Genomic DNA, 275,197 nt, shown 5'->3' on the forward strand with positions numbered 1-275,197 from the left:
TATTCCAGAAGCAGATTTGACAGAAGATCAAGCATTGTTTTCCCAGGACAGTTTCTCAGCATTTTAATGTTAGCACTTTGCAGCAGCAATACTGTAATAGCAGGCATAAAAGTAAGTACAACTGTAAGTGGTGTAGTTCTGAGCAATATAAATTAATCCAAATTGTTAATCAAACATACACAACTATGTGAAGTAATAAAGAAAAAAATACCAATTTTCTTTATGGAAAGTACTTTGCATGGTTAAACTTTTGACATTTAAAAAACTGCCTGGCTATTGTGTGGAATTCAGTAATGATTGTATTTTGGATGACGGGTGGATAGAAAAAAATTCACCAACACACAGATTGACAGTAGACTTTTATTAACATATCTTACAATGTCGATTACTGTATCCCTAGTTTTGTAGTCCTCTGATGCATTTTAAAGATGGACTTAGATTCTACAGTAATGTACTGTACTTAAATGATCATTCATACAGGATATCACACCAGAACATTTGAGTAATACACACACGCCACTCTAGTTTGGACCTGTTATTTTTCAAGGTTAGCTTAATAAAGTAGGATAAAAAAAAGTAATGGGGGAAATCAAAATTCTTGTTTAGCAGCATGCAAGGATATTCAAGTACAATTTTCAACAAAGTAATTTTTTTGTGTTTTTAAATTGACTGGTGACTAATTCACCAGTACTAAAATAAACACTATGAAATACCCAAATGTTAAAGTTAAGGCTAATAGCTTTACTTCACATCCATATGCACAACCAGAGAACGTTCCATTTCAAATAGAACACAGTAATCAAATTCTGGATACGTTATCTCTTGTAAATATAACATTGGAGCTTCAAACTACAGATTACTCAAGTTCATTAGCCCTGTAATAATGTTATGCTGGAGATGTAAAGAATCTTTTTGTTCTTCAACCACACTTACAAAATGGCCTGATATTCATAATGAGCAATGCAAAAATATTACAGGCAGAACTTATGATACAGTATCAAAAAAGTAATATTTTGGAAAAGACATAACTGCTTAGTTGGTGAAAGAGTAATTCTAATCTTACAGGAAGTACTGTAATACTTTTGAAATATATATATATATTTATATGTCTGTATAAAAAACAGCATCCATTATTGTGGGGGTTTTTGAATTGCAGGTATCCAGAAAAACTTATTGTATTTACTCACTTTTCCTTCTGTCCATTCTCTTTGATTGCTATACAGTCATTTTACTTCCCCTATATACTTTTCACTAGATAATGACTTCCACTGGGGAACTGTTTTCAGTGTATATGTGGTTTTATCATAAGGTGTTTTTATTTTACACATATAAATTTTATTTTACACACAAGCTATGAAAGTCAAAACTACCAAAAGTGCTAGGTAGTACTGAAATAGCCGATGTATGTCCAACACCTGTGAAAACATCAGTGGCGATATATTACAAACCATTATTTTAGCTGTGATCTTTCCTGCCTACTTACACAGCGTGGGGTTTAGCCCATTCATGCCTGTTCCCATGATATTTATTTATTTTTTTTAGACCTCTAAACATGAACTAGTTTGGCATTCTTGCAGTGACGCTGCACATGCATTGGGTGTTCACATAGACTACCTCTCATTTGGTGTTTTTTTTTGTTTTTGTTTTTGTTTCTTTTTGTCCTTTGTTTGTTTGTTTCCTTTTTTAGGAAACCAAGCAGAAAGAACAGTGATTACTCTGAACAAATACAGTATGGAAGAACCTCCTGAAGTGGCAGGAAAGATACAAAATTATGTTTGATTTGTAGAATAGCCTGCACATTTCCAAACCAATCATTCTGAAACATGTATCTAGTTTGTAGTAGGCAGGCTTGTGGTTATTACACTTATAACTGGGATCTCCATGTTGGGTGCCATACAAATTCTCTATATACAGCAATTTCTGTATGTGTTATCACTAACAGTTTATTCAATTAATACAGAAAAAAATCTCATCTCTGGAAGAGAAAACAGAATGTGTGTTCTGGATTACATTAAGAACAATAAGCTACCTAATTTACAGCTATTTCATGTATTTTATGGAGGAAAAGAAATCTATGAAATTCCTGAGAAAGCATAAGTTTTCAGTAATGCCTGAAATATTTCGATAGACCTCTTGTGGTAAGTGAAATATTTTTTAAAATTCAACTTTCAGACCAATTGTTATCATGCAGTCTCACAATCATTTTACAATTCATGTCTAATTACAAATGCATATTAAGCAAAAACCTCAAACCAACACAAGAAAGGCAAAGAAAATTTATCCAACATATTTAGTAGATGTAGTACACATATACAGTTTCAGCAAAAATTGCTAAAAACTCAACTCCACGCAGAGAAAAATTAAAACTTGACAGGTAGCACTGGAGCCTTTAAACAACTGTAAGTAAAACTTGTGCTTCTTAACAATATTGGACTTAATAAAAAAAACACAAAAGAAAAATGGACTACTGAGTGCAATCATTGCTCACACCATTTTGAGGATTTAATTTCAAATTGTATCATTATTTAATAGCAACAGCAGCATATTATGCAAGAATTTCACATGTTGACCAAGTTCCATTTCCCTTTTATGCCCATACCCCACTCCACCCCAAGCCAAAGAGCTGAACTCCCATTCATTTAAAGCTATTGTCAGTCGAGATGCATTCATTCATGGTAACAGCGATACAGTGTGAAGATGATGATTTACAAGCCATTATAATGTGGCCCCCATCTTTTATTGATATGATCAAAAGTATGAGACACCCATTGTTGTTCAAGCACTTTGTATCTTTCCTTGCATATGTAGAGAGGTTTACCACGCCTGTTAAAAAAACAGTAACAATGGTTAATACATCAAATAAATGGAAAAGTTTCATTATTAATATAAATAACGTGGGATGTTTGTATATATATTTTTCCCCAGTGGAAGCACACATTTTTATTGGTGAAGGGGCTGTTGGTTTCGTTTTTAGTAAAATAGCTGCTGGTACTTTCCCTTCTCCCTCTTGGATAGCAGAATTCAGAGAACAATTCTTGTTCTTTCAGGTATGTATAGCTTTCCTACATTGGAAACCAACTGCTTTGTTTGATTGAAGGCCAAACAACAATTTTCATATTTGGGAGAGATGTGTTTCCTGCTGGAACATTTAGAATTGAATCCTTCTGCTGGGTGGGCGCTTGATGCATGTAATTCTGTTCACGAGTACATGTTCACGATTACACAATTACTCTGTTCATTATTACACGATTTGGGCCTCCAAAACTAAGATCAGTCTAACTTGTGGAAAATGGGAGTTTTTCCCTCAAGGAAAGTAGGTATTTTTAATCTGTTACTGCAGATATTGCATTATATAAAGTTGATAATACACAGAACAGCAACAATAAAACACTTGTAATTAAAATATTACCTAAGATCTCTGTCTTCCTCACCATGTGCATCTAGATAAACAGAACCCCAAAGGCAGAAACGATGACCTCGTATGATGATGATTACAGATGCATTAATCAAAAGAAATATTCCTGTCCCAGCTCCACAGTTTTGAGAATGCTGTAATATTATGGATGTAGAAAAGGAAGAGTACAAAGATTCAGTTAGTGACTGTCAGTTTTATAACAAAAAGATTTTCCAAATAGTAACTAGTTTTCCTTGAAATAAACTAACACACGTTATTTACTAAGGAACAGCCTGACAAAGTATAGCCTGCCCCCAAATTCTCCAAGCAAACTAGAAGTCCGTGTCTTGTGCTGCCATTACAACTTCAACGTAGAGCTTAGGGATATGGTTTAGAGGGGACTGTTAGTGTTAGGTCAGAGGTTGGACTCAATGATCTTGAGGTCTCTTCCAACCTAGAAATTCTGTGATTCTGTGTGATATAAAAATGGTTGTCTGATTTAAAAATTGGAAGATGCTCTTTATCCTATTAAGAGTTACCTAAGAAAAATGAGAAAAAAATATTCTCAACAGTGTTGTATTTGTTGTACAGCATGAGCAAGTATTTTGCACAGATGACAAGAATAAGTATTCAGAAAAAAAAATTCCCATTTCGTCTTTTACAATGGTGTCTGCAGATGAATTTGCTTTCTCTATCTACACTCACAGATCTAGTCTACAGCTCTACAAAACTAATAATTAATTTTTAAAATTCATTCCTGCTTGCTTCAATGTCATTCACTACTAGTTAATACAGATTGTGGCATTTACAATCAATTTGTTTTGTCAATAAAAATCTGTTTTTCATATAGTATTATGACGATTGGAGGCTGTAATCCCACTGACTAAAATCTTACATAATTATTTAAATATATCTTTAATTATTTTTCTTTATACCTTTGTTTGCATGAAGCCAAAACCTTAACTGTTACTTACGTTTACACTTTAAATTTTGCTCACCTCTCATTCTTCCACTATAATAGCAGTAGAAAAAAGAAAAAGGTGAGCGCAAGGAATTTTGGAAAAGTCCAAGATCCGTATGGAACTTCTTTGGGTTTGATTTTATGTCCCATTTGTAAATAGCTCCCCAAGAAATTCCCCTCAGTTTTGTGAAGCCCATGTAGTTCCAGTCTTCTAATAACTATTCTATGATGGGAAGCAGAACAGCTCTCAAAGCAAACCTTAATCATGGACAGGAAAGTGATACTAGATGCTGTCCAACTCAGGTTCCTAAAGGAACTTAAATATAAGCTGACTAGAAAAATTTGCTGCTTCAGCAAAGGCTTGAAGTTGAAGGCCTTAAAATGATGCTTGTTTAGCTATAGTCTGCAGATCACTAGGAGACAGTCAGGTACCAGAAAACGTTCCATGAAAGAAAAAATACAAACATACATTGATATTCTTATGTACACAGAAATCAAGGCAACAAAACAGAGGAAAACTAAAATGATACATAAGCATTCTGGATGCAGACAAATTTCAATAGGTTGTGAATGAAAACCATGTGTCAACATTGCCCACAGTGGCTTTCTAAGAGTTTTTCAAAGAGGCGAATAGGGCTTGGGGTTTAAAAAGGTTAATAAAGTTGCTCTTCAGAATCCAGTCTAGGTCCATCTTACCAGAAATGAGCAATCAACATTATACAAACATGTTTTTATAAGAAAAACATCCAGACTAAGTGATGGAGTTAAAAATCATCTATCAGTGTAAGAACCTATTACAGAACTGGAATTCTTTCTCTTACCAGTACACATTCACAGTAACTCTGTTGTTTGCAGCATAGTCCTTTCAAGCATACAAAAGTACCACAAACTAGACAAACAGCAGGATCTTTAGGAACCTTGGTACAAACAGTACAAGTCTTTCTGTGATAATACTGAAAAATGGTATTATAATTCTCAGGCAACTGAAGGAGGCGTGGCAAGTCCCACTTAGGCTCCTGGATAAGCAAAGCCTAGAAGGAAGATAAGAACAATCTGTGAGTTCTACACATTAATTTATTTAGAACTAAGAAAAGAATACCAAAGAAAGGAAGCATGCCATTTAAAATTCTCTCAATTCTTCTCTGTTTGAGAAATTCAGAAGTGTCTTAACAACCGTAGACTACTCTTGGTGAACACCCTCCTTGAGGTCACTTTTCTAACAGTTAAAAAAGGAGAGCTAACCTTTTCCCATGTATGTTTTCTAAACATGACACTTTAAGTGAAAAAAAACCTTCATAACTAAAGCAAAGAGGATTAAGATTGGCCTATGGGGAAGACTGCAGGTCACTATCTGCATCAAAAATTTATCTCAGAAACTTCACTGCCAAACCCTGGCAATGATTATGAAAGCTGTCTCCTAGATAAAATTTAGACAAATTCTTCCTTCCTTTGTTTTGGAGTTAGGCTATGCAACTGGTACTTGAAGGCATGTGCCTGATTTTCAAAACTGCAGTGCATTTTGAGGTCATTAAGAACTGATCAGCACTCCAAACTTTTTGGAAAACCAGGCGTTAGGTAAATACTGGTTTCAGGCCTAACTGTTCTCTTCTGCTCTTGAAAATGCTGTCCAATTTATTTATCTATTTTAAAGACACTTCTGTGTTTTGCTTCAACCTACTTTATCTTACTGGCTTTATAATTGATGGGCATAAGGGTCAGATGGGATCTTTCTTCACAAGAATAGCACCTGTCCCTTTTCAATCATGAAAAGAACAGTTTCACTGCAATTTCTCTCAAACGCCTATCAATTGGCAGCAACTGTATTTCGAGGTTAATCTTAGTATTCAAATATTCATTTGCAACACCATAATTTTCACCTGTGAAATATTACGAGACAGACACACTCTGCAGAGCCAGGAAAGCATCTGGCCTGCTCTTTAACACCATTAACTTAGGAGAGGTGGACTTAAAATGTTGACATGCATCTTCTTTTTATGTCCATATCCACTAACATTTCTGATTACAATTCCTCTCTCATTTACGAGTCAGCTTCTGAGATCCTTATCCAAAAGGAAAAGACATACGCAGTGAAACAAGCAATAAATAACCGTTCCTACATTAGCACTGTTTTGAAAGTAATTTTGCTACATACCTTTACTTGATCTGGATGTCTGTCTGCAAATGAAGCCAACTCTGAGCACCACTGTGATATCATGTCAAATGCTGGCACTGGCCAATTGAGACAAGAGGCACTGGTGAATTGATCAGATGACTGAAAAGATGGTAATAGACCTAGGCAGCTTGCAAGAACTGTGAATTCTTCATCTTCCTTTTGATACAAAACCAGAAGTTTTAAATTAATACCTATGCTTTGAATTTCTGTAGTTTATTAAACTACATGTAGTTCACATAAAAAATGCGTCTATTCCAATAACAACAGTAAAGGTATTAGCATCATTGTGTTAGAACATCTTCATACACACAGAAAAGAGTCCATGTCTTCAAATTACCTCAAATTGGGTTCTCAAAATACAACTGGTCAGAAAATAAAAACAAACAACCATCACACAATAAAGTCCAAAATGGCTCCTATCAGTTTCAGGTATTCAGGTATGAGAATTGTGACGCAAGGAAGTAGGGAAGTTGATCTGCAGCAAACTCTATTTGAATCAGCTTAAAATGTATGGAGCTTAAACATAATCGTATGCTGATGCAAAGTCTCTAAGAATAACGTCCCAAATATTAACAGACATTAAGCAACTCAGGACTGAAGTCCAGTCTGTGTGGAAATTATGTGATCTCTGCAAATGCAGCACAAGCTTTAAAACTATGTTGGTATTTCATAAACAGGTAAGTATGACCTAATAAAATAAATACAAATATATATATATATATATAAATACACATTGTTTTTCAGGGAAATTGACCTAAAAAAAAAAAAAAAAAAAAAGATGCTGCACTGATGCAGAAGAATGCTAGAAAATATGATTTAAAAAGAAAAACACTCAGGAGAGAAAATATATGCCATGGGAAAAAGAAGAAGAAAAAAAAAGGCAACCTTTGAAGGTTTTGTTTGTTTTCAAAATTTCTAGCTTTTAAATGTGAGTGTGCACCTTCCAGTCTGTACCTGGCAGCTAGGTAAATCCCCTCCAAAAAGATGGTGTTGAAGAAGGCTGGTGATCCTGAGGAAAGGTAGACAGAACTGTTGCAGATAGCACTCTACAGAATCAGGATTTACCTAGAGGGGAGGAAAGCAATTACTATATTCTGACCCGGATAAGTTGTCTCCTATGAAAGAAACTCCAGTATTAACCTGTATTTATACTCCAGTTTTAACTGGACACCTTAAACAGAGTGCATCAAACAAACGTAAGTTCCAAAGGCTGATTCTTTCACTAATAATCTGAAAAAAAATGTTTCTCTGCACACCCACCTCAATTCCCCCTCCCCCCCCAATATTTTTTCTACTTAAATGTTCGGTTTTTGAAGTTTCTGAAAGGCATTTTGTACACATGATTAGAAAACACAATTGTAAGAAATATTTGTCGATAACTTTCTCAGCATTGTCCCTGTATGGTATTACTAGAAGAAAGATTTGCACAAGCAAACTGTCCCAAGGGGATGTGCTTTGATCCAGAAAATAAGAGTCGTACTGCAATCTTTAGCAAGATCAGAGAAAACTCATTATAATAACTAGGCTGAAAGAATTAAATGGGAGATGGAAAGGGGGATACACTGTATACATTTCCAAGAGGTTTGCCAATACCACTGTTAATTCTTCAGTCTCTCCTTCTTCGAATATCTTCCCCTTAGACAGCTCACTAACCACATGACCCAGCAATACTTCCCAAGATTTTTCTCCACCGGATGTATTCTGAAAATAAGGAGAAAAAAATACACAAGTCACAAAAAGGAGAAAATTTTCTGCAGAGCAATGAAGTACGTTTCCTTTTAATCAGCTCATGAATTTTGACTTAAAGATGCATGTTTAAAATAAATTGAAAATCTAATTCTACACAAGGGGAACACGTTTAGTTCATACAATGAAATGTGAATTGCTACTTAAAGTACTTACGTCATAAACTGAATTATATGAAAACACTCTACTGTGCATTTCCCATTTTTAGGTGTGAGTATAGAAAATGTTTAAGGTTAAGAAAAATTGCTTTATGGACACTGTTTTGACAGATTTTGAATAAAATAAATTTTAAGAAAAAAATATTATTTTCTAAAATGCACCAACCAGAATGAGTTACAAAACACTTGCCATCTATTGTAAATTGAAATGAGTCTATGAGAAAATGGAACACTGTTTGGAATGAACTGTATCGAGTAGAGATGGGAAAAATTATTTAGTGGAAAGACTAGCCACTTGGCTTCGTGCAACACCATTCAAAGGCAACAATTATAGAAAGCCATCAGAAACAGAAAGAAGAGAAATAATTATGGGAATACTGCTAAGTCATACATGATTGTTTCCAGGGAAAACACGATTGGATATGTATTTTGAGCCGTGTTGGTTGCTTGATCACTTGGCAGCAACACAAAGGCAAGACTTCAGCTCAAGTTTGATGTCTAGAACACCAAACAAAGATTCACTTGGCATTATCCAAAAAATAAAAAAATTAAGTCACACATGATCTGTGTAGTCATCCTAGGATCCAAATGTCAGTATTATCAGCATGTAAAAAAAAAGACAGCCTGAACCATATATTTAAAACCATTAGGTCCTCAAGAAACTTTGAAGAACAGAGTTGGATTTCTAAACTAAAACTGACTTCCCTTGTCACAAGCAAAGCAAAAGAGTTCACTTGAGGACTATGGCTAAGCTCACGCTGCTTCTAGGCACTAGCAAGAAAGTGGAGGCTGAAAGAAGAGATGGGCTGCAGAACTGTTGGGAGAGAGAAAGTGGGACCTATGTGATTACACCACTGACCAGCCCTCTGTGCACAAAGATCTCTTGAACACACGGGGTCCAGGCAGCATTATGCTGGATAAGGAGGAGGGAGAGAAACTGGAAACAAATCTGAGGAAGGACAAGCTCAAAGTGTCTGCAAAGCTGCAAGACACTTGAAATGGAAGCCAAGAAAAAAAGAGTAGGTGTCCCTGAAGGGTTGAGAATAATGTAGAGATCAACTTAAACACATACAGCCAAGCTGCTATCAGAACTTCGACCTCTGTACACAGATGATCTACACAAGACAGACAAGAGGAAAGAGGAGGATGTTTCCAAGGGAGAGAGAGATGTTCTCATTACAGTGCATGTGTGGCACGGAGCACTGTCCTTATTTACCTCCTCTTTGCTCTCCCACTTGGAAAACTGTCAGCTTCCAATGGGCTTCTCACAGGAGAAGAGTCAAAATTCTCAAACTGATAAAGTTCAGGTTGGATGAACTATACTAGATAACAGCATCCATTAACCGTAACATACTGTTTAAAAGACTACCATTTTCCACTCAGCCTTAATATCCAAAGACAAGTATGCTAGTGGAAGTTCTACTAAAATGCTGTCTTTAATACCAAAACAAACAGCTACTTCAAAAATCCATTATCTGAGACATTATCATTATTTGTAAGCCTAAAGCACAAATACCCTTTGTGTTCTGCAAATGCCTTTATGCTTCTATAAGAAAACAACTTAGTACTATTAGGTAGCAAGCCTACCTACCACATGCCTTAAGTCTACTTTCACACAATAAAATCTCACTGTAGACAGCAAATTAAGCATTTTAAGTGCATGTTCAGATAAATCCCAACTTCTGCTACTAACAAAAATGCAGTCCATGGGCTATGAAAAAAATATAAACTGGTAACATTTTAATATATTCTTATGCCTTCTACCAAGAATTTAAAAATGCAAAATCTATCATTTGGGAGTCATTGAAGTAAAAAGAAAAATGCAACCTTCCCCCCTCCCCAGCCCCAGAAGACCCAGTAATAAAAGCTCACCAGCAACATTAGCAATGTTTTCAAGCAGGTGTTCTTGAAATTCTAATGTGACACGGTATTGAAGGAAGGGGGTGAAGTGAGAGCTAACAAAATGCAGTATTGCATTTGTGATCTCAAATGCTTATTGCAAGTCTGGAAAAAAGTTCTGCATAGCAGCAGTTTGGTCAGCAGATAATTTGTACTTAGTACCTTGGGGGTAGTGACATACCAGTACACCAAAGAGGACTTAAATGTGAAAAGCAGGTTGTGTTTCTCAGTGTGTCTTCTGTTTTACAGCCAACATAATCTAAGACCCAACTGTTGTATAAAGGGATATTCCTGCTCCCATATCCTCTCCTGGCCCCAATGCTTCCATCCTTTCTCCTGGTCTGCACTGGCACTCTTCTCACCCTCTGGAGAATCAATCCATGGAGCAGAAAACTGAAGTAAATGACAACACCAGTGCATGAAGAAGTGGGGGATGCATAGGATGGCTAAGGTGAACCGTATGTTTTGGTAGCAACTGGCATTCAATCAGCTCAACTTCACTATACTTGCAAATGCCATCAAAAGGCAAGGACATGATAGGGAAATATTTACCTGTCTGGTTTAGAAATTTCCTGAATTCCTCTCTGCCTCTTCCTCATAAGAGCACTCTAGACTGCAAATTCAGAAAAATGTGCATGGCTAGCCATGAATAGCATGAATAAACAGGAAAAAGACTGAGTATTTTTCCAGTGGCAAACTTACTTGCCTACATGTTCTGTAAAGGAATGCATTAAATCAATACATTGAAGCATAGTAAGGCTTCAATTTTACTGGAAAGAATACTACCTTTACTGCATGCCACTGTAATGAACTCGAGTGATACTGCATAGATACATTCTCGTATCTGAAATTTAGTTCTGGAACTAGAAACTTTTCCTAAAACTTGCAAAGCCTGCAAAAATAGCACATGCAGAAACAAAATACTGGATTTCTGTGAAGGAGAAGCAAATTATTATATGCAGATTAGATATAAGTAGAGACAGCTGTTACACTTCTACCAGAAATAGATAAGGAAAAGTTCATAACTGTTTTAATAACTTAACCAACCTTTTTGAGAGCTCCTGACTCTTTCCATGCCATTCTATCTTCAGCACTACATTTAACAGAAAGTGCTGCCAAGGCTTGAGTATACAATAAAGTGAAAAGCACCTTTATAATGCAGGTGAAGTGTTCTGTAAAACAAAGGAAATAATTTGTAAACATTTCTATTTTTAGCAAATGTATTTATTACAGCCTTTAGCTAAAGAAGTGATGCTTCTCAAATGAAAAGCAAAAACAACATGAAAAGCATAAAAGCACACAAAACAAGATAACTATATTTGCTGGCTTTCAAAAATTACTTGGCAGCCTTAGTGAACTGCACGAGTAAAGGACAAGTCATTTTCCACTGCTCCATATGTTCATCTTAATCCTGATCAGCAGTAATCCTTCCTAGGGACTTGGTGATATTACAGAATTCTGTTTTGTCCAAATGTTGCATCACGGTAAGCTACTGATTACTGATAGCTGCAACTAATTGGGTCCTGTAAATGTAAGCAAGCATCTTCCTGTACCTGTTGGTTATGATTAAATCATCTTACATTCATGCAAATACTGGAAAAGTTAAGTTCCCAAAGAAATGCAAGAAGGACATTTAACACACTTCATTTTCTCTCTCTCCATTTCCCAATATGGATCCAGGTATATAAGACGTGCTGCAAATCACCCTTTAATGAGTAGCTATTTACCAAAGTTCATGTGAATACAGAACTAGAACAAAAGATAAACTGTCATTTTAGAACTTGCTTTCTTTTAAGAAATCTTTGTTTACACTTTTTCATAGCATTTCAATGGCTTATCTCCTACATACAGGCTGCAGAAGAAAGGCTTTGAAATCTTTTCTGGGAAGCTAGTGTAGTCAATATAAGACTTCCTAAAATTGGGACAGGAAAAAAGGTAAATGTGATCATTCTCTGAAATCAAGATATGGTAACCATCCTTTTCTCTCCTTTTACTCCAGGCTGTACTTCCCATCTCAAATAATCTGATTTCTTAAAAATCTAGGCAGATCAAAGATGTTTCTATCATTACTTACACCATTCCTTAAGCATAACAGTAATATATTATCTAAAACAATGTGTACAAAAATGAGGGTTTTTAAGTCTACTCAGGCTTTGAAGTTAAGCAAAATAATTTTATTTACAGAAACACCTCACAAAAATTGGGTTAAACTAATTTTTCTCCCCAAAGGATTTAAACAAGCTTCGTACATGAAAATGAAAAGGCGGTAAGGGAGATGAATTGCCTTGTTTCTCTATTCTTATATCTAACATCAAAACACACTACTGAGTTCTAAAATGAATACAAAGTCTGAATATATAATGAAGTCTGTGAACTAACAATTGTTTATTTAACAAATGCTTACAAATTAATGCAGATGTGAATACTTTTTAATGTCACCAAGTATATACAATAAGCACAATTTAAGCATGTAAAAGAGTATTTGTAACTATGTAATGAAAATTACTTTTTTGTATTATCTTCCTACAGAGCTTACGTTAAACATGACACTGAACACTGCTATATTTCACCGAACCTATTCTACAGTAAGTAGCATTATAATTGGTTTTCCTCTCCCCATTACCCCAGAAGGAGAATCCACCAGATCTGAATAGCTCTTTAGGCCATACATTTTTTATTCTGCTGAGACCTCTGCTTTCTTAAAAATCTTTCTTATGTAGAAATCCTGAATATATGATGTATTATTTTTACACCTAAAGCAGCAAAACTAGACCACTGGTCAACATTCACTGATCTGCCACAATCCATTTCATCCTCTAGATCTGTTCTGCTGAGGTTGTTATACAGTGCTCACATGGGGTTTCTTAGCATACTACAACTATTTCACTTTTTAAAAATCTGATTTCTGTTAAATAGGATTTTTCTTTATCCCTATCCCCACTTAAAATCTCTAACGAATTTAATAATTAGATATAATGTTTTTGTATACTACAGATTTAAAAATAAATTGATGTTCTTGTATTTACTATCATGATTCTTAAGTGATTATGAATTAGTTTTTGGAGAATACAGAATTGGACAAAAATACAATCTCATATATAATAAGGGAAGTGGTCTGGACTACTCCTCCTATGAGGTCCTGACTTCTGTACAAACAAGTTTAATCCTGCGTTTTTAGGAAAATATCAGAGGAGCAGCTCAGAAGCAGTATGCTGTGTAATGAGAGCCCAGGCTTTGAAAACAAGTATTCTACAGCCAAAAACATCTCACGGGAGGGGCACTAATACCACAAGCTGTAGTACCAATTGTCATTTAACTATTATGTTATCTCATTTGTAAAATGCAAGATATTTGACATCTGTAGGTATCCATAATCTTAGAGCCGTTATGTGCTCACCTACCACAAAGAGCTGTTTCTTTGCAAAGAGCTATTTTACTTGCCTTTCTGTGGAGCATGCTGGGGCTGCTCAGTGTTTTCCCATGGCCCCCTGGTGGAGCCTGTGTGCTTTTGTTAAGTCTTTTCCCTTTAATAACCCTAAGGATTACTAGTATATTTGTATGTTGTGAAGCTTTTGGTCCTTTCTGTTGCAACTGATACACTGTGCAATATTCTGCACTAAAATACAGTTAGGACTTGCATGTTTGTACACAAAGACTAATGTGATATTATTCTGACAGTCTAGAAGTTTTATTACTGGGGTTAGCTCACTATAATCAAGACAGTTTAGTGCAGAATTTTTGTATTTATTTTTATACAGTATCGAGAAATGGTTTTATGTTTCTATTTTTTAAGCTTTTTAAACAAAACTTTTTGGACCCAAATTAATTCACAGCACTCCATCCCATTATGTACATTAAACAACTCCCCTTTAAATATAAAGCTTATACAAGAAACACTTCTAGAAGCCTAACACTAGCTTTAGTGCAAGAAGTATGCAGATGAATGCATTTATTAGTGTCTATATGCATCTGTCATTTAACTGTGATTGCAAATTAGATGGTGCATGTTGTCAGGCAATGACTACAGAAAGAATCCACAAAGCAAATCAAATACAAAATGAAGGACCTTTTTTAGTGAACTCAAAAGGGCATCTTCATATGAATAGCCCTTGAAAATATTCTTCATCTGAAACTTGAACAGGCATTTGAAAAAATAACTTCAGAACAAAGGGAAACAGCACTGAACTTCAGATAATTCATGAAAGGTATAGTGAAAGTCCCAGTATACAGATAAATATTTCAGCTTCCACACTGAAATTGGATACTACTCAAGTTGATTACATTCATTTTATATTTAGTCAAGATCCTTACCCAATCATTAAAGAAAAGTGTTAGTGTTCACCCCAGTGCTGCTTGCTCTATTTCCACTGCATGACATTGAAACTTTCTAGAAAAAAAAAATGTGTCAAAGCATCCAGGTCAGACTCTGGCATTCAGGCCTTATTAGAGTCAGGTACAAAAAAACAAAGGGACTGAACTTAGCTATTACATGCCAAGGAAGGAAATCTTTTCTACATAACGTATTAATTAGCTGGGCTAAACTCTCAAAGAACAGCTTTTGAGTTTATCACTCCCAAATCATGGATCTCTTAACAGCAGCACTGCAGCACATGCTAGAGCACTGCCAGGCTGCATAACAGGGCTCCAGCAAGCACCCATGCTGCTGTGTGATGCTCCTCACACATGGCACCAAGCACAGTGCCAGGCCACTGATGGCCAGATGACCACTGATTCTGTTGCACCTACTTGCCCCATGCTCACCCAGATCCAGTTTTTAAAAATACAGTGGTGTTTCAAAGCAAAGCAGAAATTGAAGCCACATGAAGCTATGAGCACTAATCTGCCCACAGGGGTCTCAAGTCAGGTACAATTAATGGTGACTATGAAGAATGTCCATTTTGAATTAAGTGACTTGTTCAACATATAGAAATAGTGTTGCAGAAAGGGCATAGATTTCAGTTTACAAGGACATAAATTTGTTGTTTTTTTTTAAACTTCCAAGCCACTGTCTCCATTCTGTATTAGCTTTCTTCATACAGAATATAATTTCCTACTTCTGTAAGAAAGGAGCTAGAGATCTTACAAACAAATTCTTCATTTTCTATCATTCACTGTTGATGAGTCCTAATTCACAACACCGTGAACTGCCCATCTTATGTACTACAACTGCCACAGAACTGAACCAGAAACACCTATGTGGATCATTATTTAGTCTTGTACAAATTTCAAAATGCAGAGCATGTGAAGCCTATAAAAGCTACACCTACGTTCTACTGTCAAAATCTGAAAAAAAATTACTAACTGTTTTAGTATCTTAAACACAGTGGTCATTTTGCTGATTACACATGAGGTACACTATCTTCTTCTTTCCGTTCTTTAAAAGATCCGATAAATGCTTGTAAATTCTCTGACCTCCACCACAAAGTTTCTCCTGTAAAAAAAATGATTTAGTTTATAGTGTTCTTTCTTTGTGATGAATTCAGATCAATTTTCTTCTCTGAATGAAGAGGCTGAACAGTAATGGCATTTTTATCGCTTTAATCAATGTCAGATTGAAAAAGATACCAACACCCATTCACAAGTTAATAGGGTAGTTAACACAATTCCTCATGTTGTATCTAAAGGGCAAAAGATGAAGTTTGGGTCCTTCCTTACAGAACACTCGTTTGTTTATTTCCGTTTTAAAAACAGTATAAACAAAAAGGATTTTGAGTATGACTAGAAAGATGATTTCTAAACTAAAACTTTAGTTTTAGTTTCCTGTAAGGATGCAAATATGGTTTCTCTGAACACAGCAACAAACCTAATAAACGATACTACAAAACCTGTAGCATTAGAAAATAGTATCGATGCTGAAAGGAAGGAAATTTTTCATTGAGTCTAAACCTACAGAATCACCATTACTGGGAGGTTCTGCACCATACTGCAACACCATCTCTTCTGCACTGTATTTAAGTCTATTGTTATTGGAAATCATCTATCAGGGCACACAAGCATCAACCCTGTCTGAACACTGGTGTCAGCCAAGTCCACAGGTTCTGCGCCTTGCAATCACTCCAAAACAGCAAAAAACATTCAGGAAGCAGCAGGGTCAAATGTACATGTTTTTTTTTCCACCCCTGTCACTGGCCTGCCACATGACCCTGCACAAGACGTTTTTACCTTTTCATGCATCAGCTCTCTACTAAGAATTAATGATATTGACATTCAACTCTGTGACCTATGCACCCATTACAAAAGTTCTGAACAAATATGTTATTACCTGTTTTTCTGAACTACATTCTACACCTCAGGACAGAGCATTATGAAAGACTTTCTCTTCCTTCTGCCTAACTGTTTTGATGAAACCAAAATTAGAAAGATAAATGGCAATTTATTTCCAATTTAATGCTTTGTAGATTTGGAGTGGTTACATTCATCTTCTTCCTGCCACTTGCCTTTTTCCTTTCAAATGCAACTCATACTAAAGCCAAGAGCACAATCAAAATGTGCTACTGATGTGTGGTATTTTATGGAATTCTCCACAGGATGCCTTACTATTATTAACTGAATGCTGTCTTTCCTACGATAAACATAACCTTCATAGATGTTATTCTCCAATGCTTGAATATAAACTACCAAAAGACTTATTTGTACTTTGACTTCACCTCTATCTCCTTATTTTTCAGAAGTTAGTCTCATTATACTTTAATTTTTTGCTCTTGTTCTTCTGAATACAAGTTAAATTTATTTTAAAATTGTGGTTAAAGAAAAGTATGTTTTGGACAGTATGCTTCCTATTCCCTTTTTTATTTTTTAACTTCTAGTATTTTCATACTTTAATTACTGATGGGACATATTTAATCCATAAATATGTACACTGAATCAAAAGAACCACAACCCACGATGTCAACAGACACACACAGTGCTTGAGCTGAACATTCAATAGTAAGGACTGAACACCTCTTCAGTGGAAGCAAATTTTTTGTTACACTTAGTAAATTAGGCGTACACATCAAAAACAGAACAGTCCCCATATTTACCTACTCAGAAATTAACAAAATCCATTAGGTATCAAAACTGTGAAACAGACCCCTAAGCAGATGTTCATTGTCAGTGAAGTAGTAAAATGCTTGTTTGTTCTCTTTTTAAAATAAAGGTAAAGCTATAGATAATCAGAGCTCAGAGGGGCTGAACTACCATCTTCTGGACCGTACTTAGGACTAGTAAACTGTCCTACTAGTTTCAGTTAATCCTTTATTACAGAAAAATGAATTTACATTTTAAAAAATTTGGGTTTAGCTATAAAATTATGGTTCTTAAATTAATATTTATGCCAAATTTTTCTATATGCCATCTCTATTGTAGTTGCTGCATTACAGCACTTACCATCTTCATATGTGACCTCCTATTATACACAACTGCTATAATTTAAACTCTGAAAGTCAAACTAAATTACAAGCTTTCACCCTTAGGCAATCGGTTCAACTCCAAATACTGAAACACCCCTTTAGGAAAAGTGATGAAGGTCAAACAAAGGACACTTCTTCAGCAAAACAACTTAAATAGTTTTTGCTCAGTTCTTGTATCTTTACTGAATAAGCTGACTGATAAGGTGAGAAGACAGGGAACACAGATAAGCCTGTTGAACAACAACCAAAATTTCTGTTCAATGTCACCTTCCGTAGATAAGGCAGAAACATTATTTTAGACTACACAGTAGACAAGCTATGATTTATCATCCTGGAAATCATCAGGAACGTACCCTCATATAAATAAACATTTGAATATACATATTTTTGTAACATACCTTTGTGCAATGGTTGAGGCATGGTTAAAATCTGGATGAGCAAAAGGGATGAGACATCTCTGTAAAGTACGGGAACTTCTGGCAGCTCTTCACTTATCAACCTGGAAGGAAAACCCAAAGAAGATTACTTAATATTACAATATAATTCTTCATGTTTTATTACACGTTAAATGTTAAATAGCATTACATTTGTAATCGAGCTTATAGAAGCCAAACACCTGTCAAATCACTAATTGATCTTAATCTTAAAACCATTTAATGTTACTAATGGATTGTAAGAACTCGTAACAAAGTTACCATTTGGGTACCTAATTCTTGTTAAAGCATTCCAAAACTGTCAAAAACTGCCTGAACTAATTATTTGTATATACAGACTCAATCGACATCCAGTATTTTGCTTTAAAAACTTTAGTTCTAAACTAACAAAATATAATGCATAGCAACACAGTAATTTAATTATTGTTTTTTTGTTGTTGTTTTGTTGGTTGGTTGTTGTTTTTTTTCAAACTGTGGTATTTCACAAATATTTTGTAACAACAACTAATCCTCAAACTGCATTAACTGCGGGACTGTTCCTACTGGTAAACAGTGAGACCTTAGAAAAGGTATTGCTTTCCCTCATGTAAGGAAATGAACATTCAAGCAGCCATCACAGGTGGGATTATCCAATTTTACAAACTTCATTAAGAACCCCACAGAGTTATAAGGATAGCAAATAAGCACATAAAGAGACGCTGCAAACTTTCAAACTATTCAGATTCATTCGATGTCATAAAATCACTTTATGGCCACAGTCATAAAAGCAGAGTATGTTTGTAGATAGGAGGTAGTGTCTTTCTAGTTGGTGTAACAATGTCGCAGGTTAAATAGCCAAGTCAAAAATGCAATATATATCTTCCATTAGCACCTTTCCTCTCTGCAACACTCACAGAAGAAAGTGCTGTTTGGATTCTTACACATGTGCCAAATAGTTTTGGTGCCAAATAGTCTGGTGCTAGCTGGCTGGCTGTTAAATGTCAGTGAAATAAATGAGTAGATGTTTGAACATAAAAATGTTTTTTTCAAAGTGATACAGGCATTGAAGTTGCTAATCTCACCAAGTTTCTCTAATTTTGCTTTTAACTATAGCTAGTTTTATTTTATGATCTATGGCATTGATTTTTAAACTAACCATCACTACATAAACATGGGCAATTTCTTATATTATCTCCAAACTTTGATTTTTAATTTATATATGAATTACTGGGAAAAATTAACTTTGAATAAGGTTAAGACAAAAATGTAGATATTAAATCCTGATCACATTTACCTACAGGCATATCAATATCAATATTATTTAACTGTCATGTAACAATTAGGTCAAATAGCAGTTCTGTCAAAATTAGGAAAGATTCTTCTATATACAGAATACTGTGATTGACTAGCAACATTAAAAATAAATGAACTCATTTTCACATGCAGGAACAACTGAATAATTTGTCTAATTTATTCATTTCATACAAATTGGAGAAGTAAAGCCACATTAAATGTCAAGGTTTTAGATAAGCTGCTTCAGTATACTTCAAGCAGTGCAGCTTATTAAGCACTTAAAAACTGCTCTGTCAGTTGCTAAAAGCCTAAGCAACTTTTTCGTTATGACACTGAAACTGAATTTGTAAAACCTGTTTGGAGTATGGAAATTAACCATCCTGTTATAATCCCCAATCCATATGGGAAAGCTTGATAAATATGACTTTACAAAAAAATTCTGCCACAGAAGCAGCAAGTAAAATTGAAGCAAGTTAAATTTCATATGGGACTGAAGTAATATAAAGTAAATCAATTGTATTGTAGTTGTCATCTGTATCCATTAAAAAAAAAAAAAAAAAAAAAAAAAGGTGGGGAACTGAATGGCACAATGAAATACAAACATGCCAAAATAAAGATGCATTGCTTTATTTTCTCTGTGGAACTGACCTCTCCTCTAGTCCCACATAATTGGGCTGCACCTCTTTCTGTGCCAATATCAAAGCTGCCTAACAGCTGAGAGCATAGCAACCCTGCCTCTATATTCAGCATCCTCTTCCCTGATAGAGGTTATATGGGAGTCACTTCTTTGGGAATGGATACACAGAATACAAAATTCTGTTCTACTTGGAAACAAGCAGCATCTTTGTCTACTTATATCCTCCTCCTTCCCCCCTTCTCTCAACCAGATAAACTTAAAATTTTTGTTAGACGCTAACTCCAGCTGATATTTATTGAATTTCTAACTTTACCAAGTGGAAGCTTTCAACTTCAGGCTTCTTAGGACTGTCAGAAACAGAAAACCTGTGACACGGGGATAAGGATACAACTAAACAAAGGCTTATTCAATGAGGACAAATTTATATTCTCTTTAGTATTTGCAGGGTGAGAAATATTGCCTGCAAATTTCAACCCACAGAAAGGTCAGAGGAATACACAGTTACTGATGTTAATAATTAGAAAGTAGAACTCCATTATTTGTTCTGGCTACACTCTAGGATATAATCACATTTCATATTTGTTCTTGTGTCAGAGCAGATTTTGCAGCAGGTCAGTTTTTCTTGTTACACAACACGGGATTTCACTGACAGTACTAGCATTAGGCATTTCCCATTCTCCCTTTCACCACTGTGCCCCCAGCACTCCTCTGTCACCCATTCCCAGCATATTAAAAATAACCTTTCTAAAAATGGATTAATTCATTTACTTTGTACATGATGCAGCCTGCTCAAGTTACATCAGCACAGCTGAAGGTAGTGTATTACAGTATAGGGGAAGGAATAAACAGCTAAAAGCAATTACTCTTGAAGCTGGCATTACTGTCAAAACTGACATAACATGCCCTGAGACACTGATGTTTTGGGTACTGAATAGATCATGCCAGTCTGTTGCAGGGTCACAAGCAATGTGTGTATATGCCATCTCTAGCACAAACCTTACCTAAACCCCATTGTCCCACCAGCCTACCCTCTGACTATCTTCAGAAAAACAGTTTTATTTTTCCCATTTCACAACAGTTTTTGTGATAGTTTGTGATAGCAATGTGACTTTCCTGAGGTTCCCCCCCACACACACAGTTGCTCAATCCCATCCCATCTCTGTGCTGCAGTTCATTGCCTCGGTACACCACTACAAGCAATCACTGAAGCGATCTAGCTTAGAACAAAACAACAACAAAACACTTCAGTAAAAATAACCTAGAATAATTCAGTGTTTCAAGTCATCATGCGGTTCCCACCCGCTTCCCAACAGCTTCTACTGCAAAGACCCTTAATGCTTTACTGAATCATTTTTTTTGCTAACATACATTGTTTGTCAACCCAGGAATCAAATCATAGAGATGGAAATGAAAAAAAGCATAACCTTTCATTTCATGTTTACCATACCTGAAATTTAGGCTATTTGGATTAGTCCATTAAATTCACATCTGGGTCTAGTAATTATTGCCTCCAGCTTCTCCTTCTCTGTCCCCTGCCAGAAGCTATTATTCCACACTTACACCACAATAATTGTTTATTCGATCACCGCTGAAACCAGATATGTCTGTAATACAACAATTTGCTGAAGCACAGCGAGATCAAGAATATATTACACTGGACTGAATGAACCACAAATGTGTGAAACATCCAACAAGCACCTTCTCAAGAGTTTCACAGTTCCTCAGATTTAGGTTTCACTTTTTTTTTTTTCCTTTTCTTCCTTCAAACAACAATATTTAAGCTTTTTTTCATATAGTACCTTCTTGTCCAGAAATGTCCTAATCTCTACTTTACCTTGGTGTTAGTGCACGAGCTCCCTCCTTCCTATCTTTCTTCTCAGCTGCCATTTTCAACTACAGAGTCATCAAAGTAGGGTTGTGAATGACGACACTTTGGGAGGTACAGCACAGCAATTCTGTGTGTCTTTACAAATTACTTTGATCAGTTCTCCCAGACACATGAAATCTAAGGCATACATATATGAATAATGATACCTGGGTTGTAGAAAACCAAGCTAAAAATGTGAGCTCTATATCTGGGTAGGTTTGTAAACATTTATGTATTTAAAATAAAGTAACTAAAATTAAATAAGGGTAAAAATATAATGTAAGAGCACTATTATTCCACAGATTTTTTTTTATTATTATTTTGAAAGTTATCTTCCTAAATAAATAAGGATGGAACTAACGTCTTTGCAAAATTACTTTCAACTGAGATTAATTTTAAGTGAAAATTAGAGAAAAACATTGCATATTAGAAGGTTCTTTTATTATTAAAAAAAGTTGAAAATCTTGGTTGATGCATAAGCTGCTCCTTTATAATATAGGGTTTTATGTGAGGTGAGTAAATTAATGAGTTTGGTTTAAATTTATGTTGCTTCTGTGACTTTCCTGACATATCGTTTGGAATCAATGGCAATAATATAGTCAGATCATAAAAATCTTTTCCTCTCATTGAGATTTTTTCTACAGGTCTATACTTAGTTTTATGTACTGGTCAGGCTGAGGATTTATATTACTTGGTTAGCCTCAAAATGGCACAGTGCTGTCCATATTTTAAATCTCCAGTGGTACTTTTTTTTCCACCACCCTCTATCTTCTTCAGTGTACAGCAGTGTATCACTTTCTACTTGCTCCATATACTCTTTCCTGTATCTGGAAAAAATACACTATTCTGAATCTCTCAAAAGACTCTGTGACACTAAGAAGAGTGTGATTAGATCATTCACGCCAAACGTATGAATGCCATCTTCAAGTGCAACCACTGCTTCAAAATTCTACAATATAATTGCAGATATCCATCTTATGCTTTAATCTATATATTGAAAACATGTTTCCAATTACACATGAATATCCCTCCTCAGCAAGCATTCTGGGGCCTGCATACTAAGGAAGGTAAAACATTTCAGGAGGTGAACAGCAAAATTCCAGTTTGATTGCATCCGTATATCTGAACAGTAACTATTTCATGGCAAAACAGATGATCTCCCAGCTATAGCTTCCTAAACCATTTAAGACTTGATAGTGCCAAACCATCATCTACAAGTCTATCAAGACATCTTCTGAAAAAACAGCACAGAAAACAAGTGAATTACTCAAATGCATTTCCAACATGCAACACCTCTATTTATCATGCCATTATTTTCTATGGTACCAATCACTTCTAAGTGATTCAAAACACAGACTACTCTAAATTCAGCTTGCAACAATCTAACCTTCATAAAACAATGTGTGAATTCCATCAAGTCTCTGTTAGTGAAGAAAGTTGCTGTGTTTTGGAAGATGTGCAGCCCCTCTGTTAATAGCTGCTTTCAAAGCCAGCAAGCTCCTCAAATACCAACATGAGAAGTGCACAGATCAGTCCCACAACCAACAACTTATCAATATGATTCTTAGTCATAACTCAATCAACCATACTCCAAATTTATTAACCATTGCTCAGTCTAGGTCAGGGCAGACCAGAACCACATCAAAAACTTGCAAAGAGGCTTGAATGCATGCTGAATAAAGTAGGTTTTCCAGTTACAAAATTCTTAATGTTTTGTCAAGAGATTATAGATTTAATCTGTTAACCTAATCTAATTACTGCAACAATCTAACACTGATAGCAAAACAAAAGCTGGGGTCCAGGAAGACAAACAGTAAAGTCTCAAACTAAAAGAAAACACAAACATTTTGATATTTTTTTCCTAAATTGCAGATTAGGATTGCAGCATCACTATTTTAGATTAATTTTTGAAATCTCACAGTGCTTATGAAACACAATGACAAATACGTAACTGGACAGAAACTAAAAATACATTCCTTTCAATTTTATTTCAAAACACAAAACGAAGACCTTAGCTCTGAAGAAGTTGCTCAATGTGCCAGAAGGAAAAGTAAAATAAAATAAAAATACACATTGGCACTGTTTTCCTCTTCTGATGTTAACTACCTGCTAAAGCAGGAGTTCTAAAAATATTAATCTGGTTTTAGGCAAGAAAAATAGTAGTAATACATGACTTTTCTGCTCCCTGTCAAGGTAGAATCCGATAAGTGAAGAGTTTTAAGTCGAGTATGGAGACAAGTTCTTGTATAACACAAATACCTAACTCCATGTATTATACTGTTAATCCTTGTACAGCCGTGTATGCAAGGTTAATGTTAAAAAAGCAGACTCAGGTAAATAACTTGTTTAAAACAAGAAGTGTGATGAAACTCTTAGCTTGGACTTGAATTACTTCTCATAAGTATTCAAGCCTACTGATGTTATTTCTGTAACAGCTTTAAGAATTGACTCTTGATTTAAATTTTGCCTAGCATCCATACAAATTATTGCAACAATCTACTTACCCAATACCATGAAATTGGCACATGCCTAAGCTTCGGAGTGGTATATTTAAGCTTTAACTCCAAACTGCAGTGTGACCAATTTCAGGTAAAAGAAAATTTAAGATTTTTACAAATACATATACACAATTTTTAGATGCTAAGTTTATAAGCATACCTCACAAATTATTGAATTTAAGACAGAACACTACTCAAAATCTCTCTGTAAGGATGTTTTGTTAACAAGGTAAACCTGTTATTTGGTAACTTAAAATACTTGCTCTGGATTTTTGTCCTGCATTGGCTGGGTTAGTTTCCTCCAGGGATTGTATGCAGAGTCAATACTGTAGAGGCGCATGTGCATGGCCAACACATGGAAGAGCTGATCTGAAAATTAGAAAAGAAATTGCTGATTATTATATACAATATATAAAGTATTTTACATTAAGCTGCCAGCGTTTATGTTTTAAAAGGAGCCTGATATATTTCTAACACAAAGCTTTTATTCCTTACTCATATAGAATTTCTGCCTTCAGTATACCTGAAATTAACCTAAGGTTTCTGAAAGTGCTGCCCTGTAGCAGGAACGCTCCAGCCCTTCATTCTTAAAAGGTTTTATGTCTTCATTAGGTTGTTTTGTAGATAACTTTCAGAAGAGAAACAAGCAGATCTTCTGACCACACCATAACAACGCTTAAGCAGTAGTGGTCTTCATAATGGCAGAGATTTGTCTATACAACTTCCAGACAAAGTTTGCTGTTAATAATCAAAACATCTGTACAATGACTGAAAAAATATTGGTAAAACATTTCTAGACCCTTTTGAACGAAAAAAGCTTAGTTTATAATTCATACACATTATTGCAGTAACACATCGTCCATTATTTCCTATATTAAAATGCACAGCTTTCATTTCTCTATGAAGAGAAAGTGAAAATGAAAATTCTCATTTCTCCTGCGATCAACACAAGTACAGATAAGATCCAATCCTTTCTCCCTTAAACAAGCCAAGATGCAGGCACAATCTACGTAGACAGCATTTTCAGAGAGGTATGCACAATAAGAATGTCAGACATCAATTCTTTGTTTTTCTGTGTTTATTATACAGTTAAAGTCTGGGCAAAATAAATCTTTAGATTTATATTGAAGTCATATTTCAAGATATTATTTCCCATAGCTTTGCTCTTTTATTTTATTTTATTTTTTTAAACTCGTATCACAGTATGTCTTGCTTTTTGCTTCACCTGTTCACTTTTCTGGGAGACTGCTTTCTTTTCCCCCTCCTCCCCTTTTATGTTAACTTCTTTCCTTAATATCTTGCTTCCTGCCCCCCCCTTTTCCCTTTCTTTCTTTAAGACTCTTATTCTTTCAATTGATCCCTTCACCTCCTACTCTTAATCTCTCTCCCATCTCTACAACCCACTTGCTCAACCTACGCATTCACTCACAGGTCCTCTCTTTTAAGTAGAAATAGCAGCTATTAATTTATTTTCCATAAATAGACAATTACTCAGAAGTACGCAGTGGCCAAAAAAGTCGCATGATGAAGTCAGCTGACTATCAGAGCCTGAGGGCTGTAATTAGCTCCTGGGGTTTGTATAATAATTGGAGATGTAGATGGCACTGGAATTGATTGCTGTCACCTGCTTTCTGAATAAAAACAGTCAATGAGGACAAAATAAGTCATCTTTTCTCCTGGCAAGAGATTCTAGCAAAACACTGCTTTGCTGACAAACTTCAAAAGCCTGAAAATATACCAATGTTTCATAAAACCATACTGCTTCATTTATTTTTGTTTAGAATGAGAGCCATGCAAGCATCCACTCCTTCCCTCTTGCCTCTCCGCTACTAAATAGAATGTCAGCTGAACTGCTCCTAGCTTCAAACAGAAATAGGCAACTATGCAAAAAAAAAAAAAGCTTCACATAATTAATTAACCCTCTGTTCTTTTGATAGCTATTTTCCTGAGACTTTATTAATATAAAATGAAGAAGGCAAGTATCAAATCCTAGCACTAGAGAATCTATTTATAATCTCCAAGTATGCAACATTTGTGGAGTCAAAACACATTCTAACATAACTGAACCTGAACAGAAGAATTCAGGTTAGCAGTCTAGTAAAATGGTATTTTTGTGGGTGATGAAGGCAGCTGTCACTGTTTTACAAGACATATATAGAACATAAATGTAAAGCTAGATAGTATGTAGTAAATTATGTTGACCTTTTTCAAAATATATTTTATGTCTTGACTTATAAATATTAAGATATTCTCTAAGTCAATGTAGCACAGCCATGCTTGTTTCTAAACCCTGGGTAACAAAGGAATAACATTGCCCCCTAATGGGAACACCACAACAAAAGTCACATGATGGTGTCGCTTTCAGAGATAGTAAAAGTAAGTTCTGATTTGTCTGTTCTCAGAAAAAAAGACTATCGAAGCAAGACTAAATATTGTCAGAAACAGGTCTATTTCTTCACAAACAATTTTCTATTTTACATTACAGTAATGGCACAAGGACATGTCCAGTGAGAATACACAGAGAATTTATAGTGTGTGTTAAGTTCATGCTAGTTTACTTCCATGATAAGTACTTAAATGCATTTTGTCACAAACATCTTCCTTTCTTTTAAACTGAGATGTAAACTCCACAGCTGTACCACAAATTTACTGCTACTATGGAGTTTTTGAGGAAAGTAAAGAAAATCACTGGAGCACTGAGAATTTAGAACTGGCAACTTTATGCACAAAGTGCTTGGGTTTTTTACTTCTAGCATTCTTATGATTGTGAGACTGGCAGAAATCTGCCATGGGGCAAATAAACAGCAGAGGTTCTCTGCCTGTGTATTCACGTGAAGACATCATTCCAAAATGGAAGCAAAATAATAGAGCATCCTCTCTTTTGGGGTTATGCTATTTAAAAGGTTTAAAATACACTTTATTTCTTTCCTTTTTTAAGCAAATTAAAGCAAAATATTAACATGGCAATGGCCCCCACACAACAACCCTGCCCAGTCTTCTGAAGACCAAGAAGAAAGGCCATAACCCCCTCGGCGTCCCTAACTCCTCCACGTTCACAGCATCTTCACGTCAAGGACCTTCTTAAGTGGGAAAGACAGGAACAGCCTCAGTCTTCACAAGAATACTCTTATCAAATTTTGGTAAAAGATGATTAATTTTAAAAAGCACTGCAGCATCCAAATTACAGATTGGTAGTTACAAAAACACAGCAAAATGAGAGTTACAGATTTATTCGCAGAAGATCGTGAGAAGCTAATAGCAAAAATAATTTTATTATAATCCATCTCTTCTAATACTTGCATGGTATTTGAGACAAGCTATATAAATGACCTGGATTATTACTGGCTTTCAAACATGTTCATGTGACTCAAATATTACCTACATTGAAGCAGCAGTCTCCATTCTCCTAACTTACTTAGATGGTCCTTGTTTTCACACAATACTTGCCAAGCTTCAGTAAAATGCTTAATAGAATCATAGAGATTAGCATTTAGACAGTAGCTTTAGCTTTGATTTATATTAGCCTTTCTTAATTCCTTTTCTATAAATAGAAAAATAAATCTGTTGTTCCATACACTTCTGCTCGTGGTACATTTTTTTTCAGCTCTTCCTATACCAACTCCACTTCCCAGCTATCACTGTTGAGAGGAGCAAAGAACTATATCAGAACGAGTACTTTAAAAAGTGTCTTACGCTTTGAGCTGCTCTGTCTTTGCATTGGGATTAAAGCTATTAGAGGAAACATTCTACTGCTTCCACTCTCATAAGAAATCCAAAGTTGGTTGGTATTTTGTCTACATAACCCCACTGCCTGCACTAGCACCTGTAGTTGCATTGTTCAGTATTTTCAGTATTAAGGCACATTGATTTTACAGATGTTAACAAAGCTCTTAAAAACCTTCTGCTATCCTTGGGTGAATAATGCAGGAGTCTATAAAGAGAAGGTGATTTCACAGCTCTTTTCGTGTCAATCCTGCACAGCACAAAAGAAAACTAAACTCTGAGAGATGACCGGATACGGATTTGATAACTGAATGAGAGCATTTATAAAAATGCTGTGCTGAACTGACAAAATGAGTAATTCAGGAAGTTATATGCAGCTGTAAGTTTTGGTCTCACTAGTAATATCTTGGTATTGTCTTTGCCAAAGTGATCTCAAATTTCTACATGTTTCTTGCTGCCTTCTTTTTCCTTTTTTTTTTTTTTTTTTTTTTAAACTGTCTCTTGACCGTTAAGTCAAATCCCAAATTAGTGAGATTTAAGTCACAGGATTGGTACCTGTTACTAATGCCACTTCTACAATGTACAACAGTGTGCTGCAATAATTATGACAAAGAACAAAGAAAAATAAGGAATTGACTGGCTTGATTTTGCTTGCAAAAGTTTAGATGACGTTTATTCTCCAGTCTCATGTTTTAGAAGGATGTAATAACATACTGATGTCATGAAAATCTCCACTTTCCTACTTTGATCCAATCTTTTCTAATTCTAGAAATTAGTATTCATATTTAGAATGTCATAGGATTACAAAGCAGTAAGTCAGCAGTTAATCACAAGTGGAATGCAAAACATCCTTGTCTCAACTGCTGTGTGAAGATCTTACCAGACTCTTTCAAGACCTCATGCTCTTCTTCACCCATAAGCCTGCTGTATCTATCCAGAAGTGTAGATTACAACAAAAAACACTTGACAGAAGCAGATGGGAATTGATTTTTAATAAGGAAACTGAAAATTTTTTCCTCCTTAAAGAGCTTTTACATAGTTTACTTATCAACAGCAGTTGCAAAGACTTGCTGACAGCATCTTCCTATTCATCACTGACCCAGGAGATTGAAATCAGTAAAGAAAAAGAAATGTGAAAGTCAGGAAAAGCCTATTAATGCATGTGAATAGTCTGTACAAATATCTGATGTCTTAATTGCTGATGAAACAACTATTTTCTACATTAAACTTGCCAGTGTATGAAATAAACTTCAGCAATGGATTATTTTTTCCTCTACGAATGGTATCTATTTTTACCTCTCATACCATGTATGATGACATACATACCATGTATGATGACATACCAAACTTTTTAGGAATAGTTGGGATCATCTGTTCATGAGAAAAACTGCTTTTTCAAAGTTAGCACAAATGGATGCCACTGAAGATCAGCAAATTGTCAGCTCCTAACTTAAAAGCAAATGAATAAACAAAAATCCTCACAGAGAAATAAACTACCACCACCAACAAACACCCACAGAAATAACACCCACAGAAATGCACTATACCAAGAGAAAAAGCATTCCTGAAAACTAATTTTATTCTTTTTTCTTTCAGCGGCCGCACAGATCTAGGTAGGAATCTTTGTAATCACATCCACGTTAGCGGATTACAGGAAGGAGATTGTTGCACTCAGCAATTCATAAAAGCATCTGGTTTTTCCTCCTTCAGGAATGAGCCATATGTGTGTGCTGGCCATACTGTAATGTCTGCCTCTGTTTCAACAACCAAGGTGGCTGAAAAACTTGATACCAAGGGAGCAGATATGTACAAAAAAAAAAAAAAAAAACACACGCAAAAAAAAAAAAAAAAAAAAAAAAAACCACAGCACGAAGAGCTTAGGAAATGCTTCAAGCCAAGAAAATGTTCTGTGCTCACAAAAACAGAGTGATGATTAAACTGGTACTAACATCATCTAGACAGACTACAACACTAAACCATCTACAAATGCAAAATACAAGCTTAAAATGAACAGAAGAAGGAAAAGAAAAATCAGTGGAACAATATGGCTTCTCAATGGTTAGAACCACCACTGAAGGTATGACAGTGCTGGACACTAGGCCGGGTTACATGAGTCTCAAATACTTTATAATGTCCACTTGTAAACAAATATCTTTTCCAGTTAATGCACTTGATACACAGACTCTGCTAGCTATAGTGAGTGTGAAGATAAGGTGCTCCACACAGGGAAGCTGGAGCGAGAGGACATGGTGATGGGGTATTTAATCCTTCCTGAAGGAGAAACAAACCAACTATCCTCATGACAAAGAGAAAAAAAAAAACAGATTAAAAAAAAAAAAAAAAAAAGCATCCACAAAAAGAGAACTAGAAGTTAAAAGAACTAGATTATAAATTCATTATAGAATTTATATAATCATTATGGACAACCTTTAAATACCATGGAACTGTTCACTCACTATTGCAAGGTTACTAGAGCAATCACAATGAAAAATATTTACATACAAATTAAACAGAAACAGGCATAAATGGTAAGTACCAATTGTTCAGCCGTAATATTGCGTTTTGAAGCTGCTCTATAGATACAGAGTAACAAAAACAGAAAACAAATCATCATATCTTAAACTTTTTAAAACAAAGAGGTAAGACCTGAACAATTATTCCATATTTTATAAATATATAAATAAGACTGCCTTTATGGTTGCATACTGTGTAGTGCACACACACACACACCCCTTTAAACCTTAAAATGGCAATTTTACAGCCAAATTTTCTTCAGCATTCCTGTCACACAGACTCTATCACTGACACTAACAGCTACATTAATCATTCTTAATTTTACTTCCCAAGAGCAGCTGCCCTCATGGTTCAATTTACTAAAACAGCTCTTGACCTATTTGTTCCCACTGCCTTCGCTGACGCTTGCCACTGTAACAGCTCACCTGGGACAACATACTCTGTTTTCTACTATATCTGATCACTGAACTTCACAGTTCTTACAAGACTAATACAGTGCAGTGTGCTTAATCACAAGACATGTCATTATCTCATAAGAAAAACAAAAATGGGTTATATTTGGGGTTACTTTTGCTATATGTGAAATGAGTTATGTTTACAAATAAAAACAAAAGCCATGTCAATGCATACAAATGAGACTAAGAAAACAGTACACACCTTGAGAGAGGGTGTGAAATTTTTAAACCATTCCTTCCTCACTGCACAAGGCGAAGAAGTTGAAGTTACAGTTTAAGTGAAAAGTTAAAATATTACATTTTAAGTGAAAACTAGAAAAAACAGCAATATCGATTGGAAAAAAAAATGACTATGGAAAGAGAGTAAAATATATTATACAATCCATCTGTCTCAAGAACTTTTTTTTTTTTCTTATAAATGCAAATAAATTAAAGAGGCAATGAAGGAAAATCATAATTATGTAACAGCCTTATTGAAATAAACCCTGCTCTATATCTGGAAAAGTAATTCTCCTGCCATTAGTCATATTTGGATTACTGTCCAAAACTAAATTACTAGCACTAAATGGAAACACAGTACAGCTCTGTTCCAGGACCCCATTACCTCACATTAAAAATGAGCCCATTTTATTGGGAGATAAAATACGACTAGCTTGCTACATAACAATTAAAAAAAATACTAACACAGTACATAAACAGCATGTGAACACTTGAACAATGAATAGATGATATTTATGTCTCCACATTGTTTAAAACAATGTCACATTCATTTACATAGTGTCTTTCACCCGGACACTTCAAAGGCTGCCTTCAGTTTTCCTGAGTGTAAGACAGATAAGAACACCAACAGATCTGATTTAGATCTAAATATGAAAATATATCACTCTATTAACAAGTGTGCAAAAATCAAGTGCCTTATTTTTAAATGCTGTCCCTACCTCTTCATCAGAGGATATGCACTAGAACTCTTTAAATAATGTACCCTTTAAATAATGTAACTGATAGATGAAAAAGCACTATTCCCATGAATAGCACAATCAGCAAACAGAAGTACACAATAATTTAAGAAAGGAAGAAAAAATATTATAGTAAACAAAACAGAAAGTGTAAGTAGAAACGATCAAGGAATGTTATCACATTTAAAAAAAGATTATTCAAGTTGTATGAAATGATTCAAATACTTGAATCAGATCACGGGGAAAAAAAAAGTTCTTCTGTCTGTGTACAAATTCTGAAGATGAGGATTTAAAACTAATTCTTCTTTCCTTTGTTACTTCACTCTTTACATTGGCAACTAATGGTGTTATAAAAATGGCATTGCTGGTATCAAAAGATTCCTTGCATTATCACAACCACTGGTATTAAAAACCAGCTTAAGAAATTTAAAATAAGCTAGCAGGTAACTGTGATTTTGATCAAGCCCTTTTGGTTTGCAGAAGTAAGAGGTATACTATATAAAATTTCCACACATTCTTCCCTATATCACTGAAGATGTAAGTATTTCATAAATATTTTAAATTTTGTGACAATACCAAACCAATAGTTTATACAACTTTAAGTAAAGCTTCATTAAGAAGACTATTTCCATATTTTTCAAATGTGAGGAACACCTATCTTTTACTGGAACAAACGAAACTTGTAGAAAGTGATTTATTCTGATAAACAGACACGGTGGTTTATTTCCAAAGATACATACAGAGTCATTGGCAAAATGGTAGAAGTGCTGGAAATTAAGTAAGTATGATACATGAATTTAAACAGGACTTAAGTTTTCTTATCTTGTCAAAGTTACAATCCACCATAATGCAATTCTCCAGTGAAGATATATTCTCTATGTATCATTTCCAATTTGGTAATTCTCAAAAAAAAAAGAGTTTCTCTAATGATAAGTCCTACATGCATCTCAAGACTTGAGGGATATATATCAAGAATCTTGACTTATCTTTTCACTGGCTATCAGCTAAAGGTATGGTTCTTTCTAAATCAGATCTTAAGTATTTCAGAGTCCTACTTTATGCAATATGATGTTGAAGGGATGGTGTGGTGAGTATAAGGATTAAATAATGTTTTACACACAAAAAAATACAGCCAGCTATCGTGCCCTCGGCTTGGTGGAATTTATTTATTAAACTTCGTGGTATTTCCTTTGTTGGTGTCAATTGTTATAGTTCAAATTAGAAACAATGGAGCTACAGAGAAACGCTGAGGAAACTGACTAGCTCTCTGGTGGTTCAACATTCTCTGCCAAGTCATGTTCTTCCAACAATGATGACATTAGTTGGTGATTTCAGGGAAAACAAAAACAAACAAAACAAACAGCCACAAAAATAAACCCATTATTTTATCCTATCTATTTATGTATATATTAAGCTTTTAAATAGGCACATGCAACAAATTTCGTACTGGTATGGCACCAAACATTTCAGTGTTTTAAGCTGTAAGGAATATATTTTATTCCACTTCTATCATTAACAAAAAATTACACGGAGAAACTGTAAACTCCTGTCTTTGAAATACTAGAAGACAGAAGTATGACCTTAGAGGTTACAAACACAGTTCTAAACTTCAAAATATCAAGACATACAGAACTTGCATGGCTACTAAAATCTGGTATGGCTATGTGAAAACAGGGGTATACTGTCATGTTCGATACCATTCTGTTTTTTCACTTCAAATTGGAAAGCCTTTAAAATATTTCAAGCTGACTTCTCTGCCCTAAACTGTTCATCATAGTCTTTCAAATAAAATGCCTGTGAAATAGGTAATGCATGCAGTAAGTGGCTGAAATTCAGAAAGAAAATGTCCACCTTAATTGTAAGCATACAACTCAAAGTAAATCGTATTGCAAGTAGAAATTATTAGTACAGCCATGATTTTGTTATATGCTTCGAATTTGCAACAATGATCTAGGAATGCATTAAACACATGAGTTATTCAGGTAATTTACTTGTCTGGGAGAGGGTGTGTAACAATGGTGGAAGGGACACAATGCGCAGTAGGATTTATAACAATTTTTCAGAAATCAATCACAGCACTTGAATGAAATACAATGAACTTACCTTTCCTGGCAGTAACAGAAGGCTCTTACCATAGAACAGACATGGGCAACATAGCACGTGATGGGATTATTCCATGGCTCATCATCTCAAATGATGAGAAAAGCATTGTCCATGGATAATGTAGAAAAAAGGCAAAGATGGGCCCAAGTTTTCTGACATTTTTAGCACTGAATCTACTACTGCTGCAGCAGCATAAGCTCAATTCAAACAAGCGTTATTAGTAGTAGTATCCTGGCAGGCTTTCCAAATTTTCTTGACAAAAGAAAGTGTCCATTTCTAACAATCTACATCGCAGTAAAAGATTTTATGTTAAGAAAAAAAAGCACATCTGTCAACTATAAATACTTTATTTGACATGTATTCAATCTTTAAGAACAATGAGGATTTGAGTTTCTACCAAAACAAGTCTGAATTTTGCAGTTAAAGAGCTAAGAAAATTAGAGATAGTGGACATGAGTTGGTCCCACACTTACAAATCTGCTGCTACTGTGAGCTACAAGAGTACTCAGAGAAACAGAATTCCTTTACTATTAATAGCAACAGCCAAGGTGAACAAAGCCTTTCTGTATGTCCACAAATTCCATTTTACCCTTACAATTCTTAATAGATGTACTCACAAAAAGATGCAAGTATTGAAAACATTACATGGACACTACGACAATTGCTTTCTAAATATATTATACTCACAATATATGCATTGCTCTAATGAATAACTAATGGAAATCAGACTTCAGATTTCTCAAATTGTAACAAAAAACAAGATCCATTATAGCAGAGCAGAAGAAAGGTTCTTAAAAGAAAAAATGATGTTTAGAAAATGTTAAAAATAGATATCTTTATTCAGTCTGTTAATACTTTATATCGTACTACATAAAATAAAACTTACTTAAACATGATCTTTTTCCAGCTGTGCTTGCACCTCCTGAACATAAGTTGCCTCCTCGATGGACGAGCTCAAGTTCCAAGTTTGTTCTGCATGAAAAACATGATGGTTTTGAATGGAAAAGCATTGTTCAAGCTTCTGCAGACATGACATTCACCATAAACTCCCAGTGTACACTAAATGAAAGAAAGCTGTAAACTAATCTTTAGCGTTAGGTACTGCCAAAATATGACCAAGGACAAAGCAAACATTTCCAAGATACTAACACATGTGATTTAAAAGTGTTTGATTAGTAAGTACTATATTAAGAGAGCGACTACAGTTGTGACTGAAGAATAAATAAAGGTTAATTCAGCAGCATTTTTCTGTATGCACACAACTCCTTGATAATAAGGGAATTTATGTGCAAATCTAAGACGACAATGTACAGCTTGGCTAAATTTCAATCAATCAGATAAGTCTAAAATGAGTTCTCTTCAATGGCAGTGCTTTTGTTTTCTTTAAACAAATAGATAGTACAATGGATATGCCATCAAGTAATTAAGTATGAAACTAGTTTGTTATAATGGAAGCAATGACCTTTATTGATAAGTTAGTCAAGAAAAGCCTGAGAGGTTAATTCTGAATGAAACACTAGTATTCAGTGCAGCTCATGAAACAAGAGTTGTGTCACTAAATCTCTACACACCACACAGATGATTGCCTTCTTAGTGTTATTGTAATCTGATACTTAGGTGCCAATTGCTTAGGCCATATTCGATAGTTTTGTTTGATTTTGGAATTGGATGTTGCAGTACTGTGTTATCTTTTACCCCCAAGACCTGGAGCAAACAACTTACTTTATGCTCTCTGAGAGGCTGTTTTAACAAATCAACATACATTCCTTTAATTAAAATAAAGGAATAATTGTATTATTCTGAAACATCATTTTGTTAGTTTAATATAAACTGCAAAGCTCAGTCCAAACATACTTAGTCCTTCAACTAAAATCATACAAATTTAATATAACATGACTGAATACATATTGAAATCTATTCTAGAGTTTTATGCATTTAACATATTTCAGTAATTTATGTAAGTAAGAAGAAACTACAGTATGACTATTTTATTCAAAATAGAATATTTCTTTAAAATTTCAGCTCCATCAGTTTGAAAGAATAATGTTTTTGATGTGCATTGTTTGTCAAGATACTTTCATATGCTTCTAAAATAGTAACATTTCAGAATATTACTGTCCTTAAGTTTTCAGCTTATACCACCCATTTCTGAAGGAATGCTTTAATCGTCTCTGCTCAAAAAAAAAGCAATTTAACATTGATAATGTGCCTGCTCAGAGCTCCATCTGGTTGCTGCTGATAAGGGCATCTGTGTGACAGGGGAATTTTCCACTCTTCAGGCGATTTGCAGTGCTCACTGAACTTCTAAAAATCTACCAGCAAAGAAGCAGGGATAGGGATTTCATATTAGTGGACAAAATAGCAACTGTAGATCAGCATGCGCTAGTTCATCATGGGAATATAAATGAAACCAGTATATTTTATTTCTACAGACCTTCTGATAACTACTTTGGAGAACAAAATTAATGGCAGCCTCCTATTAAAGCCAAGAGAATTAAGACATTCAGGTAGTGCTTCTGATTTAAATCTAAGAGCAATTCTAGATCCAGAATGTTCAATTTCCCTTTTACCAAGACATATGCACAATTTTACAAAACAAAAGTCAGGATCCTGAAAAAAGAAAAACAAAACTCTTCTTGATGCACTGTAGTTAATGTATAGAGAAAGATTTCTAGAAACATTCTCTCTCAAATAGTATACTAATTCTCCCTTTCCCACACTTCTTCATTGCCCCAAGCTTCTCAAAGTCAGCAGCTTATTAGTTCAGCTTTTTTGAAAAGCTAAATATTATCTTTTTCCTTTAAGACAGCTCCTTTGAAACACACCTAAGCCTTGGTGGAATAGCACACAGAAGGGAAAGTATCGTCTGTGACACTGGAACGCTTGTCCTTATAAAGTTGTTCCACACCAGGTATAGCTCTAATTGTTTTTCAGAAGGACTTGCATTTCTCCTCCCTATTCAAGTTCCCTTCTGCTTTGGGATCTGATAAAAACCCTTGAGTTCCGCCTACCCTCTGCTGAAGGAAAGCAGAGCTCTCACTGTCTGTTCTCTCAATGGAGAAAAACTCGGGGCATCTGATAGCAAAGTACACTTGCAGAGACCACTCTGTGTTCCACTGTTCTATCTCAGCTCCCTCAACATGAAGAAAAGAGATGGAGAAAGGAAATCTATATAAGTGACTTTTTCCGTTATCTCAAAACCTTTGTGCCATTCATTGGAGCAACGAATTTTGTAGAACACTGGCTTTATCTTCTACACCCACAGAAAAAAAATGAGAAGATGGATTTTGTTCAGTTGTACTGAATCCTGATTAAAAACTGCTGGACCTCATGCCTTTTTGTGGGCTTTCATGAGCATACCAGGGTGCATGGATACTGCCAGTTCCTTAGAACTCTTACCAGGACAGAGTATGAGAAGGTAAAAAAGCAAAGCCATCTGCAGAAGGAGAATGTATTTGGACAGACCTCCTCATTCTGACAGGACAGAAGAATCATGTTAAACACTACCATCTTATTCACTTCACCTGACAAAGACAACTTATATGTGAAAAAACACGTATTGAGACAGACTGGAGGAAAAAGAACACATGGTTCTTTTATCAGTTTATACAGAGCTGACTCCAAAAAACAAAGACATAGATTACACAGCCAACAAAACAAGAGATATATTGCTATGCAATACAGAAACATCCTCCAAGCTACCACAAATGACAGTCAAAGTTATGAATTACTAAGAAACTATTAGAATTAAAGCAAGGCACAGAAGATTTGTGAATGACACTATACTAATACCAAAAATGTCAGCAAAGACAAGGAAGGATATGTAGGAGAATGGTAGCAAGACCTTTAACAAGGTCTGATGCTAGGGAAAGGAGCAGGTAGCTAAGGAGCTGCTGCTCCAGCTGTGCACGCAGATCAGAATGCCAAAACACTGAATGCCTCTTTTGCTATGAAAGCAGACAGAGGCTAGCTCTCCCACTAACTAGTGGAGAAGTCCCTTGTAATTTCTTTCCTCTGTTACCAAGGACATCCGTCCAGGGTAGCAAAACCGAAGAAAGGGCAGCAAGGTCCTGTTTTCCTGAAGCAGAAAGGATAAGCAGCTGCAACTGCCTCCATCTTGTTTAACCAGTAGCACACCCAGTTCAACGAGCAGAAATCTACTTCAAAGCTGGACTCTGAAATAGCATCTTTGGGAAGACTGCACAAGATGCCAGCTTCTGATTGAAAATGGAACACAATTTATAATATAAAAAGATATACAGTGTTTTAAATTAATTCACTTGCAAATACATGGAGGTCAATAAAAATATCATTAGATTACATTCAAATGCTTATTTAAGCATGCACTGCTGACTTTGACCACTACCAATGCCATATTAAATACCAGGAAAAAATTGATTAACAGCTGCAGATGGTCTGACCAAAGACAATGGAATGTTTCAGAATACATGAAATTACAAGCACTCAAAGGTGAATTGATTGGTAAGGAACACCAAAATACTATCACCTCAAAAAGAACTATGGATGGAAATAAGGAAGAAAGACTGAATAACAGGAAGAGTTTCAAGAAATTAAGTTAATTCACTCTGTGATTTGAAAGTACCATTGTGGATAGTCCATTGTTTGGATACTTAAACTTAAATGAAACAAACAAAAATTATACAAAGAAAATTACTATTTTTTTTTTAACCAGCTCACTTAAATTTATTTCCATTACATGCAAACTGTAAGGTTTTATTGACGTGTCTTCAGAGGTTTTAAAAAAAAATCAATTTCTTTAGTTCTTATGTAACCATCAAGTACTTGAAGTCTGCAAATTGGTATTGCAGAATTAAAAGACAAGAGAAGTTAACCATTTTGTAGAGGACTTGCCAGGCATACTCATAAGTGATCTTATGAGTTACAGTAACAGTATGGAAGGGTGCATCCAACACCTGAAATCCTTCATACAAGGATAAATGGTAAACAGCTGACAGTAGTCTGATCTAACAATATTTCACATTGAGTACAGGAAACATCTTAATCCTTGTGGCAAATGATAAATTGACCCCAGCACCACAAGAAGCAATGAAATGCCGTTCTGGTTTAATGTGTTTTTAACTCTTGGAAGAAAAACAAAATATCTTGGGTCTATGATGTTCATACAAAAATCATAAAATAGATCTATATTTAAAATAGGCTTAGTTGACATATGTATCATTACACTCAAGAAACAGAATTTTTATACCTTAAATGGCTTGTAAAGTTACTGTTGCAAGTGATCATAGTTTTATACAAGAAATTTTGAGTCCTTTGTATTTTATGAAGAATAGTAATTGTATTGACCAAGTACCGAATTGCCCTAAATCTCAACATTATTTGCTCTTGTATACAATATATCACTGAAATAAATACAGAATTATCTTCTCTCTTGCTATGTATATAATTCAATTGCTCTTCTTAATCAAGGTTCTGTTAAGATACTCTTACAGAATACAGATAAAGGTTCTGCTAACGGAATGATACAATAATCTAAATTGGAAGGGAACTCTGGAGATCATATGGTCCAACCTTCTGTCAAAAGCTGAGCCTCAGATTTGATTATCCAAAGCCCTGCCGAGCCTAGGCTTGAACATTTCCACCACTTACATAGTAAAGACACTCAGCAGAGTTTATGGAAAAACCGTAAAAAATGTTACTGGACTATATCACTTCCATGCTTGTACTTTCTCTGCAGTCACCACCTTCCCTGCAGAGCTTACTTATTAAGGGTTTCAAAAATTAGTTGCTTAATGAGTATTTCAGCATCTTCTTACGGGAAAACCTCGTATGATAGTATATTATAGTAAATCCAAACCGTTTTATGTTTCAGAGCATCTTAAAATTAATGCTACAGAGACAGAAGGAGGGACTATTTTCTTTTCTTGGCTATGCTTCCTCTGACACTGACAGCAATCATCTGGAATCACATATCACAGAAAAAATACTAGTACTTTTAACAATTCAAAAAAAAAGTTAAATGAAAAGAGATCCCCAGCTGCTGATACAGGAAAGACTCCTTCCATGACCCCCAATTAAGTAAGCAAAACTAACATATAATGGAGAGATTAAAAACACTCTGTGGTTTTAAAAAATAACAATATAGAAATAAACTAATTCTGCTACATAATGGCAGAAAAGATTTAACGGTTTGGGAAAGGAAGGTAGAAAATAAATTCAACATAAAATTTTGATATATGGAAAGCAAAACACAGGATAAAGAATAGAACTAGATAAGCAGCACACAAGATGTTCTCCAGGTTTTGCTCCACTGCTGCATAAACTAAAAATGAACTGAGAGGCACGTCATTCCATCTTACATATGCCTGCATATAAAAATCAGAAAATACAACCTTGATATACTAAGTGCTCAGAAAGCACTTTTTAGAGAGGATGTGACACAATTTTAATTAAAAATATTTAAAAAGGAAAACTTATGTGGTAATACCATTAGTGAAAACCAAAATCATACAATATAAGAAAAATTCTCACCTGGCTACCGAATACATAAACAGAAAATCATTGTCAGGTGATCCAGGACTCTTGCTGTAATCTGTGTACTTCTTCTGTGTGGTACTTTTTATATCTTTCATTACGGATTCCATTTCTTTACTGAGATTGGTTTCAGACTATGAACAAAGACAAAAGATTGCTTAATTCTATGTGAAGAAATGTAGTAGCTGATCACAAAGTGTGCTGCTTCCATATTTATAAAAACAGATTTGCAATTATGAAAAATATGCATTAAATGTTAATATTCTGTCTCACAGAATGTTTTGTTATTCTGATTTGTTCAAAATAGTGCAAGCAGTGAGATTCTTGAACTTGCATTATTTTAGAATGTATCTGCATCGCACAAGTACATGAAAATAACATCGCTATCAAGACAGAAAGGCTAACAATATTAACGAAGTTAATTCCATGACTCAGAAAGACCTTACAAAACTTTGCAATACGGGAGCATCCACTACGCTGCATGCCAAGTACAACAAACAATCCATATCCAAGTGTTCCTAATAAATATTCTTTAAATAGCTTCCAGTTAGAAGGATATTGGTGTTTTCACATTGTGAAGAAATGATACATGAATTTAATATTACATGACTCAATTCTATGTAAATTACTATGGAAAGAAGTGAAAATGTACTCCAAAAAATTGTATGAATCACAATTTTTCATAGCTTTTTTATGGCTTATCTTTAACAGGCACTCCAATAAAAGCTGTAAACATTTAAAAATATTTTGATTAAACAATGAAATGTTATCTTCCTTATCAAAAGGAAATGAAGTTTCCCATGCTGTCGAGTTTCTAAGAGGTCACAAATGCAACATAATGTAAAAACTGAAAGGTAGAGGCAAATTAACAAGGATCTTTCTGCCTTACACTGATGCTTACTGGGAAAGTTCCCAGCTGTTCTTGAAGATCTTCCACCTCCTGTACAAGATCTTGCATACTCTTGTTACTATGACTTTGCCAAAGGCTTCTTTCCATGTTGTTTCCAGGATAACAAGGAAGAACACTGTTAGCAAATTGCCTACAGAGGGGACAGGTAAATTCTCCTTTGTCGACTGAAAAACCCTGGAGGACCTGGTCATTCTAGAAGAAAACAAAGAAAATGTAGCTGAAATTTGCCAAAGGTTAGACTTCGGTGTTTTGGTTTTTGGTGTATTGATTTCTAAACTAAAAAGTCTAAAACTAAAAACTGTAAAGAAAAAATAGTTCTCACTCATGTTAGTAGCTAGAGCTTTTTCACTACAGACTATTACAACCCTCAAATTCAACTACTCAAAATTTCTAATTTTAAGTACTCTTCATGCTCTACAATATCACCATAGCAAACTACAAAACACTTCAGTGTGGTATTATGAACATTTCACATGTGCTGTCTTTATCAATTCCCATTGTTTGAGATTCCCCTACTAGCAACTTCTCATTTGTCAAAAGGTAGTTTTATTTTCAGTCATTAAAAATACTCAACAATACTTCTCAAAAGTACAGGCCAAGAAACTTAATCGAGTAGCCACTGGAGGGCAGCATGACAAAAAAACAAAAAAAAAAACAAAACAAAACAAAAAAAACTTATTACTTCTTCTTTATCACAAAGGATCTGAAAATGGACATGGAAGTATCTGTTTGGGAAGTGGGGCCACCTTCAGAGTACTCCTGTTACTGGCAAATGACCTTGTTTCAGTGTTGTGAATAGCCCCAAGAGTCCTGATAAAGTTATACATACTCTTCTGGATGTTGATCTCTGATTGTGCTACATAAAAATAAGTGTTTAAATAAAAATCAATGTTTAATCCAGATGAACACAAGTCTGTATAAATTATTTTGGTACTAGGAATGATAGAGATTGTCAAAATTATTGTACACTAATAAATAATTTTAAAAAATTATTATAATCTAGAAATCTTTAAGAATAGAATGAGACAGAATAATAATTTATTTGCTGTTTAAGTGAGAAGCCAACAGGAAAGGGAATTCAGTATCTATATGAAGCAAAATGTTGTTTTTCTAGCATTCTGTAAAGTGAGTTTCTACAGTGAAAGCCTAGATTTTACTTAGTTATTTTGATGACATAATGAACCCCGAAGGTATCTTCACATTTAAACAGAAAAAGAACAATTCATAATTGAATCCAATAAAGGTGGCCCAACTTCCAGTTCCTCAAAGGGAAAGTTTCGTAGTGTGAATAATGCTAATACTACAACTACAGAATATTGTTCATAATTTTTCTCAGAAAAGAAACAAAGTTATTAAAAAATAAAACTGAAGTATTACCACATGAATTAAAGTTCAGTGAGAAAGTAATTTCATATCAAACAAAAAGTTATCATTTAGTGTAAAGACTAAATGCTACAGAAAATAACAATCACTTAAGCTCATTACTTCCTACCACTGCTGAGCTTATGATAACATTCTACAGTGTCACTGAGAAGATCCATAATGGGGCTGCAAAAAGAGGTTGGGGAGGTGTAGGAGGCCAGCAGCATCAATGTATAGACAAATCAGTTTTCTCAGACCATGCAAAAACATGAATGTCTGTTCCAGTCAATAACTTCTGAGGTTTAACTAAAACTATTTTAAAACAATATACATGGAAGTAATAATAATATCAAATTATGATATATCAATAGTATCAAATTATAGTATTTTCTAAGGAGAAGAAAAAAAGGGTGAGGGGAATGCAAAAAGCATAATTCACAGGAGTGAAGCCATTTCAATTCATTTATTTAAACTGTTTGTATATAAGTAATATATCTTACCTAACTGGAAATAAAAACCTAACTTTCCTAATATGAAAACTCATGTTTGAAATTAACCAAATTTATGCTTGTAAAATACATTCCTCAGTAACTTCTAACGCAAATTAAATATCAAAATAGGAATCTATGAAATAGGAAAAAAAAAAAAAAAGTAAGAAATTCATTACCTGACTATGTATGACAGGGGAAAAAAATGATTTTTATTTTTTTCCCCTGATATATCAGAATAAATGAAAATGAAACATTTCTGCTGATAATGTCACAGTGCAGTAAGATCTAATATCTACATTTCAGAAACATCATAAAAATATCTTATTCACTGATGCAAAACTTAAGTATCCAATCTTTCTTTCCCCAAAGATTTACAGTGTAAATCTTTGGATTTACACTGTTCAATTCCCTGAATTGAACAGTGTAAATCCAATGGATTCTATTGAGAGCAGTTACAATCCAAGTAAAATGATGATCTTAGTTTTACTTACCCGTAAAGATTCCATGTAAGATTTATGACAATCTATGTGCAAAGTGTGACCACAGGTTTGTACATAAACACCTCCTTCCCAGCCTATTGACACTGCTTGAAGGCAGGAACTCTAAAAAACAATCAAAAATCCAGAACAAGTAAGAAAAACAAAGATATAAATATATATATATAAGGGTTAGGTTACAAGGTATTTACCAAAACTCATTTTAAGATTAGAAAAATTGTTGTTATTTGCATTCTATCTAAAAGACATATATTATGGAAATAATTTATCCAGATGAAAAATGATCTATTTAAGTGATTATTCCTTCAGAGGGGAAAAATATTACCTAACTGGCAGGAAATGTCATATTTCAGTTAAGAACATGCAAAAGTAACTGTTATGGAAAAAAATTGGCCTGGTTTGTCCAGACTGTATATAGCACATTACTTTTTGATATTCCACACACACACACACGATCAAGAAATAACAATTAACTCCTTCTGTTTCCAACTTAAAATTTTCACTTCTGAGTGATATTATTCTCATGCCTCCTGAAATCTGTTGTTAGAGGAAGGACACAGTAGATAAACAAAAGAACTTATGGCTTAGCTCAGCTGAACAAGCCACTCAAGACATGAACAGATGTTTCCATTTTTATGCCAAAAGAAATTTAAGGATTAGCTTCTTTCAAGCAGAGATTATTATTTTTTTTTAGCACAGTATTGACCTGGAAACTTGAAATCAGAAATAGCTAATTCAACTAATGGTTGAATCAGAACTGGAAGTCTTAAAAGCAGGATGCTTTTTCATTGCATTCTAGTATATTTTAGACTAGTCTGTTGGTAGTGTTACCATATAGAAATGGAAAAAATACACTTCAGTTGAGATCAGGCTTTTGAGTTCACAGTTTACTTGGAATGTCTTCCATTTACAGGATGCAAATGTGAAAATAAAGCTACAGTATTACGTCAGTACTTTTAATCTATTCAGTAGCAAGTAACGTGCATTAACAATGGGGAACAATAAACAAACATGGGTATACGTTACCAACACACAAACTTGACACTTTCTCAGCATGAGAAACTGAGATATTATACAAATACCCCACAAATAAAGTATGCTACTTTATTTTTAGGCAAATATCCATATTAAAAAAGAAAATCCTAGGTTAACTGAGGACAGCTTCATAGAAACAGTGTCTAATGTCATCAATGCCAAAAAGAAAAACTTGGCAAGTTTCAACTATCTGTGGATCACAGACTGAGAAAGCTAGCAATCATATCCGACTAAAATTTTTTTTCCCTTCTCCTCTTTAAAGCCAATATGTAAGCTTCTAAATGCTGGTTATTTGGTTAAATCTGCCTAAGAGCTAGTATTTCACCTGAGACTAATCTATAGACACGAATCTAGGGTCATGGGACACATTTCCTCCTCCCCCAGAATAATTTCTGGGAAGAGATTTGTATCATCTTACACAACTGTTTTATATCGTAGCAGGGAAAATATCAGACAGCATTTCCATAAGGGTCTAACAGTGAGTGAGTCCTGTTAAGCAAGAAGAATTGGCTCTCAAAATTAAATATGAAAAGCTGTAATGTATTGCTTTTAGTTATATGAAGCAACACAAAACTCTGCTTGGAACAGCTAACAGAACTGCAAAACAGACAATAATGTATCAGTGGAAGTAAATGTGAACTTCAGTCATTTTGTACAGAGTTCAGGATATAGCAGAAAAGGATGAAGTCTTCTGCTGGCCCCTCATTCCCATCCATTCATCTTCACTTTCTCTGTGGTTGTTCAGAAAACAATTACAGGTCAAAACTACTCTTTCTACTTCCTCTCTGCCACTGAAATACTTTTAACCAAGAGTAATTCTTGGTCACTCGTAGTGAGCAGTTCTTGGTAAGACTGGGTCCACAGAATGGCTACAAGAAAGCTGGTGTTTTGAAAGTAATACTGAAGACAGCAAAAGCACATCTCAATTGTGTGGTCATGCTGATTTGTGAAATACCAGCTTTTAGACAAGATCTGCATAGATATTTAACAAATATACATTCTGTAGATATACTATTTGCCTGTGCTAAAAATGTAACCAGGGGAAAGCTAGACACTATTTAAAAATAAGGACCCTATCAAATGTAAACACTTCGTAACTACTGCAATACAATGAATTGCTGCTAAAAGTAGAAATGAAACTAGGAGGAAGACTCTTACTTTGTCATTTCCTTTACCTTTTCACACACCTCACTTCATAAATGGTAGTACGGTTCAAGTGAAATACTTACATCTTTAAAGTATCGCTGTAAAGTTGTAAGCCTCACATCATGCAGTGCTGCACAGGTATCCTTGGAGTATATCTGCTCCTCCTCAGTAGTTGGCAGTTTCTTTGGCTCAGTGCTATTGCGGCATTGTCCCAACACTGTATACAGAAAAGAAGCAAGAAAGAAAAACAATATGCTGAAGAGTTAAGAAAACGAGCAGCAAATTCTGGTTTGTAACTACAATATGTTGTGTTGATATTAAACAGTAAAAAAATTACTAAAGAAACTAAATTCTGAAAAGAGTGTTTTTGTACTGGAATTGTATACACACAGCCATTTTATTTTCTCTTTTATTTTTTTTTCTAATGTCCATTTTCCTTCAAGTCTGCATGTGTGCTACTTTTACAAAATAAACTGCAATAGCGGGGAATTAAACCGTTCACTCTTCTCCCAAACATTTAAAATTTCCCAGTATCCTTAGATCTACAGATAGCCTCAGAGCAGACCATCCATACATTGAAAGAGGCCTTCCATTCTCTTTCCATGCTCCATGAAACTCAACAATATTTATGCATGCATAATGAAAGCTGTAGAAACACTGCTTATCTAACAAGTCACATTCATACCTGAAGATGCTTGTAATAGTACAACTAGCCCTGTAGGTCTGTCTTCTGTAGAAGGACCACTTTGCCCACAAATTACACAATCATATATTGCCTCAGAAACATGCTGTTCCGATGTAGCTATCTCCATGGCAATATCAGCATCTGGCGATTCTAAAAAAGGGTAAGAAAAACAGCATTATACAAAGGGCAAGAAATTCAGTCTCACTGATGTACTGAAGAACACGTCAAAATCATTTCTCTATAGTTAATCTAAAACCAAAAAATTGAAGGTTACTTGAAACTAACCTTGCTGCCTCAAGAAAGACATCTATACAAGGAAGTACATGTTTTCCCATGTTCAAAACTATTTCTGGTGGAATTAAATGTTTAGTTTGTGTTCTGTAGTAAACTTCATCTTTTTAAAACATGAGTGAAGATAAGAAGTAACTTCTATTTCATTAGATACTATACTGAAAACTCAGAATATGTAGGGATGAAGGGTAATGAATATGAATCTCTACTAAAACCAGATGCTGATAACCAATATTTTCCTTCTAATTATTGCCTGAGTAAGTCTGAAGAAATAGAAAATTATTTTAAAGATGATGAGACAAGATTAATGAATTAAGCAGTAGTATCAACCCTAACATGCAGATCTGGTCATCAGGTCTAACTGCCAAATTGGGAGTATGTCAAGTGAGCTCCTTTTAGACAAACCACCTTAAAGACTGAGATGCCTTCAGGCTATACCCTGTAAGCTGTATAAGAATCAACAGTACATGTTTCAACATTTATGTTAACCTGGAAGTACCTGTTTTAATATATGTATTTTATATATATAAACTTGACACTTTTCCACCTTGGTTCTTCTATATCACACATATAGCCTTCCACAGAGGTAAAAAAAAAAAAATACTACTAGTAATCTGTCTTATCAACCAGCATGCTGTATGTAAGCAGTCATTTTGTAACATAAATGTACTTTAAGGAAACATACAATTTATTTTTTTTTTTTACATGAAACTTGGACAGTCTTTAAATATTTGGGGTGTATTAACAAAGCAACCTTCTGCTATTCTATATAAAATGTAGTGTGTAATTTAAGATTAACTATGAAAAAGTAGTATCTGAGATCTGTTTTTCCAGTCATCCACATTATTATTTCCTAGGTACACAGACAGAAGTGCTAAAAGCTAAACATCAAAGTGCTGAAACAATTACAACTAATGCAACTTTGTTCACATGACAAGTAGCAGTAGTATTTTTGGAGGCAGGGTGAGGGGAGGATGTTAATCAAAAGATAACGTATTTGAAGTTATTTCTTCATCTGGTTCAATATCACAGAATGGCTGAGGTTGGCAGGAACCTCTAGAGATCACCTAGTCCAACTACCCCACTCAAAACAGGATCAGCTACAGCAGATTTTACAGGGCTGTTACGTTACAATCAATGCTAAGTGAAGCTAGATTTTATCTGAAGTTAAAATGAAAATTCTTTACTAACAGTTTTCACACACTACTGATTTCTTAAGCTAAATTCAAGAGAAATTTCATGCACAGAAAAGTACAGCATATAGAATCATTTCTGCAGTCTGTGCAGGAATAGACTGTGCCAAAATCCACTTGAGATGCTCTCTGCTGAAAAAAAAAATAAATAAATCTAGAAATAAAGCTAAGAACTCTTTTTTGTTTTGGAAGAACCACAAGACTACGTGATCCTCTCCTAAGTGCTCAGGAACACATACGCTCAAACTCCTGCTCTAGAATATAAGGGTACTTTACTTCTGTTCTTTCCTAGAAGATGAGTTATCAAAAGAAGAACACCACCTCCTGACCTTCAGATATGCCCTTTATCTCCTTAAGTAGGCCAAGGTGCTGGATAAAGAACCCAAAAACCTGAAGCGTATCAAGAGTCCTCATGCAGAAATGCTTTTAGGAATGCTCTTTTCCATAAACCCACAGCAAGCTTAGAAAAGCCTGCTGCTATGAGGAGAGACGAGCTGGATTCAAGGCAGCGTCATTCTTTGCTATGAAAGAATCCATGCAATGTTCTCACTCACAAGGCAGAACCAAAATTACGCTGTTTTAGTCAGTATTGATTTCTCAGTCTGTTATTGAGGGTCATATGAAAATGAACTATGATCTTCCTTGACTTACAGCTGTTAATACTGCACACATCTATCACCATCTAGTGGCAGTCAGATGAACAATGAACATAAAAAGCAAAATGCATCAACTGCAAGCATTTTTTTATTGCACAAGTCCAAGCAAGCAGAAAACCTAGCGGCAATTGTTTACTTCCTCCTGTTACATTAAAGCTGTTTTTCATATTTAACATCACCTCATAATTGTGTAATGCATATTACTGTACATATGATGTACATATACCTGTACATCAGAAACACATGACACGACCACAGAGCTCCTGTCTTTATAGTTTTCTAAAATTATGTCAGTGAAACAAAATATGCAATCATTCACTATTTTTAGTAAGCATAGGAAGAGAATAGAGTGCGGCAATCTCATTTTGAACAATTCAGCAGAAGTCCTTAGTATCAGCTAACATTCTACTGATAAAGTATCATTCATTCATCATGAATTCCATATTCTAAATCTAAGCAAAGAAGGATCTTAGTATTTAAAAGGTACTTTCAATCAATTTAGAAGTATATAGATCAGACACACTATTTCCAATGTGCAGACAAATCAAAAACAAGCTAATTTCAGAATTCAATGAACAAATAGATACTAGATGTAGATACAGCTACATCTAGTGCTAGGTGACTTTAGGGAACAATAAAATTTCATAGGAGCTAGATTTCTAGCACCAAGGAGGACTTCCTAATAAATGATTTCCTCCAGAGATGGAAAAAAAAATGTCAACCTACACAAAATGCATGAGTAAGAGAAATAAGAAAGGAGTTAAAACCTCCAAGAAATTATGGACTAAAAAGAAGAAAAAAAAAAAAGTTCTTTTTGAGTGGACTACTACAAACCATGATTACTGGCTTAAACTAGTTTTTAGCTTCCTTCTGACAGCATAACTCCTGAGGTGAAAATAGATCAGTGGCAGTGTGTGTGTGGGGGGTGGAAATGAAGAAAACTCCACATGGAGTGATCTTCCCAATCTTGCCATTCTAGTCCTGCTCATCTTGCCTTCCAAAGTTTTGTCTCCGTGGAGCTCCTGTGGAAGCAGCAGACCCTGGCTCACTAGCTACAAGACCTACCTCTACATGCCAACAATAAGAAGGCTAAGAAGGTATTTCAATGAAAATAGCCACTTGTGTTACATCCTAGAACATTGCATTATTGAGAACAAAAGGAATCCTCTGTCAGCTGTTTTTAAATGATACAGGTTATGGGGACATATTAACCTTCAACTTTTCAAGCACGTTTTGCAGGAGTCTGCAGTTCTCTTCTGCAAAAACACTGTTGTCACACAAAACAAGGTATCTCAACATGTCTCTGGAGATTCAGAAAGTAGGTACTGGCAACAGAAGCAAGGAGGACCGATGTGCTTCTAGCTGCTAGGCCAAAGCCTGGCTTTACCTGCCTGCCAGCAGTCATATAAGACAGCAACTGTATTTTATGTTAATCGCTCTTTGGGAAACAACCAAAGATGCTCACAGTTTTAAATCTTTGGGGGCATTGGAGTTTACCTAATTGGTTTCACCCAGACTTACCCTAATGACATCAATGCCTCTGAACGAGTGACTTGGAAACACACAATAACAACATGGCATACTGGTATCAGTTCACCAAGTTTATTTTCTGAGGTTTGTCTGCTGTCAGAGCAAACCCCACAGCCTTAAGCATGTTCTGGAAGTTTTCTTTGCCCCTGGGAATTCACTCAGAAATCTGGATAAATATGAACCTCATTAAGAACAACAAAGTCCAAATCACTACAGGATGAAAATATTTAAACTGAGACAGAAATCTAGAGTAGTGCCAAACACTTTACTGGGTTTTAAAACCCATGGGTTTTAAAAGAAGTTTATTATTTAGTTCTTGGCTTAGATTTGTACTAATAGGAGCAAAAGACCCCAATTTACAAAATCCCAGCATTTGCCACCTCCTATCTAATATGGATCAGTCTGCTAAAATCTCCATTACATGATGTATTGCTGCCTTTTTTTTTCTTTTCTTTTCTATTTTGTACTCTCCCTAGTTTAAGGCTATGATTCACTCCCCTTCTTTCCCCTACTCAGCAAAACCTCAAAACACAAAGGGCTATGTAAAGGTGTCTAAACATGATAAATATAGCTTACAACCTCCGACTGTAGTCAATGTACTTCCTGCTGTACACGTTGTGTTTCAGAGTGGCCCTCTAGCATCAAAGCAACCATTAGTATGCTAATAGCCTCTGTCCTGACCCAGCATATATATTCTCAGGAGATCAGTACTTAATTTATTTTTCTATCTGGGTTCAGAAGATTGAGAGTTAGGAAATGTATGTCACCTTGCATTAGAACTGTTCACTCTCTTTTAAAAACTAGCTAAGGAGCATTTGCCTGAAGGACAAATGCTGTCCTGCTGCAACTGTGATAGGAAAGAAACAAAAAGATGGTACTGCGTGTTCATCAAAAGGCGTGCCCCAAAAAAGTAATCACATCGGGCACTTCAGATACAGCAAAAACTATAAACAGAAATCAAAATATTTTAGTATTTATAATACACAAATTAACCAATTTACTTTTTTTTTTTTCATTAACTTATGTTTGATTGAACAGCTTTGTAGCTTGCCTGGAACGAATCAAAATATTTCATGTTTATAAAACTTAGATACACATCATTACAAATATCACTGCAATTTGTTACAGGCCACCATTAACTTGAAGCAGAGGGATTTATTTTTGTTCTGCACAAGTTCAGCCTGAAAGGCGGCAACGTTTCCAAAATGTCTTGCATGACGTTCCACATTATGATAGACAAACAATAGCTTCACACTGAGATAAACACTCAAAACAAAAACGTAGAAGCAGGTACACTAGGAGGCTACAAGGCCTATGGAGTTGTCTCTGTGTGACTACTTAACACCATTTTCACTCACTAGCCATTCTCGAGTATTTCAAGAGCTCTATCTACTGTTCTTAGTATGATGTTACTTGGTTTGTTTTTCTACTTCATACATTTGTCCTGCAAACAGCTAGAGACAGAATAGTGGATTCTGTTCCATTCCAATTGATTGACACAACTATTTTTAATTTTCACTTAATTACATCCAGCAAAGCAGTTGTCACAGAACATACATAGAAGATAACAGGGAGCAAAAAATGGACAGTCTATGCAGTCAGGAGGAAGCTATTATGAAATTTTTCAAAGTGCTATCTCTAGAAACCAGTTAAATGTGTTCTCATGTTTTCCCAATAGAACATGTCCATATTACAGAGGAGGAAAGCTGAGGAAAAAAGAAAGCATTCCTGCTTTTTCATATCTTTCAAAAGTGTTAGTTTTCAATTAATTAATCCACACAAAAGTATTTTTCACTCCTCAGTTAAACACAAGTAAGCTAATCAAGATTCATATTTTTCTGTATAGAAACCTGTAAAGAACATATTCTCAGGAAAAACAACTGATTCTGCTATATAGCCTGTAAATTACCCAGACTTCAGTATCACCACTCAGAGCAACTAAGATCATCTGAAAATTATGCTTGCCTCAATTCTGTACATTAACTAAAAACGCAAAACCTTTGCCATATTAAAATTTGACACTCTGTGGTGAAATCTTAAATGCAATGTTGAAGAGAGACTAACTTTGGAAAGTTTTAAATTAAAAAGTAAATACTTAAAAACACAACACAAAATGTAATCACAACATCTACTGTGTAATAAGAAAATAATTTTATTTCCTTCAGATAATGTGCTGTTCTTAAGTACTTTCAAGACCATTTAGCTCCTTCCTTAGCAATTACATGTTCAGTATTATCTGCTCTAGAAAACATGACTAAGCTGCATAATTCTTTAGTTCAGCGGTAGAGTGCGTGTGTCTTTTTGTTTGTTTTTAACTGTGAGTAAAACCAGCAATACTGGCATGAAAAAAATTTACAGTAACCAGCAACACAAAAACTTACCAACATCCATGGCAGTTTCCATGAAGCTTTTCTGCCTTGAAGCAAATTCAGCCAACAATTTCTGTTGCCTTTCTCTGGCCTTCTGTCGCCTGAAAAAAAAAAAAAAAAAAAAAAAAAGGACAGTGGAAGGATGTGGAAAAATAAGGTGGGGGGAAGTGTAAAATGGAAGAAAATAATTTATACCATCAGGTTGATTACACTTACCACATTAAACAATCTCATTCAAAAATTCTAGTTTTCTCTAAATAAGGGATTCATTTTCGAGAATAAAAAAAAAAAAAATCTATTATCCTAAAAGTAGACTTAAAGAAATAAAAGCAAACCAGCAAAAGGTCTGAAGTCCGGAAGGAAATAATAAAATCCTGTCCTAAAATACCTCCAAAGGATCCTTAACAGATTAAGGCTTGGTATCATTAAAAACAAACCAAAACACCAGCACCACCTAGGACCTTATTCTTGAAAGTTACCTTTCTGCTACACAAAGGAAGAATAACAGAATGAAATGCCAAGTGTTGCACAAAAACAAGTACTCACAAACAAATTAACCAACTTCTACAAGTAGATAATAATAATAAAGCCTACCTCACTCACTCTTGATATCAAGCCTAATGCCAAGGGAAACAATGGAGTTTGAAATGAAATGAAATTATGAGTAACTTCTTGTTCAGCTAAGGCTCCTCATACTGGCGTCCTCCCCCCGACTTCCACCCAAGACACTGCCAACCAGCAGTTTTTATACCTTGACTTAAGTTTGAGATAGCCTCCACTTTGAAAGCCCTTATCTTTCTGGAGCCAAGCTGACTTCACTGATATTTTCCTCATTGTTTAACACAGCTCTAGATTTACAAATGGAAGGCATTAGTTAAGACGCATTCTCATCTGTCCTTAAACTGTATTAGTGACCAAGGCTATATGACCAGCTATTCTGTAATTCCCTTATTGCTCCAAACAATAACTACAGAACAGCACATCTTTTGTTAGTTCAGTAAAAACAGCGAGTTATTTATCAGACACTACTTAAGTGTGCCCGCTATTTTTCATCGCACTGCCATCTGAAAAATTACCCTTCTCCACAATGGTACAACTCACCATATATTCACTCTAAAGCCAATATCACAAAGATCTTGATCCAAACCTGCAAAGGGATGTCCAGCTCCCAGTTCTATCTCCACTGAATCTGTATGGTACCATATAAGTTTTTACTTGTACTATTTGTACTATTCCTTTGCAGTGTTACAAATTAACAATACATAGTAATATCTCATCATTTTTCCCCCTTCCGTTTGTTTTTCCTGAGTAGGGCATGGCTTTTAATACTTGCTGTCTCAGATAAGAAGACCATTAAACTAATTTCTGTTCTCTTCTTGTTTTCATTCATCTTCATATCCTAAACCAATCCTTCAAGGTTTTACTTAGGTATCCTATTATTTTTATAGCAACATTTCACCTTGTTTTTAAAATCCCCTGCAGGATGTACCATTTACATCCTACATAATCTCTGCATAATCTCTTTATTCCTGTGCTCATCAGTGTCTGGTTTTGATATATTTTTACACGTGTCACTATCTACCCATTACAGTATGCATATTTACCCAAGTTGCCTCTTCCTAAAGTACCAGTTGACAAGAGGTTACAGATAGAGGAAATGGGAAAATTCAAGTGGGGAAAAAAGAAAAAAAAAAATCAAACTCGCACTACAGCTGCTCACCACATGGAGCTCGTGGAAACCTACATGTCCCATGGATGGGGACTTCACAGAGGGAAGCTCTATCAGAGCTACAAATCCTATTCATCAGCATTAATAACATTTTTTTTTCCTCCTAGTTAGAGATAACTAGAGTTACTGACAAGGAATTCAAGAACAATCACTTGGCATCTTCTTTAGTCCCTGGTACTGCCTAATTACCACTGTCCTGGCACAGAAACAGACTTGCACATGCTCAAAGCAGCTAACGTAATGCAACTTGTTACCCTGAAGTGCCCTGTTTATACGTCAAAGCTTTGAACTTGTTTTCCTAAAGGCACCTTAAAAATCTGAGTACCTCTGTCCCTTTATCTGTCACATTTTACTGCCACCATTTCTCAAAATAACTTCTATTTACAACAAACTTAAGATTCATTATTTCTGAGGATCATATCAGGGCATTTATTAAACCTGTTTTTATTTATTTCTCCCTGGGAATTTCTCAATATATGTCTCAGCTGAAAGCAGAGTGACTGTAAATAAAGGCCTTTAATAAGAAGACATAAACAAACTCTGACAGATTCAGAACAGCTCTGTAATTTTCCATGGTGGCCCATGGGGATATGACACTGCAATTGAAAAATACTGCAGGCAGCTCAGGCTCTCTTCTAGTTCTGTATTTTGGTTTCTATAGTGACAACCCCTTGCCTGAGTGATGCCAAATTTGTCATTATATGTCAAAGTAACCAAAAAGGGTGATCACTGAATGGTCAGTCTGCTTGATCTTCATTAATACAAAACTGGACTTGGAAAAAGGAAAAAAAAAATTGAAAATTACAGCCTGACTATAATAAGCAATGAGATTATATATGATGTTATTATATGTATCATTATGTTACATAAGCAATGAGATTAGTCACTTCAGTTATCACATTGTCCATTAATAAATTCCACAGGTCCCCAGCTCTTTCATGGTTTTGAGGGGAGGAAAATAGTCACTCAGACACAAAGAACTGGCAACATTCATTAGCCCTAGAATTTAACTTAAAATATAAATGCACACAATAGTTAGTTTCAAATATCACATCTTTTCTAGAGGGAAAGAAATAACCTTAGCCTTTTCTATATGGAAAGTTACGTGATTAATTGATTCCTATGCTTCTCCTGTACATAAATCTAGCACTACTGAGCACCAGATCAATCAATAGATGCAGAACATCTATTGTTCTTCTAACACCCCGTTATTTTCTTATTAACGTTACCTTTCTTCTTTATCCAAAGTTTTCTTCTCTGCAGAACTAATCTTTTTTGGTGGTACAGGAGGTGTCACCTTTCTGCAAATCTCTTCAATTATACGTTTATTCAGTCTGCTCTGTACAGCAGCTTTCAATAAAATTCTTTCTACTGCTGTCATTCCATCACCATGAGAGTATCTTGGAATTTCTGGGTGGATTAAAACATCCACATCATCCAACCACGGAGGATAGTAAGAGTTCTGTTTTCCTGAGAGTTTGTGATGCAACTTAATCAGCAAGGACAGTATACTTTCTTTGACTTCCAGAATGGCTGTGGTTAGCTGTGGAGTTGCACCAGGTGCTGACCATTTCATTGATGCTTTTGGCCGAACCACTTGATTTGCCTCACTGGTGTTCCGATTGATGATTTCTTGAAATTTTTTTCTACGTTCTGCAACCAAACTGAACACTTGAGCTGTCCCTGAATTCTTGGAAAAAAAATATAAATTTTAACTTTCAAAATACAATTACAAACAACGTACATTTATAAAACTATAGAAAATATTTAAAATTAGGAGAAAATGTATGAAACATTTTAAGGTTTTCTCTCTTCCAGAGAATATTGAAATTTTGTGTATCAGAATATTAACCCCATGTCATACTTTTATACAAATCTGAAATATGCAGCTACATAAAAAGACAAAGACAAAAAAATTGTCTGTAACAAAACAACAACTGGCTTTACTCTTGTTAAACTTAAATTCTGTTCCCCAAGGAGTAGTTTCTTACTAAAATTATAGATATGCCTAAAAGAGTATCCTTAAGCCATTTCTTTAGCATAATTCTACTGAGCACTGCTGCACAACATAACACAATCTCACACAGATGAACCCTGCACATCCCCAGGAGCACTGTCCACCTTATGTGAACTTATTAAGTGAGACCCAGAAACCTCACACACCCACATCTGCAAGCAGAGCTTGCTATCCAACACCCATGAGAACAGTTACACTAATGGCAGAGCCCATTCAGATGTTTCTGTTCTATGCTACCCTTGTTTGCATTCCCAAATTAAGGAAACATTGAAGCGACTCACATATACTGAAGTCATAGCGGAGATGTTTCCTGAGTATTTTGAACATAAGATTCAAAACTTGTTAACATCTTACCCACTTCTCAGAAGCGTGGGCAACCAAAAGATGCCAAATGCTTCAAAGATCCAGTATAAAGATGGGATTCTGAACTTCACCTAACCTACCTTGTTTGTTTTCATCTACTGCTTCTAACATACCTACTTCAAGTTTTAAAGTATTTTTCCTAATATTAACATGCAAAAGGAGTATCTAATGCATTTCACTACAACACCTTTCTTTACCTCCAGCGTACAATAATCAGAAGTGCTGTATACAAAAGCAGCCTTTACAGAGAGATTATATTACCTACTGGCTACAAACCTTTTGGTTTTGCCAAAAAAAAAAATGTATTTTTTATTGCCATTATTCATTTCAAATGCACTTGCAATGAAAAGTTAAACTAACCAAGATTTGAGTAAGCTAGAACTACTTTATATTATTAAATGTTAGTGATAACTTGACAAGACAAAATGAGGCCTAAACAAAAAGCTCAAGCAGTAAGCTAACAATGACATATTGTATTTGATAGAAAGTTTTAATTTGAAAATACGTATTAAAAATGTAAGGACAATATGTACTAAAAATGTAAGGACTTCTTTTTCCTTAGAAGTTTATTACCTAAGGTTAAAATCAAAAAATATGAAAAAAGCATGAATCCTTTCAATATAAATTAAAAGGAATTCAAGAAAATTAGAAGATTTCACTGAACATAAAGGTTAGAACAATTAAAGCCATGTTGCTAGTAAATTGCTTAGGAGAACAAACTGCACACAGATCTACCTCTCTCTGAAGGCTCTTCCGCCTTGAACACTGGTAGATTGAGGACAAAAAAAATCATTAAATATATCATTTGGAAGGAGATACGTGAAACATTTTCTATTTCTGCTATCAGTATACTTAGAAAAGATTACTGAAAAAAAAATAGTATTCTAAGAAATTTATAAAAAGAAATACAGCCTACACCCCCCACCCTCCAAAAGAAACAAAAACAGGCAATAGGAAAGAGACCAGTGTTTTTATATACTTACTTGTGATGAAGCTAAACCATCTGAACTGGTACTTGCAGGTGGTTCTTTCTTCACTTCTGGAGCAGTTTCTGGTACTCTTACACGGACATAATTAATGAAGTGACGCATGTTAGAAACCAAGTTACTACCTGGAAACCAACTGTCATGGCAACGTTCTTGTCCACCTGCAGATTCCTTAAAAAATAATAAAAAAGTGTACATTCTCTTATGTGTCACAATAATTTATGTAGCTTTTATAATGGTACTGCAGAAACCATAACCTCTTCATGAGATGTGAATAGTGCGTACCTCACTGAAGCCCATCTAGCTTTTAATTATAATAACTGATACCTACCCTGAGGACTACAGCTCTGATAAATATATATATATATATATATATAGTATGTTATCAACACTATGAAACAAAAACAAAATAAACTACATGGGGTAATACAAAGCTGCATAATCTAAGATTAATACAAACTATACACAAGTCAAGCCCAAAAAAAACAGCAGATCCTTAGTCATATTAGAAAAATATCACTGATCAAAGTGCCCAGTGATAATGGTTTCATCTGAAAATCTAGAAATTGAACCGAGTTTTAGATTCAATTCCTTTTTTTTTTTTTTTTTCTTCCAATCAATTTCAAGTACTGATTTACAGAATAGTAAGGATGCAATTAATCTGTGTTGCCAGGTTATCGGTACAGAAACCATTTCAACACAAGACAAGATACTAAATTCCTCTTCATATGAGTATACAGTTTTTTAATATTTATTGCTTAGCTGATTCCTGCTTTAAAAAATGTTTTATTCTAAAGCACATGGTAAAATTAGTAAACATCTTTTTGTTGGTGTTGTTAAATATTGATTCATTAGACAAAACTTTCTCCCCCCCCTCAGAAAGCCTTCTTACCTCTTCCTCTGATTCTTGCTCTGGAGAATTTTCCAACCCCAGCTCAATCAAATACAAAACCATGCAGAGGACATGTTCTGACAAATTCTGATGATCCATTAATATCTAGGCAGAAAAATAGACATCATAAAAGGTTTTATGTTTGATATTCCCACAATTATGAGAAAAAAAAATTTCTGCTTTTTTCTCTCTATTATGAGAAAAAAGCAGAAATTTCTAAAAGCATGACAAACATCTATAACCTAAATTGGGAGGTAAAGCAAGAAAACAAAATTCTCATATGAATAAACTCAAAGCACTTCCTACCAATTTACTTTGCATGACCTTCCAGGTTACCCACACCAAGAAAGGTACGAGGCCTTGAGCTATATACACAACTATTTCTTTATTTATCTGTCTTTCGATACATAATTTTATTTCACGCGCTTTTGAGAGTTGTGAGACACAAGCATCAATTAAAAAGAAAAGACTAGGCAGACAAAACAACATTAATACACTATATGAACTTTAACCACCTCAGTCATTTTAATGTTGTTTTGTGTTTTTTTTTTTTTTTTTTTTTTTAAGCTCAATTAGCAAGAGGAAGAACAACTCTAATTGAAAGTATTTCCTCCTAAGAACAAAAAATAAAAATTATATAAATTTGAACCTGACTGTTCCAAAGAAAATCTATAAAAATATGATTCTAAGCACTCCTGCTCTAGGAAGTAGAAGTAAAATATTAGACTTAATGAGAATTACAACCATACCTTGTAAAGAAGTGTGAAAAGCACGATGTGCAAGGTTTTACAGTGTAAAAGCTTTATGAGACCTTTGTAACTTGGATGTAGTGGCGTCCTCTTCTTGTAAGGAGGCCATGGGTTGCCAGGAAATTTACCACTTTGCTTTAAACTGTTGAAACACAATGTACTTATGTTAGATGTTGCAATAATGTGGACAACTGTCACTGTTACAGGCCCATGCAGAGCTCTTTGTTCAGACCAACTTTAGAACTGACAACCATTTCTCAGCCATTTAATTTCTCTACACAACATTCCAAAAAATTGAAGTACACACAGAATCCAGTCCTACTTTTCTGTGGATTACCACTGCTTGAAATGACATTTATAAAGCTATATACATTGTTTACTACTGCTATGAATTTAAGAACTCCATTTTCATTCTAAGAGGCACATAGAAGAGCAAGAAAACTTCTCACATTACTAAAATCCATGTGTTAGTCAGACATCAAACATAGAAAATTCTATCCTGCAGTACTGGGTTACAGGCAACAGCAGGAAATGCTAGACATTCTAACTTCATAGATATAACAGTATTGGTAGAGCCAAATATACCTAAGTAAGTGTTAAATTCAATGTGGAGTCACATTTCTAATACTGAGCTGGAATCCAGTGCGCTACACAATGCAGATACTTAACATCACTAGCTGTCTCAAAATCACTTACAGTGTATGTTTACAGTGAGTTTTGACTTAATACAATAAGCACAAGGGCAGAGAACAAATACAGTGAAATTTTCCTAAGAATTTTTTGAACCTGATTTTTATTTCCCAAGTTATGAAATAAAAGAGAACCAGATTAAATTAGTTGAAATCCCGATCTGTAAGGGTAAGAAGTTGTACTGAATAGAATATAAGGGACAGAAAAAGGACCAAATCTTGTTGCATCTTAGAACTTAAGAGTGCCCGTGAGTGTTTAAATCAGAGCTCATTTAATTATCCCATGGTTTCTGTCATACGTGAACATACAGAAATAAATGCATCATCTTCAACATAATTTCAACACACCCGTTACAGAAGCACAGAACGGTTATGGGCAGAAGGAATCTCTGAATGTTATCCAGTCCTGCCCCCCACTCAGGCAGGGACATCTTGAGGAGCCCAAGGACGTGTCCAAGCAGCTTCTAGAGATTTCCAAGGAAGCAGACTCCCTAGCCTCCCTGAGCAGCCTTTCCCAAAGTTCTGACACATGTACAACAAAGGAGTGCCTTCTGATGTTTAGATGGAACCTCTTGTGCTCCAGGTTGTCTACATGGGCTGTCTATACACTTACAAGCTATTTACTCAAGGACAAACATGGGGCCTGAAAACATTGATAACATCATTAATATTCCCAGGCAGCAAAAAAACAAAGATAAACAAAAAAAAAATTTGCAATAAATGACATGACATTACATTTCTAAAACTGATCCAACTTACAAGGCTGTGTATCTGTCCATTGCAGACTGTACATCTCTACGGTAAACTGTTCGGAGTATTACCATTACAGGGTCAAATTCCTTATCCCAGACTTCAGCTGTTGTTTAAAATAAGTCACATGTTAAAATTCTCTTTATAGACACTACAACTTATTCCAGAGTTCCTTCTTAATTATGTAATAGAAAAATACATAATTAAAGCTAATCAGTTTTTCAGCATAGTACATATTCTTTTGAATTCTTACTAACAATATTTAGTACTTTCTAGATTAATGATTACTACTACTTATGAACTAATACTACTTATCTAGACATCATGCTTTCACCATCAAAAATATTTTTCCCAGTTCCAAGCCAGAAAATTAACCATTAAGGCAATAGATCTTTTCTATTAAGCAACTTTACTTTACTGTCTTCTAGTTCTGTTTTCTGTTAGATAGCACTTTACTATGTGGGGGGCAGAGGAGAAAGAATCATACATTCCTGATTAGAAGACAACTGAAACACACACACAGAGGATTTTATTATATATATATTTTTTTTTAATTCAAATTAATTTGAGGTATATTTAAGCACTCAATTCTAAGTAAATGAAAGCAGCCCCAAAACACATTTCTCTGTACTTTTCTCTATGCATCTTGCTTCACTCCTTTTAATTTCAAAGGATATCTAACAAAACATTGTAATTATTTTTCAGTTGGAACTTGATAAGCTCATGCACACTCAAAAATAGGAAATAAAGACTGCAGAGCAGATAGCAGGTAAGTAATAATTAACTATTAGGGGGAGCCAAATGACTGTACCTTAACATAATCTTTCGTTCATTCTTGACAACAGCCAAGTTTCTTCTCAAAAAACGTGTGATCAATCATTTACAAACCTGTTTTTGTTTTTTTAACTAGCGTACAAGCATTATTTTAGCATTTAAATCTTTCTTATTCACATTTTCTTTTGTAGCTTTAAATAAATATGCTGAGTAGCTTCTCAGAGCAATCAAAAATACAGAAGTCTGAGCAGAGTGTTAGTAAAAACATTCTGTTTAAATGCTACTTCTTATGGACTTGTAAATGGAAAGAAAAAGTTTCCAACCTAGAAGCAAATTAAGATGTCCCACTCTACAAACCATTTTGAAGCGGTTAGCTCCTGTGACACAGCAATATGAATTCAAGATTCAACTCAAGAAGGAAAACAAGGGATAACAGAAATTTAGCTCCAACAGCAGGCCTAACACAATGTAAACATTTACAACATTCTTCCAAGTTTTCACAGGCAAAAGAGAAAACTGCCTATAAACTAAACGGCTTCAAATTGTCAGGCCCAACACTGCCAGTTCTCAAGTCATCCCGTAGGGAGGAAGGAGTTAATTCATCTTCAGCTATGCTATGAACTGAAGCACAACCAGAGCACATGGAGCATTTCAGATTCCTAGGAGGCTTATCTGCTCAGTGACAGGAAATGGAACACTGAGTTCTTAGATTCTTCCTCTCCTTTGATATATCAACACTGTTGAATCCTATTTAGATGGAAAGCAGGTCAGGGAAAAAGCTTGTCATTTTTGTACTGCATGCACTGCAGAATTATAGAACAATATTCTGTACCTTGTCTAGCTTGAACTTTGTTCTAGACCCTCACTATCGACTGTGAAAAATGTTACATACTGGGATATTTAAACAAAATAATTATGTGTCATGATATTTTTAATTCTAAAAATGTGAGCAAGTTCAAAAGGAAAGCCTTTGCCACTGACACCCTGCTAGTGTAACTAGTTATAACTAAAAAAAAAAAAAAAAAAAGACACATTCAGTAATCACATTAATTATTAAGTATATAAGATCAGTGAAATACAAACAACATGATCCTTCAGTTCTTCACTTTTCCCATGCCTTCTAAGGACACCTGGTTAATACTAGAAGCTCACTTTTACTCTACAAAGTGTAGAACTAAAAGCCATTAAGAAGCTTTAGCAATGCTCTTAAATACAATAAACAACGTAATATAAGTATTATATTAACATATAATATGTAATTATATAATATATAACTGTATAATTATAATATTATAATATATAAATATAATAACAATGGAGAGGTCAGCTTTGTTGTTGTTTTGGGGTTTTAATTTTTGTTTGTTTGAAACAGAAACAAAACAAACTCTGCTTAAGCTTCTTACTAATGAGTATATTATAAGAGCACACTGATTACCATACCTTTTGGTGTGTACATTCCTTGCTGCATGGAACCTCCTGGTTCAAAAACAGGAGCTTTAAAATCAGCAACTGCTGACAAGACTGATTCAAAGCTTAAGCTTCCTGGAATAATTCCACTTTTAGGATTGGGGTTTTCTGGAATGTAATGCTTGTGTTAAGGAAAGCAAATGTTACACTTAATTACAGTACACAGCATTTTACTTCATAGACATTTTCACTAATTTCAGAGGCCACACTTGGGCAGTTCTCTGTGTTTACCACAAGAGGTCTGTATGCTCCAGATACTATGGTTACCAGAGTGAACCAATTTTGTCTACAACACAGTGTGTTGTTTTTTTTTTTTTTAAACCAAGCCAGTTGCTACACGCTAACTCAAAAGGTAAGTATTAAGTGAGAACTCAAAACTACAAACCCCCTATGTATATAAACAAGTTTTTGTGCTTCCCACCATTTATGGACACTTATGCTCTCTTAATACCAAGACTACTTTGCATTTACAGCTAGGTGCAGAACAAGCAAGTAAACAGTTTGGTATCCACACACGCCATGCAATTCTCCATCTGCGACTGGCTACTTCTCATTTTTGGTAGTAATACTTAATCAGCCTTCTGACAATACCATAAATCACAAGCAGCAATTGCAAATAAGTGAACTTCTGCTTAGTGATAAGTGACTGCTCATACAACAGGTTTACTTATTTTACATACTTTGGTGAATCTCTTAGGAAAAATAATCAAGAATGGGAAAATGCAGTATTGGGAACATCACAGAAGACATAATGAAAATAATTTAAATGGAAACTGTTTTTGAAAATATAATAAACAAAGATAAAATTGCATATGATATATCCTGAGTTGCTAGGACCTTATTGTAATAATTCAGAATCCATATTCTGTATTTCTAACTCTCAGACTCCTCCTTTCCTACCTTTATAATACCTAGTATTTTTGCCTAATGCCCACCACTGGATTGCAAGCCGCTGGGCAATCGCTGCTAAGTATTTAATTTGCCTATGCAGCTTAGTACATTTACAGCAGTAAAACCTGTCTATTTGTACGGAACTGTTCTGGGATGTGAACCATTATTACTGTGCAGAAAGATCTAGAGTTTGTTCTTGTTCAGGCCAGACACTTTCCCCCAAAACAGATACATTTCACTTTAATTTCAAAGCAGCATTTTGATATAAAAAGCAATAGCTAATATAAGTGGCTTCTTTTTATAATGGGATATCAATAACAATAATTAAAGGTTAAAAACAGATAAACGTGACACTTGGTTACACTTTCTACAATGTTATTGGAAAACAGACTTTTTGCTTTTCACCTGACTTTTGTAGTGTTAAAACAACAACAACAATAATAAAAATACCAGTTCAATATTTTATATCAAAAACTATTTAAAACTATTACAAAGTCTTGCATATTCTGTACAAAAGACCAAAGCTGGAACAAACGCTTTTGCTGACAATACTTATATGCAAACACATCTTTACAAAACTTGTTATAATTACATAAGCTAAAAACATGATGTTGAAGCTCCCAAATCCCACTACTCTCCAGTACTTGTCTTCTTTCACCTGTATTAGTTAATATATTCCAAGGATATGAGATCCAATAATGAACTGTGCGTCCTGTCATTCATACAGAGTTGAGCTACCATCTCTGCTCTGAGGATCTCATCATCTGTCATTCCTAGAATAAAGTAAAAAAAAAAAAAAAAAAAAAAAAAAAAAAAAAAAAAAAAAGACATTAAAACACCATGACTTAAAAACACACAATCAGTAAGCATTTATCATCAATACAAGTTACAGTTGATACAAACATTAAGTATTAATATAGTGCTATAAAAATACGGCAAAAAATGGGAAGGGGCTGCACACAGGGAGCTGTGCTCAAAGGTTGTGAAAGGGACACAACCTCAAACAGAAGAAAGAAGTACAAACTGAAACTGCTTGTCATTCTGAAAAAAATAACAATTTTTTTTGCAATCACAACAAAATCACTTAATTTCATTAAAGCCATTTTTCTCCTTCTCCACATATTCTGTCCATTTCTAATTCATAAGGGATTAAAACTCAGTAACTGGTGAGAATGAAACTGTGTATTGAACACTCTTCAGTAATATTTGGCTAATCAGCTTTATTGTAGCAACTAAAGGTTGGGAGACTTGAAAACGCACAGCCACATTATTTACATAGAAGTATCCCTACAGCAGTGGTTCTTACCTAAATGTAAACGAAGACTTAACAGAAGGACCAAAAACGTTAATGCTCCTTCCAACATGGACCTTTCATGCTCTGAATCAAGAACTGTATTTTGATGCTGTGATGCCATTGTTAACAGATCTACCACCTTAAATCTACATAGCAAAGAGCAAAGTCAGAAACATTGTTCTCCAACATCAAAATACTAACGTTAAATGTACTGATTAACTCAAGGCACCATCTAAATCAGCTCTAAATTAATATAAAACAAAATGCATGTAATGCAGAAATATGCAAACAGATATGAAAACTCGCTTAATTTCACATTTTTACAGAACTGTGGAATGTGCTATTTACTCCACATGAAAACACTTTGTATTTATGAAGATATGAGAGTTAATACCAATTAATGTTTTTAAACCCTGACTTTATTCTATAGCCAGGAAAGCAGGCATCCTTTCTGTGGCTCTTACAATTGCAGTTCTATTTTCTACTTCCAGTTAGCATATTCTGAAAGCTTACATATGAACTTGTGAAAGGAAAAAAACAAACAAACAAACAAACAAAAAAAAAAACCCACACACACCCACAATGCACAAACACTACCTCACACTCTGAAGATAAGTAAACAAAATATCTTGGGTTTCACTACTGTAAAACAAAAGCCAATCATGTATAAAGTTGAGGATGTGAGATAGCTCTTTATCCCAAGTCCTTATTTATGTATTAGTTTTGGCTAGGCAAAGTTGTTCCACTGAAGACTATCAGATATGCACCTTTTCTTTCACATGGCATTAATTAGTCAACAGCTAGGAAAACACTGACCAAGAACAATCTTTTAATCCTACCTTTCAAAAACTGATGAAATAAAATAATCTGGGTCAAGCCTAGAGGCACAGACCTGTGGAAAGAGAATGAATTAACTTTGTTTAGTAGTTTGTTTTCAAACAAACACTGGCTTAGCTTCTCAGAAAACTTACTTGCAGCAGATAAATGTCAGGATCAATCATTGAATTGCAGAAATGAGACTGCACGTAAGTCATTGCCTGTCCTTTAATTTGTAGGCCATTTCTAACCCACATGTTGCTATGAATTTCAGAAAGGCTTGCCTGTTCAGGAAAAATAAAAAATACATATACAAAAATTGAAAATACAACTGTATAATCCAATGTTAGCAGATCAGTGTATTATTATACATACTCATACATGTATACTATAATTGAATAATAATTTACTTCTCACAGTGAGTCAGGGATGAAAAGGAATTAGTGCAAGTCTATGAAACAGATACCACATCTCAATACAAGAATTTATTTCAGACAATGAAAGTGATCAAAGCCAATGCAGTGATTTTTTTTCCCCCTCTCCCTTCCCTTCCCTTCCCCCAACAACTGCATTCCCCCAAATCTTAAAAAGGACTCCAAACATGGTGTTATCAATGGTTAAAAAGAAGTTAGGTATAAAAGTAGTGACTACAAATACTACTCAGTATCATTTACATAAAATAAAATTTTATAAATAAGAATAATGCAGCAGCAGCAGCATCCACTCTTGAATCCGTATTGAATTTTCAGATTGAGTTTTCTTTTCAACTTGCACTCCATTAATAACGACTCCATGAACAAACTCCTGTATTCAAATTTGGTTATCCTGATATCCTTTCTGGAAGTGATCTAGTGAATATTGTCATCACACTTCTCTAAATTGTATTGTTAACTAATACTACATTTGATTTTGGAAACAGAAGGTGAAAAAAAGTTCATCCAACTCAGTATAGTCTATTTATTATATTGTCAATTATCATTATTTTGATATTTTACAATTAATATTCCCCCATATTAAATACTTCTAAATATATTCAAGTTACCAGGGCTAAAATAATCAAACAGAAGTGGGTTTTTTTGCTTGTTCGTTTTATTATTATTATTTATTTTTTATTGTGCATCTCTACATCTGCATCAAAGACAGAAGCCTGCCCGTACCTGAATCTGTAGCGGGTGAATCATTAGTTTCATCAGCATCTCCTGATCCGGCAAGATAGTATCCAGATCTAGTTCTTGGCACTTGACAGCCTAGAAACAAAAGCAAGTACAGATTGTACTGAATAATCACACTCAACAGGGATTTTCCATCTTCTGTGCAACTAAAAACACGTGCTTACCTTACTTAAAAACATTGCAAAGTAACGATGCAGTGGCAAATGAAAAGTAACCTGGTTCGGAGCTGGCTGAAAGTAAAATATAGATATTTTAACACATATAAAACGAAAAAAGACACACACCTCTATGTGTCTTTGTCACAATCACCAAGAACAGTATCTTGCATGTGGATTTACTTTCCACTAACCTAGTATATTAATTAATTCCCCTGCCTTTTCTAAGAATTCAGAAATGTCCCTTATTCAGACTCCCACAGATAGTCTCTTACTAAGCCCCCGGTAGGTAACAACACCCTGAATTGACTGAAAGAGTATCCTTGCTAAGGTAGCAAAGCTGCCTCCCCATTACTATATCGAAGGGAACTTCCGTCTTGTCACAACATTCAGCAGAAAAGTAATACAGCAACATTTCTGTGAAGACTTACACAGATTAAGTCTGCACCAGCAAATTTAAATCATTAAGACTCCAGATATACAGAAGCCTAGATCACACTGCAACTATTAACTACGAAATATGATTTCAGTAAGGCAATCCCTTTTCAATCAATACTTCAAATAATGGTTTAATTGGGGCTGGAGAAGCATTTGAAGTGTTCTCCATGGCTGGAAAACCCTTGAAGTTTAACGAGAGTTCTACAGTGCCTTGCTTAAATCCATTGATACATACCTCATCTACAAAATTGATAGCATCAAACCAGTCCTGAAGTGCTTCAAGGCAGTATCTGACAACATTCCTTGTGTATTCTTGTGTTTCCTGCAGTAAGAGAAACCACTGTACTATAGCAGCCAATACTGTGTCAGTGTCTGTTTTCCTATTATGAGTGCACAGGATTATTTCAAGAATACTTTTACATTACTGTTTATGCCCCCATCATACAGAAATTGGTAAGTATTCAGTTAGTTTCGATGCTACGCTAGATGCTGAGCATTTTAACGGTGAGAAATAAGGCACCTTCAGAATTATCAGCTGTTCTTATCGCCTGCAGGTTTGTTCAGTTTTAATTTCTGTATTTTTTTCAAAAATAATCAAAATGCAAGCATCAAAAAAGTCTTTCCATGCAATCTAAACGAATTGCTAATATCCTGTAAGTTTCATCCACTGCAACGTCTTTACAGACTTGTGCTAACATAATGCACGTGAAACATAAGGACAAAACACTACTACACAGATTTTAACAATAAGAAAGCCTTGTTATGATTATATAATGAAGTATAACTTTATAACAATGCCTTAATACAAAAATATTTTTCAGATTAAATAATGTATTTCAAGTCTAGATGTGCGCATTGCCCTCCAGGAGTGAAGCAGTGGCACACAAGAACAAAAGGAGGAAAGGGATGTAAACCCAACTGCTCTGCCATCAGAGGAACTTAGAAACCCTCATTTCTTACGGACTTCTCGGTTTATCTGCCTTTCTCCCTAAACACAGACTCCAGACCTGCCTCACACTCTGAGGATAGCTATTACACCCTTCTCACGCAAACAGTGATAGGTCTTAAACAAAAACAAATAAGCCCCCCTGGCCCAAAGCTTAAAAAAAAAAAAATTAAAAAAAAAACAGCAGTTGTAATTCAGTGTTTGACAGACATTTTGGTATATTCATACTATATCAATATAATTTATATCACAGAAGGGCTTTTGCAACTGCCTAATCTAAACTGTTTAATAAGATGGATGGTGTGCTCATGCACATTTTTTCACTGCACAGTTCAACTCAGGTATTACTGTCTCATAGACATTACAAATCTTAAACACTTATCTTTGAAGTTAGATTATTATTTAATAAAAAGAACCACAAATTCTCAATAAGAAGGTGTGTGTTTTCCGCACATATAAAGTATTCCTATAACCAGATGGATTACATTTTCACCATTTTTTTTTTTTAATAACTTCGAGTCTAGAAAATAGTAAAAACTCTTTGCTCTAGTTAGGAGATGAACAGATGTCATAACCTTTTACCTCGTGTTGTTAGTAAAACAATACAAAAACAATTACTCCACCCCCCATCATAAGGAACCTTCTATATGTATACACAATCAATATTATAATCCCTTTAGGGATAACTTATTTCTCTCCCTTCCCACTGAAGGGAGGCAGAATGGGTCAGATATCTTTATCAAGTTCTTCATCAGATTAGACGTTATTCCATATGTACAGTCAGTTCGCCCTAATCCTTACCCAAACTTGTGGTCCCAGTTCTGGAAATAATAAATTAGGTACAAGCATGAATCCTCTACTGATTCTATAGAGAACATGGGTCGATCACAATATTATATATTCATTGGACAAAGACAGCCAGAAAAATCTTTTCAAATACAAAACAGACAGGACTTTCAGATTTGAAAACTCAAATATGTCGTGAATAAAACATGACTAATGACAGAAATGTTAGTCTTACCCTAACTTTGCAATGTGACAGAAGACCCCACATTGGCTGGGCACAGGCTTCCAGCTCAGCAGCAAAGGCAGCATAGTACGTCTGTGACTCAAACTCCACGTGCTCATTTAATTCTCGTTTATTTAAATTCATACCTTCAAATAGATAAGCAGAGTTATAAAACAAAATATCCAACTAGGTCAAAATGGAATGCAGTATTTTCAGTGTTATACAAAACTACTGGAATAAGCAGTTTGAACAGAAGTAGATCAAAAAAGAGCAACAGCTACAGATTGGCTAGCAACTGCAGCCCTTGCTTGTCTGGCAATTTTAACATAGACAGCAGCCCTAACCCTTGTTAGTCACTGAACTTCTGGATGGAATATATATGCACCTCTTTCTAGGCACATTTACTAATGAAAAGTTCATGATAAATGTATACTACATATAAAATACTCTATCATAATAAAAACATGCATCTTCACAGCAAACACAGAAAAAGATCCAAGGTTATCAGGTGATTTTACTCAATATTTAAATTTAGAATTATACCAGTAAAACTTCAATTGTAAGTTATGACTTGCACTGTAGGTTCAACCTAACAATTGTGGTACCATGAATCTCACTCAAGTATGATGCAACAGCTCTTTAGTCAGTTCATCCATTAGATCTTTTATTCTTAGAAAAACTACCTGTTTCCTAGAATATATTGTTCCCTTCCAGAAAAACATACTTAAAGAATATTAGTGAAACATTTACACGTAACAGTATAAGGATTTTGCTACTGTGAACATTAAGCTGTCTTAACATCCTTGTATCTGTACAGATTTTAGAAGTTGCATACCTTGAAAGAATGACACAAAATTCATCCATGTTACCAGAAGACCATGATCTTCCAAAAACTTCTTTGCCACGCTTTGGTGTGAAAGTATGTTTATAAAATCACTAACAAGAGGCCAGTAAGTATTATTCTTCAGTAGTGCTTCCCCACAATTCACCACAACATGTAAACTATTTTCTTCATCTAGATTAAAAAAGAGGGAACGATATACACTTTTCTGTTTTACAATTTTAAAATAAAGTTACGGGATAACACAAAAATAACAATTAGGATTTATTGTCATCTTGTGGTCACACACACACACTGCAGAAAGGTGTTATTTAGACCGTGGTACTCAAGGTGGTTTCTGGATCTATGGACTCATCAACATAGATGTCACTCTAGTAGGAGATGCCCATACTTTGAACAAGACCATAACCTTTAAAATGTCATTTGAACTGTAGCTGCACCAAAACTCCTAATATTCACCCTCACCCCAGTGACATGAGAATCTGTCACTTGCTTGTTTGGAAGCATTTAGCATAGATCAAAGCCTTCTTCAAATCAGAGTCCAGCCAAGCAAAGAAACTTGATCTCCAGCATGTCTGGCCTTTGTCCCTAGCTCTATGCAACAGGGTGGGCAAATTTCTCTTCCCTCTGTGCTCACTCATCAACAGCCACCTGACAGAAGCTTTGTCTTTTCCTCTCCTCTCTGAAGAAAACACCATGCCAAATTTATTGTTTTAAGAAATCTTTCCAACTGGCTTCTAACAGAAGCAGAACTGACAGTTTGTGCCCTAGTGGAAGTAGTGCTGATACTCAGGCGACAGGCTAACAGATGCATTAGTAAAACCACAGGTATGCCTTTCTAAATATTGTCAAGATGCACAAAAAGACCAAACAATTTCTTCTATGAGCATGTGAAACCAATTTTGAACTTGACATGCTTCCAGTAATCAAGCTACCTTACAGCACGTAAATGGGAATCTGGTGACCAAAACCTACACAAACTCTTGAGTCTGAGGAGAAAGATTTCTACTTTGAATCTGGGACAGAAAGAGGGTTTATGCAGTTTTTCAAGACTAAGACAGGAGCAAGTTCCCAAAAGGAAGAGAGAAGAAATTAGGGCAGAAGGGAGAAGTCTCTTCCCCTGAATCACAGAAGTACATCTTCTGTTCTACATCTCTCACATAAATCTGACTGATTTTCATAAGAAGGACCTCCAGAAAGAACAGTAAGGAAACAGGATTGGTCCTGGATTCATGATGCACGGGATATAACCTTGCAGCACCCCTTGCCAGGTATTATCCTAATTCAAGCCAACAGAATTAAAATCTTGCATCTGATGGTGAGCCTTGGGGATGGCTCATGTCCAGTTCAGATGCACCAAAGGACCCTTGCAGTTACCCTTCATGCAGGCAGAAGGGCCACAAGCAGTACAGCATAGCCAAAGCAAAAAGACACTGCTGTTAAGAGATTCCAAACTCTGGCCAATGAAGCATGTGTACCTGGACCAGTTCCCCCTGCTATATATGTAAGCAACTTTTTTCCTCTCCTTTACTATTGAAGAACATACTTTTTTCCTTTTACTCCAAGTTGTTTCATTTTATTGATTTACTGGTATCAAGAAAGAAAACAAAAACAACAACAAAAAAACGTTCTTACCTCCATTATTTCAACAGAAGTCTTCTAACTTAATAATATCATATTTTGATCTTGACAAATTTTACTTCCCAAGAACATAGTACGGTTAGAAAAAATGAATCAGATTTCATCCTGAAAAATATGCTGCTTGTGTTGTATGCAGCTATGAACAGATACTTTATTGTTACACAGCAACACAGAGCTCAAAATTCTTCAACTCACTCCTATCTGTTTGAGTTCCCGAAAGGAACAGGAAGCCAGAAGTTTAAGAAGCTGCACAGAGCACTTCTCTGCCACAATTGATCAAACGCTACTTAATTGCTCCTGTATCCTTGTGCGTCTGCAAAGGAAGGGAACCAGGTCTGGCTGTTGGGCTGCCTGGCTTCCATGTGCTCACATTGCCTATCCAGGAACAGGATATCTCAACCATCTCTGCCTGAATCCACACAAGTACTTCACAAAGAACCAACAGCTAGCTATGTGTTACTGGATTCTTCACCCCACTAAAGGAGATAGAAATGTAAATTTATTTTAAGTTGGCCAAGGCATTGTCACTTCTTCAGAGTACTCTGTGAGTCAGGGTTATGTAAGGGCAGTCAAACAAAAAAATGTTTTGGTTTTGATTGCTTGTTTTTAAGGAGCCATTACCAAAACATTTTCCTTGGGGTATAAATTCTTCCATTAGAAGTTCAGCAGCAGAAAAGTACTGGAGGAAAACCCTTTAAGAGCATAGAGACATCAGTCTTCCTGGGCAGACAGTTTTACCATCTGCACCCACTTTTATCCTCATCCTTTCACACTGGGAAAGGAGTAAGAAGAGTTACTAATGCGTTCCAAGTTGGCATCAGTACAGCTCCCAGGTCAAGTCTTTGTTTCAGTAACAGAGGTTGTCCATAATCACTTGGCATTCACAAATGCCCTGAATTAACTGTGTACTTTTAACAGGTCTCCAAAAGACAATTAACATTAGTGAAAAATGCAAATTAAACATGCCTTAGCAGATTCAATTGTTGGTATATGTTCTCCTTACTCCTCTTCAACATACTTTCTCCATTTATTGGCTGGATTTGTAAGCTTTGTCTCATTCAGATCCTATAATGACCTACTTGTTTCCACTAGCTGTACAAACAGAATTCTTTTAAATTTATCTCACCAGCATGGACTTGTAACAGACCTCTTGCTATTTCCAGCATCATAAGGTATCCCTAAACACAAGATACTAGCCTACAAAACTGCAAAAGAAGGCCAGTAAGAATGAGAGGAAACAAAAAGTAATTTTTTCTTGCAATTTACAGTCTGCCTGACCCCACACATACAAAGCGGCAAGCAGGAAATGTGAGCACATTAAGAAGCACCCAGACTTATTCCATGATGGTGTCTTAGCTAAGACAAACCACTGGTACTGGGGAAGTAGGTAACATCACACCTTGGGAGAGCTGCTCCACAGACAACTGTTTTCTCACAAATCTCTAACCAATATAACTGCTGTTATTTAAATTACTAGCTCCAGCTTATATAATTAACTACCATGAAGTTTCTCCAGATACTGCCTAACCAGTCCTACCCCTCTTTCTGCCCTGATGCAAATCCTGATCCATTACCAGAAAGCTAGCAACATCCCATAGTGAACAAGTAAAATTGAGAAAACGCTTTGAAAATAGCTTTAAATGCAATTCCACCAATATGGCATTAGTTTAGCAAAGATCACTTCATATACAAACTGTATAAGAAAAAAAGATTCAACAATGCATTGAATGAGTCCATATTCACATTTTTCTTTTGCATGCTGTAAAACAATTCATGTAGGGCACCAGAAAAGTTTTCCATGTTGAGGTCCAGCTGAATGTTATGGCTAGATGATAGATGGGGAATTTCCCATTTCAGTACAAGGCATTCCGTATTAAGCTATACGTAGAGTGGGCTAAGAGACAAAGTACTTCAGACAAAAAAGAACAAATTTCATGCAGAAGTTGATGATATTTATCTAGCAGCAACACTCAACCTATCTAGAGCATTTTTGAGTTCAAACTACAATAAAGAGGACTGGGAGGTTTGCTGTCTGTTAGGTACAGGAGAGCATAAAAAAGGTCAATAAAATTTGTTGTGCCACCATCTTCAGATAAGGACAGGTAAAACAAGGAGGACAGAAATAAGACTGCTGTTTTCACATTAAAAGTTATACAATATACGCTAATTTAAATTCAAATTGCCACTCTGTCAACTAAAAGCATGATCAAATGATATAAATCATTCTCCCGTAATACCACCAATCCTTATGAAGGTTAAAAAGAAAACTAATTTCAAATACTTCAAGTAGTTTGTGAAACACTGCAAAAATATTGTTTAAATTAATAAAACTCTCAGTTTTCATATGTAATTTCTCATCCAAACAAGCTTCATAGCGTATATCCACTTTAACCAACAAATGGAGCACCTGCAATATAGTGTTCTATTCTAAATTATGTAACATTCTTAAGAAAGAAAACCCTACAAAACAGAGGATAAAGAATCAATACAATTCTTGAGAACTATCTAAATTTCTAGGAAGTTTTCTAGGAAATTCTCAGACTCTGTCTCTACCATATATTGCTATATCCTACGCGTTTTGGAGATGGGAGGGAAAACACGCACTGAATTTACAAAGAAAAGATATTAAGCTTTCTACAGAATCAAATTATTGATTATCTATGGAAACAAGAAAAAAAAACAACCTACCTTGTAATTCACTTTTAATAAGGCAACTTTCCATCATATATAATAGAACTGTGACCATAATATCCAACAGCTGACATTCTTCTGTTACTTGGCGTGCAAGTTCTTCATTGCTGAACAACTGAACACTGATATGCACAATTCTGTTAGACATAGTGTCTGATTCATGGCTTTTCTTCAGTGTTTTCATAATAAAAGCATAATGCTGAACAAAAGTTTTGGTAAAAGCAATCTGAAAATTATGAAAAAAATGATGTTAACAAGCACCATTCCTTTCATTATAAAATACTCTCTTACAAAAGTACTATCAGTACATCCTTGAAACACTAAGTTACCATGGCAAACTGAAAACTGATGGTCCCATGTCTAGTTTTTCCTGAAACACTACAAATGAGAAGACACATCTATGAAGAGGGGTAACTTCCAATATTAAGTAACCCTAAAATCCAATTTTCTCATTATATACATACTACAAAGAGAAAAAAAACACAAACACAAATGTTGAAACAAGAAATGTAAGGTCACAGCATACCTGTGAAAGTAATAATGTTCTAAAATTTATCTTTTTTTTTTCTTTAACATCCTAAAACAGGGTGTAATGTCCCAAAGTGACATACTGCAAACAATGAGATCAGTGGTAACTAATAAAATGGCAGTAACTTGATCACTTGCAATCATCTACCTATGGAGTAAGGTTTTCACTCATCTGTCAAGGATGACATTTTAACACTGAATTTCATCTACTGTCAGAGTATTCTATTTCTTTTTAATAAATTGTTATTAAAAGCTTTTTTTTTTTTTTAAGTGCTTTCTCCTAAATAACTGAGTCATCAACAACCTTTGCTATCCACTATGCAACTGTTTTTTTCCAAAATCAGATCATTATTGAAATATATCGATTGATACGTATGAGTCTTGGAACAATTTCTGGACTGCCCCATTAGCCTTCACTTGCACTGTAAACCAACCTCCTGCACTGCACATACACGTGCTCATCTGCCAGTTCTGAAATCATGTTTCACTCAGTACTTTCAATTTCTGAATTAACACCATCTGGACTTCCTTTGCTTAAAAGGAATAAAAAGTACAAGTTGCACAGCATTGAAAATTTTCATCTCAGAGTTTAATATCCCATGTCTATTCCTTCTGGAAGTATTCATCTTTTATAAACACAAAATAAGACATTTTAAATCCACCCTAAGGCAGTTATCTACACTGTACACAAATCACTACTTCATTTTTACCTGTCTCAGATTCTGCACTTCTATATTTTTTATTATAGCACTATCATGATAATATAACACTGCTGTTGGGCACAAGGATGGCTTCTTACAGCAAATATCCTTAAAAATAAAGATCAAGTTACTGATGTAAAATAAATAAAACTGAACGGGATATTACCGCAGGGAACAACACTACATTGCCGAACTTACCCTGCTTTATCTAGCCCAAAATGATGGAAACTTGTATAATATTTGAAAATGTCTTCTATGTACAGCACCTAGCACAGTGGTGATTATTTTTAGCTACAGCCTCTTGCAGCAAACACTTAGCAATGTATTTGCAATATACTACCTAACTTGCTCAGTTATTACAACAGCATTCTGGCATTTCAACCTAGAACAACCTATCATATAATTTGTATCAAGCCTTAATTTAAAACAACTGCAATCACTGGCAATGAAATTTAAAACAAACATTATTTATAACAACAAAACATTTAAGCTATTAATCTGGTATTTTAAGTTAGTATATTAATGCTATGATCATTATTTACTATTAAACTCCAGCAACACTAAAATACAACATGCATTTTAGCAAAACAATTTCATGTTTTCATTTTCCATCACATTATTTCTTCACTATGTATTACATTTAAATAGGATTCTAAGGTTACATCATGTAGGAACTACATTTTTCTTGAATTTAGTGCTTTGCAAAACAAGTTGATTGCAAAAAAGGTCCTGCTAAGCCAATTGCTTGATTTATTTAAATAAGCACACATCAAATCTTTTTACACCTTACGTCTATAATGAATTTCTGAAAGTACTGTAGATTCACTATCTACACAGCTTAATGCCATAGTCCTTAATACACTTCAACAAAGAAAAGGCATAAGCTTTATCCATACGTTCATTCGTAACTTCAACAAACACAGCTCCTTCCAATTTTGAAAGAAAAGAAAATAAAGCAATTCCAGAGGTTACAATACTGAAATACTGTAGTAAACTGCAGCCTATATATTAGAATAGCAAGAGTGTGTTAAATCAGTCCAACTACTTTAACATCCTGTCTTTGAGTGGCTAACACTGTATAGACAAGAGGATGATATGGAATGAAGTAAAAATGCAGATATGGCATAACTCATCTTTCCAAATAGTCATTCAGCTTCCAACCATTCGCAAGTAGTGGCTTCCCAAGACAGATGTGCTTTTTGCATATTTAATTACCTTCACTGATTGACTCTGTATCATCTTGCACAGCCTCTAGATTTGTAGCCTATAGCAAAAACAAAGCTCTTTTTTTTTCATCTCATCTTTCCTCTTAGCTGCTATTCAACAATCCCAGTACTTTCAGGAGCCTAACATCAAACCCCTGGCTCAGTTAGAGAACTTGCATCTCCCATGCTGCCACATGAGAGTTTTGCTGAAGTTTAGTTTCCAAAAGAAAAACCATTCTACAGAATTTGAAGAACGGCACATCCACAAATTGGTGAAGTCCTATTGCTCTGACTTCCTCAGCCTTCAGTATGGGAATGCCTGAAGACGCACAATTTCTATTTCTCCATTTCTTTATTTTCTTTATTCCAGATTATAGCAAGGCTCCACTCTGGCATGATTTACACTCTTCCACCAGTTTGCTGTTTATAGTCAACCACTTCTTTTCTTTCTCCTGGAAGGTCCGTTCTGTTTCTTTTGTTTGTCTTCTTGCAGAAACCTTGACAATACAAAAATACATCTAATTGCTTGGAAGCTCCAGTAAGTTTCTCTTTTACTTTCTTTCTCTTCAATTGTAAATCTTCAAAGCCTCAAATGTCAGAAAGTGCCAGAAGGGATGCCTCAGGCACAAATCCTGTAGGGCAAAGACCATAGAGCTAGTTAACTCAGTGTTTTAGCCTGCCATTTTCAACACCTCTTCCCAATACTCAAACCCTAAAAGGGGTTTCTTTTCTTATTTAAAAAGAAAGCTGTGCAAACAGAGATTGCTGGTGTTTCACTGACTCCTGTGCAGGGTATGGTGGTCAGTCAGCTGCACTACCTTTATGCTAGCGATTAGAGATTTCAGCAATTTCAGAACGTGTACAGATAGCCAGCCCTGTGCCTACCTGTCTGGCTAGCTCACTCAATTTATCAGAAAACCAACCTTGCAAAATAACTCTGATGGTTTAATAAACCAAGTTAGCTCAGGAAAAAAAAAAATCAAACAAGTTGCAACAACAACAGTGACAGAAAAAAAGTAAGACAAAGTACACGTGCTAAAGATGAAATGGGAGAAAGTAGCAGAAAGCTGAGAAATCACATGAAAGTTCATATCCCTACAGGCATTTCCTGCTCTGACCTTGTTTACTGTTGAAAAACACCTTTCAGACAATCACAGCAATTAAAATAAACATAGATTCTAAGAGATTTGAAATAACTAGGGTTCGTGCTAATATTAAGTTTATATGTAGAAACTGAGTTAACTGCTGTTTAATCAAACACAATATTAACTTGCTAACAAAACAAAAGGAACATTTAAATAATCCTTTTGTCTGAACATGCAGTATGGTGGCTGGAAAACAAATTGCTTCCAGATAAAAGGTTGCAACCACTAGAGGAAACGAATATACCACAGCCTCCATTCCTAGTACACAACAAAGGAAGATTATGAAAAACTCATTGAAGACTGAGGCTTCTTGCCACCAGAAAAGTGATCCTAAGATCATAAGAAGTTGTAGTTATTACTTGGTATATCGTAAAGGTAAACGTATCAATACTTACCAGATTCCTCCACATGCTGCTAGCAGTTGGGTATTTTCATAGACAGGCAGGACTAACTAGCAAAGGATCAGGAGAACTGGGGGTCCACAAGGGTCTCCAAATAACAAGAAAAATTCAAGCTTTATGGCAAGGGATATTCAGTCAAAATGTCCTTACATCTTCTCAAGTGTTAGTTGAATCCAAGACCAAGATGGATCTAAGCTAGAATCCCAAAATAATGTCTCGACATGCACAGAGCGTAACTTAAGATCCACATTTTATCCTTTGCTTTCTTGCAAGTTATCTTCATATCCTTTATGCCGATACAAGGTTTCAATGGACACAAACGCAGCACTGCACCAATACAAAGGAGCATTCTTGAAGAAATCTTCATGCCTGGACTTTGGGATTTCTTGATCTTTGCCTCCCAGCAGGAATTGAGAAGGTCCAAAACTTTAGCATGGCTCAAAGGTATGACGTGATCAGAGCAAAATGTTAAGCCTGACTGCTATGTATACTAGGTCTTGGAACATGTAGAGCAAACAACCAAGCCTGGCTGTGCACCAAGATTTAAAACAGGAAGATGACATCCCGTCTCCGTGACTCCAAGCCAGGAGACACTTGGTATGGACAACTGCAAAGCTCTGCAAGGAAACAGCTGGAAAGCTGCCAGAATATCCTAGGGCATAGCTGAAGCAAGTATACTCACACTGTAAAGGCCTTCATGGAGAAATCAATGCTTACTACAACAGTTGCAACAGGAATGAAGTCACCACAATAATTTACCAGTTGTACCACACTACAGAGTCACTTAGTGCTGAGCCAAGTCTTCCAACTGATAAAAATCCAATTTACTAAGTAAAACAAACAAACAAAATCCTGTACTTGCAAACGTGAACTAATAGCCAGAAAGGAAGAACAGAAGACAAGAATGAAAATTAATACTGCTGCTCCAAAATTATCAGTCTTTTGTCCACATCTCTCTTCAAGCACTATACACTCTAGACTAACAGAATACTCAAAACAAAGTAAAAGATCTGCATTATTTTACTGCTTCGTATTCACATATAAACATATGTGGCTTTGTACAAGGCATAAAACGCTCTAAACATATAAGAAAATGATGTTTCAATTTGAATGAACTAAGACAAGTACCTTATAATCTTGATCTGGCAGCATGTTGAGTAAGAAAGTCACCATCTTCTGTGGAAATTCATATTTTATCGTCCAAAACAGTAATTCTTCTAGGAAACATTTATGCTTCAAAACATCCATGATAGATTGATCTGCATAAAAGGTTGGAGGAGGGGATGTGTAATAATTATGTCATAATTTTTATCAATAATGATAATGCAGTTGCAAAATCAGACACACAACTAACAAAAATTTAACCTCTTAGTGCACTATTTTTTTTTCAGAAACACGGGGAAAAAATGAACATAGCCAATACTACATAACGCAAAATCTTTAAGACTAAAAAGGACCTCCTAGAGAAGTCAATGAAGTTTTCAGTACAATTCTACTACAAAAAAACAGTCCAATCTTTGCTGATTGCATTAAACCTTATTGCCTTACTGCAATAGCTCCACCAATTTTAATTAATCACAGCAATCTGTAGTCACTTACTCAAGGGAAGCACTTAATAACTTTCACCACTACCAAGCTAAGTGAAAACAGCAAAACATCAAAAGACCATTTATGGTTAAATGGTTAAGTTTTAATCTCCTAACACTTCTATTTGCAGAACTCTAAACAAGCTAAATAGAAGCAATAGTTTATTAGCCATTTTTATTTTAAAGACAAGGTAGGTATAACCCTAGAAAATTACCTATCTTAAGTCAATGAGGGATCTCTTTTCCCCGCCCACACAGTTTTTGTTTCATTTGTTAATATAAAAGCCAGCATAATGCCCTGATCAGACGGTATACGAGACAGTCCCATCCTTCCCCTTTCAACTCCCAGCTGCTCATTCTGCTATCTTGTTCATGTTGACAGCACTCATCTGTACATCCCTGGGGAGTACCTACATAGGAATCAGATCATCTTTCCATTTTGTCAACCAAGTTTTCAAGATTCGTTTCCCGATACAGTTCACTGCAATACTGCACAAACATTGACCTCTGCTAGAATAAACTGTTCATAAAGCTATGGCTTGACAAGAGTGTTAATTAACATCATTGAAAAGAAATGCTAAAATACAAAGCTTCATTATCATCATTCTTCATTAGTTATTTATGTTTTAAAACTACAACAGGAATTGTTCACTCCCATAACATACCATTTTCTATAGCCTGAATATTATTTCTTTATAACTAGAAATCAACTAGACCTGAGGACAAAACCCTCCACACAATATCATGTATCCCAATGGGACTTTACAAAGTGCTTCCATCAGCACAGATTCAAAAATGCTCAATCTGGACATCTTCTAGCCTTGAAGACTCACCACTCCACTGAGGTATGACAGCTTCAAGGACTGCACAGGATGACTTTGTGCCTACTAGTTAAACAGCAGTCACCTTCATTTTTCACCATTACCATTACCAAATATCAGAGTTCCACTGTCAAGTGACCAATCAGTGCAAAACATCTCAGGAATTGCGAAAGATTGTGAGAAATAGTGAATCATTTAAATTTTACGGATCTTCTCAAGACTCTAGCAAGCCACACGAAGAAGAGAGTACTTTATTTAATATATTCTACAAGCACTGAAATAAAAAATTACCTTCACAGACTCATGAAAGACGTTATAAGTTTTACAAAATATTTTGTAAAGTGTTACACATCACCTACTGCAGCAAACATGTGATGATCGTTTACATTTTCTTCCTCGTCTCTTGTTAAGAAATTACGTGTGTGAATGTACTGCCCATGAAAGATTGGTAGCCATGCAGACTGAAGTCCTCTGTCCACAGAACAGACAGCACAGGTTTAGGTACATTCCAAGTGCCCCTGAGTGAGAACACCGGGCATGAAGACAAGTGAGGCAACACTTTATCTGTCACTGATGTGAAGCTTTCTCTGACATGTACCACAGTTGTACAGCGCATATTAGTTGTTTTATACAGCAGCTTCAGTCAGGGACAGAAGAATATATATCCAATTACACCTGCTACAGAATTTAAGTAGGCAGAATGCTGTTACCCAACTTGGAAAATTTGTCAAGAACACTGGGACTAAAGCTCCCACTCTTGTGAAAAAAAAAAGAAAAAAAGATAGTTTTATCACAATCTTGAATTTTCTTCAACAAATTAAAGAAGTAGTGCCTGTGGGTTTAAAATTGTCCTAAACTTCACATATTTCAGATGGATGCAGGTTTTAAAACAGAGTAACAATAGAAATGTCTCTCAATACTCAGTCACACACCTGTATCAATGACACCTCAGGATAAAAAACACATTTTCTTTAAAGAAACCTTTTATTCCTTCCCAGTGCCACAAAAGACTCCGCATCCTGTTTTAAACACCTTCATGGAATATAAGTCTTAGTGTACCAAGACATCCCTGGTATATACATAACCCCCCAATGAAGACAGTACCGCTAAAGACCTAGGATGGGAAAGGGAGTGTGCTTATATGGAAAAGGTAAATCTGTTTTTATTCAATACTCAGTTTTCTAAAATTTTCTTTTCATACTCTTATTTTATACCATATTGGACATAAAATATGAATACTGAAAACTTCAGAAAACTATTCAATATTTAATAAAAACAGATACTCACCCTTCCCCCACTGGCAGACTCCCTCCTCTGGGGCTGATATTAGGAGCTACCAACACCATGAGCACAGTCCATGTTGGGATAACTCAGAGGGGGGAAGACTACAATCCTGGGGGGAAATCAAATGTTGCATTAAAGAACCACTTTTCCTGAAATGCCATTGCTCATACTGTTTTTCAGATGGAGGACACTTATAAACATGGGCTTCCTCCCTGCCCATTTTCCATAATCAATCATTACGCATCAGAAAAAGGACCATCTTTTTCTTGCATTATCTGACTCACTTATCTTTTAGGAAACTTAACAGTCTAAGTAAGAGAGCTTTCCTGGGATGTCAGTAAAGTTCCTGCAGTTCTCCAAATCTACCACATTTTCCATAACATTATTAATCTGTCACATTTCTGATTCATTCTGAGTCTCTCTTATCTCTGCTTATATAAACATGTATTGCTGCAGTATGCAGGAACCAAGGTACCTCTGCCTGCAGAGCCTTCATGATCTTTCACGTATCATTGCTTCACCTCTCAGTAACACACCTGCCCAAATATTTAGTTCTCTGCTTTTCCAACTTTACAATCTCTTCTTAATTCAAGCTGAAAACACTAGAAATAATCAGTCTTCCTTTCCTATAGCCCTCACAACACTTTCATATCTGTTTATTGACTTCAGGAATTTCTGCATTTCAAATTCAAGTTCCAAATCTTCACTTCAATACCTTTACAGGAATTTTTTCAACTTTCACCATCGTTCTTCACCCAAATGTTCTTTTCTCAAATCTTGCAGTTTCTTTCTGCTTCTGATGACAGTCTACTCACACTCTCATAAAAAAAAAAAAAAGCATTGAAACACTTCACTTTTTAGCACAAAAACACAAAGGAAAAACACGAGATAAGGCTACCTTGTCTCTAGCCTACATTCATTCTTGAATTAGAACTTCCACTGACCTCAATGAGAGTGCTGTTCATCTTGGACTAGAAATTGTACAGAGGATTAGTTTCAATCTAGGAAAATAATGAAACGGTTTCAAAGGAGACTTCATCCGCATATCTTTTCTTAAGCATGATCAGAAAAACATTACAGAAAACCAGCCAGAACCAGAGAGAACCATTCTTGCCTGGCTGAGAACATAATCACATTGTACAGTGGCATAATGAAAAAAATTTTCAAGAACAAATACACCAAAAACCTGTTTGCCAAGATGTATTCCAGTCCTGCCTGCCACACAGTGAAAATAGAACGAATTGTTAGATGCCAGCTTACAACATGGAAGTGACAAAACAGTTGGTCAAACAAAGTCCCAGAAAGTGATACTCACTCCCAAGAGAAATTGAAGTTGCAAAGTCGCACTGTTTCACTCACTATTCTTTTTTAGACTATTATGTTTAATGCCTGCCACATGCAGCTCCAGTGCTTGGGAAGTGAATGAATATCCCTAGATAATTCTTTAAGATAGACACAAAGCAAATATGATACACTGAAATCAGTACTTCATAAATACCTTTGGTGGTGCTGCTTAGTTTCACCCTCTTGCGCTTGCCCACACCTTGGCTACCATCCTGGTCCTCCTGGGGTAGAGGAAGAGTTTAAAAAGTTGATAATCGTATATATAGAATTTTATTGCCAAGAGACTACATGCTCTCAAAATCCTGGTTCAACTATCAAGCTAAAACAGAGATGCCCTGAATATATTCTTACCACAAAATACTTCTGCTGTTTACAGGAACGAAGGACTCAGTGCAACTCATTAGGGAAAACAGTTCTTTAAACTGCTCTTTTTCCCCCCTACAGGCAACATTATCATCTGCAAGTTCAGACAACTTCATCTATTTCAATAATTTTGTCAGTTGGTTGCTTTGATTTCTGGAACTGGTTGCTACAAAAATGTTTAATTTAGCACTACAAATTTTCTAAATGTTGCACATCCAAGGTTTCACTTTACTCAATAAGGATTCTTTTTGTTTCCTAAAAAACTTATCAGCTAACACTTCGACTTGAACACTTCGAAGTTGGCAACACAAACAGATGGATATTTTCTAATCAATACAAAGTTTTGTTCCAAGAATAAAGTCTTTTTGACACTTTTAAGAGACCAATTCTAATTGCTTGTTTCCTACAGAATAAAGCAAACACTTTACGCAGGCACTTGTCATCTGAAGCTCTCAATGCACTCTGCAAACAAAACAGCAAAGGATCCAAAATGCAATGCAAGTTAAAAACATCACCACCACTTCACAAAATCTAACACTTAAAAAATAATGTGACATTAGAGGACTACATTAAACATTGTGTTTCTCTTTTCTAATAGCAGTCCCAATGAAACTCTGACATAAACAATTTCTATAGGTACTAATAAAACGAGAGAAAATTAATGCCAGTATCTATGGCTAAAAGTAATCAATCAATATCGACCTTCTCTAATCAAAGGTCCTACTTCAGTTCTGAATTTCAAGAGGGATGATAAAGAACACGGAACATAAGAAGAAACTATTCTTCACTGGGGAGAAAAATTATTCATATTTTATATGTAAGGATTGACCAGAAGCATCATGTTAAGGAAAGATCTGAATTTCTCCTCATCTCTTCAGTACCTCCATCTAAAAAAATCTGTAGCCAACTTTTAAGATGGACACACATTTGAACTCTTAGATCTCCTGTGGTCTTTGTGAACATGTGCTACTTCTGCACTCAGCAAGCAGTCAGTTGTCAGCATGTTGTCACAGATCACCCCCCCCACCAGAGAGGCCAAAGGTGCCAAACAAAAATCAAACCTGATAGAGATTATGATACTACTGCTGGAAGAGTCTGCAATTTATGTCTCCTGTCCTGAAGACAAGGAATCAAAATTCAAATTCAAATCAAAAAACACCTTGTTTTTACCCACATATTACACAAAAATAGTACCAGAAATATATGCAGATTTGCTTTGCATAAGAGAATATTTAACAATATGCCTAAGGTGTGCCACCTCTGTCCAAATGTCAAATAATAAATTTTATGTAATATCAGATACTATTTTATAAAATGGTCTAATTTTTGTACTATTACGTTAAACAAAAATTGCAATCAACAACTTTATATAGCTAAGTAATATGTCATTTTAGCGTTCATTAAACTACAATGATGCCAAAATGAGATATCCAATACAGTTATCCATCAGTGTAGTCAAAGTGTTCATGGACTGGGTTTTATTACTTGGAACACGTTATTCTCTTAAATAGGAAAGGTTTAGAAATGGTCTTTTTTTTTCCTCCTTTTGTACAAAGGAAGATACAAAGGGGGGAAAATTAATGAAGGAAACTAATGGTAAGTTGTCTCCAAAATATCACAGGTTGGAACACAAAGCATTTTAAAAATAAAGCACAAAATATACCTATACCATTTTAGGGGAAAAAATAAAACCAAAAAACCCACCACATCTCAGCATAAATTCATCCATCCAATTCAGTTTTAACTTAAAGCCATCTACTGTTGTATAAATTAAGCTAGACGCTGAACTGTGCAAAACTTTTCAAGTTATTTAATTCCCTAAGGAAGCACTACTTTAATTCATATCCTTAATAATCTAGCTCTTCATTGGTGAAACAATGCTACTTTTAGAACTCACCTCAAAGGGAAGTACACTAGACTTTCTAGATTCATCTTAAATATCAGAGAAAGAAAAATCAGAAGTACTCTTGCTATGTTTCTAAATTCAAGCACAGCTTTACTCTCCTATAAGAGATTATATTAGAGCATAAAAGAAGCTCTAAGTAGCCTTTGTAACATACGGGAGTAACAGAGGGAAGAAAGAAGTTCTATTGTTTTATGACTTCTCTTTCTTATTTCTCTAATAAGCAACTCTCCAGTAAGCTTTTCTCTAGTACTCTCATTTATCTAATATGCATTTCACCTTCCACCTGCATAGTTTTGTTTAGGCTTTTTGAGTTTCTTTTCAGTAATTCACATTTGCTAAGCAGACCACAATTATAAAAGATTTTAAAAGGCATAAAAAGCCATCTTTCTTTCAGCGATGCTACTGAGATTTACCTACGTAGGCTATTCCAGTACCATATTTATAGAATATTTCCTCTTTGTTGTTTTGTTTCCTACAAAAAGCCTCAATATTATTTTAATTGCTTTCTATATTATGTCAATGGAATTTTATTGAAAATAGGAAAGGAAAAATCCAGAAGTGCAAATACACATTAAAGATCATTTAAATTTTTAGTACTTATTGTTTTTACCTTCAACTTTACTTCCTCATTCTTTTTTTCCTTTTTAATTTCTAAATGCAAGTTTCAAAACAGGAACTTGTGCTTTTTTTTTTTTTTTCTTTTCTTTTTTTTATAAAAGCATCTTAATAACATAATTAAGATTTTAATGTTGATCCCAGGTATGTGAGCATGTATGGAATTTCCATTCAGGTAAATCACATCTGCAGTAATATGGTAAAATATTTACATACAATAAATGGTTATTCACATCCTGAAGATCAGAAAAAAGACTCTCCAGAAAGCAGGCATCTGTAACTGGCAAGCTGTAGTGTAGTTGCCGTAAATCCTTCCTCATTTATAAATAAATTATATTTGCCTTAAAACTTACCCTGATAAAAAATTCTTTCCCCCTAATATACATCTCTGTATCTGCCTCTATCTTGGACATCTTTCCCAAAAGCAGAGCGTTGCTGACATCTGATCTCTCTTTAGACTCTTACAACTTCAGATTACTCTGCTGTTCCCATTACTTCCAGAGGTAAAACACCAGGAAGGATACTAAGTCAGTTAAAGTTTAATCAAAAACACTACTTGAGCATATTAACATTAACTTGAACTGCCTTTTTAATTCCTGGGCCTTAAAAGTGATGTTGCTAGCAGTCTTTTGCAAGTTTTTGTTTGTTTGTTTTTGTCAAGCGATGGTGAAAAAACAACAAGGGATACTTTGAAAATGCCAAATTATAAATAGCACTGCTGAAAGCATACCAGATGCTGTTGTGCCTGTGACAGAGGCAAATACGTCATACAACTGTTTCAGATACACACAGACAATTGTTTTTACTTCAATTACTGTTCAGAGAATTCAAAATAAGCAGAACTTCTATGAAAAGTTATACTTAACATTATTTAAAATCAGTTATACTACCCTACCATATGTCTAAGAATCAGTCTGAAGGCTTACTAGTTGAAATTAAGATTTAAATACTGTGGGGGGGGGGGGGGAAGGGGAATGAAGAAACTGAAAAAGTAACCCCATGAAAATTTAACTTCCCACATTAAGTTCCACTTGTTTATTGTATCTCAGTATAGGAGATTCCCTCCTTTTTACTCCCACACAACATGTTTGGTAAATAAGGTCAGGTCTACACATGGGAATTTCTCCGCAGATAAATTCTCACTACTGCTATCACCAGTTCACCTGGATTCTCAGGTACCAAAAGCTACTAACATCATTCTGAACATCACATGCTTTAAGTTTGCTTTAATCAAGCCCAATTTACTTGATAGCGACTTTTGAACTACTTAGACAAGTTTCTTCTATATTACTCATATAAATTGAACTGAAACAATATAAGCAGAAATAAGGATTTTTTCCAAGATGTCCTTAGGGCATAAGATCTGTTCCTTTACATCTCCATTATTTCCAATTATTAGAATGGAGAGAATGTAGTAGACAGAAGAGTAAAGGTTTGCAGAATTTGGCTGCAAGCAATTTCTCCTTTTAATATTCTGTTACAGTTTGTTATATTCTTTAATAACAGTCTCACCTCATCTGAAGAATCCCCTTGTCCTGATGTTGCTGTAGCACCTGCTAAACCTTTTGAAATAAGAAAATTTAGAGATTCCTTTCATAAGTCTTATACTGAAAGAAGAATATTTTATGATATTTAATTAACCAGTATGAAATGGAAAAACATTAACTTTCTAAAAAGATACACAGCACTGGACTGAGAAACTGGGGTCAGATTTCCAATAAATACTCAGAATACAAAATCTGGGTGGGATTTGCAAATATGTTCAATGGCAAAACTTCAGTGTACTGAGTTAGAGACATGTTCTTTCAGAAATTGCAAAAAACCTCCAACTGCCTTCACTGATCAAAAAATTCCACAGCACCTTTGTAGGAACAGGTCATTTAACTTAGTTGCAATGACAAAATTCCACTACGAGCAATTTCATCTTGCCTACTCAAATTCCACAATAGGAAAATGATGCTTGGTATTTCAGCAGCAAGAAGTGAACATGTTTAGTTTTGTTGACAGAACAGAATCCTGTAATTTGCTGGTGCACTAAGTAACAGTTAATTCCACAAGTTTCATTATGATTTGCCTTTAAAACAAGGTAAAATATACATATATTTTTAATATACGTAACAATAATCAAGTCTTATCTTAAAATACGTTTTTACACAAACCTTGAACAGCTAATGTGCTAGTACCAGCTCCTTGTTCCTGCATGCCACATGTAAGTTTATCCTCAGGAAATGCCAGTCCGGAGCCTTTCAAAGCAATGAGGTACTTTTCATGACTTTTCTTTGCACATGCATTCTCTCCAACACCTTGAATACATATGTAAAACAGCGTTACAGTACAACAGCTACCTGGTTCATATATATTATACTTTATGTTCTGTCTTGGTCTGTGTTTTAATAAGCTGTACAATTTTGAGAAGTAGACTCTAAGAAGTTTTTCAACTCATAAAACAAAATCCAAGAGACCAAAGACTCTCAGTTTTTCACCCTCCAATTTGGTGTTTTCGTCTAAATGATATACTTAATTTCCATTTTAACAGCATTGCCACCATTAACACCACAGGAGAAAAAAACAAACAAACAAACAAAAACCCCACACATTTATTTTGATATTTCAAACAAGACTGGGGGGGAGGAAGGACCTAAGATTTCCAGAGGACCGGAACAATAATGACAATACTCCATATATAAATTCTGACAGTTGGAACTTTTCTTTCCAAGTTCCAGTTTTGGCAGCTTCAATTAACAAAAATTATTCCAAAAAGATATTACGACTCAGAACAGTCTGATGAAGGCAAGTCACACCGTATGTTTTGGATATAAAATTTACATAAAGAAATTGATTGAAGAAAAAGTGTTCTATAAGGGAAAGATAAAAACCTGATAGTTTGCTCCTCTAAACTTTAAGGAAAATAAACTATGAAAAAGTTGCCAGCACCCTTTCAGATATACACCTTTCACACCCCAAGCTAGAAGTGCAGGTTCTACTTTACTACCATCTTCTTTACTATCCAGACACATACTCTCTATTCCAGAGGTCCAAATAATAAAGCCTTACTTCCTATTCCACATCTCTGTCTCAGGAAATCCATCACATAAAGAGAAGAAACGTCACTAAATTTCTCCCATTCAAATACCATCAGACAGGAGCAAAAGAAGAGGATAAAAAAAGACGATAAAAAAAGATGGCAGGATAAAGACAACTGCCCCTGCAGTACCATTTCTCCTTTCAAAGATTTAAAGATTGCTTGTTCAGCTAGCTGCTGCCAAGCTACAATAATTACTATTTGTTCCTTACCTATGCAAAGGACTCAAAAATGATACCTTCTAATTACAAGAAAACAAGACAGAGTTAATTTATACTGTTTGGGGTGGGGCAAAAGGGAGAGTGTTAAGACTGACTACCCAACATTTTTAGATTCACTGTCACTTAGAACAGGATAGAACAAATAATTGCTTGTACAGGATTGATTATTTTTAAGAAAAAAAGCTTTTCACAGAAGTGCAGTACATATGATGACCTTCTGCTGTTCAAGTCTCCTCCAGTAACCTCAGTGAGATCAGATCCCAAAATATATTACACATGTCCCACTTCCAATAGACACAATGCATCTTACTTGGCAGCAGTAAGCTACCATGTTCACTTCACTTTAAAGTGAGTGGATTTATTGCAAAGACCCATTTGAAATGATGCCTCTTTATACTGTTATCTGGGACACAGAAGGTAAGTGATCTGCTGCTGTATAGGTCTTAATAAGAAATGCTTCCAGTTGTTGCCGAAACCCACCCCTGTTCTATCACCAATAAAATATATCCTTAAAAACATGCATTTTTCTGGAGCTTGAGAAACTAGATAAAAACATGCAGAGCTGAAGTGATAAAACTTGCACCCTTAAAGTCTTCATAATTTAGAAATTTAATTACTAGAAATAACACAAACATACCGGAGCTAAGATCTTTGTAGAACTGTTGGCTAGTCAAAACCTGTGTAAGAACTGATCGCATTGCTCCTCCCATTTTGGTCAAATCTTCTAGAAAGGAAACATGAGGCTCCAAAACCAGGAGGATTTTATGAAGGTCTTTCTCTGATGGTAGATCAAGAGCTGAAAGCCACATAACAAGAACTTTTGGTATAAACATAATGTAAACTAGCCAAGACCTACACAAGGCAAAACAGCCATGACTAACACAAAAGGAATTAGCTTATGTATATAATGCTCTAAAATTCACATGTGTAATCTTGACTTCATTTTCAGGAAGAGCTCAACACAATGCTGAGTAACTAATGTATTTAAGAAGCTCTTCAGCAGAGAACAAAATCAGATGGTCTCACCAGGCAGCAACATGGTTAGGAAAAGATGCACACAATTCAGTGATATAAACTACAGATAGCATGCATGTATTTGTGTATTGTGTCTCGTATCTCAAAGCAAGAGCGCAGCATGGTAAAATATGCTAGAGACATGCAAATTTAAAACATACCAGGCTCATTATATCCCTCTCGTAAGTGCTGAATAAGGCTAAAGATGAACTGTGGAAGAACCAATTCTGACATCATCAACAAGTCTTTTGGGACACATGGAACATTTGAATTTGACTTAATCCGGTGTCTTTTACAAAACCTACAACAAATGAGAAAAATGTTAGCCAAGCACAGTTCAGCAGACTTACCATACATTAAGAAAGACACTACTTTTTTCCATTTTTCAGAGCATATACTTTTACATTAAAGATAGTGTAGAAACAGTATGCTGAAATTCCAAGCACAATGTTCAAATCCACCTTGTTTCCAAATACAAAGAATTATAGAGTTGCCAAATTTATTTCCCTTCCCAAAGTTAACATATCTAGTTTTATCTCAGACACATTAGAAACATCTTCCATTTAACAATTACAAGAGCAAGGATTTTCTTCGTCTAGACATACCTCCCAATTTCTAGGTTATCTAACTGAAAAAAATATTTATCTAAAACAGTTTCTCTTCTTTATCTGAAACAGTCAGACACTGGCCTGATTCTTCAGGACCTCATTCAGAAGATGACTTTTTAATGCCTTTTGACATGAATAAAAACTTCTGAAAGCACTGGAATTCACAGGATTAGTATTTACTTCAAATGTATACCAACTGAGATTTACTTATCAAAGTCTGATAGAAACACCCTACAAAAACTGCACTAATTGCTTCATTTAAAAATAAAACATTTCTTCTCTGAAGAATTCCTGTTTGGTGGTAGCTGAGGCTTGGCTAATACACGAGGACATGAGGTTGAGCCAAGTCCCATTAGAGCAGACAGAATGATTTCCCACTGACTTAACATAAGCCTGACTCAAGAGCCACTGAATACTTCTCTGCTCCCAATCTATTTTTAGAAAGGGCATTTACCAACAAGAAAGGCGTATTTACCTATGTCAAAGAAGCAGCTAAAAAGGAATAAAGACATCTAAACACACATCATTTAAGAGTACGTTTTACTGAAAAGATTCACTAGACTTCACTAGTAGTTTTTCAACACGAAGATAAAGAAATTGATTCAGTATCACTGAGATACAGCTTTGTGTGAATATGAAAAATTATTTTCTAGGTTTATTCATGCTTTCACTATATTTGCTATGCTATAAATTCCCTAAGAAGCCTGGTACTCTCTAAAGAGAGCTTTTCCTTGAGGACCATCCAAGTACCACCCTCAAGACAGGAAAGAAATAAAAGAAAAACAAAAAGTTTAGGATTAAAAAAAAGATACAAGAACCCAGTGATGAAGACAGTACCTTCATCTCTCTGTTTTTACTGAAGTGCAGCTAGCATCTTCACAAGATTTAACACTAAGAGCTTCTCCTGTGCTCTTACCCATTACAGATGAGACTTTTCATTACAAAAAGGTAAACAAAGATAGTAGTAGCCAGACGATTTGCTGTTGGTATATACAGCCTATCCATCCCCGGGGAAAAAAGTCCCTGGGAGAAAGACCTCAGTGATGACTAACAAGTTCTGAGTTAACGTACAAAAGGAAGGCTTTCAGTTTTGTCATTCACAAAAGTGAATGGCACTCACAGCCATTCACTTTCGCTTCTGTCACCCACATACAGAAATCTGAACTGCCATAAGTCACAGGTCTCACGTTATCTGGGCCGCAATACAGTAGTCTTAAAGGCATTTGGTTTCCTTTTCACCACTACCCTTGTAAGAACAGATCAAAAGTAATAATAATACGGGCTTAAAGACACACAAGGAAAGAAGTACTGTGCAGTGTATTTTAAAATTTTTTACTGGTCCTCTCCATATATTTCACATTCAGCCAAAAGACATGTTTTTACTGGTTCTCATCACAAGCTAGGGAATTACCCAAAGCATCAATCCAGAAAACCAACACTCAGTTATTACTATTTACAAAACAAGGGTGAAGAAATCAGACTGAACCCTTGTCTACAATGTTTGCTTATGAGACTGTTTTATCCTGAACTCCTAAAAACCAACCCAGTCAACCAGCCACACACTGAACACAACAATACTGCCACTGGATGGTACTTCTCAACCCTGAAATAGTGGTCCTCTATTCCACTCCAAACTCCACTGCCTTTACAGGGTGCCGTACCATTCTTCTACAAATATTGACCAAAATACCAGACAAGGGCTTCCAAGATCTTCAGACTATTAAAACAGATGAAATTATTTTTTTTTCCACCAAAGCCATGGCTAACTTCAGTAAAAGGAGAGAATAACACAGTAACTTAAAATTAAATAGAAATCAAAGTTTAACAAGCCATCTTGTCCACATGATCACAAATATTATTCTTGAAGTTCCTTATGCTGCATTGATATCCCATTTGTACAGCGTGGAGGAACACTTAACATTCACCTAATAGTAAAAAACACCATGCATTTTTAATATAAGCAACATATCAACTATTGAGCAACCTTCACTTTAGACCTTCCAGGTTCATTTCATTCTCTCATTCTATTTCTGCCTTTAATAGTTCTACTGTGAATTTCTGAAACGTGTTTTAGAGGTGGCTGCAGGTAAAATCACCCCTTTAAGCTGCAGTTTCACAAATGCTTAAGTTGAACTGGGTCAGCCCTGCCACAGTTCTGTCTCTTGCCCTCCTACTTCTTCCAGCACTGCCACTCGACAGATTATGCCTTAGGCAAGCTCAGGAAGCTAAGCTAGCAGGCAGTTCCTTACTCTTCAAAATACATATATATACACAGACGTGTGTGCACACACATCGACAGTGGCATTTCACCGGGCCAGCTTAAATCCACTAACACTCACAGACCTGCCTCCTTCACACTGAAAATCACACTGAAATCGCCAAGTCGTCATCATCCCTTCCCCTGCTCACCTGAAGGGGAGCAGAACACACAGAAGAAAAACCCGACAATGCAGGAGAACCAGCTCAAATTTGAATGTGTATAATGTCTTGCAACCAGCAGATCAGGTAGATACAGGGCTCACTGTGAAGCCAACTCCTCCACTTCAAAGAAGGGTTTTTAAACTTCCCCAGTTATTAGAGCAGCTGATGAGTGCCTTCAGAAGCAGCCAGACCACACCTTCACAGCTTTTGAACGTTTGCACAGCCGTCCTTACACTACATCCCACAGCATCTCAAGTTTCAGTTGCATTCCAGAAACTTGACATAAGTTCATGCATATACAGAGGGACTATTTTTACCCTCACTTTTCTCTCACTGTTTTGTTCCCTGCCTCCCCGTGTTTAAAAGTCATATGTTTTAAATTGAATCATAAGGCTGTCCATGGTCACACAAGTCTTATAATACTGTAGCACAATAAGTACCTGACTCTAAGAGAAACTTCCAGGGATTCTTGTCTAGGTAGCAATTACTCCTCTGAACAACAGGACCCAAATAAAAACTACAGGAACTTAACTCCTGAGCAATTCAATTCCTAAGCACCAGAAGTAAGCCTGTACCTGATTCTTCAATTCAGCAACAATAAATCATATTTAAACTGAGTTTTTATTTAGGACATTATTCACATTTTAATTTCATGCCATAGATTGCAGTGACTCAATGTCATGTAATGTTTTAAAGTTTTCAAACTAAATGAATAGATTTTGTAAATAAGAACCCAAACACTTCAGAAAGAATAAGCATTTTGTCCCAACAGTTAAACTAACAAGCAAATGCTATGCTTACATACACTACACTTATGTTTTTACAAGAAAAAAAAAAAAGCAAGATGTTAAATATTTTCCAAGGGCTACAATTGTCTCTTAGTTCTTATGACCTGATTTTTCATTCTTTATATACTGGTAGAGTGTTTATATTTTTTTCTTCTTTTGCTATTCACATACTACAGCAAATTTTAATTCAGAGCAAAAACAGGATTAGAAATGTGTCTTAATGAAAAAGGACTTTGATGTATTGTAGCCTCGCTTTCTGTAAACCCACTTTTCCATGCCAATTTACATGAAGTTAACTGTAGAAAAGCAGAGAAATAAACTACTCTACTTGTTAATTTAGGCTGTTGAGTTGGTGGGTTTTTTATTCCTCCCCCTAGTAATTCAATTTCAATAGTTAAATTAGTTCTTTTCACCTGCAAAGTAAGGTGAAAGATGAATCTGTGTGGCACTGACTTCAAGGCCTGAGGAGTGACAACTCGCCTGCTGCTGCTTGGAAAGAAAGCCGCAACCAACAGAAGAGTTCAAAGACAAAAACAAGCGTTTGCCTTTCTGCTACAAGGGACGCACCGACAAGAAGCAAACCCCAGCAGGAAGATGTCAGTGTAACCCTCCTAACCAGGAAAGCTCCAAAGTAGAGACACTGCTATCAGCAGGGGAGGCCTGTGAAATGTAGAGGAGAGAAAACCCATAAACACCATTAAAGGGCTTCCTCCCAGCCTGTAAGCCTTCACAACAAGCTGTTTAGCTACGCTACTGAGCTAGAAACCATAGATCAGATACTTGGAAGATATTCTGATCCTTGCAGAATAGGAGGAAGAGAGGCAGTGAGTCACCAGCAGCGCCCTCAGAGCTCAGTGCTCTGCTGAGCTCCCTTCAGCACAGCAAGCTCCCCAGCTACGACAAACAGCAGACAAAGAGGCTCTGCAGAAGAGCATGTCTATTATCCCCTCCTAGTTCTCAGATGTAAACATCTCATGTAGTAGGTCAAACTATGCTGATTTTCATTAACAGACAAGTACCCACTATCAAACAGTACATTTGGCTATTTCTATCATAAGACCCTAGAATCAGTATAAATGAGAAGGAATGAATTTTTGTTAAATCCACTGTTGAAAGTTGTTAAATTTGAGCATTTTTATAGAAAGTCAAGCAATTCAAAACAGCAACCATCTTCTGCTGCAAAAACATTGTCTTTCTAAAAAGGGCAGATGCTCTGGGATATAATTACAGCATTGAGACTGCATGTAAGTAAAGCTTACATTTACCTTGCTTGATTGAAAAGCCTTAATTTAGACTATTTTAAATGTATTTATACAGTAACAGACACTGCTAGCTAACTTACAAACACAATGCCCATTTGAAAAAGCAACAGCAAAGAGGATATCACAGTGATCACAAAGTGTGGCCCTTGCATGTAGAAAGGGCGTCAGTTGCTCTGTTAATGGCAATACTAAAATCATTAGTGTGATCTTAATTCAGCCGTTTGCATGTATGAATATGAGTTCTAACCACAATTTTCAGCAGAAAGAACAGCTTTTTTCAGTTGAGAAGAGATACAGTACTACTTAAATGAGCAGTTAATTTTGTTGTACTGAAGAAGGCAGTGAAGAGAACACTCTTCAAACTCAACTCTGAAAAGCAAACTCTATGAACATTAAAAAAAAAAAAAAAAAAAAACATGAGGAAATTGTGTTCCAAAGTCTTTCACGAGATGGAGTCTAAAGGTATTACCTCTATTTTTTCCATATACGGACCTAAAAATAGACAAAGATACAAGGCATATTCTAATTCTGGATTCTAATTTTTTCGGATTATTCAGAGTTCTTAGCCTCACATAGCATTCACAAAGCAGAATTCCCAGATGACTTCAAAAGTAGGTCTGAGACACGAGAACACCAGCAAATGCACTATATGGTCCTGAGCCCTCATCAAATGCATCTCTTGTTGACCTCACTCTTCCCAAACTGTTAGCTCCCATACAGTTTCCCCACTGAGCTGCTTTCAGAGTACCATCAATTATCTACCTTAAAGCACAAGGAAACACATGTTCTATTTAAAGAACAAAAAGCGAAGTTTCCAAAATAGAGTCAACAAAATATTTTTCTGACTAAGGAAGCAACTAAATTTTCTTGGGAAAATTTAAGCAGGTCAAACATCCGGCACGCAATACTTAGTCTCACACAGTTCGATGTGACTGCATAGTGCCACACGTAAAAACAACCTTCATTTCCTCAGGATTTGAGTAAGATGCAGGATTTTAATAAAAGCTGTCAACTTCAACGGAAGATACTGCTTCAGTCAGGTCCCCAACAAAATGCATATATACGTAATCTGCAGTTTTCTTGGACAGGTAAGTGCCCATGAGTTTCATACCAAAGCTATTAACGCTGCAGGCACTGTGCAGAAAGCAGAGATCCTGATGAAGGCAACAGTTAATTATACAGCCCTTGTTAGTGTAAAATTCAAATGGCTCTGCTGCTCAGACATAAACAACATCTACCATTATTGTCAAAGCTAACTGCCAGAACCCTCTATAAAGGAGGGCACCTATGAGACTGTTTTTTAGATCACCTGCAGTTGTCCAATCCCATTGCAGGCTTTTTTTTTTTTTTTTATATATAAAACTGATATTCTGCAAGTTATAAGGAAGAGTGTCCTAACATCTGAAAGAAACTATATTGATTGTCATTAAGAAAATTTAAGAGACAATAGTGCCTTGGGAATGTGTTGCCCAAACGTACACCCCAAAATCACATTAACTTTGCTGCCAACAGATCTCCTGACAGCTCCTTGCAGATCAGACAAATAATGCTCCACCCCCTGAAGCAGCAAACTTAGAATCCTGGAGAGCTGATAGGCTCACGAAAAGGATAAAAGGAGCTTTAGAAGTTGGCTGGATCAAAGCAAAGGAACTGGAAGTCAACAATGGTTAGCCCAAATCTAAACAAGACTGTCTGCACAGACTTCCAAAACACCAGTTCTTCTTAAACTGAGCACATAAAGGTATATTTCAAAGCGATAGACAAGTCATACAATAAATAAATCAAATTTCAGACAAGGGATAGTATATACCAGTAATACCAACCTTTAGGCTACTGTTCTGTTCCTCAAACCAAACTGGTCTTAAGAGCAAAATTTAGGGGTAGAACTATCATGTATTTTTCAAGTTTGTTCAAGAAGTAACACAGCGAGAATTGTGGCTTCTAAGTGTTTAAATTACATATATTGATACAAGTCTCAAAGGTGGCAGTGACTTCAGGCCCTTACTGACTCCTCTGAAACAACTGTGTGTTTTCCTGAGGCACATATCAACTACGTGGCGTCTAGTCAGGCCATGGCTCTAAAAGCAATGACCCAAAGTTATCACTTGGCTGTCAACCATTTGGAAAACATTGCAGTAACTAATTTAGAGGCAGATGTAGTCCTCATTAGAGACATTCGTAAGAGAAATCAAGACAGGCAAGTTTGTGAGGTGGCTTTATCATTATGGACATAACCACCAGCAATGTGAAGTCTCCTTCTTTCCAAGGATAAGACCTCACTTGAAGCTCTGCAAAAATTACTGAATATTACTGGGGAATCCTAAACAAAAGCACAGAAACTATATGGAGTTGGGGGCTACCCTACAGAATGCTCCACACACCAGCCCAACAATCCTAAATGTGAGGACCTTTTCAGGTAGTTTCACAATGCTCGAGTCTAAATTCCTTGACAGCGTGTAGGGCTTCATTCTGCTTTTGAAGCATCTGTTCCAACAGCTCCTTGGAAAAGAGTCAGAAGGAGCACTTCTTCCCTCCCGGAGGCTGCACTACCAGGCGAGCCCGAGGGCTGGGAGAACCGGAGCCTCCTGGCCCGCAGAGAAAGAGCACAACTGGCAGAGCCACCCCGGGAGGGCCAGCCTTGGAGCAGCAACACCTCAGGTATGCTCAACACGTCACTCACTGTTGCAAGACAGTCGATAAAGTAACCACATGATCTACTTAATGCCAGTAACACAGCCATTACCTCTGCTTCCCAGAACCATGCCTGAAACAGATCTGCTTTCCTGATACTAAGTGGATCACAGCTGCTACAACCTGAGATGAGACCTGGCCTCCTGAACAAGAACAGAAAACTTCCTACAGTGACTACTGTAACAGATTTCTCAACAGCAAGCTTGTTTGTTTATTGTCACTCTGTTAACAGTTTTTTCACAGGTGCAGAATAGGAGAAAGGTCCTTTACTTTTTACAAAAGAAAGTAAAAGAGAGAGCAAATATTCTTCCGTAGCTCCCAAATAGGACAGAAAGGCCATTTGTAATGAAATGAGGTCCTGTAAGGAAGTGCCTCTGACAGTGGGTAAAATAAGGAACTATGTCAAACAGGGAAGGAAGAATATGGGGACAAAGTAGCAAAGGTCATCAATACTAGTTAAATTTTGGACAGCAAATACCGATCTATAAAATAATACTTCCTGGATGCAAACATTTTAATACACTGAAAAAAAAAAAAAGAAAAAAACACAGAGTCGGTTCAAACTACATTATACCAGGAGAAAATTAGCAGGCTAGAAGCTATGAACATACTCCTCATGCTCAAGAGAAGCACAAGGAGGCAAAGAGATTTCTCCACCCTTTTTGTACAGGACCATGTCAGACCCAACAGAAACACCAGCCATCGAGACAGACATAATTTTAAGAAGAAAGACATCCAAACTAGGGTGCAGATCAGATGGGATCTCCACAAAGCCTAAATGGAAAAATAAGTAAGGATCATCAGAGACAGGGACAAAGAAAGCTTAGAGCTGGGTACCTGAAGCTGCTGTTGAACATACGGCATATAAACATAAACCTTTATCAGTCACCTTGTTTACAACTAGAATATTTTTGACTTCATGCATGGCTACTAATAAAGAAATGGCTCGCTGTTACAGGTAGAAATTGATAATTTCTTAGACCCTTTTTTATAAGCCATACGAAAAGGCAATGCTCCATGTCAATAGAGCCACCGGTTGCCATAACTACCCGCAAATACACAGCAAACATCAATGCAAAAGCCTATTTAATGAAATTCTTAACCTGGCTTTTTGCCTCTCAGGATATGCAACTCTTGATGGAGATGTTATTCTCTTTGTACTGTAATGCAGCACTATAACATCTGCTTCCCACATGATTAATTCAACAAATAAGTCAACACAGCGAGGCATACTCAGAAACAGGACACGAGGGAATGAAATAGCCAAAGTGTGGAGGCTCCCTAGTATATCAGGTTATTGCCTACAGGCTGAAAGGGAACACAACAAGAGCTCAAGAAAGTAAGGCAGTACTCATCAATAACAGACCACTGACCTTATTATAACCACATGCCATGTTGCTTTCTTCAAGCTTGTTTCATAAATTATGAAGTTTCATTACTACACAAGACCATCTACCAATCAAAAAAATATTCCAGTCTGAACTTCCCTCGGTTCAACTGCATGTTTTTTCCTAATGGACAAGTTCACCTGCTGAACTATGAGCACACATCTACCATCAATGCTTCAGAACTGAAGATTTTTCCTTCAAAACATTATTAACCACCTCTGATGGAGATGCAAAATTTCATTTACCTATGGCTAGACACCATATGGAAGAGGACTACAAGCTATTTTCATCTCCTGATTGAATTTCAAACTCTAAGAAACATAGTCACAGCTAGACCTTTTAATACTCAGACAAGTAGCTACACGGTTAAAATTTACAAATTTAGATATTTTCTAAAGTCTAAATTGCATTCTAGTAGACCAGAACAACTGCATTTAACTTAAGCATCAAAACCACTGAAATTTGCATGGGAATCACAAGGTTTGAGAGCATGACTACCTGATTTTTCTAAAACAATTACACAAGGTACCTAAAAACAAATCAGCATGCAGCTATTACCATTATATACCAGGATATAGTGTATCAGATACAAAAAAATACAATAATAATACTCAGTTATCTCTAAAAAGTAAATTGCAGTTCTGATTAGTAACAGAAGATTAAAGCATACATATCCCCCTATTCCAGACCAAGCCACCTCTAGGTTTACATTAGCCACCCTAAAGAAAATGAAAAGATGTTCCAGATGGTGAACTGGAGAGACTTCCTTTACACTAGACAAGTAGCTAAGACTTCATTAAAAGTATTTTTCAAGATGCATCAAATGAAAAAACACTAACCATGCAGACCAGATAACAAAAACCAAGAGAAACAAACTATTGTTACTAAAATATTCATTTACAATATCCATGCAAAGTTTTATCTACCATCTGCCTGCTCAGATAGAGTTTGTAAGTAGGTTCCACATTTGATTCCCTTGCTATTAATAGAAGCCTAGGGTGGAGTGGGCAAGGTTACATCAGGCTAGACACACTCCTATTTCCTGGATCTACGATGAAGGCCTCTGAAGGAGCATGTAAAGCAGTACCTTTGCAATTGTGTAACTGATTTGTATACACAAAGTTAAATCAATTTATCTGAACGCACTGCATTGAAGCAATTCGAGTCAACAGGCAAAACAGTGTCCGTGAGTATGTGAGCCCACATGTTTGCACTTGTTAATGTTTTTACATTGGTTTAAATTTAACTTACTTTGTCTTACATGGCAAACAATGTTTCTTCTTCATTTAATTGTATTGGCTTAAATCTGTTCTTTAGATAAGCAGGTACAACTGTCTGTTGAGAGCAGGCTCCCCACATATTGTCATGTAGTGTCCTCTGCACAACCGGGACTGGAAATTTTACTCAACTCGAGTGCTGTTTCTGAACTGACACTATGAAATTCTTTATCTGGAATAATTAAATCTACTGACGGGACCTAGCTCATACCAAAGACAACTTACTCTTGAATTCTACTGTTAACAGTAATAACTAGAGTAAATCTAACAGAGAAATGAGGGAGAGTATTCTTAATCCCTCAGAGTTTGCATCTGTTTACATTGCAAATTTAACATCAATTTCTACTTCTCTATTAAACAAGCTTTCTTTGAGAACAGAACTGTTTAAAATGGGAAAAGAGGCAGAAGCAATAAACTCTGGGATAAGAGCAGTATTAGAATTCATTTTAATATTTACCTGAAGTAGTTCAATTTGGCCACACTCTGTTAAAATCCTACCACTAAGAGGAGCCCTAAATCTATCCCACACTGAGCACTGGAAGAAGTGACATTAAATTTTTTTCTTCCTTCTCAAGATCAAGAGGAACTGGTACTTCAATGATACTGAGGAAAGCAAAAACACCAGAAGTTGAACAAGAACAGATAAAGAAGGAATTACTTCAGGAGCAGATGCTTAAAGTCACTGAAGACCAAGGAAAAGAAAAGGAGAAAAAATACTCTCTCCAATGGGAGGGAGTCTACAAGTGGAAGTGATTCCTTCAAAAAGGAAGAATGAAGAAATGATGAAGGCAGATGGTAACATGAACAAGAGAGGGGGGGGCAAAAAAATCATGACAAGAATCAAAGCATGAAGTCACTTCAAAGCAGAATTGCAACTCCAGACACAAAAAATGAGAATCAGGAAGACAACGTTTAAACTGTAACAGAAAAAAAAAAAAAAGCAGACTTCGCGAAACACCTAAGTAGAAATGCAAAAGACAGAAGGAATTTTAAGACATGTAATGAAGTGGACTAATTGAGTGAAAATGCTAAAAATATGAAGAACGAAGGTAAGGTTTGGTATTTTTACACTTTCCTAGAGTTTTCTGCTATCTGCCACAACTACAGATTTACCGGGAAAAGTGAAGATGGCTCTTCCAAGAGCACACCATCTGACCACGGCTAAAACGATCAAGACAGACTATTCCAGAAACCTGGCCAGAAGAGAAGCCCCACTCAAGTACTCCAAACCACCTTCTGGTGAAGCCCTTCACTCTCTGGCAAACAAAGAGGAGTGCAATGAACTCAGCCAAAGATACCCAGTTGTGAAATGTCAGGTGTGCTGGCTAGGCACCACCTCTACCCAACGGGTTGGCTGCTCTGTCCCTTTGCCATCGAGCGCAATGGGAACAAAGGCAGCCCTGACGAGGTACCACAGCCATTGCCGCCTTACAGCCAGGTGCTCGCGCCTTGCCCACGGCAGTGTCAGTGCACGAAGGACAGCTGACCTCCACGAAGCCCTGCCTGACCGTACCCACCCAGCTCCTCGATTTCAACCGGTGACCTGCAAACAGCAGGCGAGGCGAGCAGCAGGCTGGGCACACACACAAAAATGGCTCCCTCCAGCCCGACCCGCTCCCTTCAGCGCCTTCGCCCGGCTGAAGCGCTGGGCCGCAGCCCCGGGCCGGCCGCTGACAGCCCCTCGCCCCACCCGCCCCCGGGGCCCCGGGCGGGGACCCCGGCGAGGCTCCGTGCAGGGGGGGCTCCCCCGGGGCCGGGGCCGGGGCCGGGGCAGGTGCCGCCCCCCGGCAGGTGCCCGCCCGCCCGCCGAGGCCGCCGCGCTCACCCGGCCTCGCGCATGACGTTGCTGTCGCCGCAGTCGCAGGCGCCCCCCGCCTGGCTCCGGAACATGTTGTAGTCGTGCCCGGCGTGATCGCCCTGGTGGAAGCACTCGGCGCACAGGCTCATGCAGGGCGAGATGCCGCAGGTCCGGCAGCGGTAGGCCACGAAGTTGGCCGTCCACACCAGGCCGCACAGCGTGGCGGGGTCGTAGGCCCGCACGTCTTGCACGAAGCTGTCCCAGGGCTTCCCGCCCGACAGCAGGCAGCGGCACCACTCCAGCGCCTCGCCCGCCGCCTCGCCGCCGCCCGGGCCCGCCGCCGGGGCCAGCACCCGCTCCAGCAGCTCCCGCAGCTTGCCCGCCGCCTTCGCCGCCTTCGCCGCGCCGCCTTCGCCGCTCAGATCCGCCTTCAGCCGCTTCGCCTCGTCCTGCTTGTCCGAGCCGCTGGCGCTGGCGCCGGCCCCCGCCATGACGGGGCACCGCGGGGCCGTTAGGGCTGCGCCGGGCTCCCGGCTCCGGGGCTCCCCCTTCGCGTCCCTCCCCTCGCTCCCCTCCCAGCGGCGCCTCCCTCTCGCGATAGCCGCGGAACCGGCGCCCTCCCGGCGCTGCCTCTCCCCTCCCCTGACACTGAGCCCTCCCCTTCCTCTGCCCGCCCCGCCGCACTGGCAGCGCGCAGGTGCGCGGGCAGCGCCGCCGCCCCGCAACGCGTCCCCCCCGCAGCATGTCGCCGGCACCCCGCAACGTGCCGCCGGCCGCCCCGCCCCGCCCGGGACGCGAGTTCACAGAGCCACGGAATGTCCCGAGTCGGGAGGGACCCACAAGGATCGTGGAGTCCCGGCCCCTGGCACCACACAGCTCTGCCCAGCAATTCAGACCGTACGGCTGAGAGCAGCCCAAACGCTTCTAAAATTCTGACAGGCTCGGTGCCGTGACCACGGCCCTGGGGAGCCTGCTCCAGTGCGCGACCACCCTCTCGGTGAAGAACCTCTTCCTGACAGCCAGCCTGAACCTCCCCTGTCGCAGCCTGACACCATTCCCTCGGGTCCTGTCACTGGGCACTACGGCGAACAGATCGGCGCCTGCCCCTGCGCTCCCCCTCGTGAGGCAGCTGCAGGCCGCCATGAGGTCTCCCCTCAACCCCCTCTTCTCCAGGCTGAACAGCCCAAGTGCCCTCAGCCGCTCCTCATGCATCTTCCCCTCTAAGCCCTTCACTGTCTTTGTAGCCCCCCTCTGGACACTCCCCAGCAGCCTCATGTCCTGTTTGTGCTGTGGTGCCCAGACCCACACACGGTGCTCGAGGTGAGGCCGCAGAGCAGAGCACACGCTCGCTTCCCTCGACCCACCGGCAGCGCCGTGCCTCAGGCACCCAGCACCCGCCTGGCCCCCGTGGCTGCCGGGCCGCACCGGCACAGCTCACGCGGCGCTAAACGTGCCCCAGGCTCCACAGGGGGGCTTTCAGCTGCCGGCAGAACCTCTCGAAAGCCGGGCCCCGGACAAAGGCAGGCTGAGGGCAGGAGGCACAGCAGAGCCCCACGCCCGCCGTGCCGTGCCGTGAGGGCACAGAGCACCCAGTGCCTGACCGGCGCCGCGTGCCACCCCCCCAGCCGCACGCAGTGCCGGGCAGCCCGCGCTAACCCCGGGCAGCACAGCGCCGCCACAGCCGGGCGCACTGGGCCAGGGACCGCCTGCCCGGGGCGGGGCGGCGGCTCGGGGCCTGCGCCTGGCGCCGGGGCGGGACGGGGCAGGACGGGGCGGTGCTGGCCCCGCGGCGGCTCACGGCGCCCGGAGGGGCTTGGCAGGGGCTGTGGTGAGCGGCCGGAGGGGCTGGGGGGGGCTCGGGCTCGGCCCCGCGCTGCCGCAGCCCCGCCGCTGAGCGCCGGGAGCCGCTCGTTGCCGCCCGGGCTGCGGCGGGAGCAGCGTGAGGGAGGCGCGGGGCTGACGGTGGGGCCGCGGCGTCCTGGCGGCAGCGGGCCCCGGGCCGGGCTGCCTGAGGCACCTGGGAGCTGCCACTGGGTGCAGGGGAGGGAAAGCGGAGAACGACCCCGTGAGGGCATTCGGCGTTTGTTGATGGTATCGCAGCTGCTGACACGTTATTTGCATTAGAATCGTAGCAGAGTCAGAAGGGACGCGTGGGGATCATCGAGTCCAGCTACAGACATGAAGAAATTAAAGCTTAAAGAGCTGGAGAGCTGTCTTCAACAGGTCGATACCTTCGAAAGCCCCAAGCTGCTTCTTGAACAGTACCCAACGAGACCGCACATCGCAGGTAGAGGTGGCACTGTTGTAGCTAGGCTCTTTTACTGGCTCTGCATAAAAAGCTTAAGTGCTTTTTGTTTCTGCCGCGGTTTAAAGCCTTCACACTAGAAATAGTTGAGAAATTGTATCCACCAGAAACTTGAATCCATTTTTCTATGATGTTAACTTACTTTCATTAAAAGAATACTGTTAATTTACAATCCAGAATTAGAGAAAATTGATTAAAAAGATACATATATTCAGTGATCTATGTGAAATCTCTCCAGCAGACCAAATATCTACAGTTCAACTACTTGACAAAATACTAGTTTTCACATTGAAATTAAAAGAGAATTACAGGCAGTGAGAACAAACTTAATTTCGCATAACAAGAAACCTTTGTTTCAGAGTTTTTTGAGAACAGAAGATAGTTTGTATTGATTAACTGGATGCCCATTGGGTATATTACTGTGTTGGTTTTTTTTTTTCTCCCCTCAGCATGTATGCTTTACACAATTCACAATACTTTCGATGATATTGAAAACAAAACAATTGCAGATTTAGGATGTGGTTGCGGTATGCTCAGCATTGGAAGTGCAATGTTAGGAGCTGGGTAAGTAAATACTAGGTTCTGGACGTTTTTTTGTTGTTGTTGTTGCGGTTGTTTGTTTTTTTTTTTTTATGTTTGTTTTCTTTCCTGGTATAAGGCAGAGTTGAAATTAAGATTAGAACACAGTGCTGAACTAAACTAACTTTAGCCATCTATTCTGGTGCATAATCAGGCCATTTAGTATGTTTAGATAATTAATAACCATTCAGCTTCTGGGAGGGGTGGATACTTGCCTCAAAACAATAACATTTGTTTTCTCCTGAAGCATTAAATGAACACATGAAACATCTCAAACTTTAAAAAGATATTTGAAAAAGGCAACATAGCTGCTGACATTTTTATAAGTACTGAATTTGTAGTGTACGCCTGTTATGTTTACTAGTTAAAACAAGCTTGTGCCATTCCTTTTCAAAACTGCTATAGAATTTAAACAGTTTTATTTTGCAAAATACTAATGTGGCTTTTTGTTTTTTTTAATAGATTTTGTGTGGGGTTTGACATTGATGCAGAAGCACTGGAAATATTTAACAGCAATCTTGAAGACTTTGAGCTCACAAATGTTGACTTCATTCAGTGTGATGTCTGTTCTTTGTCTGACAGCATGTCAGAGACTTTTGACACAGTTATCATGAACCCTCCTTTTGGTACCAAACATAATAAAGGTTTGTAGATACAAAAGTTGTTTAGCAATTACTAGAAGAGAAGTATCAAGGGACACACTTCTAATGGAACATCTCTCCTCTCTATTGCAATAGGGGACCTAACAAAATTTTGCTGACCTGAAATCAGTTTCATAAGTAGAGATTAACCAATTCAATGCTATAGCTAAACAATCACTGGGTTTCAAATAAACGACACTAGCTATTTCACATCCCTTATTTTTTGGTTTTACTTAAGCACTTGGGAAAGTTGCAAAAATACTTTCTGTACCTTCACATATTCAGTATTTTTTCTCAAATAGCTACTGCTTCAGAAAAACTGAAGCGTGAAGCAAATCTTTAAATCCTCTAGTTTAAAATTGCATTTAGTAATTTAATAATTTCAACACTTTTAGGAATGGATATGATTTTTCTGAAAACGGCTTTACAAATGGCAAAAACAGCTGTATATTCCCTTCACAAAACTTCAACACGGCAGGTAAGTCCTTCATTTTAGTATGGTGAACATTAAGCTGACAATTATATAGTTGGTCAGTAATCACATATTGTCTTTAGCTTCTTTGATTTGTTCATATGGTGTATGTCTATTTGGGGTAAACATTATTGTCAAAGAATAGCTGTGACTTCGCATGCATCAAGATAAGTACATCTAATATTTTAAGTTGAAAACAAAGGTGCAGACTTCTTAAATTATTACAGCCATTAAGATGTTTTTAAGACTATCAAAACTAGCTTTTAAATGTAGCTGTATCTGTTTAATACTGTAGCACATTCAAAAGAAAGCAGATGAATGGGAAGTGAAGATGGAAGTCATAGCAGGTAAGATTAACTCAGAGAAAAAACATTTTCTTGGGGGTCTAATATAGATGTAAGTCCTTACTAGTCAGACAATATCCAGAGAGAAATTTAAGTGTGATTGTCAGTGAAAATGACAGGATTTGTTTATTTACGTAATCTTAGTACCTGTCTGGAACATAAGAAGTAGGCAGTTAATGAATAAAGCTCAGAGGAAGAGTTTCTTCCCAGACTTAATTTAGCATCCTAAATATTTTTGGCAGTTACTCTGTTATCTTCCTGATTCTTAAGTACCATCAGCTATATGCTTTATAGGAATAATATAACTTGAGACATTTTCAGGAGTTTGCACAAATGCTTAAGATGTTTTTCTGGATCTCAGCCATCCACTTACTGTCTGGTATGGTTGATTTAAATGTTCAGTCATAATCTAGTGCAGAGATCAAAACAGTTATCCCATCAAGGGCTCACAGAGATAGGCAACAGAACATGGATGGAGGGTGCAAGTTAACTGACTAATAATCAGTATAGCATAACAATTTTTTGTATTATTCATAGAACTTCGATATGACCTACCAGCATCATACAAATTCCATAAGAAGAAATCGGTAAGTATAAAACCTAAAACAACTAAGAAATTTCTGTTTTGTATCAGGGAGGTAAATAAATTCCATTGAAAGAAATGTAAGTTTTAGGGTCACGTGTACTGGATGATTAATAGCATTTGAAAGAAGTTTGTTATGACAGCAGTAAGTTCCCTTGTTGTTACCACACTTAGTGGTTGAACAGAGGGGTCAGTAATGAGCAGTTTTAAGTTCTGAATTTATTGGCAGCTGCTGTTTAATATAACTTTGAGGTTACAAAGTCAGGAACCTTTTACATTTGAATGAGGTGCCAGAGAAGTTGAGAGCATCTGACAGTATAAACAAAACTATAAATACAAAATAATTCTCCAGAGTGGTATCTTAAAATTAAGCATGCTGCTTAGAACAACAACAACAAAAAAAAAAAGCTGTAACCCAACACCACGAAGCTCTCTTCTCATTGCAGGTTGACATTGAAGTGGATTTCATTAGATTTCTGCCAAGAAACTCCTGAACTGAAGCATGTCTTTAAAACTTATTTAAAATGGACTAATAAAAACAATGTTATTTTTATTTTAGTATTACTGATCTCCATCTCCATTTTCTGTTTTCAGTTGTTTTGGTGCAGGTTCTTCTTCTTCCATTTCCTCTAGTGGTCTCTTCTTAGGACTTGCCGGTTCTGCAAGATTGAATACATATAAGTCATTTATGGTAAAGGAAAGCCCTTTCAGTATTACCACAAATGTTCTGGGGAAAAATAAAAAAAAATAGAAAAAATAGAACACTTATAAGAGTATTTTAGTTGATCTTAGCATACATGCCCCAGAATGGGTCCTAGTTAATCCATAGCCATTGCTATGATAGAAGGTTTACTTATTATGCAACTTTGAAGTTTTGAGGTGTTCCAAAATCATTTAAAGAATTTGTTCTTACCTGTTCTAAGGCAGGTAAGAAGATGAAGGAAAAAAAAGTCTAACAGGAGTAGGTTTGAATGGGTTTTGTTACAAGCAGGTTCTGTATCCAATGAACAGAAAGAGTAGCTCTTCCTCTTCTCTAAGTACCACTATCCAGAATTGTACCACTATCCAGAACTGGTCTTACCATACGGAATGCTTTGAACAGTGCTGCAGTACAGCCACAGCCATCTAATAATTATTTCAACATACTTTTATTATGCATTTTGGACAGTTTCAGCCTCTGGAACGAGTCATGCAGAGGACCCTTGAAGTTATTTTACTGGTAATGACATACTGACAGAGGACAGAAATACTACAAAATAGAGGGCCAAAGCTTGGCCCTAGTAAACAAAAACTTCTCCATAAAATAGCCCTGTGCAATAAAGAATCTATACCCTGTTAACATACCTGTTTTAGTATCATCTTCACCTTCTTCCTCAAACTTTATTTTCTTGCCCTGAAACTGTACTTTCCCTTTTTGTGCGCCTTGAGGTATCTTTCCCCCTCTTCCTTTTCCTTTGAGTTTGCGTCCTGTTGGAATATAAGATAACAGGAATTTTGTATCATTTGTGTTTTTAATTGGCAAGCTCAAAAGAATGCTTTATAACCAGTGATTATTATGTATTCACTATCTTATTTTCACAAAATGCCACTCGTGGGACATTGTAAATGCTTCAATGAAAGAAGGACCTTTTGTTTTCTGTTTCAGCAGTTCCTGCTGCTCTTCCATTATTTTTTTCAGAGCTTCTTTCTCTTCATCTCCTTCTAGCAACTCCCAAGTAACATCCTTGTTCCGAAGCTGTAAATTTCCATTATGTGCTTCTTTGGCTTTTTCCAGAGCTTCTTTTGCAGTATCCTTAAATAGGATAATTCCCTTAAAAAGAAAGAAGGCCTTTACATCTTACTGTGAAAACACTCAGCTAGAATGATGAACAACATATCCTGCTAGGTACCTCACCAAGTTCATTATGCTTGCATGATGTGAAAAATCCAGACTGAAACAAAACCCTGAGACTGTTGTAACAAACATTCCTAATCTCACTTTTGAACTAATCAGCTGATGAACCTGGAACCTTTACCCATGCTTTTAAAAGAATTCAAGTGAATGATTGCATTCTCTTCAGTATTCTGCAGTTCCACAAGTCAAATTAAACAAAACAAAACAAAAAAAATAATTATTTACTTGATATAGGAGCACATGCATTTAATTATTAAGCTTCAAACTCTAATACTAAGATCTTTACTCAGAGTCCAAGATTATACTGACCTCCTTTGCACCTCTTACAAAGTGTATCCATTTGATTTCTCCATGATCAGAAAATACTGTATGGAGATCTTCTCTGCACGTTTGATCATCTAGATCACCAAAAAACTTCAAAAGACATCCTGTCTTTTCTTCTAGAGATTTCTAAATAAAAGTTGAAGACATTTTTATTAACGAGTCAAGCTTTGAATATTCTTTCCCTCCCCCCATCATAATATTAAAACATGACAGTAACTAATTCGCAACTGAAGTCAACCCTCTTAACGCCATTAGTAACCCAACCATTCTTGCTACATAACTTACTTATGCTGACACCCAAGTCTCACACAGTGCCCCATAACCTTGAACTTATTCTTTTTCCTTTGCCTACTATGGATACGTCTATGTAGAATTTAGGATTTTCCCTTAAGATAATTAACACTCTTGAAATTTTACAGAACAATTTCCTGAAGGCTGACCTGAAATTGAAAATTCCTAATTACTGATAAGATCCTGTAAGGATTTAATAATTAGCACAGAAGAATGATCATCTATTTTATTGATGTATTTAGGATCACTTCTGAACAGGTAAACATACCTAGCAATTCAAATCCAGGATATGTTCCTTTAAACAAAATCAGTCTCTTGAAAATAAGACAATACAATGACAAAACGAAGTCTTACTGTAGGTTAGTTGTAAAAGCTGAAAGGAACACATAGCTGCAGTAGCACGTTAATGAAAACGCATGAAAGCACAAACTGAATAGTTTTTATGTAGACATTTAAGAAACCCATACCATCTCAGCATCCGCTGCTTTTTTCAGCTTTTCTTCTTTTTCCCTGTAGAGAAGTTAACATGAGTTATGAGTTGGTTCACATGTGGTCAGGTGATCAAAACCAGACACTTCTGTTGATAAGGACTTACTGTTTAGCTCTTGCTTTGGCCTCTACTTTGTTTTGTTTCCTTTCTTCATTCTTCTTTGTACAGTACTCTTCCCTTCAACAGAATGTAAACTAAGTTAATGCCGATTAGATTATCCCATTACAATTACTTTATAAGACAGGAGAAGCCAGTAAGCAACTGAGACCATCTGTAGCAGTTGAGATGCTGGTCTGCAAATGCTTGTGCTATTGGTATCTGTACAACAGCATAGAAATTTACATCCACCCTCAACCATTATTATTAGGCTCATATATCAGGTAAGTGGACTTACTTGAAAAGCACTATCAGCTCTGTGTCTTTGTACTTTTGGTTTGGGATTTCTGTGAACTTCTTAGCAGATTCAACACTATCAAAAACCGCAAATATTGATCCCTGTTAAATAAGAGACGTTCAGTGTCAGAGTAATCAACAGAATGTTCTCCAGGAGGCATCCCTGCTCCATGTCTTAATTGTTCATTGCCAAAAGTTACCTTAAACGTTTTCTGCAGAGTTCTCCTCATCTGAATGTTTTCAACTGGACCCTTATCTTCAAGCCATTCTTTGATATCATCAAGAGTTGCGTCTACTGGAAAGCCTTTCTGCAAGACGGCACAAAACTTCAATTATATATGACAAATTGTGACACTTCATCAGATATAACCACCTGACCATCTAGTATGAGTTAATTCAAGCTTTACTTTGGTTAAATGGTTCTCAGTCCAAGTCATTCAGAACAGCACAGAGCAAAGGAAGAGCTTTACTTACAACATATACTGATCTGTTTTTAATTGCAGCCTTGTACTGGTCATTCAATTCAGGAAGGGGTTTATTTGGAGACCTCCTGATTTTTGTTTTGTCTTCGTTTATTTCCATTAGACCAGTCTTGGATTTTCTTAGTGCTTCTACTATAACACCAAAATCTTTAGACAGACGACTTAACCTATTGAGTAAAGAGACACAGGTCATTACAACTATCCAGGCACAGCTGAAGCCAACTGTTAAGATCCCAACAAGAATTTTACGTGCAGACCAGGGACATTTGGCCCAAACAGATTTAAGTAGCTAAAAATTACCCTTCCATCCATATTAGCTGTACTATGTTTTACCTGTTGAATTTGATCATAACTTCTAAAGGCACCCAGCCATCATCTAATTTGATCTGTTCCTTTAAGAACTTGTCTCTTGGTAGATTGTGATTTCCAAAATAGTACTGCAAAAAAAGAAGAAAAAAATGTCTTGGAAATACTTGAAATTCTAATTGTTATTTTTACCAGATCAACGAAGTTCTCAAATTACTACTTCCTGCTTTAACAGGACACTTCCAAAAGTTAGCTGCAACAAGCAAACAGTTAAAAAACCCTGCTTCATCCAATGGGATCATAATCAGGCAAAACTAGGAGGCTGCAGATTTGTTTAGGAAAGGCATGAGGCTCACTCTGTTAACATTCCTAACATTGTGTATTCATCTAACATAATTCTTCAAGGTGATAAAGATCTGCAGGGTCACCAATGAAATTTATCACCAACAGATTTAGATTTTAGTCCTTATTTAAGTGATGTACGAGGCAAGAATAGTATCTTTACACATGCGTATTTAAGTGTTCATTTACCGTGTGCTCATTTGGATTGTGCCTGGCTTGGAAAGAGCAGTGTCACACAGGTGACAAATTGTTTAACTGAGCACAAAGTAGACAAGTTCATCAGATTCTTTTGCTTGCTAGCAGTCACCTAGCAAGGGTCAAATACATGAAGCCATAGGGTAAGTGGAAGTGTTTCCACCAGGATCACTATGCTTTAGGAAGAGCCAGCTCAAGTTTTACAATAGTACTTCTCCCTCTAGCATACCTCAAGTTCACATTACCACATGGCTAGCTCTGTCAACTATTTATCCCCAGTCTCAGTTATTTTCATAAATAATGACTATGGCTTCATATGCTGACAGATTCACATACAGATTCACATAATTTTGTTCTTCAGAAAGAAGGTTTTGTTCTGGATATTATTTTAAGTGGTGTGTTCAGTTATCCATTGCAGGGTAACCCTCCAAGCCTCTCAAGTAAGAAATAATGAATGTAAAGTAGGGCATTAAAATTTAGTCGTAATTTGTAGCAATAAATTACAGAGCAGTAAATCATAATAGCAAGTTATGCAGCAGGCTAATATTTTCAACAGCACAGATTCCCAAATAGGATTTTTTCCCCAATTGCATACAAAGAATAACCCCAATGAACACACTAATAAATTGTTCAATGATACATTCGCTTGCTGTAATACCTAAAATGTTATCAAGTTAAATGTTTTGTATTTAAGCAGTAGTCTTACAAGCAACCTTTGACAAACCTAACTTCCAGCTTAGACTACCACTATGAATGATTATAACATATTAAAGTCTGTCACAAGTCTATGACTGTTGTTTTTTTTTTAACAGAGCTGAATATTTAAGTTAACTCTATAATGTTAATTTCTCATTAGCCAAATTCTTAGCAATTAGTCTCCAAAAACTACATGAGCCTAGATTGAAAACTATAAATTGAACTTACCTCAATTTGCTGACAGATCTTGCTTTCCAAGATAGACATGTTTTCACCATCTCCATTTTCAGCCATTTTCATTAGCTGCGGTGAAGAGAATTTAGAGCAAAGGCACTAAGTATTGAATACCAACTTCTACAGACATATTCATATAGCACCACATTTAACTACATTTAAACAAGGTAACAGGCAAGTTCTTCAGCCACACGTTTATGCTTATGAGTCAGCTCTAAATGTGACTGCAGAATTCCAAGTGGAAACTGAAACTAAGAAACAACTACTTAGCTGTTAAACCAGCATTTGTCATTCTAACATTTGAGGTAAGTAAATAAATGTTGTCATTTTAAAGCATTTGTTATTTACCTTTTTCTAGTCACAGATCCTCAGTACCTAACAGCAACAAATCTGAGCCAACTATAGCCAACATTTGTCAGGTCGAACCCAATCCCTCATCACTAAGCAAAACATGAGTAACAAAAATTGTTTGATATTCTTAGTAAGTATAATTAGAAATTTTCTGACATTTCTACCTCGTACTTAACCCTTGAGAGTTCAAGGAACTTACTAGAGGAAAGAACAAAGACATCTGCCTTTACTAGTACATCCTAAAGATGTCCAGTTCTCGCTTTTATGGATTTGCCTTCACTGCAGTTCTGCCTGAATATGGCATCAACCACCTTTGAGAGGACATGCTGTTTTGAAGTTGAAAGCAATTTATTCTCCTAACTAGTATTAAGCTTATGGTTCCTGTATATCAAATACAGTTGCTATATGCAGTAGGAGATCGATAAGGAAGTGTTTACTGGACAACAAATAAATGGAGATCAGATGCTGCTCATCTAATTGCTCTTGGGACAGATGGAGTAGAGTTATTCTCGAGGAAAAAAGCAGCTTTATTAACCTGTCAGAAATCAGTCTGAATTCAGTGTTCAACTGTGAACCACAGATTTCTACTTTCTCCCTTCTGGCACTACCACACTCGTCAAATCCAGCTGCAGAAAATAAAGCAGGCCGATGTCTCCTCAGTTGCCCCAGGCCGAGCCTTGAGGCAGGCTGCAGCTGCTCGCCCCTCAGCTGGCCTTGCTGTTTCACACATCACACTGAATGGTTCACAGGTTTGTGGGAGCAAGCTGTCTCTTCGTACAGGTTTTTGTTAAAATAAAACCCAAGACCTTGTGGCTGCATGCTGCCAAACTACCCGCAGCTCTGTTACAGGCAAGGACTAAGGAGATGCAGCTCATCTGAGATAATGGATACACGCGAATCAGTGCAGCACGGCCACTGCCTGGGCTTTGGCTTTGTCATTTGGAGCGACCTCCCCTTCAGCCTGCCTAGGGTAACCAGCTTCTCCTAGCCTGCCCCCAAACCCGCTCTGCAGCGCGCAGGATGCCCTTGTTTTACCGCTGGGTACCCAAGGAGCCCTTAAAAGCCAAGGCGATAGGGCTACTACGTGCCATGGAAAAAATGAGACATTCTTGTCGCTGCCTGGCTTCTGCTGCCTCAACTCCTCCACCTTCCTATAGTCTTGCAAATCCTCCTGTGCAAGCAGAAACACTGTGCAGAAGGTTAGAGCAACGCGAGACCTCGAGCAAACCAGTGAGGCTGAGTCTCGTGAGTAGAGCAGTTTTGCTAGAAAGCGCCCACCCGAACACCAGCACCGCTCCGCAGGCCCCATCGCTCCCCGCATGGCAGCCTCGGGCCCTTTTCACGGTTCGGGCGCTGACGGCGCCCTGAGCCCCATGCACCGAGGCAGCCGCCGCCTCCTAGCACGGGGGCGCTCCGCGCGCTGCGCACACTCTGCCAGCCCCTCGGCGCGGGCACCTGGGCCCCAGCCCCCAGCCCCCAGCAGCAGCAGCGCGGCGCGAGCAGCGGGAGCAGGGCCCCGGCGGGCGGGCCCCGTGCGCCCCGGGGACAGGGAGCCGGGCGGCGGGAGCGGCGCTGCGCCAGGCGGCGGGAGGCGCGCGCACAGCTCCGCGTGCTGCAGCGCTGCTCCACGCGGGGCGCCGCAGGAAGCGCTTCCCGCCGCCGCCGCCGCCGCCCCCGCTCCGGCCCCTTCCCGCCCGCCGGCCCCAGCCCCAGCCCAGCGCGCGGCGGCCCCGCGCACAAACCTGCGGCGGCCCCGCACCGGCCCCGCTCCGCAGGCGGCGCGCCCCGCACGGCTCCGCTCGGCTCCGCTCCGCTCCGGCCCGGCCCAGCAGCCTCCGCGCCGCCGCCCGCCCCTCGCGTGGGGGCCGCTTCCGGGGCGTGGGGCGGGGCCGCGGCTGCGAGGCAAAGCCCCGACACTCGGTGTGCTGGGGGCGGCAGCCTCAGGGCCGCGCGGCGCTGCAATAGCGCGAATACAGGCGCCAACGAACAGCCCCGGCCCTGGGGAGCGCGGTGCGCCCTGCCCGCGGCGGGGGCAGCCCTGTGGTGGTCGCGTAGAAATTGTAATGTGAAAATAGCACCAGTGAAAGCACTCCCCTGGCTCTCCAGCATCCCAAAATCTCCCCCAAACGAGGATGGCTCTGGGTTGGGGTTGTGCTGTGCGGGTGCTGCTCTCCCCCCACAGAACCGAAGGCCTCTCCCGACTCGCAAGAGCGTTTCAGATCGCCACCTGGCTTTTAAATCGTTCTCTGCCATAGAGATTTCCAGGATAAATAAATTAGCTCTTTCGCTAACTCGCTTGGCCCGTGTGTTCCAAACAGCACCACGGGGTTCGGTTCCTCAGGCCTCTCTGCATTTAAGAATCTTTAAACAAATTTGGCTGCATCCCCACATAGGTCTCAGCGGGCCAGATAACCAACCAGGGCACAACCCACACTCAGTGACAGTCAAACATCAGAACGTGAGCTACACACACAGCACAGAACTTTACAGCAAACCCCAAGAGTTGAGTGAACACTGTTACTACCAAATGCAACTGAGAAATTAGTACAACAGTGTGAAATAACAAAAATATGTTGACAGTGCTTTTGATTAAGAAGAAATACTGTGAACTCATGAGTTCACCTTCTTGCAGAGTTCCTTGGATGGTATCTGGTAAATCCAATAAAATCAGTATTTCATGTCAGGTGGCACTGCTGCTGCAAGAAGTTCCCACCACAACTTATCACAGCCCCCTGCTGTCCCTCCCTTTTGCACCAACATCTAACAGCCGTCTCTGCTGTCATTTTATAAGCTGGATTGAAGAACCAAAGGGGGCTAAAAGAGTCCCTCTGCTCCCCCAGCCTAATTCTTTATTTGGATCACTTCTGTCAGGCTGCATGCAGCTCCACAGCAGCTGCAGTGCCACAGCTCAAGAAACAGGGTGGAGGGATTCTGGACTGTCCAGTCTCTCTCCTTGTATTTCAGGAAGACATATATCAAATTTTATTTCAAAAACAGTTATCATAGTAAGGCTTTTCTCTTAAAAAAAAAAAAAAAAAAAAAAAAAAGAAAAACACCAACCACAAATCAGCCAAAAAGCCCACTGCAAAGCCATGCAGAGTTCTGGAAAACTAGTGCACGTTCTGGAAAACTAGTGCACGTTCTGTTAGCAATCCTGGGCTACCAGGTCACATTTCTTCCCCTTTTCCCAGCCTGTGCTCTTCTTCACTCTGGCAGTTGAAGGTGGATTTAGAGGCACCATGCAACTGCCCACAGTTTGTGGATGTGTAACCTAGTTCTCCTAATACTATAGCTCTATACATACCACACACCTAGCTAGTGGCAATGAACCATTTCTACAGCTATATTCAGTGTATCAGAGATTTTATCATAAACCCAGTAGTCCACAACAATGCAGAGTACTTTGGTTTTACTCAACTTAGCACCAAGTTAGAGTTCCACCTGGTGGCTAATGAAAACAGGTTTTTCACAGTAGTTCCTGTATAGCTGTGCAAAGTATTATAAGAAAGTCATATGAAAAATTTCATGTCAGACAGTGAATGAACTGAAAATATATGGAAATATTTTTCCCACATTTATGCTTCTGAATTGTTTAAAAATGAAGATAAACTATATAGCTTTTAATGAATGTCTGCTAAGAGACTGCACCTGACATTTCACTCGAGGTAAGCAGTACTACTAGGAATACTGCATCTGCTGTTTTCTATAGCAGCAATATGAAAATCAAGTGTTTATACATTATACACACAGACACAGCCGTGTGAACGCATAGCACTGGGAAGATTACCTACTGCTTCCCATTTGTTCAGTTCAGGGTTGTATTTCTCAATACTCTGCAGATATGTTCCTTTTGAATAGGAATATCCTCCTGTTACATAGATGCATCCGTTCATGACCACTGCACCACACTCCATTCTTCTCTCCATCATGTGAGCCATCTGCTTCCACTCATTCTGCTCTGGGTCATAGCAGTCCGTGATCGTGGTCTGTCCACCCACAAAATAGATCTTGTTTTGTAACGTAATTGAACACAATCCATATTCTTTGGGAAGAAAGGAATACAATTCAACTCAGCATGATAACGTTATCTTAAACTGCAGCTACACGACAAACATTGGGCACCACTGATGCCAGCTGAGTTTCTTCACTGAACTTGGTAAACACCCTCAGGAATTTCTGCCAGGCATACATAGACGAGCACCAGTATTTAGTGACAATCTCTTTAGAAACTTATTGTTACCAAATGTAGAAAGTAGAGAAAGCCTTTTGAAAATTCGTATAGAAGACCTTTGCCAAACAATTATGAACAGACAGATTTTATGGGAAGTTAGCTTACTATGTTATTTACTAAAGTACAGCTGTTCCTTAGTTGAGTATTATAAAGTGATTAGTATACAGCAGACACTTGAGGGGGGCCTTTCCCTCCCTTCTCCAAGCCTAGGAATAGTAGATCACCCCACAGGGACAAGTATCCACTCTGAACCTTGCTGCCCTAGAAGTTTTCCTCATCTTACTAGGACCTGGTCAGAAACTCTTAAGTGGGCTTAAAGACTCCTAGTTAGGATTAAACAAATCAAACTCTATGCTCATTACAGAAATTATTGTTTACCTGGATGCGGACTTGTGGTGACTATACTCCACTCATTGCTACCTGAATGGTATCTCTGGATTTTATCATAGGTGCAGCTTCCTCTGTAGCCATAGTGACCTCCGGTTACGTAGATGACTTCATGCAGGACACAGGCAGTGGCGTTTCCAACACCTGTACACAGTGTGAAAGTCACAACACACCTTCAGACTGCACACAACACCTGCTGGCACTTCCACTGATAACCCCAAGTTAAATGGCTTGTTAATTAACCTAGGATGAAATTATATTTGCAAGTATTTAAGTGAATGTGAAATTAAATAAACTGTCAAGACACCTTATTTTAGCAATGTAAGTCATGAGCAATTAAATAAACATGCAGTAACCAGCAGGTATTGCATGTAATATGGCCATAGAAAAATTCACATAATCCTTATAGTCATTAGGGACACGGTCATGCTGGTTTTGAAATAGGGAATTACTTTCAATATTTCACTAAGTTTCAGTGATTTTTTATGCCTCACTTACATGGAAAGAACAAATTCAATGGGAGCTGAGATTATTCAGTGTCTCAGGGTATTTTTAGCCTTTCTCATATTATTAACAACACTGCTGTACAAACAAGGACACAAATAGAATGTAGCCATGTTAACTCTGTCTCCAGGAGAACAAAACAAAAATAAAACAAGGGAACTGCAAGATAAAACAGGCAAAACCTAGCAAATTAGTGTGATTTAAGTATCTAAAAAGCTTCAGGCAGAAAATGTGACAAAATGCCTGCACAGAACATGTAACTGCTCACAGCATTAACACAGCTTTCCTGGATTTAAATTAAGAGAATAATAGCAGTGATTGTGGGAAAGATTTAAACATTAAAGAAACAGTTGCATAAGCATGATTAGCGTTTTTCCTGTTAGATACCTTAAAAAAAATGAAAAAATACCATGTTGCATTACCTTACAATAAAATGTCACAAAAGATTTTATTTCTAATTGCAAATAATTACATTAAGTTATAAAAAATATTATGTGTGATTATTTATAATTTTTACAACCAAATAATATAATTGAGTGAGGTTGTGATCCAAATTCATAGATTTTTAGTAGATCACTATTTCGGCTGCTAAAAATAGGTATGAATGCTTTTCCTAACCCTCACACTAAAGATTAAACTAAGGAACCTGAACAGATGATACACTGAAATATGAGCAAGCTGCATGCAAGAAAGTTCAAGTGAAGACACTTATTTTGGTATAAATTCAGATTACTTCTGTACAATTATTTCTAATATGATCCCTTTATTCACTCTTTGAGGATACGCTGAATAGACTTTAATCCCAGGTAGGTTTCTAATTTCTTTCCAAGCTGAACATAAATTGAGCTCCTGAAGGGAAGACAAGATTAAAAAGATACCACCACCCCACCACCTGCTCGTTCATCCTGTGTTCCATGGCTCAGCCCAGCCCAGCGTTTGGATGCTTGCAGCAGTTTGGCTAGTGAAGACCTGAACCAAAGCCCACCACAACCACCAGGATGCTTCCCATGCACTTCACTAGAACTTGGATCAACCCCTAAACGTGTCAGTGGCACTTCTGTGTGGCAAAAGTGGAAGGACTGACATTGAAGCAGACACCACACAAAACCTTACATACCTTTGATCATGTTTGCAATAGGAACCCATTTCTTTTTTAACGGATCATAGAACTCAGCTTCTTGCACCGGAGCTCCCTGCCGGTAACCACCCAACGCATAGATGCAGCCACTCAGGGAAACTGCACAGTGGTAATACCTCGCGTCGAGCATGGGGCAGCCTTCAGTCCACTCGTCTCTCTCACTGTTATATATCCACACAGTATCAAGGGCTTCGATGCTCTCCGTTCTATAACCTCCTGTCACATATATGTCAGGTCCCAAATTCGTGATCCCATAGCTCTCCCGGGTATGATCTGGCATGTCTGTTCCCTGGACCCATGTGTCAGTTAAGGGATCCCAAACGTGCACCTCTGATAAGGGATGCCAATAATACCCTCCAATCACATACATGGTGGCCGTAGGTCTTTTGGAAAGGCCTTTGGGGCTTGGGTTCAGGGCGTTGTATACGAGTGACCGTATTTTATTATCGTTAAGTCGGCATTTTTTTTGTAGGCTTAAAGCTGACCTCAAGTACACGTTATCTAGGTCTATTTGGATGCAACTCAGCAGTTCGTAGATGTCCTCGATCCTCTCTTCCACGTTGTGTGCTACCCACTTCACCACCGCTTCAATGGCTGCCTCCTCCTTCCAGACATTCAGGTTCTCTCTGGAGAGGATGAACGCGAGCTTCTCCTTGCCGATGTCCAGGAACTCCTCCTGCTTCCACACGTCTTCAAACTGCCACAGCAGCATCCTGCGCGCCTCCTTCTCCAGCTCCGAGCAGCTGTGGTACTCGGCAAAGGCGTGCATCCCTATGCAGTTGTCGGTGTCCAAGTGCCTGACCAGAAACTGCTCGCAGGCTTTCTTTACCGAGGCGAATTGGAGGAGGTCGGCCGCCTGCAGCAGGCTTTGGACGTTTCTCTTTGTTATCTGGATCTGGGAGGTGTAGGCGTAATTCACGAGGGCTTCCAGCACGGCGTGGCTGAGCTCGGGAAGCCTGATCTGGCTTTTAGCCTTCTCCTTCATGTCGGCCGTGAACATGGCTTTGAAGTAACCGCTGCAAGCCGCCAGGACGGCTCTGTGGCAGCGGAGGCAGACCCCCGAGGCGCCCTGGAGCGCGATGTCGGTGAACAGCCCGTCCAGGTAGAAGCCGCGGAACGCCCCCAGCAGCCGCGCGGGGTGCGCGGGGTCCTCGTACTCGTACGCGAACCCCTCCGCCTCCGCCCCCTGCCCGCACGCGGCCATGGCCGCAGAGCCCGGCGGCTTTGTGGCGCCCGCCCGGCCCCGGCCCCGCCCGCTCCTTACGCCCGGGGCCGCCGGGGCCCGCGGGAGGCGGAGCCGCGCGGGCAGCGCCCAGGTGGGCGCCCGAGGCCGCCGCGGGCTGAGGCGGCTCCTCCGCCCTGAGGGACGGCGGCAGCTGCGCGGGCAGCGCCTCCCGGCCGCAGCGCACAGCCGGAGCGCCTCCCGCCGCCCCGGGGCTGCCCCTGCCTCAGGCGTGAGGGGAGCGAGGTCAGGGGCGCCCCAAAATTGTACAGGGCTCCCCTCATTAGCAGTAGCCTCACCAGGGCCTGTCCCACAGCTACATTACTCCACTTTTATTTTTTCTCTGGAGCATTCCCTTGTAGGGCCCCAAGTCTGTTTGTATGCCCCCAAGCCAACAGCTTCGTTTTGCTGCTGTTTTTCACCTTTCATTTCATCAGCTTCCTTTGGATATGCATGAACTTCTTTCAGCCCTTGGCCACTCTACTAGCACATCAGGTCAGGGCATAGTATTACAGCTACATACTCCTTACAGTAGCCTGTGTGTAATACCAGATCTGTTACCATACAGAAAAATTCCCATATGCTCAGCAGCCTCGCATTATGCATTCCTTAATATCTTTACCTAAGTTACCACATTTCCCCAGAAGCTGGGCATCTCCCCCCCCCACCAGAGGGCATGCTGTTTTAGCCACCCAGCAAGTTAGGTCAGCAACACTAAGTACAGAACATGTACCCTTTCAAGGATGTCCTCTGTCTTCTCCTTTTCTCTTTTGGCTGTGTTACCAGCTGAAGCTGACTTCACAGTCTGGAGGTACACATCTCCCCTCCCTTATACCCAAATGTGGAAAAATGTGGTAATTGTGGTGCTTCAGAAAACGGATTTCTTTTTTATCTTCAGAAGAGGAGAAAAAAATAACACGAGACCTCATTAATTGCTTAATGGCTTACCTACTGGAATGGAAAAGCTCCTTCTGTCTCTAACACACAATTTGTCCAGCAAATAGCATCAGCTCTACCCTGTACTTGAAGTGATTGAATCATAATAGCTAATCTTTCAATTAGTTTTCTTTGCTTAATCTATTCTCATCTCCTGCTTCCATACTCTATCACAAAAAAATAAAAACAATCCCTTTTTGATTATGGAGGTTAATGTCTTAATGATTCAGCAATATAGCAAATTACAAAATAAGATTCCTATGGCTAAAGAATATTAGGAAACCTAATTTAAGTGGAAGAAAAAAAAAAAGAATATTCATATACTAGGTGGCTAGGGCTTTTTTGTTTGTTTCTTTGCTTTTTAAATAAGCAATAACTGAGATCTGGACAATAACTGGACAAACAGAAGGCAAACTGTTTTGCAGGTAGGTTATGAGGAGCACAGAAGAGATTGGCACAGTACCAGTACAGCAGCACATCCAGAATGCAGGACATACACAACTTTAAGAAGTAACCACACAATATTGTGCAATGCTACAGCCATTAGCACTTTTGTACAACCCGCAGATCAGAAGACTCAAAACTGTTGAGGCCCACCAGTTAGCAAGATGCCATCTATGTGCCCTTGCACAAGACAAGTTAAGATCTCTAGTATAAACACCTCAGACAGCTATCAACTATCTGTCAGCTGTGCCCCTAATAAGTCAAGTATATTATTTGAGACACCTTAGGTAACAAACTGCTAAAGCAACCTGCTGTAATTAGTTAAAATAGGTGAAGGGCTAAACCCCAGTACAAGGCAGTACTCAAAGGAAATATTCAAGATTTCCACTCAAAATGGGGAAGACCACCCCTAATAAACCTTCAACTTAGAGAAAGAAGGTAGTGACAACATCAAGTGTCCATAAGAAAATGAGAAGAGCGCTGCCCAGACAACACAGAAGACAACAGCTACAGCAATTGCAGGTTGCTGAGCTACAACTTGGACATCTGCAACTGAACTACTGCAAGAGTTAGAGAAGAGGTAGAGAACAGACATCAGTTCAATAGCAGATTATAACCTATTTTGGGAGACTAAGAAAACATTTGGCATGGAAAAGCGTGACTTTAATGAGACATACTTCAGTATGCATAGCACGAAGTCTTAGGGCTCATCTTGCTGTGAGTGCGAAAGACTCCCTGGTCACATACGGTTCCTGAAACTACTGAAAGGCAGGTGAATTCTGTTAAAAAGTTAGAATGGACACAGATGCTCCCTTACAGCCCATGAGAGGGCTATGTGGTGCACATAGACAAGAGTGAACGGGCAGAACCGTGCAAACACATGCACATAAACACCGTTCTGTGGGCCCACACACTGCAGCAGAAACCCATTGAGGAAACAGCACCCGGCTGGCTCCAAGGGGTCAGCAGGGAAGATCTAACCAGCGGCAGCCCTACGCACACGGTCAGGGTGATAGTCAAGGGAATAGGAGAATGGCTCTCCTGTCAACAGCACTGCACCATTCTTACTGCTCTCCAGAAGAGAAGGGGTCTGACTGACAATGTAAACGGTGGTACCCAAAGACTGACACCCAGGCTTGTGTTCGCTCTCCCCAGGCCCTGACAAAAACAGGTGCCTAACTAACAACACAGAGGCCAGCAGAACACGTTATGCAAATCTTGTATGTTGCTTTTGTCACTGACAGTAACTTTTATTGTCTTTAATTAAAACTCTTAAAAAGGAGTTTTGTTTGGTAAACATTCAGTGTATTAAAAATATAAATGCATCTTCAGATCAAACAAGATTAGAGGCATACCAAATCATTTACAAATTAAACATTTACCCTGATTAAATAGTATTCAAAGCCAATGGTTCCAGAACCATGCTCCTGGTATGTTAAGAATTTAAGTTCTTTATAAGGAAAGAATTATTTCTTTCTTTTGTGCACTAATCCCACTCCTTTCCCTGAGCACATGGAACAGACCTCACATGCAGTCAGTAAACCTTCGGGGTCAGGAGAAGATTAACGGCGATTCCTCCTGCAACCCTCTCACCCCCTTTTCCACTGATGTTGGAACATGTAATATGCTAGAAAGCTGTTTTAACATCACTTTCCCACTATTGCCAAAATTGAACATACAGTTTTGTATCGTGTTTAAAAAACATGGGTTCAGAGCACATCACAGTTCTAGTTTTGTGCTTTTATGCACACGTAGTGTTTCTCTCCTGGGAAGAAAAAGGCATAACTATATTGGTTTCCTTTTATCATCTGAATTATTCCTTTATAAGCAGCTTCAGATAAGACGCTATTTCGACAGCAGTTGACCAAACCAGAACAGAACACTCTACAGGACTGTGATCTTGGGAAAGCTGAGAAATCCTTTTCTCTAAGGTATACCCATGCCTGGGCATAGCAATATCATTCTTCTTCAGAGACATTACCGGACATAGGTCATTCCCACCATCACCTATATATACAACTTGTGTGTAACTTACTCCTCGCTCCAACTGTTTATCTAGGAATTCTTTTAAAACTTTCCTTTTGCAAAGGTTTTTAGGGCACTTCGGACAATGGTGAGCATGAAAGTTCTGCACAGTTAGATAGCCGGTACTGCTGAATGCTGCAGGGTTTGTAAACACTTCATCAAACACCTTATGGAAGTCAGCGGCTTTTAGAACCCAGTCAATAAATACAGTATTAGAATCTGAAACAATTATGCAGTCAAAAAGCTCCTTGTTCTCGCCAATAAAACGCAGAAGATCTCCCATTCCCGCAGTGAAAGGGATCGTTGTCATAGTCCTTCTCATCTCCTCCTCTTTGACACCGCTGTCTCCCAGGTAGACAAACACTCTGCCCATGTATTCGGTCCAGTGCCCAGGCTGGTAGGAGTTTCTCAGTCCGTGAGGAAGCCTCTTCCCAGGAGCACACTTCACGATCCAGGTGTCGCTATTTTCATCTACGATCGTGTGGTCAAAGTCAAAAACCAGCAGGAATTTCATGGCTGCCCAGGGTCGGTTTACAGAACAAACAAGAGAAAAAAAAAATAATAATAATAAAAAAAAAGAGAAATACTTATATAAAAGAAAATACTCAGCTCCTACCCCGATCTTGTGCTCAGGTGACAAACACGACGCGAGGGAAGGGCGCTAAGCCAAGCACACAACCTGGGGGCACTGCCTGCGGCCGCTCCGGCTGCGGGACGCGAAGCCGAGGCCGAGGCGGGCAGCCCGCGGCAGCTCCGGGCCCGGCGGCGCATCCCAGAGCCGTGCTGCGGCACCGGCCGGGCCCCGCGCCGCCACCGCCACCGCGACCGAGCGGGTCTCCCGCCGCCGGGCAGCGCTGCCGCCGCGGAGCGGGGCGGCCGGGCCGCCTCAACGCCGCCTCAACGCCGCGCTGGCGCAGCCAGGCCCGCAGGGGACAGGCCCAGGCCCGGGCCCGGCCCCGCCGCTCCCGTCGCGCCCCGCGCCAGCCCCGCCCGCCGCCGGGTTGCGCGGCAACAGCGGCAGCGCCGGGACATGGCGGCGGCGCGGCACGGGCGGCCCAGCGGGAGGGGGCGGCTGCCCCGTGAGTGCGCGGGGCCCTTGGGGCGTCCCTGGGCCCTGCCCGGGGGCAGGGGGAGCGAGGTGGGGTCCCCCAGGCAGCGCGGCTGGAAACGGGCTGAGGGCGGCAGCAGCAGCAGCAGCAGCAGCAGCAGCGCGACCCGCGGTGAACGCCCCGGCCGCCCGTGGCTGGGCACCCCCCGCCGGCAGCGCGCAGCTCTGCGCCGTTTCCCTCGGGAATGCCGCTGGGGACACAAAGGGCGCTGCTCGAAGCGCAGCGGTGACCTGAGGGCTGTGGGAGTGCCCGCGTGTGTGTGTGTGCCCAACGCAAGGCACTGCGCGTCCTGCCAGCGGCTCGAGGCACTGCCCTGCCACGCCCGCTGTGTTGCAGGAGGTGCAGGGCGCGCACTGAGAAGGGCGGCGAGGCACGGCCTGCGCCCCTGCTGCTGCCGCACCCACCCCCAGCACCACCTTCAGCGCCGTTCCCCAGTCGTTCCCTGCCGGGAATGCTTCCTGGCCCCCATGGCCAAATACCGTCTGCGAGGCATCAGCTACCACAGGCCGACCCTGCACGCACACACGGGTACAGGGATGCGCACAGTTACGCTGCTCAGCGCCACGGCCCAACTACACACACTGCCCGCACTCGGAACACAGGCACAGATCGGCCATCACAGCTCTGGGGTGCTGGGACAGGGAGAGTTACTGTCAGGACGACTCAGTACTGATAATATGCAGGGACTGAAATCCTGCTGCAGGTTTGAATTAGGATTTTGTGATTCCAAGTAACCTCAGTATCTTGTCTTCCCTCTACCTAGCATTGCACAGTTCTGTACAAAACAGTGTTCTAGCTGGATGTTTTACTCCAAATGGAGTAGATCTCCATCAAGTAATTATATTGCCAAAAGCGGAATGGGAAAGGATGCAGGACAATCTTGGCAGCATTAGTAGAGAAGCAGCACGCATCCTTGCTGAGAAGAAAGAACGTGAGGAAATGCACCGACGCTCCAAAGCGGCTGTAAAAGACTGGCCCAATACCATTATGGTAAATACAAGACACATCTGTCAACTAGGTGATGCATGTAGGCAAAAACACAACAATATTTCTAGGTGTATTCCCTTAGTTTAACATCTGCTTTTAAATATGTATTTTAACTAAGCTACGTATAAATGGTTTAATTGTCAAATTAAACCTAAAATGCAAAATTAAAAAAAAAATCACTCGGTGATTCATCACCGTCAGAATGGTTTATACATTTTTTATTCCATAGTTTTGAATGTGACTTCTAAAAAAGTGAATTTTTATCTGCATTATAGGGCCAGGCACAAAGGAAACTTAAAGCCAAAAAATTACGTGAAGAAAAGGAAGAGGAAGAAAGAAAGAAAGTTGATTTGGAAGAAGCACAGTTCCAAGCAGCAAAACGGAAGGAAGCTATTGATCAAGCAAAAACTTACCTATACTATCAGAACGAAAGAGTGAAAGGGTTGCATGTTTGTTGACAACTTAAAATATTTAAATTCAAATTGTATTGAATTTCTTTAAACACTCTGAACATGCAAATTAATTGAAACGTTCTTTTGTAGAGTGCACTGCTACTTACTGAGGTCCTAAAGGAAAGAGATGCTCAAATTGAATTTAAAAAGTTCAAGCCAAGTGTTAACAAAAAGAAGGAAGAAGAAGCAGAACGTGAGCGTAAAGAAGCTATTCTCAGAGAGCAAGAAAAGGCACATCAGCGTTATATGGATCGATGGGCAATATGCAGAGATCAGTTGGAACAGTAAGTAGTAGTAAAATAGGGTTACTTGTGATTAATTATGTATTTAAACTCTCTTCTCACAAATACATCCTGTAAGGTTTTACAGAAAGTTGCACACAATGTTGCTGTTCTTTACATCTGACAATATACCCAACTTCACTTCAAAATGACAGATTTTTTTTTAAATTTTATAGGCAAGCAGAATCTTTACTTCATTTATTTCACTTGGTCCCTAACCCATTTTTTTAACTTTTTTTTTGTTTGTTTGTTTCAGAATAGAGGAGCACAAGCGTCAGGCAGATCTGGCCAGGCTAGAGGACAAAAGAGAAGGAGAAGAAATACAGAGATTAAGTCGACTGTATGAGTTGGAAATGCAGAAAAAAATGGAAAAGGAACATGAGGAAAAACTTGAACGCCAGAAGCTGTATCGTGTAAGTGACAGGAAAGCAGAGAGTTCAAAATGCTTGTTTTACCTTGTCTTCTCAGAGTGAAGCAATAGCGTTAATACTATCTAAGTGGGCCTGCTGGCAACAGGAGGTTTGCTGACAACTTTACCAATGTTAGGTCATATCCCTACATTGCTGGTTGCAGGCCATGTCTTCCCTGTCTGCTCTTGAGAAGGCCCCTTGGGTGGAAGTCCCTTCTCTTGTCTGAAGGGGTAACATCAGCACCTGATGCTCTGACTGGTGTACGATGAAAAGGTCTGCTGTAGACATTAAGGAACAGTCTACTTGACTTAAAAACTGCATTTGGGTACCATGTACCTGCCCTGTTTCAAGCCCATTTTCATTTGTTAGGAAGAGGGAGTAGTCTGAGTCTATGAACATGAAAATATCTCTTTAACTTGTCTTTCCCTTTATGATTAGATATGTTTAGAAAATTTGTCAAGATCTGCTGCCCTCCCTCTTCACCTTCAAAGGCACCTTGCTAAATGCAAACCAGACACGCCTCACAACGCTTTTGGCCAGCATGCAAAAGACAGTAAATTTTTTTACATAGGACTCTAGAAAACTCCTCGTCAGCTAGGATTTGGATTAAGCTCAAACTGGGATAGTTTTGGATGAGGTGGGCCAGGAGTAGCACAGTCTGTGTAAGTATTGGTGGGGTTACGCAGTTCCATTCCTCTCTACATCCCCCTCTCCCACGTGTCTGGATGGCAGCGAGGGATAATGCTCCCTGCATTGCATGCTGACCTGCATAATGGGTTGGAGGAGCAGCTGTTTAATGCTCATTTCCCCTTCTCCTTTCTCCTATCCACCATCTCCTTCATGCATGTTTGAGCCATAAGAAGAAGAATCCCCTTCCTTTCTGCTCTCTTAGAAAAACACGAAGAGAGAACAGAAGAGGAAGTGATTCTTTCAAGTTGCAGCCAAAGGCCTAGATTTTCTGAACTTCATCTGTTATATCAAGACTGTTTTGCCTATGCAGAAGCATGTAGCTGACCAGAAAATAATCAAGGCAGCAGAGGAACAAAAAGAAATGGAAGAAGATGATCGGATTAGAGCTCATTTCAAAGCAAAGCAAAGGATTGCCACGCTGATGAAAGAGAAGGAAGCTGAAATGCGTAGGTAGGTACAAAGTTTGTGTATCAAATGTATCAAACTTAAGTATTATACAGTTGTCACATTCAAGTTCTTCAAGCTGATGATATAACCAAAAAAAAAAAAAATCACAGTTATTGTATAATTAAATTCTACTCATAGGGAAGAAGAGAATTCAGGACAAAAAGGAAGTTCTTTCACAGGTTCATTAGTTATAGGTCTATGTGTGTGTGTCATCTCTCCCCTCTTCAAAGTACAAAGATTTACAGAAGTGCAAGCTGTGTGGCAGGAAGAGAAGACTGCTGGGTTTGGAAGCAGCAATGCTTCAGGTAGACCAGGTGCGTATGTTACAATACCTCATGTTCTTCTGCAGACTAACACAGGAACGTCAGGACAAAATTGTTACCCAATTGGCTGCCCAAATGAGTGAAGCATTGAAGATGGAAGATGATCGTATTGCTAGAGACATTGCAAAAAAAGAAGCCGAAGAAGAAAAAAAGAACAAAGAGAAAGAAGCAAAAACAAAGGCTGCCATTGAATCTATTGCTGAACACAGAGCCACCGTGGTAAAAAAAAAAATAATAATAAATAAATCATTCTTATTCCTCTTTCTCTCCTATCCTTCCAAATACCTTTTAGATACATTGTGGGTTTTAGCATAGCAATTCTTAGTGGGATGCTTGTGCATGTTCTCACTTAGCAGCTGCCTCTTACTTACACCCAACTCCTAAAGCAAGTTGCAAGTGGCACATGGGAAGATCCTCTTGCAAGAGATCAGCATGCTGCATCAGGTCTGCTGACATCTTCCTAGGGTCCTCTCTCCCTCTCCCACCTCATGCTGGGCACGCATCTGTTGGTGCTGCTGGAAGCTCGGGGCTTGGACACTGGCCAGCTACGATGATTGTGCTTACCAGCGAGTGCTGATACAGGGCTGCATCATCATTGCTTTTGTATCTGGCCTGCAGAATGGCTGGTGGCAATACATGACTCTCCAAACTGGCAGGGTAGCTACTTGGCTAACCTCCTCTCTTGTGTAAAATTCAGGTGAAGATGAAACTGGAGAAGGAGATAGAGGATAAAGCAGAAAGTGTAAAAGAACGTCATGAATTAATGGAAAAGAACCGCATCTACCTGGAAGGGGAAGAAGCCAAGAAACAAAGACAACGTGATGCAAGTATGGAAGTACAGAAGATTCAGCTCCAGCAGATGGTAAATAGAAGTGCTGCACCCTGTCAGCCCCTTCAGAAAGTAGCATGCATCTAAAGCAACAGTACGAGACGCTGAGGGGCTGGGAGAGGAAGCATGCTGTGGTTTTTGTTAATCTTGTATGCTCTGCAGATGTTGGCATTGGGACCAGCCACATCTCAGCAGTGGCACAGAAGTCTCTTCTGGGCTTTCTCAACCCTTGTTGGTCAGGGAGGATGACCTGGAAGGGCAGGCGATGAGAAAGATCACTAAGCTGCACATAGCAGCTATGGCTTCAGGAGACCCCACTCAGGAATGCAGATCCCCCTTCTGCATTTGAATTTCCCCTGAGCTTGTGACCGCATTTTTCAAGTCCTTGTGGTGTCACTGTCCCAGTGTGGGAGCTGATCATACAAAGCCTTTCTTCTCAAGGGGTGTTGTGCATGTCAAGGCTGTTTTGCAATGACACATCACTTCTTGTCCTGTGTTATTATGTATTGCTGCTGGTCTCTTGTATCTTCTGGGCAGACTACCAAAGAGCAGCAGCAAATGCTGATGTTCACTCAGCTATTCAATGTACCCCTTCTTTTTTGTGGTGAGTGGGGAACAGAACTTGGGAGGGATGGTATTTGACAAATATCAACTACTTAGTATTACCTCAAATGTCTTGTAAATTTACCCTCTTGAAGACTCCACAGCTTTTTATGTTGTGAAAGAAATACCAAGCTGTCATTCCCTTTTCTTCTTCAGGCAGAAAAGCAAGCAAGAAAACAGCAGGAGAAGCAAGCAGACTTGGACTACGATGCTCAGAAACAGCTTATTGCACTTTGTAGGGAGCGTGAATTTCAGAACTATGCCAAGCAAGTTATTGAATCAGAGTCCAAGACTACACACAATCTCTATCCTCTCCTCAAAGCATCCAGAGATATAACAGGACTTGGATGTGGGCCATTTTCCAGAGGAAGCAAAGGAATAAATCTTAGTTTTCACGAACAGGATGTTGCTGAGACCCAGTTACCTGCTTGTAGCTGTACTACTGCACAGGAAGATAAAAATATGAAATAACACTGAGACTATACAGCAAGGAAAGACAGAATAGTTTTCATGTGGTTAAAAAGATACCTTTTTGAACGTTATGGGCAGAGTCAAGACTGCAAACAGATCTATATTAAATATATCTTATGAATCTGGAAGACATTTGAAAAAATAAATACCAGAGAATTGAGTGTATTCTCAAAAGTCACTAGCTTGTATTTCATGAAAGTCGGCTTATTTAACTAGAGACAGCAGTGTGTTACATAGAACTGACGGTCAACAGAACCCATTCCCGCCAAAGGCTCACTATTGCTGCTACGTTTTTATGATTTTTCTAAAAATTCACTGTCCCAGGTTTTTCAGCCCTATGGGCTACTAATGCAATACAAATTCCCTACACAGGTGCAAAAAGTCACACTATTCACTAGCCTATTTCCAGTTCAGTATTCCCCATCATGAAAGAAGAAAAAATAAATAAAACATTTACAGAACCTGCAGGACAAGAAAGAGCAGCCAAATACATGCAGAAGCTAGAATACTTACAGTACTGCAGTTTTTATAGTGTTTTGCAACCACCTCCATAACATTAATGCCTTGCTGTAAATTAGTTATGTGAAAATATGAACGTGGTTTGGTCACAGCCCTTAAAGGTCATCTAAAAGGCAATATACACCCCAATATAGCTGTAAGTAGCTACTACAAAAATACTGTGGCAACAAGAAACAGCGCGGTTTGGCCAGCCTTTCAAACAGACTGACAGTGGTGCAAGCTGTGATCCAGCCGGCCTTTGCCGCCCAGCCTGGTTTCTCGCCCCGAGCCGCCCAGCTCTCCGGGCCAAACCGGGGAATGCCGCAAGCACTAAGAAGTTAGGAGAGTTTCCTAAAAAGGGTGCCTGATAATATTTTACTGTGGAAAACGGGCCTCGTGGGTGCCTTCGAGACTCCGAGCCCGGCTTCTGACCGAGGCAGGCTTCGGACGGGGCGGGGGCGCGGAGCCGGCCGGGGGCAGCGATCCCCTCACCCTCCGCAGCGCTCCTCCCCAGGGCCGGGCCGCCCGGGGCCGTCAGCAGCCGTCGGGCCGGGCCGGGGCGGTGCCGCTATAAGGCCGCTGCCAGAGCCGCCGCCCTGCTCTTCCTTTCTCTTCCCGCCCTGCCAGGAGCCGTGTCCGCCTCAGCCCCAGTCCCGGCCTCCCGCCGCGCTCTGGGCGCTTCTCGCCGGGCAGCGCCGCTTCCCTGACGGGCCGGGCCGGGCGGTAGCGGAGGCAGCCGCCGATGGAGCACCAGCAGCCGGGCGCCGCCGAGCGGGAGGCGGAGCGGGAGCGCGGGCGCTACGCGGAGCGCCGGGCCGTGGCCAGGGAGCAGCTGGCGCAGTGAGTCGGGGCCGGCACCGGGAACGGGACCGAGCCCGGCCCGGGGCGGGCGGCGGGGAGCGGGGAGTGGGGCTCCGGGCGCGGCTCCCGTCGGGCCCTCCCCGCGCCGTGGGCTCCCTGTGGCAAAACACCGCGTGCTCGCCGCTCCTGCCAGCCCATAATAAGTCATCCGTGCGGCCGGCGTGGGCTGAGGGCCGCGCTTTGTCTTAGCGCTGGCACTGCGCGGAGGTGGCAGCTCGCTGCTAGCCGGGAAAGGCCGGACTCGTGCATGCAAGGGGCTGACAATTGAGATACTCAAATGGGATCGCTTACTCAAACCCATCTGCTGGTCGTGTTTGCTTTTGCTAGTACTGATTTAATTGGGAAACTTCTAAGTGCTTCTTTATGCCAGAAGTCAACTCTGGCGGAAGGATTTGCAGCCACCGCTTAAAAACCCGTGGTTGTATTTTGGTCCGATGTGCTACTTTCACTTCAAAATACCGGGCTGTTCCGTGCTCAGGTACCTGCAGACATGCAGGATCCCGACCTGCTCACGTCGCGGAATCCCCAGCCCACTTACTCCATTCCTTGCCTGTTTCAGAATACAGGAACACAAGCATCAGGCAGACCTGGCCAAGCTGGAAACCAGAAGAGAAGGGGAAGAAATACAAAGGCTCAACCAGTTGTACCAATTGGAAATTCAGAGAGGAAGGGAAAATGAACAGGAGGAAAAACTTGAACGCCAGAGGCAGCATCACGTAAGTAACAGGAAGTCAGAGTTCGGTGCTTGATTCACTGTAGGTGTCTAGAATGAAACAATTGTATTAGGGTGATGGATAAACGGACTTGATGGCAACAGGAGGTTTGTTGGTAGCTTCAGTAGCAGTGTCAAGTTGTATACCGATGTTGAGAGCTGCAGGATAGGCCTTTCTTTTGTCTGTTTTTGGGAAGGGCCTCTTGAAAGTCCTGATGTGACACCTGAACTTTAACTGGACTACAATGAAAAAGTCTGCTGTAGACATCAGGGAGTATTCTTGGTTTGATACCTGGATTTTGATTCCATGTACCTACTCTGTTTTAAGCCCATTTTTCCTGGTCAGGAGGAGGGAGTAGTCTGAGTCTGTGAACGTGACTTTTTTTTTTTTTTCCATGTCTTTCTCTTTCTGATTAGAGATGCTTAGAAAACTTGTGAAGACCTACTCACCATACCTATCTTTCCCTTCTCTGTACCTCCTTCCCCCAACAGCTGCTTGAGATAATTGGGTCCTGAGTATTCTCTTCCATCTGTTTCTGTTCAGTATCTTCTCCACTAGTACAATCAAAGAACTGTTACGATAGGTTAGGCGTGAAGTCTCTGATAGATTTTTCTTACCCATTCAATATTTCTAAAATCTCATTCTGTGTGACAATAGTAGTTATTTTTTATTTAAACAGGAGCATGTAGCTGAACAGAAAGTAATTAAAGATGAAGAGAAACAAAGAGAAGACCAAGATGATGATCGGATTAGGGCTTACATTAGAGGAAAAGAAATGATGGCTGATCTGAGAAGAGAAGAAGATGCAGAGACCAGTAGGTAGGTTGAGGTATTTTCAGTGTTAAGATTCAACTTAATGCTGTGACAAATGTTACTCTGAATTTTTACATCAGCGAAATCCAAACTGATGCAAGAAGGTTTTCTGTGAGTAGAACTTGACAAAAAGTAGACAATTCAGCTGAAACCCTATGTTTTAGTAGAAATTGGTGCTGTGGGGGGTAGGTAAACTCAAGCCTTCAAGTTGCCTAGATGCTGAAATGCATATCTCTGCATTAGTGTGTTGCCTGTCTTTCTCTGAGAAAGAACATGTTTGACTTAACTAGGCAACAGTATTAATATTCTTACAGTAATAGAAGAAATATTGTTTACTTGTGTAGCTGAGAGAGCCAATGCAACAAGCACCCTTTGCTTTCTGCTTCCAGCCAATGCTCCCAGCATTTGCCTGCAGTGACAGTGGGTTAGGTGGACTCCTCCCTGTGTGATCCATTTCACTATAGCAACAAAAAGCAAGCATGCCAAAAAAATAGGGAGTGCTTACTTGCCACGTCAGTAAAAGGATGTCAAAGAGCTGAATGGGTGGGCCTCTGTGGCAAGAGAAGATAGAAGGGTGGAAGCAGGATTGCTGGCTTTAGTTGGGGCAGTGCCTCAGATAAGCTGAGCATATATTGGATATGCTGGTATGTTATGGTAGCTCATGTTCTATTGCAGGCTAGTTCAAGAGCATCAGGACAAAGCTTTTAAACAACTAGCTGGACAGATGAATCAGACATTGAGGATGGAAGCCGAACGTTTTGCTCGAGGAGCTGCAGAGGTAGAAGACGAATACCAAATGAAAACCAAAGAGAGAGAAGCAAAAAATAAGGCTGCCATTGAATCTATTGCTGAACACAGAGCCACCGTGGTAAAAAAAAAAAAATAATAAATAAATCATTCTTATTCCTCTTTCTCTCCTATCCTTCCAAATACCTTTTAGATACATTGTGGGTTTTAGCATAGCAATTCTTAGTGGGATGCTTGTGCATGTTCTCACTTAGCAGCTGCCTCTTACACCCAACTCCTAAAGCAAGTTGCAAGTGGCACATGGGAAGATCCTCTTGCAAGAGATCAGCATGCTGCATCAGGTCTGCTGACATCTTCCTAGGGTCCTCTCTCCCTCTCCCACCTCATGCTGGGCACGCATCTGTTGGTGCTGCTGGAAGCTCGGGGCTTGGACACTGGCCAGCTACGATGATTGTGCTTACCAGCGAGTGCTGATACAGGGCTGCATCATCATTGCTTTTGTATCTGGCCTGCAGAATGGCTGGTGGCAATACATGACTCTCCAAACTGGCAGGGTAGCTACTTGGCTAACCTCCTCTCTTGTGTAAAATTCAGGTGAAGATGAAACTGGAGAAGGAGATAGAGGATAAAGCAGAAAATGAAAAAGAATGCCATGCATTCATGGAGAAGAACCGCATCTACCTGGAAGGGGAAGAAGCCAAGAAACAAAGACAACGTGATGCAAGTATGGAAGTACAGAAGATTCAGCTCCAGCAAATGGTAAATAGAAGTGCTGCACCCTGTCAGCCCCTTCAGAAAGTAGCATGCATCTAAAGCAACAGTACGAGACGCTGAGGGGCTGGGAGAGGAAGCATGCTGTGGTTTTTGTGTATGTGTATGTGATTTGTGTATGCTCTGCAGATGTTGGCATTGGGACCAGCCACATCTCAGCAGTGGCACAGAAGTCTCTTCTGGGCTTTCTCAACCCTTGTTGGTCAGGGAGGATGACCTGGAAGGGCAGGCAATAAGAGATCGGCCCTTAGCAGCTATGGCTTCAGGAGACCCCACTCAGGAATGCAGATCCCCCTTCTGCATTTGAATTTCCCCTGAGCTTGTGACCGCATTTTTCAAGTCCTTGTGGCGTCACTGTCCTAGTGTGGGAGCTGGTCATACAAAGCCTTTCTTCTCAAGGGGTGTTGTATAAGGTAACACTGTTTTTTTGGAAATTTGTTTTCATTTTTCCATGTCTTCTAGGGCTGAAAGTGATATGAATTCCCAATGCATGTTACAAAATGTGTTTTAAAAAGCAAAGTAAAACAAAAAGCTTTGTTATTCTGTCTTCTTTCTCAGGCAGAAAAGAAGGCAAAAAAAGAGCAGGAAAAACAAGCGGATTTGGATTATGATGCTCAGAGAGAGGCTGCTTTTTGTAAAGAGCAAAAATTTCGGAGATAAAGACAGTAAGTAACTGAGTGCCATGAACACACGCAACTTCTATTGTCCTGTCCAAATGTCCAAGGAGGGAAAACAATATGGATGTGGGCTTTCTAAGCAGATTTTTAGTTCTCCTTTTTTCTCTCTAAGATAGTACAGGATACAGTCAGGACTCAGCTGAACTACTGCTTCAGAAAATTCTGAAAGAACATGGAAGCTATGCAGTAGGGATGTTGTGAAATATCAGTTAGTGACTTATAAATTTAGTTTCAGTTAAATAGACACCTGTAGAAGTGGAGAAGTAAATCTACATACAGTATACATTAAAATAAAAAGCGTATGAGGGGAAGGTTGGTTGGTATAACACCATCCCCATTCCTTCTTACAAACGTATATGAGCTCTCATCTCACTCAGGCTGAGTGAATACTTGGAACTGTGTGGGAGTGCTGCAGCTTGCATGGCCCTCAAAGCCCTGCCTGAGAACAGGGCCAAGACCTCCTCAGAGCTGGCACAGACCCAAGTGCTGTCTCCATTGCTCAGACCTGGTGTGGTGTGGGCTGCTGAGCTGTTTCTGGACAGCAGGGCCTGGCTAGGTGCAGCTGATGCTCTGTACCCACTTCAATTAGCGTGGCCCAAACAGGCCCTGTTTGTGGAGTGAGGATGCTGCTACTGAGAACTGGACGCGCATGCATGTCTGGGGCAGCTTGCCCAGAATAGTGCTCAGCTGGTGTTGTGGCTCAGTACCTGGTAGGAGCACATCTTCTTGAAGTTTTATCCAAAAGGATCTAGTTTGTGATCACTCCAGAATGTGAACAAAAGCACAGTAAGTAGGAACAATCAAGACCTATCCCAAACTCTCTTCTGATCCGAACAAATGCTAGCACAGCTGCACTATTAGCTAAAAGTCATGCAGGGTTCTTTCCAATTATCTTTGGGTAATTGACTTGAGTGGAAATTATTTTTTAAGAGGGCATGGCAATTAGTTTCTGAAATATTCTCTAAATTCTTTTCTTTTTTCACTAATGAAAAATTTATTTCCCTTCTTTCTGAGCCAGTGCTCTTTTATTACTTCAAACTCTTTCCAGCAAGCAAACAATGCAAACTTTTATTAAAGCTTTTGGATGGCAAAGCTGAAGCCTTAAGAAGAATCATTGACTACAGTAAGAGTTATTCTGGAAGTCTGCAGAGCTTGATAATGCTCCAAATGCATCGCTAAGTGAACATTTGCATGTGCTGACCACTGTGTAATTGGTGAGTTAAATGGGTCTTAGTCTACTTCCACAGCAGCAAGAAGCAAGGTGGATTGCAGCCTCACTTCCTGCTCAGCTTTTTAAAGAAAAAAGCCCTGTTCTGTAGATTGCATTCTAAATCTACAGCCTGCTTCCACAGGCCTTATACCCCTTTCACTTTGAGCATCTACAGAAATACCAAACTCAGCCACCAGGAAACAATTCTTTCTTTCACTATACATAAAGTGAAGTAGGAATCCCGTGTATTTTTGAAATGCACTGAGTAAGTGTTGATTCATTTGATCACATTCAGCACGAAAAAAACAGCATGAATTGATCACATACTACTGACTTCCAAAGATACATATGCTTTGTGTGCTTGCTTTAAATGACTAACTCTAGTTGGTGATCCCTGTAAAACTGCAAAGAAGTGTTTTTAGATCATGGACTTAACTTGAGGTTCTAGAATTTTTAGTGACAAAACATTTTGGTAATGTTTCATTGTTCTTCACAGTTTTCCTTCCTGAAAAGCAAGAATGGAAAGCCTCTTGCAAGAGTAATACAGAAGACTTAAGTCAGTTTTATGTTTGATGTGTTGAAGAACACAAAGGAAGAAAAAAGGACTGGGAAGAAGCTGAGAGAACAGCTCTTTGTGCAAGTAGAAACATGAAAGCTATTGAACAGCCTGAGATAAGAAATAAATGAAACTGAGAAAACTGGGCTTGTTCAGTCTGCTGAGAAGGCAGCTAAGGATCTAGAACAGCCTGCAGCTGGTTGAAGGGTAGTACAAATACAGCAGAGCCAAACTCATCTCAGTAGCATCAGGTGATTGATACAGCACAGTGATGTGGGAGATCAGATAATGTCATGAAAATTCCCCTTTGGCCAGGAACATCGTCACTGGCTCAGCCTGGCCAGAAAGGTGGTAGTCCTCACCTGGGAAGGCTGTGAAGATGTAGCATGTAAGGCAGGAGGGTGACCACCGGGGTACTTTTCAGCCACTATTTGAAGATGGTAACAAAATGCAGGAAGTTCAAATACAGCTGGTAAGAGAGAATTTGCTAAGCAGGAGATACTCTACTACCTAGTGTCATTACTGGTAGGGGCTATTAGCTGAAGTTTTAACTAACAGCTAGCAAATCAGAATATGCCCTGAGAAGTGACTATTAAACTTGAATTTGGTTAACATCTTACCCTCTCTGGTGGTGTGCTGGCTTGCTTCGGGTTATAGCATGTGTAATTTCATAGGTAGTGGTCTTATAAGAAGACTAGGACCTTAGAAATGCAAGTCTCCTCGGGGGACTGAACCAGATACCTTAAATCCCACTGCCTTTTTTCCAAACCTGTCACTGAACTCTGTGGAAATAAACTGGCAACTTATGTGTGAAGACATGAGCTTCCAGGGTCAAGCATGATGTTCTCAACAGTACTACAGCTCTGATCACTGCATAGCTATTAGCAGTATTGACTCTAAAGATTTAATGCAATTCTGACATAGGAAATGGAAGAGAAGTTTTGAAAAATGTCTCGTCCTAGGTTGGTGTGACTTCACTCACAGTGCAGTTCTTCACTGTCAGGTACCATTCCGTAGGGTAGAGTTACTAGTTCCATTCAAGTTCTTGAATGTTACACTCTGCTACTGCTCAGCTCAGAGGAAGATTGAAGAGGACACAACTGGAAATATTCTACTGCTGAAGAGTAGAGTTGACACCATGGGGTGATTAATGACTGACATTTTCAGGTGCCAACAGAGACTGGCTGATACTCCTGAAACCATTTTCTATATCTCTGGTGGTTTTAGGCCAAAGAACTCATCCTGTTTTAATGTTTTTTTCCCCGGAGTCCTGTTACTGACTCACATGTTTGATATCTCTTGAAGTAGAAGAAAGCTAAAAGTAATATGCATTTTTTCCTCCTTGTTCTTGGCAATGCAGCCTTGTCTCTGATGAATTCTCCTTGTTCTGGCAGTGCCATCTATCTAGTCATTCCCTTGGCATTCTTGCAGCACCATCAGTACAATCTAAGCTTTTAGGTTTGGTCTATTGTGGCCTTCACAATTAAGAATGAGAGCCCACAAAGGAAATATGTGCTAGATACCTAAGGGGATATGTGATTCAAACCCACCATTTAATCTGTTAAACCAATCTTTAAAAAGATCAAAAACAGCCTTAAAGCGTAGTTGTTCATAGCTGCTTGATACTATCTTGTATAAGCCAGAATGGTAGTGTTGTTTTTGTCTCAGTTTCTTATCTCCAATACATTATTCAGAGAAATATACAATTCCTTTATATACTGAAGGCCTCATGCATCATAACTGCAGGCCCAATGAAATTCAATACTAGATAAGTTAGTAATTTTTCCCCTTTCAAATGAGTAGCACTTGATTTGGCCTGTTTTGGTCATGTATTTTTTTTTCCTTTTAAAAGAGGTAAAGCCTCGCCCATGGCAACATTTACTGGAAGTAAGCAATAGTTACTGTGCTGACCAGAGACAGGATCAGGCTACCAAGATCTAAAAACTACACATCCTGCAACTAATACAGTGAAAGGGGGAAAATGAAGCCATTACTGTTGTAGGACGATTATTGTTTCAATTACAGCCCCTCACTTAATTTTTCATTGAATAAGGATTACTAAGGACAAAGGAGGACTTAACTCTGTTTCTTTCTTCTTCAGAAATCCATCAGACAAGTACAGAAGCATCCACTACAGAATAAGAAGCTAGCCACGGTCTTCTAAAAACCCATGTGCCTGCAGAAAATCTGTCAGTGCCTAATAGCTGAAACTAACTCTGGAATATGATGGAAGGCATGCAGTTGGCCAGGATCTGCCCATATTCAGCTCAAGTACCATAGCTACAGCTATACAGCAAATACAGTATTTTTGTTATGAAACAAAGCAGTAGATTCACTTTCTAGGAAGTCAAGAGGTAACAACCTACACATATATCTGAACACTTGTGTTGTTGGATGTGCTGTACTCCTTAAGTGTTACTAAACCTCAAAGCTTAATTAAAACTTTACATTTTGGCTTTAAAAAATGAGCAAATAATAAAATTAAGTAAATTGTTTAAAATAGTAGCAGTAATACCAATACTGAGTCTGTTTCTTCTTAAGTTTTCTACTTAATTTTACTGTGGAGAATGCAATGGAAAACAGGAAGTCTACATTAAAAGTGGCTGAATCTCTACTCCTTTCTAGGAAAGAGGTGCCTGCAGAAAGACCATTGTCTGTCTAACACTCAAGTTTCTTAATTGACTGTAGGAAATGCAAGAAAGATAGAGTATGCTTTTCTGCAGTTTCCTAAACAGTGCTGCTGGCACAGCCAGGTTACTAGGAGGGGATACTGGTGTAGGGGCCCTTGTGATCAAAGCTCATCCCTGTGCTTGGTTTTAAGATGTCTGTCAGCTGTCCTAATGCTGTATTTAATTTCATAACATCAGACAGGTACATCTCCTGTAACTGGTGAGAACTATTCTGCCTCACAGACCCATTCCCAAAAGAACGTATTGAAGTACAAGATCAGAAGTGTGAAAGTAGGAAAAACATGATAGTAAGACAGTAGATCAGTTTCGTTACACAGCTGCATTTATGTTAGAGACTGTGAATAGCCTGTCATTTGTCAGTCTGTAGTGGAACTGCAGTTTTCTATAACTCATCCAGTTTAGCATGGAACAAAAACCTGAGTATTCACATCTTCAGTAAGACTGTATAAATCTTGGCTCAACTGGAGAGTGTTCTGATGCTAAATCACAACAGCCTGTGAAGTGTAAAAATACTAAAACCACTTCAAAATGCTCAAGCACATTTAAATGCACCAGTTAAACCACATGAAGTAGAAATGAACAATACTCTTAGTTACATACATGTACAGAAGCTAAGTAATACTGTAAGAGGCACACTTTGCAGATATATTGACTATATTAACATACGCAAAAATATATTACAGGAAAGTAATGAAATGCACAATTTGTGGATTAAATTGTAAGGGTTCATTCTCCCAGCTGAGAACTACAGCTTACAAAATGTTCAAGGGACAGATTTCCATATACTTCATGAAGTACTATGTGCACATCACTACTTAAATAATTGACCATAATTCTTTTAGCTGGTGAAGGAAATCAGTTACTACCGAGTTGATCTTACAAGAGATTATAAATAGGCCTCAATTCCTTCAAATCCTTCCACCCATCCTTTTAATTACCAGTTCTTGACTAAAGTGACACAGTATGTTTTTATATACAGTTACAGGCATATATACAAGACAGGCAGAAATGACTAACTGCCAAAAATAGGAAGTTTACTTAAGGAAGTTTACTTTACTTGTTGCAAAGTTTCTAATCAAAGTCAGGGTGCTGTATTAATTCAGTTTAGCCTATTTGATTATGTTGTTAGAGCTTTTATGAATACAAAAATGTTTAAAATCAAATCAGGTATAGGTGTGTATTTAAGCTACCTAACATCTGTCCTCTGAACTTGTTCCTGTTAACTGCCTTACTCGTTTCACATGAACAATTACTTTGATTATGAAAGGATGTACCTTTACCTTAGCATAGTTTTACTATCCAAACTCTCCATTTGATTACTGAAAGAAAACTTACTTTGATAGCATAGCTTTTTTAAGTGGATATTACTTTATGCTTCTATTATGGATTACAAGTTTTGTTAGAGCAATGTTCCTAATGTAAGTAATTCAAAGGTAATAATAAGTACTACACTAAAAGTACACATGCAACAAAATGGAAAGCTTAAGTTTTATGCTAGGAAACTGCAGAATTATACCAAATTCAAATTTTGCAAAGTGCAGAGTTCACAGGGATTGTGATAATGCACTTTCTTGAATAATTTGGTTAAATGCTGCGTAAGGAAAGTTACTATTTCCAGTAAAAGAAGGAAAGCAGCAGGTATGAGTTCTTAACATTTGCTTCACATCAGCTCTAGAAAAATGAAGATCAACTGTGTCACTCCAAGGGGGTTGACCAAAAATTAACTTATGGGTACCACTGAAAAATACTTGAGCCTTTTCTCATGAAGTTATTCAGGTATAAAAGGGAAAAAATGATTTAAAAGAAGGGTTTTTGATAAAGTATAATAATTACTTTGAGGCTTCCTATTTTAAGTCCCAAAAGCAGGGATACACGTTTTTGCCAATCAGTGAAGCGATGAGTCTACTATGCCCAAAAATACTTTATTTGCTTCAGTAAAGCAACAAAGAAATCAACAATTCCAGGAAAGAAAGATGAAGGACTGCTTCTTTTATGTTTACATGAATCTAAAATTCATTTGCCAGGCTAACACTATTACAAATCAGACATTGTTCAGTGGAACACAGCAAATTCTTCCAGGCATCTGACAAAGATCACGGCAAGAGAAGTCTATAGTGTGGGATTTCAGCAGCAAGTGAAAAGTTTCAGGATAAAGTTTTATCAACCAAATAGAACAGAGAGGTAAAATTTAACTGTTAGCCTTTGAAAACCAAAAGAAAAAAACAAACATCAACTGAAGTTCGATGTGCCACCCAAAGAATTATCAGACAGCAGTACATCTTTAACAGGCAGTAGTGTCTACACAACCTTGTTATCACCAACCACCAGGAATTTGTGCTTCAGAGCTGATGGCAGTAGCCAGAAAATCCATCAAATATGGTCTGTTTCTGGTTAAGTTTGCAAGGCTCTTACCAATACAATATTCTTCAGCATTTTACATACATATAGGCTGTATAGTATTAGTAAAGTGTTAGTTTCTGTTGCCAGTATGACAGAGAATGTGTGTCTAACCCTTGGAGATTATTTCATGTTAGTACATTCACTTTAACCATATGCTTGCAAAGTTCACAGTGCATTAAAATGCATTATGCATTAAAAGGTTGGTTTTGGGGTGCTGACAGAAAAAACTGCCTTCCAGATACAGTGCCACCACCACCCACAAGAGATGATAACCACAAGCATTGTTTTCATCACCTCCAGTAAACGTAAGTATTGCTTTGAAATACGCTCCCTGTTCTCCAAGCCAAAGGCCAATAACCTGTGACAAAGATGGCACTGAGCTCCATGCTGACCGAACACAGTTAGCATGAGGCTGAGAACAGGATAACTCTGCCACTGAAGGAAGAAGTGGTTCCGGCAAAGCAAGAGCCACATGCTCACAAGGCGGAAAGAGCTCAGCGGTGCTTGGGGACATCTTTCTGTCCAAAGGACCATGTTTTAGTCCCACTGAATTTGTACCAGCACACTCATTTTCTGGATAAAGAAAAGCACAAACCTGGCACATCCTCCCTCTTACAAGACCACAACTGTTGTATTTCAATTTTAGCAAATGGAAGCGATCAGCACTAAAACAACTCGCCAAATACAATACAGACAAGGCATGCATACATCAGGAGTTTAACTGTATCCCACCATGTGCAATTAAAAGTGCCCAACTTCTTACACGCTGCATTAAAAATAAAACGAGCTTTGCGCGACTTACTCAGATGAATTTTAACCTGCTATGAAAGAATTAGTGCTCACTTGATCTGTACAAGTAGTTTACTGAACTATAATGAGGAAACTAATCCATATTGAAGATATACAAGTGCATTTTTTGAAACAACTAGTTACAGACAGCTGCAAACTACACCTGAATAGTCTCCATTTCAAAATTTTAATTAAGTACATTCAAGACTTTGTAAACCATTACAGTTTTGTAAATTATCTCATATGGATTTCCTTATTGCTGACTGGTTTTATTTTTACCCTTTTCTACAGCAGGAGTTGATATAGTTAGTTGAGGGTTGTTGTTTACAGACTTATATGCCCTTCAGTGGTATTGGCAAGAATAGTCTCAGTAGTGCAAACATACCTCTCAAGCAATATAAAGTTGGCTTTTTGTGTGTAGCAGCTCCACAAAAAAAGATGAAATACTACTGTTTTTAAATGAGACTCTGAAGCACACTGCATGCATACTGCAGTGTAAATGCACTGAGGAAGCCTTTGACCTGCCATACAATTCTCTTACACGTAACTTTTTAACACAGCCCTCAAGATTGCGCTAGAGCTTCTCCAAAGTCATACTGAGTCCAGAGTTGCTACACACAGAACAGGTCCACTACAAGTCTTCCATTCACTCATGTAAGCCCTGTTAAGTAACGGCCACGTCATCTACCCAAGAAATGCTTGTGAAATATTTTTGCATGTTCTGTACAGAATTGCAACTGCAATACAGCATACATACAAAAACTGGAAAAAAAAGTTTATAGCCCGTATTTGATAGTGCCACAAGCTCTTCTACTGAAAAGTAACATTAACTTCTAGTTTTTTCGTTCTGTTAAAGGGTTCCTCAACATTACTCACAGTTCTATATTCCCTTTTGCTTTCAAAACAGAAATATCTGTTATTTTCCTTCAGAACAACTGTTGGATCACAATACCAAGCCAAGTTCAGCAATTCTGCTAATCTGCTGTGGACACACAAAAACCATAAAGTGGGTTATTATATTACAAAAATACTGGCAAGGACGGTAAAAACAAGTTATAACCAAACAATCAAAAATACTGCTGTAAAATCAACTGAAACGTTGTTGTACTTGGACACAGCTTTACATTAATGCCCATCACTTTAGAAATTAAGATTTGCCAGCCTTAAGTGCAAGTAGTTCCAAGGGCTTAAAGAAGTGTTGGGGTTTGGACCAAATCTGCCCTTTCAGCCCACTATAGTTATACCAGCTGCTCTTGGGTATCACACATGTGGGCAGTACTGTAGCAACACAAACCAACTTCCTTCTCTTGTATATGAAGGTATGATGGCAAGAAAAAAAACCAGAGTAAGGTCCTATAGGCATAACAGGAAAGCAGAAAAGGGAGGGAATTAGTTTGAGGAAGACACACATGTAGAAGACGTGGAGGAATTCACAATATAGTCTTTATAATGTGGGGATTTAAGGAAGAAAGCAAATCTTTGTTTAAAAAATTTAAGGGACTGTCTTAACCGCAATTGTTTCCCCATTAACTGTTAAGCAACAAAAATAGGAATGATTTGCTGGTTCCTTGTTCTGATCAGTGACCACCACTCCCAAGAGATGAAGACACCCCTTATGAATTCTCGTCACTGTTTCATCTCTGCACATCCACTAACTAGTGACTGAAGCAGGGCAGTCAGAGCATCCAGGCTCAGTTTTCCACAGTAAACAAAGATGAAAGCGTGGAACAGAGAAAGGGAGGTTACAGAAAATTATGTAGATGAGCACTTCAAAAAATAATTTTTCTACAGAAATATTTAGGGCAAAGAAAAAACTCCCAAGCATAGATGGCTGCCTTAAAACATGAATGAATTCTACTGTTGATAGTGAGAAAAGTACTAATAGTGAAGATTTAAATAAATTGTCTCACTTGGTGATCAAAAAAAGTCATTTTCCTCCCAAAATAAGTAATTTCTTTAGGATTTGTACCTACTGAATTACAGATGTACCAACACTGGAATGACGGACCCCTTGCAAAAACCTCCTAGCTTTAAGATGACATAGTATACATGCAGCTTTCTTCACACATCAAGAAAGCTTCCTCACAGGCAGCCATTGTTTGTATCAGACTAAGTTCATCAGGTAGAAACTAAATATGGCATTGAAGGTACCTTCCCTAGCTGCCAACACACAAGAAGGATACATAAAACAATGAAGTATTTAAAACACAGCACACTGTATTACACATAGAATTTGTTTTTTCATTTCAAGTTTATTAAAACTTTAGCAGTACAAATGATCCAGGTTTTAGATTATCAAAAGACCAAACTGGAGTCCACATCTTATAAAAAGGCGTTCCCCAAAATGTCTCTAAAACTTTGAGACAATGGAAACATTAAGTCCACAAACTCATCCATGCCTGTCGTCATCTGTTCCAGGACTTGTTTCATGATCGGACTTTTTATCCTTACTAGGGGCATGATCTCTTTCCTGACTCTCTGATTTTTGGTTAATTTCTTTCTCTGTTGAAGATCTGGTCTTTTCCTTCTCATTACTCCTGTGTGAGTATGATTTTTTTGAATCTCTCTCTTTGCTACTTGGTCTCTTTTTTGAGTCTGGACTTCTATCTTGATCTCTACTAGACTTCTTATCTTTACTGGATTCAGGACTGCTACTGTCACGGCTTTTTGAACGCCTCTTCCTTTGGCTTTCAGAATCATTCCTCTTATATGAGCTTCTACTTTCTCTGTTTGAATACCTCTCTCTGTTTCTGCTTTGACTTTCCTCTCTCTCTGAGCTTCTTGAGTCTCTCCTCCTCCTATTTTCTCTTCCTCTGTATCTATCTGGCGTACCTCTCCTTTCTCTGCTTCTTGATCTTCTTCTTCTTGTTTCTCTGTCTCTATTCCTTGAATAGTCTTTACTTCTACTGCGATCTCTGTCTCTGCTTCTTGATCTTGCTCTCCTACCCCTATCTCTGCTTTTGCTTCGTTCCCTTGTTCTACTACTGGAACTATGTTTTCCTCTACCATGATCACGCTCTCTGCTTCTTGACTTATGTTTCTCCCTGTCTTTACTCTTCCTATGGTCATGGTCGTTACTTCTTGAACCTGCCCTTCTACTTCTCTCTTTACTCCTACTTCTTTCTTTCTCTCTCCCTCTAGAATCATAGCGCTTTTCTTTTTCTCTACCTTTCTCATGGTCCCTCTCTTTGCTTCTTGATCTTACTCTCTTTTCATCATGTCTGCTGTGTTTGGAGTCTCTTTCTTTACTTCTTGATTTCTCTCTGCTTTTACTATGGCTTCTAGATTTACCTCTTTTCCTGGTCTTGCTCTTGTTATGCTTGTCATCTTTTTCTGAATTCCTTCTCGTCTCCCTGTCTTTACTGCTGGATTTGTGATCTTTTTTCTTCTCCTTTTCCCCTCTTCTGCTTGGGCTTTCAGAAGCTTGTCTGTGGTCTGATATTTTTCTCTCTCTTCCTCTTCCTGGGCTTTTTTGATTATCTTTCTTTATTTCATTTATTTCACTCCTTGGAGAGAGAGAAAAAATACATTTTAAAAATATTGTGAATCCCCTCCAATCTGAAAAATAGTCAGAAGTGAGACTGAAACGAAGTCACACCAGGCCATCTGTATTAAAACCCATATATTTATGGTAACCACAAATTAGCATGATTGAATTCTGACAGTTAAGCACTGGAATAACCACGTCAGTGTCCTTTTTTCTTCAAAGTAACTTTAGCTAAAGTGCCTATTACTTTGATATATACAAAAATTTAAATGCACATAGTCCAAAAAGAAATAATCTTACTTGTCCCCTTTTATCCATCTTTCTCCACTAGACACTCTCATTCTTTGAGCTCTTTGCATTTCTTGCCTCCAATGTGGAGGAGTTTCACTGCGTCGAAATCGATCTCTTGACCTGGATCTGGAAGGCGTCCGGTAACGCTTGACAGGAAAAGAAGAAAAAAAAAGGGTATAAGTTAGCCATCAACTGCATGTGAAATTCAAAGCAGTATTTTATCCCCAGTGGGTGATTCTCCACAGCACCTAACATTACATTTAGATGTATATATCAGGTTTACGCTTCTAAGTTAGTAATTCACCAAAAAACCATATTTGATGTTCAGCTACAGCAGGAATACAAAATGTCTGATCAAGTAACTATTTAAGGTAACTTCTCAGCAATTTTTTGGTACAACATCCTGATGTGGAAGTCTTCTGTCCATTTTTAATTAGTACAAATACAAGTTACTTTTCTGACAACGAAAATTCTTAGCTTTAACAAGCAACACCAAAACAACACTTTTTTTTTTTTTCCTTAAGCTCACCTCTGCAAATAAGAGCAGTCTTCCCCCATATCCCTTCTAGTGACATTGTACAGGTTCTGGTGTTCACTAGAACACTTTCTGAGCTAGATTCACTGATTCACAAACTACTATAGTAACACAATGAAAGCATTTGTTGTTTTGCATCCTCCTTCTTTCCAATAAACTCAGTACGCAAACAGTAAACTAATTTTCCTTGTCTTACTTCAAGCTTTAGCCCCCAGATCAATTATAATGCACCATAAATTACACGTGCATCCTCCCACCCCCCAAATTGACCATCCTAATGAAAAGGCTCAGTAAGAGCATGCTGCCACCCTGTTTCTTTTGGGGAAAGGATTGCAAACATTTACCCGTGGTCCTCTTCCTTTTATTTTCCTTCCAGATCTGGTCACCAACAATCTTCTCTGGTATGTTGACTGGGAATTCGATAGATTACTAAAAGTAAAGTGATATTGTTTGTAACACTGAATGAAAAGAAGATAAAAACAGTTTCATATCTTCTTCAGAAATTAAATACCATCAAAAGAAAACAAACATTAAATGTTATCCTTTATTATTGGCACAGTAACAACCACACCACATGCCTTTTGCTTTTGTATGCAGCATTAACAGAACAAAAAAATAATCTGTTGATATCAGAAAAGGTCCACCTTTTCCTTCAAATTTGTTGTTAACTATTTTACATTTTGGAGCCTGATGACCACACATGCCAGGACAAAGTAATTATACACCATAAATTTCAACTGATACTGCACTTTTTCAGGAGTGGCTAGCTTAACTTTTTTTTTTTTGTACAGAAGATCTGTACACGTATGGGAGAAAAGCTGCAACGCACTGATTGCCTGTGCGAGGTTTCATTCACAGATGTGAAAACTGAATATCCTCACACAGCTCTGAAAGGCACTGTTGTGTTCTGGTAGTGACAATACAAAGCCACCCTTCGTTATCAGTTCATTTCATGAGTACAGCTGAGGTTCATTTGCGAGGTCCATTTAAACTGTTACTGTAAGAGAAGAAACCCAAGCAGTAAAGTTTAAATTTAATTGCATTTCAACCTCTCTAGTACAGATAGAAACAACAGTGGACAATCACAAAATCCTACATGGAATAATTACAACACCTGTGCCATCTCAAGTTTAGGTTTTATAAAACAGGCTTAAGAGATGTGCACAGAACCTATAAAATGTCACAAGGGCACATTTAGTAATTGTTACACAGCACTAGCTTTCCATATGAAACTTCCACTTTGGGTTAGTAACTAATGGACAAAATAATATTGATAATCTCTAGGTAGCTCCCAAAAGCAGCCATCCCTCTCAATTTCCAATGAGAACTGTACCTAAAAATTAGTTGTCACATTTCCTCCTTACCTTTCTTTTTCCTTTTAATTTTTTTTTCAATCAAGTCTTTATAATAAAGGGAGTAGGCAATCTCGCCTTAACTACCTTTAGGTTAAATCTCTTAAACAAGTGCGAGACAAAACCCCAATTGGTACTGATCAAGTAGTTCCCTTCCCTGTCCCCCCTCTAACACTCCCCATGAATGCTTCAGACTTCATGACCAGAGAACACTTCACGACTTCCAGGTATTTTTTTTTTTTTTTTTTTAAATAAAAAAAGTTGTAAATTCATATCAGACAGTTGTATGTAATGAATTCTAAATTTAACTACACTCCATTTAACTTGCTTTTTCTCGAATCATTCATTCTACATTTTTCATTCACTAAAATTATTTCCAAACATTAACCTTTTGTTCTAGGAACAAAAAGACTTGTCAACTGCAAAAAAAAAAAAAAAAAATCATCCACCTGTGCTCAGAAATATGCAATTGTTTAACAGGGAAAGGACTCGGTCTTAAAACAGCAATATGACCATATGACTGTCAGTGTCTTATCAAGCAGGTATATTACCTTTCTCTTTCCTTCTCTCTGCTTTTCCTCTCTTTTTCTTTCTCATCTGCTTTAGGAGGACTTTTCCTCATCAGGAACCGGTTTTCAGGTACAGGAGGAATTTCTTCAGGACGGACAGTAGATAATGGCTGTGCTTCAGGGTTTTCATCTTCGCTTTCACTGGATGAGCTTTTTATTTTGTATAAAAATAAATATTTACACTTGAGATGAGTTATCTGGATGAGAAAAAAACCCTTTCAATCTATTTAAATAAAATTCAAAAAAATTCTCTTAATTCAGTACACAGTAATAAAATAAGAAATGAAATCATTTCAGAAACATTTCACCCCCATATCTTTACTCCAAAACATGCAACTACAGTAGATTCTTACCCAATATTTTTCTGGTTCCAACGATGCAACACTGAACATACATTTATTCTATGGTTAGATACAGCTTTCTTGAAATATATATATCGAAGTCAAATTCAGATTTTACACTTGCATATAACTGACTAAAAACTACTGTAGCTCCAAGTAGTTGGTAAAAACAACAAAATTGTGTGAAAGTGGCTTACTCCCACAGAAATAATGCCTGACAGCACTAAATGAGTATTTCTTATATTTTACTGCCAGCTTGGAAAAATCTAACTTGGACTGACACAGCTTTATCTCATGTTGAAAGACAAACTATTAGATTAGAAATACCACTTTCAGAAGCAAAAGACTGAGTTTTATCATCTTCCAGTGAAATGGCAAGACTTTCAGTATATTACACAAAACCAGTGGTATGTTTATCTGTAGTATTTTGTTTAGTATTCGGGAATAAAAGCAAAACTATATTCTCCTAAGTCCCACTGGATATACGTACATTGAGTTGTACAGAAATGAATTTAGGTAAAAAAGCTATCACCACAACCACCACTTCAGTCCAAGCATTCCCACAACTGGATTTGGAAAGTACGCAAAATTCTTGGTCCATTCTTTCACTCCTTTACAAGCTGCAGCATGTTTGCGCACAGACACTGTCCTTTACCATCAAATCAGGAAAAAAAAAAAAAAAAACACAACTAAACTTGTCTACTTCACTAGATACAGAACACAATTTTGTGTAGCTACAAGAGAAAATGACACCACACACCATACACAAAGATCTCAATACCGACCTTTTCTTGCTTTTCTTTCTCTTTTTCTTTTCCTTCTTGTGTTTCTTAGAATTTTTCTTGTGTTTCTTTTTTCGTTTTTTCGATTTCTCTTCTGAAGCACTCTCAGAATCCGATGATGAATCCGAAGACGATTCTGAATCAGTTGAACTTTCCGAGTCACTGGATGAGGAAGACGACTTGTGTCTTTTCTTTTCTTCTTTCTTGGCTATAAGTCAGAACAACAAAGATTTAGATATCAAACAGTTATAAATAAATCTCAGAAAAATCAACTTATCTAGTAACTCCGTATGCTGCTTGCAACTGTGTCTGAGAGTACTTCGTCACAATACTTGCAAACAAAGTTTTTGGAAAAATCCTTTCTCCCAAGCAAAACACAGCATGTGTCTAGAAATAGGTAGAAAAGTTTCAATCATTTTATGCCTACGAAGAAGATCTGAAGTACTAAATTTGTACTGTCAAAAATTTGTATAGCTGCGTATGTTTTCAGATGATGTTTTACATAACATCACCTATGTATGAAGAATAATTAAGAATTTAAATGTTTATAACTTTTCTTTATAAAAATAAATTACTTCAGGTGTAATCTGAATTGATATAAAAGCTACTCAAACCACCAACAAGGGAAGTTTTAAAACAGAAAATAGATACTAGTTCAGCATACACTGAACTGATTACCCATTAAAGTCAGCCCAACACAGGGAAGACTCAGATAACCAACCTTATACTACTACGTGAAATGATGCTCAGAGAACAACTCTAATCCCCCAGCTCAGCATGTTTTACATGTTTTTCTGCAGAAAGATAGAAATTGCTTACTAAGCCATCCAGTTTGAAAAGGAACCCAGCTAAAGAGCAGGCTATTCCTTAATTACACAAGTCACCAGTTCTTGGTTTGTCAACTGGAGCTCCAAATCAGCAATTTACTAGCAATCTTATAAGAGTCCAGCAGGAAATAATACAGGGATACACACAGCTTTTTACACCCTCTAACTGATCTGAGACTATTAAAAGCGATGCAAGTATGTCAGTCATGATAATTTGAAAAAAAAAAAAAACATAAAAAAGTACTTTAAGAACTTCACTACAGGAAGTCTGGGCTTCTGAGTCAACACACTTTAGGTAAATTAATTAAATGGCATGAACATTCTCCAATGTGTTAAGAAATTTCCATAAACTCTTAATCCACAAAATCAGAAGTTCTAGCCAGAATTCCAGGAGGGCACACTGGCTGTTTATGGACTACTACAATAGAGTTTTCTAATTAGCATCAAGTCTTTTTTTATATATCCATTGCAAACTGCAAAGACATCTTATCAAACTACACTAACAGTACAGCTGCAGACAGAAGAAACTGAACCTTCAACATTAAACAGAAGAAAATTATACCAAAATAACCATTAATGTCTGAACAGTCTGTTTTCTTTGGCAAGGAAACAATGTATATTTTAGAACAACTTTTAAGGCCTTAGAATAGGCTGCAGGTCAGAGACAGGAATGATTTTTAACATAGCACACCAATCTTAACCGAAAGCATTAGCCTATTTTACAAGTTATAGTAAGTCACTGTAGCCAAAGAATTCAAGGTTTACAGGTTTTTATCTAACCTACACCAACGCAGAAGCAGTTAAAGGCAACCCCCCAACCCCAAACCACTTTCTGCACAAAGCAGCAAAGTGAAAAGGCAAACACCAGGCACCAAAGACAGCATTATGACTACGCAGCCTGTCTGCCTCTGAAAACTATTCAGATTCCACATAACAGAAAACATAGAGGTGTCTCCCTCAATAGAGTAGGATATATTTTCTATTACAGATAGAGAAATTCAACTGTTTAGTCTAGCCAAGCATTTATTTTGTTGACTTCCACTTGTGCCAAACAAGATGTAATAGCTAATACTACTTATGTCATATCAGTCGTTTTTTGTAAAATAATGAAAACAAGTACTTCAAAACATTTTTTAAAGGAGTTGTAATACATTTCTGCCATTAGAATTTTTTTATTTTTTAAATCTTCAGCAAAGTAACAGGTAGTAGTATTATATCACCTGCAGAAGTCAACACCTCTTCTGTTGGAACCTAATACCCTATTCTGTCAGGTATCTCATTCAGAACGCTGGTCAAGTTTCTATATATCAGTGATATATACCAAGGCAAAAAGATTTCCTCTTCACAGTAGTGCAGAGAACTTGCTTCCGGAAGACTTGGCTGAGATGAAAGATCTGGGTAACAGCAAGTTAGCCGAGGGTTAATTCACAATGGACTAGATACACAGTGCAGAAAAATCTCTGCAGAAACAACTAAGTATGGCATCTTGGCCTCCTTTTTTTCGGTCATACTTTTTTAAAACAGATTTTCTTTTTCTCCTTCTAATGTTCCTGAATCTCCACATTGGAACAGCAGCTGAAGCGTAATCCCATTGCACTAAATTGCATTAACTTTTCAGATAAGCATGGCAGGCATGTCATAGCTGTATGATTTCCGGAGCAACTTTCTTCATGGTGTTTTTATTCACAATACTCATTTGAGACAGACTAACAAAAGCCAGAGAGCCAACTGAAATATAACCCCTGTACTTCATAAGTTAAACTACTCTTCTGGTCACTTCTGTGTGCAGTATAAACTAGTATGCTGTCTAACCATTTAAAGCAGCCTATCAACTGAAATTAGCTGAGGTTACCATCAGATGTAAAAACCATCTGAAAAGAGCTTCTGGCAAAATTGCACCCAACAGATGGGTCCCTTACTACACTGTTAACTTGCCATATTGGTCCAGACAAAGATACCTGGTCTATTTTCTCAAACTTCTGCTCAATATCCTTATTAAAGCACTATATTTAATAAAAAGTCTGCTGTTAACATTTTATATCAGCCTTAGATTGTCTAAACATATATACTTGGTCAGAGTGTAACAAATAAATCTCTATAAAGAAAACTAAACTGTTTCCAAACACATTTCAATCAAAGGAGCCTGCTGTCATACAGGTGACAAACAAAAATAAGCTCCCTTGAGGTCTAAAACACCACAAACACAAGAAGTACTAAAGAAATTAACTAGTTTCTATGTCTCCAAACACTTACGTGTTTATCATCTACGCTACACTTCTGGTTTTGGCCCATTAAAAAAAAAAAAACACACACTATACTGCACTACGTTGCTTCCTGTAAGTCTTCAGGCAAAAATAAGGTGTCTCCAAGCTCAACTTCCAAAATGTCTGAATAAGAAGTTGATAAATGTAGTTATTTCATGTATTTTTGCCTTCCAGCATCCATTTTAAAAGTGCCAAAGGCCACCTGTCACATTTTTACTTGCATCATTGCAACAAGTTTAGGTATATTACTACCTTAAACTGGGTAAATAGTAACTACAAGTGGAAGTGAGTTAGTGTGCAATTACGAGAACTAACAATGTGATTCTCCACTGATAGAAAGCAGCTTCAGTATCAGATTTATGTATTTAGGAAATCCCGTTAGGGTGGAGAGGGCAACAAGGGAAAAACTGTTCACTCAGCAAAGACAGAATATTGGGCAAAAGCCTTTGGATATACTTAGTAGTGACAACTCACTAGCTCTGTCAGGCAGCAGATATTATTTTGAATACTGAACCAATGTGGTTCTGGCCAATTAAAGATCAAAATAAACAAAACCACTCCTGTACCATGAAGGTCAGTGAGAAGGAAATAGACTTCTATTTACAGTTCAACTGTTCCAGCTCATTAACTTCAGGATTAGATTTCAGCTTATGGTCACATCTGAAATAGATGCCTCGCTTCCTACTCCATTCACTGTGATGTACAGTATTTGCCAGGTTTTGTGAATTACATGATTGCTCGTTCAGCTGTGCCATGCAATACAATCTCCACATCTCGGCTTGCTCTGAAATGTAGCAACTCGTTAGTGCCATGGTATCAGGCTCATGGACTTGAAATGAAAAAATGACCTGGCCAGAAACAGTCAGGTTCGGGCATGTAAGTCAGAACAGAAGATCTCATCTTGCAAGTCACAGCAATATCAATACAGTTACCTTATATGAAGTCCAATAACTTGTGCGGGACTACAGCATGCTCTCCAAGAAGAGGACATGTCTACTTCGAGACATTAAGACAGGTATTTCCCTTTTTCCCTTGATTATTTTTTCCAGTGTTTAATCACCTTGCTGTTCAGAATTTTTTTTTTTTTTTTTTTTGGTTTTGCACATCTTGCTTCAGTTATTTGCCATAGGTTTCTTTTTGTTTGGTTGGTTTTGAATCAGAATGTCATTTTAAAATAAGCTTCTTTATTCTTTAAAAGAGTCTTAGATATGCCTTTGGTTAATCAAAGGTATGACCAAGAAAAACATAACCAGGTTTGCCTGATACAAAATTTCATGAACTGGTATCAAATTCCCACTTATCTTGAAGAAAATCAGGTGTGTTACTCATTCCATAAGTTTTCTTGAGAATGACAGTAGCTTAGCTAGTTCATAATGTCCTTTCTAAACACTGGCATAATATTAGTGGGTTCCTATAGTTGTGGTGGATTTTTATTTTTAGAACAGCTTCCAGAAATTTCCCACACACTTTAAGATTTTCTAAAAATAACACTACTTGGCCAGGGATTCTTCCTTAAAAGCTTGTCTTCTCTCATTCATTTTTACTAAGTCACTTTTCCATTTTAAAGGAAAAAAAGAGAAAAAAAAACAAGGAAAAGACAAATATTGCACTTTTCTACATGATCATCCTCTCTAACCCCAAGGCAAAGCTTCTGCTCTAGGCCTCTACAATATTGTACTTAAACTTGGATCTTTGAATCCTTCAATTTACATATGATCCATTAAGTTAACTTAGTCAGGTGATCATCTTTTCATCCCTATACAAATCAAGTTCTTCTCTATGAACACAGATTTGCTTCCTTCATAAAGCACTTCATCTGGATACTCATGCCAATACTCTAAAATCCAATCCTTATTCAAGTTCAACCCAAACATTCAAACTACACACTTAACTTCTACTGTGATTCCTTCTGGTAATACCGTCTTTGGCTTTCCAGTCAAGCCCAAGAATTATTAGCTCAATTTAAATCTATAAAGATTTGCCCAATTCCTTTGTGCTGCCTACCTAACAAGCCTATACAATGAAGATTTTAGTTTAAGCCTCCCTTACTATCATTATATACTCTCCCACAAAAATTCACCAACATTCTCCTGCCATCCCTGGCAAACTTCTTATCCCTTTGTCTTAAACAACAAATTCCCAGAAGCAGTCTACTCTGGTAACTGCCTCACATTTCACATTATCAGTTCTCTTTTGCTTTCTACTGTTTTCAAGTGCTACAAACAGTTTCACCATTTGATGATTCTCTGTTGATGACTTTCTGTGATGCTGCTCAGCTCCCAGAAATTGCTCCTCCCATCTGGACTCCCTGGCCTCTTCCTTATACTAGCAGGTCAAAGGGCCTCTCCTTCTCCACTTCTCAGCTTTGGACAGCAGCTTGGCCAATTTCCTTCTGCTGACGTGATGACAAAGTCTTCCTTCCAACTCCACTACCTCAGGCTAACACCGCTCAGTGGTTCCATGTTACACATGTACCAACCAATCCCAGCCATGCCATCATCTCTCATCATAGCAGTGAATTTCCCTCTGCAAATCTTACAGAAAACCCTTCTCTTTCAAAAGCAGAATTCTCTGCTCATCAGGATCTCCATCATGGTCTACAAGGCAGCACCTTCATCAGGTTGGCACTACATTAGTGCCCATTAGGGCCAATATTCCTCCCTGCACTCAGTTTTCTCTGTCTGCCCACCCTGGTGGGTAACACTTGCTGTTTTCCAAACACTCCTAGTATTTAGTACTGTGCCTTGCAGTCAGTTGAGCGGCCTTCCCCAACGCGCTGGCAGCAACCTCTCTCCCCGGCACACCAGACCATCCTAGCAGTACTGAAGCAAAGAGGTAGGACTACACAGACAAATGAGTAAGACCAGACAGTCAGATATCCCCAGAAGTCTCTTCTCTTTGAGGAAGAGTTAAAGGAAAAAAAAATGGTTTTTTGTATTTTGTTTTCCTCAGTCCTTTGATGAGGACATCAAGCCCCTAACCAACAGCTTTAAGTCCTCCAACTATGTGATTCAAACTAAAACTTTAATTTAGTCATTCAATTTCAAACCTCCTCGAGTGGCTTAAAATGGAGCATGGCAAACCAAGGAAAACACGCAGGATAGGCATCTCCCCCATTAGCTTCATCCATACTATACACATATTATATAATCTGATGTACCAACCCCTTCATTTTCTAACACTAACAGCACTAGTGTATTTTGTCCTGAGATAAAATTATGTTGTAACATGAAGGATGACTCGTGAATTAATCTAAGAAGTTGTAGAGAAGTCATGAGCCATAAGATAACTTTACTTGGAATTTTGAGGGACTGAAAAGATCACTTCAGACTTCAAGGTCATTCTCCTAGGCATCACAACAGGTAAACAGAGAACTGCAACAAAAAAAAAAAAAAAACAACAACCAAGAAGCTCAAGTTTGAATGCCTGCATTTTCCTTAGGCCAAAGAAACAATTATCCTTGACTTGTGCCTCAAAATCCTTGGTTCAACCCTTCACAGTACTTATCCACTGAAGGCACTATGACTGAAAGAGCATAACAATCTCTATCAGAGTTCCAACCAAACATGAATCATCGGTGTCCTCCACTAAGATTTTCTGTAGGAAAGCAGCATCTTTGACTGACCCTTTCTTTGCTAAGAGAAGCAGGATCCAATCTGGAAGACCACATACAGCTCTGGAATGGCAGAGCAAGAGCTCCCTTCCCAGAAGCCAAGGCAAATTCTGTCACATTCCTGTTCATGAATGTACTTTATAGCAACTTTAAAAGGATTTCTGCTTAAGGGAAATTTCAGGCTACTATAAATGCTTGCCCTTAAGACTTACCTGAAACTTGAAATAAGCTCAAAAAAGCAGCAATTAATGAATAAAGTCATCAATGTCATCAATGCCATCAATGCACTTAACACAGCACCTTCTTTGGAACAAGTGCTTGCCTGCTTGAGCAAATTAGCAAAATGACCTCATGGTTCACGTATATGTAGATGGACAGAAACTTTACCTTTGGATTTTGGAATTAGCTCTCCACAGCTCAGTATGCGTACTTCAGCATACGGTTTACTAGATGCATCTGTTTTCTGGTTTTCTATTTCTCTCACAACTTCCTGCCCTGAGATGACTTGTCCAAAAACAACATGATGTCTGGAGAATTTAAGCAAAAATAAGAATTCTTAGTACTTATATTTAAAGTAGTTCCCAAACAATAAACATCAGAAGATATGGGACACTTACCCATCTAAGTGAGGTGTAGGTTTAGTTGTTCTGTTGTTTCCAGATGATTTGATTTCAAGAGAAAAACAGAAGTCAATTTTAGTGGAAGGCAGTCAACATTTGAAGCATACATACATATGAAGATAAAAGTTATTTTAAGTGAATTAATAACATGGAATACAACCAATATATATTATTGTAAATTTGTGTACAGTTAAAGATATTTCCTGTTTTATGCAAACTACCTATTCAATCTTTTACCACATTTTACTAAACAAGAAAAAGTACAGAAATTTGTAGACAGCATCCTCTCAGAGAATGTAAGAATTTTATGTATTGAAGTAATAGGAACCAAGAACAGATTAAAAAAATAAAGGCAACTGGCCAAAGAAGCAAAACTGAAAATAACCTCATTAGAAAATAAAGAGCAATCAAAGGAAGAAAAAATACCTGAATATACAGAATATTTGACATCAGGACTTTCTCTTTATATCTGTAGACAATTAAGAAGTTTGCAGCAGCCTTCCCCTACAGTAGGATTACTAATGCGTACAGATGTCAACCATGGCAGAAATCAAAAGTTGAGATAAATACAGTAATGATTTTCCAGAAATCCCAAAATAAAGGTCTAATGGTGACAAGTATAACTTACCATGTTAACTAAGATTCATGATTTCAAGAATGTTTTCTACAAATAAATTAAAGAAAGGTCTACTGCAGTTACCTTCTAAGATAGAAAGCTTTAGACATAGCTGTAAATGAGACTGCATTGGGAAGTTACCTTTTGACAGAAAATTTCTGAACTGCTTTGAGGTAGAGAACCTCTAGAGCTGTTTTGCTTCCTTCCAGACAACACATATTAGAAGAAAGTGATACAGCTCTACAGGGAGCAAACAGGTTTATGTTACTGCCTTAGCTAGAATACAGATACTGAAAACTACCAAAAACTCTTTTGCACAGACAATAAGCACTAGATACACAGAAGTGATAACAACAGTTTCCCTGAACAGCTTATTAGGAAAATGGCTATTTCTATGAGCTCTGTGAAAAAAAAGCATTGAGGTTGCACAGGAGGTAGCGTACAATATTTAAAAGGATTACCTTTACAGCTTACAAACAGTAAACCACATGCGCATTGCAGAACAATACTTACATAAAGAACTGTGAACCATTTGTATCTTTCCCTCGGTTGGCCATTGAAAGGAGAAATTCTTTGTTGTGTTTTACAGCAAAGCTTTCATCTAAAAAAAAAAAAAAAAAAAGTGTTTTCAATTACTTTAAATACACCACATATGCTTAGATAAATGCTCTAAGCAAATTCACCCATGTTAAGTAAATCTATTAGACACTTCTGTAAAAAGTTGCATTAGAATTAGATTAAAAATAGGTATTTTTTTCAAATACACTGTTCTTTTCATTCTCAATAATGCAATGTAAGAATTAATGGCTTATATCCAGAGAAAAACCAAAAAAAATGGGATCTTATTCAAGAGATTTTTTTCCTACCAGGATTAACAGAGGCCTCATTCTTTTCAGCTGTTGCTCTTTTTTTTATTCTGCACATGCCAATCACTACCTCTTTAAAGCAAAAAAAAAAGTTTTCAGCTGTACACTAACTATTAATAAACCTTGTCACCTCCAGGATTTTTTTTTTGTTGTTGTTCTTTTTTAATATACACGGATACCCATTTTGATGACAAATCCAAAATACTTCTCTGTGTCGGTCACCTACACAAATGAACTTACCTAAAGTGTCACTAAGAAAATAAATTGAACTTGAGTGAATCTCACTTCTGGTAAGTAAATAATTTTGACAGTTCAGGTTAAATCTCAATGAAACCATGAAAAGTAATCACCATTCTTCATTTAAGACACCTGTAAGAGACCATTCTATCTTCCTCCCTCCACAAAACAGCATCACAGCTGTAGGGGGAGCCAAACTGCTCAGAGGAAGTTTGATTAATATTTTTCAGATATAAATAGCAGGAGCAAGCATTAACAAATTAAGAAAGTACACAATCTGTAAAGCTATGGTTTCACATTACGCTGTGTATGGCAGTGCTATGGAGAGCCCACTGCTGTGTTGCACAGGACTGAGAATCCTACCTAATCCTAGACTAAGTTAGTTGGCTAAGGGTGCCAGTACAAGGAAAAATTCCTGTGGATCGTTTCATGCTGTCGCTGAGCTGAAAAAACACCTTGCAACTGACAGAAGGTAGGCAGAAGTTTTGCTGCTTCTCCCACCTCACCCATCCATACATACCCTCAGCTACTCATTTTTGCTGGTAATGATGCTCGCCTAACTACTGACTTAGATACATTTACTAATGAACTTTTTGCCCTAACAGTCTTTAGGCATTTTAGCAAATTGAATCAGCTTACAGTGTGATCTGAGTAACAGCCAGTGCAAGGTATGACCTCCCCTTTGGCAGTTGCAAATTGACCCTAGTAAAATAGTGAATAATTCTTTTGATAGTTTGCTACAAGTTCAGACAAGAGCAAACGTTAAAAATGTCAGTGAAGGGGAAGAAGTATAACCACCTTTGCCAAGGGCGGCTAGCCATCACATGGGTTTAGGTGTAATGTGAAACTGCTCCAAGTAACACAGAGATGCTCCAGTACATTCTGGACAAACAGGATGAGAAGCACATTGGAGAGAGAAGTACTTATGCAACACTGACTGAAGTAGATAGAACCAGCAGTGTGAGAAAGCTGATGGCCTCTTTATACTTAACTCCTCCTTTGTTCAAGAAAGCAGAGCTTTATACTTCCTTATAAATAAAGATTTGCAAGAAGACTTGAATCCATTACTACTTGCTCCTTTTGACTAGAAAAGGTATTCTCCAACTTAAAGCTTGCTGCTGAAGCCAAATAGTAGGTTCAGAATCAGACTGCCATGTTTAGCAAGTTACCAAATTGTAAAGCTAACAAATATGAAAGTGTTTGGTATTCATTTTTCAGTGATTAAAAAGGTTATTTTAAAATGAAATATTACCTAAACTGTTAAGTCAAAGGCCTGGAAGACCAGACAAAACCTTAAAAAAAAAAACAACAATGGAATTCAGGTTTACCAATTAAAACTACAGGATGTATAGGTAATGGTTTATAGTAACACCAAAATAGAACAGCCTGATAAAACTCTTACCTTCGAAAAAGCCACCATAAATGGATTCTCCTCCTCTGCCATTTCCTTGAAAGAAGAAATGAGTTACAACTTAAAGTAGTGATCAAAAAGTCTCATTACATGAGCAATGCTTCATAACAGGAAATACTGATTTAACTGCATCCAAGTCAGTAACATTATTCTTCAAGATATGCAAAAAAGACTAGGACACATCTTCATAGTCCCATTAAGCAGAAGCAAACTTGGTGAACAAGAAAGTTTTCCCATGTGTTCTGCTACCCTCCCTTTTTTCTTTATTTCTCAGCAGCAGATATATTTTACCCTTACATTTACAACTTTCCATAAATACTTAGTACTCTAGTTGTGAGGTTACAGAGCAGAAAGCGTGTATAAATTGATGTAATTTTATTACGCAAGTTTCCATGTAAAGCTTTTTACCCATCTTCAGCATAAGCAAAGTTAAATCACATAATTGAAGTGAATGATCTTACACAGGACTCCTGCAACATTCCATTGCATAAGCATTACATTTTTCTTCAAAGATTCACATCGTACCTTCACTGAAGTCACCTCCTTGGATCATAAAATCTTTCACTACCCTGTGAAACAGACAACTTTTGTAATGCAATGGCTTTTGGGTGGATTTTCCTGTACCCTTTTCACCTAAAGGAGGGGGAGAAAAAACAAAGTGACTCTCTTTACTGTGGAGATTCTACAGGCACAAAGTGTTACGTAAGTATTTAATCAAAATCATCTACCAAACTCTGAAAAATTAATTTGTGAGGCAGGCACATACTTGTAATACCAGTAAGAAACTCACGTGTAAGAAAGCACAGAAACTACCTCTACAGTCATAACAAAAAGAACTCCATACTGACACTAGTATACAACAACATAATCACCTTTTCTGTTTTTGTCAGGACAGTTACAATTAATTCACAGAAAGGTAAACTAAGAACTCGGATAATGGAAAAGTCACCTGAGCCACCTACCTGGACAAGCTTAAACAACTAAGGGGGGCAATATATTACTATTACTGCTGAGAGGACATTAAACCTATGCACATAACTCAAATTGCTTTCACTGAGTCATCCATTCTAGGCCTCTTCTACGTGGACTGACTGAAATTAAACTGTTTAGTTTAACTTAAACATGTTTGCCCAAAATCAGGTGAGGAACTCAGATCTTCAGTTACAACACTGCAGGACTAGAAGCAGCATAAAAGTTGATATTCAAAAATAAAAATTAAACAAACAACATCATAAGGAAAAAGAAAGAGTAGAGGGGAATGAGAAATAGTTTTGAAAGAGTCTTGTGCCATCCTCCTTCGCATCAGCTCTGGTGCTCTTCAGACTCACAACCAGGCTCTCTGCCTCAGCTAAAACACTACCCACTTTCACCTCTAGCTTCAAATAAATAAGGTCTCTGAGTTAGCAAGATGAATGGCTCATGGCATGGTCCCATGAATGGCACAACCAACCTCAAGGTAACAGTATGGAGCAGGACTATACTGGAAGGAAAAGGATTCTTCCTTTCCATTTTGGCAAACCATTAGACAAGCTCCTGAGCTGTGAAACTGACAGTTTTTGTCAAGGGCAGTTGCCTCTGAATTTACCTGTAACAGAGTGGTGCTTCCATACAGATCTAAGTAGAAAAAACACTTCCAATAGAAACTTGGACACGTACAGCTATATATTCCACTGGCTTGGCACATGCCTGAAAAAGGTATTGCCAGTAAAAAGCAGAGGTGCTGACCACTGTTTTAAGACAACAGCATACCCTCTTCAAAACTACCAAAAAAAGAGAAAGAAATGTAAAACCCCACAATTTTGAATTAAGTTGCTTATGATCAATATCATAAATGCTTTGTCAATCTACTTTCTTAAACATGGTAAAATATGGTCAATTCTTAAATATGGTAAAGCAGAAAAGTTGTTCAGCCTCAATATGATTTTGAACATAAGCAGTATATTCTTATCAGTACTTGCTTCTAACCTGAAATGTTGTTCAAAGACTTCAAGTCAAAAAGTTAAAGCAGTAGTGAGAAAGAACACCTTTCCACAGTAAATCTATCTTTTGATAGCACATCAAGAATGCCATGGTCATAAGAAATCACACATTCACTAAAAAGAGTAATTCTAGGGTTTAAATTTGGTACCTAATTTTGATAACCTGATTCTGAGTCAGCACACCTGAATCAGATAATGCCTACACTCATAGTGCAGCATTCATGCTGACTGCAAACTGTTCTAGCTAACTTAACATGAATGCAATTACGCACCCACACCTGATTCAGATCATATTAGTACTCTTGACTGATTTGGTATTAACAGCTACAAATCTTGTCCTGACAAACAACAGAGCTGGAAAGAAAGAAAGCAGGAAATGCTGAAGACACAGAACACAGATTTATGTATTCACAGAATCATTCTTGTGATAATGTGTAAGTTTTGCTAAGCTGTCAGCATTTTCAACAAAAGCAGGTATCGCACTGGGAAATAACTCTACTTGGAAATGCTTCTTGGAGAGAATCTTCTAAGTACTTTGTTCAATAAAAAACCTGAATTTCACTAGGAATGGTTATCACCACTCTCCATCAACAAATAAGTTACAGCAAAAGCAAAAATACTAATGAATACCAGCAACACCTTTCAAATATCTCCAGGTATCGTAAGAATGAAAAGCAAGCCTGCATGCTTGACTTATTGGCTGCCTTTAGATGATATACAACATGAGCAGTAACCACCATGCTAGTAAAAGAAAGTCAACTTATTATATCATCATTTGAAGTTGATTAGTACATGCCTTCTGCAACATCCTAAGCCAAAGAACTACCACCACTTGGTTTCTGCATCAGATGTGTATGAGCCATTTGCTAAACCTCCAGAGATACCAAGAACTCAGTACTCACATTTAGTTTATACGTAAGAAAATGTCAGGAAAAAGTAACATAGATGTCAAACATGGTATTACATCAGAAGCTATAAATACATTTTAAAAAATCTACAAACCTGTGCAAAGGCAGCGAAAATTCTCACATGTCTTTGGACACACATCTGAAAACAGTTCAAAGACCACTCTTCCAGCTAGAAAAAAAAGCCGTATTTGTTATTAAGTTGACTGGCATTTATGATATTCCTATAAAATATTTAAGAACAGTATCTTATTGATTTTTTTTTTTTTCATTTTCTTACCAGGTACATTGTTGATGGCTATGTCAAAAAAGCAACGAGGTCTCTGGACCTTCACTCCCATGGCTTCAAAAATTTAAATACTGTAAATAATAAAAATAAAATTGAGTTTATCTTTTCCCATAGTGAAACCGAATAATTCAATGTCAAAGATTTTATGAAGACAATAAAAACTGCTGAGAAGATAAAAGAAAACCTTAGAAGCAGCTAGCAAACCAGTAGTTAAAAAGATTAAGGAAGCGCTATGCATTTTAGGCTATTTTTGTATTTTGTAGACCCAAATGAGTCATTTCATTTGGGTTTGTTGCAACAGTATTGAATTTAAATTTCAGTAACATACTTCAGATGAGAAAATACAAGAAGATATTGTATTGTATAGAGGATAAAAAAAAGCTTTAAGTCTTCTTGCTTTCCAGGTAATCACTTAAATTTTCAACTCCTAGAATGCTTGGATCTTCAAGGTAAAATAAGTATCAGAGGAAAATAAAAAAAAAAGTCAGCTTTGAGACCAGAAAGCACACTCAAACAACTTTTTACAACTGCGTTTCAAAATGTTTAACCAGATTGATTTCTGCGGTCTGTCAGGTTCAGTGTCAGTGGCTGAGAAGGCTGCTCACCCCTCTGGCCATGGGTGCGAGCCTCAGGTCGGGCCCATTCTCCTGAAGAATTTTTCTATTAATACACCTGGACCGTGAACTACAGCTGCTCAATAAAGTACATACTGCTTGTAATGTTTTGGAGCACAGGAAAGCAGACAGCACAGGGTGCCCAACTTCCTCAAGCGCCATTGCTCTGTGAGAGGGTCAAATGAACGCAGTCCTGCTGATGGTCTCCTACTTTCCCTTCACTCCTGTCCTTGCTGACACACGCGTCCACCTGCTTTCACTGCGTGTTCACAAAAAATCCCCAGGCAGCCTGCTGCCCCTCCGGCACCCGCAGCAGCCAGTAGCATGAAGCCACGCATGCCACGAGCAGCACCGCTGCAGGCCAGGCTCAGCAGCCACAGCACCGTGCCATAAGCAGGGCTGCAAACTGGAGCAGCCACACCAACAGCCAGCTCTTCCACGTAAGAAGAAACACTCACAGGAATAATCCATTGGGCACATTCCAAAGCCTGACTGGATGCAAGGTGAGGCAACTAGACAGCTCTGAAAAGCTGACAGACACATTGAGACCACTAGATGCACACCCAACAAAAACAAGATTCTGCACAATAAATACTCACACCCTCTGCTACTTTAAACACTAAGGTTTCTTCAACATCAAACTACAGGTGTTCACACAGGCTATGGCTGTGGAACACATGGCTGTGGCCAGTACCACCCACAGCCTGCTTACTGCCCATCCTTCAGAGGAGAAAAGCCTCAGCAGTAAGCACAGACATGAGGCAAGGTGCCAGACCTCCTGCCCATGGAGGTGACTGGCTGCTCCTGGTGTTGTACGCTGCATTGGGAATGGAAGGAAGGAAGTGATGTACCATTAAAGGATTTTCACTGAGGTCCTCCTAATAATTTCGCCAGTCAAGCATGCACACTTTCAGAAGTAACCAAAATTTTTGCCACAAATAAAGTGACTGGTCAAAGAGTCCAAGACAACGTTTGATGATTAAAACTTGACAAATCGCTAACATGTTGTCATGTTGGGATTAAACATTCCTTTTCTTAGGCATATTTCTGGGATTCCTGTCACTGCAGTGTTAGCAGCTGCTCCAACTAGCATCCAAACCATCCTACATGAACAACAACAAAAAAAGATGTAGCTGTTCCACAATTACTGCTACATGAAATTTTATTGCCAGAAAACACTACTCAGATTGAATTGACATACTGCACACATCTCTTCTAGAGCTCTGTAGCTGTGCCACGGAACAGCCTCAAAAATTCATTTGTTGCCATCTGTCACTCCCAGAGTATCTACATCAGGAGGCTACAAGAAATCAAAACCTACTGGAACCATGTTAGCCCATTTTCCCTCTCCTTGTGCTCAGTATCACTCCTAACATTTTACCAAGATTGCACAGTGAAAAATCACAAGAACAATGCAGGACAGATTTAAATGAAATACCACTCAACAATTGATCATTTGTGTGAACAGTATCATGGCCAGACTCTGCAGCCATGCACATACCTGCTTGGCTTCGTAACAAACGCATTAGTTCACAGAAGCCAGAGATTTAACCAAAGCAGCAGCAACCCTGCCTCATCCTGCTTGCTCCTCTCTCTCAACTGTTGTATTGACAGAGGAGAAACAGCAAGTTCTGTAGCCAGGCAGAGAAATCGAAGAAAAAAAAGTGCACATCACTGAGAAGTTGGAGGCTGTCGGGTCAGCAGATCGCTGACCATCACGCAGCTGCACGAACTCCTGGGAAGCAGGAGGGAGGCAGCAACACAGGCTAGGGAAGGGAGAGATAAGAGAGGCGGGAGGAGACACACACTGCCTTCCCTTCCGACAGGCACCAGCCAGGCCAGCCACCAACTCACACAGTGGTAACAGCAGCAGGGGCTGTACAGCTGCACCGGGAGACGAGAGGGGGATTCTTCTAAGATGCCTCTCAGAAGAAATGCTATCCTATTTGTTGTTTGATGATAAAGCTGATAGTTTTAAATGATCTCAGACATGTAAGGACCAACAGTGAGACAACTGTACTTGAACTTTAAGCGTGTATGTCTTCAGCGCTTGAGCAAGGAGGGGTTCAAACTTGCTTTACAGGTGATTTGCTTGAGAAATGAGGAGGTACGCATGTACATTTATATACAGTATTTTAGCCAAAATAAATGCAAGCTATTTTAATATGCACTATATTTTTGATTGATAACACTGGTAACAACTAAAGCTGACCTGTAAAATACATGCCTTTATGGTACGTTGACACGTATTTTACCTCAGTCAATTTGTAATTAGGTTCTGTAAAGGAAAGGATGGAAGAGGGAAGGACAGACAAGAGATTTCTACATGCATCCCCACCTACCAACTCCTGCTCAGTTTGCTGTTTCTCTACGTACTGTGAACAGCAGAACAAGTGAAGGTTGGGATGTTCCAGACCCCTACTGCCCACACTGTCTCCAGGCTGCTTGCACCTTCCAACACGGCTTCTCCCATGATCTCCAGAGGGCCCCACACTTTCCCCAAATGCTCCAACAGCATCCCCCCAAAATGAACACTGGCTGCATTTGGTTCATAATAGCAATTATGTTAACAAACATCAGGCCAAGTAAATACACCTCCTCCTGAGAAGATATTGCAAATGCCTCTCTCGGGGAAAACACTGACAGCTTTTTTTGTATGCAGCTATTGACTTCTCTAAATTACACAGGGCTGTCTCATTTTTAAAACCATTTGGAAAACAAAAACTTACTGGAAAGGCTGAGGTAGGAAGAAAGCTAGATGTACACACAGGAGAGAGATGACAAAAAACCCACACTGGATAAACTTTATCACATTCTTCGTAAGCCAGGCTAAGATATCAGTGACATTTACCCTAGCTACCTACAAGCCAAAGGAGCATTTGCTCACCAACATACTTGAATACCCTTTGTACAGCCAGCACTTCAGACAGCCCTTCTCCTGAAGTGTTACAGGGGAACTTAAAAATTATCCATGAACTATTATTTTTACCCATGTCTTATTTCATACCAAACACAGTCCTATACATGCTGATTACTTAAAATTTGCCTGCATTAAAAGCAAGCACATGGGGATGCATGTTAAAGAATGAAGAATAGCAATTTGAGAATAATAAAAATAAAAATGGAGAAAACTGCAAGTAATGCTCAATGCTACTACACATCTAGCAACAACAGGGCTTACACGACTTGCGTATTTTTCTCCTTAAGTTTATTTTCAACTAAAACGTAGGATACTCTTAACTTATGAGACTTGATAGAATCTGAAGGGAACATGATTTAGTCAACCAAAAGGCACCCGCTATACCTACATATGCAAATACGCTATGCAGAAGGGCAAGCTTGAAAAGTCAGCTCACTTCTTCCTTCCAAAACTCTGTAAGAAAGGACAATAAAACAACTCAAGTACTACTGTGAAATGTTCAAGCCATTCAGCATTTTCAACTACCTCCTGCTAGAGGAGCCTCTTAGAGTAATTAAAAACAACATCAAAAATAACCAAGAACAACCAACTTCAGCACACCTAAACTGGTCTGTTTGTCCATAAACACAAAATGCACACTAAGCTGAACTGTAATTCCATTTCCAGAAACAAAAAAAAAAAAAATACACCAACAATTTAGTTTCGCTGGAACAGCTGTACCTACAGCCAGTGCATCACCAGCTGCGGCTGTCAGGGTTCACTCTCTTCACACCTGCATTAGCATAATTATTTTGTTCAAATATTTGTAGGATAAAGTTGGCCAGCTCACAGCCAAGCTGCAGACAGCTGTTACCTTTCAGAATGAGCTTTGTCAATTGAAAGAACTGTCACACGCTGTTCTCAAGCATTCCTCCCACAGAGATTGTCACACATATTAGCTGATATGCTAAAATACGCATCCTGTGTTGTTTTTGTTTTCAGTCAAAATTACTTGTGCTAGCAAGGATCTAGCAATAATGCTGCTTAATATAACCTAGCTCCTTTTCACTGAAATGGGTTAGTCAAAATGGGTTAGACTGACGTGCACGCACAGATGCTCATCAAGTAAAATACCAGCATGTCATGCATCTCACAAAAGCTGACGGCAAGCAGCAACACAGTACTTCCCAGTTTTATGAGGGAAATAAATCCTTCATTTTTAACTATGCTGAACGGTTTATGGGACTGGCTATCTGTGTCAGACCCTGCACATGGTGGAATGTGTTTAGAGAAAAATATTATTGTGTCCTCCTCCTTCAATTCATTCCACCTGTCCAAATCTACTCTCCTCTCCCCTACTTTCAATATCTCCTTAACTTTGTGTTTGTTTCTTTGCATCAATGTATAGTTATCTTCTGCAGTGGTCTTCATTTAATGTCCAAATGAATGGAACAAGGAAATGCGTGAATTCACTTTCCTACCATTTTGTTCCAGGCCATCTACAAATGCAGGAAGACAAAACCATATTGGTTTATGTTACAAAGAAAACCATCCAAAACCTTCAGAAATATTTTAAAGCAAAACTTGGAGTCTAAAGAAAGCAAATACACAGAGTGAACACTAAGCATACATCAAGTTCACTAAGGCTGTTGTTCCACAGTCACTTGAAGCCAGTATAAGTGGGGGCCTCTACCAGAATGCAGGGCTTGTACATCAGTGTTGTGAGCTCTCATACAGGTAGGCGGTCACTTCATCACATGGTCACTTCTGCCTCCTTCCAAGAAAAGGATTCTGGCATCAGCTTAAAATGACAGTGCAGCCAGAGCCTATGAATGTTGTTTGTATGTTGTTTGTATGTTTGTTTTAGTGTGGATTAAATTGCAAATGATTTTATGATTGCTAAATGAGGGATACAAAATATTATTATCAGTGCCATTCCTGTGTCAGAGCTTCTAGCTGTTAGGATGATACCGAGAGCGTGAACAAAAATCCAACCAGCTCTATCCTCAATCACTTCCTCAACATTTTCCCAAACAGAGTGACTCTTCCTCTGTGTTTCACAATCAAAAAACTCTGAACTGCACCAATGACAACTAAGAAAAATAATTCACTTTTATTTTACTAACCAGCAGCACAGGATTTTTTACCTTGTCAGCAGATTTCAGAAAAATGTACTACACTTCAACACATTTTAGGTTTGAGATGCTGTCTTTGCAATCATGTGAACTCAAAAATGTTTAGAAGGAAAAATAAATAGCATTGTACACAGGCCTCTGCAACTCCTTTCTCCAGTAACTTTCAAAGTCTTTTTTGGACTACTTATAAAACATCTCCTTCCCCCTCCCCAAGAATCAAGAGGTACCTCACAAGACCAGCCGTTGTCTTCCAAGGACATGAGGCAAGAGCCTTCTAACCTCTTAGAGAGGTGTAAGAAAGCAGCAGCATCAGATAGGTACTGACTAAATATGCAGTACATAATCCTACATTATTGCACTGTAGAGTTAAATTTATGTCCCTTTTAGTATGAATTTTTGCAATTAACATTAACTTAGTTGTCTTTTACTGAAGCATACAATGAATGCCTGCTTAGTTATAGCATCTCATCTGGGAGAACACTCAGCTGAGAAGGTGGTACCATTCCCTTAAAACTATTTAAACAGGTGAACAAGTTCTCATTATTTTCCTAATATAGAGAAACCTGAAGTGAAAAGGATGTTACAATATCTACTCACTCTTATAAATAGCAAGAAAAAAAACTTGGTCACTGAGTAAGTCATGGTTTTCTATCACCTGATTTATGCAAAAAGGTGTTTGGGTGTTTTTTTGCTGTTGGAGTTGTGAAAAAGCACATATATTTTCCCAGGTCTGTGCACGAGTAAGTGCCTTTGTTGGAGCTCACTGCTCACCCAGAAGCAGCAAAGAACATGTCTGTTTCAATTCTACTACTCAGGACTGGAAACTGGAGCAGCATTAAGTCCAACAGCAGCCACTAACTAATAACACAGTATTTTAAAACTACAAAAATACAAAAAAAAAAAACAAAAACAAAAACAAAAAGCAACACAACCATTTGTAGAACATAAAAGAAAAAGTGTTTAAAGGGTATAGTGTAATCTCCAAGTAATTCACCTGTTTGAACCAATAAAACAAAATTCAGAAGTGGAATCCCTTCTTCTCTTCAGTTACTGAAGATCAGAATTAAGCAAGACCGTGTAACAGCAGGACATGTAGTTCTAATGCCCACCCATGTTTGCCAACCATAACCAATCTTGTTCTGTGATCTCTTTTTCTCCTCTTTTCTCAACTACTTCAGCTCTACTCCCCTCCCCAGCCTCTGACCAAATCCTCACTCCATTAAATGATGGCCAGGTTTGCTCTCTGGCACTCACTGACTGCTTCCAAATGGAAGATGGTTATTGAATGGAAATGGACGTGGCCCAGAGGAGCAAACCTGTATTGGAGATACCATGCTGCACTACAATATTCTCCACTGCAGTACGTATTCTTCACTCCAAATACTCTCATAGGATTTCAGAAAATCTGTGGACTAAGAGGAAAAAAAAAATACTGTTTTTTTTTAACCTCTTGATGACTGACTAGCTAACTCCAGAACAATTTCTGTTTCACAGAGGAGGACTAGAAAAACGGATAGTATCAGTAAAAAATATAGTCCCAAAGGACACTCTCAGACTATTATCAACTATACTATTCTTTGTATGGCCCCCTTCAGATTTACTTCATACGGAAAGCTGTTTCTTTCAGATCTTTAAAAATAATACAAAACTGGTAAGTCAAGATTATATACTCTTCAAATTGAGATAGACTAATGCTTCATAAATCATGTCTAGCTGTCACATTTTAATCACGATTTTACCATGGTAGCATCTAAAAACTTGTCATACAGGATCCCAATGCATTAATGAGCAGGAATGGTGAAACAAAATGGGGCAAAAGATTTAACTCAAAAAAAAAAAAAAAAAAAAAAAACTCCTACCCAAAAGCAACTTCTTCTGCAGGTAATATAGAACAAAAACATGAAAAACTGAATATTCTTTCTCAGATCAGATTCTTCTTAGGAAACTGACTCCATATAAATGAGCCTCGTGTTCCTCTTAAGACAGGTAGCAGACAGTAAAATAGTAGAATATGATGCACTTAAATCATTGAGCACTAAGTAACTACCAACAAAAATGACTTTTTTCTAATCACCATCATGGAAGACACCTCCTGTGAATAAACTGTAAGGCAACGTAACAGGAATTCCAGCGAGTTCTGCTAAAGCTTTTTTTTTTTCCTCTTAAGCCTCCCTCCTTCAAAGCCTGCTAACGACTCAGAGAATGACCGGACACACACAACGCGCACAGCTTGGCCGTGGCCCTGCACCAAACGCGCCTGAAATTCGTTACCGACAGAAACCCGCGAGGCGCCCTGAGAAATCCCTGCGGGAGAGGCAGGGACCCTCCAGCCGGCCACGGCAGCTGCCGGGGGCTCGGCTCGGAGAGGCCTGCGGAGGGGAGGAAGCCATGTGGCAGGCAGGCAGGCGGCCGCTGGCTGTGGCTGAGGGGGAGGAGGCCCGGCGTTCATTCAAACCGCCGAGCAGGCCCCGCAGCGGGGAGGCGGCCCCGCGCCGTGCCCGGCCGCACGTCGGCCTGCGGAGAAGCCGGGCCCGACCTCGCGGCCCCACCGCCGGGCCCTGCCCGCCGACCCCCCCCACACCGCGGTTCGCCCCCAGCCTCCCCGCGGCGGCCGCTCTCCCCCGAGCCCCCTCACGGGAGGCGCCGGGGCCCCTCACACGCCGACCGCCGCGCCCGCCCCGCGCCCGGCCCCGCACGGTCCCCGCGGTGGCCGGGGAGGGGCCGAGGCTCCGCTCTCCCCGTGACGAGGCCCCTGGGCGCTGCGACCTCCGTCCCCCGAGCCCCCGCTGCCCGCCAGCCCAGGCCTGGGGCCGCGGCCCTCGCCCTCGCCCCGGCCACATGGCCCCTCGGCTCCCGCACTCACCCCGCTCGCGGCCCGCGTCGCCCCGCGCCGCTCAGCGCCTGGCCGCCATGTTAGAGCTGGTGCGGCACGGACTGCGTCAGCGCCAGGCAGCGGCGGGAGGGAGACGAGAGGAGAAGGGCGGGAGGGGGCGACCCCGGGGGCGGTGCGGCGGGAGCGGCGGCGCCCCTGGCCGGTAGGGGCGCGGGCTACGTGTGGGGGGCCCCAGGCACGGCTCAGCTCGGCTCGGGGAGGCGGCGAGGGCCGCCCGCGAGGAGCCGAAGCGGTTGGGGGAAGGGGGGCGCCCGCCCCCTCCAGCTCGTCAGCGCCGCTCCGCCCCGCCGCCCGCTCCCGCCACCCCTGCTGCCCGCCGCCCCCAGCGGGGCCGGGAGGGTGCCCGTGTGGCGGGGGGCCGGGCCTCCCCCTGCCGGCACAGCGGGGCTCGGCCGCCCGAAGCGCCCCGGACTGCTGCTGCTGGGCTTCACCCCCCCTCCCCAGCCACGTCTCGGCGTCCGGAGTGACCGGGACATAGGTAAAGGAGGCGTCCCACACCGCCTGCTATGGGGGCTCGGCGCGCGTCATTAGGGCTCGTAAGGAGCTGAAACGGGAAATTTCCTGCAGAAGTTCATGTGGAACAAAGTTCCTGATCTTATCGCGCATCTCTAGTCCTATTCAAAGTTTATATCAATTTGTAATAGACGTAGGGACATGACATTTTATGACACAACATAAAGTTGTGAGCCCCTTCAAAATTTAGTCAGACTCACCCCGAAGCACACACATACTACTCAGACCAGCGAGCTGGTAATTGTACATAACAGGAAATAATGAAAGTGCTATGTTCAACAGGCTTCTGTTCCTGTTGGAAAATTAATTTCCTCCTTCCAAATTTCTGCCAGAAAAAAAAAAAAAAAAAAAAAAAGGAAAATAGAGACTGGCCCCTGTGAGTTATGAAATCCTGTAAAAGTTGGTGATCAGAGTACTGTTTAGCGAATCAATACCAGTTTCAGCACAACATACTTCGGTAAATCTTGTTTTCTTCCCAACTTAAAATTTAAGGCAATTTAACATTTTTAATTTGCATTATTAATTGATTAGCTAATTGATTTCACCCAAATGCACTTGACGAGTCAAAATTAAAATATTCAGCATTTTGTAATTGAAAAATGCACATAATTTGCAGAAGTCCTTACATACAAATATTGAAAAGTTTACTTTTATACAGGGAAATTAGATTCCTGGAGTTCCTTGCTAGTTTGCACAAGGCCTGAGATTCTCTTAAAAGGTACGTGCTACCCAAAATAGGGCATATTTTACTACTTTGTGAGATTTCCATATTCATAAGCATCCACTATTTGAGATATAAATGCAGTCAACAATAGAAAAAAGACAAAACCAAACCAGCTATAAAACAGGCAGTCACTTAACTCAAAAGTTGGTCATGGTAATAATACTGGTTGTGATTTTAGATAGAATGATAATGATCTCAGACTGCACCGCAGAAGCTAGAAGAATAAATGAGCACGATGAGTATGACTTTATCGTTGCCTTAAATCGAACGATGTGACTGACCACATCATTAGCTGTTAGATGGTTTTTGTTATTTTAGATGATGATAGAGAAGGTCCAGAAAGATGATCTGGAGCTATACATATACAATGTAAACAACATACATGTTACAACATGTCAGATGTGTGTACTAGAACTCATATTTTTAAACTTTTTTTTTGGTAAAGCATAGAAAAATATAATGTACAAATAAGGTAATGTTAATTCCAGTACAGCGAAGCCAAACACATGAACTTCACTCTTGTTGAACTTCAGTCCCAGTGTGATTTTTCTGGACAGAGATGGTGTTTCTCCCCTCCAAATATGTTATATAAAAGTTGGTTTTGTTAATGGGACCTTAATAATTGATATTGGTGGGGTGCACCAGGCATGAACCTACAGATAATAATATGGCCTTGGAACTTTAAAAATATTCTTTTATTTGTTTTGGAAGGCCTATTTTTTTCCCCTTTTTCCGTACATCTGGCAGCTCATGGGGATGCTGTGTTGGGGCACACACCAAGGCAGCGCAGAGACGCACCACACAGCACGGAGGTGAGGCGATGTGCTTGTTTTAAGCGAGCAGCCTCCTTCCATGGCTTGCATGGCAGAAGTCTTGCGAAAACGCGAGTTAAGGACTTGTCAGATTTTGCTCTGCGGGCGTCGGGATGCCTTAAAGGTCGCACACAACACTGATTCCTGCGTTTCCTTATTTAATCTTTAAGCCAGCACCAAGGACACACCTCGCACCCCACGGCCGAGGCTGTGCCCCCCAGGCGGCCTCCACCCCTCCGCCAACCGGCGGGCGCCGACGGCCTGGCCCGGTAGGGGCGGCGGGACCGGGCCGGGGCCTCTCAGGGCAGCGGTGAGGGCAGGCGGCGCCGGACAGGGCAAGGGTGGAAGGCCCGGGCCGCCGGCGGAGCGCCCTGCCGTTCCCGCCGCCTCTGAAGCGCTTCCGAGTCACCACCGCTCGGCGGGGAAGTGGGAGGCGGCCTCGGAAGGGGAGGTAGAGGAGGAAGGGGAGGAAGGGAGGAAGGCCGCGCCAGGAGCTCTGCCAGCCACACGCGTGGCCGCGGCTCGGCTCGCAGGAGGGGAGGTAGCGCTCAGAGGCGGGTGGAAAGCGTCCCGTGTGGCATAAGCGGTTCTCTTAATGCCTGAGCCTCTTAACGCTCTGCGCCTGTCGTCCTCGGCGCGCAGAGGGTGTACGCGTGTCCTGTGCGGAGAATTTCCTGCCTTACCCCAGTTTATAATGCGGTCTTGATAATACTTACTAAGTTTCGTCCGCTTTTAGCTGTTTTAAGATACTTTATTAAATTATTAAATAATTAAAATAATTTGTTGTGCTTTAAGTTTGTATGGTAGATAGAAGAGGATAGTTACTTAGGTGGGTAATCGTTTCCTACTCTTAATCCATGTATTCCTAAGTTTAAAAACATACGATGTTTCCTCTTGGGTTTCTTTTTATAAGATATTAAAATTAATTACAACTTAAGCCACATAAAAGCTTGTGATAAATCCCTTGCATCTGCTAAATACCTTCCAGAAAGGCAAATCCTTGAAAACTTCCTGCAGTTTTTTTTTCTACAGAGATCCCAGTCACTAGCACAGGGGATGCACGGTCCATTGCAGCGCAAGAGGGGGAGTGGATGCATTACCTGGGCTTATGGGGAAATTCTGCGTGTGAAGTTTTTGTCTTTTCTTTATCTATTTTATTTACTTCATTCTGTCTTATAGCTGAGTAGCTTGCCAGTGTGGTGGAGAGTAAAGGTTAATTGATAAGGTAATTTTTTTTGCAACCACATGGACATATGAAAATAGAGGAACAGTAAACATGGCAAAAATATCCTAATAAAAATTAATGTTTTGTAATACATTGTATAAATTCTTAAAAACAAGTTTAAATATATGAGCATTCTTTTAAAGGGATTCCTCTGATGCTGTCTTAGTTCTCCAAAAGGATAATAATAATAATACAAAAATACTCATTTACAGCTAGGACTCCAGATGTGGTCTTGCAAAAAGGTTAAAACTGTGCTAGTTTTCAAGCTGTATTTTGCTATCACATCATTAGAGCGGAAACACACTAGTTTACAAAGAGGAAAAAATAGGTTGTTTGTGTAGCTCAGTAATTCTGATAGCAGCTTCTACTTACAAGCTGTTGGTGGAACAGTCAACAGTTTCTGTTTTTGGCTATGGTTGCTCTGTATGATTTTCTTCATATATATGCATCTACCCAGCAAAAGGGAACAGAGGAAGTATTTTTAAAAAAGCTTGGAAAATATGTGGGATAAAAAAATTGCTGAATGGTCTTGTAAAAGCGGTCAATTTAGTACTTGTGATTTTTGTTAAAGTTGCTAGATTGTGATTTAGCAGTGGCTCGACCAATCTTCGTTCTGTATTTCAGCTTACTGAATCTACATTTTAAAATCTCATATGAGAAGTTTTTTTTTCTTTCTCAGTAGAGACCTAGTACCTGTTGCTGCTCTGGTCTTGATAATGTTAGACTGATGGAATCATGCCTCCAGCTGAAGATCGTTCGTTTTTGTTGATGGGAATAAGGTATGTTGATAATTTTTGTTGGTAGTGGTTATATCCCCTAAAGCAAGACTTCTGGACTTTTCCATGGTCTCTGATTTAAGGGAATTTAATGGGTCTTTTTGGTGTACCACAGTATTTACCACATCTGGTCTATGTTCTGCAGCTCAGAACCAATTCTGTAGCTTGTAGAATATGTAATTGTTGGCACTATATAAATTGGGGGATATATTAAGAAAACAAATCAGTATTTGCCAATTTTTTTTTTTTTTTAGATAAAACTGTAGTTTCCACTGTCATTTGGGGAATTAGCTTGTTTTTATTTTGTACAGTGATTTTAGCTGATGGGACTGATCATCGTTCTGTGTTACAGATGTGGTGAACCTTTGTGACTAGAAGTCAAATAGCAAAGTCTTCATTGTTTACAAAACATGGACTAGAGAGAGCAGAGTGAAAAGAAAACGCTAGGAGAGACTCATAGGCCGGGAACAGTTGCTGTTAGTGTGGGCTGGGCAGAGGTATAGGTCTGGAGTCACCCAGCGATGCCAGCTCAGGAGCTCTTGCTGGGTCACTTCCTTTTACTACCAACAGTTGTTTCCTTTCAGTTCCCAGACCCCAGTTTGGGAACATGCTGCCGGCACGTTATAGAGCCCATCTTTGCCTTCTCAATTTTAGCATGACAGCACATGCGTTTTAGAGGTAGGTTTCTAAATCTGAAAATTTACCACGCAGACAGGTTTTCTTAGCGCTTTTGAGTGTTTTGGTGTACGTTGTTAGGAGGTTCTCTGAGAAGAATTCAGGATGTATGTTTTTCTTAAGCTTATGTTAACTTAGAAGATTAAAAGGCAGAGACATTGATTTTTAGTTGGTAATGATGACTGTACGTGACTGCTTTAATTCTATCTTACTCCAGGTACCTCAGAAATGAATTATTCTTAATACAGTGGCCCTACTGGATGAAAGGAAAATAATCGTCTGTCTTCCAAATGCCCGAGTTTGTTCTTTGCAAGAACATGTTTTACTGTGAAAAATGAAAGGACCTTTCTGGACACTTTAAAGATAGCTGGTGGACTTAGCAAAATGCTTTGTTTGAGGAAGGTTTATTTGTTTGCACTGAGACGTTACCAAGCTCGAACTCTGAGTAGTGATCTGCTTTTGAGCCAGATAAATAACTGCACCCATGAAGATGAAGTGTTCAGTCTTGTTGGAAGGAACAAGGCCAGGCTTTCTGAAAAACACGTGGGAATTGCACTGAATGTGCTGTGGCAATTGCAAAAGAAGAGGCCCCTTCTCTTAAGGACTAGTGACTATGTAAGAAATCACTCCCAGTTTCTTGCTCTTTGTGTTTTAGCAGAAAACAAGGTAGAACACATGGAAAATGAGTTGATAGTGGACACCCTGTACAGTATTCAGAGGTAGGCAGCATTATGTTGAATTCCACATCTATACATTCTGTATCTGGTAATAAAAAGAGTGTCGCTGTGAGTCCAAATTCCAACTATGAGGAAATGGGGACGCTGTTCTGCCTGAGCTTCTGTACTCTTACTGTGTGACAACTTTCTGTGCCTCAATTTGCCAGCTCCAAGCAGGATTGATATGTTTTGCACTCCCAGTAAATGGGGTTATGATTAGTGCACAAATGTTTATAATGTGTTCTTAGATACGTTTGGAGGGAGTGGTAGAAACATAAGATGTGATACATAATGTGAAGATATGTCTCTTGCGTGATTTCCTTTCAATTTCTGAAGCAAACTTTCAAACTGTTACGTTTTCGTTCTGAAGGCTCAATGTTGAAGACCATGATTCTCTAGCAGGAGTGCTTGTTACAGAAGCATGGAAAAGATTAGAAAGGCAAGTACTGTAATTGTGTGCTTTGTGAAGGGTGTAAGGTGTAGGCATGGTTTGCCTCACACAATGCTATTCAGAGTTCTCAAAGAGTATTTACAAGATAATGTTTCAAACATTATGTGAGTATTTTAAGTGTCAGTTGCCTTTTGAAGGTTTTGGAAATTATTTTTATATAATGTTGAGGCTTTGAGTTGATGGAGTTTGGTACTTGGATGCTGAAGAGATTCAGATACTGCAACAATGGATGTCTAACATGGATTTTGAAATATATTGCCTGTGATTTATGTCTGAAGCAAATTGCAAGTTTTGATGTTTACAATGATAACTTCGTGCTTGCTGTCCAACTTTGAAATGGTAGTTTGAAACCAGCTACGAGCTCATCTTAATACTAGTAATGATGAGTACCAGCTCATCTTAATACTAGTAATATTTTTTTAATTATTATTTTAAAACACCAGTATTTTCCCATTGTGATTTTTTTTTTTTTTTAGTATTGTAATACTAATTTTTAGTATTGTAATTTTAATTTTTTCATCTCAGCTTAATGGCAGGAGTGTCAGTCTGGGCACCAACATCACAGAATTGCCTTTCCCAGCTTAACACCTGGGGCATCTTGACAAGTAAATAAATTCAGTGTAGCATGAACACAAAATGACATTTAGGTAATAATTTACATCAATTTTAGCTATTTCAGAATTTATTGCTTCAGGATGTAATCTTCATAGATCTCTTAAACTGATCTGATTAAACTGAAGAACTTCCATTTTTTGGAGAGCTGTGTGTGCACAGTATGTTTTCATATAAAGTACGGAGGTATTTTGACAAAGTTCAAGGTATCACTGTAGGTGACCAAATAGGAAATGTGTAAATATCATTTCTTTGTTTTGTAATGTGAGTGTAACCTTTTATACAGTTGCTGAATTAGTTTTTTGCCTTGCTATTTACTAGAAATAAAAGGCAAATAATCTTTTCTTTCTTTGATGTCTTAACAGGCTTAGTTTACCAGCTCTGTCGAAATTTGCACTGTGTTTATACAAGCAGCGCAGACAGTTTAGTCCCGTAATTGGCAAAATAGCTCATATTGTGGACATGAAACTGGATTCTATAGAGGATATAAGGTAAGCGTCAAGAGTGAAATTGAGTAGCATGAGAAGCAGTATGTCACAACTGCTGGGGTTTCTTTGTTAAACACTTTCCGTTTTTCTTAACTGAAGTTTTTTTGTTTGTTTGTTTGTTTTTTTTCTTCCCAATTTGGGCTTTTCATGGACAGGTTTGCTCAGGTGACTCTATTTTCCCAATTACTTTGTGAAGAGTTTCTCTATAACCAATCTAAGTGCTGAATTAAAACTGATGTTCCACTTACAGTGGAAAAACAGCAGGTATTTCTTTAACCAGATTCTAAATTTTACATGGAGTTTTCTGAGAATTTAGAGGCTAGTGATTCACTAGAACTTGTCTGTCTACTATGAGATGAATAGTTTCTCTTTTATGACATTAGTATAGTTTATTATTGTGAGTAGTAATATGGAATCTTAAAGCAGTGTCATTTTTAGACTGTTTTTTGACAAGTTAAATGAATCAATTCTCTCACTAAGATATTTATCGGATTACCTTAATATTAAAACGACTTAAAACCTGTCTTCCTTGTCAAAAGAGTCTGAGCTTCTTTTTCTTGCCTCTGTTCTGTCTGGGTCATTTTAGTAAAGGCTGCTCTAGGCTGCTCTTTTTTTATTTCTTTTTACAGCACCACCACCAGTCTCAACTTCTTTACTTCTTTACTATTATTATTATTATTTTTTACAGATATGGGCAGCCAGTTTATGAATCTAACTGAATGAGACAGCATTTCTTTAAAGGATTGATTCACCTTTGGTTTTAGTTATCCCCTTAGGAAGGGATTTTTTCTTTAGGAATGGTAGTGACTAGTTTCCCCAGTCTGTCTCTTGAGGATTGATTGGGTTTCTTTAGTTTTCATTGAACATCAAAGATCTTTTTGCATATTTGAATTAGGCAAGTCAGGGGTGTGCATTAGGCAAACATTTTTATCATACACAACTTTGTCAGAGGTGGTTCAAAAATCACGGTCATTTCAGTAATTCACTGGAAGCAGAATTTTGAAATTATTTAGACAAGTGATTTTTGCTTAGCTATTTTTTGTACATTAGATTTAAAATTCTCCATGACACAGAAGTCAGCAACATTCTAACTAACATTCCTTTCTTTGGCTAGTTTATTTAAGAAGTCTGAAATGTGTTACTTACTATGTTCAATCTGTAAGCATAAAATCTTTTGAATCTTTTTAGGATTTTGTCAGTTTTGATGATCAGCATATCTGATGTTATCTCACAGAGTTTTCGAGATCGATTACTAAAGAAGGCTGAACAGCTCTTAGGAGAAGAGGATGAGGTCTACTTCAATTACGCCAAAAGAATAACACAGTTTCTTCAAAATGTTAAACTGACATACTATCCATTGCTAGAAAAATGTAATAAGATTTTCCTTAAAAGTGCCTCCCAGCTTGATTTACACAATATTAGTATTATTTTCGGACTGTATGAGCAGCTGGGTTTTGACAGTGCTGAATTCCGCTTGGTTGCTAAACAGCTGCTGTCTGAATCGATAGATGATTATCATGATCCTGAAACCTTTTCAAAATTATTTTTTATTCTTGGGCCTATGGCCGGATCCAAGGTGAGAGAAAGGTAAGTTTATTAACAATTTTGTCTTATTTATGACTTACACGTAATCTTACACACAAATTGAAAATGATTTAGTGTCTCAGGGAATTTCTGAGTCTCTCCATGAGCTGAGCATTAGGTTTTCTAGTTGTAACTTTATAGCAATGAATTATTTCTTTTTGGAAACACTGTCATAGCAGTTTGTCTTGTGGCAGTTGCATCAAAAGCTGGATCTAATAAACAAAGGGGAGTGGGAATACTGTTATTCAAGGCCATCCTGCAGCTCTGTCTCTTAAACTGAATCATTTCCTTTCACAGGGGATGGTGTTAACAAACTTACTGACTTTCCCCTGAGAAATACATGCATTAGCATGTATTGCTTTTTCCTTTTAAGATGTGCAGTAGCTGAAACAGTCTGAGTCTTGTCCTATCTCAGTTTGCTGTACATCCTATTCTATATGAAGGGATGGCAGCAGGGAACCCTCCAGCATTAATTTAGCAATTAGAGCATAGTGTTGTGTGGCAGATCTTGCTCTGCCTGTTTGTCTTGCACCACAAAATCTTCTTTGGGGGTGGTGGTAGTCATGGATCTCTCAAAGTCTTCGGTTTTAGGCAGAATTTGCTATGTTAATTATGATTAGTCATATTATCAGGCTTTTCTTCATGAGCACTTACTTCTATTCAGAGCTCTGGATATACTGTACAATCAGTTATGAAAGCCTGTACTGGTTTTGCCACAGGTGGCCAAAACCTTTTCCTAGATCTTTCTGTACTTCTTATTGAAGGTCAAAGTGAAGCAGAAAGTTATTAGTCTTACTTGTCTCAGAACAACTCATGTTTGATTCTGTTATCTGTAGTTTGCTGATTGATGGTGAATTGTTTAGTGCTTTAGAGTATCTTCCTTATTTTTGTACTACTTTCAGAAGTATTGGACTTGCTGACCTGATGTAGTACGTTTGCGTCTCTATCTGTGCCATAGATCTTTGCCATACTGTTCAGAAGAAGGGTTCACAAAATAAAGGCCCTTGGTTTTCCTGTATTTCCTAAAGTAGTATGTTGGTTCTTTTTCCTCCCAGACAAAGAACATTGCTACAATCTTTGCTCCATCTTTTCAAAAATTTTGCTTAGGAGAATAAATCTTTTCTTTTCCTCTTCAGGTTGCTAGTGACTGCAGCGCACATGGCAGAAGGATTTAGCAGTCATCAGGTGTTGGGGATACTAAAGACAATGCAGAAAATGAAATGTAGAAATTCTCATCTACTCAAAAAGTAATTTTTTTAATACTATTAAATGGTTTTCTTCTATAGGCAAATTATTTCCATGTAGTATGAAAAACTATGTAATATCCCACTGGGAGTGGAGAGTGTGTCACTTACATACAAATGCATACACTCTATATAATTAGCTATTACAGACTTCAGAATATCACACCTTGACCCAGAAGTAGTTGAGACAGTTCAGGAATTTCGTAGAAGGGCATTTGAATCTTATTGAGATAATATAATACAACTTTTATCTTCTTTACTATATCTTTTCTGAATAAACTTATTCTCTAACAATTACTGTAATTTTATGAGAGAAATGAGCATACATGAAGTTGTAGAGAACGCGTCCTATCTTAGGGACACGTTACTGATGCGAGTTGTTTCTTCAAAAGTTATTGTGCTCTAATTTGAACTAAGTTGTATTGTTAAGAACCAAGCCTAGATTTTCTGCAATTGTAAATTGAACCTGGTTTATAGGAGAGGTACTATCTTTGATACAGTTAGGGTGCAAGCAATTGAGGTTTTAGGTGTATGAGACTATCATCAGATATGTGATATGGAACAGAGTTAAAAGCAGGTTATGAGCACCCCAGATTGAACGTAGTTGTATGAACCAAATAGATCCTTGTAAGAAAATAGACAAATGTAACTGTGGTATTGATGGGAAGACCAGGTGAATTCATGCTTTTTCTCCTTGAATCTCACTGTCTTAAAAAAGGTCTTAATAGAAGTCATTACCACACTATACAAATCTAGACCTCTCTGGCAGTTTTAGACCAACATAGATGTAGCGACACTACAGTTACAGTTTAAATGAGTATAGTTGTGTTGAACCTGGCGGTGGTGTTCTGTTTTTTCCCATTCTTGATTCGCTCGTTCCAATGATCTAAATTTAACTGGTTGTAAATTCTGTATCAGAAGTAATTAGAGAGGAGTAGCTGTTTTGCTGTGATAGTAGATTAAATAACTAAAGCCCTCAGCTGGAGAGAGGCTGTTGCATCTAAGTGGAGCACCATCAAAACTGAGGTGGAGAGGAGTACAGGTGTATACAACCCTCCACTTAGGTACTGTGCAATGTGGGACACCCCTTTTTCATATGGCATGTTGTGTTTTGCAGTATCTTTTGCATTAACATAATACCATGCCATCTTTTTCTGTTTGTATTCAGAATGGTTTCTGTTCTGCACAAACACTTGGATAGCTATCATGTATTACAGTTGATAAAGTTAACGCAGTATTTGATGTTATTGCGTTGCCGCGATCAGGAGCTGTTTGCCAAACTAAAAACATCGCTATTTGGGTAAGTATGTATTCCTGAAAAAGTAATGGCCTATTGAAGTATTACACAGTTGTCTAAATATTTTAAATAACAAGCTAAAACGTTAAATTGTTTTCATGAAATATGAAGAAGTAACAAACTCAAAACAATTTGATTCTGTGAACACGTACGTGAAAGGACAGGAAATTGATATTGTCTCAACTGTAGACCTAGCAGTATCTGCTAGTAAATTTGATATCTTTTTAAAATAGATTTTCTCTTCCCTCCATTGGCCACTGCAAAATAAAGACATTGAACAGGAAATTTTTACTGGTACTTTACAGGAAGGCTATGCATTACTGTCTTCTCTGATACTTGAAGGAACAAGTAATGAAAAGTATATAGTAAGGGTGTCCTGGTGGGAACAAGTGAAATTATGATGCAGAAGTAGTCTTCTATTGATTGAAGAACTTCCTAGTTCTCGTGGTTATGAAGCTGCCACATAGAATGGGAAATTCTGGAATTGTGGGAAAAGAGATCTGCCACCATCACTTTCACTTCTCAGCCTCTAGGAATGAAGTGCCCTGGCTGAATGTGTTTTTTTTGTGGATGATACCTTTGTTCCTCAGGCATCTCAGAACTTGGTGCTCCCCATGACGCCTGCTAAGGAGTTAATTTGGCAGTCACAGAAATTATCCAGGCCCTAGAAACCCACAGACTCGGCTAACAAGGACAGATCTATCCTTATTAAGGACTTTTGTGTTCTCAGTAACACGTGAAGCCTCACTGGCTTAGATGCCCCCTGTCACCTTCTTTTTTTCAATTTTGAATAAATCAGAAGAAAGAAGCTAATCTTGGAATGAAAAAAGCTGGTAGTCATTCTCTATGTGAACTTCTACAATGTCATTCATTTTGTACTTATGCTTGAAACAATGTGCTGCTCTTGACTTTTTGAATAGAATTTTCATGCATGTAATTTACTGATTTATTTTAACATTTGCCCTATGTCAGTACTGATGGCCTATTTTTCTTTTGCATCTCTTCCAGTTTTTTAAAATCTAGTGTCATACCTGCTGATACTGCTGCAATAATTCGTGTTCTGGCCATGCTTCCTTCCTCTCAAGTAGAAGAAATCATTGTAAACAAAGCAACAGCAATTCTACCTCAGTGCAATCTCCAGCATTTGAATTATATTGCTACAGCTCTTATCAAATGGAATCACTATGACCAGTTGCACTGGCAAAACACTTCAGAGCTATGTGTAAAGCTTCTGCAGAAAATAAATGACTGTGGATTTCAGAGGCTTCGCAAAGCTGGGAATTTAAATCTTCTGTTGGAAGAACTCACACATGTGAATGGAGAGTGGTTTCAGGAGGTCATCAGGGAGCAAACTGTGGCCACGTGTCAGCACTTGATAGACCAAGTAACATGGGCAAATTTATTACAGTTGTCTTTTTTTCTCATAAAGACAAACCACCGCTGTCCTTCATTACTTGACAGAATAGCATCTGTAACTGTTGAAAATACAGACAAGGTATTACCGTTTTTCTTTCCATCTACTGTGTAAGTTACTCAGTAAGAAAGGACAGATTAGTAGTAAATGGAACAGGTTTAAAGCCCTAAAAATCCATTGGCTGGTTTTACCTGAAGTTTTCAGGTTTTGCCTGAAGGTTGTGTTTTGTTTTGTTTTTTTCTTGAATCTACCATTTCAAGTGAGTGAGGATTTTGAGTAAACATAAAAATAAAAATAAAAGGGATGTTCTTAGGTAGTGTACTCAAGTAATCTTTTTAGCTCACTTGCAGGAGTTTTATATGAAGCAGTTTGTAATTTCATTCAATTAATACAGACTTCAAATACAGATTTGGACTTGGCTACTGTTTTCTAAGTAGATACTTAGATTGCTGTAGCTGTCTCTTATTTTCCATGATACTTGCAGCTTTTTAACAGTATTTTTGCATTGGGCCAGAAGTCATTCTAGCTTAGGATCCAGGCTTTGACAAATGTGAAAACAGTTTGGTAGCAAGGACAAATAAAGGTTTTGAGATCCTTTCCCTGGAACAGTCTTCCACAAATGCCAAGATTTTGTAGGCTAAAGATGGCCTATGAATAATCCTCTCTAATAGCTGTTAATGGATCTGTCCTACACTTTCTTTTTTCTGGATTTGAATCTACTTATTTTTTAAGCCTTTACAAAATGGCACACTGATAGTGATTTTTTTTTTTTTTATTTTAAGTTATTCATGATTGTTTAAAAGCATTTCCTTCCATTCCTTAAACATGAAATCTGAAAGTTTCAGTACATTATATTAAGAGAAGCATTCAGCTTCTCCACAGCTGCGTGTTATAAACAATGTAGTGTGGCTGTACATGGAAACATACACTCCCAGTACCTTTTCTATTTCTACATCTTTCTTGAAGGATGGAGGTGGTGGACTAGAACAGCACAGTGCTAGGGATTTCTCCTGAGCATTGAATTGATGTGTTTCAGAGAACAAACCACAGCTTAAGCGTTTTCTTCAGTGTAACTCTCTTTGGAGCTCATCTTTGCATTCAGGTGTACATTATAATTAAATATTTCTTTTATCTTCTTACAGTATAGCCACATCAGATGGTGTATGTTTTTTCATTACCCCTTCTTGTGTGGATCTCCTCAGTACCCTGTCTTTTTGGTCAAAATTACTATGTTTTCCTGCTGTCTTTTTTCAATTTTTTGAAAATTTTCAATTTTTTCTTGTGAGAGCATACTCTCTTTAAGAGCGTTGGATGGGAAACCTTTTTAAGAGGTTAAAGTCTAAGCATACAGTAACAGTTGGATTATCTACATAAAATAGATTTTGATTTTTAGCCATAGTTGCAATTTTAATGACTTCCACATTTTATTATTTTATTCATTTTTCTCCAGTAAAAGCTAAGGCCCCCCCCCCCCCCAAAAAAAAAAGTCTTAGTCTTCCTGTTCTGAACGAATTATGAAACCTTTTTTATTATAAAGCAATATTAGAATATTTTACACTGGCTTTACAATGTCTTTTTCCTCTCTTCCCCAGATCCATCCCTTTGAAATGTATTTTATTCTCTGCCTTTTCTCTGTTCTGAACTATGATCCACCTGGCAATGAAGAGTTCTTTGAGAGTTGTATCCAACATCTTACTTCTAACTTGAGTAAGTGCATTAGAAAAACATATGCTGAGTAACACATCGACATTTTATTTATACTGGACAAGAATGGGATTAAGATGGCATTTTTTTAAGCCACAGGAAAAACTGTGCCTGTATGTTACTACCAATATTCTGCAAGATTGAATGTATGTTTTATGGGGTTTTCTAGCTTCATTTCATCCTTTAAAAAATGCTGTTAATAAGGGAATAGCGAAGTATCCTGAGCATAGTGTAAAACAAATGAAAAGTCTGATTAATGTACTATGCAGGTATTGGAATTAATTGTTTTGGCACTCCCCAAGGAAACATTAGATGAGGACAGGACATGTTTATAGTTCATCACAAAGAGGTGACTAAGTTGTAGGGGAAAATGTATGGCCACTCAATTTTTTTCTTTTTTGTTTGATAATACAGCCTAATGGAAGTGCAAAAAATTGTTAGCTACTGAAATGTTGTGGAGTTGCCTTTTTAAGACGGAGTTGTTTCCTCCTGCAAAGAAATGGCAAGTGTTACCTTACACTTTGGTGCAGTTAGCGGAGGTACCCCTTCATCTGGATATGTGTTCATTTAATATGTTAAGACAGAAACTTGGATGAGTTGAGATGCAGGAGAACATTGCAAGTCCTTTCTATGGTATGTTGTGTTAACATGGATTTCCGTTTGGCTTTTAAAGGTTGTTTTGAAACTCACCACTTGGTGCTGCTTGGTCATGTTTTGGCAGTGGCTGGTTATTTTCCTCCAGCTCTGATAAAGACAATATTTAATGTTTCTTTCCTAAGCAAATTGGATGCTCAACTTGAAGGTAAATATCTAACTCTGATGAATTTGGTTGTGTAGTGTTTGACATAAAATGAAATTGTGGACATATATATGACTTCAGAAGTAGACTTATTCTTTAAATCATTTGGTGTACTGGAGAAAACCCTCTATGTAATCTAGTCAGTATTTGAAGGCTAGAAGGGAAGGAATGAACAAAAATCTGTGCTTTGTTTTAAAATACTGATATATATTACAGATGCTGCTGCCAGATGAGGGTTAATCCAAACAAATTTTATAGTCAATTTATTGCAATCAGTATATTCAATTTTATTGGGAATAAAATTACCTGAATGTAGTAGTATTGCAAGAAAGAGCCAGAGTCCAAAGGTCAAGAAATAATGTGGAATTCTTACCTGTAAGAAATGAGTCGCATTGGTTTCTTCTCCCTTAGTAAGAGACTGAGTGTTTATTTGACTGTTTCCTGTCATTGTTTGCTATAGATGCACTACTGACATTTTGTCATCCACCACCTAACTAAAAGTTAAATGATGAGAGAGTTTAAATTGCTACTTTCTATTATGCTATTCTTCTTAATATCAAACAACATTTACTTTTCGTTTTTCTTTAAAGGATTTTTGAGAAGCTTTTAAAATTTTGTGGCACGAATATTATAAATACTACAGTGCATGGATATAGTGCATGGATATTTATTTAGTAAATAATTCAGAGGTAGCCAGCTAGTAAAATGTAATGGGTTTTTCACTCTTCAGTTCACAGCTTTTTTTTAACTTTAATTTAGTCCTGTCTGATACCTTAAAGCAGAGGGTCCGCTCACGCCTTATGAAACTGAACAGAGCAGTCTGTCTGGAATGCCCGGAGTTTCACATCCCTTGGTTTCATGAGCACTATTGCCACCACATCTTTTATACAGGTAAGAAATTTAGGAGGGGAAAAACTGCCCTTGTAATAATCTGTTTTCAACAGTCTGCTAGGCACTTGTTCTAAAACTTTCCTGCTGACAATAGCACACAATAGAAGCTCAGAAAGGCACACTCCCATTATCCACCAAGGGTGTGTTCTTGAAAAGTGTGAGCATATTAATGTACTTAAGAGGGGATATTTATACCTAAGAAATACAATTTATATACACAGAGTTGGTATATATGACATAGGGAATGAAGCAGGAACAGGATCATCAGGATTGTCTACTAGAGGAGATGCTGTGTTTTCAGAATGCATCACTGATCCCTACTTCACTTAGGAGGATGAACATTTGACTTAGATCTCTTAGGGTGAGCATTTTTGCTACTTCTTTTTAAACTCACTGCTGTCATCTTCCTCAGAAGAATCGAGGTCCATCAAGGCTGAGAGATGTTAAGTGTTCAGCTTCACAGATGTAGGAGCTGAGATCTTCAAGAACAGTGACCATTTCGGAAAGTCTAGCCAATGTAAATCCAGTATCTCCTCTATTAATTCTTAAGGAGAGATCTACTTTGCAAACTTGTCTGCGTTACCTATGAGACTGAAGATATTTAATGGAGCAAGGCATTAAACAATCTGAAATAGGTAGAGCAGTGACAGATAGTGGGGTATCCCCATAAGAGATGCAAAATCAGTAAATGTTTATTTAATGGTCTAACTCTATAATATATAGAGTACATATATAGTCTATAATAAGCTCTAAATGCTTATTTAATGGTCTAAGCAAGATTAAAAAGAAGTAAAAGCGAAACCTGAGAACCGCTCAAACCAGAAGCCAAAGTGTTTGTTGAATGTGAGTGGGAAAACTCAGGATGGAAAGTCTGGATTTGCAATTTGTGCACCTAGTACATTAGTAGGCACCTGTCACTTTCCTCCCAAAATGTGGTGATATGATCTCTGAGTTATGATGGAATAACACCAGGGAACAGTGTAAAAGCTTCTTCAATTCAGTGGGCTGACTGTTAAAAATGCAGTTTCACAAAATTCTATTTCAAAATGTTGGTTGTTGTGCATTTTGATATGTGAATTCTTTATTTTGTCATTACAGGTAGGAGCCGAATAAATCCACTGCGACAGCACATTCACAAAATGCTGGCAGAGATCTTAGGAGGGAGCCATTATACAAGAGTGTCTGTTCTCACACCATACTACTATGAAATAGGTGAGAATTTTACTCCTTTAAGGATTGCTATGGAGACTGCTGATACCACTATTATCACCAAAGTTAGGAAGCCCCTGGGGCTGTGGATTCTAAGGCCACAAGATACTGCAAAGAAGAAACTGCTGTTTTGGCAGTTAGTACAAAACACACTTTTAAAAAATGTTATGTAATACAGATACAAACGTTGGATACTGCGAATTATGATTGTCACTTAGTTTTTCTGAATGTAAACACTATACTGATCAAATTATGTTTCTTTTTTCAGACTCCTAAACAGAGTTGTGTTTTCTCACAGATTTTGAGTGCATTCTGGATAAAAATAAAAAGCCTCTTTCCTATATGGCTCAGAATATACTTCTGGGTGCTTTGGAGGGAATACACTGGAGATGTGACATCAAGGTTGAAGAGAGAAAGGCTCTGCCACCAGGGGCTCAGAGGTTAGTGCCTGGAATTCTTATATGAGTTCTTCCCAGCTTAGGTCAAGTTTAGTCCAGGTTTCTGATGGTTTTGTCCTAAATAGTTGGTGGAATCCCTGGGCTGTTTATTTTTCTGTTCCTTTTCCCAAAGCTTTACCCTTCCTAGGTGTGGTGGGTTGGCCCCAGCCAGCAGGTAAGTTTCTACCCACTTGCTCGCTCACTGCCCCTCAGGTGGGATGGGGAACAGAATCTGGAGGATGAAAGTGAGAAAAAATACATATATTCAGTCAATATAAATATAGATTAAGAACTGAAGGGGAAAAAAAAAGGAACAGAAATCAAGCATTGCAAATGCAGTCACTCACCACCAGCAGATCAAGCTTTGACTACTTTGGAAAAACTCCTCATCTTATTGTGGGCATGAAGTTATGTGGTGTGGAATATCACTTTGGCCAGTTGAAGTCAGCTGTCCCAGGTGGGCCCCCTCCCAGCCTCTTGCCAACCCCAGCCTACACCCTGTGGGGGCAGAGTGAGAAACAGAAGGCCTTGATGCTATGCAAGGACTGTTTAGCAACAGCAAAAAAATGGGTGTAGATTTATCAACACTGTTTTGATCACTAGTCAAAAATATGGCAACATAGAGGATGTTATGAAGAATATTAATTCTGTCTCAGCCAAACCCAGTACACTTGGGTAGATTTTTGACATTTTAGATTTTTGATTACTCAGGTACATTCTTGACCTTTGTATTTTATGAGATTAGAATACTGATTTCCTCCCACCTCTTTGAATGTAAGCCTTGAACATGTTGGGTGCTGGTTTTGCCATTTGAACAAAACAGATGCAAGAAAGAAATGCTTTTTCAAAGTGATGTGAAGTTCCAGTATGGCTAGATAAATGTAAGGAAAATGTTTTGTCTAGTTCCAGGAAGTTGTTTAATTTTCTTTTTCTGTGAATTGCTAGGTTTATCTAGTAATGGTCTTACTGCAAATATCAACTGAGCTAGAAATACCACGTCTTGGTATTCAGGTGGAACCTGAAAGTAAATCCACAATTTTGTTGTTTGCAGAATTGCTTTGGAACTTCTTGATTCAAAAGCTTTTATCAAAGGTTCACATCACCTGAAAGGAGAAGCTGCAGTGAAAAAACGACACCTGGAAATGCTGGGGTACCGGGTCATTCAGGTGAGCAGTCAATAATATTCTGTGTCTTCTATTGAATTGTACCTGTAGTGCAGATTGATACATTTTCCTTACAACAGATTTAAAGGTAGTTTTCCTCTAATAGTTAAAAACACCTACTGGGTGAGAACCATTCTTTAATTTAGGGGTGAAATTTTGAGCTGTTTATAGACTTTATAGAACTTGCACCTTCTCTGAAAGCACCTGAAGCAAGGATGAAGTTAAAAAGTCTTAGCCTTACCTTACTGCAGGCAAACTAGCAATCTCAACGTAGCCTGAGTAAAGAAAAAAAGTTAAAATGGAAATTTCAGTTCAATACACCAAAGATTTTTGCATGAGAAAAAGTTGAACATACGCTCATAGACCCACACAGAATCAGTTATGGCAACTCACATGTGGGTCATGGATGTTGGCTGTCTGGTGGAGTGGTAGTACTGTGACTACAAAGACTAGTGACCAGAGTTTATTCTCACTCATAAGCATAGATACATTTAGGTAATGGAGGTTCATGAATGCAGATTCTCCAGTATATATAATTACTGTGTTACCTACTCTAACTTTAATTAGAACCCTCGTGTAAGCTTAAGGTTTTCTTCTTTCTGTCAACATGACAAACATCCTTTCTCCTATTGCCTGACAGTATATGTTAGCCTGCTGACATACCACCCAGGTTGATGCGTTAACGTTGCAAACTATGATGACCTGGGATTTTTCTCTCAGTTTGGGTTTCAAAATATGGAAAGTGGGAGATGGTGTAATGGAGTAGTCATAGCCTGTATTGTGTGGGTACCTGCTTCATATCTCTGCAACTGTTGCTGCTTTTTGAAAGCAAACTGACTCTACTTGCATAAAGAAGAATTTTTTTTTTTTCAGTATCTAGAATAAACCTAGCTCTTAGGACACAGATGATAAAATATGTTAAGGTGGAGAACAACAGGCATCAGAGAGCCTTATCTTTGCTGTAAGATGGTATGTGGTTTGTGGTGTGTGATTTGTATCAGGCAACATTAACATTAAGTTTTTGTGACTTTGTTCTACAGATTCCTCACTTTGAATGGAATTCTATGGTTTTGTCTACAAAAGGTGAACAGCTAGAGTATCTGAGAAGGTGTCTATATGAAACACAGTGATGTTGAAGACATAATAAAAAGTATTTTTTGTACAAACACTTTATATTCTATTCAACTTCTCATAACATTGGAATACTTACTTTCCAAAAACTGTGAGGTAGCTGGACCAAGGCTTCCCATTGGGTATTGGGTATAATGAGACCAAATCCAAAATTTGTTACAGTATAAAAGGCAGGTCACAATGTGCCACAAAGATATGATAAGGATGCTTAAAATCTCCCCTTGGTGGAAGCTGTATCAAGTACATGGGTCTGTGACAGTTTTGCCATAAAAATTCGTTATTGCCTCCTAAATAAATAGCACAGAGATTGGTCAGATATGAAACTGTCTAAAGAAAAAGCTGGAAGTATTGTGAATGTAAGAGAGGAGGCAGCAGACATAGTGGAAACTATGTCTGTCCTCCAGCTTGTGACAGGATGAGCAATAGAGATCAAACAGAGATTCTCTGTACTGTGAAACCAAGAAACTGAAATGCAGATTTACTAAGAATAGGACTGCTATTACAGCAATAGGACTGCAATTACAGCCATTCTGTTTTCATCTTCTAGAACAGAGAGAACATGGGTGACTGTCAGGGGAGGGTGTTGTGTGGTGAGGAACCTCCCAGCTGCTTGCTTTTTCTACCCTGTGATGTGGTGTGCGCACAAGAAGTAACGGCTTAAGCCTTCTGGAACACCTTCACATACCTGAAAGGTAAAGTAGTTCTAGAGATCTGGCAGCCACCTAGACTCTGGAAACATCTGCACTGCAGTTCAGTGTAACTTGAAAGGGATAACTGAGATATTTACACAAGATCAGGAGGAAATAATGCTTTTTTTCCAGACATAGGTACTTACTAGTGACTGGATAATTCATGAAAATTTTTATGGCCTTGTTCATTGGACTAGCCCTCACTAATGATAACAAAATTAAACTGTCTAAACATATTCTGGAAATAATGCAATGCATAAAAGAGCAAAATTAGGCTGAAAATGAAACCAAGAATCAAGACCAAGAAAAGTCTTTAGAGAGTCATAAATACTACCTTGGTTATTGGTGGTGAAAAACACTGTTTTATTTCTGGTGTTTCAAAACCATCTGCCAGTTATCAGGCTTCCTGTGATCACACTGAGCCTGGGTTTTGTCAGGTGGCATAAGATACTGAAACGTAGAAGGAAAAAAGTAGAATAGCCAGGAGAGTGTTCATTGTAAAGTAATAAACTGTAGACTGGTTACACTATGGCAAATGGGCCCATTTTCAGAAGCAGCTGTTGTGATTACACTTCCTGCTACCTCACAAGGACAGCAAGTTGTGCCCTGCCTCTTTCACAGACACACACAATATTTGTATGTTTTCTTGCATTTTTTGTACAAGCAGTCTTTTTACCACATTGTTTGAAGGCTGGCAGAGGTAAGCAACTACATTTCTGAATTGACCACTGTGCACCTGGCAGTCACTTTTTTTTAAACCTCAGTAGCAGGAGAGGAATATGTTTTAATTGACTCAATCCAAATCAATGTGCTGATGAAAATCCAGGAAAAAGGGACAGAATTGATATAAGTTGCAAGGTGTTCTCCACCTGAGGCAGTCCTCATGTGTGGGATGACTGAAAATACTAGTAAATTGTCTGCTTGTGGTTGGTGATGGTGCTTCTGATCGAACTGAAAAAGGCTCCAAGGGTCTGTTCTGTAAAAGTGCTTTAAGGAAATGTCATTGAAGGCACAGCATACAGACTATCTGTATATTCTATTTTGTGTAAAATTGAGAAAATAATCATCAATATATGTTAGGATCTCAGAAGGTGGGCTTCAAGTCAGAGGGCTGTCTTATACCCTGCTTCCATACAGGTGGTCTTCAAGTAGCAACTATGCAGTGTAAAAAGGTAGAAGTGGCTGTAGCTGGAGTGATCAGTCATGGATAGTCATGTGCTTAGGCTGGACCCTGCATTTCAGGTATGTTTGAGTTATGTATAGATAAATTTAGTACTATTCACAATGGGGAGATGATTGAAACTCGCGATCAGCGGATTCAGAAAGTGCATTTAGAAGAAGTAAAATATAAAACAAGTATTTTGATAAAATGTGCTGCTTTTGATCCTTTGCAGTCATTTTCTTTCTAAAATAAATCTGCGAGTTTTAGATCAGATAGGCTGCTCTAAACTGGTGATTTAACTGGAGTCAAGGAGAAGATTTTAAGAGCAGCTGAAAAGCTGAGGACTTAAAGGAAAAACAGAAAAGATGTCCCACAGATTATGTACCCATGTACAGTAACATGCTGAAATGAGCTGTGATGGCTGTGCCTTTCCCATGTGTTTACCCCTCTCTCCTAGGAAGGCAATAGTTACAATTACCATTCAGTCAGGTGTAGTGGGCCTCATTTCCAGTTTTCCTCCTACATCAGTTGAAATTACATTGCTTGAGTGTTATGATATCCGCTTTACTCAATGGAGATATCTTTTGAAGAGATTTTTTAAAAATGGCAGGCATGTTCTACTTCAGCAAAACTGAGTGCTCTGATCAGGGCAAAGGCTATAACCGGTATCCGGTCAATATGATAGTAATGATGAGCTGATTATTAAAAGAGGCACCACTGATATTTTTAGAGTCTTAAAATTTAATTGTTACTAGTTAAATGCTTAAACATCAAAATACATCAATTCTTTATTAGGTGGAAAAGTCCTCCATGTCATAAGTGCTTGCAGATGATCAGTTGTTCTGGGACTTTTCATGAATGCTTGTTAATGGCCTCAGATCTCTGAGGAAACCTTCCATAAAATACTTGCTTTAGAAATAAATACAAAAGCATAAAAAAGTGGAAAATCCCTGTTACCAGAAGCCAAAATATAATACGTGAAACTGCAAAGCTATTAACCTTGTAAACTTTTCTCTCTTTCCTCACGGCTGGCTACTAGTACAGCGTTGGCTGAGGTCGGTATTTCTTGAGCCACATAATATACTTTTGTTTTCAATATGTGTTTTAATTTCAGGGTAAATTAATTATTTTTAGAAGGCTCTAATGAAAATATTCTCAAAATATGGCTGAAGAATGCAGGATTTACATATACTGCTAAAGAGAGAAATCAGGCTGTGCAAACAGCCAGTTAGTACAACGTAGCTAATTTTATTCTTAATTTAACAGTTAATTCATTCTTGAGCATTGTCTGGGGACTAAGTCGTCACTATCCTGGACTGAGTGTAAGGATATGCAACTAGTTTTATTTTCCACTGAGTGGAAAAAACAGAGTTCTCTTAGAAATCTTCATTTATTCTAATCAATTTTAATTCTTCAGGATTTTAAAGGTTAACAAATATTCACCTCTTGTTGATTAGCTAGTATATATCTTAAGACTTGGATAGACAGATTAACTGTTTAACAGTTAGGAGAATAACGAGTATGCTGCTACAAAACTCTGAACAATTTGGGGATATTTTCATGCAACAAAACCAGAAGAGCCTATCTAAACTCCCTCGCCATATCCCATTTTCCATCACTTTGTTTACAGTTTTGATAGCTTGAAGAGATTTAAGCGTGTAGCCAGACAGGAAGCTCCAGTAGCATATCGAATCTCTTTGAGTATGCCAATCCATTCCTTCTTTTCATCATCATACCTGCATTTAACAAAATAAGGTCAGAACATAGCTTCTTAAAATTTGAGTTTGACATTTTTATTTTTTTTTTATATATGAGTGAAAAAAAGGATAGTCCATGCATTGCAAAGGCTTGTAGCAGCTTTGTGCTGAACAGTGCTACAGAGAAGTGCTTTTGTCCTCTTAGAAGAGAAGTATGCTCTTGTGCATGTTAGTTGTCCTTTTCCTGGTCCCTGAAGCTCACTGCTTCCCTGTGTCATATTTCATTACTCCTATAAAAGCCTCCTCATCTTAAACATTCCAGCTGAATTTCTTTAAATTCTTACATATAAAGTTTTTTAGTTTTTGTTTTTCTTTTTTTTTTCTTTTTTTTTTTTCTGGTAATCCTTTCTCTCTTTCTGCCAGTTAAAACTCCTGTATCCACCTCAGCAACTGAAGCCACAGTAGAGGCACAATGTTTCATTACTGCTACCGTGATTTAGGTAAATAAATCTAGGAGATACAGATTTCTGATTTCTCAGAACAATTACTTATTTGACTAATAATAATACATATATATGAACCTCTCTGTGTATACATGCTTCCTGCATAAGAATGTCACAAAACAGAGAATGTTTGTACAGCACACTTAAAAGGCTAAACCTGCCAACAGAATTTATTTTTTTCCATATATCCTTGCTATATGGTAAAAAAGAATCTAAATGTCATGACTCAGACTGTTCGTAAGTGCTTCACAACCTGTGATATGGTTCCCTTCTAGAGTTAAACATAATATTAATTTTATCCTTCGGTGTCTACAAACCTAACTGCTAATAGGGCTTTCCACCAGGAAAGTATGATCAACATTAAACTTACTTCCATATGTCAGTGACTTCGCTAGGTGCAAATTCTTTAGATTCGAGCTGAATCATTGCAAAGCCTCCAATAGCATACAAAGATCCACTTAAGGTGACTAAACTGATGGAACTTCTCTCTTGGGGAAATTCAGGCAGAACCTCCCACCTGGAAATGAAAAGAAAAACCTAAGTCAAATACAGGTCAAATATTCTAAACTGAATGTACTTAAAATACAGTTCTGGGCAATGTAAATGCAGCGACTGTGGACCACTTTCACAGAATCACAGAACTGTAGGGGTTGGAAGGGACCTCTTAGTGAAACCATTCCACTTTGGTGAAATGGTTTACTAAAAGAAAAAAATGAATCAATCAGTACTGAGTTTGTTTCTCATCCACACAGGAACTTCATGCAGAAATGCATGTCTTAATGCCACAGAATTACACTGATGACATCTCTTTCTAGAGACCAAGTCTTACAGGTCTCCTGGTCTCATCATCACTAATATGCTTTATACAAATATATCTGTCTCCTCTAATGCCTCATTTTTTCCCTATTGTTTCCAACATAAGTTTTCATTTCAAGCGGCACAGACATAATAATTTGAGAATAAAAAATAATAATTAAAAAAAAAGTAGAGCTCATTGGCTTAATTTCAAATATTCTGCCAAGTCACACCCATGAATGTATAAAACATAGAGATATCTCACCGCCTGTCAATGTCAACATCAAAACCAATAGGCTACTTTTCTTCTTACACTCGCATGACTTGACAGTAACAAAACAGAGTAAACTGAGACAAGAACCTGCAGATGTTTTCTGACCATAGGTTGCGTGTCTGAACAATGGAAGAGAAAGAATGTGCTAAACATAATGGTGACAAAATGACCTTAACTTTCATTTGCTTTGAATAGAATGTGTAGAGTCCAAAACTGTAGAATTTCTTCTTGCATAATTCATTTTTTATATTGTTAAATTCTTTAAGTAGGTCTCTTTAGGATTGTATATGTTTAAGTTAAAGTTTCTGTTGTGAGGGTGATGGCTGCAATTCCACCTTAACGGTGAAGGCAGCACAGCCAAATGGGTTTACATATGATTGAAGTACTTTAAAATAAAGGTACATTGAGGACCACGTAAAAGTTTAAGCTATCATAGTAAAGCTGTGCTGATGTTAGAATAATATCAGCACCAGATATTTTTGTGGCTATCTCAAGATCTTAAAAGCCAAGGTGATAGAATATTTGCTTAAAAATAGTTTGATCTTAAAAATAGCTTGCACTTACTTATTTGTGGTCAGATCAAAAGCTTCAACAGATTCAGTCAGGCCTTCTTCAGTGACACCACCTGCAATGAAAATCTTGCCCTTATGGATAGCTGTTCCAAACATTGAGCGAGCCACTTTCATTGGAGCCAGGTCTCTCCAGTCTCCTTTCTTTGGATTGTATACAAATACTCTATTAGTACATTTCCTGCAGAGAAAAAAGAAAAACTGAAATCATTTCTAATGAACTTCTGTTTTGTTCCAAGTGAGACCTAGTTGAGGTGGGTTTTGTGGGTTTGTATGTAATATCTCTTCCATAAGATCTTCTCTCTGATTTAGTGATGGACTTTTTACAAGTCTGTAAAGCACTAATCATCCACAGAACTAAACCAAATGTTAAATGCTGCTTCCATAGGGCAGTAATTTCACTGTACCTTACAGGACAAAGTCAATATCCTTTCTGAGAGCGTTCTGCTCAGGTGGACTCTTACGGAATGTACACCAAAGGTTAGGGTCAACAGGAATTAACTAAATTTAATGATGGAGAAGATCAGAATAGGTTTATTTGGTAGTTCAAGATAAGTATGCATGTACGTGGATCTGTGCACCTTTATGAAATACATTCAGTTGTTTTACAGCTCTAATACTGAAACACATGAAGAAAAAAGGAGCAGTGGCTGTGCATTAGACAGTTTGAACCTGTATAAATTAACAAGACTCATACTGGGAGGAGCTAAGATGACCAAACGCTAACTATTGCTCTCTTCCAGAAGAAAAAATGCATTGAAAAATAACTCCATCAAGCACCAAGAGAGGTCTTTCCATCTTCCCAATGATTCAAAGAGAATGTAGGCAGATTTGCTTAGACCCTAGATTTTCATACTGTACATGAAGACTTGGGCTTGGAAAAGTCACTTTCACTCCAGAACAACACCAAGTTGAAGTTCAAGGCATACCAAAAGCCAACACATGAACACTCCTTTAAACAATAGCTTATTTTAGTTTATGCTAGGTATGCCTCATATCATTTCTCAAAATTTTATTGTTTTACATGGACTCTTAGCCCGGCTAAGCTCATTCTAATTAAAGCAAATGAACCAGTAACTTCATCTGTACTGCAGCTTTATAACCACTGCAACTTCTTGTCACTATGCTTTAGTAAAGCACTCACTTGCTTGGAAAATTACCACCACACACTCAATAGCAGCAAAAACTTTGATTTTTCTTAACGTTATACCCAGTAAGGTATAACAGGCCTTACAAGTGAAAAAAATTGAAGATCTGACAAAGTAGTTCCATGGTACCTAAGCATTTCTGTCTGTTAAGAAATAATACTTCTAAAGAATATCCTCACAACTAACTGTGATGACTGTGTGTGCGTTCAGTTCAGAATTTGCCTTGGAAATAAGTAAAGTGATTAAAACAACTGTTAGGGACTACAAGGTAAACATAATTTTACCTTATAATGAAAAATATACTCTGTATACTATAGCGTGTTGCCTTCTGCCAAATTGTAAGCAACCTTAACCCAGAGATGCAAGAAAGGGATACCCTGCTTTCTGAGTGAGGACACAGAATCTATAAAGAACCAAACAATGTTCTAAATAATTACGAAAAGACTTACTTATCATCAGTTTTTCCACCAAGACAATATATCAATCCATTGTTTGAGATAGTAGCATGGCCGTAAACTTTGATAGGTAGTTTTTTGATCTCACCCCATTTTATTGCCCTGGAACAAGAAGAATATCACTGTTAGGCTCTTTAAATTAACAATGGGCTATTGACATGTCCTCAGTGGGCATAATTAAATTGTAAACATACACAGGATCATAGCACAGGACTGAATCCAGTGACTCCTCAGTGCGAAGGTCTTTGCCTGCAATTACGTAGATCTTGTTGTCTGACTCTCCCAGCCCAAAGAGACACCTGGCTGATGGCAGTGGAGGAAGGGCAACCCACTCACCAGCAATGCTGTCCAGCTGAAAGAGCATCACAACAGAAGATTTAGAAAAGGCAAGTAGTAGAAATTCATGCAACAACAACTGTTCCACAGAATAAATCTAATCATAGATCAGATAATTCTTTTTCCAGAAGTGTGTTCCACAGTCAAGGTCTGCATGGTAAACTGCATCTCCCAGATTTGTCAGACCACTGACAAATCTGTCAGACAAGACATTTTATTGCAATGGTAAAATGTAGATCATGGCCATGGATTGCCCCTGTAGCTAGATCTGGGTAGCGTTCAGAGGACAAAATGTACGCATCACGGGTCACAGCCTGTTCATTGTATCAGTCTCGAAGATGACATCTGTACTGTTGATAGGCACTAAATTAGTCATGCATTTTTGAGCTATTGGCAGCCTGGTTTTGTCTTTGGCTGCTAGCTACCAAACAAAATGTCAATAGGTTATAGTAACAGAGTAACAGGTGCATCACTGGTAGAGAAAGGGACAATAGTAAGTGAATGTTGGTATGGTCCACATTGATATTTTAGAGGGAACAACAGCTTCACAGGTAATGCAGAAAAGTATTTTAACTATACATAGTAACAGCAGCAAGCAGTTTTAAAGACAACAAGTGAGAAAGAAGGATTCGGGGAAATAGTTTTAGATGTATGAAGTAGGATTTTGAAAATTTCAGCAATTTCTAGTGTCAATGTTGAGGTTTAGTTTTTCAGGGGCCCCTTTCTAGTAGCCTAAGACTGGTTATTCAGTTCTAAATTACATACATGTACATTATTGACATCATTGTGGTATTTCTATTGGAAGAATATATCTGTAACAAGTTCTGCACTTCACTGAGTAATGTTTTACACCTACAAAGGGACATGAACACTGTCCTCTCTAGCAAACTGACTTCCCTCTCACAGGTATAAGAGATTCCTGAAACCAGCTCTTTCACTGTGTGTGAAATCACCGTGAGCCTTAGTGCTATAAACACTTAATATTTGCATTTTTAGATACCTGAAGGCTTTAAAATTCTGTCACTACCTATCCCTCTGTTTTATTTCATATTGGCAAAGGACCTACTTTAACTCTCTTAGGGCAGTGTGCCTAAAGACAAGCTGTGGCCAGCAGCATACTGCATGATTCATTAGAAGATCATTTAAATATCAAAGAACATATAGCCAGATAGCTAAAAAAACAATAGAATTAGTTTATGATGTAAGCGTGCCAAATGGTAATTCTGCTACTTTTCTGAAATATGTCATGGGACTTACAATTTATACAGATTTACAAAGTCAAGAAAAAAAATGAATTCATAGTTGGAACTTTGTATTTAGTCTACTGGCACCAACAGTTTGTGAGAACAACCTTCTACCTATAAATAACATATTTTGGAATGCCCTCAAATTTATGTTTTCAAACATAAATGTAACAAATTTGGAATTTTAGTGAAAAAAGTGACATTTAAAATACAGACATTATTACAGTCATAAAAATATTTCAGATACAAAAAAAAGAATTTGTATCTAAAGAAGCTAAGTAATCAACATTCATGGAACTTAAATTCACAGAAGACATTCAACAATAATATTTTTAGTCTAAAGTGTAGGCACCTGTACAGAAAAAAAAACAGGACTTTAATGAAAGCTAGTGCCTGGATATAAAGTGCTAGTTAATCTTTTCTGAGATCTCACCATGGACTTAATCTTGAAAGAGAAGATGCAGGTCCCTTGGTTTCACTTACCTTTATGAGACAGGAAAAGCTTTCTATAGGAATTTTTCTCCACTGACCAGAGACTAGACAATTCACTTGCATAGACTCCAAGTACTTTTCAGTGACTCTTACAAGCACCTGTTACTGCACCAATAATTATAAAGCTTATACCTGGAAGAAATATGATTGGAAAGGCTGATCCTTGTTCTCCTCTTCTACATACAGTCCTCCAACAACGTAGACCTGATTTTGTTTGGTGACTATACTGGAATGATTTCTGGGAATCTGTTCCGCCAGGGCTGCTAGGTAGCATTCATTTTCTAGAGGATCATAAGCTACTGCGGCAGTGTCATTAACCAGAAGAATTAGGTCTTTGACAAACATACCATGCCTGGGAAGGTCATTTAGATAGCCAGGAAGTAAATCTTCATCTCCTACATCACCATTTACTTCCCCTTTGTTTGACTTGTCTTTATTTTTGCTAGAGTCAGGCAGTTTTCCAGCAAAAGCATCCTTAATAATCTTTATTTTTTTCTGAAGATCTGAGTTGCTTTTAATTATATCATCCTTCTCAACATGTTCTTTGAAATATTTTTCTGGCATAAGACGAAAACGTATACAGTCAAAAACTTCTCCCAGGTTCTTTACTCTGTTCTCCTTGTCTTTTCGGACCCATTTCATTACCGCTTCAAATACCAGTTCTTCCTTTTCTACATTTAAGCTGTCAGGTGAAATAACTGAGATAAGTTCATGTGGGGCAAGCTGCAGGAATTCGTCTTCTTTGCAGATCTGCACAAAGTGATCTGAGACAAAATCACGGGCAGAAAATGCAAGTCTTGGGCAATCAAGCAGAACACCTAATCGAAGGATGGCCAGACAATTACCAACAGCAAGCCTCTTTTGAAGATAGGAGACGCACACGGTGAATACAGAAGGGATCTGAAAACGACTGGCTAAAGCAAAAATATCTTGCACATTAGAATCATTAAGATCAATACTTGCTGAATAAAGGTATTTGACAATCATATCCAGGATGTTGGGGTCAACATTATCCAGAACTACCTCCTTCTTTTTCTCTTCATTTTGCTCAGATAAGAAATACTCACGAAAATAAGGGCTACATGCTGATAGAATCAATCTGTGGCAGGGCAGGCTTCTGTCACCAGCTTTTAGGGAGCAATCTATAAACTTTTTCTCTTCCAGGAGTTCCTTGAGGCCATCTTGAAGAAGGGTTGATTGGTAAAGTCTCAGTTCTTCAGTGAGTTCCCTTTGGGAATCCATTTTGTGAATGCTCGTGAAAGGGGGGGGAGCAGAAAGCTTTAGCTGTTGACTGCCCAAAGGTCTGTCTGTAAAAAAGGCAGACCAATGTGCTTTGCCCTGCCTGACGCCCCTGCAACTTAATCTCACTAGCTAAATATAGGTACATACTCTTACAGGTCGGAATTTAGCATGGATGGTTTGGAAAAAAAAAAAAAAAAAAAGAGTTGCTCTCACAGCTGTCAAAGACTGAAAGAAGCAACTGCTGCTTTTAGTTACTTTGGTCAGGTTTTGCCATCATTCTCCACATTTAATCAATGACATTACTTGCAATGTAAGAAATTACTTGATATGAGTAAGGACAGCAGAATCTGACCCTCCGTGAGACAGCTATGAGCAAGATCATAAATATACATGTTATCAAATACTCTGAAATGCAAGGATTATGAATCAAATTGTCAGCTGCAATTACCGTTCACTTTTTCAGGAAGTTGCTTAATACACCTCTCGTTGCTACAGCTTTTAAGGAGGTATCAGTCACAGAGATATTAAAAAACCTTGAACTCTGCATCAACTATCTCTGCTCAAAAAACAATTTTTACATATCTCGCATCAGCATTTTTTCAGATATTGAAAACCAACCTTTACTTTGAGCTGCTTCTTAGCATAGTTTTGATTGTATTTATTTGGAAACAAACAAAAAAATGTTTAAAATATGTATTATTCAGGTAAAGTAGTTTTCAAAAATCATTTAAATCTCTACCCCCTCAATAAGCAGTCACTCTTCGGTTCAGATAATCGGTAAGCACAATCAATCTTTTTAAATTCAGCTGTTTTAGAAATGGTGTTAACTGGTGTTTAACGCTAAAAACAGTACCTAGAAGAAGCAGGACAACAAAAAAAACACGTAATACAACACATGAAAAGTATTTAATGGATGTGTTATTTAACAAAACTAAAAAAATAATCTAAGAGACCCAAGCAGTTTAACAAGTGTGAATTTAGAAAAATTATGCATATGATGGTTTCACAATTTAGACTAAGAACATTCCGATTTTTATTAAAGGTGGTAATAGAGAAAGTTGTATAGTAAAGTTGTAGAAAGTTGTACAATATACCTTGATAAAGGATTGTATTTTGTCCATACAGGGAATGCTTTTTACCCAGATAGTATTTTTTTTTTGCTTTTAATATAATGGAAACAGGACAAAAAGACAATTCGTGGAATGCAAGACCTATAAAGAGGTATAACATTACTTGAGTTTATTGAAATCTTAATTGCTTTTCAACCATAAGTAGTGTTTCATTAAAATATATACCTTTAAAGATTTTCTACAAACATATCTGCACCACAATTAGTTTACTATAACAGTCAGCTGCTAAAACAACAGCTGAATAGACAGCTCATTTGACTTTTTCCACTTACAGAAAATAGTACAGAGGTCTTATCTCCCTAGAAAACGTAACAGCTGCATCTTCCCTTAAACAATAAATGACTCATTTCTAACACATAACACCATACAGGTCTAATGACTCAGACACAGGATCTATTTATGTGTGTACTTTGTCATCCCATAAAACAAACAAACAAAAAAAACAAACAGGAAAAAAATATATGAAGATACCTGGATTACAATTGAGTACCTGGAATGATACATAATGAACTCTTCATAAATGATGAGATATGAAAACTAGTATTTGGAATGGTATTGCTTTTTGTCAAAAAAAAAAAAAAAAAAAAAAAAAAGAAGTCAGTAACATAACACTGCTACAGTGACACAACCAATACATCTAGATACAAAATGTTGCACATTTAATTGTATTTCTATGTAGCACAACATGAAACAAGTTATGGAAATTTGATTTAGATATAATTATTACAGGAGAGTACATTGCTGTATGAAAATACATGAATACTTTAAGTTTTTAAGTACACCTGGGGTACCAAGGTGTCAAGAATGGCAGTCAGCCAATCACGAAGCTATATTAAAACACACCATGGGAGACATTTTCATATAATGCTGGTTAGAATGGCAGCTGAAACAAACAGCAGCCACCATTCATGTAGAGGAGAAGGACTTTCAGGTTCAGTGGAGTGGGACTGCAGGGGGCTTGTAGAGCATGTGTCTGCCTGCAGGGGGTGGGACTCCCACCAGAAGCTGGGGCCACACTCCTATCCCTTGCTCTGGCGGATGCTGGTCCTCTTTCTACTACTTACAGGAACAATGCAATAAATAGAAAGCTTTTATGTGTATGCAGCTTTTGAATAATCATTCTGGCATATCCTGAGTACACATTATATAGTATTTGCCTGTTCTTTATCTGCTACTCTTGTATTGTTCAATAACCTATAGATCTCATAGAATCAATAAGAGCTAAATGTTTCATTGGTTGGGAAACAAATACATAACGATCTCAATCAGGTCATTACTTCCCAGAGTCCCTGGAGTGTGAATCCATCCTTTAGCTTCTCTATTGCAAGTCCTAGTTCTTCTGAAAAAACAGGCTCCCGATCATGTTGCTTTTTGGGATGCACAAGACATGAGATAAAATAGAAGAGAAGATACTTTTAAACTTAATTATCCAATTTTTAACAACATGAATTCAACATCATAAAAAAGGTGTTCTTACCTTGTTTTCATCAGCAAAGTAAGCCTGCAAAAGAAAGAAAAAGCAACTCAACCTCGAGAAAAACATCATAGTTTAAATACAAGTTTGCAAGCAATTCCTTGGGATAAAAATTGTATTTGTCAAATTTTCTTCAACAAACCAGTTTAAATATATAAATATATATATTTATATATATTATATATATTTATATATATTTATATATATTTAAACAGTATATAGATATATATATGTTTAAACAAGATCAAAGTAATTCCTATGTTGAACTAATTTACTAAGGGCTTTACTAAAGTTGGTGAACATGTTTTCATTAAATAATACCAATCTCTGAACTTTTCATCATAATAAAGACTTTAAAACTGTAAAGTTTATACATTGCATTTGCTACACTAACAAGTGCTTAGTAGGGAGTAAAATGATAAACTGCAGACAAGCTAACAGAATCCTAATATTTTTTTCTTCAGGTGCAGCAGTATTTATTAATCAGTTTCAAAAAAAGTGACTTGAAATGCGTAAGTAATACCAAAATTCAGTTAAGTAATACCAAAATTCAGCTAATATCATACTCAATATAAGAAATGATCACAGATTAACTGCACAGTTAACCAAAGTTTTATACTCTTGGACAGAGGTCTGTGAAAAAGATACAATCTTTCCCATTCTTTGTGTGGAGAAATCAAGACTCAAACTCCTTAGGAAGAGCAATCTCTGAAAATATAGCAGCTTTGTAAGCCTCTGGATCAGCAGGCTCTACATCATCATACTCGTGAAAGAGCCTGAGCTTTAATCCAGGTAAAAAAGCTATCAAAAAGTAAAACAAAAAACTCCTTTAAGTAAAAGGTCTTCAACCATGCTGAAGACAGAATAAACAGTGAAGAAAAAAAAAAAAAAAAAGGAAAAAAGGGAAAAAAAAGGCAAGAAACAGAGAATAAGAGAGAAGGGGTAAGGAAAAGGTAATGTCATCAATGCTTATCTGCCTTAATAAATGACAACAAAAGAAAAGAAGGTAGAAAGAAAATTGGTGCTAGTACTGCTAATTCACCAAATTTAAAAGATGGATTATGAAGACTTGTCAAATGGCAATGTGTCAAGGCTAGCATCTTAAAATGTACCTGTGCAATCAATTATGATCAGTCAGGTCTTACTGAGATGTGCGTGCAAGTAAATTGAGAAATTCCCAGAAGGAAGATCATCAAGCTCCTGAACAGTATAATGCGTTTAAAAATATTTTTTTCTGAAATACAGGGAGATGGGTACAGTTTTCTAAACTGGTATTGGCAGGAGTGCAAAGGTCGTCAAGAGTGACTCAAAATTATCGTTGCCTTTCTAAAAATCTTTCAAGTTTGTATCTTAGATGAATACTGAGCATATAGACATCACCTCCTATTAATCTGCTCCAAAAGAAGGAAGACTTTTTAATATGATATATTTGATTATTCTGTACTGCTGGTTCTTGAGCTATTCCTGACCTCAATGTGTTGATAAACAACTTGCAACTACTACTTTAAATATCGACTACAATTTATTTTGAGTAATAGTTTGTGCTAAAAAAAAAACACAAAAAACACAACATAAATTCATGAGTAATCATGATTATAAAAAAGGCATGTAGGCAATATAGGTTTAAATATAGAAAGTTCATTTGTAGCTTAACTTTCATAGAAGAATGGAGCTATACACTGCCTATATTTGAATAACCAAACAAGATTTTTTTTTTTTTTTTTTTTTAATTTTTCTGTGGATAAGCTTACCACAAAAACATCTGTCTGCTCATCAGATTCTATTTCCACATCATCTTGAACTTGCTCCACTGTTAAGTCTTCAAGAGGCTGGGGCTGCAAGTTAAAACACTGAAGTAAATAAATCCATATATACAATACATGTTGAAAGTACTTTTATTAGTGCTTGTTAACACAATATTGCATCTGTTTTAAAATAAATGAATCGACTACCTTTTCTTCCATTTCATAATCCACTCCAAATATTGGGTTAACTGAATAAACTCTGTGAAGTGAATTAATTTCTTTCACTGCCTCCTGTAGTTTCTCCACAGGGTCTATCTTAAAACCAAGTACATATCCTCCGCTCTGTGTAATAGAGGAAAGAAGACTTCATTAAGAAACTATCGTTGCTTGTTATTTAAACAACTTTTTCCCCCAATGGGGATTTGTAGTTTAACAAATTTCAGGTTGATGATGAAAACATTATCTGTATTTTGGTATCTTATTTTCAGTCGGCCACTTAAACCATGGGTGGAATAAAAACAATGACAATGTTTCTCCATGGGATAAATAAGCTTTTAACTGTCAGTCCATTAGATAAATGGGAAACAAACTTATTACAAAGAAAAACAAGATCAAACAAGGGAAGGAGAAGTTACAAAGTGATGCTAATGATTAATTTCCAGCTACTTAATGAAAGTTTACTCTGTTGGATCTTGATATCATTATTAAAGAAGTTTGTATGTAAAGTTAACTTTTTTTAAAAATGACTATTAAAAGCATTTCTAATAAAGGTCAAATTGAAGCAAAATCACTGTCACTTAGAGCAAAGAATACACAGGTGAGAAAGATTAAAAATAGCGGTCTTAAGTACAGAAGTAATGAGTTACCAAAGATAATCTGTCAGAAAACACTGTCTTTAACAGTTAAATTATTTTAAACTGGTCATGCTGGCATTGTTTTGCTTAGAGAATTCCTAACTCACAGCAGCCATATTGACCTGAACGTACTGAGATTTTTAAGCAGTGTAAAGAGTATGTTTTTTAAAAGTTGTGTTCTGAAGGCCACATAGAAGGAACACTAAGTAGCTTAAGAGCAGCACTATCACATTTCAGCATTAAATAACTGTACGTATAAAAATTTAACCAGCTGAAAAAGGCTATTAAAGCTTCTTACCTGCTGAGAACTCTCTATCACAAGTGCCAAGCCAAACTTGGAGTCTCTTATTTTTATTGAACGCTAACAGTAAAGAGGTAAAAACTGTTAAAAACTGTTTTGGAATTACTTGATATAAGTTTGTTTTGTTTATTTTCAATTATTATTATTTTGCACAGTACTAATTACCATTACTGTTCCTGGAAGCTTGGCTAGCAGCATTCCCTCCCATTTACCATTACAAATCTGAACCACTGAAACCACAAGGAAAAATGTTTTTTATAATAAGTGATAATAGTTAATTTCTGGACATTGGGTTCACAGATCATTAGTCTCATAGTATGCAGTTGACAGGAAGCCCAACAGCAAATAGTTTGGAAATTAGAAATACAAGCCATTCTTCAACATCTTGACATGCTCATGAAAGCCTCCAATTAACCTGGACAGAGAAAATCCACCCTGCAGTTAATGCTGGTAAGACCAAATTCTTCCCTGACTTTGGGACATAAAATACTAATTCAGTGCGAAACGGGAGCATTACTTGTAGACTAGAACTTAGCCCATTTTGTTTTGTAAATGGCTGTTTCAAGGTACTTACAATTTGTAGATAGGGTATGCTGACATTAAAGCTGTCATTCATATTTGCATGCCAAACTATTCTCACATTAGTAATAAAAAATGTTCCCAAGTTTCCCTATTAAAGAAAAGTATGTTAGAACTACTTTGAAATATAGAGCCTTTTTTCCCCAAACATGATGATTACTGATACCTGTTTACCATTAGCAGGATACAACTTCACATTTAATTCTGTAAAGGTCTGATCCTTTCCCACCAAAACCAGTGGAAATGCTACTATTGATCGCTAAGAAGCAAGATCCAGTCTTTAAAGGATACAGCACCCAAGTGGTGAAAATCACTTGGGAGTTCCTATTACTGTAGCAAAGCAAGATCAAATCACAGCATGGCAAACCTAATGGGAGTACGTGAAGTGTCTGAGAGTGTTCTTAACTGTACAGATCTGGAATTGGCATATAGAGTAAGTATAATGGCATGTGGGTTAAACTTAGGCAATTGTAGAGATGTGTGCCAAGGGAACACAGAGGAAAGAACTTTTTAGCTTGTCAGGATGGATCTTGTTTCCATTCTGGACTAAAACTATGTAGATAAAAATAACAGCTGCCATTTTGTTTCATGGCTCTGGGAAATACTCGTAACTAATTCCCTGTGTAATAACGGAACTGTTTTCTATTTTCTCCTGAAAGTATTTATTTTACCACATTTTAAGACATAGATTCCCATTCAAGTATTTTCAGTTTCCAGTAATCAAAGGAGAATATAGTCTTACTAAGTAGTCAAGGCTGCAAGTAAACACAAACATGTAGCAGAGCATTTTGGAAATGGCATGACTGTCTTTCAGGATAATACAGAGCTTTAGACTCATAAGTATCTCTTACTTACATGACCTGTGTATCTAGTTCCATGCATGTTAGCTGAGTCATGTAGACCTGAGGTTGCCGAGAACTTTATTGTACTGAATAGCAAATAGATGAAATCAGCTGCATGCAACAGCTAATGAACTGAACTAAGGGTAATACCTCTGAGGTTACAAAACTGTAATTGCTAGTGGGTTTTTTTTGTTTTTTAATTGCCAAAACACTTTACTGTAGTCAACATAGTCTCATTTTTCACTATACCTGGTCACTTGATAAATTCCAAACTCCATTGATTTTATCATATATTTGTTCTTGTGGTAATAATCTCAGTTGCTTGTTCTGAATCAATGCACTTCTCAGCTTCAGATCACGATACATTTTAGAAGTTTCATAAGCTCTGAAAAAGAAAAAAATCACCAGGTTATGATTTCAGTGTCTTCTATCATCTTTCAGTGCTTGTTTTAGCACCAACATGAAATGCTATATATTTTCAACTTTTCTTATTATCATGTTGTACAAAAATGAGAGTACTATTAAATTTTCATCAATTAAAACCTTTATATTTCAGTTCTTACCGAAATTACTTTTAAACTTTTTTTGATACATTTTAATCTCTTAAAACATGTGCATATGCTATTTCTTTCTGTTCCTTAAGATTGTCATCTCCCAGCCTCCACTGGGAAACATAAATCTAGCTCCTATGTTACACGTAGTATAGACATCAAGAATAATTTATTTTTCACTATCAATTAGGTCACAAATATCTTATTATATGTACATCAGTATTCCATAGCTCTTAAATAGAAACCAATGGTAATGTATTATACCCACATTCATTCAGATGACTTAACTTTCAGGTGGGAAACATCCACTGCTTTTTATTTCAGTGGGAGTTTTGACCACTATTTAACTCATTTCCATTACATGGTCCACAATTAGGGAAAATTATTATAGGCAGAAAGCATAAATAGAAAATGTACACTTAGATTATCAGCTCTTTGGTATTTTTATTTATTTAGACAGTTCATACACACAAGATGAATGCTTTGATTAATGACTGGTATTTATACACATTAATTTTCATTATGTACAGTTATCTACTAGAATTTGTAAGTGTTCTTTCCCCTCTTTCTAGAGATTGTGTTCTCTTCTTTCAAAAAGGTTTTGTGAATGTTAAATCTGGGCAGTCCACCTACCACAGTAATTCCAGATATCTGATCCACTGAATTTCATGAATGAACAAACACTATTTTAAGTAGGATACCTGTGCACAGCAATAACTGAAGTGAAGAGCCTGGGACTTCCAGGAACAACATTGGTAAATATGAACTCAAAGCGTGTATTGTTACATTTAGTCAATATATACAGAGCTTCTGTTTGTCCCCGTAATTTCTGCAAGAAAAATTTGAAATTTAACATTTTGACAATATAGCAGCTTGCCTATCCAAAGGTGTAATCCTGATTCTACTACTGATCTACTGTTGTCTTCAACTAAACAGGGATTTCACTCTTTTTTTTTTCTCCAGGAACTAGCAGTTCCATCAGCAGCAGAACTAATGAAGTCTGCCTGCTATACATATGCAGTATCACGACAGTATTTTTGAATTTGCCTCTTACCATCCAGAGGCATCATCCTTCTGTTCATGCTCCCCAAATACCCTGGCTCTATGTCACATCCCTTTTCCTGCAATGTACTGGCTGAGCAGCCAGGCCATACACAGGCCACTTGGCCAACTAGCAGCTACCATGTGGCTGGATGGGTCATCTCCCTGCTACTTCTTTGCTGCTAACCAAACAAACGGCTTCAGTGTTGCCTGTACCTCAGGCTATGTATTTGAGAGCTTTCTTGCACAAAATTATTCTCTCTACAAGTCTTCGTTAAATGTAGACCAAGCCAATAAGCACATGACCTCTCAAGAACAGAGAAAAATCACCAGTGTGACTACATGTGTTTTACTGCCTTAGGAAACTGAATAAAATAATGCTCCTATAAAAAAGTAAAACTCTCCATTCTTTAAAACTGAACTATCATTATTACTCTGTTACAGTTCTTGCAAGTAAACTTTCAGAGTATTATTTATACAGTGCACTAAGTATAAATAATGAATTGCAGCTTTTTATTTTTATAAGTAACTTACTGAGTTGGCAGTTCTTGTAGTTATGTTTATAATGCAGTTGTAACCAACAGCTAAAAGGGGAAAAAAAACCACAAAGAACAGCTCTGAGAACAAGAAAAAATAATACACAGAACTAGAAAGTATAATACTGATTTTTTTAGCAGACAATTTTATTTATTTTGTAAATACATATAAAAGTAGCATAGTTTGTGTGTGTGCAGCCATATGAGAAAGCAGATGCAGAAGAGCAAGCAGTTAGAGAACCTAAGTTTACACAGCTTATGAGTGGAATAGATTTTCATTACTGACTGGCTATTGGGACCTAAGCACTGGAAATAAATTGGGTACTGAGTAAGTGCCTCCCAACCCTACTTCAGCAAATTAAGTTAAGTGTGAGTAAACTAGCTGACTATTCACATAGTTAAAATCAGAAGCTAATTTAGAGCTTTCAGTAGGGAATTTGGAAAGGCAGGTAATTCTGGAGAATAAAAACTGTATGTGAATACACAGGTGGCAACAAGAAGTACAAGTATAGCAAAGTATGAAGAAACTGAAATTGATGCTTCTTTCTAGAAAAATAATACATCTGAAATACTCTTCAACTTATTTTCTAAGAAATTAACATTGAATATTAATATTTTACTTTGAATTATTGTAAAAGTTCCTACATTACAAATAGATTAATTCATAACAATTTATTTCAGACTTTATAGAAACAGAACAAGACTTTACTATTCTGTACTATAAACTGTAGTATTGGGAAAGTAAAGCATACCACCACAAAGGAATCAAAATATATTTGCAGTCATTTAACAGGAGATGACACTTACAGAGATTGACTCTGGGCAATGACAATGAGCGCCAAATAATCCGCAAATTTGTCACAAGCAGTCTGCCTGGAAATAAAAAGTATAAATAGTTTTCATCTGAATAACTGCCATTAACTTAAACATTCCATTCTGTGGTACATATGTATCTCTAGTTTTGCAAAACCAGAATACTCCTTCCTCTTGATAGAAAGAAGAAAATCACAGGACACCCCTGCAGAACAATCGCTAGCCTCCCCCTCCTTTTTTTCCGAACATCAGGAGAGAAAAACCAGCAAGAGGGAACAAATGAAAAAATCTCTAATATATACCATCATTCCTCAAAAAAGAACCAAAGACATAAACTGCATTCGCATCTACCTGCCCATGGTAAAAATGCAGAGGCACATGATTGTGCAGAACTGTTCTGAGAAGAGATAGGAAAGACTGTTAACTATCCCAATCGAATTCATGAATAACCTCTTTACGTCATATGCATATTTCTTAGATTCTGTATCATGTATGCTGGCAGCTTCACACACCTTCTGAATCAGTAAGGAGAGTGAATGAGTGTGCGCATGCAGGTGTTACTCCTTACTGATTCAGTTTAAACCAGGTTAGGAAAAACTATCAAAATAACTGGAGAATGACATACACCTGAAAAGAGAAATCCTTTAATGTTATAGAAATGAAACAACCTGCAATCTTAAATGCAAAATTTTATGCAGTGATTGGTCTATGTAAGGATTAAACAGGACTACATCAAAAGATCATAATTATTTTTATAAATACGTTATTCTTACAAGGCTTTCAATTCTAAACACATTTTGAATCAAGATTATCAGCTTCCTCTAACTATGAACTAGATAAACTGTTTGAAAATACTCCCAGAAGAGAACGATCTGTGAAAAGGAAAGATATATTTCCTGCAAACAGACGCTGGTTAAGTAGTAGGAACGTTACAGTTTCCCTAGGTAAATGGTTACCTCTGTCTCCATTGTTTCCTTTGGTATCTTCAATAGACTCTAAACAGTCTATAAGGACCTCTCCAGGTCTCATTTTCATTTGTCTAAAAAAGAAAAAAACAAAACAAACAACAACAACAACAACAAAAACAACAACTAGCGAGAAACAGATTTATCCTCCAAAAAAGGACTATCTATATTTCTTCCCTTCCTTTTTTTTTTGCTTAGTGCATCACACTACTGAAAATTCCCATACGTTCATACACACAAATCAACATTATATACCTGAAATTGTTATCACCACACACAGCTTATGAAAAATACTAATACCTTCATTAATACCTTCATTTTTAAAACCATCATAATAGATAGATAATTATATAGGAAGTATGACAACCTAACTGCACCCCAAAAGAGGGACAATGTGTGTGAAAGTGGGAGACAAGAGTGCAAAGTTGCATTCGCTCATGTAAATTTTGACAGATAGAGCTTGTTGCCTGTTTCTGTACTTTTAGGTCAGAGGGAACGCAGCTGGACTCAGAGAGAACAAGTGCCCCAATGGAAACGTCAGGTGTACACTGGTAAGGGAAATGCTCTGCTGAATTTTGAACCATTTATTTGTATTTTGTTCGATTTAATTGGCCTAACTACTGAATTATGTATCAGACTTAGCGTGTAATTGGGCTGCATTTTAATAGCACCGTGTGGCAGCCCAAACTCCGCAGCCTGCAGGCAAACAGAAACCAAAGGCGTTTCCAGGGCGAGACCTCCCCTCAGCACCCCGAAACGCCCATGACAGCTACTTTTACTTCCCATGGCCAAGTGGAAGCGGGACAGGGACCGATCCCCATGCCCAACTCCCTCCATCCACCCTTTTAAAATATTTTTACGCCGCCCATCCGGGCCGCGCCTCAGCACCCCCCCTTAGCAACCGCCTCTTCCCGCCTGCGTTGCGTCACGTGACGAGACGCCCGGCCGCCATCACAGCGGGCGGTGCTGCCGGCGGGCACGGAGCCGTTATCGGCGGCCGCCCTCAGCCCCTGCCGGGCCGCGCCCCGCGGCAGGGCGGCGCCACTCACTGCGGGGAGATGTCGAAGCGGACATCCCGGTCCTCCCACAGCACGTCCAGCACCGCGCTCATGGCTGCTGCCGGCTGTCGATCTCCCTCCGGCGCGGCGCCGCGGCAGCAGGGGCGGTGCTTCGCGCTCCCGCAGCGCTCGGGATGGGTGATGGCGGGGGCGGGGCCTGCTCGGCCGCCTGCCCGGGCTGTGAGGGGGTTCGAGGACCGTTTGCCAGCCCCGCTCCCCGATGTTACTGCCCGGCCTCAGGAAACCGCCTGTGGGCGCTCTGTGCGGGAAGGCAGAGCGCCTCGGGCCGCTGGACACGCAGCGGCTGGTGCTTGGTAACGGCCGTGTGCTGAGGGAGCACTGGAGCCAGATAAAAGGGAGCTGCTGGAGCCAGCCCCAGACACAGCCCGTGCAGCCGGGGGGCCTAGGCTCTGTGAAACCCCCTTTGTGTTACAGCCCTAAGTTTGCTTTTTGTCGTTTTAAGCTAGGGTGTGTGAAACTACTGCTTCAGGGTAACTCCAAAAGTGTATCCAGCCCAGTGTTCTTCAGTGAGCGCTTACCCGCTCCCCCAAAAAAATCCAACTAAAGCACGAATCAGGGAAATAAACTTGGCTGTTGACAGGTTTTTTCTCAGAGCAGCCCTTCGATTTGTGCTGAGCCTGCCACAGCCAGCCTGGAAGTTGCAGCAAGCTCCCTCAAGTAGTGACAAGCGTCAAGTCATGACAAGGTGCACAAAGGCCCGCCTATCCTGCTCCTCGCACCCACTGCCCCACCTGGCCGGGGTGAGCAGGGCACGGCTGAGGGGAAAAATAGTCAGGGAAAAAAATTCTGGCTTCCTACACAGGAGTGCCCAATCTGTGCTGTTTGGTCTCGTTACAGATTGAGGCAGAAATCCTGTTACATCATCAGGAGCATGATTGAGTGTGAGTGTAGAGTGAGGTAAGTTTCTAGTTCTGTAAGAGTACTATTAAACACACTGTCCTGGCAGTAAAAACAGAAATGTTTTATTAGAAACAAGCTTCTAAGCACATAATACAAGTAATAATACATTATATAAAGGCAGACATAAATGTAAAAAGCAATACGGTAGTGACAAGCAATAAAGAATAAACTATGCTGCATTTGAAGATTTCAACATAAGTTAAGAGTTTTTAAGAAATAAAATACTAAAATGCATTTAAAAATTAGGGCTTTTAGTAGAGGAACAACATGCCAAGAACCACTTTGGACATGAACTAACCTAACTTACTGATGTCAGCTACTGGTGCAGTCACTCATAAATTTGTGGAAGTATTGTAACTGCATTTTTCATGTATCTTTCTAGTTAAAGGTAACAGAGGAGAGCTTACAGATAAAAGGGCAAAATCTAACAAGCACGTGGTTGGGAGAGGTGAATAGCTCAGCTACCTCCTTGTCTTGTAACCTGGAGAGTGCGTAGGGTACAAGCTGATGCATTTACTGCATTTATCTAGTAACCTCTGAGTAGTAACGTGAATGTCACTTAGAGACAGATATTTTGTGCTTGAAATACTAAAATTGGGTTTGTGGGAATACTTTTCCTTAAAGAAAGTGAAGAATCTGTAGAATTCATACCAACTATTGGGTTTCTGTAATGAAGAAGAGAAATTATGTGATTTTTAATGACCAAAGATTGCTTCCTGAAGCCATATTGATAAATTAAAATGGAATATAGTTGGTGATTGTATAACGGTAGTATTTAGAAGGCAGGACAATTAGTATCACAAGTGCTATACTGATGTTACTGAATCTTGGTAAAAAGGAAATAAGTACTTTTGATAGTGATGAAAATTTGGTATTTCGTTATACCACATCAGACAACATGCATAGCTAGATGTTTTTCTAGTTAGTGAGTATATGACTTCACAATCTTAACATTCTTTGAATTAGTGGGCTTAATTTTACATGCCATACTTGATACTCCATAACTAAACCTGAACAATAATTTATTGATTTATAGCAAGTAGCAAATTAATAACTTGCTAGCTATTAATGTAGAGACAGATATAAATTCTTACCCCCAGAAGAAAATACACAAGCATCTCTACATTCCTCTTCACTCTCAAAACGATTTGCATTTCCATGACAGCCACCATACCAAAACTGAGCACAAGCATTGGCTTGTTTATCATAATACCATTTTATGATATAAACACGGCATGGCCCTTGATCCAGCCTTAACTTGCATCGGAGGTCCAGAACGCTTTCTAAAAAAAGAAAGAAAAAGGAACAAACACAGCTGAGTGTGTAAAAATCAATTGCACTGCCTAATTTTCCTAATTTTTAACTTTTGAACTGTTTTTTTTTTTCTTTTTTTTTTTTCCCTGCTAATATTATGTAACCATTTAAGATTCACTTCTAATGATGTTAGCGCATCTTAATAGGTCATTAACTAAACTGCCTCTTTTCTGACATGGTTCTAATAACTTAAGAAATAATAGTGTTACGACTCCACATACAAAATGAGCAAACAGTATTTATCTGATTATTTTGACATCTAAATTTTAAAATCTAATAATCAGCAACAAATCTTGTGAGCAAAACAAAAGTGCCGTCCAAAGACTTGCATCAAGTATTTTCAGACCACAAGTGTGACCATCAACTTTCTGCAGTACATTGCTTTGGTTTTGACAGTAATTCTTTTTGTGGTGTGGGAGCAGAGGCATTAAAATAGTGGCAACCTACAGATACACATTAGAGAATTGTGACTTGCCAGTCTCACTCACTATAATACCATGAGAAAAACATTCTCCCTTCAAGTTTAATATTGTGATATCAGTGTTCTGTATGTGTCATTTGCATCCAGTATCTGGAAACTTAAATAAAATAAAATATTAGAATATAAAGCCTCCGGGTTAGTCGTGCCCATGTTCCCAGGAAGCATACAGTCTATTATGATGTTGTTTAATCATAATACATTCTTACTGGAACTCAAACATCTGAACCCCCAAAGTGATGAACAGAATACATTAAGATATTTCATCCGAAAAGAATGAACCCTTTGAGCGGTTAGCTAATTACTGTATTTTCCTTCAAATGGCTTCAAATTCTTTCCTTATTTCTCTTCTGAAAGAGAAATCTGTCCAATTCTGAAATCATTGTGCTACATCTTCTCTCTCTTTAATGAAGCCTCCTATCTCTACAGACTGACCATTTCTGGTCGAAGAATTCATGCTTACTGGCCCACCTCAGCTAGTGCTATGTCTCTCTTTGGTGCTGGTGCCATTTATCAGCTCAGTCTGCTTTTGCTATACAATGAGCAGTGAGGTTTGGCACTTGGGAAGATGAGAACTGGCCAACAGGCTGGTGAAGAATTACAGCTACATCTGCAATAAAATCCTGAAATGGCTTCTTTTCCACAGCACGGGCTCATGAAATCTTCAGAGTGGATAGGCCCAACAGAGAGACTCTGATTTAAAGCCTTATAAAGTTAGTATCGTGATAAGAGAGAATAAAATGAAAAATTAGTTAGGATCTATAACCTGGCCTTGGTGTGAGCCCTGCAGTTGAATGAGTCAGCACTTCATCTGATGGTGGCAATGATGATATGGCTGCAAGTAAAAAGAAACAACATGAGGCTTTTTTTTTTTTTCATCAGCCAAAAGTAACTAGAAGTTGGAGATATTAACATTGATAATACCTCTAGTGTCCACTGTTAGCAAAGATGATTGTTCCTCTTCCTCTAATTCCTCTTCATAAGCTTCATGAACTACCACAGGAGGTACTTTGGTCTGAAATAAGCATTTGATTTTCTTTCCTTTAGAGATATTGTGCAGTGTCTCAAAATGAACAGGCCCTGCATTGTTTAGGTTTTTAAATGTTTTTCCTTCCCATTTGCCCAGACTGCAATGTTAAGAATCAGGATTTTAACCTCAGCGGATTGGTTTACCAGGACAGCTGTCAATCCTAAACATGTTTTTTGTTTCTGTTTCCAGTTAATTTTTTTCAGAATTTTATTAGAAACTTTAGCATGCAGGTTTCAGTTGAGTTTAATGACTATTTTTAAAGTTAATTATTACTGCAATTTCACTTTAATAAGGTTATTTTTCCCACTGGGACACAAATATAGCTGTATTAAACACAGCAATAATAATATTTGTAACAGGTTCAGGAATAAATTGTGGCCATTAGATAACTGTCTGCCTGCAATATCTGAACATGTATTCAGAACAGCCAGCTCCAAGTAGAGCAAATGAAAGGACCTACTACAGTACCTGTCTTGGAGAAAAGTAAGGGAAAAGTTGTATATTGCATCAGGCAACAGAGTAAGAAATACATCAAAAACTTTTGCTCATTAAACTTGCTGAATTTTCATACCGGGACTAATGGTTGAGGAAGATCACCAAGTCCCAGAGGACTTTCTGCAGTGGCTACTCCAGGTGTCTGTGCTGAAAGTGATTGCCCATTAACATTGTTGTTCTGAAGCATGTAATACGAAGAACTTGAAGATACTAAATGTAAAGATGGTCCACTTAGGCTTGCACCATTTCCATTATGATTGTATATTAAGGTACCATGTTCATCTTCACAGAACTGGTTGACTAATTTGGACTCCAGAGCTGTTTAAAAGAAGTAGAAAACCCCATCATACACAGAAATTAATTGGATTTTTGAATTTGGATTATTTATACATGTAAATAATGCGCATACAATCTAGTACTCCTTTGGATTATTTATATGCATCTAAGAAGATTACTCCAGGCTCTCTAAACTGTATTTTATTATCACAAAATTGCCAGTTTTTAAGTCCTCTACATAATCCAAAATATGGTGAACTCACTAGGGCTGTTCATTTAAGCTTAGTACCAACTACTAGTTGGTAGTGGGAAAGTAACTGCTTACTTTACTCACATGAATAACCCAATGAGAATGGGGTATTGAAGTGAAAGTAAATAATTAGAATTTACCCCAGCATTAGATACTGGTTTCCACTCCAGCAGATCTCGTGCATGAGCACTTACTCAGCTTAGAAAGCTAGTTTAAATGACTGCTTTCCTAGCCTGTAGGCAACATCCCCTGTTGGCATGATATGTCATTGACTTCACCATGACGACTTAAAAGAAGGAAATTTTTATCTCCAAGATCCTGTTATTTTGCACCTTGGAACTAATCCTGATCAGCATCAAAACATGATTTCCACAAAGATAACATATTTTTTTTCCTCTGTTCTGAGAAGCATTGGATATAATGCAGAATAAAGCTTCAGTGAACGCACCTGGCAGGGTATTAAAGTCATCGATGAGATACATATGTTCTCTGTCTGGATCGGAAGCAATCAGATTCAATTCATGCACAAACTCAGCCTGTGTTGGATCTGAAGTATTTACAATTCCTATCGCATACATTTCGATGTTTGCTGCGTGAGCCTCTCGAACAACAATGTCTAGTTTCACTGCTTCTCTCTTGTCTGCTTGCCCATCTGTTAGCACAATAGCTACTTTTCGCACTCCTGTTCGAGCACCTAAAAATCCTTCCTGGGTTGCTTTACGGATAGCAGTTCCTGTGTAAGTGCCTTCTCCCATGTATTGCATTTTTCTAATTGCTTGTTTGACATCCTGTTGAGTTGTGTACTTGTTGAGATCAAATTCTAGCCGAACTTCTAAACTGTATAGTACAAGGCCAATTCTGGTAGCGTTTCTGCCTACAGTTACTCTTTCTACTAAAGCAGTTACAAAGTCTTTGATAATCTCAAAATTTTCTGGTCCGACACTCTCAGAGCTGTCAATCACAAATACAAGCTCCATAGGAATTTCCTTACACTTAATACCACAACCTGCAAAGGAAAAATAATAGTAAAAAATAACAGATCACAATGACTTGGTATCCTTTTGGAAAGGAGAAGAATGCAAGTTTTACAAAGAAAAACAGAATCTGAAATAAAAAACTTACCACATATCTCTTTAATTAATTTAATTATATCTTCTCTCTGGATATGAAAAAAAATACATATAAAAATATTGTACCATTTGCCTCTTTCAAATAATGCATAGCATTGATGCTACCAAAGATTTTGTTTTTGTTGAGTATCTGTGTCCACAAAGAACCTTAGTGTTTAACTTTCAAATCCGATCCTCCCAAAACTGGAATAAGTTCCACATTTTACAATGAGATATTTTGTATGGCATATAAGAATCATAAACGTGACAAAACAGAAACACCTCTATGTAAAACAATTAACTGCTATTATTGTAAAGAATGTTTGATGATGTGGTTCTCATTAAAACTTGAAGTCAAAACCCATTCAAATTTCAGAATCTAAATAAATTGGATATTCCTTTGCTCTTACAAACAATAGGGAGTGGAGAAGTAGATGCAGCTTCAGGAAACATTCTGCTTTTAGTGAGCTGGCATGTGAGAGTGCCAAGTCAGAATGGAATTGGGATTTGTGAACACTAGTGTACCTGGCCCACTGTATTACCCAGCTTTCAGCACTAAAACCAGCTGTTTCCTTCAGAGCTGTCTGTTCAGAGAAGTGATAGGCTCAGTGACATGCAAACAAAATTTTCTTTATTACTAGAGCAATCATTTATTATATGTTTTGAAGTGGTAGGACTCATTTGGCACTGAGTCAGTCTTTCAAATACAGCCTTTTGCCACTGCAAATAGCTCCCGCCACAAACCTCACTGACATGCTGAATTTGGGCCTTGTGCAGTTGATGTTTAGCAGGAGTATAATTAAGGCCCAACGCATGATAGACCATGACAGGTTTGAAGATCTTTGCTCTTTAGACTCTTGATTACTGTTTTAAAAAGCTTCCTTGCAGCAGGTACACACCTGGCTCATCTAACACTAACTGCAAAAGAACATAAAGAAGAGAGAGAAGTAAAATCATCAGGAATTTTAAATTCCATATCAGCATGAGGCAGATAAAAAAAAAATCAGAAGCCTTTGAGGGGTTTCTTTCTATATTATTATTGAACTACACCTAGTCAGAAAACCCTTCCTATAATAATTTATGTAGGTTGCATTTTAATTGATCGTACCTTGTGTTTTGTTTATAATCTTGCTCTGATGGAATTTAAAGAAACGAATTTGCTTACTGTGAGGCCTTGGTCTCCTTTTGGTCCAGTTTTGCCCTGTAACAGTGATCATTAATTAAGCTACTACAATTAGTTAGTAAGACTGCAATTCAGAATATTACTTCATCAGTACCATTATTGAAATAATATGTAGTCAATAAGAACTTCTGCTAGAAAAAAGTGTTCTTGTACTAGCTTGTACCTACCATATCTGCACCACTGGAAAGGTGGTGAGGTCTTTATGCATAGTGGATGACCTCAAGTCTCTCACTGAGTCACTGAATTTTGGGTTATGTATACTTAACAGTATGCAAATGCCAGAATAGAAGGGTACCATGTTTTGTTTTCCAGCTTTTGGGGGCCATTCCATCAGCAGAAGTTACCATTTTGCCTTCTTTCATCAGTACATCAGCTTCAATCTACAGTTGCTTGGTTGCCATAGAATAGAACCACATAGTTTTCTTCTTAAAACACACCTGTTGGCTTTCACTGCCTGAAGAAGGAACCCGTGTTTTGTGATTGAGGTACTCAGAATATAAATGTCTTCTTTGTGCTTTTATATGTTTTCATATTTTCAGTTTCTTAGTATTTTAGATTATGAGTAGTTAAACAGCAAGAAAAATGCATAACCCAGCTTTAGTTTTGAGCAGTTAAGAAAACAGACATGATAAAACTGAATTACTCACAGGTTCTCCAGCTAAACCAGGGTCACCCACATTGCCCTTGTCTCCTTTTTTCCCCTTTTCACCTGTAGCTCCTCGATCTCCCTTTGAAGCCATGTAGGTAACCAGATAGAAAGTGTAAGTCATTTTTTTGTTACATTTTTCACAGTTTTTGAATTTTGTGAAGAAGTTGTACTATTGGGTAAGCATTTTCATGGGGATAATAGCTGAAGCAGTTTGAAAAATGAACCATCCCAAACAAGTCTATGTAGACAGAAGGGTCTCATAGGATACTGAATGATGAACATGAGTATGTGTCTGAGAAAACTAAGATAACCATAGGGAAATTGAGAAGAAAGGTGGGGAATGTGTTTGGAATGAGTAATGGAAATATTCTGAGAAACCTTTTGGCCCAGAAAAGGTGTTTAGGTTAGCAAACAAAGGAATTAGTGCCTTCGGGTTTGATTTTTGCTAGGCTATGGGAGTTTGTATATTTTTTATAAACTGATGTGATCACATCCAAAAACTGATTTCAACACACATTTATCTTAGCACTAATGTAGTCCCCAAATATTGCATAACTCTGTGGGCAAATGAAAGTCAACAATATTAAAACCAATATCTGTATTTCTTTTAGCTGCATTAGCAGATAAGCCTCACATGATATTAACATATGCAACATGGAAATTAATATAAAATATTAAAAGGGTCACGTGAATGGCTGGTGTTTTCCCTTTTCACAGAATTCACATGCCTTTAGTGAGAGCTGACTGTACTGAGCATTTTCAGTATGTTGGTTTGGGTCTCAGACATTATCTGTGATTTAGGTACCATACCTTCTGTCCCAAAAGCCCTTCTCCAGGAGGGCCTCGTGGTCCTGGCATTCCATGAATTCCTTGTTCCCCCTAATGATAATCCAGGTTAATGATATTAACACTACATAGTCACTCATCATGCATTATTTTTAAATGTTCAAAGAGGAAGTGTTTCAACTGCATTTTAACAAGTGTGTTCAGCAGTGTGTCTACCCTACTATATAATGTGTATAACATACAATATTTGAAAACTGCATGATCATTATCTGTTCTAATTGTCCTGTTCTCTCTTTCTGTCCCACTTTATACCTTCTTGTTTCCCTTTTCTTTCTTTTTGCCTTTTGAATCCGTCTCATCTGATACATGTTTCACATAAAAGTGCAAAGTACAGGGGAAATGAAACATTACACACAGATTCAGGATGGAGAATGTTTCTCTACCACAGGTGGTAATTCATATAACTACTTCAAGCTGTCTCTGTGGGTATGAAAGACCTGGGAAGAGGATAAATAATATTTTTCATTCTGGTTCATTTTGTGAGTCTATCTTTCCCTCTTAAAAGATGTCCCTGCTTTCTCTTCCCACGGTCCACACACCTTTGGGCTTGTTTGCAGCAGTAGAGACAGAACATACTTTGTAGGTGCTTAAATTATCTTTCTCACTGTCCAACCTCAGGTTCTGTTGCCATATAAGCAATAATAATGTGCACTCTGTTGATTCCTTAATACTGTGATGGTCAGACTGAAAACTCAGCACAGGTTAAATACTGAAGACACAGTATAAGGGAGTCATCTTACCTTAATTCCTTGAATGCCTTCACCAGGAGGTCCCAATGAGCCAGGTGGCCCTGGGCGTCCTATGGCTCCCTAGAGAGAAACCCTGCATGTGTTAAGTACAATATTCATAATAAAATCACACAATAATTTGTTGTACCACCATGTAATTTCCTGTCAGTCCTCTGCCACATTAATATCTTTTTATAAGTAGTGAGGATAAAATTGCTCTGGCTGATAAATATATATTTTTTTATCTTTTATCAGATTATTTAAATCCAGTTGATACTTCAAAGGAGTCACTCAAGACCTTATGGTCAGAGAACATGAATCACCTTGCTGTTTGAGATGAGCGTTGCACTGAAGGATGGTTTGTATTGGTGGGACACTGAGGACTGAATTATGATTTAAGAGAGGATTATTATTTCCTAAATGATGTGGTATCTTTCATCACCACTAAGCTTACAGCGTCAGACCTGCAAACATACACACTAATGTGGCATTACAAATACTCTCTTGTTGCTAATTTATAAGCTCATTTTTTAAAGAACTCTAGAGAAAATGTTCCATTTCCATATGTTTTCCATAGGAAGTAATCAGAATGCATGCAGTATAATATTAATTTTGTACCTGTATTGCAAATCCAGTGGCCTTGCATGAAATTCTCAGTTTTCTCATTTGTAAGGATCCTGTATTCATGCCTAGCTCAGGTGGGATTGGTGCTTTACCACCACTTAGCCATAAACCTAGCCTGCAGGCCAATGTGTACAGTCCAGGACCAGCAAGACACATTGTACAGGTGATACATCCTGATGTTGTGAAATCCTTCCTTTTGTCCCAGTTCATTTCTCTTATATTCACATTCACATCCTGAAACAGCTTTTTGTATTAATAGACTTCTGAAGTCAAGCTGTAAGAGCAAGAATTTTCCATTTTGTGAGGTTTCATAAGGAAAATGGCTTCTTATTATTTCCTGGCATTTTTTCAGGATGTATATTATAATTATACATTACATTAGATTATTATTGATTTAATTCATAAAGTAAACTAAAAAAAAAAAAAAGAATTCTGGAAGAGCTCAGCAGTTTGCCTGCAGCTTTAAGACGAAGAAAGGCAAGACACTGCTAAGTGCTTACTAGTCCATTAATCCTAGGTCTGGAAAAATGCTAGATCTGAAGAAATTTTTGCTACTAAATTGGAGGTACTCTTTGTAGGAGCTGCATGTTTTCTTCATGCAAGCTTATCATTTATTTATCCTCTGCAATAGGGAAGAGGCCATGGTTTATGTCAGGTTAACGGAAACATTTGTGATTTTCTACAAATTAGACTGTATTCCTTAGTTATCTGTTGGATTATTTATTTCTAGTGAAGTGTGAAGACAGAAAACATAAAGATGTGTATGCATGATCACATTCTATACATTTTTTTTTTCCCAATAGATTATGGGAGATGTAATTGTTTAAATGGCTTACTTTTGGTCCTGGCAGGCCTTCTCCTGGGGGTCCTGGGAGACCAATTGGTCCTCTACTACCGGGATCACCCTGAAAATTGATACTTTAAAAAATTAGTGAATATCAAAGTTTGATTTCTAGAATTCTCAGCATCTCTTGTGCTTAAACAGGACAAAGAGAGGAGATTTGCTGAACAGCACAGTGTAAGTCTAAACAGAGCTAAACCATGAATACCGCAGACAAGATGAGAAAGATAATGGGTTTTAACAATGGTCTAAACATACCCAAGACGTGTACAGTCAGGCAAGTTACAGATAAATTACAATTCCCATATCATAAAATGAACTACAGTTCCTCCAAGCCAACAAAAATCTTTTTGCTTTCTTGCTTGTCAGAGTTGGATCATACTTGATGTGCACATTGGCACTGCTCTAACATACTTTTCCTGTGAGTGCCTCCAGACAGCTAGCAGTTTGAGGAGAATGGAAAAAAGACATTTCTCCTTTTAAGAGAAAGGAGGTATGTTTAAATAGGTGCACTCAATCTGTCAATTGCCTGTATAATTCAAGTAATCCTACATTCAGCACCAAGTTGAGTTCTGAACTGAAGCGTGAAGATCTGCAATGGAAGCTACCTTTTATATACTGACAAGTAAGTTAAAGCTGTATGAAAAAGATATTCCGACTGTGACCTATGGGTAGGAAGTATATCTGCATGCAGTGTATGTATGCATTTACTTTTCTAGAAGTTAAGGTCTGTACCTTAGGTCCTGGTAGTCCAATTCCATCAGGGCCTTGTTCACCAGGAATCCCAGGAAGGCCTGGCAAGCCCTGAAATTGTACGCACAGACAGAATATGAATTTAACTTAATATGAATTTAACTTAAGGCTATGTTGACTGCATTTTTATTAATATAGCTAGTATCTTGAATACATTGTCTCTTAGTGGGGTCACTGAGGTCTGTAACTGCTTAAATTCCACTCTGGTAAGCCAGAAGTTGTGTCAGTGTGCATCTGCATATCACCAATATGCTAAAGAAGCTGATTATCCCAATAAGTTGATTTTACCTATCTGCTCACAATACATAGCTAGCATATCACCAAACTCCCTGACTGTAGGCAGTAATCCTCCTTCAGTGCTCCATACACATGCAAGCAAGGGAGAGGAACAGAAGGCCTTTTCTCTTTGTATCCTCTTTGCAGGCATTAGTCGTATGTACCAGTCCAGGCTTCTGTAAAGGCCTGTAAAGCTGATCAACCCATTCTTTGCCACATCCTCAGCAGCCTGTTGAATAGAACTGAGGACTGTTCGGTCTTCTGACTCTGGACACAGTTGCTTTTTCAGTGGTTCTGGAAGATAGTGCTGCCCAGAGCACACACCCATGTATATGGACACAGCCGTTCAGCTGGGCTATGATCTCCTGTTTGGGAGTTAAAATTCTAGATGACTGTGCAGAAGACAGTATCTTACATTAAGATATTGAGGGAATTGATTGAGACGTTGGTGATACTTTAAAAAAATCCCTGCTTGGAAAGTGTTGCATTGCGTAATCAAGAGAAGTGTGGGACTTGCACGGTCTTGGACTACTTCAGATTTCTTTTTCCTTCCATGCTGAAATGCATTTCCACAGTTGAGGAGCATAAAAGACAAGCAAATCTTTCTTGGCATGTCAGCTGTGGAAGTTAATCACTTTGGTGTACCTATTTGTTCCCAATTCACCTTAAAAAAATTGTCTGTAAACTTACAGGTGGACCAGGATAACCGTCTCCTTTTGGCCCAAAGGTCCCAGGGGGTCCTGGAAGGCCTCGGTCACCCTGATGAAGGCAGGAAAAACAGATGAGATGACTGCCAGTGCAATTGCTAGCAGGAAATGCTCCATGAAAGTGAAACTTCTTTGGCAGGCAGTAAGTTGATTTTATCTATCTGCTCACATATTTTACTATGTAAATGGTTATTGGAGGTTATTAATCCTGGGCTAAAAGTGGGATATTTAATAGCTCTGAGGATATACTGGACCTTCCAATTTTAAGTCACTAATTGGATCTCTTTTGAGAGCTCAGTCTGCTGTTATTATGACACCATGTAAGAGGGAATGGCTTCAGTTGCATTCCCCATATTTTTATTTATTTTTATCATGATTATTATTGCTCCAATTTTTGGGGCACAAGCCCATCTTGACAGACAGCCATAAGTCTAGCATGGGAACTGAATTACTGAGTAGCTGTTTTAGATAATGCTAACTGAAGATAGATAAACTACTATACATGTAGAGCACTGTGAAAGTTCTGTATTGCTTCTGCACGTGCTTTTTGTTCTTTGTGGTGAGAAAAAGGACTCAGGGCTGGGGACACCAGCAATTTGTGTGGTCAGTTTGAAAATGTTTTCTGTCACAAGGTTCCTGCCTGATTTTGTTGTTCCAGAATTGTATTTTCCTATACTGCTGTGGAACCTCATTAAAGCAATTGAGTATAACAGGATCTTGTTAGCAGAGATGCATTATTGAGCTCCTTTCATGGATCCAGATAGCTGGAGTATCTCAGATACACAGATTTACCAGAAAAATTAAGAGGATTAAACCCTGCCAGCAGCACTGGATGGTGCAGTGAATTGCTCTGAATTACAGCTGAATGGATGATCTGGATGGATGTCTGTGTTTGTCCCTCCAGCTACACAAAATACGGGTATGCGTAACAGTGCCAAGAAAAGGCATAAATTATTTTAAAAAATTAAGCTATAGAAAGTTTTACCTTGTAAAGTTTTACCTTACTACACAGCTTAGTGCAGACATTTATCTAAGAGAGAAGCAACAGCAAACGCACTAATATTGATAGCAAAAAGTGAAGAATGTAGTCACAGAAACATGCTGAGCATGATCTAAATAAAAGAGCTTTGACAGCTTAAGATGAGTCAGAGAACAAGGGACAGGGGCTGTACTCGAGTATTGTCAAATTCACTAGGTCAAAGCCTGAAGAAAAGTTGAATCTAGCTAACACTGAGACAAGATGAGAGAAGTGCTAGAGAGAAGTCCTTAGAGGTTAGCTGCTCTTTCATGTTCTTCTTTCACTGCCTAAGGAATCTCTTCTCACATGGCCAGTTTGGCCCATGTTCTGAGATCTTGTTGGAGTCTACAGATTACTCTGTGCCATACCTAGGAATGAAGCCATGTACCTAAGAAGGACCCTGGCTGAGAATAATTAACTGTTTGGCATGTATGCTGCTGTAAGCACATAAATCAGGTGTCCTCTCCGTATTCACTCATTATAAATTAAAAACAGTCAAATTTTCCCTGGTCCTCTGCCATGTGGAAGCTTATGGTTCATGGAGTCTGGAAGACTGACTGTCCATGGTGATTAATTTATCAATTTAGGAGCTACCTTTGCCCCAGGAAGCCCAAAACCTGGTTCTCCAATTGGTCCAGCAAGACCAGGTAACCCAATGTCACCCTGCAATGATGAAAACATGTACCCTAGTTAGTTATTTCATTAAACATCAATCATAGACTGTTTTTTATTATATGCCACACAAACAGATACATATCAAATTTAATATTTTTATATATTATTTATATTTATATAAATATAATATATAAATAAATATAATAAATAAATAAATAAATAAATAAAATATTATTATATTTATATATACATATATATATATACACACATATATTTGTTTCACGGGCATTTAAGATAAACACCAAGAACAGACGAAAGAAAAATATTTTGATACCAAAGATATCAAAGACAAAGAAATGAACTGAACACAGGTAGACTACACCTCAAGCTGGCAAATAATACCAGGTCATGATGGTAACTAGAATGCACACAATATGTAATTGTCGATAGGAAATAAGACATTTTAGGTAACCTTCTAAGGCTGAAATTATTTACACAATAAGCATGTCTACTTCATTGTTTTCATACTGTATTTGAAAGCACTAGGAGTTGGAGTGCAGATGTTACCTTTGGTCCAGGCACAGCTCTTCCAGGAGGGCCTGGCATTCCAAGACGTCCTGGCATTCCAGGCTCTCCCTGCAGTGAAGGAAGGAGAGTGAAAACAATGGATTTTTCTGCAAGTACCATGAGCATATCTCAGAGAAAACATCTGTGTGCCAGTTTATCATATTCCAATAAAATTCTATTAGAAGTCTCAATATTTTGTTGATACTGTATGTTAAATGAAATCTAGCCATTGCAGAACTGATAAACAGTATAGTTCTGGTTTCTCAATGGAAATGAGATTCCTCTCAGTCACTGAATAAATGTATATTATTAGAATTCCTTTTCTTAGGGTATTCTAGACTTGTTTCAGCACTCAGGGCTTCCTGCCGAGCTGTGTAGGTGTACAAGAAAACATTTATTTTTTCTGTCAGAATAGATTTTTTTAAATTGTCCTTTTAGTGTACTTTATTACCTCTTTTTATTTTTCTTCTTATGTGGAAATACTATTGTGTGAATTAATAATAAAAGACTTCAGAAGAAACTGGAGGAGGAACTTCTCACCTTCAGTGAGTAGTGAGAATTCAAATTCCACATCCCTAAAAGAGTATCAGCCATGAATGAGTCTGATCAGTGTAAGGGAAAATAAAATCCTGTTACATGTGTATATGCTAGACACCATATTGTCTTCCCAAATATTTCAGCATAAAATGCCAGTATTAGTGCCCCATAACTTTTTTCCAAGTCACTGGGGAAACAGCAGGTGAAAGTAAAGTTTTTTAAAAATGCTTCTAGATGTTTATAGTGTTCATAGTGTGTCTTGCTAAGGGAAACCTTAGCTGAAATTTGTGGTTTTTTGGTAGTTCTTAAGAAGCAAGTTGTTCCTGCGATCTACAACAAAGCACAGTTCTGTGGGGCTGTTTTACACACATAACATGATAATGAACATACTTTAGCTCCTGCAGGCCCAGGCACTCCTGTTGGTCCTGTTAATCCACGTATTCCTCTCTGACCTTGATCTCCCTACAGAAATGGAGAGGACATGTCACATGTAGCAAAATATTAAGAACATGTAATTGGTGTAATGTCTTGGACAATGACTCCAGCAACTTCCAGTGTCTTTATTTTATAGGATAAAGATTACAGGATAAAGATAGTGACATGAGAAACCATAATTACTTTTCCATCAGCGAATTAGTATAGAGGACCAGTACAAGAGTGTTTTATTTGTTTGTTTCTTTCTTTCTTTTTTTCTTTTTTTTTTTTTTTTTTTTTTTTGAAGAAGATGTCCTGGATGGTCTATTATCAGCTTCATTATTTAAAAAGTTGGTTTACGCTGAGGCTGGAACAAATTCTGCAGCTAACCACTTCTAGAAACACTTGTTAACCTATTTTTTGAGATGTATATTTTCATTACTTGTGTTAGACTAAAAAAAAAGAAGATTTTGACAAAGCTATTCCTGGAGCCTTACAATTCTGAATGGCACCTGTAGTAAGACATTCTCACCTTCTCCCCCTGTATTCCAACTCCTGGAGCACCTTCAGGGCCTCTAAGACCAGGTAATCCTGGTTCACCCTGGAATGAAAAAATTAAAGCACTGTTTCAGAGAACTAAATACACATGGTGCGGAATTAACTTTATATTCACTTGAATAAGCTCATTAAAGTCAAAGACTTTTAAAAGTCAATGGCAAAATTCCCACTGATGTCAGTGGGCCCAGGATTTTCTTCCCATATTCAGAAGCAACCACTGTAAAACTCCAGGTGGAATTCATGAAGTAGCATGTTTTCTAAGTAATGATTGAACACTCTGAATACAGATTTTTTAAATATATGGGTATCTCATTCTGGGAAAATACGATGATCATAAGGCTACAAAGGGTTGCCTGTAGCCTTTGTAGTGACCTTCCTTTTGAATTGAAGGGAATTTAGGGGATTAAAAAAGCCGACAACTGTAAACAAGATAATAGATCACCACCACCACCACCCCTGAAAAAAGAAGAAAAGGTTTCCTTAAAATCATATGTTTGAAAGAGAATTTTTTCACCAAAAATGTGTTACATTTCCACTTGTCCATGAACACCACTTCTCTTTTCTCTTCTAGGTTTGGATATCAGTACAGGGTAAACAGTAGGAATGTTTGAAGGGAAGCAAGAAGGCTGCAGAGAGATGAACCAACCTTTTGTCCAGGCGCTCCATCTTCTCCTGGAAGGCCAGGCAGACCTGCAAGTCCTGAAAGGCCTGGCTCACCCTAACATCAATAAAAAGTAAGTCTTTCTGTTAAATACGGACTTGGTACTATTCTTTTGCTGAATCAAGGAAATTTATTTTAAAAAGGCTACTAAACTGTATGTGTATTTACAGCAAACACTTATGCATATGAACCAAAAATCTTGTATTTTTCAAAATAATGACAACTGCCATTTATTACTAACAAGGGAAGAAATATGTCTGATTGTTCTAACTGTGCATTTTATCTAGACAAATAACGTTATTAGCTGTTAATGCTCCAGTTAATTCTTAAAAAATAATAATACCATAATTTCATTAAGTGGTAGCTTTAAAAGTAATAGGAAGACTCGACTGTGATTTGATGATGGGCATTTTGATGGTGCGTATCAATGTTAATCTATTAATGGCATTGGCCTATTTATATAAGGTTCAAAATCCTGACCTAGTTGTAGATGAAATGGGGTCATTTGGGATCAAATGGATTCACTCAGCGTTACCATAATTTGAGAAATGTAATCAAGTAATGAAGCAGTTTATTTCCTTTTCCAACCCCCATCCCAAATTCCTATGCAACAAACAAAAAAGCAAACTCAGGAGACACCTTTGCCTTTCTACTGCCATGGAAGTGCATTTTCATCTACTCTCCTATTTTATGTTAATCTGGCTGTTGGTAACATAGGGACTTGTTAATATCTCAGTCACTTCAGCACTGAGATAATCTGGTTACAACTTCCTCTGTGTTCCAACCAAATGCTTCTTTTGTCTAGTAGCACAGCTTGCTTACTGTACAAATGTGTGAGGGTGTAGCTGTGGCTCTGTTTACACCATATCATTTTGTGTGAAGAGGGAAGGAACAGTACAATAACCGCCGTTCTGTGCTTTTTTCAACAGCTCAGGTTGTAGTTTAGTTTATGCTGGGGACTGCCATTTCTGACAGGTGTTTAATATTTTGGATCATTGCCTGGGCAAACCTGTAGGTGAGGTGTGTGCTACACTGATCTGAACATGGGTAGGTACATCAAAAGTTTCAGTCACAATAAATATTCCTACTTTTGTACAGAACTGATATATATTAAATGTTTCATTTTCTGGAGGTTACGGAAAGTCTGTGTTGAAAATTAAAAAGACTAAAAGCCTAAGGTTTATCTCTAAACCTGTTTTAAAGTGCCTACAGAAAGAACACTCAAAACCCACAATTTTTCAAATTCAAATAAATAAATAGAACAATTCCTCTATTAACAATGTACCTTAGAACCAGGTTCTCCAGCACCTCTTTCTCCTGGCACTCCAGTTTCTCCTGGCAAGCCTTGTTCACCCTTAAATAGAAATTATTAGCAAGAGCTTTGTCACGAAGAAATAGTAAAGCAAATGTTTGGTTGGTTATATTTAAGGAAAAATTAAATAAAGATGCTACCTTTAGTATAATGTCTTTCACCCTATCAATCCTAAAAATCCTTAAAACCTCTCAATCTTAAATCACAAAGATTGATAATCTCCAGGTCCCTAAGTACATTTTGGGCTGTCACCGGAAAGTTGTTGGTGGAAATGATTAATGCGGTAAATCTATAATTTCATGCCTCTGTGAATGTTTCCCACCAAAATTTCAACAGAAAGCTAACCTCCATAAACAGCTTGCCCTTCTCTTTCTTTGTACCAGTAGTAAAGCGTGTCCTGTAATCACATCAAATGTAAGAGGTGATCTCTCATGCTCCAAAATACTTTACCTGGTGTGGACCTTTGACCCACTTACACCTCTAGTTCCTTTAGACCATTCTTTAATAGCCTTCAGGCATTCAGAACTTCATCTGACACCTCTTTTCAGAAAATCACTTTAAATCTGCATTCCAAACACTTGAAGGTTGACTTCTTTTATTAACAGTTCTGGATTGTGCTAACCAGTCAAGGCTAAATTATTGTGACAGTTTTCCTTCAGCAGTGGTAATCTTCATCATACCTTGGACCATTCTTAACTGCTAGATACAGTAAATTCACAAAGTCAAATGAGGCAACAGGGAGCAGAATTAACATGGAAGGCAGCCGATCTGTAAGGTATATATGTATGTTTCTGGAATAAGAAACTGCACTGAGAATAAAAGATGCTCTTGAAATGGAAAATAATTTCCTGCAATAAGTCATTTTTTAGATTGGTGTTCAGCACTTTAAGAAGCATAAGGATAGAGACAGACCACTTCTTAATCAGAAAACATAACAGTAAAAACAGCACAGGAACTTGTACTTCAGAAAATTCTCTAACCTTTGGTCCAGGTAGTCCCTGTCCTGGTAGCCCTCTGGAGCCAGGTGGTCCTTTTGGGCCCTCCACTCCCTGAAAAGATTATATAATTAATTGTTAAAAATAAAGTATATTCTGTTACTATACATTTAACTGTGGGGTGAGGGGAAAGTGAAAACCACACCTTCTCTCCTTGAATTCCAATTCCAGGTAATCCTATTGGCCCAGGTAAACCAGGAGGACCAAATTCACCCTGGCAAATGAAGTGCAGTTAAACAGCTGTATAAAAATACAGAAACAATCCTGCATATCTCTTGTGCTAGTACATGTTGACTTAACCACTTCATAAGTCAAGGAAGCTGGGGATCTGACCCTGTGTCTTTCATATATGCATCTGTTCCCTGCTGGTTCCATTATTGCAAACAAGTGCTAGTCTGTTTTTCCAGTTCTAAACCTTGATTTTTGCACAGAATCAGGTGATTTTTGTAAAATTTCCTATCTTAATATAAAGAGATGTTCAAATAGGTTCATAGAATTTCTTGGGCATAAATGTCTACAAAATACCTTACTGTGTGGGGTCTTTTGTGGGTGTCTTGCCTCATTACACCTTTTATAGTGAACAACCCTCTACTACGTAGATTTATTATCACTTTGCTAATCCCCTGGTGTATTTACTGCTCACCTTTTCACCTTTTATACTGATGCCTGGAAGTCCACGAGGGCCTTTTGGTCCATCAAAACCACGGTCTCCCTACAAGAAAAAAATAATACAGCGTTAATTATATAAACACACAGCTGTTCTCTCTGAAGTAACTAGAGACACTGTTTGCTCTGTCATCATGAAAACCAAAATGAGAAGAACCAGAAAGCAGCACCTGGTTCTGCTTTCCAGGATACCAAAGAGGTCTTCACAGATGGGCTTGCTCTGCAATTTGAAATTGCTGATGAAAATGCTGAACAAACTTCTTTTTATCTTTCTGCCCACTTCGATTGTATTGGGTCCTGTCCAGCTTCCCATCAATTCAATGACAGAACAATAACTGATTTAAATGTCAGTAGGGCTGAGTTCTGAGAGTAACTGAAGGCTGAATTCTGCTTATTTGTCTCATGGGTTAAAGTGTTGTAATGAGAATCTGGCTCTCACTAAGAGTTTTGCCAGAATAAAGACCAGGCCAAACTGTCCTGTTTGTAGAAGTGTATTTGTAAATGTCATTGCCCTAAATGTTTATTTACAATCCAGTGGTCTTGGGGAAAATGCATATTGTGCTTTCTTGTATTTCAATTAGTAAAACAAGCAAAGACTGGTAGCTAGCTTATGCAAATTGTAACAGAATCACCCAGGGCAATGAAGTTATATGCCCTCAACAGGCTTTTCCTCTCCCTACTAACCAGTTCCATCACTTTACCTTTGACTGAAAACTATCATGTGGTTTTCTCTTAAAAAGAACATTCCTTACTCCTGAAAGTTTAGAACACTTGCTTGCAGTTTGCATTTTACTGAATCGTGAGCTTCTAGCAAAACTGTTCTGCTGAAAGAAAGCAACTGTACAATTTGTCTTAGATTAACAAATCACCTGCTAAAAAGGCATTTAAAACTGTACAGCTGACATACTTGGCAGCCATAACTAGGATTAGAGATACCTGTAGACTTTGTTTATACATGTGTGGCTTCGGGTCAGATTTGGCAGTAAAAAGTTGGGCTTTTTTTTTAAGAATCAAGTGGTACAATAATGCAGACAGAACTCCCCTTTGATTCTGCCTATCTCAATTGCTCAACAGTTTCAACTAGTTAATTGAATTAATTATGCATTATTCCATATTTGTGCATTGCTCCTGTGCAGAACTTATTAGTTGTCATGTTTCTTCCCACATGTATTGGTATTTCAGCATCAATGCAGTGATTGCTAAATATACTTTCTTCAAATTCTTTTTTATTTTCATGGATAAGATCTGCTAAACAAATACAAGCCATCAAAAGTGAGACTAGATAATTAATCATAAAATATATACTAGGTATTTGAAGAGAGAACGTTGCTAGCAGCAGTCAAATTTAAATCCACCTGACTGCAGTATTGTGCTAAGCAAAAATTATAAAACTGATTTTTAGTAAAGGGACAATTGGGGCCTGCATCTGTGAAATACTTTTGTTATTGTTTTCTCAAGCAAAATTGCCTTGGTGGATGAATAAAAATGGGTGGACCTATTGCACAGATGTGTGGGAGAGAGGAACTCATTGGTTTCCAGGTTTGAGGCTGTATCTGATAACATTGCTAGAACTATGCTAATAGGGAAGAATTCACCACCTATACTTAGAGTGTCAAGAAGCCCTCTAGGAGGCTTTTGTGCAGTCTAGTGAATCTTACTAGTTCAGGATCATTTTTTATATAATAACTATTCATCCAGTGCAACTCCCAGGGAGACAGTTAAGAATTATGTTCCATTTGAAACAGTAATAATCAGGTAAAAGTCACACAGAAGGCCACAGAGAGTATTTGTCTCAGGACAGACACTGGGAATTAGGAGACTCTCAGGGAATCTCAGCATCTACAGTATTGTTTCACTAAAGCCATTTCGCTCCTGTGCAAGCTGTGCCACTTGTTGCTGTAACCAAAGGTCAAAGTGACAGCCCATGCTGAGTTGGTTTTCAGCATACAGCAACAGGAGCTATTGGGAGAGGTTTAGTGAGTCCATCCTTGTAAGCAAAGCTACTGCTTGTCATTACTTCCCACTGTATCTGCAAAACAGTAACAGCAGTTTCCTTTTCCCACAAACTGAATCCAGCCTTTTGCTAAAATGCGTAAGCTGAGGTATTATAAACCTTAGAAACCTGTCTTTCATGAGAGAAAAGATACGCATATATAAGGATTTAGAAATAAACAACAATAAAAAGACTTTTTTTTTTTTTTTTTTGTCTAAGGAATCACTTTTGTAATAGTTTATGTAAAGCCAGATGCTAGGGGCTGTTTTAAAATTACAGCTGGAATTCTTTCCAGGCTTAGATCCTGCAAATTAAGTGTCAGGGTGTCAGGACAATTAAATATCAACTTTACAGGCCAAAAAGCCGACCTCTGCCTAGAAGTTGTATTTAAACCAACTAAATTCTCTGACAGTATAGTAGATTAATTGATACCAAATTTTATTATTAAATTACAAGCTAATTTCTGAGATTCCCTTGTCTGATATGGACTTGTTTTGGCATGCACTCATTCAATGGCACTGCTCTGCTCTTAGAACCCTTTGATTGCTGTACCTTTGCTCCTGGAAGCCCTTCTCCTGGTGAACCTCGTTCTCCTTGAATACCTTGTGGTCCTTGAGGCCCCTGTTAATGTAAGTTTAAAATGGTCCAGAATTATTCAAATCAAAGCCAGCATGATCAGTGTCATTATAGGTTATAAGCATGTCTTTGGATGTTGACGTGTAACTATAACCTGTTAAAAATAATACAGTAATATGATATTCACAGTGAATCAGTGACAAGCATTCTGGCCTGCAGCAATAACAAGGCAGCCAGTATTACTTTTCTGGTTGCTTACAAATCACAGATTATGTAGCTGAAATTGATTTTCCTTACACTTCTGACATCTTCACTCCCTAAACTTCAGTTTGGTTCACAGATAGTTACTAATCATTATTAATATTTCACTGTAATTATGAGAGAGAGGGAAAACCAGAGTAAAGACCATGCACAATGGTACTGAAGAAAATCTAGCTATACAAAGTTATGATGGCAATTGATGAAGAGAATAATAGCACATTTCTTCTTTTTGAAAGCAGATCTGATAGGAGCATGAAGGGCAAGTAAAACAACAAAAAACTTTCATTAAATGCAGGTCCAAAACCTCTCCATTTTGAGCCTGTTTCACAATGTTTTCCTGCATCTGCTCTTTTTTTTTCTTTTTTTTTTCCCTCTATTTTTTGAGATTGCACATACATCAGAGAATGGCAGTGGATTAAGCTCTGCTTAATCTAAGTGTGATTTAAAATGGTTCTGTATGTGGCTTTAGAACTAAGTCTATTTCCTAGGTAAAGCTAACTGCACTGCATTCAGCTTTTTAGGAAAGTTTTTTTGTGGCAAATAAATTTAAAACAAAACAAAACAAAACACACACAAACTTTTAAAAAATCAATTTCTCATGTCATATCAATACAGATATCATGGCTAACAAAGATGTACATCCCCTGTTCATCCACAAAGCAGCTCTTTCTCTAAGCTGTTATTGAAAAGACCAAGGAAGCACCACTGCACAAGTCTGACTGACTGTCACCACTGGTCTTATTAGTACTACTCTGTTGTTGTGAGCTCTTTAACAAGAACTTGCTTCTAAGTGTATTTTCAAGCAGGCTTGAGTTCGGTTAGTTCAGTGATGAAACCATCTTTCTGTTTGTTTTGGAAGCACCTCTTTTGAAATAATTGTTACAAATCTTTCCCTTGTCAATGGGCAAAAGCTACTTCTGAAAAAAAATGGACAACATTCCCCATTGTGGTTGTACCAGAGCTCTTTCATCCAGGTGACAAGAATCATAGAGTCAAGGTTGGAAAAGAACTTCAAGATATCTGGTCCAACCATCACCCTACTACCAATGTCACCCACTAAACCATGTCCCTCAGCAATTGAGTCTGCTGTATTGTAAGTAGCTCAGCAAAAGGTGCTGTCTGACACTTTGAAAAAAGGGACTATAAAACTGGCATACTGATTTTCTGAATTATCACATAGAGATTGACTTTTTTTTTTTTTTTTTTTTTTTTTAATCGGAAGGAGGAAGGGAAAAGCCTTCAGGTCCAAAACTGCTATAAATTCTGGAAGTCAAATTTTTTTTAATTTCTTCCTCTGTTATCTTTAGTAAATGCAATAATGGGCAGATTATGTTATCTGGTACCATTTGTACAACAGGAATGTCTTGATGTAGGCTGTTTCATGACAGTTTCTAACGCGTCAGTGGTTGAAATGAATCTCTCTCCCAAAGCTTATACTAATGTTCTAATGATATTGAAAAGCATTCAACTTCAAAGTCATCATATTTAGATTTGAATCTATTGGGAACAGATTTATGTAAATATTTGGCTTTGCACAAGATGTCAATTTTTCATAGCTAGTATGAGACTAAGATAGTTAGAAAAGTTAAGGAATTGGACACATTTTCAGTTTATTAAGGGAACTGAAAGTCAGACAATGTAGTATGTATGATGGTGAGAACTAGTGGATGAAAAAAAGAGCATCATTTAACATACACATATCTCTTTTAATAGGGAAGCACTATCTTCTAGTAGGGTGAAGTCCCACTTCCCCCTCACCAAGTAAAAAACAGACATACCAGAAGTCCTGGCTCACCAACTCCAGGTGGGCCAACAGGGCCTGGTCTTCCTGTCAAACCAATGTCACCCTTCAAACAAAGATGTATTTTTAAATTACTTTATTTAGATATTTATATGTGTAGCGTATAACAACTCATCAGACACTCTGAAATATTTAATGTAGGAGAATACAGGAATGGCAGAGAAAACCTGACTGTCACCTCAAAACCTCAAACTAATGCAACATGCAGGAAGCAACAGACATTGAACTGGTGCATTTTCACAGCCATTAGGGGACAGCCTCATTTCTGCATTTAGGAGAAAATAATGTTGAATCTAAAGGATTAATTATTCTCATCATATTCGTTGTACATTATGTAAGTTACAGTACTTTTCCAAGAAGTCCATACTTCTATCTTAGTGTTTCTTTTTTCCTTATGCTCACCCTAACCGAGAAGCCTGTTTTTCACAGAATAATTTTTGTTTAAGGCTACATATGCATTTTTATTCAGCAATACACTCCTTAGTTTGGCTTATATAAACCATAAAACTATTGTAAAAAAATACTTTAAAGTACATACTTCAAATGTTCTTTTTTTTTTCTTTTTTTTTTTTTCCTCCCAAACAGTTTTGATCAACATACAAAATACATCTCCAGTACCACAAAAAAATAACCATCTGGGGGCTTGAAGTCTCATATACCTTGAAGTGTATTATCTCAGCTGTCTCAGTCTTTATTCTTGTCCTACAATACGCATAATACAGAAGATGACAAGTGCTTGTACCTTTGGGCCTGGCAGTCCTATTCCAGTCTCTCCAGGTAAGCCTGGTGGCCCCGGGAGACCTCTTTCACCCTTTTAAAAGAATGGAAAAAGAAACAATTCTGCACATAAATTGGTGTCTGATGAAATCAGTTTAACTCAGTTTGTTGTAAAAGAACAGATTTTGAAGTTTATTTTTTGTATATCCTGAATTTCAGACCATTGGAAGTGTCTTACACATTACTTCATCTCTCTTTCAGTGCTTCAAAATTCCCTTTATTAAGAGCATAGATTTTCCTGTACAAAGTGATACCAGGCAAAAATGGAAGAATGATTTGCTTCATGTGAGATACGAGTTTTTCCCACCCAACTGCTGTATGACTCACTGTTGGCCAGTAGGCACTCTAAATATGGTGCAAAAGGAAATACCAAAAGAGATATCAAAAGAGATAATGTCCTTTCTAAAGTAGAGAGAAAGCAAAGTAGCATATAAAACTGGTATATTTTGCATTACTGTGATATTTGTATATCACATTACCTTAATGTGATATTTGATTTCAAAATAAGTAATAGCATTCATTTTCGAGTTTTTCCTGAAACACTCCTTTTTAGTAGCTGGAGAACCCCTTAGCCTTGGCTGAAGTATTCAGTTTAAGGTTTGTCTGAGAAGCAAAGTGTAACTGTTACCTCTCTTAATGAAGTTAAAACAGTCCCTGTAATTGTGTGTAATATTCAGGGATATTTGTATCATACTAGCTTAACAGAAGACAAAGATACCAGATTATTACAGAACCACAGAATGAAGTCATTGCTATTGGTATACCCAGAATTTACAAAGGGGAAAGTAAGAAGTACCCCCAGCAAATCTTAATGATTTAATAGATGTAAATCCTATGTTTGTGAAACAAATGAAAAAAACAAAAACGAAAAAACACATTTACAGAGGGGACTGGATCTTGCAGTGAAACATTGTGTGACTTCTGGGGCCCACCTTCAGAGGGCCTGCTGCAAGACTGTGTCCTGAGTTGCACTCATCCTGGTGACTTTCAGATATGTTTTGCTTAGCATCAGTAAACAATGGGATTACTAATTTTCAACTATAGAATTCTTGAGAATGTAGTTCCAAGAGGGGGCTTTATATTTAAGATCCCTAACAAAATTCCTGCTTGGCACTTACGGAAATACAGTTTTACACTGAAAACTGAACAAATGTAATACTACACTGCTGCTAAATAATATTCTGTGATGCAGCCATATTTTAACTGTTTGTGAGAGAGGAACAGTTTGATTTGGACCTGAATCCAACATAAAGAGCAAATTAATACCTTTCTTAGGAACTTCTTAGAATACGAAGAGTATATGATTTACTAGCAATATCATATTCAGATGCATCCCCTACAAAAAGGATATGGGCTATAAAATTAAAAGCATTATTGTTGTGAGGATGTGTTAAGATGCCTCTTAATATTAAGAAAGAGAAGAAATAATGCAATTCTTGCCTTTGATCCTTGCAGGCCTTCAGGCCCTTGATCTCCAGCTTGTCCTTGTGGACCCTATTAAAACAGGTGTAGTTAATGAGATTTTTCAAGGTTTCAGAACAATGGCAGTTTGGAAAACAATCTCTCTTTTGCTATAGCCTATATGAAAATACAAGTTACAAACATTTCAGAACTGAAGCTATGCTTTCTGGTGCACGTGTAGGTTCAGTTACTCTGGTCCTTGGGAGAGATAATTTGGCTCTACCTCTACTTCAATATAATAAAAGGCAATCTACTGTGAAGATTTACTGAAGCATGTATTATGGGCTAAGCTTCTTGGCTTTCAGCCAGAATATTGGGATGAAAAGAGAATAAAGTATTCCCATGTACTTCTGTGAGAAAATGGAATAGTTAGACACTGAATGGGAAATAAGTTATTTTATTTTTTTATGGAACTGCTTTTGCTGTGATATTTGAGACTAAATAAATTATGAGAGTGATTTAGTTGTCTAGAGTGCTCCTCCAAATTTTTAACGTTGCTGTTTAAGAAGATAGATTTTGGGTGCCTTGAGTTCAGTGGCTCAAGAATTCTAAGTTGTGGCCTGGTATAATTTCAGATCTTTGAATACCAGGAACTATTTTTTCTGTTCTTATCATTTCTTCTTTATTTATTTATTTACCTGGAGCCCTCTTGTTCCTCTGGGGCCAACTGGACCTTCAGGACCCTAAAAGGCAAGCAAAAAAAAAAAGACAATTTTCTGTATATTTAAATTTGGTCAAAATCATTTGTGTAACTTTTTAGTAAGGTATCTGATTTAGATAATTTAATACTAAAAAAAAAAAAAAAAAGTCAAGAAGAGCTCACCACCAGCTCCCTTTAAGTGGACTGTGGTAATCAGAATGCAGAGTAAGAATGAACAGAGTTAATTATCAAGGATTCATAGTCCAGGATTAAATTCTGTTTGTTTCATTTAAAATATTCACAGTGATTATACACCAAATATTAAAGGTTCGTGTTGGAGTTAAAAAGCCTTTGTTTCATTTTTATCTCTTTTTCCCTCTGACTACTACTTCAAGACTTCTGTCTCTGTTAAAGTCAAGTAGAGTTTTACCATTGTTACAAGCAGGTTTAGGCTTGGGCCTTAAGAAGTACCATATTAAAATACAGATGGAGCTGAGCAAATTACTGAAGGTGCTATCCTTGCTCGCTTTAATTTTTTTCAAACTGTACATTGTTATCTCGCTCAGCTTTAAAATTGATATTTGCCTTAAATCTATCATCATAGTTGTTATTCAGGGAGTTATATTTTTTTTTCTGTATTTTACTTGTATTTCCTGAAAACCTAACAATTTTGTGGCTACTTACTCTGTCTCCTTTTATCCCTGGGATTCCACATTCACCTCTTTCACCCTTAAAAGGAAAACGAATAAATATTTATTCCTTTATAGAATACAGAGTATAAAGAGCACATCGTCCTTATTCATTGGGTGCTTTCATTAAAACTCATGACCTAAATGTGATTATTTTCATGACATATAGCAATCATGCTGTAAGTTCATTGGTGAAGGAAAACGTTCTATTAGAGCTTGTGCAGCACTTGGTAAAGAGATGTCATTGTTCACTAGTATTCACGAGAAATATAGCAATATACATAATAAATACTAATCAAATTTTGATACAAGCAGTTTTGACTAAAAGCGGTACCTTCTCTCCTTTATACCCAGATTTCCCCTAGGAAAAAGAAAAAAGCAAAGCAGTTTGTAAGGATATATAACCCAAATGAACAGCATTTCAGGATCTAATGAACAGTCATGGGATCTCTGATAAACATTGCAATATGTGTGAATACTACTTCTACTGGTCATGATAGATGTTTTTATATGTGTGTACAAATCTTAGGAAGTGCCATTTGTCTGGGATTTTGATTATGTAATAGCAGATCAACTAGCATTAATATTTCCATCATAGTGAGAAGCATTCTAAAATAAGAAAGCAAGAAAAAAGTCACTAAATAATAAGAATGTATTGAATAAATATGAACAAAGCAGAGCGATTAGTAAGTGAATGAATTCAGTCAGGCACTAAGAATGTGGTCCTGTACTTGCTCCTATATGTATTCCTTTAAACTTTTTCATTACTATTACACTTTAGAACCTGTATTTGCCAAATACAAAACTGATACAGATCCACGAAGATTCAGGCAGAGTGTCAATTTCTGTAATGTTCTTAGATTATTATATTAAAGCATTCATCTCATTTTTGGATGTATTATGTATTATTAGAGAGTATTTCTAGATCACTCTTACAGGTGGGAGTTATTCCCTCTTGTTAAGCAATCATAGTGTTTTCAGCTCTTTTAGTGTTAATGAATTATGAATTATTAGCTGGTAAACCAGAATTGAAACAAAAATGTTTTGCTTTTTGCTTTTTTTTTTTAAACGTGTCTTTTTTTTTTTTTTTTTTTTTTTTTAATCTTGAAGTAGACCAACATCAACACAGCTCATTGGAGAAAAAGGGGAAAAGAAATTTTTTTTACCTCTATTCCATCTTGCCCTGGGATTCCATTAAGACCCGGCTCTCCCTGTGGGTAATCCAACATCAAGATCAGTGAAATTAGGAAAAAATAATATTTTCTGGATGAGCTGAATATTGTCTTAGTATTTCTATATTAACAGAGTTACCAAATCTTTTGCCCAAATCTGAAAACTCACATCACCTTTGCTCCTTTCAAGCCTGGAGCTCCGTCGTCCCCAGTGCGACCCTTTTTACCCTGAAAGAAACAAAATAAAACTCTTATATGTTAGTCACATAATTTTATTTTACAATATATAGACTATATATTTATGTTGCTTCCTATAGATTTATTTTTAAAGCATCTCTGTATTTACCATAGCCTTGAAATTAGATTTCTGGGAACAGCATGACTGACTCAATGGACAACAGTTTTTCTCAAAACAAAAATTGGGTTCAGTTACTTTCCTAAAAACTACCAACAATGAAATAAATCTTGTTTTGTACAGTGTATCAATTATTCAACAAAAAGAAAATGAGAAATAACAGCTACTTACAGCAGGGCCAGGAAGGCCTTTTTCCCCCTTTTCACAGTTACATATGGCAACCTGTGGACACTTTGAATGAAAATAGTAAATCCAAATCAGTACAGTTTAATAAAGAGAGAGAAAGCACTTGAACATTACTTATAAATTCCTGAGTAACTATTATGAATGAACCAGAAATGATCAGAAACCTGTTATATTTACATGTTTTACAGAAAGTTTTTAGCCTTCTGTTTACCACTCATGAAGAATGTGGCCTCTGTACTCCAGCCAAAATTCCATATTATTCCTACTCCTGAAATTTCAGTCATCTTGATAATGGCTTTATCTTCAACCTCCTCACAAGGTCAGTTTATTAGTATGATTAGTGTTTGTGATTATTGATCTGTTTAGATTAGTAGTCTGTGTAGAGATAGCCAAGACAATGGAATAAGAAAACATCTATCACCCTTTTTACCTTTATTCCACTGCATGTAGGACAAATCATAGTCTATCTCCAGATTGATTTATAAACAAAAGATGTAATGGATGGATACTTTTTTTTTTTTTAGTTAATGCTGTTCATTGTAATAGTTCTGTTTTATTTTTTTCTTTTTCTTTAATCTATATGGTCATGTGCTCCAATCAGATATCATTGCGGTACATAGTTACATGATTTTTATCTGTGATTTTTTTTTGAACTGTTATATAATACAGAATTTGTACAGCTTCTGGGGTTGTTTTTGGCAGAGGAATAGAGAACGGTATTTTTATTTTTGGTTGTATTATTTCTTAAACATCCACTCAGTTTGGAGACATCTGGTAGTGAAGGGCTTAAACACCATTCTTGTCTGAATATCCCAGTGCTTAGTAATGTGTCTTCCAAGGGTAACACTGAATGGCATGCTACTTCAGGATTTATTTTGAAGGAGAAAAAATCAACACAACAGTGAGAATTAAAATGCTTCAAGTTGGCAAACGCTTATAATATATAAAAGTTTCCTTGCGCTGCTTGTCAGAATGGTCTTTCCCTGATATGACTGTAACTTAAGTAGGACTAAAATCTTTAAAAGAAAAGTTAATTTTATTATACCACAAAGTGGCAGCCAGACCTACTGGTGCCTACAGACAGGGTGACACAGTGTGGAAAAACTGAAAAAGTACAGTGTGAAACTTTATTCCAATTTCTTCCTTTTGTTTAACTCTTTATCATAGGAAGGTCATTAAGGGCTAGAACTGCACCACATTCAACTCAATGTCATGTTTACTTATCCACGGAGTCTGTTGAATGACTTTCTAAGATATATCAGCAAATTCTTGTTAACTTAATACTCACATGTTGTTCTTTCTCAGCTTTGAGAATAAAGAGAAAAAGTAAATGAATTTAGGATAACAAATTAAAGCTCTGTTGTGCAAATACAAAAGCATGTAGTTTTACTTGAGGACAATTCCATTGGAGTCCATATGTTACTAACCCACCATACTAACAGCTTTCTTAAATTTTATGTTTCCATGTAATAGTAAATGTCTATGGGAATATATTAAGCTGGGGTGCTGTATGGGAAAAAATACTTACCTCTTCCTCAGACAGATCTTTCTATGAGGACAGATATTGGAAACAACATTAGAAACAATGTCATAATCCAGTTCTACAGGAAGAACGATAGATGTAAAAAATAATTCTTTCAGCAGTTAATTAAATTAAGCAAATAACATATTAAATAACATTAAGTTTTAATTAATGAGAAAAATGTTAACAATCTCTATTTTAAAAAATAATTTCAATAATTTCATTTCCTATTATAGATTGTTGACTGCACAAATCAGTGACTCCTTGTCCAGCCATAGCTTGCTACAATTACAGTGGTAAACACACCTGAAACAACGGTTAGCTAGGTATATGGGAACAGCACACTCAGGGACTGTGCTGTTTCCAAAGTGCTGAATAGCAGCAGCCCCCTAGAATGAGTGAATGGTACATATTCCCTTGAGAAAACATCAGATGCTCTTCTGATTGTGCCTAACAGTGTGTGTACAAAATGTGAACAGTAGTAGCTTAGAAAAGATGTGACTTAGAGCATGTTTCTCTTTGACAGTCATCATCAATTAACTGTTGTTTTTTTATAAAATCTGTACAGCTGAAACACCCAGACGTCATGTGTTCCTCCAGCCTTTCACAACAGATATAGTCCCTCAAGAGGACATAATCATGGTGAGGAATGGCAATGCAATACAAATCTCCAAAATCCACATCTATGCACATACAATTATGCCAAAACAATTATTTAAAACAGACGTCATTAAAACAGATTTGATAAAGTGTGCTTAGTCACTTGAGGGGTGGTTGCTGTGTTACAGAAAAGCAATGGTAATAGCAGAGAAGCTAGGAAAGGTGATATGCAGGGAATCCAGTGCAGAATGGCAGGCTATCAAAGTGAAGGACAGACAAGAAGGCCAGATCTTATGCAAGCTCTAGGCCTGTATGAGACCCCTCAGCTCATGGGTTCACTGCTGAAGTCTCCTGGTTGTTATTCATATTTTCTCTATGTATGGTCAAATCAGGACTTTATCCCCAGCTTGTGTCACCAGATTTATAGTAGTCTAGGCTAGAGCATGGCACTGTTCTCCACACTTGGCAAGGAATGGTTTTTGTAAATCAAGCTTACACACAGAAAAGAGGCACCCAAGCAAAACTTAAAGCTCAATTTACACATTTCCTCTTGAATATGGGGTAGATTTTCCATGGAAATTCATGTCTGTGATCAAGTTCAGATTTGATCTGAATTGATATAAGGTCTACAAATTTATTTTCACTTCTGCAAGAGCTGCATCTTTTTTGATACAACGTCACATTCCTGCTTGTCACAGAAGAAAGCATTAGGATGTCAAAATTAATTGTTTTAAGAAAGGAGCTTTAGAATACCTTTCTTAAGAGGAGAAAAAAATGATAAAAATAACTTCACAACAGGTCTCCATGAGTCTAATTCAGTTCCAGGTTCAGTATTTTGGATGACAACCTGAACAAAGAGGAGAGAAAGGAAAACTACACTTTGACACAATGGTTTTGTTAATAAGTGTCTATTAGTGGGCTACTTCAGTATGTAAAAATAATTTATAATGCTTTAATAGCATAAGCATTTCAATATATTGGGAGTAAGAGTTTTTTTCACATGTTCCACTAGCCATTTGTAAATATTTCTCTGTACATACCATTTCTTTGAGAACTTTCTCCACAGTTCCTTTGTCCTGAAGGTTGAAGACGAACCTGGATGCTGGGATACTGGCCAGGAGCCGGAGCTTGGCAGCGTTGCTAACCTCCTCAGCCACTCTGGTCATTCCCATTGTGAACAATACAATTCCTTGGTGTTTAGCGTCAGCTGTAGCTGCAAAAATATCTGGGTTTCTTGGATGGTCGACTCCATCGGTGAAGAGCACGGCTAGTTTCACACTACCTGGAGTCCCTTCAGTCATGTAGAGTTGTGTGAGGTTAGTAATAGCATAAGTTGTGTAGGTACCATGACCTATGTAGGTGATGGGAGCAATGTGAGATTTGAACGCTTCAGGACCTTTCCAGTTACGGAAAGTTTGTTCTATGAGAACAGTGCTGCTGTACTGGAGTAAGGCCATCCTCCAGCTAAGGGTCCGTCCAGAACTAAGCTGCAGACCTTTCATTCTGTCTACTGTTTCCAGGACAAATTTTTTCTGCTGTTCGTGATTATAATCCTTAGCACTCTCGGAGCTGTCCAGTAAAAAAGCAATTTCCAGAATGCAGTCTTCATCTAGAATAAATAGGTAGGAAGGTGAATGGAGTGTTTTCATACTAAATCTCCTTCTACCCTTACCTTTCTGTGTATTTTAGGCTTCAAAAGTAGGAGTTCAGCTGTGGAAATTTAAGAAAACATCTGTGATTCCAGGAGTGAGACCCTTGTGAAGGTAGAGCATATAGAGGCTGAGGAATTTGCTCCAGAGCAGATGCCCAAGGGAATAAGAATCTAAAGGTGAGGTAATGTCATGGAATGTGGAATGTTGCAGTGGTGTTTATGCATTCATTCTGTCCTCGTGCTGGGTAGCAGGATTGGGACTGGAAAGGTGGGAGTGATCTTACTCACAAAAACAAGTCTTATTGAATGAGACACTGGAATGTGATTTACAGAGATAGGTTTCTGTCCCTGACACTCACATACAGTGACATAAAAAATTCCAAGAGCAGGATCTGCACCAGTGTACGTCGGAGAATAATAATTTTCTGAACTACTGATGTATTACTCTGATAGAAATGCAGTTGCAAAAGAAACAGTTAAAATAACATGCTACCAGCCATATTAAAAAACAAAACAAAGCAAAACCAAGTAATCTCCTCTTATAAAATACACAAAAGGGGAGGGAGAGGAAAAGAGCAAAAAGATCGAAGTGCAAAAATCAAGTGAAAACCTACAATGAGGTGAGTCTGGCTGATTATAACTAGTATCCTAGAGGGCGAGTTAGCCACATAGTCCTGAGTAAATGAATCATGGAAAAGAACAATACCTATTTTAAAATGATAATACTCACCTTGATCACTTGGGCTGGGATATCTTTCTACAGTATTTGACAGAATGTGTTTAGGTTTGGGTCTTCTCAGTCCATAACTTTTTTCTTCCCTGAGATTTTCTGCTAAAAATTGATGTTGTTCAAGTACCCACAAAAGCCACCAGAGTCCGAAGAACATCATTTGTTTGGTTTCTGTTTCCTAAACAACATAAATAATAATACAGTAGTAGTTCAGCAGTACACAGACAATAAAAAGTTCAGTTTTGCTTTGACAAGTTGCTTAATAGGCTCTTTTTTCCAATATTCCCTAAGAATGAGCTGGGTTTTATTTTCTTTAGGTAAGAGCTTCTCCAAAATATGTCATAAATAATAAGCAGAGACATGTTGAAGTGATTTTCAGGCATAGTGCATATAGTTAGAGCACTTGAGAGACAGACATTTCACATACATGCTTCAGTTCTTTTCTCTCGTGCTGCCCAGTAGCATTTATAAAACTAGCATTTCTCAAAAACCATAGCTTTGGCTGTGCCCCTGTGCATGCCGAGTGAATCCCAAGTGAACTTCACAGGGGTGTTTTTTGAACTTGCTGTGCCCAGGGTTGGCACAGAAAGGAGAAGGAAGAACAGAAGCAGACTCAAGTTTTTCCATTCTCTCTACTCAAGAACCCTCTACCACTGAGGGTCTCAGCTGTCCTACAGAGGAACAGTGATGGTCTGAGGTTGCTGTCCAGACATGAACGTACTACTGTGCAACCCTGGGGCCACAGCGTGCTAAGCCCAGGATTAAGAGCTACCTATAAACAGGACTTCTTTCTTCTGCAGGGACTGAGCTGTTTGTCCTGGGCTCACCAGCATACCCAGAGCTCACAGACTGCTCAGGGCTGCTAAGTCAGTGCTGCCTCACTGACATCTCCCTGCAAGCTCTTCCAGGTCGGTGCAGCACATAGCAAAAAGGCAGCTCAGTGTCAAGAATAAACCTGCCAGGACCTGAGCACCTAAGAAAAGTCCCTAGCACAGCTCGGTCTGCAGGGCTTTTCGTTTCCTTCTGGTTAGGGCAGGATTTGTGGTGCCCATGGACACAGAGAACACAGGGGTCCTTACCTTGATGCTCCTTACCAAGAGGCTCTGCAGAGATGCAGGATGCTGCCCTCAGCTTGCTGGCAGCAGCGCTGTCCTGCCTGTGCTGGGTGCTCTGTGAGGAAAGGAGGGAGAAGTAGGGTTGGAAGCTCCTGTGAGAACTGGTGTCATTTGTAAGGAGGGGCCAGTAAAGGCAAGGAGAAAGGGGAGTCACAGGAATTCTCACTCCCCCTTCTAGGCACCCACCCACACCTCTCCAGGCTATGCATATGTATCCCTGGTTTACACCCCACACCCCTCCTTCTCCTTCTTCCTCCCCCCCGCCATTTCCTCATACAGGTTTTCATGCATACCTGCACATGTATGGACGAGGACTGTTCGCACCCCAACATGCTTCCCTACCCACTAGCCTACTGACATTCATTCTTTTCTCCCACCACCGCCGCACACCTTTCCCTCCCATACTTCTGTGCATCTGTCATGCTTTGGCAAAGCAGCTTTTGATACCAGGTGTTGTGTTTTCAGCATCATCACAGTGGTCCATGCCACTTTCAGACCTATGTGAATCTCCTTATAAAGAGGGATTCCTGTCACTGCTGTAATAGAAAGATTTGTAATGTCCCATGGGCTGGGCCAAGTGAAATGTGAGTGAGATTACCCAGCATGACAAAACCAAAAAGACAGACCAGTTAGAAAGCTGTACAGTTTCTCCAGGCTTGTATGCCACACCTGTCCTTCCAAAAAGTCTAATAGAGACCAAAGACTGTGACACACAGTATGGTCCTCTGTAAAACTAAGCTAGGTGGCTGTGGATCCTGAAGACTTCTACCAGTGATTGCAGCTTGTCACCCAATTCTTCAAATATCATCAGAAAGCTTTTGTTACAAATAAGTGTACTAAACAAGTAATTCTTCTCCACAGAAATACTTTTTTTGTGTGTCTTGTGGATGCATAATTTTCCACCTTCATGCACACAAAGAGGACCCAGCACTAACCAGAGTCTTCCTTTCCTTTTTAAGAGTTCACCAGCTCAGCCGACATTCTGACAGTCACAAGCAGAGGCTAAGGGGATTTCCCTTGCTTCTACTCACACATTTTGATTTTGGTTTAAGTAAGAAATTAAAACAACAATTTTATGCCCTTTAGGGAATACAAATAATATGGTGTTTAACTGAAATAGATATAATAAATGTCACATAGCCCTTAAATCTTACTGAGAAAAAAAAAATCTAATTCTAGCAAGAAAAAGCATGTTAACTATGGTTGGGATTGTGTGCCTCTCACAAGCAAAACATTGTCATTCTTTCATTTTCACTGCTAATTCCTACCTTAAATCGTAGCTGGCAAATAACTTCTTAATTAAATAACTATTCTGCTTGTATGTTTTGTAGCAAGTTCTTGGCTTCAGGATATTTCCTTTTATTTATGAATGATGTTCACCCTGAGGACAATTTTTTCTTTTTCTTTTTTTCTTTTTATTTTTGGCCAGGTGCAACTTTAAAAGCTTAGTGGGGCCTCCATATTTTATAACTAGTTGTATAGGATACATGGCATTATTCTGTCCAGAATTCTAGGTATGTAATTTACTATATAGTACACTTCTTGACTTGTCTTTTGAAGTTATATATTCTCAATACCTGCGCTATTCTTGTGGTGATGTTCTATCAAAACTTAAATAATGCCAATGTAAACTATGTGGGCATTGATGCACGTGAGATAACTGTTAGAACCAAAAATGAACAGTAAGCTTTTTTGCATCATATACTACAAATTCTAACAGGTTTAACATTTACCAATTTGACATTTTCATGGCATGACACCAAAAATATTTTCAAAATAAGATAATTGTCTTAAAAGCTATGATTAGGAACATTTATGCTGTCATTTTGATGTTATAAATTTATTGCTAGAATTTTATGAGCATACAGTTCAGTATTTTTGGAAAGATGAAAGTTACATATTTTGTCTTGAAGAACTTAGACATTAGATGCTTCAGCATGCAATTAATTATATTTCTATTCACCAACATGATTTGACCTCTTTTTTTTTTTTTTTTTTTTTTTTTTGAGATGGCATTATAGGTTTGCATACTTAGTTGACTGAATTGGGCCTAGCTACCTCAGCTCACAAAAACTTCCAGCAAAATGACAGTAGCTGGCACTAGGATTGTTAATCTTTTCAGGACTCAAAATAAATGACTATAAAGGCTACTTTACAGTTGCATCAACTGAAGCTGAACTCACATATATTTTTGCTGCATATTCAGATCTTTGGATTTTTTCCATAACTGTTTGAAATCCAAGACTAGTCACCTCTTTGATCTTAGTATTTCAATCTGGGAAATGAAGCATAACCATTTTTTCAAAGAATAGAGAAGTATAGAAGAGCTATTTAAAAACAGCTAAATAGGCTATATTAAATCAAAAGAAATTCCTTATAATTTTAGAGCCACGATAAAAGACATAATGAGGAAAGATACACTCTTTCCGCAAGTGAGTATATTTAAACACTATCAAGAAGGGAAACCAAAGTGATATTATGCCTACTTTTGTCTGCCATTACCATTGTGGTGACAGCTTCAGGGCTCCATGAGATTGCGTGGTCATTTTGAAGGGACACTGAATGAAGAGCTGGGGCTAAGAGATGCCAGTTGATGTGTATAGCGTGGCCTCTTGCACCAGCAACAGTCCTCACTGTCACTTCCAATGGACAGAAGTAGCAGCAAGCTTGACTCTTCCAGACTTCTTACCTGGCTCTATCTCCTCCATCTGTTCCTCCTCCCTGTAAGCAGGTATGGCTCTTACAGCCTTGTCTAGCTCTACTGTGACCAATTAATCCACTGGTCAGCAAAATCCAGAACATTTTTGAGAAAGCCTGTGTCATTTCTGTTAAGCTAGACTAGCTAATGTCTTCTACCATGGTGTCACATCACTAAAATGTGACATTGTGACATTGCCCTGACTCATCCTTCTTCAGCTGTCAACAGGCCTGCAACAGCACTGGAGACAGAAGTACTCATGAGCCAACATAGTTAGCAAAATACCATCTGAGTATTTCCGTACACTAACAGAATATTCAACCAACAGGAAGGCTACTTTTTGAGAGCAACACTAAGCAGACAGAATGTTCCCTTTTTTCCTCTGCTCTGATAGTAGTTTTTTGTCAAGAGCTTGACACCATGCTTCTGAAATGTATTTCCACCTTTTTGCCACTTCAGTGTGAATAATACACGTCTTGTCTGCTGTGACCTGTTAAAAATATGCACATTTCACACAGTCTTCTTCTAGTGTTTCATGGCCTCAAGATAGTCTTGACCATTTAACCTCTGTATCATGCTGTAGTGGAATTCCAAGAGTATTTATTTCATTGTATTTGACATGTAAGTACATGACCACTGTGTTGAGGAAAAAAAAACACAACAAAAAACCACAGAAACGTACCTGACTTGAACTAGTAAAATAACAAAAGGATATCATTTACAAAACATTTTATTGTGAATATTTTTGTAAAAAATATAAAAATATTTACAATATTTTGAATTGTTATTAAATATCAAGGTTATAAAAAATGTAGTTCACAGTCCTGTAAGTTGTATCACAAGCATGAATTTTAAGAAAAATAGTTCAAAAGTTCAAATATTCAGAATAATTGAAAAAGAAAATTAGAAAAAAAAATCAAAACTAACTTCACTGAAGGTTGTATCTGAAGAAAGATAAAATGGATGCCGCTGTTTTTCCTTCTAATTGCAAAATGTGTTTTAGTGAATTTGACAGCTCAACATTCGGGTTGAGTACATTATGTCATGACAAATTGAGTTGAAGTTGCCAACTGTTGTGGCTGCAGTTTAAGAAAAATAATTTGGACATATATTTGTGACAAAAGCTGTTTTTTCTCTATGAAAAATTATGTCTTCATGGCAGAGCTGTATAAAAACCTATTATGAAATCCTGGCATATGTGAAGGTAGTGGCAGAACTATTGATTCCAGTGAATCCAGGATTTATCTTTGCTTTTTGGTACAAATATCGAACATCAAGCATGAAAGAGCTGAGCAAGTAGGCTGTATTGTGTTTTCATCTAAACTCATCATAGAAAATGCTGTAAGCAATGTTTTTTGATGTCAAGGAGTTACTCTCTGTGTAGCTCGCAACAAATTCTAACGACTCTTTGGGACCAGTCTGGTAAACACGGCCTTTTCTTTTACATGGTATGAATTTCTCTCCCCATTTCTTCTTTCTTTTAATATATCTGTTCTGCAATTTTTCAGGAGGTGCAACCGGGAAGTGTACAATTGTAATGAGGCATAAAAGGAGGGAGGGTCTTCAGTACTTTCCCATTTGGTCTTTGTATATTATTGTCAAAAGCTTACTATGAGCATAACCTGTGTGTAATATTAACGTTATCATTGTTTTGAAATTTTCTAAGAGATATTTTCCACCTTACAGCCTGACTAAGTAAATACACATATATGTAAGCAAGTTATTTTCAAAATTTGTGGCATTCAGCCTAACAAAGCAATGAAAGAATATACATAAAACAGTATCAATAGATTTTTAACATACTGAATATTAAATACTCTTAAAATGGAAACTAAATGAAATCTTAAAATATTTGATTTTCTATGTCAGTACCAATGAAAAAGTACTTAAACAAGTAATTATGCTGGATTTGCTGTTGCATTTGTTACTTTTAAAATACACTTTGCACAAATATTTTCTTCCACCTGCCTTATATTCAACAGCATGATACCTGTAGCTAGCAATAATAAAGTCTTTTACACTATTCCTTTTTTAATGCAGTAATTACATTTTTTGGGGGGGTGTGGAACACTCTCTGTTTTCATAGAGTTGCAGTAAAAAAGCAACTGTTTTAATCACACTTACCACATTTAGAGAACACATAGTATGGCAATTGGAAAAATAATTACTCCACTGGAAAAATGCTTAGCAAGTTAAAGCATGTTGCTGTACATAGAGTATGTTGCAAATGAAAGTGATAAAGAGTTGGCAGAAAAAGGCAAGTTCTGTACACTTCCAAAGCTGGAATCCTTTTAGCATTGGGAATAGGTTTCATCTTTCAGATAGGTGATTATCTATAGTGTTACAAGAAGACAAATATTTATCTTACTGCCCTTATTGCCAATATAACCCTAAACTTGCATAAATGCCAGAATTTGCATCTTTGGACCTATGGCTTTTATTTAAAGGTATTTACAAACATATGTATCAGACCCTCTGCACCCCTTGCAGCAGTCTTGTGGGCCCAGCAGCCCTCTCAGCCACCAGTGTGCTTTGTGGTCCCACTCTCCACCAGCCCTACCTGCTTGCACATCCCCTTGTTACCCTTCATGAGGTATTGACCCATTTCTGCTGTCTGTTGGGGTCCCCAGCTAGCAGTAGAAGCCCCAGACTACGTGTTAACCTGTATCAGTATGCTGGGAAGTATCATTTGCAGTCCTACCCATGGATTGCTAGAGGCTAGGACCTACCCTGCTACTTCCATGCTGGTAGCTAGACCCAAGTGGCAACGAGTTTTAAAATCAAAGCCTGATTGCCTGCTGCTGACCAAGCAGAGTCTAAGCACATCTGGAACTGCTGAAGCACCTGTGCATACCCATGGTTCATCTAGTGAGGGCTCCTCTCAGCTGTGAGGTTCTCTCAGGCTCAGGAGGCAGAAGGCCCTGTAACCTGAGGGGAAGGTGTTCTTAGGAGGAGAGATAAACTGTGTGGGGGACAACATGGCTTTTTGTAGTTGGGATTTGGTTATTACTGCAGAGTTAACTTGATAAGTTGTGTAAGTAACTGACAGGGCTATAAGATCCTCAGCAGGAGTGAAGGAATACAATCAGCAATGTGAAACTGAGGGAGGCTGGCAGACAAGTAAGTAAATGTTTTAAAATATTAACAAAAGAGCTGTAATACTGTGTATGCAAGTGTAGCAATGATTTTTGAAGTGAAGAAAGATTTTTTTTTTTTTTTTTTTTTTTTTTTGAATAAGACTAGACCTACTGGAAAATGCAAATAGATCTCTTTAAACAGCTACCAGCTTACATGTATTTATGCTGTAATCTTTGGAATCTAGCCTAGCAAAAACCTGAGTAGACCTCTGTTTCTGGATCTGAGGACTATTGTAGGTACCAATATATTAATGATGATGGGGTTTGTGTTAAAGATATTCTTATTTTCAGTAAGATTTTTTTTTTAATTTATATTTGTTAGGTTTGCAGTTATCAATGCTAAAGCTCTTGAATTTGAATAAATGTATTGAGCAAGTTGTAAATTTGTTAGTACCATACACTTAAGAAAATATTGGTAAGGCTCTTCCTTGTGGTAAAACAATATATCCTCTTTGTCTACATAAAAATACATAAAAACATGAAAACATTGGTTTAAGTGAAATTTAATAATGGGGTATTGTGATTTTACCAGTACTTAAGCCAAATCTTAAATAATGTATGCAAACACAACTGCAAGAAAAAGAAATCTTATATTCATCTTCTGTTTCATGATTAGAAATACAAGATACTAAGATGTGTGAAGGTTAGTATGGCTTCAGATACTCTACTTGCGATGTGAACCATAAATAGTTAAGGTCAACTGTAGTCTGAACAGTATTTACAAAACTCATTGCCTTGCCTCATAGTGAAACTCTGCTGCTTTATCTTTGAAGTGTAGAGGTAGGGGAAAAAAAAAAAAAAACTTCTCATTTTTTCTAAGTACTTTCTTAGACATTCTTTGTACAAATATGTAGAGCATCACTCTGAGAGGAATTTTGCCCCAATTCAGGCTGTGGGAGGTCTTGTTGAATACTGAAAGAGGAGAGTAGGATGTTTCTGTTTTCCAAAGCTGTTTAGGGATTAGTAGGAGAGCAGTTACAAGGTACCTTGAAAATATCAATCATTTGTATTCTTATGGAAGATTGGGAATGTTTGGCTACTGAGTAAAATGGTCTGGAGGTTCAAAATTATCCTGGATATGTTTGCATGTAATCACTAAATGAATGTGGAATAGTGGTAAGAAGCTTTCAGCTGTGCGCGTTAATCCAAGAATAGGAAGGACAAAAGAAACACCTTTGAGAACACTTCTGCTTTAATGAGCTCATAGTTACGTGGCCTTGCACCTTTCCAGGTGTATGTGCTTCTGGCTAATAGCCCCTCTCCTGTAGCTTATCAGTCACAGATGGCTACAGACATGTGCTCAGTGCAGGAAAGAACAGCTTCTATGTATAAAGGATCTGTTAAACCTCTGCTGGTAGTAGTAGCAAGCTTCTTATTCAGTTTATGTAAAGCAAAAGTAATGTTTTGCCCCAGATGCAGGTGGTATGGACGCTGAGCTGTAGATTCCTGTCTGCTGTGATATTTTATAGATCTGTGCATTAGGTGCTTCTTTGCTCCTTTTAAGGAACAATAGAAAAAAATTCTGTCAAGAATTACTGGTACTCTGAAAGACTTGCTTTGAAGTGGTCTGTGTTTCAGTAGATGATTTGACAGACTTGGCCGCAGCTATTATGCAAACAGATAGGTGCTACTGCAATATTATCCTGTGCTACTGGTGAACAAGGCATCTTTTCAATGATAGCTCAACGATAGATCTTGCATTATAAATCATGGGCCCTAATACTATAAGCTCAGAATAATATCATGTGGCTTGTGCTATAAAGATATTTCTCTTGGTAACCTGCTGTTTGTGCCCTTTCTACATTCCCCTGTTACTAAAGCTAAAATAGATCAAGTAGCTGACATTTTGTAATCTGCCCCATGTGCAGCACTGATACACCATCTCATTTTTTTTATATATATGGTTTTGAGAGAGGATTTAATTTGTATTATCTCCTCCAAATAAGATTACAAATTGTTTCAAGACATTGTTGCTATTCTTGAAATGGATATACTGTGGAAGAGACTCAAAATTGACAGGCTTTGGTCTCAGATTTTTCAGTCTTTAAGTTTTTACTGGTTATGATGGTAAACACAGTGCCTCAGAAAGAAATGATTCTCAGTATTTTAGCTGATGAAACAATCCACCAGTCATGTTGTGCTGGATAAAGCATGTCTTTGGACTGAGGCTACTGTCTTGCATTTCAGTTAAGAACCTTATTCTGTTAGTCTGGTACATGCTACCTTAGGGCTAGAATGCATTTGCTACTCTACTAATAGTGTTAGTGAAATGAGAACTACTTCTCACAATAGCCTAGTGATATTTGCATCACTCTGCCGTATTTAATTGACCATATTGAAAGGTTATGCTGCTAAGGATTTACCAAAGATAGGGTGTATGCTAAGGAAGGCACTTACTACTGGTATTTCAAAAACCCAGCCACATCATCATTGGATGAGCAGAAACCTTAATTTTATGTAGTTATATATATCAAGACGCCATGCTTGAACAAAATCATAATAGCTGGTGTCTTTGAGGGAAAATAAGTTGTCTTTTTATATTAGAAGTATCTCTGAAATTGCTGTATCTTACTGATCTTCAAATTGAATGATATTCCTACAGTCAAAACAGACTTGTCTATTACAGTATTGATGATTGTGAAATAGATGAAGCAAGTGATGTAGAAAGTAAACTCATTTTTTTCCCTGTATGGTGATTGTGCTACCTGTGTTCTATATTCTGTTTCCACAAAAAAATTACTTGCCTTGGTGTTGGATCAAAATTCAATAGCTAGAACCTGTCAGTTAATGCTGCATCAAGTGAAATCAGTCACTAATACATGAATCTAATACCATGTTTACAATTTTTTTTATAATCCTTATAAAAAGGATTGCTTGGAAATGATAGAAAATAAACGTCCATTTCTGAAGTAGTTAACCTACTGCAGTGCTTTAACATCAAAACATCTCTCTTTCTGTTACAAGTATTATTATATATTTACCATGCTAAGTAGAGAGGTGTGACTAGATTCTCTAGATTTTTTTTAAGCCTATATGGTGTTATGCAATACTACACATATGCACTTAATGTTTGACTTCTTAGATGTTTTTAAGAAAACAAGTTTTCAGCTGATTTACTTTATACTTTGTAGATAAAACAATTGAAGATTTTCAAGTGGTTTACAGAAGAAAAGGTTGAAGGTCTGGAATGGAATCTCAGTATGGAATCTCTCGTTTTAAAAATCAGTTAGCTATGCGAGAAGAAAATCAGTTAAAAGATATGGCCACTGGGTGTCAGTCTTGACTTGAGCATGAAAGAATGAAAGGTTGTGGGCCGTGCTGATTGCAGATGCTTGGTTTGAGATGGCTGACTGAGCAATACCAAGACTTACATACTTGTTTCGAAAACTCTAGGAAATTGATCTGTCATATACAAGTAAAAGTGCTGTGACTATCCAGAAAGCAATCCAAACATATAATGAGGTGGCTTTATTGCTTTGTTGTCAGATTGAATGCTGTGTTTGGGCATTGCGCTTTACCTGTGGATCAGAAAGAATCAGAAATAGTTCCTCTTTCCTCCTCCCTGACTTGAGGAATGCTGTCATAAATCAGGGCTGAGCAAGTGCTGGTCTGAAATAAGAGTGGGCTTACACTTATTCTGTAATGGAGAGTGGGCTACTGGAAGTGTCCTTGCAGTACAGAGTAAGATCTGTTATGAACAGCATTTCCTGCTAGAATGAATGAGATACAGGCTTTTTGAGTTGGCCTGGCCTGATTAGTATATTTACTGTGCTATGCTTGCACTTTTTCTTTATATAAGAATTTGGTCTTTTTTATGGTTAATGTCATGTGATGACATTATGATGGACTTTATCATTATGATAATGATGGACTTTCAACCTTCTCCTATACAAACTACTTGAAAAGATTCTATTGTTCTGTTGCACAGAAAAAAATGAAGTGTTTTTTGTTTGTTTGTTTCATGATAGCATTTCTACACTCTCTTCCCAAACATATTTTTAATTGAGCTTTGGATATTGTGTATGCAATAAATGTCTAAGGCTATATTACATTTATTTATATTATACTTATATATCCACCTGACAAACAAGAAGATAAAATTACTTCAGGGGACCACAAAAATTAGTAAATGAGCTTTGTGCCCATCTCTGTTTGTGAATGGGGTTAGACTACTACTATTCAGCTGAAATTAAAATGCTGATTCAAAATACTCCATAATGTTTTCATGGTTAGAATAGATTCTGTTCCGAATCATCTCAAAGTATGAAGACTTTCAGGAAAAGTATAGTGAAATTCAAGGGAAAACAAACAGATGTAATACTAGTTAAGAAAAATTGTTCATTTTGGAAAGTTTCTGAAATTAAATTACAAGGTCATATTTTTTGGTTTTCTGGAGATCCAAACATAGTCTAGCAGTTTGCTCCTTCCCCCACTTTTTTAATTGTCTGCATTAATTGCTTACACTTTCAAGAAGTTTTCTCATCCTGATCAAACTGCTTCTTAAGGGTGATGTGGTAATACTGACAAAGGTGATATAAGTGGGAAGGAATGTTTCTAAAAACTGAGAAAATTCCAAGTGCTGGATTCTTATATTCTTGATGCTGTACATTGAACTGAGATAACTTGAGGTATATGCTAGCTGAATATTAGAATGTCCAAGTACTTCCTGTGGGCAGAATCCTGAAGCATCTTCGTTGCATCTTTTATGTTCTATCTAAAGCAGTTAATTATGTAGACATGTCAGTTACAGATACATGTATTAGAAATAAATGATTATGTTGTAGAGCATACTTGACTGCTTCACGTTATTGCTAGAGGGCTGTGGGACAGAACTGCCCCAAATGTCTCAAAACACACCTCCATAAATTATGTAATGACAACTGCCACGTGCCTGTGAAGGTGGTTCTGTTCTGAGGTGATCTTCCTTTCTGTTCTGGAGGGGACTGGGAGAAGTTTCATGATACCTAAGGTTATTCTTTTCAGCATGCTCATGAAGCGTGACCTAGACTAAGCACCAGGCAGTTAAGCTTTTAGTGCCTGGTGTTTGTGGTGTAGCATAAAGAAGTGAAACCTGGACTTTGTTACCCCAAGAACCTCTTACGTATTGGTTTCGAAATTGGCTTGCTCTTTTTGGAAGCTCCTTAACATGGAGTCAGATGTGACAAAGAAAAATATGTAGCTGGTGTATGTCTTGGGCAGAGAACATTGGTGTGAAAGCTTTAGCTAGGAAAACAGGCTGCGGATGGAGTTAAAGCTGTAGTTAAAACTGCTGACCATGTGGCTGTTACTGTGGGTGAAGTGCCAGCTAAATCACTCTTTCATTCAACCATAATTGTAAGCGTCTGAGAAGCAACCAGTAGCTTGGTTCAGTGGCTCTTGCCATAGGTCCCCTGTATTCCTTTTGTTATGCTGCTGGTCTGTTTTATTGGCCTGGAGTAGAAGTTCTTACCACATATATGTATTTGAAGTTCTACTGGGAGGATTTAAATAAAAGGGAAGTTGCCTGAGTAGCTGGTTCTGATCATTATGTATTACAAAGCATTCTATTGCATAGTTAGGACAGTTACTCTGCCAAATTAAAGCAGGAGGAATTTGCAAAGTTCATAAGGATTTTGATAAAAGATTCTTTTAAGTATTGAGCATTTCTTTCCTATAGTCTTTGCCATGTCAGGTATTTGGTCCATCTCAGCCCCATTGATAATGGTTGCTATCAAAAAGAAGATAAAGCCATGATGGAAGAAGTCCTTTGTCCAAGATTGAGATGTTAAGTGTACTGAATGCATTACTATTTTATTTGCTTAGTCATTCATGCCATAGGCCTTTCTGAGGAGACTCTTGCAGTCCACGTCTGTTTCCCGGGTCTGTTAAATGTCACCTCAGAGATCAGGAAAAATTTCTCCTCCTCCCCTTAAACCCTTTTAGCCAGGGGCAGCTGAAGTAAAGATTACTTCAAAGGCCAGGCATGGTTTTTCTGTTCTTACTGGGCATTGCCCTGGCAGTAGCCCTAATTTTCCTCTTACAGTTAAATGTTACAGCCATGCCTTGTACATGTCATATTTGTACATATCAGGAATATCTCTTGTAAAGATGCTGGAATTGCAGTAGCTTAAAACTGGTGTAGTAGAAAATGGAATAATTCCCCATGCACATTAAGAACTCTGAGGCAGAAAAGACATGTGACTCAATATCCCTTATCTTCAGCTAATTCCTTTCAGGAGTGCTTAGATAAGATTAAAAGAACCAGGCTTCCTTCCAAACATCTCTGCTTTTTCACCTGAAGAAATTTGCTGAGAAAGGAGCAGAGTCAGCTGCCAGCATGTCGCAATGCATGTTGAATTCAAAGAAAATAGGGCTCATTTCTGCAAATGTGCATGAGAAGGTGCTTTTTTTGAGGTTGCAGTTAAGTTGATAGAAAAGGTTCTGTTGACTCCTCTTTGTCATTAATTTCCAGTGGAAAATTATTTAAAACAAATAGCAACTCCAAACAACAATCTGAAAGGATTCTGCCAGGCAGTTTAAATAACCCAAGTTCGACAAACAATTTGAGCTGCAAAGTTAGGTAGTGTGAAAATGTAAATGCTAATGTTGCCCAAAAACTTTAACTCTTAACCTTCTTCAAGTGTATTTTTTTTTTTTTTTTTTTTTTTTTATCTTAGAGAAACAGGTGCCAGTAACAAAGACCTTTGCTTGTTTCACTGGTAGATGAGGAAATGCAGACACAAGGACAAAAATGACATTAAAAAGGCATATTTGATAATATTGTAAGGTAAAGCCACCAAACCAAGTATTTAGTGTAATCAATTTGTTTATAATGGTTTGCATTTATTTTTTTGAGCTCTCCATTCTGAGACCATGCAGTGAGTTATATAGGTGCTGCAAGAGTGATAGTGTGTGATGAAGTCCCCAGAATACTGAACTGCTTTGCACAGAGGACTGAATAAAGCCTACTGTAAACTTACATTGTGCTTCAACAGGCAGACATGCAAGTAAGGTATCAAAAAATGCAACGAAGGGAGTATTCCTGTAGGTGTTGAGACCAAGGCCAAAGATTCCTTTTATGAATCTGATATGAGAGTTTCTATGTTACAATGTTTTTAAACTGAACACAGTTGGGAGTATCCACAGTGCATGAGAGGCTGGAAGATACAGATTTTTTTTTTTCTTCCCTTACTACTCTTCACAAATCACCTGAAATAACACCGTATTAGTTCTGTGCTCTTTTCAGTGTGATTTACTGGTATAATTAAACTTGTACGCTGAGTCAACATTGCGTTTAACTACTTCTGTTCTTCACAAACACAGAATGGATCAAATCCAATTAAGGTATCTTCAATAAAATTACATAAGATATACCTGTATTCCTGGGTTGTCTGTAGCCATGATGTGATGGTAAGGGCTGCTTATGAGTGTGTCTTGCCCTACAGCTGGGTGGGGGGATGCTGTAGAAGAGAGGCAGCAAGGAAAGGGGTGGGGGGGCAGGGAGTGGAGTGGAAGGACTCTGACTCCATTGTCCTGTGGGCCGTGTATGTTTTTCTAATACTGTGTGTTTCTGAGGCTACTTTTCTACTGGAGATTTGAAATCAGAATGAAATACCAGCATACTGACTTGGATTTTCCTGTTAATTTTCCTATTAATATTTATGTGCTTTTTTTAGACACTGTTAATATTTCTTTAAAATGTAGTATTGGCTTTTAAAATTTTGAAAGCAATAGATGGAATTTAAGTAGCTACCAATTGCTGTGATAGCAGACTGGGTTTATCACAACTCTGTGTAAGTAGGATGCAAACATCAGTTAATATATTACTGTGTTTTCCGGAGCTGGAGATAGTGTTTAAATGTTGTGTCTAGAATCTGTGCAAGTCCATACATAAAAATCCAAGTACATATTAATGTCTAGACTTCTTAACTGCACTGGACACCAGTATTTCCAGTATTTTTATTATTCAGGTTTTAGTGATAAAATTACTATGGGAGTAATTTTACATGCTTATTTGATAGTGGCACCCAAAAGACTAATGAGGATTAAGAGTTAATTGGATGGAACAGTGTAAAAATATGATTAGGCACTAAGATAATAAGTTTTAATGTAAAGCATTGCTTGAAATATCCTTATGTCCTCTGTACTTAGAAAAAGTGCAATGTGAACAGGGATAGTAGCAGATTCTTTTGCCTGAATTTGCAAATGACTCATGGAAAACTACCTTTTGTTACAGGGGGAAGAAAAGCATTCATCTCCATTCCTGAAATGTCTGAGAACACAAAATTCAATTGTATCCCTTTGGAAAATGGTCAGATGAGACAAGTTTTTTAAATCTAAAAATAACACTTCTATTTGGTATTCTAGTACGTGGGAAAGCCCTTATTCTTATATTTTTAACCATTAGCAGAATTCCAGAGAGAATGGTACTTTGAATAGCTTTCTTCTAATTTGACCCAATTATTATACTGTTTAAAACCTAAAGGTCAAACTTGAATGGAAAGCTGCCTCCAGATCCCTAGTCTTTCACTGTCTCAAACTCAGGATGCATGTGAGATGATGACAGGTGGCTTTAAAGTACCTTTTGCCCTTTCCTAATCCTGGTTTATGGGGATTTAAACATCACAGATATAGTAAGTAGTCAGCAAACTGCTCTATCTCATACATAGTTGCCCAGGGATCACTGGGAACTACGAAAATAAAGAGACTGTAGGACTGTAGTGTTTTACCTTCGTCTCCTTCTGGTATGCGCTCTAGTTGTTGTTGGGAGCAGGATCTGCTCTGGTGACCTTAACCCATATTCAGTTTCTATGAGGTTTTGTTGTGGTAAGTTAGTTCAAACCAGCAGCTTCATCGTTGTTAGTCTGATTTTTTTTTTTTTTTTATCCTGTACTGCAACTTGATCGATATGTGAGCTTACATAAAAAGTGTGTTGTACTATCTTAAGAGTAATAAGAACTACTGCACTTATTGACTACACTCTTTTTGTTTGCAGTACTGTTTTCTGTCTTTTCTAACCTCATCTTTAAAGAAGCAAATTCATGTCTGAAAGGAGACATTAGGAAAACAAGAAGGTATAGGGAAGGAATGAAAAGGAAATGACAGTTTAAAAGAACGTGATCCATACTGGGATAATGGAGGGAATAGCAATAGAATTAAGAAGAGCGGGATGTCCATTAAGAAAACAGTAAATGGCTCTTGGTACTGTAGGTCTACAAGTAAGATTTGGCTCTAATGTTCTTGTTCATCAAAAAAAGACCTTGGTGCAAAAACAGAAGAAGGCTGGCAGTAACACGTTATATAATTTCTTTTGAAATCTCTGCTGATTGTAGTAAATATTTCAGTATTTGAAATTATTGTAATCTGATGATAATTGGTCAAGTTGGGTGATAGTAAAACTTTGGAGCAGTTTCATGTATCTCAAATATGTGGTCTAAGTTTTATTGAAGCTCACTTACCTGAATTAATTTAATAGATGAAAAAGCTTCTCTAATGCTCTTGTATTACTAGATTCACGAGACTGGTCAAAACCTGTGCAAGATGGAATCAGCAGTGATTATTGGCAATAAGGTGCATAAAGGAGCAGCTATGACAAACTCATATTACGCGGATGGCATGGGAAGCCTATGTTGATTGAGCATGTAAATATTTGTCTCAAATCTTTACTAGGTCTCTTTGCTGTGTATAAAGAGAGAGATCTCTATTTCGCTGGAAAAAGTAAACATGACTCAGCAGAGTTTCTCTTCCTTGGTCTTTACTTTACCTTTCCTTATCATCTTCTGTTTCCATTAGGATGATGATAGCTTTTAAAATGAGAACTTTACAATCCACATACATGTCTTTGCTCTTCAGATTGAATCCTTTTATTATGCTCAATAGGTAGGAAGTCTTGAAGACCCCTCAGAAACAAAAGCGAATAAAAATTTAGGAGACTGAAAGTTTGACTGGAAAAACTATTGATTACAATGTCTTGCTTCCATAAAGGACAGCTAGATAACAAGTTTCTAAAACTATACATACTCTTTTGTCATCTTTTCTTTAAAGATACCTTATTTTCTTCTGGCAGTTGATCCAGTCATCTGATGTTTCATTTGAATAATGCCTTCAGGGATTCTGTATCAGGGTCACTGACTGCTGATGAATCTTAGCTGAGACTACTGAACTTTGAAGCTTTCCCTTATTAGTAAAATGGAGCCACAGTTTAACCTTATGTCCCCAATTTATTTATTTATTTTTCAATCCAGAAGAAAGAAAAAATAACTGTGACCTGTGGAAATAATCTGAACATTTTGGGAATTGAAAACATAGATGGTGGTACCTACTTGATCACCCATCAGCTTTTCACAGGTAGGTGGCAATAGTAATATATCAGGACTAATGAAACCCCTCTGCTTTTTTTTCTTCATTGTTCAATAATTAACTGGTTATCCAGCTTCATAATTCAAAGGTCTAAGGTTTGAGGCTTGTCCTCTTAATTATTTCTGGAGTTTTGACTACAACACTACAATATGAATAAAACATTACTTTCAGGTCAATATGAGGGTTCAAGCACATAGCCTTCAAATTAATGAAACAATGCTTCTGCTGTACCTAATCAGCCACAAAGGATTATGGGGACCTAGGGCATTTTCATTAGTATCTCTTAAAGTGTCTTGACAGAAAGTAATACAGCTCCAGTTTTTCTGGAAAAGTTAAACATAAAGCAGTCTTTCACATGGAGCAAAAAGTTTTTAATATCTAGGAGAATGTGGTATCTAACCTCCTATCTGCTTGTAATGGCTCGTGACTCTGATATACAATAATGTTGTATCAATTGTTGACAATTGTTTATCTTCAAAAATAAATAAATAAAAAATAAATAATGAATCCACCTCTCCCTACCTCTAAAGCCATTTAAGATACCAATATGACACAGGTATGTTGCATAGCTCTGTTGGTATACATTTTTTTTCAACCTCAAACTATTTCCAACTTGTAAACTACTGTTCCAGTGGAAATGTAAGCACAGTGTAAAGAATGTGTTTCAATAATTCTATGAAAACTCAATTTCTTGACTGTGCCCTTCACCTTATGGTATAGTGCAGCTGCCCTAGAAACTCCAAGTGTTACAGATCCAAAACTTCTTAAGCTAAGCACCAGAGAAGTATTTTTAATTTAAGATCTTATCCTGAATAATGTGGATCCCCAGTTGTCAAAACAGTAAAACAGTAGGAGGTATCTTTTACTGTCTCCTAATCAGGAAAAAATCTTAAATTCTGCAACTGTGGATTATACAATAATAAATTCAGTATGCCAGAACAAGCACCAAGAAGGAGGAATTCAGTTAGATATCTTGCAAAATACAAAACACACCATTAAGCTGTTTTTGATGGTCAACTTTCACCTCAATTCTCTCTTCTGTTAAGTGGTTATAAAAAAATGACATTGCTTGCTTGCTGGTAGTTTAAGTGGCTGTAGCTTCTCCAGACACAGAGTTTGCTAGTTCCTTGTGGATTATAAGGTAGTCTGATGAGATGTTGGCATAAACGGTGAAATTGGTTTGACTGTTGTCTCCTGCCATTTGCAGCTCACTCCTGCATCTGTGGAACTGTGCTGTAAGGCAGGCACAGCAGTTGCCTCTCTCTTGAGGACCTGAATAACTGAGGGGACAAAAGGGAGAGTGAATTGCAATGCTGAAGCTCAGAGGGAAGATGGATAAAGGGGGAAGGGTGGACTTCTCAAGCCAGTTACCTTGCTTGCCAAAGTCTGTGTTCACTGAACTGTCCTATATCTCATTCCTGTGAACAAGTCCCCCAAGGAGGAGAGAGGTGTTTTTTTAAATTATTGTAATCCTTTTGACCTTATGCATTCATGAGTTCGGTCTCTTCTTGTCAAAGTGGTTTTGCAGGTTGGCTGAATCAGGTAGTATTTTCAAAGCAAGTGATTTGAGTATTGTTCCTCTGCAATCAGCTAAGAATTGCTAAAAATGTATCTATTATCTTAAGCTATTGTTTTCTTCATATTTTTCCATTTAATAGAACAAAAAATACTTGTACTGTAAGTACATAAGTATACAACTCAGTGGTTGGTATGCACAGAGTGTTTCATGGTAGCTGTGTTTTGGTCATACACTAAATAACTTTGTTCTCAGATTTTCATAAGCCTATTGCTGTCTTTTTCAATGAACACAAAACTTGTTCACAAAACTCATGGGGTAAACTATATTTTCAGCTTTTCTATTAAACTGGCAATGGTTAATCTCTGGCTCTCTGAAATAAACACCAAAACTGTGAGAATCTATCACCTGCACCCCCTGTACTGCTAAACCATGTTCTCTTTTACTTAGTGTTCTTTCTGTCATTCTGGCCTGAAATTCTAATTAATATACTACTAATCTGAAGGAGTATTATTTACCTTTTCTCAGATGCTTTTGATGGACTGCCCTTGTGATCTGTGGAGCATTTGATCCTGGCTGTTGGAGAAACAGCACATAACAATTCTTAACATGTGATAATTCCACCTTAGAAGAACTTCATCCTGAACACTCCTGAGATCTGCTATTAATAGGGATGTATGGCAAAGAAAATCAATAACATAAGATATTGACACACCATTTCACAGTTGATACTGTTGCCTATTTGATAATTAAGTTTTTGATCCAACTCTGGGAAGTGAAAATAAAAGTAATTTGTAGGACAGTCTAGCTTGAATGGTATATTAAGAAATAGTAATCTTACCTCTTACTAGGTTCACTCTGTCATCTCTTATAATATCACATCTGCATTTACTTGTAAAAATTGCTGTGGTGGATGGTATACTGTTTTCTCTTCCTGCCTTCCATACTATGTATTTTTTTTTTGGAGAAGAATACTAATTTCCTTTTGGATTTTTGTAGTTCTCATCTATAAAGTGGTTGAGAGATTCATCTAGTTTTATATGTAGGAAACTAATGCACAGAAGAATTTTGGTTAAAAAAATCCTTTGATTTTTTGGGTACCTAAATTAAGACATCCAGGACTCAGTTTTGGAAAACTTGGTACTACGGATTAAAAGTACAGCTCCCATGAACTTTGTTCACAGCAATGAGCACTTGGAAGTTTTCTTAAACAGGCCCAGGTGTCTCAAATCGGAAAATGAATGCTTCAGAAGTTTTAAGTGACTTATATAGAAGGACTATTGCCTAGGTAGAGCTAGAGTATTATTCTCCGCTGTGCTAAATGTCCTTCCTTCTTTTTTGTTGCATTTCCTGTATGTACTTACATTTCTGCAATAAATGAGTCAGAATATCTCCTTTGGTACTTTGTCCTTATCGATTACCACACCTGCTGGAATGTCAAATGAGGTAGCATCCTAAGGAAAACAGCATGTCCAGGCTTCAGAAATGATGATACTTTGGCTTTTATTTTGAGCCACGAAATTTTTCTAGGCATTTTTCTCCTTTATGGAATACCGTGCTGAGATGTATAACCTTGTATTATCATACAGAACACTTAAATGTGGGAAAATATAATATTTGCATTGTTTGTGTCTTATACACAACTACAGTGAAACGCAGGATATATATTCACTGAGTAATTATTTTCTACCATATGAACGCTCTAGGGAAATCATCAAGAAGACAAGGATTCCAGTCTTGATTTTTCTCAGCATAGCTCAATCTGCTCTTGTAAAGGATCTTCAGAGTTACTCCATCCTACCCTATTTCCCTTGAGAGCATCCCAACAGGTTTTTAGAGCATAAGTTATTTGGAAATGCCTCTTTACTTCTAGTCCTTCTCAAGTACAATTTCCTGTGTTACTTTCTTGCAGGGTTCAGACCGGGTGCTGAGCAGTTGAGCTTGAACAAAAATAAAGAGTTCTGTTCCTCAGAGATGAAGAGCCAAAGAAGTCTACTTGCAGTAAGGCAGGTACCAAGAACTTTTCTAATTAGGGGTACAGCCAGGGACAAAGCATACTTGCCTTTCTTTTGTAATTGTTTCCAGGATGGGGCACAGGGACTTGGAGGCTGAACCAGACAGTCCCAAATGAAGGGGGGAGAAGAGGATTGGGACTTGTTTAGTCCTTCTCCATTTCCTTCCACCTTTCACATAAAGAAGCCTCAACTCCATACTGTTATTGTTAAAATCAATCACAGGCCCAATGCTGCAGGGATAAAAATGAGGGTGTTGGGAAGTTTATTTTGTCATGGTCTTTGCTAGTCTCACTTGTTCAGTGGCAGTTACCAAAAAGACTCACAGTTCCCATGCACTGCTTTTTGTTCCAGGTTGCAGTAATATAATTCCAGGTTGAAAAAGAAGTTGTAATATGTTACTTACCAGGACACCTTGAGGAAACTTCTTGCCATGGCGCCACCTGCATTGTGCAATCCTTACTTTATGGGTTCTGTTTTGGCTGATTCACATCTCCTGGGTTTAATGTTTCTTGTGTTCATGTGGGCTAGGGATCCACCTTTGATCCAACGTGTCTGTCTTCTGGAAATCTGTGCTCTACTGATAAGTACTCATTAGATGCTTGAGAACAACATCAAGCGAGGTCATCTTTTTGTTACTGTTAAATTGGTTTGTTGTTGTTTTTGTTTGCTTGTTTTTCTGGAAAATATCTGCCTGGAAAATAACTGCCATTATTTTAGGTATTGTGAAATGTGATATGGCTTATATCAGGAACTTGAGTTCAAGTGCTGTTTTGTGCTTTTCTGTTAAATTAACATGACACTTTAAATTGTAGAACAGTGGAGATGGATGAAATCTGAACAATGAACTTGCTGCTGTTGGATTGTTACACAGGTAGAGACCGAGTCATTTTTAGTTTATATTTGTATGACTTGTCATACCAGTGCTCTCAAAAAAAAAAAAAAAAAAAAAAAAAAAAAGATGGCTGCAGGAAGCCTCGCTTTAGTATGACTAAACAAAAATAATAAAAGAGCTTGCCATGCTAAAGGCTTAGGATTTGGTGATGAAATTGGAAATACATTTTATGACAAAATGTTTTCAATTTGGAAAAACCTGGGTTTATCCAAGGACAGATTGACCACAGGATTACCAAATGCCAATGGCAATTAGAGCTTTACTGAATGATGCACTGGGCAGATCCTCAACCTCTGTAAAATGTCCTAGCCCTGAGAAACTCAGAATAGACAAGAAAATTACAGGTATCAATCTGACCTGCTTCTTCTTTGAGTGATTCTCTCTCTCTCTCTCTTTTTTTTTTTTTTTTTTTTTTTTTAAACTAGCCATCAGCTTTGTATCTTTATCTAGTCATACATCAACCCTGGTGTTTCTGTCTATTTGTTAAGAACTGGATGAGTTTGGGTACTGCAAATTAGAGCTGAACCCTGGTCAAAAATCAGGCCTTTTTAATTTTTAACTTCAGTGCTTAGCATGCATCTTTAATGTGTAAGCAGCATGGCTGTTTGTTGAAAATTACAACTTTAACAGCTTTTTTGATTGCTTGCTTACAGCAAAAAACAGGCAAGCAACTACTTCACAAACTATATTTTGAATTAAAACCAGAATTCAGTGGACAACTGTATTACCTATGTTTTTTTCCCTCTAACCTTCTAACAGATGTAATATGCATCATCTTAAAGATGAAATAATACACCAAAAATCCCCAGGTCTAGTTTAGTCAGAAAATGTTCAACTGACTGTCAACAGGAAGCTAGGAGGGAGACGTGTGCTACACTGGCAAAGACAGTCTTGGATGTAGTTAAGGGAAGGCCTTGAGGTGTTTGATATTGCAGCTCAAATCTTGCTGAAGTGCTGCTTGATGGTGTCCAGCAAATCAAGAGTCCCTTTAGTTGGGTGATGAGCTGCCATGGTAAGGTGAGAGGAGAAAATTTTTAGACGAAGTAAACAGAGAACAGCATTATCATGTGCTGGCTCCTTAGTGACTCTCATTCTTCAGCAGTGAAGCATCTGGGCATCTCAATTAATTTCTCTTGAAACACAATGAATAATGAGTAGGAAGGGCTGGCGCACTGTCTCTGGACAGGGCTTTCCCTCACCGTCAACAGTGAGGGAATTATTTCTTATTTCTGTTTAGAACCCTTACTTACACTTTATTGCTTACACTTCTTTCTGTTTAGAATCCTTGTTGTCTGGGAAATGCTGATGTGTAGAAATGACAATGGTAAATGAGACAGGAACATGACTTGCAAATGCCAGCTGTGTAGGAGTGAAGCAGGTGCTTCCCAAAGTTTGTTTCCCAGTCACCCCAAACATGCAATGACAGAAGTGTGCACGTAGCTCCCAAGCACTGTCTGCCCTGTCTGTGCATTGCTGGGGAGTGAACAGCTTTAAACCCCTTCCCTTCTAATTAAGAATGGTCAATCTGTGTGTTGGCTTTTCAGGCACCCATCTGTACAGAGCGGATCTGCTTGCACCCCTCTGAGGATCTCTTCCTTCCCTCCCCGCTGGCGTTGTTGGGGGATTAAAGCAGCGGCGGCCCCATACACAAACGCAGCTGGTTCCGTTTGGTCAGCCTGAGCCTTGCTGTGAAACCACGACAAGAATTCCAGTAAGTTGGCAACACTGAAACACAAAGAAAACAACAATAGGAAAAGACCTTCCGTGCAGAAAGGAATGTTTCAAGCACTGTTCTCCTACAGTGAAAGGAGAGAGGGTGGGAGGGAGGAGAGAGATTTGAAGAGGGCAGGTCCCCCTCCTCCCCCAGCAGCTCTGGATCTTGTGATGGAGAGATCTTATCCTCTCTTTGTGATTCAGAGGTGCCAGGAAGCTAATTGAATATTCTGATCTGCCCCCAGTGTTTCTTGTGGCTTGACCCCGGTGCTGTGTCGTACCACTACACCAAACAGCCCTGAACCTGCATAAATCACAACTTTGTAAAAGCCTACGCTCCACATCTTCTCCCCCTTCCCTCCCCCCCAGGCCCCCCTTTTTTAGCTTGATAGATAGAAAATCTTTACAGAAAGGTTTAGGGAGCTTAGTGCTCTACAGATCCTAGAGGAAAAATCACAATCTGCTAATAAACAGCAACGTGTTCCTCTGCAACTTTTGCAAAAATAATGCAGGCACCTCCACCCCTTACTTGAAATTGCAGTCCAAAGCAAAAAAAAAAAAAAAGTTAATATTTTGAAGTATCACTTAAGTTCTGCTGCAGTGTCAGCAAACACTCATTGCAATGTAATGAACGTAGCACAAAACAAACATAAATAATATATGGAATTTATGAAGGTGAGATCATTAAAATTAATCTGGCAAGTTTCTTGCAAAACTAATAGACCAATCTCTCTCCTATGGTGTATATGCATGGTAGCATCTTTCTGTTCACATACGTGTGTATGTGTGAACACATGCATAGTTATGCCATGCTGTTTCTTTCTAAGTTTTCTAGTATTTCTGAGCAATATCCAAGTAATTTAGCTTCCTTTAGTTTGTGTGATGCTCTTGCTCCTA

At 37.9% G+C, this 275,197-nt stretch overlaps 12 protein-coding genes across 23 annotated transcripts; 4 read left to right on the forward strand and 8 right to left on the reverse strand.

Moving 5' to 3' along the window:
• Positions 1-346: 346 nt before the first annotated feature.
• UBR3 (ubiquitin protein ligase E3 component n-recognin 3) lies at positions 347-104,172 on the reverse strand. The gene is made up of 40 exons (XM_032189679.1): positions 103,646-104,172; positions 91,547-91,686; positions 91,009-91,167; positions 89,228-89,371; positions 88,581-88,630; positions 84,339-84,405; positions 80,278-80,408; positions 75,167-75,395; positions 70,832-71,011; positions 70,009-70,142; positions 68,277-68,363; positions 67,613-67,678; positions 67,434-67,523; positions 66,432-66,560; positions 66,300-66,352; positions 65,473-65,606; positions 64,854-64,939; positions 63,249-63,390; positions 61,044-61,140; positions 59,596-59,737; positions 58,847-58,951; positions 57,952-58,125; positions 57,704-57,733; positions 55,818-56,278; positions 52,872-52,960; positions 46,821-46,970; positions 46,219-46,352; positions 43,949-44,059; positions 41,584-41,796; positions 40,692-40,828; positions 35,068-35,153; positions 24,694-24,799; positions 18,121-18,221; positions 11,379-11,503; positions 8,122-8,229; positions 7,483-7,593; positions 6,508-6,684; positions 5,177-5,386; positions 3,410-3,549; positions 347-2,823 (listed from the first exon to the last, which is right to left on the reverse strand). Exons 1-40 carry the CDS (start codon positions 104,107-104,109, stop codon positions 2,706-2,708), a joined length of 5,610 nt encoding a protein of 1,869 aa, XP_032045570.1. The 5' UTR covers positions 104,110-104,172; the 3' UTR covers positions 347-2,705.
• Positions 104,173-105,392: 1,220 nt separating this feature from the next.
• METTL5 (methyltransferase like 5) lies at positions 105,393-109,089 on the forward strand. Its single transcript, XM_032190117.1, has 8 exons — positions 105,393-105,446; positions 105,743-105,905; positions 106,373-106,487; positions 106,965-107,146; positions 107,539-107,621; positions 107,911-107,962; positions 108,497-108,546; positions 108,989-109,089. Exons 2-8 carry the CDS (start codon positions 105,797-105,799, stop codon positions 109,034-109,036), a joined length of 639 nt encoding a protein of 212 aa, XP_032046008.1. The 5' UTR covers positions 105,393-105,446; positions 105,743-105,796; the 3' UTR covers positions 109,037-109,089.
• A 14-nt stretch (positions 109,090-109,103) lies between these two features.
• Positions 109,104-114,258, reverse strand: SSB (small RNA binding exonuclease protection factor La). Its single transcript, XM_032190118.1, has 11 exons — positions 114,184-114,258; positions 112,750-112,853; positions 112,409-112,583; positions 112,135-112,242; positions 111,936-112,036; positions 111,647-111,718; positions 111,519-111,561; positions 110,746-110,886; positions 110,169-110,352; positions 109,887-110,009; positions 109,104-109,201 (listed from the first exon to the last, which is right to left on the reverse strand). Exons 1-11 carry the CDS (start codon positions 114,253-114,255, stop codon positions 109,104-109,106), a joined length of 1,221 nt encoding a protein of 406 aa, XP_032046009.1. The 5' UTR covers positions 114,256-114,258.
• Positions 114,259-117,992: 3,734 nt separating this feature from the next.
• KLHL23 (kelch like family member 23) lies at positions 117,993-122,004 on the reverse strand. The gene is made up of 3 exons (XM_032190018.1): positions 120,780-122,004; positions 119,150-119,302; positions 117,993-118,582 (listed from the first exon to the last, which is right to left on the reverse strand). Exons 1-3 carry the CDS (start codon positions 122,002-122,004, stop codon positions 118,272-118,274), a joined length of 1,689 nt encoding a protein of 562 aa, XP_032045909.1. The 3' UTR covers positions 117,993-118,271.
• Positions 122,005-125,095: 3,091 nt separating this feature from the next.
• On the reverse strand, positions 125,096-132,560 carry PHOSPHO2 (phosphatase, orphan 2). Of its 3 annotated transcripts, none has more exons than XM_032189809.1 (2): positions 132,543-132,560; positions 125,096-125,943 (listed from the first exon to the last, which is right to left on the reverse strand). In XM_032189809.1, exon 2 carries the CDS (start codon positions 125,939-125,941, stop codon positions 125,216-125,218), a length of 726 nt encoding a protein of 241 aa, XP_032045700.1. In that variant the 5' UTR covers positions 125,942-125,943; positions 132,543-132,560; the 3' UTR covers positions 125,096-125,215. The 3 variants fall into 3 exon arrangements, with proteins under 3 accessions (XP_032045700.1, XP_032045699.1, XP_032045698.1); XM_032189808.1 differs by lacking the exon at positions 132,543-132,560 and adding an exon at positions 126,107-126,135; XM_032189807.1 differs by lacking the exon at positions 132,543-132,560 and adding an exon at positions 126,044-126,078.
• Positions 126,458-132,115, forward strand: LOC116490638 (coiled-coil domain-containing protein 173-like). The gene is made up of 9 exons (XM_032190019.1): positions 126,458-126,506; positions 127,300-127,526; positions 127,799-127,972; positions 128,066-128,259; positions 128,513-128,669; positions 129,667-129,806; positions 130,153-130,345; positions 130,824-130,988; positions 131,715-132,115. The coding sequence occupies exons 1-9, from the start codon at positions 126,458-126,460 to the stop codon at positions 132,027-132,029; spliced, it is 1,614 nt and encodes a 537-aa protein (XP_032045910.1). The 3' UTR covers positions 132,030-132,115.
• Positions 132,561-133,123: 563 nt separating the features above from the next.
• Positions 133,124-141,380, forward strand: LOC116490540 (coiled-coil domain-containing protein 173-like). 4 transcript variants are annotated; one of them, XR_004253394.1, is made up of 8 exons: positions 133,124-133,367; positions 133,948-134,104; positions 134,781-134,920; positions 135,590-135,782; positions 136,256-136,420; positions 136,991-137,097; positions 138,128-138,323; positions 140,977-141,380. XR_004253394.1 is itself a non-coding variant. In XM_032189804.1 (7 exons), exons 1-6 carry the CDS (start codon positions 133,270-133,272, stop codon positions 137,090-137,092), a joined length of 855 nt encoding a protein of 284 aa, XP_032045695.1. In that variant the 5' UTR covers positions 133,124-133,269; the 3' UTR covers positions 137,093-137,097; positions 140,977-141,378. The 4 variants fall into 4 exon arrangements, 2 of the variants coding, with proteins under 2 accessions (XP_032045695.1, XP_032045697.1); XR_004253393.1 differs by lacking the exon at positions 140,977-141,380 and adding an exon at positions 138,816-139,494; XM_032189804.1 differs by lacking the exon at positions 138,128-138,323 and having other exon boundaries at positions 140,977-141,378.
• Positions 141,381-146,990: 5,610 nt separating this feature from the next.
• On the reverse strand, positions 146,991-174,381 carry PPIG (peptidylprolyl isomerase G). Its single transcript, XM_032189955.1, has 13 exons — positions 174,250-174,381; positions 165,730-165,809; positions 165,547-165,621; positions 163,091-163,198; positions 162,557-162,601; positions 160,565-160,652; positions 159,433-159,462; positions 159,203-159,342; positions 152,115-152,319; positions 150,971-151,138; positions 149,412-149,496; positions 148,542-148,678; positions 146,991-148,260 (listed from the first exon to the last, which is right to left on the reverse strand). The coding sequence occupies exons 2-13, from the start codon at positions 165,788-165,790 to the stop codon at positions 147,144-147,146; spliced, it is 2,259 nt and encodes a 752-aa protein (XP_032045846.1). The 5' UTR covers positions 165,791-165,809; positions 174,250-174,381; the 3' UTR covers positions 146,991-147,143.
• Positions 174,382-174,730: 349 nt separating this feature from the next.
• FASTKD1 (FAST kinase domains 1) lies at positions 174,731-194,181 on the forward strand. Of its 7 annotated transcripts, XM_032190659.1 has the most exons (17): positions 176,809-176,869; positions 177,361-177,553; positions 178,233-178,332; positions 179,222-179,723; positions 180,091-180,159; positions 181,149-181,274; positions 182,460-182,858; positions 183,992-184,102; positions 185,268-185,399; positions 186,405-186,891; positions 188,403-188,517; positions 189,188-189,316; positions 190,073-190,204; positions 191,303-191,416; positions 191,712-191,853; positions 192,902-193,016; positions 194,054-194,181. In XM_032190659.1, the coding sequence occupies exons 4-17, from the start codon at positions 179,389-179,391 to the stop codon at positions 194,141-194,143; spliced, it is 2,496 nt and encodes an 831-aa protein (XP_032046550.1). In that variant the 5' UTR covers positions 176,809-176,869; positions 177,361-177,553; positions 178,233-178,332; positions 179,222-179,388; the 3' UTR covers positions 194,144-194,181. The 7 variants fall into 7 exon arrangements, with proteins under 7 accessions (XP_032046553.1, XP_032046550.1, XP_032046551.1 ...); XM_032190662.1 differs by lacking the exons at positions 176,809-176,869; positions 177,361-177,553 and adding an exon at positions 174,731-174,757; XM_032190660.1 differs by lacking the exon at positions 177,361-177,553.
• A 3,311-nt stretch (positions 194,182-197,492) lies between these two features.
• Positions 197,493-204,750, reverse strand: KLHL41 (kelch like family member 41). Its single transcript, XM_032190682.1, has 6 exons — positions 203,641-204,750; positions 201,631-201,788; positions 201,431-201,538; positions 199,829-200,014; positions 198,566-198,712; positions 197,493-197,731 (listed from the first exon to the last, which is right to left on the reverse strand). The coding sequence occupies exons 1-6, from the start codon at positions 204,748-204,750 to the stop codon at positions 197,620-197,622; spliced, it is 1,821 nt and encodes a 606-aa protein (XP_032046573.1). The 3' UTR covers positions 197,493-197,619.
• A 1,198-nt stretch (positions 204,751-205,948) lies between these two features.
• On the reverse strand, positions 205,949-216,730 carry BBS5 (Bardet-Biedl syndrome 5). The gene is made up of 12 exons (XM_032190438.1): positions 216,631-216,730; positions 215,573-215,655; positions 214,611-214,676; positions 213,802-213,851; positions 212,928-213,055; positions 211,925-212,060; positions 210,829-210,924; positions 210,252-210,314; positions 209,307-209,441; positions 209,106-209,189; positions 207,358-207,381; positions 205,949-207,247 (listed from the first exon to the last, which is right to left on the reverse strand). Exons 1-12 carry the CDS (start codon positions 216,690-216,692, stop codon positions 207,146-207,148), a joined length of 1,029 nt encoding a protein of 342 aa, XP_032046329.1. The 5' UTR covers positions 216,693-216,730; the 3' UTR covers positions 205,949-207,145.
• A 3,514-nt stretch (positions 216,731-220,244) lies between these two features.
• LOC116490639 (collagen alpha-1(XXVIII) chain-like) lies at positions 220,245-250,144 on the reverse strand. Its single transcript, XM_032190021.1, has 32 exons — positions 249,536-250,144; positions 247,902-247,922; positions 246,359-246,418; positions 246,007-246,060; positions 245,827-245,871; positions 244,995-245,021; positions 244,656-244,700; positions 243,970-244,014; positions 243,311-243,364; positions 241,836-241,904; positions 241,071-241,139; positions 239,008-239,076; positions 236,440-236,508; positions 235,942-236,010; positions 235,782-235,850; positions 234,775-234,843; positions 233,475-233,546; positions 232,803-232,871; positions 232,247-232,318; positions 231,320-231,388; positions 230,732-230,800; positions 229,103-229,171; positions 228,119-228,187; positions 227,379-227,447; positions 225,931-225,999; positions 225,155-225,223; positions 224,343-224,423; positions 223,678-223,713; positions 222,526-222,562; positions 221,852-222,409; positions 220,954-221,195; positions 220,245-220,367 (listed from the first exon to the last, which is right to left on the reverse strand). Exons 1-32 carry the CDS (start codon positions 250,142-250,144, stop codon positions 220,245-220,247), a joined length of 3,216 nt encoding a protein of 1,071 aa, XP_032045912.1.
• Positions 250,145-275,197: the final 25,053 nt, after the last annotated feature.

The sequence above is a fragment of the Aythya fuligula genome, chromosome 6 (genome assembly GCF_009819795.1).
Source record: "Aythya fuligula isolate bAytFul2 chromosome 6, bAytFul2.pri, whole genome shotgun sequence".
NCBI lineage: Eukaryota > Metazoa > Chordata > Aves > Anseriformes > Anatidae > Aythya > Aythya fuligula.

What these genes read in the sequence shown, in the direction of transcription:
- UBR3 (XM_032189679.1), bottom strand. Translation starts at nt 104,109, where the DNA reads ATGGCGGGGGCCGGCGCCAGCGCCAGCGGCTCGGACAAGCAGGACGAG. An exon ending in CTTACATGGAATCTTTACGG is followed by an intron (nt 41,797 to 43,948) that starts GTAAGTAAAACT and finishes GTTTTCTTCTAG; the next exon opens with AATGACCAGGTCCTCCAGGG. An exon ending in TTTATGTATTCGGTAGCCAG is followed by an intron (nt 35,154 to 40,691) that starts GTGAGAATTTTT and finishes TTTTTCATGCAG; the next exon opens with AACAAACTTGGAACTTGAGC.
- METTL5 (XM_032190117.1), top strand. Translation starts at nt 105,797, where the DNA reads ATGAAGAAATTAAAGCTTAAAGAGCTGGAGAGCTGTCTTCAACAGGTC. An exon ending in GAAGATGGAAGTCATAGCAG is followed by an intron (nt 107,963 to 108,496) that starts GTAAGATTAACT and finishes TATTATTCATAG; the next exon opens with AACTTCGATATGACCTACCA. An exon ending in AATTCCATAAGAAGAAATCG is followed by an intron (nt 108,547 to 108,988) that starts GTAAGTATAAAA and finishes TTCTCATTGCAG; the next exon opens with GTTGACATTGAAGTGGATTT.
- SSB (XM_032190118.1), bottom strand. Translation starts at nt 114,255, where the DNA reads ATGAAAATGGCTGAAAATGGAGATGGTGAAAACATGTCTATCTTGGAA. An exon ending in GCCAAAGCAAGAGCTAAACA is followed by an intron (nt 111,562 to 111,646) that starts GTAAGTCCTTAT and finishes ACTTCTCTACAG; the next exon opens with GGAAAAAGAAGAAAAGCTGA. An exon ending in GCTGAAACAGAAAACAAAAG is followed by an intron (nt 110,010 to 110,168) that starts GTCCTTCTTTCA and finishes ATATTCCAACAG; the next exon opens with GACGCAAACTCAAAGGAAAA.
- KLHL23 (XM_032190018.1), bottom strand. Translation starts at nt 122,004, where the DNA reads ATGGCCGCGTGCGGGCAGGGGGCGGAGGCGGAGGGGTTCGCGTACGAG. An exon ending in TATTGCAAACATGATCAAAG is followed by an intron (nt 119,303 to 120,779) that starts GTATGTAAGGTT and finishes CACTGTGTACAG; the next exon opens with GTGTTGGAAACGCCACTGCC. An exon ending in CACCACAAGTCCGCATCCAG is followed by an intron (nt 118,583 to 119,149) that starts GTAAACAATAAT and finishes TTCTTCCCAAAG; the next exon opens with AATATGGATTGTGTTCAATT.
- PHOSPHO2 (XM_032189809.1), bottom strand. Translation starts at nt 125,941, where the DNA reads ATGAAATTCCTGCTGGTTTTTGACTTTGACCACACGATCGTAGATGAA.
- LOC116490638 (XM_032190019.1), top strand. Translation starts at nt 126,458, where the DNA reads ATGGCGGCGGCGCGGCACGGGCGGCCCAGCGGGAGGGGGCGGCTGCCC. An exon ending in ACTGGCCCAATACCATTATG is followed by an intron (nt 127,527 to 127,798) that starts GTAAATACAAGA and finishes TCTGCATTATAG; the next exon opens with GGCCAGGCACAAAGGAAACT. An exon ending in AACGCCAGAAGCTGTATCGT is followed by an intron (nt 128,670 to 129,666) that starts GTAAGTGACAGG and finishes TTGCCTATGCAG; the next exon opens with AAGCATGTAGCTGACCAGAA.
- LOC116490540 (XM_032189804.1), top strand. Translation starts at nt 133,270, where the DNA reads ATGGAGCACCAGCAGCCGGGCGCCGCCGAGCGGGAGGCGGAGCGGGAG. An exon ending in GCCAGGGAGCAGCTGGCGCA is followed by an intron (nt 133,368 to 133,947) that starts GTGAGTCGGGGC and finishes TGCCTGTTTCAG; the next exon opens with AATACAGGAACACAAGCATC. An exon ending in AGATTCAGCTCCAGCAAATG is followed by an intron (nt 136,421 to 136,990) that starts GTAAATAGAAGT and finishes CTTCTTTCTCAG; the next exon opens with GCAGAAAAGAAGGCAAAAAA.
- PPIG (XM_032189955.1), bottom strand. Translation starts at nt 165,790, where the DNA reads ATGGGAGTGAAGGTCCAGAGACCTCGTTGCTTTTTTGACATAGCCATC. An exon ending in TTTTCGCTGCCTTTGCACAG is followed by an intron (nt 163,199 to 165,546) that starts GTTTGTAGATTT and finishes CCCCTCCTTTAG; the next exon opens with GTGAAAAGGGTACAGGAAAA. An exon ending in CCTACACCTCACTTAGATGG is followed by an intron (nt 159,343 to 159,432) that starts GTAAGTGTCCCA and finishes TAAATTCTCCAG; the next exon opens with ACATCATGTTGTTTTTGGAC.
- FASTKD1 (XM_032190662.1), top strand. Translation starts at nt 179,389, where the DNA reads ATGCTTTGTTTGAGGAAGGTTTATTTGTTTGCACTGAGACGTTACCAA. An exon ending in CTGTTGAAAATACAGACAAG is followed by an intron (nt 186,892 to 188,402) that starts GTATTACCGTTT and finishes TCTCTTCCCCAG; the next exon opens with ATCCATCCCTTTGAAATGTA. An exon ending in CTGCCACCAGGGGCTCAGAG is followed by an intron (nt 191,854 to 192,901) that starts GTTAGTGCCTGG and finishes TGTTGTTTGCAG; the next exon opens with AATTGCTTTGGAACTTCTTG.
- KLHL41 (XM_032190682.1), bottom strand. Translation starts at nt 204,750, where the DNA reads ATGGATTCCCAAAGGGAACTCACTGAAGAACTGAGACTTTACCAATCA. An exon ending in TCCAATCATATTTCTTCCAG is followed by an intron (nt 201,789 to 203,640) that starts GTATAAGCTTTA and finishes ATGCTCTTTCAG; the next exon opens with CTGGACAGCATTGCTGGTGA. An exon ending in GGTGGAAAAACTGATGATAA is followed by an intron (nt 200,015 to 201,430) that starts GTAAGTCTTTTC and finishes TTTTCTCTGCAG; the next exon opens with GAAATGTACTAATAGAGTAT.
- BBS5 (XM_032190438.1), bottom strand. Translation starts at nt 216,692, where the DNA reads ATGAGCGCGGTGCTGGACGTGCTGTGGGAGGACCGGGATGTCCGCTTC. An exon ending in CTACAAGAACTGCCAACTCA is followed by an intron (nt 213,056 to 213,801) that starts GTAAGTTACTTA and finishes TTTTTCTTGCAG; the next exon opens with AAATTACGGGGACAAACAGA. An exon ending in ACTTTGCTGATGAAAACAAG is followed by an intron (nt 207,248 to 207,357) that starts GTAAGAACACCT and finishes CATCCCAAAAAG; the next exon opens with CAACATGATCGGGAGCCTGT.
- LOC116490639 (XM_032190021.1), bottom strand. Translation starts at nt 250,144, where the DNA reads ATGAAAACACTCCATTCACCTTCCTACCTATTTATTCTAGATGAAGAC. An exon ending in CAGGGATAAAAGGAGACAGA is followed by an intron (nt 244,015 to 244,655) that starts GTAAGTAGCCAC and finishes CTTGCCTTTTAG; the next exon opens with GGTCCTGAAGGTCCAGTTGG. An exon ending in AAGGGCTTCCAGGAGCAAAG is followed by an intron (nt 236,509 to 239,007) that starts GTACAGCAATCA and finishes TTTTTCTTGTAG; the next exon opens with GGAGACCGTGGTTTTGATGG.